At 40.7% G+C, this 258,969-nt stretch overlaps 7 protein-coding genes and 3 long non-coding RNA genes across 23 annotated transcripts; 5 read left to right on the top strand and 5 right to left on the bottom strand.

Moving 5' to 3' along the window:
• Nucleotides 1-5,236: 5,236 nt before the first annotated feature.
• On the bottom strand, nucleotides 5,237-8,051 carry LOC310893636. Of its 2 annotated transcripts, none has more exons than XR_014579173.1 (3): nucleotides 7,389-8,051; nucleotides 6,063-6,847; nucleotides 5,237-5,980 (listed from the first exon to the last, which is right to left on the bottom strand). It is a non-coding gene; the product is annotated as an uncharacterized lncRNA (long non-coding RNA). The 2 variants fall into 2 exon arrangements; XR_014579174.1 differs by having other exon boundaries at nucleotides 6,547-6,847; nucleotides 7,389-8,045.
• An 8,734-nt stretch (nucleotides 8,052-16,785) lies between these two features.
• On the top strand, nucleotides 16,786-105,961 carry FAM171A1 (family with sequence similarity 171 member A1). 7 transcript variants are annotated; one of them, XM_083826045.1, is made up of 10 exons: nucleotides 16,962-17,078; nucleotides 27,733-27,844; nucleotides 28,835-28,917; nucleotides 67,826-68,053; nucleotides 73,693-73,785; nucleotides 79,238-79,396; nucleotides 84,452-84,628; nucleotides 98,492-98,608; nucleotides 101,090-101,204; nucleotides 101,855-105,961. In XM_083826045.1, exons 3-10 carry the CDS (start codon nucleotides 28,836-28,838, stop codon nucleotides 103,554-103,556), a joined length of 2,673 nt encoding a protein of 890 aa, XP_083682171.1. In that variant the 5' UTR covers nucleotides 16,962-17,078; nucleotides 27,733-27,844; nucleotide 28,835; the 3' UTR covers nucleotides 103,557-105,961. The 7 variants fall into 7 exon arrangements, with proteins under 7 accessions (XP_083682168.1, XP_083682169.1, XP_083682172.1 ...); XM_083826042.1 differs by lacking the exon at nucleotides 27,733-27,844 and having other exon boundaries at nucleotides 16,786-17,078; XM_083826044.1 differs by lacking the exons at nucleotides 27,733-27,844; nucleotides 28,835-28,917 and adding an exon at nucleotides 19,200-19,350 and having other exon boundaries at nucleotides 16,957-17,078.
• LOC310895149 lies at nucleotides 44,415-55,996 on the bottom strand. Its single transcript, XR_014580479.1, has 2 exons — nucleotides 48,554-55,996; nucleotides 44,415-48,377 (listed from the first exon to the last, which is right to left on the bottom strand). It is a non-coding gene; the product is annotated as an uncharacterized lncRNA (long non-coding RNA).
• Nucleotides 105,962-116,054: 10,093 nt separating the features above from the next.
• On the top strand, nucleotides 116,055-149,693 carry NMT2 (N-myristoyltransferase 2). Of its 2 annotated transcripts, none has more exons than XM_083822059.1 (12): nucleotides 116,055-116,076; nucleotides 125,487-125,622; nucleotides 130,712-130,856; nucleotides 133,309-133,427; nucleotides 133,532-133,623; nucleotides 133,730-133,846; nucleotides 134,536-134,706; nucleotides 136,621-136,729; nucleotides 140,366-140,536; nucleotides 142,549-142,716; nucleotides 145,150-145,287; nucleotides 145,497-149,693. In XM_083822059.1, exons 3-12 carry the CDS (start codon nucleotides 130,727-130,729, stop codon nucleotides 145,515-145,517), a joined length of 1,236 nt encoding a protein of 411 aa, XP_083678185.1. In that variant the 5' UTR covers nucleotides 116,055-116,076; nucleotides 125,487-125,622; nucleotides 130,712-130,726; the 3' UTR covers nucleotides 145,518-149,693. The 2 variants fall into 2 exon arrangements, with proteins under 2 accessions (XP_083678185.1, XP_083678184.1); XM_083822058.1 differs by lacking the exon at nucleotides 116,055-116,076 and adding an exon at nucleotides 117,563-117,721.
• A 193-nt stretch (nucleotides 149,694-149,886) lies between these two features.
• RPP38 (ribonuclease P/MRP subunit p38) lies at nucleotides 149,887-152,625 on the bottom strand. Of its 3 annotated transcripts, none has more exons than XM_083822063.1 (3): nucleotides 152,474-152,625; nucleotides 152,239-152,311; nucleotides 149,887-150,877 (listed from the first exon to the last, which is right to left on the bottom strand). In XM_083822063.1, exon 3 carries the CDS (start codon nucleotides 150,844-150,846, stop codon nucleotides 149,992-149,994), a length of 855 nt encoding a protein of 284 aa, XP_083678189.1. In that variant the 5' UTR covers nucleotides 150,847-150,877; nucleotides 152,239-152,311; nucleotides 152,474-152,625; the 3' UTR covers nucleotides 149,887-149,991. The 3 variants fall into 3 exon arrangements, with proteins under 3 accessions (XP_083678189.1, XP_083678191.1, XP_083678190.1); XM_083822065.1 differs by having other exon boundaries at nucleotides 152,434-152,517; XM_083822064.1 differs by lacking the exon at nucleotides 152,474-152,625 and having other exon boundaries at nucleotides 152,239-152,427.
• A 715-nt stretch (nucleotides 152,626-153,340) lies between these two features.
• On the top strand, nucleotides 153,341-163,534 carry ACBD7 (acyl-CoA binding domain containing 7). 2 transcript variants are annotated; one of them, XM_083822067.1, is made up of 4 exons: nucleotides 153,341-153,893; nucleotides 162,872-162,989; nucleotides 163,100-163,162; nucleotides 163,250-163,534. In XM_083822067.1, the coding sequence occupies exons 1-4, from the start codon at nucleotides 153,882-153,884 to the stop codon at nucleotides 163,321-163,323; spliced, it is 267 nt and encodes an 88-aa protein (XP_083678193.1). In that variant the 5' UTR covers nucleotides 153,341-153,881; the 3' UTR covers nucleotides 163,324-163,534. The 2 variants fall into 2 exon arrangements, with proteins under 2 accessions (XP_083678193.1, XP_083678192.1); XM_083822066.1 differs by lacking the exon at nucleotides 153,341-153,893 and adding an exon at nucleotides 154,669-154,822.
• A 164-nt stretch (nucleotides 163,535-163,698) lies between these two features.
• Nucleotides 163,699-174,421, bottom strand: OLAH (oleoyl-ACP hydrolase). 3 transcript variants are annotated; one of them, XM_083822062.1, is made up of 9 exons: nucleotides 174,332-174,421; nucleotides 170,502-170,708; nucleotides 170,014-170,084; nucleotides 168,510-168,677; nucleotides 167,126-167,264; nucleotides 166,423-166,522; nucleotides 165,268-165,437; nucleotides 164,269-164,351; nucleotides 163,699-164,030 (listed from the first exon to the last, which is right to left on the bottom strand). In XM_083822062.1, the coding sequence occupies exons 1-9, from the start codon at nucleotides 174,367-174,369 to the stop codon at nucleotides 163,897-163,899; spliced, it is 1,110 nt and encodes a 369-aa protein (XP_083678188.1). In that variant the 5' UTR covers nucleotides 174,370-174,421; the 3' UTR covers nucleotides 163,699-163,896. The 3 variants fall into 3 exon arrangements, with proteins under 3 accessions (XP_083678188.1, XP_083678186.1, XP_083678187.1); XM_083822060.1 differs by having other exon boundaries at nucleotides 174,226-174,380; XM_083822061.1 differs by having other exon boundaries at nucleotides 168,510-168,641; nucleotides 174,226-174,380.
• On the top strand, nucleotides 170,628-174,011 carry LOC310893296. Its single transcript, XR_014578882.1, has 2 exons — nucleotides 170,628-171,943; nucleotides 172,382-174,011. It is a non-coding gene; the product is annotated as an uncharacterized lncRNA (long non-coding RNA).
• Nucleotides 174,422-183,184: 8,763 nt separating the features above from the next.
• Nucleotides 183,185-203,723, top strand: CROT (carnitine O-octanoyltransferase). The gene is made up of 17 exons (XM_083826037.1): nucleotides 183,185-183,342; nucleotides 183,636-183,759; nucleotides 188,629-188,753; nucleotides 189,658-189,839; nucleotides 190,021-190,145; nucleotides 192,790-192,898; nucleotides 195,139-195,232; nucleotides 195,327-195,452; nucleotides 195,881-195,982; nucleotides 196,615-196,698; nucleotides 196,803-196,910; nucleotides 197,176-197,306; nucleotides 198,701-198,824; nucleotides 200,650-200,728; nucleotides 201,326-201,419; nucleotides 201,597-201,716; nucleotides 202,775-203,723. Exons 2-17 carry the CDS (start codon nucleotides 183,645-183,647, stop codon nucleotides 202,893-202,895), a joined length of 1,839 nt encoding a protein of 612 aa, XP_083682163.1. The 5' UTR covers nucleotides 183,185-183,342; nucleotides 183,636-183,644; the 3' UTR covers nucleotides 202,896-203,723.
• A 126-nt stretch (nucleotides 203,724-203,849) lies between these two features.
• Nucleotides 203,850-251,382, bottom strand: LOC310895139 (ATP-dependent translocase ABCB1-like). Its single transcript, XM_083826019.1, has 28 exons — nucleotides 251,098-251,382; nucleotides 250,663-250,761; nucleotides 249,279-249,333; nucleotides 246,364-246,511; nucleotides 244,941-245,034; nucleotides 242,911-243,102; nucleotides 242,403-242,574; nucleotides 241,378-241,502; nucleotides 238,017-238,188; nucleotides 236,358-236,471; nucleotides 234,915-235,025; nucleotides 232,199-232,324; nucleotides 231,800-232,003; nucleotides 231,251-231,421; nucleotides 228,155-228,316; nucleotides 226,959-227,126; nucleotides 225,932-226,078; nucleotides 223,868-223,972; nucleotides 222,199-222,276; nucleotides 218,766-218,849; nucleotides 217,827-218,030; nucleotides 214,771-214,871; nucleotides 213,663-213,803; nucleotides 212,191-212,347; nucleotides 210,818-211,015; nucleotides 207,978-208,184; nucleotides 206,312-206,458; nucleotides 203,850-205,624 (listed from the first exon to the last, which is right to left on the bottom strand). Exons 2-28 carry the CDS (start codon nucleotides 250,752-250,754, stop codon nucleotides 205,427-205,429), a joined length of 3,873 nt encoding a protein of 1,290 aa, XP_083682145.1. The 5' UTR covers nucleotides 250,755-250,761; nucleotides 251,098-251,382; the 3' UTR covers nucleotides 203,850-205,426.
• Nucleotides 251,383-258,969: the final 7,587 nt, after the last annotated feature.

The raw sequence follows: 258,969 nt of genomic DNA, 5'->3' as shown, positions 1-258,969 counted from the left end.
TCCTGCATTTTCTAGGTGATAGGAAAATTATAGTGAAGTGGGGAGGGAATAAAGGGGAAAAAACAACAATCTGACTCATAGTGGGAAAATTCTAAAAGGTCATTTCTTGTTTCTGGTCTGGTAGACTGGGGGCACAATTTTTTTTCTGTTTCAGTGCCCAATTTTTACAAGTGCTTTTCAGATAAGGAAAAGACTTATCCACCTTCACAATGCAATTCTGAGTGAAGATAGCACCTAAACCAAAACCTTCTGAATAGGAGCAAAGACCATGAGTGGATGCTTTCAGCCAAGTCTTCCCCCTTCAGTTATCTTTTCTAACACCAGATTCATCTTCTGACACCAGATGCTTTACAAATGGGAACAGTTTGGATCAGTTCCCTCATCCTGTTCTCAGCTACTAGTTCAACTTTGACTCACACCTATTTTTACCTCCATAATAGGCTTTATACCTAGTCAAAATTAAATTACTATTTCAGCTTTGATTGTTCACATGCACAGCCTGTCATTTAGTCAGCCTCTGTCTCTGTTCCTCTCCTTGTCAGTGGGACCTAAGTAACTGAGAAAGTATTGTTTTGATGGCGTATGTGAACCCCACAGTTGAAGGAATTAGTATGGCCCTGTCACTGCCCAGTTCTGGAATCATTACATGAAAAATTTTGAATAGCCAAAAGCCTAGAAATATTCAAATATACTGTAAAATTATGCTTTCTTCATCCTAATTATCCTTTATATGTGAAGATCTGTAAATAAATTACAAGCTGCAGATTCCCGTTGCAACAACAGGCGAACCTGCAGTCCAGCCAGTGGGTGGCAAGCAAGTTTATTAACTGGAAATTTGATCTCCCTTGCTATTTGGCCCCCACTCTACAGTATTTTAAGTATTGCTTTCAGCATATCGCTCCCATCAGAGGTCCTGCTATAAAGCTTCAGTGTCTGTACTGCTCAGAAAGGCAGCTCTAATCTACTCACTCGTGGTCCTGGTCCAAGACCCCACTACTTCCATTCTCATTAGAGGCCCCCAGGTCAATACAGTCCATCATGACGAAAGTACAGGCTTCAGATGAATAATGCCATATATAACCCTAAGAGGTATTACTAAAATTTCTGCAGCAGTGAAAGCAGATCAAGCCTCTGAGATAGGGGCACGACAGCATTCCATACATGAACCAGCTGCTATAAAATAGGTGAAGGATATCCCCAGCATGCCTTCGTCTCCATCCTACCTGTCTAGGAAAAGGAGGCTGAAACCAGCTCCTTTCACTCCCTTCTTCACCTCAAAATAGATGCTACTGTGGCAACATCAATGTGGAAGGGGGAGTAGGGAGGCAAATAACCATGTTGGCAGGATTTCCACAGCTTGTCCTTTATGTTTTGTATCTCCCCACTCTTTCTCTTTGCTTCTTTCATTTCGATTGGCACCTGAAAACAGCAAAAAGCTAGAGGATTTTCTTCCCACAGAATAAAACCTCCAGGGTGCTGGTAAAGGAAGCTTAGAAGTTTCCTGAAACACTAGAAAAATCAAAAAGAAAATACAGCTTTTCCACAATACAAAAGAGGCAGGTACATAGCATTTCTCACTTCTTAATGATCAGATATTTTGAAAATCCAGTCATCTCCAAGACTGTTACTGTTCTTCCCTAATGTAAAAACGATTCAACAGCTAGGTGCAGTCCTTACCCAACCGCACCAGGTGACAGTGCTCCACCACCATCTACTGATCAACTGGCTGTACTACCAGCAGAGCATCCGCTCAGACTGATTTTGGGTTTGCAGAGGTTTTAATTCTCACATTAAACTTCCTGTACTGAGCTAGTTTGTCACATATTGTATATGACTGAAAAGGTTAGGAAGACAGATAAATGCAAGAATTTAAATTTTAGAAGAATAATGAAACTGAAAAATTTCAGTGAGGAACTATTTTTATTTTTATTTTTTGATAATGTTGAACTACTTCTGGAAAAACTACAAATACAGGTAATTCAAATGTCATTTTGCTTTGACTTGCAAGTCATGAAAACCTGGTGACACTAGTGCAGGCAACATTGACTAATGTTGTACTGAAAGAATTAAAAACTGCTTTCTCTTCCTGCGCTGTTACTCGTTCTAATGAAAATCAGCAGAAATATTGTGTAAATGATTTTAGATAACTACTGCAAAGTATTTAGCTACCTACACCCATTTAAAGAGCTGAGTAATGTAATGCCTTTCATTGCATAAGAGACATGCACTGATTCTTCATGCTAAGCTCCGAGCACATTTCTTATTAAGAGCTAAACTGTTATTTGAATTTGACTACATACATGAAAAAAATATTTCATGACAAGACATTTTTATAGTTATGAAAAGGCGGAATTGATGTCAAATTTCTTGATTTAAAAGGGATTATTTTCGTTCATATTCCTTGTATGATCAGTTCTTTTTCTAACCCTTTCTAGCCTCTGTCTACTCAGATCAGCGATTCCCTTTCAAAAGAGGCTGCAAAGAATTAATTTGCCTGCATCTGCAGTAAATGGAATTTTTATACCGAAAGGTTACTGACACTGAGAGTGTATACTGTGATATGCCGACTCTTCTTATGTTATTGAATTCTTTTAGTGTGATACTGCTTTAAACCAAGTAGATACAAATGAGGATTAGTCTGATGAAGCTGAAGGTATGTGGAAGTAGTAGACAGTGTTAACATTCCTGGGAAGACCCAGGGAACTCCAGGCCAGTCAGCCACACCTCTGTGCCTGGCAAGATCATGGAGCAGATCCCCCTGGAAACTCTGGTAAGGCACGTGGAAAATAAGGAGGTGACTGGTGACAGCCAACATGGCTTCACTAAGGGCAGATCATGCCTGACAGATCTGGTGATTTTCTACGATGGGGTTACAGCACTGGTGGATAGGGGAAGAGCAACTGACATCATCTACCTGCACTTGTGCAAAGCATTTGACACTCTCCCCTGTGATATCTTTGTCTATAAATTGGAGAGACATGGACTTGATGGATAGACCACACAGTGGGCAAGGAATTGGCTGGATGGTCACACTCAAAGAGTTGTGGTCAATGGCTCAATGTCTAAGTGGAGGTCAGTAATGAGAGGTGTTCCTCAGGGGTTGGTATTGGGACTGGCACTGCTTAGCATCTTTGTCAGTAACATGGACAGTGAAATTGAGTGCACTCTCAGCAAGTTTGCCAATGACACCAAGCTGTGTGGAGCAGTCAATATACAGGAGGGAAGGGATGCTATCCAGAGGACCTTGACAGGCCTGAGAGGTGGGCCTGTGAGAACCTCATGAGGTTCAACAAGGCCAAGTGCAAGGTCCTGCACCTGGGCCGGGGCAATCCCAAGCACAAATACAGGCTGGGTGTAGAATGGATTGAGAGCAGTCCTGAGGAGAAGGACTGGGGGGTGTTGGTGGATGAGAAGCTCAACATGAGCCGGCAATGTGCGCTTGCAGCCCAGAAAGCCAACCATAGCCTGGACTGCATCAAAAGCAGTGTGGCCGCTTTTGGGCGAGGGAGGGGATTCTCCCCCTCTGCTCTGCTCTTGTGAGACCCCACCTGGAGTGCTGCATTCAGCTCTGGGGCACCCAGCACAAGAAGGACATGGACTTGTTGGAATCAGTCTAGAGGAAGACATGAGGATGATCAAAGGGCTGGAGCACCTCTCCTGTGAAGACAGGCTGTCAGAGCTGGGGTTGTTCAGCCTGGAGAAGAGAAGGCTCTGGGGAGACCTTACAGTGGTCTGCCAGTACCTAAAGGGGGCCTACAGGAAAGCTGGGGAGGGACTCTGTGTCAGGGAGTATAGGGATAGGAAAAGGGGTAATTGCTTTAAAATAAAAAAGAGTAGGTTTAGATTAGATATTAGGAAGAAATTCTTCACTCGGGACAATGAGGCACTGGCACAGGCTGCCCAGAGAAGCTGTGGATGCCCCATCCCTGGAGGTGCTCAAGGCCAGGCTGGATGGGGCTTTGGGCAACCTGGTCTGGTGGGAGGTGTCCCTGCCCATGGCAGGGCGTTGGAACTGGGTGATCTTTAAGGTCCCTTCCAATCCAAACCATTCTATGATTCTGTGAAAGCCATCCTTTCTTCAGGTCTGCTGCCTTTTGTCCACTCCATGTAACTGCCTCTTCAATCCCCTGTTCTTTTGTCAGCATTGATGGAGTTGTGCCAATTTACGCATATAGGTGACATGGTGCTGTGTTCTGTGCAAGCATTTTTTTTACCCGTGTTTTGCTTTATTGTGTCTGTGCACTTAGGTGATAGGTGTTTTTTTGGCCAGTTATCTTGTATTTTACTCCTTAGAGTGCTAGGCACACCTCTGATACTATAGACATAATAAATAATATGATAACAACAACTTACTCCCATTGAACAAGAAAGCAGACACATTACCCAGCAGACTGTCTTGTCTTTGACTACAACCAAGAGAATTTACAGGTGTTCAGCTGGCCACAGGAGGGCTCTCATATTTTTCCCTAAATTCAGTAAGGAATACAATGAACAAAGACCATGTGATTCACGTCAGACAAATTCTCTCTCTTTCTAGATGACACTCATGTCTTATGAAAACCGAAGTTTTTCATAGTTCTTAAACAAAGCCCTTCCATCAGACTCAAGGCCAGCTGGGACCATAAGATCATCTTACAGAACACGAATCGGTTGTTCCCATCTTTCTGTAGCCAGAATTTCCTGTAGCCACCTTCTCAACTTTCCCAGTCCTGAGACTTCATCTTTGTCTGTCTCACCCTTTCGCCCAGCCTGTTCTGTTTTCCTCCTTGTGCTCTCCCTCAATTTAATATCTCTGAAGAGCAATAGCGAGGAGGTCATGCTAATAACCCCAGCAGGGTTTGTCAGCTGGACTCCAGTGACTCCCATGCTTTGCCTCTAAGGTCACAATGCTATTCTGAAGCGCACCTTAATGACTGAAAAGTAAGAACATGAGCTATAAGGTTTTACTAATGTACTTTTGCCTAGTATTTTTGCTGAAAACATAATATTTGTGTGCCTCTGTTTGATACGGTCATTTTTAAAGAACAATACCAGCTCCACAGATGTTAAAGTGAACAGGGAATGAAAGCCTTTTACTCATTTAACAATTTTAGTATATACATATGTATGTAGGCCTACCACCCTTGTATGTACATATATATGTATATTTGTCTTGATAAACATGCATATTAACATTACATATATAAAGATGAAAAAGTCTAGTATTCTGTTTTTCGTGGAGGGGAAATACAAGAAAAGCATACTTTGATTCTATGACTTCCATGTTGGCATTACAGGATTTCCATTTTCAATAATTTGTGTGTATCCACATGCATGTGCATACATACATGGCTAAGCCTCGCATTTAAAGAGTTCCAGTTTCCTAGGGCTAACATTTCAGCAGTATTTACTCAGGTTACAAGCAACCCGAGCCCTTCATTTTAATGGGAATGGTGTGTCTAAATATTCCTGAGAACACCGTGCCTGACAGTCAGAGTAATGAAGTCCTTTACTCTCCGAAAGGATGCAATCAAGTTTTGGGCCTATTTTCCTTGGACCAAAACCTCTCATTTTTATCTTAAATTTCTCAAGCTAGATAAAATGACAGCATTGTACCATACATGTAATGAGTTCACATCTTGTACAAGGTTTCCCCAGAAGAGTCATATTCATTGTGCTCTGGAAGATAACATTGAAATAGATATCTTTTACTTGGCATAATGCTTTCTGCTGAAAGCAGACAAAAGCTGCAGCTCAGTTTTCATGGCACACTGGCTCTATAACCTGTCTGATGGCTATACCACCTCTTTCAAGGAGTGAGTTTAATATGTCTTCACGGTTCCTGTCTCCCATATTATTCCTCTGCAGTGTACAGTCGTTGTAAAAGAAACAAAGTAGTCCTTATGTCCTCCAGCCACTACAGGTATGACCTAGCTCTTATTTATGGAGATTATTCCACACTCCCATGTTCTCATAAGTTGGTGTCTCATAAGTTTCTTCCCTGCAAGGGAAAAAAAAATAAAAAAAATAAAAAAAGAGGTTTTAAGATTTCTCATTAGTCTTCCCAATATACAGCTACATACTGTCTTGCATTCAGTAGATTTTCTCTGTGTTGGATGCAGGGGCTGATAAAGACTTTTTTTTTTTAATTCTTTGCAGAAAGTATCCTTCAAGCTGGAGGGCATTCATGGAGCACCCAGAGGTGTTGGAACATTCAGTGAGTGGCTGCAAATATTCCTTGGGAAGCAGTACAGGGTTTGGTGTAAGATTAAAATGAGTACGCCATCAGGTACATGGTGTGTCAGCATGGTGGAAAACACCTGCTCTTGTTCAGATCAGGCAGAGGCAGTGAGCAGAGCTGAGGTGAAGGGTCTGGGAAGTTTCCTGTCTTTTCTAGCAGCAGCTGATCCCTGTGTCAGTGGCAGCAGCAGTTTGTTGCTCGCAGGACTCTGCTTCAATAGGCAGCTATGTGTTTTTCCTTTCTCAGAGCCCGTCCTGCCCACAGCAGTCTTCAAAGGGTTCAGAATCCCAGACACAAAAGCAATTTAATAGTGGGTCATCCCTCACCTCCTGACACTTGCACCTCTTGAGAAACCTCAATGTCTTCCTGAGTAATTGCGATACAAGTCCCTCCCAGCCAGTGGTATTTAGGATAAATTATGATGCCTGGCCTTATTAACTCATAAGACAAATAATAGAGCTCTGCCCAGTGTTTCAGTATTTCTCATTTCACTATGTTTATTGTGCATGCTGCTTAAGCTGTCTTTTCCAGATGAGTAATTCAGGCAAAACCACCTGCAGATGCTCCTCCTCTCGTTCACACTCTTCCCTTGGAAATCCGCGGTGGCATCTGTTTCAGACAGACAGCCTTCAAAAAGAAGAATGGGAAAGGTGATTCTCAGATAGCAACTGAGACAATTACCATTCTCCTATCTTTTTAACGTCATTTAATAAAAATTTCAGCAAATGTTCAACTCTCGTACATTTGTAATCTATGGCACAGATGTCAGGTTTAATTAGCAGTCAGTGACGGGTTCTGTATTTATGCTTCAGTCAATATGACCTATGGTATATCAAGTATAACGCAAACTTACTGTGAAAAGTATTGCAGTTCAAATGAACAAACTATTCAGCCATATCTACATTCCCTGGGCAAATACAAGGAGAGAATGGAAAAGAGAGAATAGTGCAGAGTGCTGTGCATTTCTAATAGGCATACAGGGAAATACAAGGTAAGATATGCAAAACCTAACCTGGAAAAGTCATGGCACAAGCGTATAAATATTTGCCAGTATGGTAATTAACTTCTTGGCTGAAGCTAGCTTACTTAAAATGTTCAGTCTCAGTGCACTCAGAAAAGAAAAGCAGTGAACCACAAAAAAAAAAAATTAAATGTAATAACCAATTACCTTAAAACTTTTTTATTCTCCAGGTAAAACCCCTTCATTTTCTTTTGTCATTTGCATTTTAAATACGTAGGAAATAGCTGTTTTCTTCTTTTCACTAAGGTGGGGACTAAATTCTCTGCTAAAGTCTGGCATAGAGAACACTGCTCTCTCTTCTTCCCCTCACTGGCAAGAACACTTACATTGCTTATCAATCCTTCAGTCATTGCCTTCCTTACATGCTAGGTACACCACTGACACCTCGCTTCATGTGTTTTCCCTCATTTCCACCATTTCTTCCCTCTGTGTTATGCACCAGGGACAGGTGTTCAGGGACCACCTGAGCTCAGCAGGACTGTGACTACCTCCACTTCCACACTTAAAGTTTGCAGGGAGTGGCAAAAGGGTGATGGGTCTGGCTTCTTGTTACTTGTAAAATAATGGGAAAGAGCACCATGAGGAAAGGGCACAAGCACAACGAGGTGCTTCCTAGGTCAATAAGCTCTAGAGCATCTGCAATTGCACAAATTGGAAGCAAGTAAACAATCAGAATCATTTATAAACATAAATACATGTGAAAACCAAGTAGTTTCCACATACTAATATTGTAGAATTTAATATATATACAGCACACAAGACCACCTGCTAGCAAATTGTTTGTGAGCTTGAAGACATTTATAACAGGAGCATGGCAATAGTGACAGAAGAAAAAAAAAATAACCTTGCAATGTGCATCACATTAACTGTGGTAGGAGGGACACTACTTAGCACCAGCTAATTTAAAGCTGGGCCCTTGGGAGCTAAGAAACTAGTTGCATTTGCTAGCACAGCTGTAGCTGTCTAAGAGATTGCTAAGCCTTGATGGGATGTGTGTGGCAATCAGATGTAGCAGAGCAATCATTCGTGAAAAAAGAATACCAATAATTGCCTCGATATTTTAACTAGGTAGATAAAAATGAAATTGTCCAAAAAATAGTTCTAGTAAGGACTGATGGTAATGGTGGCATAATATGGTGAAATGAATAGCTAGAATATTTTTAAAAGCTCAGATTATATATATATATATTTTTTTTTTCTGGAGGTTTCAGGATTATAATATAATTCTCCACCTTTGTTAATTACTGATAACTGTGAATTATTTCTAAGCCACTGAATAATAGCATTTAAAAAAAAAAAAGCTGTAGCTTTAAAAATCTCTACTTCATATGTAGAAAAAAAATAAACTGATGCAGGGTTGTCTGTTTGAATCAGCAGTTGTATTGTCATAAAACGGACATCAGGGACGAATTTTCATCAGTCAAAAAGAACCATTCCTCAGTTTCGGCTAAAGAAGGAAAGAGGCTGGAGTAGGAAGGTGGGAGTCAATGGGGAGGGAGCTGTAAGAATCAAGATTAGGTGAGACTGTTTGAACAAGGGTATAGTAGTAGGTATGTTTAGTAAAGAGTGAAGTTTAGAAAGATAACCTGGGATAAATGCATGAGATAAAACAAATACAAAGAAAAGGAAGGAAAATGGAAGTGCTGTGTTTAGAAGTAGGGGTGAGGGAGAGGGAACAGTAAGGAGGTTTCAAATATGATTAAAATAAGGGAAAGGGCAAGGTTTTTGAGGGGTTTATAATTTCCAACTGCAAAACTGATGTGCTTGAGAGCACACGGTTAAAGTAAGAAAAAAAGTGGACAAGAAAAATAAATGAGGTTTTGGCAACGTAGGCAATAGCTGAATCCATGAGAAAAAGTGAAGTGTCCTGAGCGAGAGGAGGTCTGAAAGCAGAGATGACAGGCAGATGGGAGGAAGGGGAGCCAAAGAAAGAAGATGACTGACACAATTGTTTGGAGAACTTTAGTGAAAATCAGTTTTTAAAAATCTTGCTAAAATTATGGCTGTTGAGAACAAAACTTGCCAGGCTTTTTTATTGATTTATAAAGTGGTTTCATTACTCTTCCAAAGTCTGAGATCTGTACAAAGCCTCTTAATGACAGCTCAGGGCCATTAAGCAAGATCCTTGCGTTTTATTTTTGCTGAATTGGAGGGAGAGAACAGAAGGAACCGCCGCTAGGAGGGACAGGGAAGCACAGTCACTCCCAGGCTCCCAGAACAGAGCTGCACCTGGCTGGGTGCGCAGACGTACGTTCCTCCATCAGCTTCCAGAAGAGCTGTACCACTGGGGTTTTTAGTGATTTTTTTTTTTTTTTTTTTTACTGAAGTGGTTTTTAGTAAGGCATTGCACCAAAGCAGTACTTTAGAAAGCTTATATTTTATCAGTATGCTTTTGTCATCCTTTACTGCAGCACAAAGATAGTTTGGTTTGTTTACATCTGACATCGATTTTGTTGTGTTTTTAACTGCTTTTGGCAGCTCAATCCCATAAGTGGTGTCCAGCAGAGTTGAAATCAAGCTTTCTCCAGAGAAAGTTTTAAGTTCTTCTAGCTCATATCAGAAGGATAGAGTCATCCCTTCAGCTAAACAGAGCCATAAATAACTATAAAGAGGAAAAGAAGGATTTTTGAGCTGGAGAATATCTTTCTCTTAATTATTGTCCATGGTAACCTTACAACAGTCCCTAGTATCAATGTTGTTGCTTTTTCTTATCTTATCAGGAATTTTATTATGTTGGTGGTCTTAGTAAATTCTTAGCTCTCAAAGTCAGGGGCTCATATGGGGTTCTCAAATATTTGTTGTTTGTGAGTAATGAAAGCAAGCGTGTGTCTATCCATTTGATGCATTATGCATGGTGCTGAGTCTTCAGGTTTGCAAGAACTGAGTCTTGAGATCAGGACATACTTAGCTACTCAGCCATAAGCAAGACCAAAGTCTTGTATTTTGCATGAGAACTGGGGTGGGAGCTGGCAGATGCCGAAATGAATCATAACTACAGTTCTGTTGTAGAGTATCTGCAGGCAGATACTGAGACCTTGGTTTGCTTGTCAATGTTCTGATTTTGAATTATCTTGGTGTTTTGTCTTTTGGTTAAATGAAATCCCTTCAGCCTAGCACTAGGGTTCTGGCTTGTTTGCTGTCCACAAGGCTATACATCCTCTCCAGCCTATTCCCTGCATAAACTTCTTGGATAAATAAATAATAATTTGGACATATCCCCACATGCTGATTTTAGCATATCCCCACGTTTTAGAGACAGACTTCCAGCTGCTGCACACTTGAATACATTCTGCCCTAACTCAAGAGCAGCAAACTGGTGTATCGGTGCCTGTCTTGCCTAGACACACATTTCACTGGTAAATATCTAAGTACCAGGACTGGCATTTCTCCATTGGACTGGCAGACTAATGTCTGGATGCCTTTTTCATCATATGCTTCCACCAAATGTTTTTCTAGCAGAAGTATGAGTCACTTCAGAGAAGTGGTAGTTTATTGCGCAGTATTTCTGAACTTGCATTTTCCCCTCTGTGAAACCCTGAGCAGCATTTTTTGAAAGCCTGTGCCCTAGACTCCTTACAGTGTTTGGAGTCAGTCCAGACTCTTTTTTTCTTCCAAGATAATTAAATATCATTAAATTTTTTGTTTCAGTCCATTTATGTACAAAACAATCTACAGGAGCTGCCATTCATCTCCAGTAAGGGACAGATGTTTCCTCACAGCGCACCTGCCAAGGTGGTTTTGCAGATCTCACGGAGCCAGACTTGCTGCTGTTCCTGCTAAGAGAAGCACCATGGTGGAAGGAAAATTTGCCACTTCAGAGGGCAGTCTGCGCAGTGGCAGTCACTGCCCTCTCACCTCTCACCCCACTTGTGTTCTCCCTTCCCACTGCTCTCGACCTGGAGCCTGCTCTTCACCTTCATTTCTCATCCATTGCCAGCTACTCTTCTGCGAGAAGAGGAAAAGGATCTAGGAAGGAGGACAGCTGTGATCTGCTCATCTTCTGAGCAGACCATGCTGCAGGAGAGGTACAAGTTTACAGATGCTGGTGTCTCCTGTAGTTAACAAAAGCTCCACAGACCCCACATGGCCCTTCTCACTTTCCTTCCCCACTGACTTCCCCTTCATCTTTCCCACAGCCCACTGACTCCTTGATCATCCTTTTGTCCCTGCTTCAGGTCCACCACTGCCTCACAGTCGTCTCTCAGCTGCTGCAGCCCAGCCTCCTAAAACCCTCATTTCAAGTTCAAGATTCCCCTACAGCCTCTCCTCTGCAGCCTTCAGGCGGTGCTTACAGACCTGTTTTAATCCTAGCCTAGTCCTATTCTGGTAGTTCCCACAAGACAAGAATTAGTTTATTTAATATATAAACTGGGCAGTAAAACCTAATTTTGGCTTTCATGTTTATTGAAGGCTTGAGCTGGTCCACAACCTGTTGATCATCAAGGGGGTTACTGAATTCAGGTGTGGGGATGTATTTCACACGTAACTGTACCACACTGACATCCCTACGCAAACAAATACTTAGGTCTTGCTTAGGCAAACATTTCTTTACCTCACTAGCATGTACAGGTACTCATTGACTTTCATATTAATAGCACAGCATGGGTATGTCAGTACTGAAATGGTCTGAGATCTGCAAGGTAAAAGATATTTATGCCAAAGGTAGCATTATGTTTTTATATCCAGACTCAGCATTGGCTACAGCTAACACAACAGTTGTGCTCAAGCACTCCTAGATTTCTGGTAAGGATAGGAAGCTGTTATTGTCCTGGCTATAAAACTTTGTCGTTCTCTCTCAAAGATCCAGGACTAGATAACTTCTACAGTTTTAATGTGAAAATGCTGAATACCACAAAATCAGTAGCTGGCTCTGCTCACTGGGAGCATTACAAAATAATCTTCAGGGCTTTGTACTCACACATTCTTTTTTTTTTTTTTTTTAAGATTTAGTTTTGTGATCTGGCATATGTAATGTAACTTGCACACTGGTAAACAAGGATTCTGCTAGAAATGATAAAAGTACTTCAAAGCCATTCTTAAATATACAGACCGGTACTACCACCCAGAAAGGCTGGATAACAGCTTGCTACAGCTATGTATTTATGAAAAATATTTGCACCTCTTGGATCACTGAATTCATTTGCTATATAGAAAATATTTAACTGTTAATGCATTATAGATTTGTCGTTGGCTGTCTGAGCATTGCTTTCAGAAGTTACATTTGTACACATGGAAGTGATACCACCTGAAAAAATGTGCTAGAAGATGTGAGAGAGAACAGAAAAGAACTAATTAGCCTGAATTTTTGTTTAAGCATATTCAACACACCATTCAAAAGCATCTGTGAAACTACTCATCGTAGGAAACTGAACATTTTAACTACAAGCCTAACCTCAAAGTAAAGTATATAGTCTTCAAGGCACTCTTTGAATATCTGTTCACTAATGCCCGGTACTAACAGCCTTAGTAATAGCTAATCATGTAGTAAGTATATTAGTATATGTGACTTGAATGGTCAACTATTTGGAAATCTGTTTGTTCATACAATGTGAAAATGTATAATGCGTAGCCTCAGCTCGGACTGGAGGAATAGGAAATGCTGTAGAAAGGAGACATTTTATTTCCTAGCTTGGGACAAGAACACATCCTGCCCCCACTGCACCTCCAATGCCAGGGCTCAAATATCCCTCCTAAACAGAAATGAGCAGAGTTAGCTAAACTCTCACGGGAGCCTGTCTCAGGGCATTTTATTGTATTTCAGTGTTATTTACTGACATCTCTTGTGTTGTTTACTCAAGCTGCAGGAAATTGGCTCCCTTTTTCCTATAAAAGTGTATAGCCAATAGGTACCAATAATAATAACAAAAAAGCATGAAAACATGACCGGGGTATAACTGATATTTGCTTAAGTTTGAAGAGGATTTGAATTGAGCTCTAAGACATGAACTATCCCATGTGTCACAGTGAGTGTTCATTCAGAAATCAATGGCGTTACCAATATGTCAGTATTAGATACTTAAGTGCTCATTGAAGCAAGGGAGAAAGGATCATCTCAAGAGGAGCTATTTGGAAGAATAGCTCAGTTTGATGACATGAATGGGTGCATTTATGAGAGTGCTACCATATAATTATATATATAAATTTAGCTTACTTGGGAAAAAGACAAGCCCTGTGTGCCCAGTATAGTCTTTAAGTATATCTGGGCTCCAATAAAGAGAGCTAACACAGGAAGCCTGTGGTATTGTATATATAGCTTGTGTTTTTAAAATATGCATAGCCTATTTAGGATCAGGTATCTGCATCTCATTGCAGTAGGTCAAAATAGTTATGGAAATAGAGTGGAATATACTGCTTTTCTTTTCATCATTTGAGAAGTTATCTTTAGATGGAATATTGTAATATCAATATATAGATATTAACTGATATGTCATTTGAAAATAATAGATCTCTGAATAACCACTTCCCACAAAGCTTTTGTCCTATCTTCCCATCTAATCGTCTTCTGTGAAGTGGTAGCAGATAATGGCATCTCTTAGTCATGGAATCCAGATAGGCGAGCTGTATTTCCTAGGCTAAATAAAACCCGAAAGCTATGAGACCACTAGCCTTACAAAGTTGAATTTCATAACTTTAAGGTCTCTTAATCAAGTTAGGTGGGGAAACATAACACAGTGAGGCCAGAGCAGTGTATAATCCCGATGAGTTTTGATAGTTCTCAATGTACAGCCACAGGAGAGGGGCAAGTGCTATGCTGAGTGCCCACAAGTTGTCTTCCTTATTTGAAGGAAGAAGGCAATGAGAAAAAGCAAAGTTAACCTTCCATATGCCTGTAGCTTTTACTATGCATTACAAACCTTACTTTTCTGGAACTGCAAATTCATTGAATAATGGGTCAAGTGAACAAATGCCGCCAAAACTGAATCTTGAAACAGAATATTTGTTCACTAGTGATAAAGCAAAAGCTTCTATTTTTATAAAAGATGATTGAGCCCTGTGTAAAGGGCTTTTTGCTTTCATAAATGTAAATTCTGGACAAAACTCAGTGTAATATCCTATTTCAGTGCAATATCTCCTTTCTTTTCCACCCCAACCATTCCGAGGAGATATATTTAATGCCAACATTTGATGGCAAAGTTGTTATCAAAACATTAATGCTAATAATAAACATCCAGGTATCTTGTTGCTTTAGCGTAAACTTTTCCTCATTACACGGACCAATAATGAAGTACTTTTCAACCCGTTTCAGCTTGCTCTTGCAAAAACTTGACGCGTGCCAAGTTCTGGTCTACAGAAAATGAAGCATTTTTGATGTAATACAGAAACTTGAAATCTGTTTTCATTGCTACAGCTACCCAGACATACTAATCAGAAATGGAAAAGCACTTCTATGCTCTTTATTTTGCTTCAATGTATAGCTGTAATAATTTATTAAAATGGTTGACAAAGAGACAAAGTATGGTAGCTTTTTTGATGCTATACACAGACTAATGCCTTCTTTGAGGTGATGTAGGGTTTACTGATAATTTAAAACAGCATGTTTTCCAAACAGCAATAATTGTCAAAATTTTGTTTGGAGTAGTTATCCGCTGATGCTGCAAGGAGCGTGGTATCTGTTTTCTATGAAAATAATAGAACTATATTCAGGAAAATGCATATTCTTCTTTGTAAGAAATCAGTCTAGCTTTCTTTATGGACAGAGATCTCTTACATGTAACTTTCAAGCTATGACTTTCATCTTATTTATGCTAATTTAAATCCATGGCCATCCAAAGAAAGAGAAGTAGGATCTTAAAAAAGATGGTAGACCATGTGCATTTTTTTACCATATGGCCAACATTCTTTCTTTATGAAGGAATGTGTCATAGTAGTGATGGTTGGTGGTTGGACCAGATGATCTTGGAGGTCTTTTCCAACCTTAATGATTCTGTGATTCTATGATAGTAACTAACAGCCTCCAAACCTTCATTCAGTTTCTGTTATAAATTCTCTGGGCTCTTCAGGCCATTTTTGGTTCATTGTAAATGTTCAGACAGGACATGAGACAGTATTCAAATCTTTGTTTTAAGATACAGGGATAAGATCAGATCAAATCTTTGTTTTAAGAACAGGGATAAAATCAGATGATCTGTATGTGCTCATTTGGTCTTTTCTTGAAATGAATAGTCTTTCTGTAACTACTTTTCTCATAGGAATGAGCTTTACAGATAAATCCTGCAAACTCTCAATAAAAAAAGAAATAATAAAAAAATAGTGATGTCTACACTATATTTGTCAAGTCTAAGAAAACGTATTTGAACCTCTTAACAATAAAATCAGGGTAAAATACATTATAAGCAATTGGAGTGTCTCCAAAAAGAAAATGGAAAATATTCAAGGACTGCAAAACCAGTTTTATACTTCTGAGATATGAGTTCCATAAAATTCAGTGAAGAAACAACCTGTAGCTTGTGATAGCTAGTCTGGTTACATACCGAAGTGGTAAACAACTGTATTGCTTCCTATAAATACATATACAACATTTTTATGGTAGATTTTATTTAAAAATAGAATTATGTTACAAGTAAAACCTGAAGCCATAAGATGCCTCTGTGAGGGATTAAACTTTTAGGTATGCAAACTTCAGTCTTACAGGCAAACAGAAGCATAGACAGTGTTTGGGACCAGATCATGGGAAATCCGTGAGCTGGTAGGGCAGAGGCTTTGCTTTGCACAGCTGTGTAAAGACTTGCCATAATAGCTGTCCCTAGCAGCAGTCTCTGCGCCGGAGGAAACATGAGCAGCGCCTGTTCTCGCTCCCCTAGGAAGCATAACGCTCAGCAGAGCCAGGAAGGGGAGAAGTGAGCGCTGCGGCATTGTGTTCTGTCTCCTGGAGAAAAAGTACACCGAGAGATGCTCTTATGGATGGCACAAATTAAACCTGAGAGAAACCCTCCTGTGACACCCTGTTAAGCACGGCAGTGACAGCCACCACCGCATCCACACGGGTTTTGCAAGGCCAAAGCGGGTGCAGAACCGCGACCTCGGCCTTCAGCATCTGCCTTCAACCGCTCGCCCTTCCTTTCTTGCCCCGTTTCCGAAGGCCCTTTCACCAAACGATTCTGCACGCAAAAGCAGCAGATGGATTCTCGGTTGGCCCTTCGGTCGCTGCTGTGTTTATTTTCAAAACCGCTTTGGGTCTGCAACAGGCGAGCAGGCCCCTGCGAGCCATCGCGCCCCTCTCCCGCCTCGTCCCCCCCGCCGGGCGAGCGCGGTGCCGGGGAGAGGCCATTTTGCGGCTGCTGAGGGGAGGACGGGGGGCGGCGGGGCAGGAGGGACGAAGCCCAGGGGCAGGTAAGCCCGGCGGCGCCCGGCGGGGCTCCGGGCGTGCTGCGGGCATGGCCGGGCAGCGGGGCTCGGCGGAGGGGCTGCGAGGCTCGGCGAAGGAGCACCCCCGGCGCCCGGCGACCCCCGGCCGCCCCCCTCGGCGGGGCAGGGCCGGCAGGGAGCGCTGTGCCGCCCCGCAGGCAGCCGGGGCCGCGGAGCCCTCCCCCGTCTCCTCCCCGCCCGGCCCGGGGGGGACGGGGGCAGCGGAGGCCGGGGCGCCGCGGCGGGCGGGGAAAGCAGGAGGGGCAGCGCCCGGCAACATGGAGGGAGGCGCGGAGCGGGCCGGCCCCTGATGCGGCTCTTTCTCCTCCTCCTCCTCCTCCTCCGGGCAGCGGCTCCGGCGGCGGTTCCCTCTCCCTGGCGGCGGCAGGCGGGTGGAGATGAGCAGGTCGGCGGCGCTTCTCCTCTGCCTGCTGGGCTGCAACGTGTGGAAGGCGGTGACCAAAACCTTAGGGGCGCCCGAGGCGGCTCAAGGTCGGTGCGGGGAGAAGGGCGGCGGGACCGGCCCGCTTTGTGCCGCGGCCCCCCGGGGGGCTGCATCGTGCCAACTTGGGGGGGCCGGGGAGGAATCGGGGGGAGGGGGGGGCGACGGGAGACCCCTCCCGGGGGCAGCCCCGCGGCGGAGGCGGGTGCGACCCCCGGGGCTGGGGAGCTTTTGTTAGCGGCGGGGGCTGCCGCCGGCCTCATTGTGCGGCCCCCTCGCTCCTTCCCTCCCTCCCTCCCTCCCTCCGTGCCGCCGGAGCTGTTGCATTGCGTCCATCTCCCCCGGCAGCCCTCCCGCCGCAGGGCCCGAGGCGGCGGTGAGGGGCGGCGGGGCCCTTGGGGGGGGCCGCCCGAGCCCCTCGCCTCCCTTCCGTGGGGCCGCCGGGCTGCGGGCTCGCCCCCTTCCCCCGGGGCTGGCCGGGCGGCTCGGCCCCGCAGCCCCGGGACGTTTCCGGGCCTCGGCCCGGCCTTTTGTTCGGCGCGGTGGGCTGGGGCAGCCGGGGAAGGCGACTTGATGGCCTGTCACTCGCCAGCACCTCTGGGGTGGGAGCGGGAGCCCCGGTGGGGCAAGACCCCAGCACCCCGGGGTGCCGTGGCGGTGCCCCCAGCCCCTGTGGCAATCGCCGTCCTCCTGGGCCCAGCCAGGGGTTGCTCTGCCCCACTCCTCGCAGGTACCTCCGGGCACGGTGTCGAGGTGCACCTGCCCCATGACGCACACCCCGTGTGGAAACCGGGTGGGTGGGAGATGCTGCTCCGTGCCCCGGTGGCTCCCGGCGTGGTGTGACAGGAGAGCTGCTTCTCCCTGTGCCTGGAGAAGGGCCCTGCAGCAGCAGCGTGCCTACCGGGACCACGGCTGTGTCAGAAAGCAGAAAACCTGGCTACCTGATGGTACAGAACGTGCCAGGTCCTGAGGGTGCCGGGAGAAAATGCGTCTCCAGCATCGTCAGTTGCCTCGTAGCTTGCGCTGTCAGGTGGCTACGTGCGCCATCAGGGATGGAAGAGGTCTTACTCCAGCTCAGCCCTTGTGGCTGTGGTCAGTGGCGTTGTTCCCTCTGCGGTGGGATGGAAGTACGCCGTGTGAGAGTGTGCTTGTGTCCCGTTTCCTATAAGCTTTCCTGTCCTGCCCTTCCTTAAGATCCAGTAAGCGATGCTTGCCACAAGGAGAGAAGGAATATGTTCAAAGTAATATTTTTTGACTTTTTTATAGTTGTATTTATGGTATACTAGGTAAGCTCTAGGTAGACTCTTGTTCTCATATAGAGTGTTCAAAAGGTGCTGGTATCTCGTAGCAAAACCTACCGCACTAGGCAATCTGATGTCAAAGTTAATGTCACATTCAGGCCTTCTTTTAAGGAAGCTGTTACAAAATAAGAAGTCCTGAACTATGATTCAAGTGCCATTAAACTCAGGACTATATTGAGTTTACTGATGGATGAGACGGGAAAAAAAAAGAACTGCGTTCATCCCTTGACACTTGGTATCTGAAGTTCTACTGTAATTTCTGTATCATATGAGAACTCTGTCCATATATGCGATCAGAACAGTGAGGTATCAGCAAAATTAATGCTTTTCAACTGCCCTGTTGATCTTATCTTCTACTGTAAGCTCAGTTCAGAGTATCTGGAGAGTCTTGTCTCCATAGCTGCTGCATTCCCATCAAAACTGATAGCTGATGATTTAAGTAATAGCAGCTATGTCAGTGAGTTGAGAACATTTGTATCTAGATGGAATGGTCTAATTTTATCTTCAGTGTACAGCTGAACAGCTGAGCTTTCACAGGTAGCATTATTTCCCAATTTTTTCCCAATTCAAAAATTCTTATTGTGAGCTTTGGATGTCTGCATTGGTAAATGGATATGTAGAGCTGATCTAGTACTGAAGCGTGTTCTGCTGAGCTGTAGTTATTAGTTACCAGCTATTTACTGTGAATCTCTTTAAAAAAAGCTTGTGATGCAAACTTGTTGTTTGTATACCCATCAGGTGTGAACGTTGGGGGTGGCGATGGGGAGGTGTTTTAGCACCCCGCACATTCCTTGTTTGTGTGATGAGCACAGTAAGCGCTAAATGGTTATACAGCTTAAACCAACTGTTTTTTTCCCTCCTGCCCTTTAGCACTGTGGTGATAGTTCTAGCTACAGGTGAAGAGAGAGCTCCACTGCCAAAGTTTAGGGATGCATGCAGATGACATTCTTTCCTCTGAATGGATGTACCCCCTGTGGCTGGGAAGAGACTAGACCACCAAGGGATCCGAATGAAGGTGGAGGTGAGAAAACCAGAGGATGCTATTGTGAAGTAATAGCTTCAACTGCAGTGTTTATTACTGGACAGATTACAGGAGGCTGTGGTAGAATCCTCCCTGTGGTGGGATAGGTTAGATAAGGCATAGTTAAGATTTTCCATTCCTCTGTTAATGTGAATATGTCTCGGACTGGGAGCTATTTGAACATGGGATATGTAACTGGTGTCCTGGTTCAGGAAGGGAAGATGAGCGAGTCTTTGCATCTAGCATTTCTTTCTCGCTGCTCTCAGCCTTCTGTTCAGATGATTCCAGCCTGAAATTCTGCTCAGGCAGGCTGGTTACATAATCGGTGAATATGGAAAGTACTGGTAATTAAGCTCCGCATTTAGCACCCTATTTAGAAAATTGGATGACTTTGGCAGGCTGTTACCTTATTTGGCTCATTATGCAGATACAGTGTGGCCTCCGAAGGTCACAGAGGTAACCTGTAAGTTTCAGTAAGTGGAATCATTTTTTATTTTTTTTTTAGTACAGTAGAGTCCATTCAGATGAGTTGTTCATTTTTGGCATTATTGGGACTTAGCACCCCAGCAATGAAGTTGTTAAAATTCCAGGAAAATACATCAAGGATTGATATGATGTTCTCTCTCTAATTTCTCTCAGATGCTTACAACCTGGCCAGTGTTTCAAGTGGGACTAAATTATATTTGATTATTTTTTTTTAATTTGTTTTATTATTTATTCTGAAACTTAAATTGGTTTGGATGCATGCTGAAATTAATGTATAGGAATTTGAATTAAAAAAGCAAACAAGCAAACAAAAATACCCATGACCCCTTAGGCTTGATTTTGACTGTCAGTTGGTGATTTGGCTGAGTACAGACGAAATACGCGATGAGCTCTCTTCATATGAGCAGACCCTTTTAAACTTTGGGGGCCTTGGCAAGGTGGGAGTTTAAGAGTTATGTGAGGAGGCAACAGGAACCCAGGCAGAATGCAAGTGAAATCAGTGTAATTTGAGAGAGGTTCAATTTCTTTGTTGGCTTTTAACTTTGCTTTGCAGTAGAAAGTGGTGATGATTCATTCGTAGATGTAAGGGAGGATCTCATAAAAGAACTGCTCGAGTGTTACGTTGTAGTGCAGAAGCCCAGGATGGCTTTCAGCTGATGCAGTGGATGTATGTTTTAATTTATGTCTTTGCTGGTCTTTATATGTTATTAGTTGTTCAAAACTAAGAAGTTTTGAATAATAAAATAACACATTTGAATAATAAATAACAGCCGGTTCAAGGACTTTTCTACTGGTAGACGCATATGCTCAGGCTGTCCCAACTTTGTAACCGCAGGATAAGATCAGGCTGTTGTTTTTTTTTTTTTTTCCTAGTATGATGGTGAATAAAAGTTCAGCTGTCACAACTTAGTCAGAATCCACAATATCTTCTCCCTCTGGGTGCATGGGCGATAGGGAAATTGATGCTTGAGTGCTGCTGCTTGCCTGCGTGCAACCAGCCATTACATTACTTGGTGTTGTGAAAGCTAATTTCACAACCATTTCAGCTGGGCATTTTGCGAAGGTTTCTTCTCTGGATGGTTCAGTAACCGCAGTAAAGAGACCCTTAAGTTCTTGGCTTCTTTTTAAGCCACTTACGCCAAGCTTGCAGTTCTGGCTGTGATGTTAGATAACGTTAAGATGAAGTAGAACTAGTCATCTCTTTCATCTTGCATCGCGGCACCAACTCTTCTCAATCCGCTGTAAATTACTGATGTCCTTCAAATGCAAACATTATTTCATTGAGACCACAAATGGACTCACCAGAGTAGAAACTAAACTGCTCTATAACAGTACAAAAGATGTTTTACTTTAGGAGGAGCAAATTGTTTGCTTAGTACTAGTATTGTAAAATCTTAATGAGGAGGATGTATTTGTTATTTTTATTGGTTATCAGATTAAGAAAAATGCTGGACTTTTCCATGTTTACCTTTAAACTCCTAATGCTTGCAGATGGCATGCTGAGAGCTGGGCCAAATGAACGACTGCCTTGGTGAGTGCACGGTGTAAAATTGCAGCCTTTCTGGTGAGCGTTTGTGTTCACCTTTTTGGCTTGTAACACCTTACAGTGAGTGTTTCAGCTCACCTTACGTACGGTTATGAGCACGCGTGTATGTGCTTGTCAGGGGATGGCGAGTTCCCACGCTGGCTTCCCGGTGGCCGCTTGTCTGCTTGTGCCTTGAGATGGTGTTAATCACATGTGTTCCCTAACACACAGGGAAGAACCACCTTCTCTCTTCCTCTCTTGTTGTTTTTTTTGGTTGTTTTTGTTTTTAACCTCATACCGACACCTCTGGCTGTATGAGACCTGGTTCATGAAAGTTTTAGGGTCGGCTGCTTTCTGTGCCGACTGCTGGCCGAGTGAAGGGTTTCAAATAGCAGTCCCCTCTCTACAGGAGAGGTTTCTTGTAGCAATGAAATCCAATTTCACCATATGCCTGGTGCTTTAACAGAAGCCTCGGCGTATGTGTGTGGGGATGGAGGGAGGACTGTGCTTTTAGGTTCGATGGAAAACTTGAGAAATCTTCAGTGATTTTGGTGCATTGAGGGATAGGAGTGTCACTGCCTACTGTTAGTACATACTTCAGATTAGTTCTGTACTCCTGTAAATGAGCAATGACTACCAACAGTCGTGGTGCATGAAGAAAAATGAGAGCAAAATGCATGGCAGGGAGACTTAATGCATAGTTCGGGGGTTAAGGACCATTACCACAAGCTTCTCCTAGTGAATTTGTTTCACAGGATGGTTTGGGTTGGAAGGGACCTTAAAGACCATCCAGTTCTACCCCTCTGCCCCCCCTGTCATGCAGGATAGTGTTCTCTAAGAAGTTATATTTACTCAGGCAAGAGCAAAAGAGAAGATGGAATACGTTATAATGCAAGTAACCATCAGCGGTTTCTTAAAGGCAAAACTAAACTTCATGACAAAGGAATGGGCTGTACACAGCAGCCGTTAGCAGCTCACCTGGAGGAAATTCACTGCCTGTCCACCAGCAGTTCATCTGACACCATAAAAGCAGCCTCCCCAGGGTGGCGATGCACACGGCAGCTTCTGCTGCTGCGTGGCAGTACGGCTACGTGCCGTACCTGGCAGCTTGGCGCACGGTTTGAAAGGCATTTCTTAGTGCACTGTTTGAAGTTTGGCTTCTGGGTAGGAGTATGGTTGGAAATGATGCTGCTTTCATGTATTTGAATTTTTTCCAGTACATTTGATCAATCCAGTTGTCATGTACCTCGAACCCGTGAGGTAGGGAGATAGTTATTTCTTCCAGTCAGCCAAAGGCAAATCAAATAGCCTCCAAAACATCTGCAACTTGAAGTCGAAGTGTGCATTTTCAGTACTTCTTTTTCGTGACACTGATCACCTTGTATGGCATTTTTTGTAGGATTAATTTCCCTTTGCACTGGTATGTATCAGTTCCACCTTTGGATATGAAGAAAGGCAGCTTCTGTGAGAGCTGTGGTGTTGGTGTCCTGCCTCTCCCATGGGTCCCGGGGGTTTTACTGTATACCTGTCGAGCCGCACAAGTAAGAAAGACAAGAAGCCTGTGTGAAGAGACTTGTATTTACTAAAACAAATGAGTAATACAAAAATTTTTACATTGATTTATCTGGGGGGGAAGGACATCTTAATTTCTTAGTCCATCCTGACAAGTTTTTGTGAGGGGAAGGAATCCAACCAACCTACCTGCAGCAACACTTTTTGGAACCTGCCATATATACTAAAACATTTTGTTTTAGGAAATACCAAAGAGAGTGCTTTTTTTTTTTTTCCTTTTTTTTTTTCCAGAAATTCCAGAAACATTTTCCTGTAAGCTGGTTTACATTAAGTTTCCAGCTAATGTAATATCTGGCTTGTTGTGCGGGGGTAATAAGCATTATACACGTGCTTTTTCTGAGCACCATCTTTAGTTTTATTGGAAACTGGAAAGATATATTTGTTACTACGGAGCCATAAGAATGTGAACATACTGTAATTTGTTCTTGCTTTTAATAAATGCATTGAATCTTTCACTTTAAAATATTAACACAGAATTCTATCTGACATATGGCAAGTCTGAGACCTTGAAAGCAGTATTTAAGAATATCCAGCACAAGGCTACGTTTTTCATTCCTTGTAAAATGCCAGTGGGTCAAATAATGTGAAATGTTCTGTTTCGGATATACCCATTTTGCCTTTTTGCTTGTTTGAAGAGCAATGAATTTAGAGGTGATCTGAAGGGAAAATTACTTTATGTACAGTATAATCTGTAAATTTGGCTCCCATGCTGACTGCGTGGAGGATTGGGTATATCTAAACAGAGCTGCTGTTAGTGTAAAGTATATAATGTAGAATAGAAGTGGTAAGTGGTCTGTGTGCAGGCAGGGCACAGAAAAACTCCGGAAATCCAACACTGAAGTTATCTTTTAATTGTTTCTGCTCCTAGTTTTTGCAGTTCTACGAGCTGCCACCGTGAGTGAAATCCTGTCTTTATCCCTTATCTGTACACCTTGTACACCGGGTGGTGAAGCAGAAACCTGTCACTGTGAGCAGAAACCTGTACTTGCACCGGTGGAAAACCCTCCTGTGCTGCTTGCTGGTTGTGCGGCAGATAGCGAGGCAAGTAACAGATGAGGGGAACCCCGCGTAAACCTTGCTGGGCTTGGGGTGACTCCGCAGGGGCCACCCTCAGCCTCCCCGCTCTGTGGGAAGCAGGCTTTGAGGAGCCACAGCGGCAGCAGGGGTGAGCGGGGAGGAAGCAGGGGCGTGGGGGAAGCTGAGGGAAGGAAGTAGCAGCATCCTTTTGGCATGGGGGCAACAACAGAGCTGAATCCAATGAAGTGCAAAATGCTTCCATTTTTTTCAAGAAATCCCAGCTGGAAAAGTGATGGAGAGCTGTTGTACTGAGTGGTAGATGTGGGTAATAGAATAGCGGTGTTTCACAGTAAAAGGGAGCTTAATTTAACAGTCAGTAAATGCCAAGGTAAATAAGAGGTAGAGTTATAAGGTAATCCTGCTTTGCTTAAAACAAAAAGGAAACAACAAAAAAAAAAGGCGTTTCTTCTTGGAGATGTTTCTAGAGGTGATAGCAATGCTGGGAGCACCTTGTTTCATCCTGTATTTGTGATCACCATTACTGAAAATACTGTCTTCTTCCATCCTTTAGAAGCAAGGCTGTATACTAACGTGGCAACAAGCATTTCTCAAGCAATGTTGTGAGGCTTCCTTGATTTTAAAAAAGAAAAGCAAACAAACAAAAAACTGTAAATGATGTGTTTAGACTTTTGCTGGGAGGAAATAAAAGTATTGGCAGTTTTATCTATCCCTCTTGCTCTCCACCTTACGCCTTGGGCAGTTGTGCAAAGCGAAAGGTTGAGATCCAAACATCTCATCTCTCACTCTGTACTCGGTATGTGAACGTATGACTTCCCATGCAACGGACGTGCGCTTGTCATGCGTCTCGCCTCATTCAGGTGTCTGCATCTTAGTCAGTCATCTGCAGTCCTCCCGCAGACACAAACATCTGATCTATCCAGCTAATGGAGCTGAGTGTCGTCACTGTTACCAAGAGCGAGCACGCTGAGCCAGATGGATCATGCTATAGCATCCACTGGCTGCAGGGATCTCCGCTGACTAGCCCAGCAGCCCAGGCACTCCCATTTAGACAGATGAATCCTCCCCTAGATATCATAACTGGAAGTCTCATCAGGACACTGTTGCCCTGAGCTTAAGAGCTACTGAATACGTAGCACATAACCACTGCTGGAGGAATGAATGCACACCCATGGACTACCTGGCTGGGTTATGATGCGTTTCTCAAGGCTCAAACCAGTTGTTGTCTACGGCACTATTTTACATTTCTAAACCATTTGTCTTTGTAGTGTTATGAGTCCAAGTGTTTTCCTCCCAAGGGTAAATAAACAAAAAGAAAGGTTTAGAAACAAGTAAGGAGGCTTGCGGAGTTGTTTGGGCTTGTCTCCATGTTGGTTTTTTTCCCACAGTTTTAATTAGTTTTGTGTTCCCAAGAGTTGATTTATTCTGGATTAAGCTTTATTGTTACTCTCACCTTTGTCTGTTTTCTCTCTTACTGGCATTTGTGTAGCTGTGTGATAAATCAGATGGAGGAAGTTACCCCACTGAAAACGCTTGTACACACCGCTTCAGTTTTCACCTGGATCACTTCCCAAGTCGGGTTCATGGGGAGTTACGCAGACGCTGCTGCTGGTGTAGAGGAAGGGGCTGAGAGGAGCTGGTAAATGAAAACGGGGACTTCATGGCAACAGTGCCAGTTGATGCAGGATTAAATTGATTACAGAACTACTGCGTAAATAGTAGGGGACAACTTCTAGCAAGTGAGTTGTTTTAGAAGTGACTGCTCGAAGGAGACAACTGTTGAAAATTTTTTACCACCTCTTTGCTCCAAGAAAAAGTATAAAGACTTTCTGAATAACCAATTTGCCCCCAGGAGACTGAAAAAACTGCACTAGAGCTCGGAGCAGTGAACATGGCCAGCCCTGTGTACTCACGGATGGTTTGAGATGTTTGCAGCTGCGGCCGCCTCCGTCTGCAGCAGGACAGGTTGTTGTCTCTGCATCTGCTGCTCCACTTTGTGCCTGGCGTGGTCGTTTCAGCAGAGTTTTGTCCACGGCTTAAGCCGATGTGACCCGCAGTATGTAGCGCTGATCAGTTTTCTACCAGCTGTAGAGGAACGTGGGTTAGCACCTGAGTCATCTTGGCTCTGCTCTCAGCCCCTCCCTCGCAGCCTGGGAGGAAATGATGCACTTTGGCCAACTGAAATGCGGAAGAAAGGCAGAGGGCAGTCCTGGGTGCTTAACACAGCATCCTGCTAGAGAAATTTTTATCAGCTAACTCCAAGTATGTGATTTGGCGTAATTACTGCCTGGCGTCTGATAGCGTCTGGTCACTCCTCTCACAACTGTCTGTCGGCCAGAGCAATTCCCATTTCCCTCCAGATAATTGCCTTGCTTTCCTTAGTTATTGCATTTCTGCATTGATGTCTCCTCGTTTAGGGTGTCTGCTGAGAGATAAGATGTGAAAACTTCTTATCCTACCCTTCTTCCTTCTGTTCCCGTGTTGGCCCTCTCCTATCTTGAAAGGCTTGGAGGCCTTTTGCCTCGCACCAGCAGGAAGCTCTGCCAGGGAGGGTGCGTGGCGGCTTTTCATTTCTGCTGGAGTCGGACGGGCAGTGCTAGGGACGCAAACGGGTTCGGGAGCTCTGCAGGCAGCACTGCTGGGCTGCAAGGGTGAGGCAGGCGAGGATGGGAACGCGCTGCTGGGCAGCCCGGCGACAAACTTGCCCAGGCGCCGCGTTGTGTTTGCAGGACGGGTGGCATCGGCTCGAGATGGCAGCGAGAGCTGTTCTCACTGCTTTGCTCCAAATCGTGCTCCTGGTGAGTTCTGAAACCTGCTGAGCAGCACGCTGACCTGGACAAATATTACAGGAGTTTAAAAAGCTGCTTGTGGGAATAACGTTGACAGACACTGCGAAGCACAGCAATATACTCACTCTTTTAGCTTTACTGTTAGTACCCAGAGCATTCTTGCAACTCAGCTTATTTCAGCCTGTGGTGCTGCAGTCAAGGTCCTGGCAAATAACTTAACTTTGAAACAGTCTCTGGGTTCATGATGTATGATTTACAGGAGCCAGGAACACAGATGGTTGAAATGAGAGCTGTATTTTTGTTGTTATTCAGGGTGTCTGTGTGGGGGAAGTGTTACTTTTTTTTTTTTCTCCCCCCGCTATTAAAACTTTAATATGAAGAAGCTCATTTTCTTCAAAAGTTAAGATTTTCTTTGTTCTTACCGGGATAGTTATTTTCATTCTTTAGCATACTGCTTGTTAAAACTTTTTTCGAGGGAATTATGGCGCTGGACTTAGTCGATGTAAATGTTGTTGTTAGCAGCCTATGTGAAAATTACAAAATACACTTGCTTCAAGCAGTTTGAAGCAGTAGGAGCGAGAGCTTCTAATGGGATGAATTTCAAATTTTCTTATTGCTGCAAGCTATTGGGTTGTAACTTGCAGCAGGCTTCAGAATATTAAGCTGGTAAAAGTACTTTTAAATATCGGTTGTTGAAGGAAGAGAACCTTCATGTACTAAAATTCATGCTGAAAACCATTAGCTTTTCCAGACGTTTGATTAGATAAGGACTTCCTTCTTTAGATCAGATATGAATAGCTATCTGCTCTGTGAAGCTTTACCGCAGTGAAAACTGCCTGGCACTCCTTAGCTGTGTTAAAAATCTGACTGGAGATCTTGTTTTAATTAGTAATTTTACCTGTGAGCGTGTAGTTAATCTTTCATTAACATTCTTTTTTTTTCTTTTTTTTTTTAAATCATGATTTACTGTTGCAGAAAGATAGCTGCGTAAGTCAACTAAGTTAGCAGACGTCTTCAGAGAAAGGATCAAAGCTGTGTCATGTCACACGTTAACCTTCAGCACAGAAAAATCTTTGGGCTTTCAGAGGTGAGGGGCTAGGTAACAGAGCCAAGCCATTTTTATTTTGATGCTGTTGTAGAAAGGTAATGCTTTTCCCCTTGTGCAAGAAAATGCTGTATATGTTCCCTTAATGCATAATTTAAGTGAGCAGCCCAAACTTTCAGAAATTATTCTGTGGTGAAGAAAAATAAAAAGAGAGTAATTGTAAGCTCTCAAGATCAAACTCTTATAAATAAATGATAGCCCTATAGATTCAGTCAAAGCAGTGGAGAATCTGTTTACCATGGGTGATTGCACATAAACAAAGATGCTTTCTAATATCTGGTGCATTCGAATATTAGAAGCCTTGCATCAGTTAGCCGCTCAGAATGGTCAAGTATCGTCCTCCCTTGCCGCTAGCCTGGCTGCATGGTGGGAAATCCCGAAGCTCAAATCAGGCCAAACTCCTTCTCAGGTGACGTTTCTTCAGTTCGTACATGCCTGTGCTTTACAAAATTGTGGCGATTTTAGCTTTTACACGAAGTTACATAATTAACTGGAGGAAGGGTGAATGCACAGCAGTGTTTCCTGCCCAGGATGCTAACGTGGGGCAAAAATTTCATTGCTTTTACATTCACTGTTACTTTATGCCATTCTGTCTACTGTTACTCAGATTAGCAGTTAATAAGGATGTGTTCTAAATAATCCATTGTGAAAGAGCTTTGTGGATCTGGGGGCTGACCATAAATAGTATGTGACAACATCAGGTTGCTGGCTGGTCACTGCTTGCTGTCTGGTGTGTCTTTTTGACCTTTGTTAGTCAAAATGTTGTTAAGTCAGAAGCACTTTGGACAGCCCAAAGGCTTTGAGGGAGCTACACGTGCTCACCAAAAGGAGTAGCGCTTTCTTGTTCAGCTGCATCTCAAAAGTGTTCTTATAGCATGTTGAGTGTAAAATAAAAGTTTGTATTAATAAATGGGCCTAACTTTGAAATAGAAGTAACACCTGTTGCTTCAAGAGCTTACTCTCTATCCACAGGATGGAGAAGATGCTTCTCTTGTGCAGAAGATCAGTTGAGGAGTACAGAGAAAGCACAGTGATGGAGATGGCACGTTGTCCAGGTGAGGGCTGGGAAGTAAACCCAGGCCATAGAAGAGTTGAGGGTTTAATTCCTGCTGTTTTTACTTCAGCGTTTAGGGACTGTTTAAGGAATTTACATTCAGTCATGGCAGTTACTGCAGGACCCTCATGAAATTATTTTCAGGTTTCGTCACCTTTTTCTTGCCATTCCATGCTTTTCTTTGTCACGCTTGCATGAGAGAAGCAAGGAGAAATGCCAAAGGTGGGGCGCAGGCAGGGAGCTGCCTGGCCGTGGGCGATGAAGCTGTGCTTCCCCTGCCTGGGCTGGCGTTCAGCACGTGTGGGAGGCAGACAGCAGCCACCTCGGTGACCGTTGCTGCTATCCTGATGTTCAAATTTGAGGTTGTTTTTTGTAAGTAGACACACAGTCACTTGTCCCCAGAATGGATGACAGTCTTGGTTTCTGAATCTATCTAATTAGGGTGAGAAAAAAATAGCATAAAGATGATAAGGTGGGCATATAAAACTTCCAGTGTAGGAAGCGAAATTTGAATGCGTTCCAGCTACAAGTACAAAAAACCTTCTACCTTTTCCTCTTACTCTTTCCCTTAACCCCTCCCTACTGAGTTGAGCTAAATTGTAAACCTAATTTCAGTCTACCAGAAGACAACCTACATTTCCAAAAGTAGTCATGTAAACAAATCTGTATTTCAAACATAACTTGCAAGCTTGATGTTGTTAGTAACATCAATCTCATTTCATATTCTTAAGCACCAGGGGAACAAAACACCTTGAATCCGAGGTGCTGTTGAAAAGTCAGTGATTGTTTGTAGTTACAGTAAAGAAAATATTGTAAGAAGCAATTATTTTATCTCAGAGTGAGGCAGTGCAAATAAACGTTGATTTCAGAAAAGTCTGCTGGTAACTAATTGATCTTGTACATAATGCTGTCTGTGGTCCTAGTATAATATTTGGTTTAGGTTTCTTTAGTTTAAACCCAGACTGATGGCTTCAGATACGATTTTATGAGGTAGCCGTATATTGTGTTAACAGGGCCTTTTTGCCCAAGGGGCAAATAAACTGCTGTATGCTTTATACCACGTTAAACAGAACAGGGGAGAAGAAAAGAACTTAATGATAAGTCCATCGATCCTTTTCTTTATCATGAATTATTCAGGCACTGGTGTGATTGATCGTTGTTATGTTTTACTGTTTTTTAAGCGTTGTAGAGAAGAGATGTAGTATATAAACATAATTAGGTGTTATCTTCATGCCTTAAGTTATCTTGATTTGTATTAGTTACCAGATTTCTGAGACAAAAATAGTGAATCATGATGGACAGTTTTCCTGCATGGCCCTGAAAAAGTATGGATTTTGTGTTTGCCCAAATCCTTCCATCTTCTCCTCACTTCTTCTAGAAGAGTGGGATGGATACAGTTGCAGATTGGAGACCTCGGCGTTTGTGCACACACGTGCAGACGTGCGCACATGCTTGTCGTGTAAGGCCATATGGTATGAATCAAGCCTTACCTCACGGCAGTAAAAATGTAATGCGTTTTCCACCATTTTCAGCTATGTGTTCGTGGTAGGGTATTCTGTGCTTTGAACAACTTAAGTGATTGTCTTTTGTAAATGGTCATTGTTCTACGGAATTAATGTGTTATCCAGGATACTTGGCTTAAATTTTGTCCTTGGATCGCTGTGGCTATTTTAATAACGCCAGGAGTTGTCGTCTTTCCTTTTCTGCTCCCTTGCTTTATTCAAAGCAGCTTTGGCTTGCAAACGTATGCAGATGTGTTTGTGCTCTCTTGTTCATAGCAATAGATTTGAAATAAATCCTTGCTAGCATATACAAGGCATGTGAATAATTGTGTGTATGAGTATGTGTGCTTCCACGTTTAAGCATTTTAAACAATCAGTTGAGGCCTCTAATTAAGCATTACTGGCTTCTTGTCTTCTCCTCCTGCAATTTTCATGGTATTTGCATACTGTTATCAGGTCTTACAAATTTCCAACTTTCACAGGAACAGTAGATTTTAATGTTAGACTTCTACAGTCTAATAATAGTTTCGTTTTTTTTAAGGCTTTAATCTTTATATAAGTCTGTATCACTTAGAATTTTTTCTCTCCATCTAGTAACTCAAGAGAATTCATCCTTTACTCTGCAATAGTGCCTTCATAAATAATCCCTTCTAAAAACGCAAATATGCTTACCACTAAAAAGAGACCTGACCTACTTCGTATCTTTCTATCTGTATTAAGATAAGCAGGAGTCAAGAGGTAGTTATGATACATCTGATTCAAGATGTCAGTTTGTAGGGTATTTGCCCAGAACCAAAGAATTTTGTGTATTTCTGTTTCCTGTTCCAAACTCAGCAGTGCTTTGTGCTAGATACCATGTGGTTTAGTATTGATGTGTTGTCACCAAAGAAAAAGAAATCCTGTTTCCAAGATTATATGGCCCTGATGTAAGGCAAGATGCTGCTCAATTGAAGTCACCATACCATCTAATGAGAGAATGGGAATTTTGTGGATATCTTTAATATCCATGGTGAGAGAGACAGATTTCTTCTGTTGATCTCTTTGTGCAGTTTGTAAATGCTCTGCTCCATCTCTTCTGAACATGCCTGCGATGGCTGAATCTTCCGCCACTGTCTTTTTGACTTCTGGTGCTGGCAACTGTGTAGAAATCGGACTTTGGGGAAAAAAAGTCCAGTTGGAAATTGTCCACCCTCGTGGCGATTCTGGAGACATTTTGTGCTCTGTCAGATTCACTTGAACTCATCTCTGACTGAAATACTCTCGTCCATGGGTGTTGTTCTGCTCCCAGGTTCTCAGTCCCCACCTGAAGTGACCGAGAAGCCTGGATGTTGTTGCTCAGTGGGTCCTGCGGAGAGACGTGGACGTGTGGGTGGGATAAGGACATAGATGGCCTTTCCTGGCACACGGGGATGCGCGCAGATGGGACTGCAGCTACAGCAGTGTGTTCCTATTCCTGTTCAGGGGAAGCTTGGTTGTCTTGACAGCCTGTCAGTATCTGATGGCTACTAACTGTTGTGGCTTTGGCCAGCCCTTTGTCTTCTTCTTCGACACGCTGCAGCCAAGCCCAGCAGCTCAGTGATGTGGGCTTTCTGCCAGCTCAGGATCCTAAGCTGCAGCTTCTCGCCATGGGCTGGTGTGGCAGGGCACGCAGCCGCAAGCGGGCTGTGCTGCTGCTCCTTCGTGCTCACCACAACCCCGTTGCTTTTTTTTTTTTTTTTTCCTGAGTAACTCTGCATCCGGATTGTGTGGAGCTATGCGATAATTACAAGGACAGAGCGATTCTTCCGAGGATTCTTTGAACTCATTTGGGGAAATTAAAAATAAAATCAAATAAAATCATCCCATTGGCTTCTGTTCAGAAGAATGGTGGCTGCTGTGCAGTTGTTTTTGCCGTGCTGTGTGAGCTCAGAACAAATGTCTCATTGTCCTGATCTCTGCTTGCGGGAGGCAGATGCTGGCCTTGCGCTACCTACCGCCACTCCAACTTCGTGGGTCTTACGTTGTCTGTAAATAGCTGCAGTGCATCAGGGCCCCGGCTTGTGACCAGGGTTCTCGCGGGCTGTAACCTGTCAGGTTGCTGCATTTGTTCTCCTCTTTCCATTGCGCAGGGAGCTGAGCAGGACAAGTTGTGCTTTGTGATCCTTCATGCTGCAAGCTGTGCGGTAGATAAGAGCAAGTAAGGTAAAAACACAGAAAAAGTTCGTATGAAAATGTGGGTAGTTGAAAGAGGTAAACAAAATAGCAGAGGATACTTGAAAGGTACCCATGTGAGTCTTGCGGGTTTTGGGTGCTTGTTCTAAACCAGGAAGAGATGAATTTGCCCATCCTTACTTGCCGAAGACACGTGCTCAGGAGTGCTGCAGAGGTAGTACCCTGCGGTACCGGGTAGGAGCCCGAGGGTAGTTCGCTGTCCATTCGTTCTTGCTGATCGCTTGGGTTTGATGGAAGTGCGTGCTTTTAGAGGTAGCAAAGGTAGTGTGCAAAGTTATGAAATGATGGGATAGCAATTTACCTGTCTTTAAGTGTCAGCTTCTCTTTGGCACAGGGATTCTCCGCTCCAAGGTGTGTTGAGTTGTCTAGATCCAGGGGCTTGATGTAGCACTAGGCAACATTTGTGTGATGAAATGGCATTTCTACCGAGTTTTGGAAAAGAGGCTCTAATGGGAAAAGCAGATTTTTTTTAAGAATTATAAACAAGTGTTTCTCTTTCTTACGCTAGTTTGCAAAAGATTCTGTCATAGGTATTCTCTTCAAACAGTCTCTGCTGTCTGCTGCATGCCCTGCAGTTGTTGTAATGCTGACGTTGTCTGGTGAGTTTTCTTCATGCTCTTATTTTACTGTGGCTGGATTTTAGTACCACACATTGGTCTTTACTTTCTGAGCAACTTTAACAGAAAACTGGTGTGTCTTATACTTGAATGCCTGCTCTTAAATAGCTTCTTTTTTATAAGAGCACTGAAGGTTTTATACTCATCTGTCCCTTTCACTTTAGTGTGCCGCTAGGCTCTGTCCTTGTCCCTCCTCTCTGCATATTTGCTCCCTCTAGGAAATCATACTGCTCTGCTCACCCATTTACATCACTTCAATATAGGTCATGTCCGCTTCCACACACTCTCTTAGTTTTGATTTCTCTGTCTGTTCGGCCTCAGTCAGCTCCTGGCTATACCATAATTTATTACAATTGACAGATTCAGAGGCAGAGGTCCCCTGATATATCATATCTCTGTTCTACTCACGGCAGATGATCGTGCTGTGACATTCCTCTGCTTGGGTGCTTTAAAAAAAAAAAAAAAAAAAGTTGCAGGATGGAGGAGCTGACATGCTCTGCAAATTATAAAACCCAAAGGAGTTTAAAGTAACAGCTGCCAAACAGCTTTAACTCTTTACTTTCTGTCTTTTTTTTTATATCGAGTGAAAAAGTTAATATGATAAGAAAAACTTTGGACTACATCGTGAACTGATGAGAATCAGATGCTAAGTTTTTATTGTGTGATTGTTTAAAAAGTTAACATGATAGCAAGGGTGTTAATCTAGCAAATGTCTTCTGTTCTTGTTTTAAACCCAGCATGAACAGACATGGATGTTTTTAATAAAAAGACAGATATTTAATTCCAAGAAATATACAGGTCGTATGCCAGAACAAATGCAATTTGTGATTTCTGGTTAATTTTTTTATTATTATTATTTTAGAATCATTTCCTCAGGGACCATTTGTAGTCTTTGGAGCACTTCATAACTTTCAGTAATAGTCTCAAGATTTTGTGTATTGCATAAACTTCAGATTTCCTTGCTAGTAATCTGTGTTTATTTGACTTTCTGAAAGCTGTTATAGGCACCAGCAATAGGCTGTACTTGATTTTTGGATTACTGTTGTGCTTTTCCTTCTCTTTTTTTCTCCTCCCACTTTGTTTTAATAGCGTGGACTACCTTGTCTTCTTTGCTTTCCACCTGGAGCAGGGTGATTGTTATCTGCAGAATATGGAAAGCAAATATTTGCTAGCTGATTTCTCCTTTTTGGCGTTGGTGCTTGCATGAAGAACAGAATTTGGAAGTAGGTGAAACTCCTCAGCATTACATTGTGGATCATACCACACGTCCCTTCTGCCATCGGATCTAGGAACTTGTCACTGCAGAAGTTACAGGTGGCGTGCATGATGGGACCACGGCTCGCTTTGTAGACAGGGAGAAGTAATGACACGCAGCAATGTGTCAAGCTATATGCTGGATGTAAGTACGTTTGGAGTGCAGTTTTGAATATGGATCCTAAGCCCAGTGGAAGTGTAGGAGTGTGGGACTGGAACAAACTGGATTGTTACCCTACAGCAGGTGCCATGTGAGCTCTTTTGGAATCTGATTGACCTGGTCTTAAAACTGGATTCTGCTCGATTCCACACTATGTGTATCGGAAGATGTTTCAGAGCATGTCACTGTTAGTAATACTGTACTGTCCTGTACAAATGCAGCAATACTTTTTGTCTGTAACAGCAACTAAAATAGTTAGGTCAGAGCTTGAGTGGCTTGAATTGTTTGGGTCAGTGAAACTAGCACTTGTACAAATGCCCTCACGGGGAAAAAAAAAAATCATAGTAATAATAAAACGGAAGTGCTTTATTAACCAAAGACTGGACGCACAGGGTCACTGCCAAAAAAGATACAGAAAACACTTACCAGTACAGAGCCGCAAGTGTTTGGAAAAGAAAGTGTTTAATTCCAGTTGGTAATTCAGGAGAACTTAAGTAACTGAACTGTAATGTTAAGCTAGCAGAAACCTGGTAATACCTTCTGCTTTCCTTCTCTAGTCTTATCCAAACGAATGGGGCTTGCACAAATCTTTTTTTCCTCCATGTCTCAGACAAAGTTGGCTTTCCAACTTGTACATACCTCAGTGCAATTTCTCTGGCTTGAATTTAGTTAGTATCAAGACAAGCTGAAGGGGGGGGGAAGTTAGTCTACGTCCATCAGCTTGCAGAAAGGAAGACATTCAAGTTGTGAGGGGCAAGGAAGACAATTAGACAATGATTGAGGTTGGAGGGGACCTGTGAAGGTCATCTTGTCCAATGCTCCTACTAAAGCAGGGACACCAGGACCGGGTCCAGGCTGCTTTTGAATATCTCCCGCAATGGAGACTGCACAGCCGCTCTGTGCAACTTGTGCCAGTGCTCCATTATCATCGCTATGTAGTTTGTAGTTCATTGGGAACTTCCACTGCTTCAGTTTGTGCCCACTGCCTCTTGTCCTGTCACTAGGCACCACTGAGAATAGCCTGGCCCTGTCTTCTTTATGAGGAAGAAGAATGTGAGGAAAAACTGACGTATAATAGCATAATTATGCCACATTCAAAGCAGCTTTTTCCTAGTTGAACTTAGCTGGAAGGTGCTGCTACTGATAAGACCAGAAAGGGTAGAAAGAGTTTTGTATTTGAAAAATTATCAAGCTTTTACTAATTATTCATACACTAAAAGATATCTTTCTTGGAATCATGCCTTGCTTGTTTCCTCAAGGCTATTAATTCCATACTGGGACTAAGATGTTGCCAGAAGTCTGCCAGGTTATTTTGAGTGGAGTTTTACTGCTTTGATAGCACTTGTTAAAACATGAATGGTAAAGATACAAGGTGGGCTGCTAGAAATTTTGGGTGTTTAATAGTTACTTATGATCTAAAACGTTTGATGAGCAATGTTTTAACATTGTCTATCCATAACTGGCTATGTAGAATTTAAAATACAGTAAACTGTGGTAGTACTGTGCTTCTAAATTTGTAGTGTCATGTACGTTAACATCTATACCTTACTTGATAAGCAGCTTTATAACATACCCCTTATACTGTTTCTTCCTCACAGTTAAGTTGTGATCATATTATCCTTCCAGATCTACAAAAATCAGCTTAGGATCTTACAGCATTTGCTGGTTGCTGTTACACAGTCCAGATAATTTAATTTTTTTTCCCCTTACCAAAAACCTGTAAGCATCATTGGCAAAATTAGCCAGATGGAGGCTCAGTCTACACTGATGTAGATCACAGGTGCTCAAGTAACGCACTGCAGTTCTTCAGCTGGAAGAGCAATAATACTCAGGTGAGGGATGGAGCAAGGTAGCACGGGTATGAGTATGCTAAGCTGCTATTGATCCTTGTGATTATACAGTTTCATACACCTGCACTTCTGTATCCATGACAAGTAGCTGTATCAACAGTATTTTGTCCTGTTCAAAGGGCTGCCTTACTCTTTTGGATAATATGAAGTAGATGTTGTTTGCCTGTACAGAAAAGGTTGCTGTTGCTTGCCTGAGCTCAGAGCTTCCCGAAGCCATGTGTGGCTGTGTTTATTCTCTTGAGGTCAGGTTTGTGCCACCTGGCACAGCTCCATCGCATTCAATTTTTTTTCTCTTTTCCCAGAAAGGAGGAAACAGGCGCTTCAGGCCCTGAATAATCATCTAAACATCAACGTGTGATGACTGGAGATAATAAATGAATTATTAAACTTTATTTCTTGTTTCTGTTATGTTTGTTGATACCTGGTTTTTGAACTGCAGGTGACCTTACTCGATCACACATCAATCATTTTATATGGTAGATTGTATCAGCGTCTTAGAGATGTCATTGCATGATTTTTGACTCTCAGCTTTCTGTGACCTAATGCGCCATCCCAGTACTTAAAAAAAAAATAGTTCTCTATCCTTTAACCAAAAAAAAAGGGGGTGGGGGGGAGGGCAGGGGAGCATTGGGAAAAGAAGAAAAAAGTCTTAAATTTTCCTATATGGGCTGGTTTTCTGTATCCTGCCTAGCCACAGGTTACTCCCATTTGACCTGCAGCCCCTCTTCAAGAGTTGTGGAAATGTTCTGGATAAGGGCAGGTGCTCGAGCACCTGAGCACGGTAGGAGTTATTGTCACTGCCTCCAGGCAAGAGGAGGCGATAGAGGTGGAAATTCCCTGTCTTGGGTACACATCAGGGAATTGGGCACTTCTGCAGCCCTTTGCTGGGCTCTGTCCAGCATGTCCATGTCTCTCTTGCACCTGGGGGCCCAGCACCAGACACAGTTCTCCAGATGCAGCCTCACTATTGCTGAGTAGAGCAGTTGGATCACCTTTCTGGACCTGCTGGTGACAGTTTACCTAAAGCAGCCAAGAATACTGTTGGCCTTCTTAGTGGCCAGGGCACAATTCCATCTATTTGGAGCATTTATGGCTCTAATACTGTAATTTAGTTTTCACAGATAGGAAGCTCATTCTCACAGGAACTTTCTTAAGCTTTTTTATCCAGACATAACAAGGTATTCTTCTGCTTACCTTACAGCCCTTCTGTGGGTTTAACTGTTTGTAGAAACAGCACCGCTTTTTTTGTGAGGTTGGAATTACCTTATCACAGTTCATTGCCCGAAGAGTATGTGCTTATTCTATGTTGTTGCTTTGTTAATGACTGCCATAAAATGAACCTAACACTATTAATATTAAACAGCATAAATGTATCCAGTCGTATTCCTGTCATTCATTTAATATATACATTAATGGCCTTGAAATAAGTGGCTTCATGGTGCAGTAACCCACTAGTGTGAATAAGCATCATATCTGTCAGGATTGCTAGCAGAGTCTGAATCTTAAGTTTTTACTTGTGATCTTCTGACTCTTACAACTTGATAAAGGCTTTAGCATGTCTGCAGATTGCACTTGTCTTTAGGCTTCCAGAACCAGTGCCTCTTCTTTTTTTCTTTTTGGTAGGGAAAAAGTCTATCCTTTTATACTTCTTTTGCCATTTTATTTGTTAGAGTTAGAAAACGTCTGTGTCAATGAACATTTATGACTGTTTCCAGCTATTTTCTACAAAGCTGAAATCCTGACAGATAGACTCTTGTAAAAGCTATTTTGGACCTTTCCCTGTAACATGTTACCATTGCTCATAAACTTAATACGAACAGCACTATTATCCCATTCAATATTAAGCTTGTAAAGACTAAACCTTACAGTACCTGTAGTAACAAAACTGTTAGTAACGTTTCATAAAGATTTTGCTTTACATTTGGCATTGTAAAAGCATTCCTGTGTGACCTAACACACCAGCCTTTTGAGTAGATATTGAATATTTTTGCTAGTGGATTTTTATTCACATTTCTAATAATAACATTTATAAAGACTTAATTTTATAGCATTCTTTACAATGTGAGGCAACTATATTACAGTATGAATTTATGTATTTTGGGACCAATAATAAGAACATCTAAGTTGGAGGCTCATCAGTTGTTCGTTACAGAGGAAGTAAAAGATACAGGACTATTGGTCAATCACAGTGTTTTATGAGCCTCCACAGTGATTCTGCTATGGAAAAAGCAGATGTGATTGCAGAATGTGTCGGGTGAGTTGTTCTCAGCAGAAAGGGGGATATTAATGCTGTTGTGAAGACGTTGGCAGCACCTTCCCTGAAATTCTGGCTTCAGATCTTTTTCCTATTTGGAAAAGATGAGTTCAAACATTTGGAAATGCTTGCTAAGTTGATAAATTGAAGGAGAATGTGTCTTGATTAGTGGAGAACCACATAAATAAATAGATAAATAAAAAAGAGAGCTGATTAAGGAAAGAATAACACCTAGGAATTTGGCCATAAGAAAAGTATGCAGGTAAAAGAAATAGCCACTGAAGAATGGTGTTCTGGCACAGCATCTTACTGTGTGGGGGCAGGAGATGTGTAATTACCTTTTAAGATGGAACTTGAAAAGCTTGAACCTTTTTATTACGTGTGTTTCTTGTGGTGGTGAAGGCATAGATTTGACTTCCCACAGGATTCCTTTATGTCCCTTATTCTAATTTAAAACATTCCTTCTAAGAAAATGGGGAAAAAATAGAAACATAGAAAGGATGCAGTAGTGTTATGAAGGTCCTGCTAAAATGTTTTTTCCTTTGCATTTTTGTTGCTTTTTTTTGAAGTGGAATGCTGGAAAAATAAAATCCTGTTCTAAAAATGGCCTGAGGTTACCCAGTCTTTAAATAAAACGTAAAAATCAAAACCATCACAAGAAGTTGGAAAAAGTAACTCTGGTATCTTGAGGTTTATGTTTCCTCTTGTATTTATGTTCCAGTTTATTAAGGATTGTTTGTTAGTATACATTGATAATTTCTGTGCAGATTACTCTCTAAGTCTCTTTTGTCCCTTTTTCCTGAATGAGAAATCTAATTCTGTTGAAAATAATTACATGTGCGCTGAGAGTAAAATTGCAAAGTTATTAATGTGTGGACAAGGGACTGAAAGGAAAAATACTGTAACTGAATTTCAGTGCTGATTTGAATGAGATTTAAATATGAGAGAATTTGGGTTTTTTGTTTGTGGTGGTTTTGGTGGTAGTTAATCGCTAATGCAGAGCCACTTTTGGACAGCAAAAGGGCTGTGTAAACCATACCAAACTTGGAAATGCAGATCCTAATTTTGGGAAAAGTTAAATGGCTATTAGATACCTCTATTATAAATCATTAGCCCTTGGAGGTGTGACTATTGCAGATGTTGCCTTACTGAGTTGATGGAATAAATTTCATGTAATGATGGTTTTTCTCAGCGAACCTGCTTGCCAACTGCCAGACTGTCAGTTTGTGTGTGTTTGTGGTGTTAAAGTCTTAGGTGATAAAGCGGCAAAGGCTGAAGCTTTTAATAGGCCATCCAAGCATTTTCAACACTTGGATGAAAACAGAGTTATAATAGAGAGCTAATTGATGTTGTATTTAACTATGGTTTGATGTTATATCAAGCGTCTGTGGTAGAAAGTCTAAAAAAAATAGACATTTTGATGCAAAATGTACAATGATTTAATAAAGATCAGCTCATTTAGTATACAAATCAAGTTGCTTTTGAGAGGAAGTGGTCTGACTTCTTCCAAGAAGCTTTCTGTAATCATTTGCTTATTGCTATCTGTGATGGCAAAGATGGGGCCACTGGGCAGGTTCTGCACTTGGGAAGATTGTATTGCTGGGTCTCACAGCAGAGCAGCAGAAGCTTCTAGTTTCTATCTATAGAAAGCCATGATCTCAGAAATAGCTAATGTCAGTCTTTCTCCCTGAAATGCTGTACTTTGTTCTGGGAAGTGCAGTCTACTCTGCATGCTCTTTTGCCTTTACTTCACATCCACGTTTTAAAATTAATCATATTTTTTTTTAGCTCAGCTTTTTCTGCATGGTTCTTGATGGGAACAGAACTTGTGGTATTTTGCAAGAATGCTTTGGGTTATGGAATATCCTTCTTCAGGAAGTACCCCCACACAGCTAAGATTGTCCGAGTTTACTGCAAATAACTATTTAACTATTTTCAATATTTTAATTATTATTCAGCCAAAGAATGTTCTGTTTCAACATTTGGCTTGGCAAAATTGCTTGTTAGTTGAAAACTGATCCCAAGTGAAATTGCAGTAGAAAGGGATCCCAGAAGCAAGTTCTTTTTCTGCTGTGTGGCCTGGTCTTGTGTCTTGCTTACTACTCCAGTCCACTATGGTTTGCCTGTAAGTTGATCTTTTCCTACATAGCTGTCTTGAAGTTTCCTATTTTTACCCTTTTTCTACCATTTTTTCTCCTTCTTTGCTTTAGGTATTGGTTGGACCTCAACATAGCATATAATGCTATCCCACAGCTGCTGTGTCTACCAATCTAAGGGTGGGGTTTTAACCAACATCAGTCTGGACTGAGCACTCCTTTGCCTGGGAAAGACTTGTTTAGCCCTAATTAAAAGTATGGGGGATTATTTTCTGATTGTCAAAATAGCTCCCTCGTGAGCAATTTCTTGTTAAGCCTGAAACATCTTAAGCAATGTATATTGTGAGCATCTCTTCTCATCTCCAAAAATGGGAAATCAAGTGAGAAAATGGGTGTACTGGTATTCCTGCATATGTGAAGAAAATCAGGGTGCAACTCCAGTGTTGAAGACTCCAGTCACTCATCTGTCTTCCCTTTCAACTGCGCTGCCGCCACTGCCACCCACTACCCCAAGTCAGTGATTTGATCTGGGTGAAAACCAAATCCTCCCCTTCTTAGGCATCTTTTTAACCGAGCTCAGTTCAGCAGTCCATACAGGTTGGGATGTGGAGGGAATCGGTGTCCTATAGAGGATTCCCTGGCAGGTTCCTTCTGGAATCACTTCTGCAGAACGTCTCTTCTTGTGTCCACTGGAAACTTCTCCCCACCAGTTCTTTTAAACTTCCTTTATCTAATATAAGTGCTTGACAGCACTGTCAAGACACCATTATCTGTTTTATTTCCAAATGTGTTGTCACTTGTAGTGCTTGTGAGAATATTTTGGCATTGTTCTTAATTGTTCCTTAGACTGCCTGCAGAATTATAACCTCAAATAGTGCAGAAACTCTTGAGAAATGGCCTAACTTAGCATCTGAGTTTATGTAAGATGATACTCTTTCCCTTATCCTTTGCTCTTTCAACGTGCATAATGCAGAGTTGCATAACGCACTTTTTTTTTTTAATTAGGCATTCTTTGTCGCTTTCTTATAAATCTGCAGTATTGAGTCAGTGCCAAAGGCAAATCCCATGTTACATACACTAATGGTCTAATCTGGTGTGGAAAATCCTATTTCCATTTTTTTTTCTGAATGTTTTATAAAAATGTATCTGTTGGCGTAAAGTCTGATTCATCTAAATCCAAACTACAGTAAAAGATTGCTAATTACTTTGTAATAATTGTGTATTCGGGGGCTGAATATAGACTAAGCTGTGTCTAAATGCATAAAGAAGTACGGCCTTTGGGAGTGCCAATATAATGGGCTAATCAGGTGAACAGGTTTAATTATTTTAGTAGTCACACTAGTAAATTGCAATAACTGAGACCCCAACAAAAGATAACACAATTTATAGAACCACTGGTTCAAATTCAGCCCATAGGCAGTAAGTATTTGCTGCTACTATTTAAAAAAACAAACAAAAAACAACAAAAAAAAACCCCACCACCAACAATGCATCTGCTAGAAGCCCCCTTGTAGTGGTTCAGCATCATTTCCTGACTTTGATGCATGTTTTTAGTCAAAGCAGTGGTTGAATGCTGTCACTGAGGATCTACCAGGTGGGCTGTACCTACCCTCTGGCTCTGGATAACCCAGAATTTGTCTGGCTAAAACCCATTTCAAGCACACAAACAGAAATCAATGTGGAATAGTCAATTCTCTGCCTTGCTTGCTGTCAGTGAAAGTACCCTGCATTGTATTAGGGGAGTAATTGTCACGTTTGTTTTGACAATCCAGTCCTATTTTTTGAAAAACCTTCATTCAATAAGGGAATTAATTTGTTTCTAACATTTTCCATCATTCTTGTTATGTATTTACAAGTATAAGATGAGTAGCCAGTTAAGAGGATATCTGTTCTTAAGTGATTAGTTGAGAAGGATGATGATAATTCATGCTCCACTATAGATGTTGCTTTTGCTGTCAAGATAAAAGGTACCACACTTGACAGTGACTTATATTGAGCTTGCCTTTATACGCTTCTGGAACTGCATGGAATATAGATTTTGTTATCTGATAGGTATGTTTGGTTGTTGTTTTCTTTTTAATCTTGAGAAAAAGACCCTTTCATTTGCTTTATGACTCAAGAAGATAACAACCTCCCCCTGCTTCAGTGACTACATCTGGGATCTCCAGTTCTTTCGTACACCAGCAATTGTGTTCCCTTTGGTCTTGTTCTAACCTGATGAATTTAAGTTCCCTGACAAGAGGATTAGGATGTGGGATACGGAAGAGTTTATATTTAAAGTCACTAAGGCATCTATCATGATTCATAGCAGGGATATGAACCTGCAGGGTAGATGTGAGGACTATTGATATGTTTTTATAACTAAGCAAAGGTAAATAAACACACGCCTAAAGTATAAGAATTTTTAAAGTTCAAGCCAGATTGACAGCAATTTGAGTAAAACTAAGGAGTAGCTCAACGGTTTGCAGCTTTCTGTGTAAATGACATTGCTAATGGTGGAAAAGGTTCGTTGGCCTAAGTGGGCCTGGGTGGGCCTAAGACAAGAGGGAAGGAGTAGATCTTCCTATCTGGATAAAAATGAAGGATGTTTAGGCTGATCCAGAATCTCATCTGGAGCCTCATGAAGGTCATCGTGCATCACTGTTCATAGCAGGTTTCTCTCCTACTTCATTTACATCTTTTCTCCTTACACACATGCTTTTTAGTAACAAGCCAGGGCTTCGAAAATGTAATGATCAGCAGCAATCCTGAATCCAGGACCTAAAGCTCTCCTTGTAAAGGTACTTCCTGCACGGTTGGAGAATTGCTTAATAGGATCATGAGGGTGCTACAAGGAGAGATTTCTGTGAAGTAGCCATGACTGTTAATGTTCATTAACATTCCTCCGATCCAGACAACGTTGCCATATTCAGATAGCAAGGATAAAGTTGCAAAGCAAGGGAGATGCTGAACTGATAGACATGCAGACTCTTTAGATCTAACCAAACGTCTCTGGAGAAAAGGATTGCCTTAATGCTTTCTTTGATGCTGATCCTTTTTATGTTATGTGTTGCAATGGTCTGGGGTCCCAAATTGGATGGCATCTGTGTACTGTTGCAGAAGGAACATGAAGTAATTCTGATACATTTGGATATGGGGTTCTGTCCATTGCAAATTGTGGCTTAAAATACCAAAAAAGTGAGCCGTTTAAAAAATGGAAAAGTAATGGAATTCTACCTCAAAATCCTGTGTGCTTTACTTGTATGGGATGAATTGCATTGAGGCTGTTTTTCAGCGATGCATGCCAAGAGAAAGTTTCTGTCCTCAGGAGAAGGAAACTGCACATCCTTTCCTTGTGTCCCTTTTCCCTACCCAGGGATAAGGGATTGGGAGCCGCAGTACTCTGATGTAGTGTATACCTGGGGGAAAAACAAAAAACAAAAGCCCTGTCTCTTCAGGCAAATATTGATGCAGGTCATTGGGGAAAAAAAAAAATCTGAAGAAATAAATGGCACTTTCTTCACTCTCATAGGTGGTTTTCCTTCCACCCTTCCAAAAATAGGTTGCCTGAAGTCACACGAGCCCTATAGCTTGTAAGTGCAGACTAATGTCGTTAGGGAGCCTTTCCTAAGTTGAAATAGAAAGTCTAATTAAAGGCATACATCCAATAACTTTCCTAAATGTTTACCAAATTTGTGGAAGTTTCGGTTATTTACCATCATGACCTTAAATCAGTTAACAGCCTTAAAAATAAATAAATAAAGCGCTTAAAAAACAAGGGAGTGATCTAAGCCAATTTAAGTTGGCTACCCATGAAAGATTGTATGCAGTATTTGGAAAAAAGCATATATGATTAAGCACTGCGGGTTTGGTTGTTATGTTATTCTTGGCAGGTAACTGGTGATCTTTTTGCATCCCCATACAGCCAAGAGAAAAGGTGATACCATGTTGACTTGTGAGCAACCGTGTTTACTTGAAAGTGAACATTTCACTGCTCTTTAAGGCCTGTTTGTGCAAAACGTGCCTTTAATGAGCACGGGCATTTAACTGTAACAGATTGAAAACAGGAGGACTCTCACAGTAGAGGAATTTGTATTTTGAAAGCTTGCCCACTACTATCCTTTGTTTCCGACACCGTGGTAAACGAATGCACTGTTACAGCTCCGGCCTCTGCTTGTGGCTCGGCTTTTTTCGGGGGGAGCGGGGTGGCAGTGCAGGCAGATTAGCTGTAATTAAGGGGATACATTATATTCATGTATAGGAACTGTTAAGTAACGTGCTTCTACCCTCAGCTAACATTTATCGTGTAGGGTAACTCAAATGTCAACTGAAACTGAGGTGCAAATGCAGTCGTTATTGGAAAGATCTAGAGGAGGCATTGGGATGAAAGCACTCCAAGGAGAAATGGAAACCAATTGATTTTAAAAAGTGGTTTGATGATGATAATGTTCTCTGTTAAGCATAGAAGGAAAAACAGATTGCTTTTTAAACTAGTTTCCAGCCTGCCTTAGTGTTATGTCTTTGCCATACTACTCTCTCATTGTATTTTCTCAAAGGACATCTTTCGGCAAGATCACTCTTTCAGGATGGTTTAGAATAAGATAATTTATTGCTGCCCAATTTGTGCGAGTGTTTCTTGCTATATAAAATCATACAGCATCTGCTTTGCTTTCTCTTCTAAACACAGTGGACAGCAAGCAAAAAACATGTGGTTGCAAGGTATGGGACTGTATACATCCTGAGTAAAATCTTAATGCTATTATTTAGGTGTAATTAAAAGGAGAGAACATGTAAAATGCAGGAACCTTAATTTTGTAGGCAGACTTGTTTGTATCAGTATGCTTGTGGATTGACTTAGTGAAGATCCTAGGCAAGCTGGAATTCAACTATCTAAAGACAAGAGTATCACTTAATTTCATTGCCTCCGTGTGTTTTCTTAATTAGGAGATGATTTTCCTGGACAGCGATGTGGGTTTTATGCATTGCTTTCACCCTTATGGTGGTATCAGTATTGATAACAGGCTGAGTAACTACATTTTTAGCCACTTTGTAGTGGTCAGAAAGCAAAAGGAGATAATACCACTGGGGGTTAAAGACTGCTTTGTGAAATTGCCCTAAACTGACAAATAATGGTCTGCCATCTATGACATCTGTTAAATAAATGAACACAGCTGAATTCGAGTCAACTAAAGGGAATTCTGCTTTGTTAATCAGTTTCCCTTTTCCCTTTGCCTACCAAGTACTTCTTAGACTATCTAACTATAAACTTTTTTCTGAATTGCCACATGATTTTTCTGCAAATATCTTCATGTAGATGCATATGCATATTTCTGCATATATCTTCATGTACATGGAATGATTTTTCATATTAATTTGAAGGTAGCATGGGCATTTAACTGGTTTGCAAAGCAGAGTACCAGAATAAGGAGTGTATTTCATGTATTGCCAGTGCAGAAAATGGTGATCTTCCCTGAAGATACTGGATTTAAATGCTTCTGGCAGCCTAAGATAAGTGGTGTAAAAACTCCTTATTATGTCTAAATTACAGGATTTTTATGCTTTCAGAGCTTTATCTGGTAATTGCAGCACTTTGGATCTGCAAAGAAAAGGAGTCAGACTAAGTCAGAAGATGTGAAAGGTAAGTCAAATGCCAGGGAGCAGCAGTCCCACATCAAACAGTCCTATTGCTTTCTTCTGGAGATGAAACCTCCAGAGCCCCGAGGGGCTGTAGCCAAGGGGGAATACCTCAGAGGGGCTGGAGGGCAGCCCAAGTAAGACAGCTGCGGTACCATCGTCCTGCTCGTGGCACTCTGTCAGCCACTGCACGTGGTGTCTGGCTGACAAGGGGAAAGGTGGGTCTCTGCGGAGCTCTGCTGCTGGGAGGTTTTGCGTCAACGTCGTTCTCTATCCTTGGCCATGCTGTGCATGGATGGGGGGTTCAAGCAGCCACACCACGTTGCTGGATCCATCTTGAGGTCTGACGTTTTAATTCTCAAACATGTCGTATTTATATGATACTGAATAAATACTCTTTTTTTTTTTTTTTTGAGCTGGAACCTTCCAGTCCCCAAAAATGTTAGGTACAATGAGATTTTGCTTGCCATTTATAATTAAGCAACCACCAGACAGAGTGGTACTGAACTAAAGTTTGTCTAAAATCATGGTATGATTAAGGCCTTTCTGGTCGGGTTTTTTAGCTCTATATTAATACCATATGATCAAGTGTTCTAGCCCTGAAACAAAGCCCACATGAAGTGGAAACTGTGGTTTCTTGATTTAACTGCAAGGAAGTTAGTCCTCTCTGTCCTTCAGGCATCTGAGCCAACACTTCTATTAAGGGTGGAATGCACAAAGGATATAATGCATAAAACAAAGTTTTGTAGGAGCCACTGCAACTAAGGGATATTCTAATTTTTGGATGTTCCGATTCCACCTTGTCTAGAATCTTTCTTAAGTTGAAGACATAAACTTCACATGTAATTCTTTTTCCCTTTTAGTAAGTGACTCCTCTTAAACATTCTTTCCTTCTACTGCACAGGAAAATATAATTTTAAGATCTGCAATGTGGTAGTTTCGCTAATAGCTGTAAACGATACGAGGGTGTACATTAATAAAATGCAGTGAATTCCTGTGGTGTCTGTGTTTTACTCTGCCTCTGGCACGGAGCATGACAAAAGCACTTGGTGTGCAGAAGCGGGCTATTAGTGCGTGTCCTGCTGTGGTGAACTATTTTGTTCTCCTCCCTGTAACCAAGGGACGCAATAGTAACCTTCTCAGGAGGAAGACTGCTACTTCAGGAACACCACCCACAGACTGAATTTTATACGTTGCAAAATCTCAGCAAGCTATTATCTGTTTTGCTGGCTGTCAGGGTATCAGCTGTGAAACTTTATGATGCAAAATTTTAAAACGCTGTATCCTTGTAGGCTTGTCAAAAAGCTGCAAATCTCTTGCAAGTTTAAAAGCAAAGCATAATTAGATGTCTCCGTGATCTGCGTAGCCTCTCTTTGCCCTTCACCATTCCTGTTATTTGTGAAGAAAAAAAAAGGCAGTATCTTCTCTGTGTGAAGCTGGCCTAAGCCCAAACAGGAACCTTTGATTTCCACTGAGGTTCTCAGTAAGTTTATGGGTCTCCTAGTCGGTCTAAAACCCTGCTGAGAAAGCAAGGGTCTCATGGGAGCAGGAAATTCAAGTTTTGTGGTTGTTTTTGTCACTTTTTTTGAGTAAAGAGAAAGGCCTCAGTCTGTCTTCGGGACTTGTGTGGCAATCCCACAAGGTGTTAGAGGAGGAGTGGTTCTCAGTCCCCACTCTGCTGGGTCTCTGCGTTTCGGCCCCGTAAGGAAGCCCATTTCCAGCACTCCCACGTGGCGACTCCTGTGTGGCTGTGGCAGCACAGCAGGGCGAGAGCTGCCTCCTGAAGCAGGCAGAGGAGGGGTTGTGCAGCGAATATGAAGACAGCGATTAGTGTTTCTCCAGCTTCCTGCTTGTTCTCGCAAGGAGGCTGTCATCCTCAGCCCACTCACCCGGCTGCCAGCCCGCTGTGAATAAAAGAGCCACTGTGAGCGTGCTTGCTGGGGAGGCAGCCTCCCCTTCAGCACAATGGAAAAATACTTGCATGTGGTCACCACGCAGTTCACAAAACACAAAGTCCGTTACTAAAAGGAAGGGGGGAAGGGGGCAGAGGAGGTTAATAGGGCCATTTCTTCGCAGTCACCTGTGAATCGTTTGGTCCCACGTGTAACGCCATAGTGCCTCTGCGATGCCTTCGTGGAAGAGTGATGTGGGAAAGAGCACTCTGGCTGGGCGTGCAGTACATGAGGAGTGTCCAGAGCTAAGAAACTTTTCCACATCTGCTGGTGGTCTTTTTCCTCAAACCCCAGGAGTATTTATCAGCTTTTCTTCCTTGCCTTCCAGCCTGCCTCTGTCTCCAAGTCTGGGCAGAGCCCAGGCTGGAAACGGGAGGGGCGTAGCGAGCCGGTGCACCCCACAGCTGTTCTTCTCTGGGTTAATGCTGCTATTAAACTGATACTCCTGGAATTCAGTTTCATACACATTGCGTGGTTTGGTTTTGGTTTCTTTTTGCTTGTTTGCTTTTTTTTTGTTTTGTTTTTAAGACAAAGTTCTGTGATGGAAGGAGTCTCGTTTTTCACTGGACATGAATTGCAAATACCAGTCTAGGATTCTAGGATTCTATCCTCACTAATAGTGCTTTTGAATCTTAAAAATCCCATTAAAGCAGAAGCTGAAACACTGCGAATCAAGTCTCAGAGTCTGCAGAACTTTGGTGTAATAGTCAGTCCTGCTCACACTTTGAATTGGTAGCCTTGATGCTGTTGTCCACGTGCTTGTACCCTAAAAACATGCTTTTCTGGGGCCTTATTTATGGCCGCCTGGTGGCTGGACACAAATGCAGAACCAAACAACTGTCTGATAAACACTTGGCGTATTCCATATGGTCTCTGACACTTTGAAGTAAAATTGGATTAGTGTGTTAAAATTTTTTCTTCATGTACTAACCATGTGAACAATTAAGAACTAGATCGCTACATGTACACGAACAGAGCATTTAAAAATAGGAGCCTAACCTTATACTCCAGATGTTGCTTGGCTTTTCCCCAAAAGTATGCTGATGACATAGGAGCGTGAATCCCTGCAGCCCCTGGAATCGTGGAGGTGTGTACAGACTACTCGGAAACCTTCATTTTCTGGATTTGCTAAAGTTTGCAGTTTTAGAAGTAGCTTAACCTGGAAATGAGGGAGTCCAACACTTGTCTTCTGCAGCAACAGTGAGCATTTCAAATAAAGCTCTTTAGCAGAAAATTTCTGTGTAAAAGCTAGCAAATATTTTACTGGCTATAAAGAACAAACTAATTAAAAAAAATCATCATCTGTGGTCATTTAACACTAAAAATATGAAGATTTTTAGAGTTATGGAGGGATAGAGAAAGCAGCTATGACCAGCATGTTGTTTTTAAGGGTATTCATTTTGTTAGTTTTCACTTTAGGTTGTGCTTCATATCTGATCGCTGACATGTCTTCCACCACTGCTCCATTTGATTTTTTTTATTTTTCCACCCATAAAGCAATGTGCAGATTTTCTTCACCACTTACTTGGCAGCTTACTGTATGGTTTATGTCGGTGTTTGCAGAAGCCATGTTAGCGTTAGATGCCTTTCTCTTTGGGTCTTACTCTGGTTTTATCCTACAAACGGCGGCGATGTCCCAGATGCTGGGTGCTGTCACACGAGTTGTGCCGAGGCTTCAGACAAGGAGAAGCCCGTCTGAATTTAAGAAGCGTTTAGACTGTGCACTTAGTCACGAGGTCTGAAATTTTGGGTAGACCTGTGTGGTGGCAGGAGTTGGACTCGATGTTCCTTACGGGTCCCTTCCAACTCGGGATGTTCTGTGATTCTGTGATAAGTCCCTCATGTGCCTTGCAGTTCTGGCGGGGTGGAGCCCAAATGGGTTACAGCTACTCCAAATCTTGAGGGAAACCAGCTGCTGGAGTCAGAGGGGATGGCACACTCCTAGGCATCCTCCCAGCCCAGGAGGCAGCCATCGAAGCAGTGCGTCCAGGCCTGAGAGATGAGGAATTTCCCTGGGTCCCGTCGCAGAAGACTGGAAGCAGCGTTTTTGCACAGCTCCGGGCCTGTTGTTCGATACACCTGCACCCCCTGTACCCTGCTGCTGTTTTTGACGCCTGCACGATGTGGATGAATCACCCAGCCCCTCGGGGGGAGGGAGGAGAGGCCTGCAGCGTTCCCCCAGCCCCTGAGCAGCGTCAGATCACGCCGTGTGGGTAGGGAAGTGCTTGTGTCTCTTCGAGCCTGTCTTGACTGGTGAGAAGGGAGAAGGCAAAGCGTTGGATTTTTATTATTATTATTATTTTCTCCTCTGCCTTACTTCTGGCTAGCTGGCGGCCCTGAGCTGGCAGGGTGAGGGTGGCAGCCCGTGGGGGTGAGGGACCCAGAGGAACAGGGGGCACCGTAGGAGAGCACAGCCCCGGCCCCGCTGTGCGGCCGGGCCCTGCGGCAGCACGGCTGTGCGCAGCCCCGGGACTCGGGCCTCTTGGACACAGCAGCGATTAGCCCTGTGCAAATCAAAGACAGCAGTCTGAAACACTCAACTGTGTTTTTTCGTCCTTCCCTGTCCAGGGGGAGATGATATTTTGCATGTACAAAGCCCACGTGCGTAGGAGGATCTGAAAGAGCCAGCTGCTGTAATAAATGAAACGCAGCCAGCGATCCCAAAGAGAGCAGGGAAACGGGAGTCAAAAGGGCAAGGTGTTCTGGCCCAAAGCTGATGCTGGCAGTGGCTGTGCTGGCCGAGGTCACTGAGGTGGGTAGGCTGGCTGCAGGGGATGGGGATCTCATGTTGTGTGATCCTCTGCGAGCTAACCGATTGCTAGAATAAACTTATATGCTTCAACTTAACTTTTAACTCATCCAAATGCAAGGTGCTGCCCGGTCTGCATTGCTTTCACTTTGTTATTGCACTGTTTTTCCTTCTCCCAGCACCTTTTTCCCAAATAGTTGGTATTTGCTTCTTAAGAACCCAAACCAAGAAGCAACCCTGCTGTCACTGTAAGAGACTTCAGTTATCATCCAGCAATTGTCTTCACCCTTCTTGCTTTTACAGATCCTATTAATATGAAAAATGCCACTGATGGTAAAATTTCCATTATAACACTGGTAAGACTTAGTAAGACTTGCTCTTTTTCAGGTGTCATTCATGAGCCTCTTAGACTGATTTGTAGTGTCTAGGGCCTGGTACAAAGCCTGAAAAACACTGCCATGAAATCAAAACAGGCCGATGGATGGATGATTGCTTTCCTTGAAAGGGAGTAGGTCAAGTTACCCATCTGTTAACTGTTGCAAATGAGTGATATATGAGGGTAATTAGGGCTGCCCACACAAAATGAGGAGATGCTGCTGCTTTTGTTGTGAGTCTGCTAGAACCTCTGCTTCCTCCCCCTGGGTGCAGGAGCTCCAGGACTCTTGGGGTGGGGTTGGCACTGTACTCAGGTGTATCAAGTGGCCTTCCGAGGCTCTTCGTGGTTGTACCCTATTATATTTTAAAAATATAAATATATTGAATTTTCTGTGTTTTTTTTTGTACTATGAACTTCTGAAACTTCTGAACTTTTTTTCTCTACTAAATGGTACAACCTCATGTGAAAGTTGGCATGGGTTGTCTCAAAGTATTGCGAAGAGACAAATGTAAAATGTATGTCTTGCTTTTTAACTGTAGCAGGACTGCTGTTTAAATATATTTGCTGTAATTGGTTTTAATCCCTATTTGAGAAAAAAAAGGGGCTTAAGATGCATTACTGTAGTGCAAATGCAGTTATTTCAGGTGTTTACATTTAACCACTTGATTGGAAATATCTCTAGCAGAGCTTACTTTTATGTCTTTTCCTTTAAAAGTAAAAACAAGAAAAATGTGTATCAGTATGCGATGGAGTTTTGGAGTGGGAGGACAGCAGGGCAAAGATACCTAAATACAAAGCAAGGTATTTGACAAACAGCTCCGAAAGCTTAAAGCTGAGGTACTACACGTCTAAATTACTTCAGCAGTTGCTCATCAGGTGAGAGGCGGTAGTTTCAAGCCAAGTGAGACCTCTGCACAGGAGTGAAAAATAACCCAGACCAGGATCCCTGGGTGAGACCTCAGCCTTGTGCACCTTAGGTTGTGCCGGGAGCCTGGGCTGGGGAGGATGCTCTGCAGCTGGTCCTGGCTCAGCCTCTTGCAGCCCCTCTCCTCATGCTCTCCAGTGCAGCCTGGGCAGCAGAAATGCGGGAGCTCTCAAGGCCAAGGCCACACATCTTCAATCTATGCCCTGTTATGGGTGGTATAGCAGGCAGTCCCCAAGGAATTTTGCCAGGAAACCCATCTAAATTGTGGAAAACGATAGGCATGGTACAAAACTAACTTACGGCCTGCAAAGCTGTCTTTTCTGGATGCAAGTTAAGCACTGCATCCCTAGGAAGTGAATCATGAAATCTCACCCACTGTGCTTTACCGATTTGATTTTGTAAAAGTCCTTTCTTCCAAGGGAATAGGAGCAATGGCTCTAGAAAATATGTTCACTGAGTTGCCTGGTTCAAAAGAGATTTTAAGAAATTCCACCCACCACACTGCAGTCTTAATACGGCCGTAACAAATACGAAGTTCAATAGCAGCCTCCAAAGTAGACCGCAGTGTTTTATATAAAGCGTATCCACTAAAAAAGGACAAAATTTATTTTGCTTGGCTTTGGGTACCACAGGTAACATAAGAATCAGCACATGTTTTAAATGAGTGTAGCAAGAGTGTCTGTACTTAGCTGAGTGATTATCGTGCATATTACATGCCACTTAACATCCCAAGGAGTTTGCGGTCCATATGAACATAACCACAAAATATTATCAGCTAAATCTTATATTAATCACCAGAAATACTAACTTAAGGTTTTATTCAGTAATATTAGCTATTAATGATTGTTACTTGCCTCCCTTTTTCTTTATTTAACTACTCACTCAGCTGGGAGCATCTGATTGAGTGGTTCAAAGTTGAAGTTGAAATCCTCTTTGCTCACGTTGAGCATCTTGGCATTAGCATAGCTCAGCCCTTTCTAGAAGAAACTACAGATATGCTGTTTTACACTGCAATTGAAGGCAATTAGAAATCGATTTAGAAATCGATTTAGACGATTAGAAATCGTCTCCCCTGTACTCCACCCACATGTGTGGGTAAGGAATGTTAATGTACCCGTACGATCTGGTTGCAGCTTGGTAGCATTGGAGCTCTCACTGTTTTGCTGTGCCGCATTGGCTGTTACCTTGCAGGAGCGATGGATCCAAAATCCTTTTCTCTTTGTCAATATCCGAGGCACCTCAGCTGGTCGTCAGCATCCTGGGAGCAGACATCCCCTTCCACTGGATGAATGCTGCTGGATTTCCTAACGTCTCTTTAAAATGATGCATGTTGTGCTCTACTGACTGGTGGCTGGACGTCTCTGCAGTGCTAGCGCAGTAGGATGAGGCTGCCTGGGAATTCTGACTGCCTTTGAACAATAACAGCAATCCCCTGGCATTTTACTGTTCCCTTAAGTAATTTGGTAACCTCAAGAGAACAACTGGCCATTTGGGTTATTAGACCAATTGTTGAAGTAAATACATCAGCTTTCCTGTAAAACCGCTTGCTCAGGGTTGTGAGTGTGTGTGTACACATGCAGACGTTGGGCTGGGTGTATTTTTTTCCCAGGGCCTAATGTGAAGAGGGAGAAAAAAAAGTGCGGAGCAATTTTGATTCAGAACATATGTTAAGCAAAGCAGAAAGAATTTTGGTACTGCGGAATGTTAATTTCCCAAATCCCTGAACATGTAGAAATTATCTCGACTTTAAAATGAAATGTATTGCAGTTCAGGGAAGTGGGTGTCAAATAAAGTAATATGTAGCATTAAATGATGCTGAATGTATTGCTAAAAAAGGATAGTATTTATAGATTTCCTAAAGCTGATAAATTTCAGAAAGAAAGACGATGAGTCTGCATCTATATTTTACATATTTAAAAAGTGGTTAGCACTCCCCTAGTACTTAGTACAATTGTTTTTATGCTTGAATGTGCTGGGACAGGTTTTTAATTTATTGGGATGGTTCACTTACAATATTGGTTAACTGTTGTATACGGTTGTTTTTCTTAGCAGTTCTTTCATCACCGTGAGAACAGAATTAATTGCAAACAACAACAAACCAACAAACACAGATTATATCCCTGTGTGAAATACGTATTTTCTTAGCTTCAAGAAGGTCTCTGAAAACCCACATTAGAGTGGTTTTCAGGGCAGTGGTGTGGAGCAGTAGAGTCAAGGAAGCTTTTAAGTAAACGCTGTCATTTTTATTGTAATTAGCTGCACCTTGTACTTTCAGTTTAGTATTCATGTAAATGTGTATGTATGCATAAAGTTAATGAACCCTTCACCTATAACCTTACATTCATCTTAGGTACAACATAATAGAGCATATTTTTCACTTTCAGTATCAATTATTTATCTTCGATTTGTGCTTGTTCATTTGCTTATAATCCCCCCAGCACATCCTGTTCATACAACTTCTGTTTGCAAGTTTCGTGTCCATATGACCTGGCTATTGAGGAATTCCTTCCTCCTGCTTCCCCTGTAAGTATTGCTTGTATGCAGTAGGACTCTTTCCAAACATACAGCTGTTTGCTTAAAGCAGGCTAATACTTTAAAATGCTAGTTTAATGCATGGCCTAAATGGCCTACAAAATATTCCTGTTGATGCCTGCGCCAAGGGAGCAGAGAGCCACGGGAGTGTTTTCAGTTACACGTATCTCCTTGTTAATGGGAAAGTGGATGTATTTGTCAAACCGAAAATGCCAGCAGCCCTTAGCGATAGTGTTGCTGTTAAACAGATGTGTTTTGCAGCACAGCTATAGGAAACAGAAGACACGAAATGAAAGAATCCGAGGGAATCTGTTTGTGGGAGGGAGGTTAAGCACAGCGATGTTTACAGCTATAAATAACTGAAGTGGGTTTGTGCCAAAGTATAAGGAGTAGCCCCTTTCTACTGTCAAATGGACAAACTAGTAAATTATAAGAGCATTTGTCAGAGTCCAGTGCTCTGGGCAGGTTCTTTCAGAGATTCCACGCGTGGAGGGTAAAATGTTTAATACCAAGTTCATTTATTTGAAGATATTTGATGTTATATGAAATTCTTGATTTAGCAGAGTGATTCAAAATATACTGAAATCACAATACAAAAGTAAACTACACTTAGCAAATAGCAAAACAGAGCAGTGGCGTTAAGGTCAATCACACCACCGATGTGATCGATCCGTTACTGCTCTCCATAATGAGCTCATTGCCACAACGCTGGGTGTCCCCACTTGCTACAAAGGAAACGTGGGTTGAAAGCAGCTCAAGCCCATTGCTCACATCAAATTTCTTTTTGTTAGTTCTTCAGTTTTTATACTCTGCGTTGGGCTGAGCCGTGTATGCATTCCCCCATGCTGGTCCAGCAGACCCAGGTTGACGTTCATACTCCTCCAATGAACTCGGGAAGAAACATTTCATCTACTCATCTGCGATGTAGTCAGTTGATCCACTCAACTGACATAGCTGTTTATCTAAAACAAGGGCCACCCCCCAGTCCCATTTGGGTTGAGATCAAGTCAGTTTTGTTTGCAGCAGCTGTGGTCAGTCACACCCTACATTATTCCCTGCACTTCATGAGCACATTGCCCTTGCCAATCTCCTCTGAGCCTTCCTTTGTATGTGTTTCTTGGTTAGTCACAGCATTTTATGTTGAGATTATCTCTAAAGAGAACTGAGAGTTCACAGTTTTGTTTGATTAGTCATTAATGCTGTGTGGTTCATTGGTTTTCAACATTTTGATTTGTAACCCCAGGAACCCTTCAGTGGCGTGCCACCGCCTTCAGACCCCACCTAGGGGCCAGTTCCACAGCCGAGAGGACCTTGCTTCTCCCAGTCACTTCTGCAGATCCCCCAAGCCTGGACCACGGGCTGTCAGGCAGAAAACCTTCGTTTCCCATCTGCAGTTGTAGCTGTGGGACCGTGACAAGCACCACAGAGAGTCAGAGGTGCAAGGTGACCCAGAAATACTGAGGTGTGCTCTAGTGGTCTTCCCAGTCACGGACAGCAATATAAGGTAGCATAACAAAACTCTGGCTGGTTTTGTGTTTTTACAGAAAACTAGCTTATAAGGAAAATGAATGTTGCAAGTGTAACTATAACTGTACTTTCCAGTTATGCTTGTGAACTTATGGAAGAGCCAATAACCACTGATTTACGTAATTGACTTCAAGTGTAGGGGAATAGAAAGGGATTTTCAGAAGTTCACAATTTCAGTCTGATTAGTAATTTTTCTCTCATGAAATTTTAACAGCCATAAAATTAATCCCCTGCCAAGAATTAAGATCACCGTGGCTGTTAGGATAATTTAAACCGAAGCAAGCTTTGGTTGCTGAGTCAGTTGTGTTCTGCATATATATGCAGTCATCGGAGCTAAAATACAGACAGTACAGCAGCCCAGTGCAAAATATTAATTAAAAAAAAATAATTGACTTGGGTAAGAAAGCTGCTTCTGCATGATTGAGATTGGATGAAGGAGTAAACAAAGGGTAATGGCAAATGGCCATGTGTCAAGCTGGGGATGCTTTCTGGTACTAGAAGGAAGGGAGCTGTAGTGGGTCCTTATTAATTATCTAGAAGACTAGATCACAGGTTATTTTTTAATTATTCCAAGAGGATATATAAACCTTATTTGGAACAGAAAAATCTTAAAAACTTGTATTTAGAATACATGTTCTTGGAGGACACCAAAGTTTCATTTTAGACAAGTTAGTGGCAATTAATCCTAGTGCTATAGTGAGAAGAAAACCAAAAGAAGTCATGGCAACTGGCATGTAGGCATGTAGTGAAGGCATGCTTTTTGGGGTTAGGAAGAAACAACAGCAAACCTCCCCCCACACCCAAACAGCAATGCCAGCCGTGGCTGTAGAGGCTTTTGAGAGCTCAGGAGAGGTTTGAATGCTGCACATTCCCCTTGAGAAAGTCTTCACAGCTCCGTTCCTAACCTCTCCCTGTCGCTGTCACAAGCATCCTGCCCTTATGGGAGCCAGGTGTCATGGCTGTGGTGCAGCTCTGCAGTTTTTATTTGGGACTAACTCAGAATTAAGACCTGCTGCAACTGCTGGTGTCAAATACTGACCTACAGCGGCTCCAAACGAGGCCAGCGGCCGGCATCGCTCCGAAGCGGCCGCGTAGGTGCAGTCGCTTGAGGAGGACTCCCAGGGTGGTATAAGCTGCACCTACAATTGCTGGGGAACCAGAAGGGGTGGTCCTGCTTCCCCTCCCTTCCTCCCCAGTGTTAGGCTTGGCCAGAAGACTAGGTGCCTCTCCGCCCCCACACCTGCCTGCTCTGTTGATCTTGGCACTCGCGGCTGCTTTGCTTCAGTGGTTCAGCTTGATAACCTGGCAGCAAACAATTCGTTCGGTTAGGCTGGTGCTTTGCTGGATTAGTCCATGGGATCGGCGCAGTGACGGGTTCAGCAGAGAGCAGAACAACTCAAAAAAAAGAGCTGGAGCCCGGGCCGTGGAAGCAGCAGGGGAGGGGATGCTCCTGGGTTTGCCCAGGGTGTGTTGGAGCAGCTCGGCTGCAGCCCGCAGAGCTCCGAGGAGCTAGGCTGGAGCAACGGGATTGTTAACCATGTGCGGCTTCACCCCTGCTTAATTTGCCTCTCTGCCAGCTGGGGATAACCTCTTCAAGGAGTGAAGTGCATATAAATTGACTACTTAGTTACTTGAAAAAAGAGAGTGTGCAAGTGCCTAGATAAAATTTTAACGCAGGAATTTGCCTCTGTGTGTTTATGAGCTGACGTCGGTGGAGTGCTCAGATGGAACTGGAACTCGGCGCGCTCCGTCGGGTATGCAGAGAGGCACTTCAGCTGGGTTTGTTTGAATTGGTAGTGGCTTATAAAAACAAACAAACAAAACCCCTAAAAATACACTCTTCCAAAATCACATCTAGCTCCGCTTTCACAACACATTTAGGAAATAAGTAGAGATTAAATCTAAAATTAATGTTATGTGGAAGTAAGCAAAAAAGTGCTTGTCCCCTCCCTGCCCCATTACACATACACAGGTTCAATTAAACATGAAATATATCTGCTATAAGTTGTTTTCATCAGATGCATACTGTTATTTATAGAATTAGGAAAAAGCTGTTCCAAGAAAATGTATCACAGCCATTCATGGATAAGCAAATGCAAGCTTTCCCTTTCTGCCTTCCCCCAAGCTGGAGTGATGATGTAGTAGGTATAAAGTTGGCTTAAAATCCCTATGAGCTGTGCAGCAGTTGAGCTCAGTGTGTTATCCTCGAAATGTCTCAGAGCTGATGTTGCAAAATCAGCTGTGGTCTTGTTTGAATCAGTGGAGAATCCTAATGCTGAGCAACTGAAAAATATCACTGCGTTAACATCTCATTCCGTGTTGATCTCCAAACGGAGTTTCAAAGGACTCTGTTAGGAAAAAGAGGTTTTTATGCTGGGATTACTTTTTCATGTCTTGTAAAGAATGCATTATGCAGGTGGCAGGCTAAAGCTTTGAAACCCAACTTCCATCTGCACTGGCATGACAGTATCTTTATACAATCCCATGCCTAAAATTCAGGGTTTGGAAATGAAATTAATTTGTGTCGTGCACGGTTCCTGTAGAGATCAAAGGCAGACCTGTTAATGCAACTATTGCTATTCATGAGTTTCATAGCTGTGTGAGTTTTGAGTTAATTATAAATGCTTGTTTAATCACTTAACAATAGGGTATCAGAATCTCATCTGGGCATTATGCATATAGCTCTCACTTTTTTTTCCTTTTTCTTTTTTCTTTTTTTCTTTTTATTTTTTTTTAAATTAAAGCAGTTTCCTATCTCTCTTTTTTATTTTTTCCCCAAGAAATTAATTTTAGTGGTAATACTCAAGGCTCTAGAAGGTGAGGATATGCAAATCCTCTTTCAAATGTTGGACACTTGTGTGATGAATGTCTTTATTTTATTACCCTTTAACTGCCCCTCCCTCCCCCCCCCTTGAGTGCATGGTTGTGTAGTAGCCTGGTTGTCATTGGAGATGGTATGAAGTGCTCTAGTTCCTTTTGTGACACTTTTATTAAAATGTGTGTATTGCGACTAGTAGGTAATGTATTTTGAGATAAACTAATGTATTTATCAATTTTAATTTTTGAATGCTTTAGTAGACTTTTGAAACCTGAAAAGACATTAGGGAACCTATCTGACCTTTGTATCACAGACTACCGTGCTGTATTTGAATATTGAGTATTGAGTCCAGTTATTTTAATTAAACTCACCCATTTCAGTCCCCTGGAAATTAAATTCCTGTGCAGTACGAGGAACGAGCCACAGTGCCAGCAACGCCTGAGGCACATATAGTGGCAAGGAATGTTAGATGAGAAATGCAGATGAATCAAACTGTGCTGCAGAGGACAAAAAAAGCCTCAGGTAGGACCTGAGAGAGCAGATTCCTTCACAACCCCAGATCCTGATTATCCACTGCATCCACCAGACATCTCACAGAGGGGTTTGTCTGCACCAGCTACGATATCGGCCTCTGCAGCTCCCATTGCATCAGATTTCTGCTGTTTCTGAAGAAGAACAAGGGGGGTTGGGGGTGGGGGACACAACAACACACTCAGAAATCAGTGTCAGTTGTGCATTTGGAGGAAAAAAAATGTCTTTCTGTCTTTTGAGGTGTGATAACTATAATTAAATCTCACACTACAAGTGCTCAGACCATGCAGAGGACTGTACTGATAGCCTTCCCCGCAGCCTGTAAAGCAGAACAGTATTTAGCAAATTCAGATTGCAGTGCTAAAAAGAAGCTCTGCAGACAATCATTCGGGCTAGCTTCATGAATGTTCTAGAATTAAACATTAATTTGATTAATTCCAAAATTAAACAATAATTATAATCCTTAAACATCTAGAAATAATGTGTTTTTTTTAAAAAAATAATTATAATCTTCCCATAGTCTGTCAGCGCTAGTGAATCTGCTTTCCAGTAAGCTGTTCTCTTGTCAAATTATCTTCCCGCTAAGAAATTACACCTAAATTTTGCTTAAGCTCAGTGTACAGCCGGTGGGTCATACTGCATCTCTGCCAGGAAGAGTGAAAGTTTCTCAGCTGTCCTTCTCTATAGTTTCTTGTTGTGCAGTGATCGTCTTCTCTCGCAGTACCTGAAGAGATTGGGTTCTTCAGGTGGCCTTCAGACTGCTTTCTTCTCCCCTGGATTGTTAGGTGGCTCTTCTCTGACCTCCTCTGTTTCCTAAATCCTTCCTGCTGTGGACAGGAGGAAGTAAGGATCTTTCTGCTTGATGCTGCTCTTCCATAGCGGCAGGGACTATAGCAGTCCTCATAAGTTGTTCTAGGGCCCTTTTCCAGTGCACTGATGTTACAGAGGTGATTTTAAAGCATGTTTTGTCTAACCTTTGTGTGCTATAGGGTACTGCTTCTTTCTCATACTTACCGAAGAGTCCTTCTGCTTAAAAACTTGCATGGTCTTCATTTCCTCATTTAGAGAAGGAGCCTCTCTGTATAAACACCTCCCACCCATTTTAGAAGTGCGCATCGAGATCCATCGGCACCCCGTGCTAATTCCATGCAGTAGCTCTTCAGCTTGTGAAATTACCTGTCGAGAGCCTCTGTCCAGGCGACAAGCAGAAGCAGACCTTCTGCCTCCCATCCTCGGCGTGGTCTGGCTCCACAGAAGTCGGTGGCAGACACTCACCCTGGCGAAAGCTTGGGCACTCGTGGTAGAGGGGAAAGCTCTGCTGTGCCACCTTCTGTAAGTTCTCTGCAGGACCAGACCTTCTTCTGAACACGTGCTGCCATCTTCTCCGTGGTGACTCCTCTACAAGACCGGGGTTTGCTGTGCGAGGGGGTACATGTAAACTTGCTTTCAGGTGACAACAACAATTAAGACCAGAGCCTTTGTGTTTCTGGAGGGATTTTACCCACACATTTCCTTTTTCCCATATGGATGTGTTCTGGTACTATTTTGAAGCTTGTTTGTCAGTAGAGACTTCTTGATGCAATTCATCAGAAAGATAAGATGTAAGTGCTTGGGTTGGCATCTGTGGCTAGGGAATGTGGAACACTCCTTATTCTAGGAAAATGGTTTCCCTCAGATAAATTAAAATCCTATTGTTTGGCTGAGGGGTTGACCTTGCACACGGGCGAAAGGTTAAGAGGCAGAAAGGCTTATCCATTTGGCATGTAGGATTCAAAAACAGGCATGCTGCCAGTAAGTTTGAACTGCGTGGAGAATGCAATTTTAAATAAAGTTCATAGTGGCATTTTTTTAAATGAGCAGGAAGTTTTCTTTCTCTAATCAAAACCTAGATAATTTAAATATCTCTTTCTTTGGTAATATCCTGACATTGTCCACGGGTAGGGGACCCCCAGAGGAAAAGATAAGTGGTAACGGCTGCCTGTGTCAGCCTGCTCCCAAAAGAGATCATCTGTCCAGCAGACGTCAGAGGGAGTCTGCCTGACAGAGGGGTGTGTGCACAGAAACCAAATTGCAAGATTGGGACCTAAATAAGATTGTAATCTTTGATTCCCAAATGCTGTCATCGCTTTTCTCTGTTTATTTCAGTATGTGACATCTGACAGTGTGCCATCACTAAGATCACTCGGGATTTTTCTTCCTATATAGCGTTACTGGCTTATTTGAAAAACAACAACAGCAACAACAATGAAAAACAGTGTTTTTCACTTTTTAGGAGTTTGTTTATAATAGAGGGCACTGCAATATCAGTTCAGTTCTTAAGGAAGCCGTTTCCAAACTGGGAGTTCACGGTGATCTAAAGAGGGGCTGGGGGTCCAAGAAGTGGGATTGCAACTGCAGTAACAGTTGTCTTTAAGGTTGCTTGTATTTCAGAGGAGGCAGCCTGGTTCATAGAGCAGATGGCACAGGAAGGATTGCTCAGAGAAAGTTTAGACTTAGTAAAATCTAAAAAATCAGATTAAGTAGACAGATGGGATTCTGGATTGGAATGCTAGCATGTAAGGGTTTTTTTGGTCTTTTTTTATTTCACTTTCCCAAATGATAACCTTGGAGATGCTGGTTTTCTTTATATAGCTGACAATACATTTGGAACTAGAAAACTGGGAGTTACTCTTAAGCAGCTGTTTTCACTGTAACTAGTAGTTTTGGTTTGCTCTCATTTGAAAAACAAATAAGATGTGATTGCTGGAGGAAGACAAAGGAATATAAATATAAGAAAATAGATTTAGGTTAGAGTTTCTTGCTTGACCATACAGATACAGCAGCCTTGATCGTTTAATGGAATTTAACCCCGTTTTTGCTGTATTCCACCTTAACTGTTATTCCAAGTTTGCTTTGGGATTCTTGAAGGCAGTGCTGCAGGGTTTTCCAGGTGCCTTACATTTTTTAATGGCTTTAAGCGGCCCATTCCTGGCTGCACTGTTAGACAGGGACAGACATTCTTCTTGCCCACCCAGACAGGGTATCTTCACTAGCGGCCTACCTCCTGGAAATGAGCAGTTAACATGACTAGCTCTTGCCTTGGACATGAAACAGTGCTGTAAGAACGTAATGGCAGGACATGCGTGCATTGCTGGTGCAGACGATTACTCTGGCTCTACCTGTGTGAGCCTGAGTGGCGCTGAGAGCCAACAGGGAACCACGTGCATGCTCAGGTCCAAAAGAGTTGGATTCACTGGTCAGGAGCCATGTATGTTGGGCAGAGCTATCAGCTTGGGCACAGCCAGCTGTGAATGCGGCTGGCCTGTCTCAGGGCATGAGCGCGGTCAGAATCCTCCAGCCTGGCGTCTCTTACCTCAGCTGCCTCTGCTTGGCTGCATGGCGAAGAATGACCAGTACCATTGCACTTGCTTCCTTCCTTCAAGACCTTGCTACTAGCAAAAAGCAAAGCTCTTTCAAAATCTGGGAAAAGAATAATCCAGCTTTAGTAAGTAATAGAAAGCACAACACTATCACAATTCTTTTCCTCTGGGCCACTCTCGTGAGACTCGTCTTGGAGCCCTGCGCTCAGCTCTGGGGCTGGTAGCGTAAGAAAGACATGGACCTGTTAAAGCAGGTCCAGAGAAGGGCCAAGAAGGTGGTCAAAGGGCTGGAGCACCCCTCCTATGAAGACAGGCTGAGGGTGTTGGGGTTGTTCAGCCTGGAGAAGGGAAGGCTCTGGGGAGACCTCATTGCGGCCTTCCAGTACCTAAAGGGGGCCTAGAGGAAAGCTGGGGAGGGACTCTTTGTCAGGGATTGTAGCGATAGGAAAAGGAGGAATGGCTTTAAAGTAGAAGATGTTAGATTTAGACTAGATATTAGGAAGAAATTTTTCACTCAGAGGGTGGTGAGGCCCTGGCACAGGCTGCCCAGAGAAGCTGTGGATGCCCCATCCCTGGAGGTGTTCAAGGCCAGGCTGGATGGGGCTTTGGGCAACCTGGTCTGGTGGGAGGTGTCCCTGCCCATGGCAGGGCGTTGGAACTGGGTGATCTTTAAGGTCCCTTCCGACCCAAACCATTCTGTGGTTCTACAATGCTGTGGCAGAATGAAGCTCACTCTTCTTAGCAGTCCGTGTTCTCTGAGTTCATATTCCACGGTAATTTCAGATCCCTGCCTCCATTGTGTTTCTTGCTTCCTGTACATGTCCTTCTTTGAGTCCATGTGTCTTTAATTCTGTCAGAGCTCCTTGCTGTGGTATTCTGTAAAACTCAAGAATAATGTATGCTTTATCCCCACTGTTTTGTTGAGAGCACCAGCTGAAAAGTTTGCCAGATATTTTAAAGGACTTTATTCCTTAGCTAATAATGAGTCTTCTAAGCAGCTTTTTTAAATTAAATACTTCTTTTAGTATAGCTAATGTTTCAGTCTAAGACCTCCATACTAATTTGAGGTCAGGCTGATCATGGATCATTTGCTGTCCTTATTCTGCTTGTTTCTTTCCCTTTTGCATGCCTCCTCTTCTTTAAGAAAAAGTGCCTGAATATCTCATCACAGTTCTGAAGCTTACTGTATAGCTGTAAGTTTTCGTGGTAATCCTGCTTTATAGATTGTTCTTATCACTGCCTCTGTTTGAAAGAGGGTTTTCTTCAACAATTTCTTTCCAGTTTAAAGCTTGTGGTCATTCTATTGCTGTGGAAATTGGTGTGATAATGCAGTTCTGCGTTCATGACTTCACTGCTGCATTAGATAAAAAGAAAAAGTAGCTGCTGTGTGGGAAAAAGCCCTGATTTAAGCAAGTTGTGTACATTTCACACATATGTCAGTGAAGATAATACATGAAAAGAATGTAGAGTTATTCAAGCTGCTAGGATTTTCTCTCTCTTCTTAGGGGAAAAAAAAATCTAAATATTTTTAAAAAAAAAAAAGGAGGAGAAGTAGCCCCAGTGATCTAGTGGCAGTCCCAGTCTTTTGCCTTTCAAGAAGTCAGTCGTCCAGCTTGGGTTATGGCCTTCATCATTTCAGTTTGGAAAGAGCATTTTGGAGACCCTCATCCTTCCTTAGCAGAATGAGATGGATGCAGGCAGAAGTCTGTATATAAGGAGCTACAGGGTGAGGGATAAATGGATTTCTTCCTAGAGATACCCATGGCTAGCTCTCTTCTCTGAGAGAGTGTGGTGGATTTATGTACGCAGGTAAATTTGTGTACTTTGATCTATCAGTCTTCATCACTTGATCAATTTTAGTATTATTCTCTATCCTAGAATTTTGTGTGTCTGTAAGGAATTAAATAGGCTTAATACTTATATTATTTTCTAGTCCTCTTCCTTGATTACTATTTAACGTATCAGAGCTCATTGGTTCCTTGTTTTGTGATTGTTTTAGAAAAGGCTAACTTACATGTTAGGGAGATTGTTAACCACAGTGTTCAGCTCTTCTTCTTTCCTTGCTTTTCTTTTAATGCATGACCCATTATTCTTAGCCACATCTGTTTTTCAACATTGTTTGCTAGGCAGTTCAAAGTGGGAAACATTAACAGCGTGGCTATCTGGCTTTAGATCTAAGTATGTTGTCCCTGCACATTCGGAAAATAAAAACTTACATTACTCTTTGTCCTAACATTTGTAAATACATGTACAGTTTGTAAATACGTAAATACATATTCATTTCTCCTTTGATGAACATGGCTTCCTTTCATATGCACAAGATTTCACAAGTTACTTGTTAGTCAAAGCAAGGTTTCAACGGACACATTCTATACGTGTGCACCAGAGTGTATGTATGCTGTTTTTTCAATATATGTTGTTTTCTTTCACTACTAAATGCAAAACTGGGAACAAGTCCAGAATCTTTAATAGCTAGAATGTATTTCATGCTGATCCCCTCCAAATTGGCATTCTTCATTGCCAAGTTCTAAAGCAAGGGCTGTGATGATGATGAATTTCTCTAATGGGATTTTTGTTCAGGGCTGCCTGATATTTATATTTTTGTACTCTGGGATTCAGACAGAAGGTCTCTGCTTATAAAAGGGCCCAGTATCTTTCTAGCTGAAATGCCCTTAGGAAAGAGGTGCTGATATTTTGAAGGGCTGTGTTAGATCATGATGTCCTTTTTTAAATTTTATATTGTCATGATGTTTCTTAGTTTACTCAGTTGTGACATTTCACTACTGAAATTCACAACAGGTTTTGTTAAACTCTTTGTTGTTCTTCTTGGTGTTATGTCTTGGTGGTTCAGCACTTATATATATGAAAATAATTTCTTAATATCCTAATAGGCAGTATTAATATAATAGAACTGTATGCCCAATTCTGTTCCATAGAAACTAATGTGTTGTTTTTAAATACATATGAAAATGAGGTCACGCTCTCTTTTCTGGGCAGCACATGAAGAAATGAGTTGCACATGGAGTATGAGCATCTTGTTTGTTAGTGGCTGTGTTTCCCTGACACAAAAAAAGGGATTTTGCAAAACATTGTCTACCACCTTGCGGAAAGAACTAAGCTGAGGGAGGGGAGTTCATGCAAGAATAAGAGAATTTCCAAAGGCGAGGGCAAGAACAAGAGAAATTTGAGAGTGGGAGAAAAGAGAAAAAGGAGGTAGGTTCTCATATAGGAGAATGAGGGGACCATAAAGGAAAAAATCCAAGGAGTGGTTTGGTTGAGGCATTGGACTGCTGCTGGGTCTTTTCAACGCAGCATTGCATTTAAGTCATAGCTATTGTAGAAGGGCAACAGCTGCTACTTCAGAGCATGAGGCAGAGGAACTATTGTAGGGACAGAAAAATATCATCGATATAGAGGCATGCCTTTCCGAGGGACTGTCTTGCACAAGCCACTCCGCTTTATGTAACAAAAGCCTTGTGACACGATGCATGGTTTAGTCATAGGAGTGGACAAATATTGCGCATCTGGAAACATTTAAACAAGTAATTAGTTTCTGGAAAAAGGGCACATTACTCAAGTAAGATGTAGTCCATTGTGTTGGCTTCTGACTGTGTCTGCAATATGTATGATTCTCCTACTGGCTTAACAATCGCTTTTCCACTGTTTACACTCAGTGGTTGTATATGGGGAGGGGTAATTCACTTGTGTCGGGAGTGACAAGCAGATATCACTAGGTGCTGTGACATTTTGGCCCCTTTGGAAAAAGGGCAAGTGAACAGGGAGCCGGGGAGTGGGAGGTGTTTCTCTCTTGTTCACTGCTAGCACTCAGCATCCCACCTGGTCGTGCCCTGCTTTGGGCAAGGATCTGATCCTGGGAGGTTTCACTGACGTGGGTAGATGTCGTCAGAGATGTCTGGTGCCACCTGGGGCGGTCTTTCCCACGAGGGTTCAAGATCTCTGGCTATATCACAGCCCGCTTTATTCCTAGGCTCCCCTCGCTCCTCATCACAGCAAATGTCCTCTGTTCCTCTGCTGCACAGAGAGAGAAATGCCTCTGGGAAGGGGTGAGGGAGCACAACCCACTAACAGCCGTGCCGTCTCCCCACTGCAGGTGGGCTGGCTCTCTGGGGAGCAGGCTGGCCAGAGCAGAGGCACAGCAAGCTGAGGGCCTTACAGAGGGGTGCTGTACCATCTGTGCCTAATATGTGACATTATATAGCATGTTATGGTGCTACCATGGGACTGACGTGTTGCCCATCAATTGAATATTGCCTGCCGCTGGTGATATGCTGCCCAGCTGTGTATGGGCAGCATGGGCCTCCACAGGTAGGGTTAGCCAGCTGGACAGTAAATTGGGGCCAGAGCAAGTGGTCTGCCTTGTGACAGAAGCTGCAGCGTCTCGCTTGAAAGAGCAGCCACCTGAGATGGTGAATAGCAGGCCAGGAAAACAGGTTTTACCTGGCACCAACGTGTGCGAGGTCAGCGCTGAGCCCTGTGTCTTCGTGGCGTGCTGGTGCTTTCTAACTGCTGCCTCCTGCAGAAGCTTTTCCAGTGATAATCACTGTGGTTGTTTGTCATTACAGAAGTAACGCTGAAGGTCCATGTAAGCGATGCCAGCACACACCAGCCAGTAACTGAAGCCTTCATTGAGATTTTTACCAACCAGATCTCCATTGCATCTGGAACCTCAGGAGCAGATGGCACTGCCTTCCTCAAGTTTCAGTATAAGTTGGGCAATCAGCTGATAGTGACTGCTAGTAAACATGCATATGTGCCAAATTCTGCACCATGGAAACCTGTAAGATTGCCTGGTAAGAGACCTTTATTTTTGTTCTGAGGTAAGATTTTGCGTCTAAAGGAAGTTACACAATTTTATATGATATATTTTAATGCTTGCAATCCTGGGTGGGAGGAAGAACATCTGTGCATTTCAGAAGTGCAAGGTTCCTTCCTCGGCTAAGCTGTGGCATCAGGGCTGTGCAGAGATTCGCTCTCCTCCTGCCTGTTCTTGGTACAGTGCTGCGTCAGTTTTCAAACAACTGTTGGTACTCTTACAGCTCCACAGAACATACAGATCTACTCCAGATCTTTTTCTTTATGGGAACTCTGTTTTCAAATGCTCTCTTTCAGCATCTGTGATGTACTAGCTCTTTTCTCTCCTAAGGTATAGCAACAACTGTTGCATTATAGGCCAGCCCTGGCCTTCCAGTTCTTGGCCATGTCTCATAGGACAGTCTAAATCTGCAGTTGTTATCCAGTTGTAAAGACTTTCTAACGTAATTAGCATAGTTAGTTTCTTCAACAGGCAAACAATTACAGTAATACTTGCATGCAATTTCTTATCTGAATGCTTCAACATTTTGTGGAAAGTAGGAGCTCTTACATTAGTTGTACAGGAGGGGAAACTGAGTCCTGAAGACTACTTCTGTACTGCTAAACCGAACAGGTCGAGGGTGGCTTTTTGACCTTGAAACACGACAACTAGATGAAGGTCACATCCCTCAGCTTTCATCTGCCTTTCCTCTAGTCCCCAATCACAATTAGGGTCCAAGCAGTTTGGGGGTGGTCTCAGACCTGTGTTACATCCAAAGCATACCTGGGCATCAGCTTGGGTTTGGTAATTAGCCCAGGTCAATTCCATGCCAAGTGTTAAAAGCAATAATATTTAAAATAGTGTAAGTGATCACAGGGCAGTGTTCGGTCCCATGCTCTGACTCTGCTTTATTTATTAATATGAACACAGTGAGTGGGAACATGTGTCTTGCCTCAAGTTCAAGCAGCAAATCTGTGTTTGGACTGGGTAAACAGTTCGAATTTCTTCAAACCCAGAATTATGCTCTGCGTATTTCAACATGCTGCTTACTTGCCTGCATTTGCTTGCTTCAGAAAAGATAGACTGACTTCTTCCATGTTTCCACTACTGTACTCTGCTATGTTCTCTGTCTACTTAATGAACCTATAGGGAAGAGCAAGGCTGTTAGGAGCATAATGAACGAATAAGAAGCAACTGGAATGAGCTGCAGCACAGAAGGGTTCAAGTAAATAAAAGGAAACAATTCTGTACAGCAACAGTAGCTGAAGATTGGAACAGGTTGCCCAGAAAGGTTGTGATATCTCCACCTTTAAAGATATTCTGAACTGAACTGGACAACCCCATGCATGGCTGAAGCAGGTGACCTCCAGAGCTCCCTCCTAACCTTAATTATGCTATGATTGTAGTTGGAAACTTCCTTGATGTTTTTTTTTCTATTTAAATATGATGAAGTGCAGCTTCCTCAGCATACTTAACATACTTCCTTAAGATACAATCATAAGTGATTAGAGCATGCATTAACCTTTCCTTGCCCTGTGTCTCATATATTTCCTACTCACACCCTAGATCTTTTGAATGCTGTATATTCTTCCATGGGCCTGGAGTTTGTTCAGTTAGGGTTTTTTGTTTGTTGCTTTTCCTTAAATATTGATTTTGAGGGAAGGGAATTAAATATAGTATTATTGTTTTGGTAAGTCATTGAAGTTTAAAGAGCAGTAATTCTATACAGTTTCCACAAAATCTTTCTATCTACAGCTGAAATCTGAGCTTTACTCAGAAAATAGATTCCTTTCACCTTTAATCTTCCCCACTGAAATTGGTAGATCATTTCCTATTGATTTAATTGGGAGTAGAATCCTTTCTTTTGCTTTCCGTGCTGTGAACTTAATCCTTTCTTTGATTAAAGAAACAACAAGTTACAACTTGATCCATCTCATGTAGATTTAACAGGTTTGTTCTTTGAATTACTCCTTAAAAGGGCCCTGACATAATAATTCAGACCCAAAATACTTAGGCTGTTATTTTTTTATTAAGCTCCGATGCCTATTGTATTTTAAAAACTTACAAAGATCCATTTGTATTTAAATGTCCCCCTTGTGATGCTTGTAACCAGCACAATGTAGAAGTTTTGAAAACTATGAGTTTTCTTCTTGCTTTTGGTTTTAATCTGAGTTGAGTGGTGGGGAATAGGCAGCATATTTAGATCTTGTTTCTGCAATGTACACCCTTACAGCAGGATCTTCATTTCCTGAAAATGCCATTTAAAAGTACTAGTATTTGTCATTCCACAGACCAGATATGCCATTCTGAGCAGAGTTCCACCCATGCCAGTGGTTTAAACTCATGTGCCATCCTGTATGCTGTGGTAAATGAAGTACGGACAGATTATTTCCACCACCTCAATGTGGAAATGATAACCACAAGCGGGAATAGCTTTGAAAGCTGTAGGGTGATAATGTTGAAAGCACTGCAACAAGACTTTGCCGAGGGGTCAGGATTCTTCCATCAGAGGCAATATGCATTAGTTGTAACGTTATGCTGAAAGGCTGTGCAGCCACTGATCTCGTGATATTATTATAGTAGCTTTAAGAACCAAGCATTGAAGATTTTCTGTTCTCATAATTCAGCAGAAATCAACTTTTCTCATATCAACCAAAATGATTACTAGCTCTTTACCACTTAAGCAGGAGGATTATTTATTTACGTAGTGATAAATGGTAGGAGGAAAAGATTAAGATCTCTTTTTCCATTAAACTATTTATCAGCAGAGCCATGACTCCACTTATTAACAGTTCATTAATTTAACATCACTTGACTTGTTGAAGCGTTCATGATGCTTCCATGTGTACTCATCTATTTGTTCTTGGCTACACATCAATTTTGCTTTGTAAATAGTTTGAAAGAAAATAAAATTTCAACTGCTAGTCCATATTTAGGAGGACATTTAGGGGAGAGTGAAGTTACTGAGTAGCCCAGTTCAGACTGGATGGTAACATCAGCCAAAGGAAACCATGGGGAAAGGTGGTTCTAGGAGCAGTTCTAGGAACTTGCTGTGTTTCTGGTGGGGAAGATCTCACCTGGGAAGCAGTGGCTCTGCGGAAGACATGAGTCATGGTAGATGAATGGTTGAGAACAAGCTCACGATGCAGCACTGCAGCACGAGGGAATAATCTGTAAAACAAAAACTGAGAAGACTGGGTGTACCATCTCAGCGCTTCTTCTTGGTACGGCCACTCTGAGTGTGTCTAGTTCTGGATCTGCAATTCAAGAAGCCTGTTTAAAACTGCAGTGGTATATGGAATGATTAAAAGATTGGAAAATATGGCTTACAGAGAAAGACTTAAAAATGCTTAATTTATTTTGTTCACCATAGGAAAAATAATGGGTTAATTTGATCATAGTCCATCAATGCCTGCATAGAGAATAGGAAATCAGTAAGAGAATTCTTCTGTCTAGTGGACTTGGGTTGTAAAGATGATCAATAAATTTCGACAGGTAAAAAGACAGTTTAGCAGCCATCGTAATTTGTTCCTAGAATGCTGATGTTGTGGTGTATTCTTCACCACTGGACACCTTTGAAGGAAAAATGGATTGCTTTTCTACAACATGTTTTCTAGTTTAAGCGCAGCAATTGGATCTGAAGCAGTAATTAATTCAGAGAAGGCTGGAGTAAGACTAGATCTTGAAAACATGTTTTTTTTTGTAAAGTACAATATGCAGTCTTCCTCTTATTTCAGACATCTATATTAGAATTAGAATAGCTCAGTTGGAAGGGAACTTCAAAGAACGTCAAGTCCAACTTGCCGACCCCTTCAGGGCTGAACACAAGCTGAATCGTGTCACCGAGGGCATTGTCCGAATGTTCCTTGAGCACAGACAGGCACAGGGCACCATCTGCCTCTCCAGAAAGCCCATCCCAGTGCGTGACCACCCTCATGGCACTGACATTTCTCCTCACGCCCAGCCTGGCCCTCCCCTGGCACAGCTCTGGGCCCTTCTGCACCCTGCCATCGCTCCCCAGGGAGCAGAGGCCGGCACCTCCCTCTGCGCCTCCCCTCCTCGGGAGGCTGCCCAGAGCCACGAGGCTGCCTCTCGGCCTCCTCTTCTCCACACCAGACAGCCCAGGCGTCCCCAGCCTCTCCTCAAGACACAGGCCTTCCAGCCCTCTTATAGCTTTGGTGCCCTCCTCTGGGTGCTGTCAAGGCCCTGAACATCTTTTTATATTGTGAGCTGCACACAATATTCAAGGTGGGGCCGCACCACGCTCAGTGCAGCAGGAGGGAGGATCACCTCCTCTGGCCGGCTGGCTGTGCTGTGCTCAGGGCACCCCAAAATGGGGTTTGCCCTCCTGGCTGCCAGGGCACGCTGCTGGCTCACGCTGCGCCTGCTGCCACCGGCACCCCCAGGTCCCTGTCTGCTGAGCTGCTCCCCAGCCACTCGCCGCCCAGCCTGGGCCTGGCCCTGGCATTGCTCCGTCCCAGCTGCAGCACCCGGCATTTACCCTTGTTGAGTTCCATGCCATTGATGTCTTGTATAAAGTAATGCACGTTAATTAAGAGGAAATTTAAAAAACACCAGAAAATCAGAAGACCTTGTGCTGTACTTCTGTTAATCAGTTCTGGAAATGTTTTCATCAGCTTGTTGTCACTTCAGAGCGGGACAGGCACTTTCCAGGTGCAGATGCAGGATAGTTCCCAGGTATCAAAAATGCCTCGTCTGCATTAACTTCCTGCTCTCCTTCTGTCCTTGAAAGGCACGCATGAAGTGCCGCGGATATAACTCCTTCTGTTTTCATGGGTACATATTTTGATGGATGCAGGAATCAGGTGTTCTCAGTGGCTAATTCTGTGCATATTTCTTGTCTCCTGGGTCTGAAAAGCTTGGCATGATATTATGTCATATTTTTCACTTTCCAGATATGTGTGCATACATGACCTCCCAACACCCACCCCCACACCTACCCACCCACCCCCTGTAAGGAATGTCTCTGTCCAGTGGCAAAGGAGGCCTTTCAACACAGATTTCTTGCAATAAAGCCATTTATTTGTCCTCTTCCATACCACGTGGTAGATTGACACTACTTCTGCTATATGTAGAGGTTCTATAGTGCAGGTGGTGACTCAGTAAGAACATGCTCTATTTTAAAGCAAATTATTCAGGCTTATTCACCATACTTTGCATTTCTGTATGACTTATTATGTAAGCATCTCAAAAGTATAAGTTAAGTTTCATTAAAATCTTTCTGGGGTAAGAAGTGTAACCATATCACGTAAGAAATAATTCAGTCAGACTGAGTTAGTGTTTCACTCATCTTTATGTAATGACAAGTCTTTCTGTGGAGCTGGGGACTATAACCTGAAACCCTGCTTTCCGCTGTACCCTTCTGTACTTGGGCCTACTGTGCATGACTTTATCGAGAATCAAAGTGTGGAACATACTGTTTAGTTCAATAATAATTGCCCTGGCAATTTAATTATTTGGTTTAGAAAATGCATGCAGTTTCTCTCCTATATATAACATGTTTTTAATAGTTTTGGTTGCCTATATTTGCAAAAATAAAGAAGTAAGTTCTGTTGTTGTTGGGTTATGTTTCTGAGCATTCAAGTGTATCCCACTTAAACCAATTATCTTCTACAGTCTTCTCTTCACTGAGCCTTGGCCTTCTTCCTGAACGCTCAGCTACTCTAATGGTCTATGATGATGTAGTCCAAATAGTCTCAGGATTTCAAGGTAAGCTGATTTTTGGAAGTTGGAATTGAAACTTAAATGATATTTCAAACAAAAAAAACCTGCCAGCCTCATACGTTCTGAACTCTGTAGTGTGGGTGAGACTAGTATTTCATATGGAATTCTTGTGAGTTCCCTACAGAATGTTCCTCTCTGGGATGGCTTTACTGAATTGATTAATAGTGAAATTCATCCCTAACTGCTGTGACTAGGGAATTCAAGTTACTTGGTAATAAACAAGTTTGAACTTTAGTGTGCCATTTGAGAGCTAGAGATTAAATTTCTTTTGCTATCTGTTAGATGTTAGATCATCTAACCTCCTCTAATCATCCTACAGTACGTTTTCTGATGTTCTTACTGTCTAAGAATTTTCTCTAATTTTATTTTTTTCTTGCCTCCTACTGTGAATGCTAGAAGCATAGAAAAATTGAAAATACCTCATATGTGCATTGATAATATATAAAGTTGCTTTTCTTAATTAATTCCTCTGGACCCCTTAGCAGACTGCCTGCAAGCCCACATACTCCAGTGAAACCCACTGTATTAGAAGAATATAATCTAGATCCCCTTTTCATAAGGCCAAACACAGAAGTAAAAGAAACTGTAGTATCAGTCCAATGAATATGCTGTGTTTTCTGAATTGCACAGCAGAAAATCAACATGTTCGTCTAGCAGGGATCTGACCTAGCTTAGCCCAGCTGATCTGATATGCTGAGGTAAGTCTGCTAACAAAAGAACAGAACTTCCTAAAGATACCTCAATGAGACAAAACAAAGGGTCATCCTTCCTGTGAGCACTGTGTGCATAAACTCTGTCTTATTCACATCCCTTATCAATACCATCATTTTAAACTCTAGCAGATAATAATAAACAGGGGAATAGTACCTTCAATAATACTGCAAGATAACCTTGTTTTATCTGAGGGAATATAATTCAATTATGCCTTCCTAACGTCTTTCTTTATGGTTAGAAACCATCCAGACACAATAGGCTTTTCATTAATGAGAGCACTAGATAGGACTGAAGCTGGAAAAGCACTAAACAAATTACATAGCTGATGGAACGCTCAGAAGGAGCTAGAGAACAACACAGCTGTGGTACATAAATTCTGCAGCTTGAGAGCTGACATTAGATAATGGGGTAAATTAGATGGACAGTAGACTGTGTTAAATCACAAGGGATTCCACTGGACAAAACACGAAACATTGTTTACCAACAGTATTCTTCTAACATTATATAGTAAATACTCGTATTCTTATGCAAATGTGCTACTATTACACAATTCACTTAGAAGAAAAGTATTCTTTTTTTTTTTTTACAGCTTCCTTTCTTAAAAAAAAAATAAGCAGGGACATTTGAGGGCTAGGGAGACGTTTAACAGCCAAGTGAGACTCTTAAATATTTTCCATGTAATCTTGCTCCCTTCGGTGAGTTGATCAAGGGTGTTCCAATATATTAGAATAATGTAACTGATTCTGCTGGTATAGCAGGGAAAGAAAATAAAGAAAGAAAATGTTACCCAGAGTACTCTAAGAGCTGGAATTTGAACTCTCATTCTTGCACAGTAAAAACTATTTTATGGGACCAACCCACACTCCTTTTCTTGGGAATTGTCTTGTGATGAAACCTAAATGAAAGACAGCTTAGACATTGTACCAGTGTTGGAATGGAACCTCTCTAATCTTGATCCAAAGTCCTTGTGACCTAGTTTTTCTCTGTTACTTCTCCAGTTTATTTCTTAGTTACTTCAAGCTGCTGCAAAATAGTTGATCAGGAGTTACCTTAATGCAAAAACGAGAGCAAAACAGAACTTACTATACTAGGCACAGACTGGGAACACTGGTGTTTGAAGTGCCAGTCAAAGGAAAAGAAAGGCATGTCTAGTACAGTAAGTTACCAGTTGCTTTTGAATAATTAAGGAAGCAAGCAACTTGTTATGCAATTGAGAAGTTTGTCTGAGTTGATGCAGCCAACTTCATTTTCATGATGGCATTACGTCCATTGCTGCATCCTGTCAGTAACTGTGAGAGACAGAGCTTGCCAGCTCAGCCCCTGGGTCATTTAAGTTATTTAATACCAGCACAGTGACGAGCTGAACTTCTGCATTCAGTGCATGGGAACTGTATCGGTACCCTCTGTCTTCCTTTGCCATACAGGCAATGGGAGCATGAACTGATTATATTTCAGATGTTACTTCGCATAGATTAAAGCTAAACTGTTGGTGTGGTGCCACGTGTCACACATCCATCGTGGCAGGAGATGCCTTACAGGAACTCCTTGAGAAGCGCACTGGCAAATGGAAAATGACAGCATTTAAATCATAGTTGGTATGTTGTCAAGAGGATGCCTAAAGAAGACAAGATTGGTGCTAAAAGTCCTTTCTCTTATGGCACTCACCAAAATGGAGAGAGCTCACGTGCCAATTTTATAGTAAAGTGTATTGGTTTTAATTTTGTTTTTATAAGTCAAAACTAGGTATCTTCAATAATAAAAGCAGTAATACTAATCTACTCCCAGTGATAAGGGTTGACTTGTTGAAAAATACTCCAAGAATCTGGTGAGCACAAATCTATCCATTTGACCACTTTGGTTCCCTCAACAAGTCTATTCCCAAACGTAAGCCCTAAAGTGCTCTATGACTTCAGCTAAAGGAGTACATCGGTTTATCTTCTACCAAGGTGGGGAAAGAATGCAGAAGCATTGGTAGCATCCTCTCTCACAAGCCTTTCACTAGTTGCTCCTGATCATCTCCCCCTTAGGGGTCCCTTGCTGAGTTAGGGGAGAACCAACCAAGGAGCTGAACGGAGGCTCACAGTGAACAGCAGCTTTCAGGTGACTTTCCCACTGCTGAGCTTTCATGCCACCAGCTGTGCAGTTGGGAGGACAAAAGGTGGTTTTCTTTACAGAGCTGAGGTTAATTCCCATGAGCATCCCCAGTGGGGAGACGGGGACGTTCCTGGACAGAGAGGGAGGACAGCATGTGGCAGCGCAGCTTGAGGGGAAAACAGCATTACTGATGTAAAGAAAGCCCTACCTGAACAGTCTTCACTGGGTGTGCATTCGCTGTAATGCCCAAATTTCCAAACAGATACTAATGAATTAAGCATCTGAGAGGTAAATGTTTCTCTTCCTATTTTAAGAGAGAGGAAGAGCAAGATACAAAGGATGAGTAGCTTGCCTGAAGTCCTGGACTTGACCTCTTAAAAGGAAACCGGATTCCCTGGGGCATTTCAATATCAAGGAGTTTTGTTAATCTAGGATGTGAATTAAGTAGTTATTCTGTACCAATTATTAGTATTTATATTCACAGGCTAGCTACACAGGAAGCTGTTTCTGAGTAGCTTCCGCCTTAAAATTTGCATCCAAATTTATTCCTGTGCAGGTTTCCTGTCAGGTTTGGGACTTAGCCATGGGAACGTTTTGCGTTGTCTGTAGGGTTCAAGAAATTGAGGTTTGGTTTTTGACTTTTTCTCCCTGTGTAGTTATGATTTGGCAGCTCCTGGCTCTCTTGGTGCTACTAAATAATCCTTTTTTAATAGAAAACTCCAGAACCTACCCATAAACTGCTGTGTTAATGGATTCAACAACAGTTATTTTGTTTTTAATTCGTAATTACTTGGATCTTCAGAAATACAATGCCAATTCTTGGCAACTTGAATAATTCATCTTAATCAGATATTTAGTCAGCAGAAAATCCTACAATTTTACATTGAACTGATAGTGATAATCTTAATACTATTTTTATTGTTGCGTTTTTTGCTGTTTTGTTACTGTGGATGCTTATCCATATGGGACGTATGAACCCACACAGCAGTGCAGTCAGAGATTTGTGAGTGTTTGAACAGATGTGCCCCTGAGGTGCAGCAAACTATTACAATATTGTAAAGCACAAGGGAGATGAGTCTTTCCCAAGTTCATTTCAGTCAATTTATTTAGTCTTTTATATTGTTTTCCATTTACACCTAGAAATTGGCTGAGAGAGGTTTCTTCCCATTTCACAGGTGTGCTGTTTAATGACTGTCTTAAACATTTAAGAATACTGCTAGTCTTGAGATCCTGCTGTAAATACTTCAGTTTCAGAAATTTAAGAAAAAAAGAAAAAAAAACCAGCTTATTCTTGCAGAATTACTAAGGAAATGACAGCTAAACAGATAAACAACGATCAGCTTTTTGAATACACTTGCCTGCCTATTTGACAATTTTTGTTGGCCAATACAATGCTTGGTCTGTTTTCTCATAGCTAGAGCTCCTGCTAGAAGATAATTCAAGAAAAGATGCCAGTCCTCTGGTTAATGACATTGGCAGTTGTAACATTGAAGAGACGAGTCAAGCTCTTTAATCTTTATCTCAGTGAAATTACACACAACCTGAAGCTGCTGCTTTTTTTAGAAAAAGAAGCAAAACTGTTTTGAGTTGACATCTTTGAACCACATAGTCAAATACAAATTAAGGAAAGAACTGCTTGCCTCTTGATTTTAAGCTGTGGGGGGAGCGTGCAATGAGTATTCAACAAGAGCTTTGGAGAACACAATAGATTCTGATTTAAAAATTAATTTGCATGTAGCACACAAACTTGCAGATGGAGTCTTGCTGTGTGTTGCTAAACAGTATTAATGGTGAGCATCCATTGAAAAAGACTATTGACTTTATAATCCAGGATTTAAATGAGAGATGAAATGAAATAGTGCCTGATACAGTCTTAAATCATGTTACAGTAAGACCCTTCAATTAACACCTAGTGATCCTGAAAAAATGCTAAAACTATACAAGACGGAGGAAAAAAGAGGAATTACATGCCAAGTAATCTGGTTCTGCTTAGATGTGTACTTTGCATGGGAAAGTATGGAAACTGTTTTCACCCAAGCTTTGTCAAGTGAATCTTTTTATCCAGTGGTTTAAATAAAAACTGACTGTTAGTAGTAGAGACAGTTAAGATAGCCAGAGCTATGTAAAAATACAGTGTGGAAAGTACCCGAGTTAATTGGGACTAGAGTTGTAGTTTCTTAGAACAACACTTTAAAGAGTGCAAACTAAATTTAACTTTCTATATCAAAAGAAACAAAATGTAAACAAAAATGATGAACAGGATACTTTTCTGAGCTTTCAGATGCACTACCTCTGAATTTGATTTTAATTTCAGTGACATTCATTGAAAGAAGCATGTAATTAAATTTGAAGTGATCCTGGCAAATAATGTAGTCAGAAAAGATTCTGACATCAGATGCTTTAACAATTTTGCTCGGTAGTGCTTCTAGAAAAACAATAGCAATTGCAAAACAAATATAAAACTAGTGTTCTTCCTCCATGTGCGCAATAGCCTTCTGATATCTCTGTCCTTCTCAAGTTATTTTAATTTGTAATGAAAACAACTGTATATATGCTATATATGCTATAAATGTGAACTCCTAAATATTCTGGCCACGTTGGATATAAAGAAACTTTTAATTTTTTTTAGGTGCACGGACTCAGCCACAAGTTCACTTTCAGAGAAGATCTGTGAAATTACCAGAGAACACTAGCTACAGTGATTTGACAGCATATCTAACAGCAGCCAGTTCACCCTGGGAAGTGGACAGTTTCCCTTATTTGCAGGGATTAGATGGAAATGGAACAGGTAACCCACCACTTCGTTTTTGCTCTGATATCAAATCGGTCAAGGTACCAACTCTTGACCATATTGTTTTTTCCATCCCTGTTCCAACAGAATGTAAATAACATTACATGTTCAACTGCCCTATCAAAATGCTGTTCTAATGAGCAGTTTTCACTTGGCAGAATTCTTATGGTATTGACATCAGCTGGTTCTCCTGCTGATAATCATAGTTAAAGAAATCAGTCTTTAGATTAATGCAGAGAGCAAGGGCCCTCCTAAATGGGACCACTGAATAGCAAAGATGAAGACTCCTTGGCCTTGGAAGAATAGAAAAGTTTCTTATACCTGTAGTTTTGAACTAAGTCTCCAAATATGTCATTTTGCATGTGCACAAACAAAAACAGAGATCAATGTGAAGGGGCAAAAGAGAATTTAAATTGAGAATGCAATAAAGTTTCTTGTTGATTTTTTATCTAAAAATATGTGTATCAAGTATTTAATACTCTGTTTTATTAAATCTAGATTCAACAGAAGCAAAATTCAGCAAAATTCTTCTTGCACCAAAGGGAAAACACAACCAGTGTTAAATTCAAAGCTATAATACAATTTATGACTGCAACTGCCTGTTATTCTTCTTCCACTTCTCATTTAGTCTGAAATAATTGGTGTTATGTAGGCTAGAGAAAAATAGATGAATTGGACATAGAAGGCTTAAAATGCTTAAAGTGTTGCAAAAAGAACAACATGTTCTCTGTGTCTGTATTGGCTTAGAAAGAAAGCAGTGGACTTGCAGTGCAGCAAAAGAGATTGAGATTAGTGATTAGGAAAACCTGCTGTGGTGTAGGTCATTCAAGCTATAGAATCAGTTGCTTGAGGGTGTTGGACTGAATTAGAAAATCACCTGTCAGGATGGCACAGGCATAGCTGCTTTGAAGCAGGCTAAATAACCCCTTGAGGTCCCTCCTTGCTGTTTCTCAGGATACATTTACTTGTGATGTTTTGATCTAGGTGACTGTGAATGCTAGGTCATGCGAGCAAAGGGTATGTGACTGAGCCTTCTAGTTCTTCCTTGGGGTGGGGGGAGCAGGAACTAGCAAAATAAACTTCCCTTTCCTTTGTTCATATCTGAATATCTCTTTTTTTATTACAATTAGAAATGTGTCAACTACCTTACTCCAACCCTTCTGTCTGCTTCAGTGAATACATCTCATCCTATCCCTTCATCTGTCGTTTCCCCATTCATCCCCATCATCTTCAACCTTCAGTTTTCTCTGGCTGTTTGTAGTCAAACACGGTCTAATATCTCTTATCTCCTTGTAAAATGAAGGGACATACCTATCACATTCGTCTCTCTGTATACTTCCTAATCTCCTTTATTTTTATCTCTAAACCCACTAAACAAATTGTTGACAACGTGCGGGGAATTCCTCTCTCCCAGTGCTTTTCTCAGTGCTCTGCAAACCAGCTTCCCACACTTGCATTTATTTAGTGGCATTTTGGCAAGGCCTGTTTTCACATGATCACCACTCACAGGAACTACACAAGTAGGACATCATCTTCCTCCTGTTTTACCTCCTAGCCTCCTACGAAACAGATGAATGCACCCTTCGTTTTTTTAGTCTTCTGTATGCTAGCATGCACAGGCTACGAAGGCGTCTTTTCTGTTTGAACATGGGTGTCCTGGATCTGCCCTTTGTTAACCTTCAATTAAAAGAGTGTGCCAAAAGATCAAAATGATTTGCAAAGAAATGATTTCTAAGAGACTGAGAAGAGTCTTGTCTTCTGAATATTGTAGTATCTAGTACGGTAGAATATAAACTGTGAATACATTATATTCATATATGCATAATGGAATAGGGGAAATGCATTCTATTTTTAGAAGAAGTTTCTCCTGCTGTGGAAACATTAAACTTCAAAATCTTAACCTTGGATCGACTTCGTTTTCTTCAGCTGTGAGTGACTTGATGAAGATTTCACCTGAAAAACTTCTGAAGGAATAAAAAATGAGATCAGCACCTGGGGATTAAAAAGAAAAGAAGAAATATATGTATAAATTTTAGAATTCTTAAGCAACTTTGCTGCCTCTCCACCCACCTATTACTCTACTGGTCTTTCACAGATTATTTATAGGTCTGTGGACTTCAAGAGAGGTCCTCCTATTTAAATCGTTTCAGTTCTGGCTCATTTTTATCCAGTGACTTTGCAGTTACTTTAACTAAAACATATTCTCTATGAATTCAACAGTTGTTGTTTTGTTTTGTGAGATCCTAAATGGATATTGAAGTAGTAACATGGGCCAGTGGAGATTCATTGCATGAATCAGCATGTTCCAGACATAAAAGTTCAAACAATTTTGCTGCAAGTAGTGATAAGCCTGTATAGTGTTAGCTTATTGTTCGTATTAGTCACCACTTGGAAAACAGTAGGATGGTTTCACAAAATATCCTTTTAACCAATCTAAACAAAACTTTCCATTGTCTGCAGGGATGGACCAAGCTGTCTAATAATCATTACTCCTGCTGTTTTTGTAGGCTGTTTCCTTTTCATAAAGAGTCAAGTCTAAGTCACAGTGGATTTTCCTCTGATTTTTTTTTTAGAGCTCTTTACAGGTCACCAGATGTCAAAAATGGAAATAAATAAATGAAAGCTGACATTTATTGAAGTCCATTCCCATTTAATTTGTGCATGTGCTTTTCAGTTGTATAGCATGTGAGAGTTTCATAAGCATTGATTTTAATTTACCTTCACAACTGAAAGGAGACAAACATATCTTTTTAATGAGCATTTACATACTGTACAAGATGGCAAACTGAAGGTTTTTTTTTTTTCTTCTTGCCAGAGATCGGTAGATTTCAGAAAGTTCGTTGTCTTCTAATCTAACTTCAGCCCAGTACTGAGCAAAGTGTCAGCACACCTAAAGTAAGAAAGGCGTGAGCAGTGTTCATCATTAGGATGCTTCTTTTGGGGCTAGATATGCATTTTTTTTGCAGATATTGAAAGCAGATATGCTTTATTGAGACAGGAATGAAAGCAAAATTTGAAAACTTCAATATCTAAAAATGAGTAAAATATAATTTAATCGTAGATATTGATCTAAATGTTTCTAAAATCAGAAATTTCACTTTTTCTCGTGAGGAATTTGGATATGCCAGAAAGGGATCAGCTCGTGGTGCTTAGCAAGAGGAATTTATTTCTCTGATACCAGCCGGAGAAGCTTAGTGGCCCAACTCCAGTGACCTGGGGACAGGCATCAATCAGACAGAAGTTACAGGTACATGGGAGAGGCAGGGGACTGAGTGATCATGAATAAAGAAACAGTGTTCCCCACCAGTTCCCTCCTCTCTTTCTGCTTCATATCCTAAAGCTGTAGGGGTGTGATACCATGCACCATTGGAGCCTGTAATATAAAGGCTTGGGTAGGCTGGCAGCTTTCCCCTGTTCCCAATTTGAATTCTTAAACCTTATTTTCTGTTTGTTTTTTTGTTTGTTTGTTTGTTAGTTTTTCCTCTCTGTTACCTGTGTGGCTCTCTTACAAGGCAATCTTTAGTGCTCCTGTTTTCTCAGCACTTTAATCCCCCTGCAGGACATGCCCCTGCCTCTCAGTTTGTGGGAGATCAAAGCCAAGTGTGTGCCCTTGTGTGTGTGCTTTCATCCGTCCTTGGCCTGTCAGCTGGGGAGCAGCAACACTCTCCTTGAAACGTGGGAAAAACGTGCGTCAAAGTAGATACTGTTGTAAACAAGCCACATGGAGAGTTACTTGTGGTTATTTCGCGTGTCTTCAGTTTGGCACCTCTTGCAAAATTCAAAGAATTTAAAGTTCTTAGGAGTTTTGAGGAGTTCTGTCTTTTTTTTCCTCTGCTACCGCCGCTCCTCCTGCCCTTTCCTGGTGGTGTCTGTACTTTGGTGAGCAAACTGTCCCTGTGAGGCACTGAGTTTCACAGAGGCCATTCCTTGACACCTAGGAGACATCGTAAAGGTCTTAATACTATTGTCCAGCACTCCCTCTGTTGTCTTGAATGGATTTGCCCTAATGAAGACTGGCACCAAGATACTACATATTCCTGGGGACTGCTTGTTGCGCCTTGGTGTAGCTGATGGGCACACCACCTGGGTGAAAATGTGCTTTCACAGGCAGTTAGTGCAGATAGCAGGCAACAGGATTATACGAAGGGTGTAATCTCTCTCTGCCAACCAGGCATCCCAGGCAGGCTCCTTTTCTTGCATGCAGAGATTAGCCCCGCAGCAGAATTAGCAGCTGCACAACCACCAAGGTCAGCACAAAGATGAAGGCAGGGCAGCTGCTTTTAGCAGCAGTGCGGACCCAGGTGGGCTCAAGCCCCTTGCAAAACTGGAAGGTCCATGTCTTCGGTTTAGACTTCTGCAGGTATTGCTTTGAGCTCCAGATCTTCTTGGTTTTAAGCAGTACCTGAAGCTTTTTTCCTGAATACCTGAATTCATCTTCCTTATTTTTCTGTCATCGATTCATTTGGTTTACCTAGCTGAAGGGTTATACCATTTTTTTTAAACCACGTTGTCGTGAAGTATTGCCCATTGGCATATAGTTTAAACATACATAATACTAATAATCTTGCATAGATAAGATAATACTATCTATCAATTTAGCTTGGTTGATTTCAGTGGAAGACCAAACAAAATATATTGTGGCACTTTTAAACATGAGCAATCCTGCGTGCAGTGTCATTGCATGTTTGGGTGTTGATTATAATGCAGGATTATACAATCAAAGTCTTGTGTGAGGTGGTGTTCTTTTGTCTTTTTTTTTTTTTTTTACCACGATTATGGCTGTGATTCCTGTATTAGTTTAAAATGAATGAAGGTGCAAAAATATATGCAGGAGAAATTGCATTGTATTTTTCTTGTCTTCACTATTTTTAACTTACTTAATTTTGGAAAATTCCAAAATACATACATCTTGGTAAATTTTGTAATGTAAGGAAGATTAATACTACCTTCCCTTGAGAACTGTCAATCCAGTGCTGTGGTGTTGAACCACATGAGCGTGTCTTAAACTTCAGGAAAGTCTGTAGTCATAATATTCGTTCATTCTCTTGGTAGGAAACAGCACTAGGTATGACCTCACCCCTGTCACTGCGGTCAGCGTTCACCTTCTCAACAGCGATGGGACTCCAATCCCAGTGAATGGCCCCATCTATGTAACCGTGCCTCTGCCAACAAACAGCAACTTGAAGCACAATGCACACGTTCCAGCATGGAGGTTTGACCAAAAATTCGGTAGGTAACATTTAACTGTGCTTCCTTAGATGGCTTCATTTATCCGAAAATAATGTCTCACTGCATTTATTATGTTATATATTGAAGTCTTCACTGGAGTGTGCAGAAAGAGGTTTTTTGTCTAAAAGGAGAGAAGACAGAGTTTTATTATTGAAGTAATATGTACTATATATGTAAATATACTCGAGTAGCAAGTCGTGCCACTTCCAGACAAAAATCTTTTGTAAATGTAATATTTTACAGTTATTAAATATTTTACATAAAGCTATTTTGAGAGGACTTGATTTCAGCCAGAGACTGAGAAACAGACGTATCAGCTGCAGCATTGAAGTGGAAGTCTGGAGAAATGGAAACTAGCCTTATCTCTGCCACCAGTCAGCTATTTGACCTTTGGTCCATCTCTTTTCTCTGTGGCTCAGTTTCCTGTCTGACAGATAGGAAACATAATACTGACTCCTTTTGTAAATCACTTTGAGGTCGACTAATACCATCAAGAAAGTACGTGTAGATGATTAAAAAAAAAGTCATGAAGTATTTTGAAAGGACAAAAAGCCTAATTAACATAATCTGTAAAATGCTCTCCGTTTTTTACATTGCAGAATAACTTTTGCTGTTGTGAGCAGGATTTCTCCAGAAATCTGTGTTAACAGGCTCTCTGGTTTTTTGATGTAGGGGTTCTTTTTGTCTTTTTGGTTTGGTTTGGTTGTTTTTTTTATTGATTTGTTTTGTTTTCATTGCTAGCTGGTATATTATGCTGGCCTTCTTTATACCTTCAAAGTGTAAAGAATTAAGAGTATAAGTCTTGTCCTGGTGATTCTACTTCAGTTATTCCATTGTGCCCTCTGAAGTATATACCAGATGGTTGCTAAGAAAAAGAAGTCAAGGAAGAAGAATGGAAGGTGAGAAAAGCGGAGGCTGTGAGATAGAGAGAACGAAAAAGGAGCCAGAGATGTAGATCATTATAGAAAATCAGTGGAGCTTTGTCCCTGCAAGGCAAAAGTTTTGAGCCAGTTTATGATCACATCCAGAAGTAGAACTAGCCTGAAACCACTGTGTTGGGGGAAGGGGAGGGGGAAGAGAGGGGTGAAGGAGGAAATAGTGGTTTTGCTTCCTTCCTGCCTCTGTTTGCTGAAAAAGGCCATTTTTTTTTTTCTCTTTCAAATAGCATTCCTGCTAAATCTTTTGTCAGGAATTGGATGTAGTAGAGAGTACAGCAGTAGGATTTAATAAAGAGTAGTTTTGAACGCAGTACAAAATTGAACAGTAGAAGAAGCGTGTGATGATGGATTCAGGGTTTCCCTTAACTGGGGAAATGTTGGTTTTCTTGTGGTGCCCCTAACAGTAAGTTTTACTTACTTTCTGCCTGACACTGATTTTGATTTGTGATTCTAGAGAGTATTTTGTTTTCCCTCGTTCAAGAAAAGGCTGGTAAGACTGGCTCACGTTTGCTTTCTCCACAAGAAGCAGTCCATCCCTAATCCTTCCTGTCATCTGTGTTACAACCGTAGCATGCCTCACTGCTAGTTACTCACTGCTAGTAAAATGGCTCTGATTTTGATTATGGAGCTTTCTCATTTATGGCCAAATTTCCATGCCCCTTTTGTGGGGCCTCAAAAGCTCTCTCTTACTATGGAAGATGTATTTTTACTGTTGCATATAAAAAGCTAGTTACACTATTACGTGCAGTATATATTAGTATAGATAAATATGGGCTCATTAATTAGTGCTGCAGCTTGAGGCTCCAAATCTTGAGACAAGTTCAACCTTGTTTGCTTCATGACAAACTGCTGGAGCACTTGTGGTGTTGTGAGGAGAAGGCATGAGGACTACTAAACAAAAAGTGTTTTTTGTCAGGGCTCTTGACTCCACAAAGCCATGGAGAGGAAGGTATTGAAGACATTATGCTTAGGCTCCAGCTCACACTTAGCTGAAGTAAGCATCTTTCCATGCAGCCGAAGACATTGAACAAAGACTCATTTAAGCCCCGACTGCAGCATGCCAGTTCTAGCAGAATTTTGGCCACATCCCAACCAATTTAAATTAGAGCAGCCTAATTTAATAAGTAGAGCAACTACTCTATCTTTTACGGGCTACATTAGCACCCTAAGGGCTGTCAACCTAGCCATATGTAGCGCGAACACGGTGGTACCCTGTCATTCCCCGTGCCTGTTGTGCTTGGAATCTGAAGGGAGGAGGATGGATGATAACTGGGATGGCTCCATGCTGGAGAGATGTTTACCAGGCAAGTAAGTTGGTGTAACATTTGCATTGCCGGATCTGTGCCTTCTCAGGATAAGCCCTCTAACCTCATTATTCTGATTTTGTCTTTCATTTCAGAAGCTGTTTTTTCAGTGTTAATTATGTTGTGGTCTCTCCTTAATAGATTTTCAGTGGCTTAAATTTTCACACTTGTATCTGAAAATTGAGTAAATGCCAGAGATGGAAAACTGTGAATGTATTACCAGGCAATAATGCAGTGCTTCTCTCTAGTGTATTTGCAGTACAGTGGGCGCTTGTTCATTCAAGCTATTGTTTTTGTTCAGAATCCATGTGGTTGTCATCATTACTGTAGGAAGTGTAATTTCTGCTCTAAAAAGCAGAAAAACTTTTTCACTTTTAGGGGAGGGAGTGGGGAAGGGACAGAAATACTAGAAATGTATTTCAATTCTTAGAATCGCATACGTTCTGCTGAGCTCATGATGTACTGATACAAACCCAGTGGCATCTGACTGGAAGTGCAGAGATTTTCATAGTTTCTACAGAAATTATGCATATTTGCATATTACAGCAGCCAAAAATAATTAATGGCTTCTTAGGATGTTTACCATAAACAGTCTGTATTTTCATTGCCACAGTTTCTGTCTTTGAGGAAGAACTGGAGAGAGAAGGGGGAGAAGCAGCATAGTTTGCTTAAGGCTGAGGGTAGCTCCACTGACACTGATGAAACAGCCAGCCAGAAAAAGCAGGCTGACATCAGAATAAGACAATCTGCTGCATCTAGTTTATATTGTTACAAACGCGATGTTTCATTACCAAACAAACTTATTGCCTTGTGTGCATGGTGAACAAATTAAAGCAGTAATACCTTTGTGAATAATCAATGAAATGAAGAGCATCTAACTATGCTCTGGAGAAGTTTTAGGACAAATAAATGCATCCAACCTTGTTCTTGTGCTGGAGATACTCTGCCACCTTTCTCTGCAGCAATTCTTAGTGGTGGTAATAGGCACAGGTGCATTGATGTTGTGGAGACATACAGTAAAATGCAATTTCATCAGTCTGCACTGTTGATATACCTGTATCTCTCTCGGATTTCATGCACCATTGAAAGAGTGCTTATATCTCATAAGTTTTGAACATAAGAGATATGGATTTTCATTTTTATAATCAGGATCGCTTAGTGATTTTTGTTTTGTTTTGGTTTGGTTTTCCATTTTCTAAGTCCTGTCTTATTTCCCTCCAAACTCTGAAGTGGTTGAAAACTTTTCATTTTTTTCTTTATCCATAAGCAGATGTTTGGGATCATGACGTCCTCCTCGTGTGTTTGCCTTGATGTCAGTAGGATTTACAGCAATATACACCAAATTTCTGTCCTGGACTTCTTTCTAGCCTTGTCCATTTGTGTCAGAAATGAATACTACAGATCCCAGTTGAAATTAAACTTTTTACCTCCTGCATGTTTTCCAGCTCCCACCAGGTGGCCTGAATAACACAGCGGTTGTTCAGCTGTGTTCTCCTCAGCCACCATTGGAGTGGTTTTTGCTTTATGCTAAGGTGCCCGTTTTTCATTTGAATCAGTGAGCAAAACTGTAAGACCAGAACTCTTCGTTTCAAGTTCTCAGTTTCATCCCATGTGGTATGGAAGCGTTGTGTTGCCTGTAGAGTACTAAATCTATATGTAGAGCTGTATGAATGACTTAATAATATTACTAAATACTACAGAGCACATCATGTGGAAGTGAAGTTTATTCTTAATGACAGTACCGATGCATTCGCTTGTTTCTGAATCCCACCAAGTAACAAGAAAATATTTTCAACACTTTTCAACAGTGTGTGGCAAAGGGCTTGTGGAGTGAAGGGGATAAACCTCCTCCCTTTGTCTCCTCCCTCCTTAAAATGTGTTCCCTTTTGTGCACTAATGTATACATGAAGTTCAGAGTACTATTTCTCTCCTTACTCCTCCCCAAACACTTGGTGACATGACCTTGTTGTGTTTAAATTGCTAGCTTCTTCACAGAGGAGGAGATTTTCCCCAGTGCCTGAAAGCTCAACCATGTATTAATGTAAAGTGATAGCAGACAAGTATCTTGGGGAACTCTTTTTATAGCTTTATAAAGAGCAATACTTTATGTACTCTCACTGTGCTGTGTCAGTGCTTTCTGACTGCATTTAATGCCATAATAGATACCTAAATACATTGGGATGTCTGATACTTTTTACTGGGTGACGTGCTGCCTTCAGTGAAAAAATATCCATTGATTTTTGTGGAGTCAAAATGTCCTACGTGTTCCTTCTTCAGCAAAATGAAGATAATGCTTTCTGTGCTCCTAAGAAGTTGTGAGAATATACTTACGTATAAAGACTGTCGGTACCTATTTAAACCTGACTGGAGTATGGATTTGCTGTATTTCATGTCGGTCAAGTGGAGCTCATTTTGTGTTCCTAGTGCTTATAGGGAGAGAGGAGCAGCTCCTGTCAGGATGTGTAGCAGGTTACGTCTGCCTGTCTATTAGTTGTAGATAAGGTGACTTGTAAAAGTCTGCAATTTAAACTTCCCATGTGGTAGCAATAGTAATTCTCCTAAAGGAAACAACAACTTTTTCATAGTTTGAAATGCATTCCTTTTTGTTGTGGATTCAGTTAATTTCTCATTGCCACCGCATTCATGCACCGCACGACAGACATAACATAATTTAACCAAAAAAATATGCAGTCCATGCTCTGAACTTAGGTCGGATGGACTGTGTTTGGACTACGTACAGCTGCGTACGTGATCTGGGACTTCATGTGCTTCTCAGTGGGTTTTACTGGGTTTGCTGCGTGTAAGAGATGTGCATAACGCTGTTACTGTAATTGGCTTTTGTATTGCCCCGAGTCCCAGCAAAAAATGCATTACTGTAATCAGTGTGGTGAACATGTTCTCTGCCCCCAGAAGCCAGGTTTTAATACAAGCAGTATAACCAGAACCAGAGCGTCTGGTTCTAGATCGCATTCTCTGGTAATGCAGAGATTTATTTGCAAATTGCAAGAAGATGAAGCCTCCGCAATGCTGATACAAGTTCCTTGACAATTTGAATTTCGTTTCCATTCTGTGATTCTGTAATATGAGAGGGCACTGCTTTACTGCAAGGATGACAGAGCACTGGAACAGGTTGCCCAGAGGGGTTGTGGAGTCTCCTTCTCTGGGGGTATTCAAAACCCTCCTGGATGCCACCATGCACAGTGTGCTTCAGGTGATCCTGCTCGGCAGGGGGGTTGGACCAGATGATCTCCAGAGGTCCCTTCCAACCTCGCCATTCTGTGACTCTGTGACTTCCTTTCTGTGTTAACTGTCAAGGTTAGATTATTCTTAAAAACTAAATACACTGAGGAATACAGATTTTTAACTAACTGCTTTTAAAGAATTTCGTATTTTGTGTGTTGCCATAGAAATGGCAGCTCCCAAACCCAGCTTTTTACCATATACGATGTCTACATAATAGGTGCAGATATAATTGCAGAGTAGTAGACAGACCTCAGCAGTGAAAGGAAAAGAAAGAAGCTCTTCCCCCGATGCTTCACAGTGTTGCTCGCTGAGGTATGTTCTCACTATCTTGAGTCCTTTGGAGAGGTGTAGTGGATCACAGGAGGCAGTTGGGTTTGTTTGTCGATATGTATGTTGTTTTTAAAATGAATGTTGTGGTCTTCACACGTGTAAGTGATGTGAATGGACTCTTTGATCCTATCCCCGCCTCTTGTGCTGTCTGAGCTGCGTGAGTGGTGGCAAGAGGAATTTGTGGCAAAGCGGAGCTGGTAGGGCATTTTGGGGAGATTAAGAGGACGTCAAAGGAATCAGGTCGGTGCCAAAATTTGATATGTGCAAGTAATCTACCATTATGTTGTCAAGGAAATCAAACTTGAAACAAATAACATTGCTTCTGGGAACAGGTTTTATTAATAGACTATACATTGTATTGTGTAGATGGCCCTGTAGCTCCACCTACAGAAGCCACGCAGTAGAAGGTGGGACAAGATAGACATCAAAACTCGGGAAGTGGAGAAAAGCAGCTGCACAAGCAAGCGCTCTTGAGTTGGAGAGGAATTGAAGGTTGGTGGAAATAGAGGTAGGAGTGCATAGAGCAGGAGGGCACATCGAGTGTGAAGCATCTGGCTGGGGTTGGAAGAAGCCGGGGAAGCCCTGGGACAGCCTTGCTCTGAGCCTTGGGATGGTAGATAAATCACAACAGGCTTCTGCTTCCACTGCCAGCCTGAGACCGTGAGTGTGACGTGAGGCTGAATGAAGGAAAAGGCATGCAGTGTTTTGAGTTGCCTCATCCTTTTACTTATTACTTGTTCTAATAATTTTGTCAATAGCTGACTGTGATTAATAATATGATAATATGATTAAAGGCAGTATCTTTCATGTACACGAGTGACCAGGGATGGTGGCTCAGCAAGCATAACTAAGCTTTCCTTTTTGAAATATAATTATTAAGCAAGAATTATGCATGGAAGTCATTTTATTTAATAAGTCACTTCTGTTCTGGCATTCTGGAAGGAAATACTGACGGGACCGAAACAATGCTTTCAGTTCCTGTACGATGTGCTCTGCCTTCTGCCCAGACACAATTAAAATTATTAAATAAAAACTGGCATGTTCTTTTGTTATATATTTGACAGGTGATTTAAGGGGAAGATGAATAGAGATTGCAAAGACATTAGTCATGAATCGAACTGGTAGACTTTGCAGAAATCTTCCAGGTAGGTTAGAAGTGTGTGTTTCCCTTAGAGCACACCAAATAATGATGGTGCTGCTAAACAGTAGCAGGACTTAGCCACGGAAGGCTTGTGTAACCAATTCTGTAACACTGGAAGAATAATGAAGGTATGAGCTCAGAGCAGGAACGTTTATTTTTTGATGTTGCCTAGCAACTCAAAAAACAAAATTGTAATATTAACTTAAATGCTGACAATTTTTAAACCTGTGTGCATTGGGGGAAGGAAAAGGAGGAGAGTAATCTCTACCGATAGTCACAAGAAAGGATTTTTCAACCTCCTATTTCCTTGTTTTTTAGCTGCTTATAAAATGAACAGAAGTAAAACTAAAAAAGCCATCCTTCTGTAGGAAAACTTCCTATGCAGATGCAGATTAGAGGTGATTTTCTGATGGAAAAAGAAATCTGATAAGCAGCTTTCAGCTGGTAGAATGAAAAGCTACAATTTATGTATGTCAGAACGTACTTCAAGAAGTTATTTTCACAAACTTGCCCTTGATTAACTCTCCATAATAACATTGCCATTGGAAGTGTCTAAATCAATTACTTCTAGAAACACTGGCAGTGTGTTCTGAATATCCTTTGCAGTCCTGCAGTCTGTCTGATAATAACCTGGCTCTTTCCTTTTGACACAGACACCTCTATTTAAATGTGAATCTCTGCTTAAACAGGACATTCCTACAAGACATTGTAGACATCACAGAAGAGTTCTGTGCTGAAAGAAAACCACTTCTCATTAAAAAATATTTATTTAAAACATCTACGCTATTAAATAGTACTGTTAAAAGCGTCTGTCTTTTCTTTCAAAAAATCTTTTGTCCAGGGAAGTTAATGTTGTGAATAAAAATAAATTCATATAATGGGATTAGGGTTAATTTGCTCTCTGGCTAATTAAATCCTCTCATTTGCCAAACCAATTGGAAGGAAATCATTTGTGCTGTATAAGTAGCACAACTTTGGTTCCCTGCTTGATACCTTTCAGTGTGATTGGATGATCCTATCACCAAGTTGTTTAAAAGAACCAAAATAAAAAGCAAACAATACTTAGTCAGTGGAAGACCCTCTTAACAAAAGCTCATGTGTAAAAGTAAATTATGGAAAAGAAACCACAGCTGCCATAAATTTAAACACCGGTGTTATTTAGACATTATGACTGTCCTTAGGAGAAGCTGCTGGCTACAGGACACTCCTCCGACTGTCACTTACCAGAATTGTTTTGATCAGCAATAGGAAGAACACGCAATCAAAGTAAGCAGAAGTCATTGCAGCAGTAACGATCTGGAAGGCTCTGAATTGGTCAGCTTGGAAAGTTTTGATATGAACTAAGCACTGCTATACATTCCCCAGAGGGCTGAGTTCGGTGCTCGAATGCCAATGTGCAAACTCCTATTGAAGTCAGCACGCCCAGCTAAAAGGGGCATTCGTCTCCTTTATTCCTGACTTTAATAGGAGTCACATGCATCCATCCAGAGCAGATGGCCTCGCGTGGCAGTTCTGCCTGAATTCAGCCCAGTCCTGCATCCCGTAAGCCAACAGGAGATTTGCCATTTACTCGAGTTGGAGCAGTGTGTGATTGTCAACATGCACAGTCACACACATGGAAGCCAGAGGGGCGTACGTTTCCACTGATTTTACTAGAGATTAATCTAAAATAATAGGGTCTAGCTTTAAATATATGAAAGTAGTGTCTTGTTGAGAGGCGCCGTGCCTCTAGACTACAAAAGCAGACCCATTTGTGCTGTCTGGATCCAGCAAGCTGTCACATTGAATAGCATCTTTGAAGACAATAGGACATGTCTTTTCTGGGCAGGCTGGCCATACGTGCAGTGACCTGATTTTGTAGAGAAATAGTCTAGAACAGGTTTTATATAATGGATTTTCTGCAATAGCTGCCCATCTGGACACTCTCCTTGCTGAAAGTGCCTTTTTTTAGAGCTGATTTAGAAGTAAGTTTAATAACAGAAAGGCGTTTTTAGTGCAGTATGTGTGTTAAAATGGAGATCTAATATGAAAACCTTTTGCTGTTAAAATTACTCAGGATAGTAACCTCTTGTCCCCATTGGAAAGTCCTAAAAGCTGTCTGAGATAAATAAGCATGCTCATCACAATCAAAGTTGCAGCAGAGTAATAACTCTAGCAGAACTTATTTCTCCTGCTCTGCTGAAATCTTCAAACTGTCTCTGGTATTTGGGTATTTCTGCAGTCAGATGGAGCTCAGCTTTATCTGATGTTTTTTATTAGAAGTTTTCTTAAAGTACTCTCATTTTTTATATTCTTCGCAGTGTTAATGATGGTAGTTTTCTTACCTTACTTAAGCTAAGTGTAGAAAGGAGTGCTGGGCAGCTGTTTTAAAGGGTTTTTAAGAAGAAATTTGTTAAATGGCAACATTTATTCCAAGATATCAGTAACACTAAATGTAATTTTTGTGAGGAAGGAGTTAAGAAACTCCTAGGTTCTCCCCCTGCCATTAGCTTGAGCCAGGAGACAGCTCCCCTGACTTGAGTCCTGGATCAGCGTGTTGGCTTCACCGAGCAGTAATAGAGGAAAAAGTGGAAGAGAAATGTAAAAATGATCTATAAGCAAGATTGTCTCTATATATAGAAGTTTTCCGTGAAGCACCAGACACTCTTTAAGAATTGATGACAAATTGGCTCAAATGGTGCCGCGCTGACAAACTATACTGAACTTGCTGTTTCTGCTCCAACGAGATATTGGCATGTTTTCTTTGGAACTACACAGTCAGTCTTGAACAAAAATGATCAGTTCCATTACATCCAGTCATTTGTATTTCTGCTTGTTTATAATCGTGTATTCCTTGCTGCTTAACAGTTGTTACACATTGTGTATAACTTAGCAAGCAGGGGAGCTGCTCGGTTGTGCTGACTTGGGAGGAAAAAGGAAGTAGATGATATAGGATGTTTGGAGAATAATGAATTAAATTATCATAACACTTAGCCGTGCCTGGAGATAAAACCTCTGTTCCCTCCTAAATCCTTCTGCTTAGTTCTCCTGCAATTGTAATCCTGCCTGCACAGAAGAAATGAATACTGCTTGCCTTTATTCCGTTTGCAAGCTAGTGGATAGAACAGAAAATGTAAGAAGTTCTTTATTCACCACCCCTCGGTCTTCACTCTTGCTTACAAGAGCAAGTATGTGAGGACACGGGGTGGTTAGCTGCGCTTTTGGAGAGCATCTTGCTTTCCGCTGCAAGAAGGAGTCTGGAACGGGATAAGGAATTCATTCTTGACACTGCACAGCAGCAAACTGTTACTTCTCGAGGCAGCTTGAAATGCTAAGAGCGTAGCTCGTAAGTACAGCGTGATTGACTTTTGCTTGGTAGAAGGTCCAACATTAGTCATTACAGTGAGGTGTTGCACATGGAGAGTTATAAAAACACTGCTTGGTGTTTACTGGGAGTTGAAAAGTGACCAGGATGTTAGACCCTAGGAAGGATGAAGTATGAGAGAGACCTGGGAACGCCCTAAGGGACTTACAGAAAGACTGAAGGCACATCGGTTCCCTCCAGTAACACTCTGTTGGCTTTCAGCTACTTGATCACAAAAGAAACAATACAGCACTTTGTGTTTCAGATGTTTCCCCTCAAACCTGTCTTTTGGCTGCTGTTGTGAAGGATGGAGTTCTTCATTCTTCTCATCCCACTGTATGGGAGGATACTTTTTTATTAGGGAACTATCGGTAAGAGACGGCAAAAGTATAAGGCAAGTTTATCAGCAAACTATTGAACCAGAAAAATATTAAAAAGGGCAGCCAACGAGATTGTTTACCTATGGGAACCCACACTTGGCATTGCCCTGATAAAGGAACTTATGTCAGTGTCATTTTGAAAGTAATTATTTTACATCTGTCCTCACATACTAACATGTAGGGTATGGTCAACATAAGCGTCTAACTCCTGTCTGAGGGTAACCAGTATTGGATCTATGTCTCTTAGGTTTTTAAAACTCCCAGCTGTGCATAACAGAGAGAAGAAATTCCATTTTTCCCAAGTGTTACAGCAACCATTACATTTCCTCGTGTGTATCCAGTGGTTAGCAAAAACGGGCGATCTAAACGAGCAGAAGACAAACGTGAAACCCAGCCGACCTTGTGCAGTCGACTCCATTGTTTGCATCCCTTGCAAATGCAGGGATTCCTTTCGTTGCTAAAATATGAGCAATCCGAGCTGCTGCTTGGTTGGCAGGATGGCAGCTGAGCTCTGCTCGCTGCGATAAGAGTGCAGCCTCTGTTAGCTCCTTGATCGCTGCATTATGCAAGCTGGGTATTACCGAGCAAAAGGCTTTTAAAGAGGCATTACAGGGATTGTGTTTGTTGGAACGCGGCGTAGTGCGAGGAAGGCAAGCTGGACACAAGTTCCCCCTAGTGAAGAAATCAATAATTGCTTCTGCTCGAAGAGGTAACTAACTATAAAAATAGATGACAAAGATAGCAGTGAACTTTGCTATGTTACCTATGTATGTGTTTTGTTTTTCCTTAAATTTAGGGGGGTTATAGATCCTAAAAGTAGTAGGTTCATCACCGAGGCCCTGCCATTCTTCTCTTTTTTGATCAGCAATTTTGTATCTGTTATTGTTTTATTTCACGTAGTTGTGTGTTTGAATAGTTGGTGCATATTCTCTTTTTCTGGGATAGCAGTTTTCTTGGTATGTCCACAGGGATTCTTTTTACTCCACAGATCTTGCAGGGAAAAAAAGAAAAAAAAAAAAAGAAAGTGAAAAAAAAATTAATCTTACAGTCTTCTTATCAAGTGGCATTTTTAGGCACAGGATAGAATGGCCCAATGGGCTATTTTTCAGCTTGTGGTTCATGTCTGTTACCATAATGCATTCTGAAAAAAGTGCATTGGTAGAAAATCTTCAGCCATCCTGGAGAAGAAAATGAATCTGCTTTTCCTAGTTTTTCCAGAAACTTTTACACACAACTGGACAATTCAGTTTTGTTCTTCTTGATAATTCCCCACATTGGGTAAAGTAATGGCTACATCAAGGGGTTCGGATACAACATTTCTTGACGCCATGTAATCAAGTCTACACACACAGATTTTGGTCTGTCTGGTACTGTGAATCAAAATGACTCGTCTTGCCTGACTGTCTATGTGAAATAAGATATTATTGCTACTGTGTACAGACGGAAAATGGTACTTGGAGAACTGAAAAATTGTCAGTAATTTCTTTCTCCTGTTGGCCACAAAGTCAGTTTGGTTTCAAATACAGAGCCACTAGTCAGATGGTGGGCTTCAAGGGTGCACTTACACAGGAAAAATCAATAGTAGAGAGGAAATAAATACTCAGAAAAGCCATTCTCACACAGAGAGGGTCTGCACAGGTGGATAATCCAAGAAACATGGAGGAAATCATCAGGATCTCAGTGATATTTAAAATAAAAAATAAAAAAGCATCTCCTCCATGGGTTCTGCATTGACTGCTAAATGTACAGATGACTTGCATCCACAAATGCTCGTGCTTAGTCCTGAGTGACACCTGATGAAGAGCACGTTTCCAGGAATGCTCTGCAGGAGGCTATTGAAAGGAAAGGGATTCACAAGTACAAGGTGCAACTTGCTTTCAAGTGAGCGTTTGAAGCCAAGTAAGGGAAACACAGCGTTCTGCCTTCTTTTTAGATAGAAACACAGAGGTGCTCTATGGAAATGCAAAGGGATTTATGCCTTCTCTGTATGCAGATGAGCTGTATTGGTAGTGGCTGCAAAGGACCTCCTTGTTCAGGCTGCGTTACTGCAGTTGGTACAGTACGCGCTGGTGATGCCAAGCCAGGGCTGCAGCTTCAGGAAATGCTTCTTGGGCCTGCCTTCCCTCCACTCGCTCCTGTTTTCTTGCAGCTGGGGAATCTTTTTGCACAGACCCATGCAGGTAACCCGTCTGTTACCTGCAATCTGAATAGTTAACTCCCAGCAGCGCGCGGTGTAGCAATCCTGTGCTGCTTTCAGAAAAGATGGTAGCAGTCTACAAGCCAAAATGGATTTATTTAATATATTAGAAATAAAGGTGATTTTTTTCTCTGACAGCCCCAGAATTAGATATCTTAATGAATTACAAAAAAAAAGACTAACAACTGATTTGGTCATAAAGGTGTGTTGTAGCCCAATTCTTGCAACATAGCTTATCTTAGAAAGGCTGTCATCTAATACAGATCATCACCCTGGACTATTAATGATGTTTGTTAACTTAAACACACGGTTTTAATATTGTCTGCGCTACTTATTTTGAAACGGTCAATTCCTAAGTCTAAAAAATTTATTGTACTTCCTTTGAGAAATATGTTTTAGAAAACTCATCGTCCGTTACCAAGCAAACAGCATTCCCCAGCGCATACACACTGTGAATGACTAACATTGCTGAATGAAAGTGATGGGACAACTTACTTTTACACTTACTGGAAATAACATTTTTAAGCCTGTTTTCTGTATGGGAAAAACGACATTTCTGGGAACACCACTTGCACTGCCGAGAGATAGAAGGGTGGTGTGGAGAACGCGTGTGGTCTGAGAGATGTGCTGTCTCTTGAAATAGAGTTTTTAAGGGGGCTATCTACATATAATCAGCTCCAGGAATATCATTCTTTAAAAAAAGTGGAATCTAATATGACAATAATTATATTCTATAACCCCTTTTTGAAACTTTGAGTTGTACTAAATTTTAAGGACTTTTCTGTACAGAGCTTCTGAAAAGGCCTCAGGGATGATTGCCTGTGGGAGCCCTCAGATATTATTGACAGAAACGCATGATCTCCTACTTCACAGCAATGCATACAACACCTAAAGCACATCGATAGGTTACTGTTTGCTTTTCCACTTGTTTGCAGAGGAAAGTGTGGATATATCTGTAATGCCTTTCTGCAACCTTTATATTTACAGGGACATGGCTGAAGAGTAGTTTGGGCCTTGTACAGCAAGAAGGAAATCAGCTGACTTGGACTTACATTGCACCTCAGCTGGGCTACTGGGTTGCAGCTATGTCACCTACTATCCCAGGTAAGATGGAATTGAATTTTATTGATACATCCATCATTGGGTAATTATTTATTCATATATAATGTTTATATTTTTCAGAATGACCTCATCTGAGATGCCACAGCTTGATCAATAATGGATTATTAGAAAACAGAAATCTGAAAGTAAAGGGCTAAAATCTTTTGGGGACTGTGGGGGGCAAAAATTGTGCTCAGAAGTTGTTTCGAGTATGCTAATGCTAATCTCTGAACCGTTTCAATGGGACACTTTTTAAAGTGTTCCTGCTTTGATGCATTTGTCACCACTGCCTGGCAGAGCCATTGCTAGAAAATGAAGGGAGTTGTAACGTCAATGTATTGGTATCCAGTAGGTAGAAAAATATGTTTTATGAAGTTTCTTTACAGAAACTCCCAAATTAATTGATTCACCTAAGATCAGCATTATCCCAGGTCAGACGTTTACTAATGAATTGATTGATCATAACATTTTTTGGACTTTTTTTTTTCCCTGAAGATGCCCATTTTGCTGTGGCTTACGCTTTGCATCATCTTGGTGACTGAATAATTTTCACCATGATTAACTTAGGGTAAAAGTTGCAGGAGGTGTATCAGTAGAGTGGCCTTGGCAGATGGACATACTGGTTGCCATCTGCAAGCCTCTTTGCACATCTTCAGGCCGTCGCTCTGAACTAGGTGTTAAGTTTACATCTGTGCCCATGGAGATTATTAACGTTGCAGCCTGTTCTTCCTTCTTCCTATCTGTGGCTGCCTCAGGTTTCTTAGTATTAGTTCTTCAGCCAACAAAAATCAGAGATACCTCTGTATAAATGAGCCAATCAAACAAGCAAAAATCTCCTATTCTTAGAGAGGATGAAAACCAAATACAGTAGAAATTAAAACATTCTTGCCTTGGCTGTACAAACTAAATAAACTATATCTAACAAAAAAAAAGCAAACTCTGACATGAGGACTTTATTTTTAAAGTCTACTTGTATATTCCATGAAGTCATTTCATGCTATGTAGAGATTTTTTTGTGTGTATTATACATTATGTAAGCTTTTTATTTAAGGTATATTACCTTAAACTGCTAGAATATTCATCTGATTCATTGCTGACTGGAGTTTAGGTAAAGGTGCAGATCAAAATAAACTATCATATTGAATTGAATGGAATTTTACAAAATAATTACTTTAAGAAAAAACAACCACTCTGAGCCAAATGTCACAGACTGTAGGGAAGTTCCACTAGCCATGAAATTGGGACTGTAACTCTTAAGTTAGGAGGCAGCCTGTAGCTCTTAACAGGAGAAGGCCTACGTTTGTCTTTGCAATTTAACTTGTATGGCAGAATTTCTGCTTTTATTCTACATTTCCTTCTTTCTGAGGGCTAGACCAGAATTCCTAAAACTTTATTGTAATGGGAGCAACATTTTCATGAAAAAATCAAATAATTTTTCTTTTTGCTTAATGTATCAACAACAGTATCAATCAGTTATGTAAAGGTAATAGTGAGATAGAATGTATAAATACTTAGATTTCCCAAATGTAATCTACTTGATGTTATTTTTAATCAGGGTGATGTCTTTTTGCTTATTTTGTCTCCTCAATGAATCTATTCAATTTCTTATCTTAATAAATGGACAGAAGTGAGCTTTGCTTTCCTAGCAGTGGCGCTACAGACCACTCAAGATCCACAAATGAGGATTTACAAACCTCATGACCTAGAACCTTAATGTTGCTCAAGTTTGCTGTCCTTCACGGTACATGCATGTTACTCTGTCAGCTGGTGCTGTACCTCCTTGCCTGCAGAGGGAAATTTGGGCCTTTTTTTCAAAATCATGATAAGGATTTTGGAAACCAACAGGGTTACACATGCAAAATCGTGCACAGATGCTGTCCACATGTGTGCATTCTCTGTATGTTAGACCATTTCCTAAGCATTATTGGAACCTGGAGTTACAACACTGTTTCACTAGCGGTTTGCTTTTAAAGCTACTGAAGATCCACTTGGCTTGGCTTGATCTAGACTTAAGAGCACCAACACATCTCCCAATGAATCCTGCATTGCAATGTATGTACTGTTTAGTGCAAAGCAACACAAATGTCCTTAGAGAGAAGTTGTTCGCCACAGAGCTGCTACATGCATTACAGTGCTGGAAGATGCTGTGACGACTTTTCTGCAGTGATGACAGCTTTAGTGCACTGTGTCAGCATCAGGACCTGGAAGGCAGCAATCACTGATGCATGCTCCCATTGAAACTAACTGCTTTTCCACAGAATGATCTATTTGGACTTGCAGACATGAAAACCAGCACATGCTTTCTCCACAACTTGCTCCCTTCTTTAGAGGCGGTCAGCCCAATAGGCACCAGGGCTTTGAGTGGCAGTGTTGCTCACTTAGCATCCTGATAACCGGGGAAGATGTCCCTCTCTGTTTAAACTACTGTTCCTCTTATTGTTTGCAGTTTGTTACAGGTCTAAATTCTCTTTTCTGGCCTTCCAGGTCCCGTTGTAACACACGACATTACCAGCTATCACACAATGTTTCTTTTGGCAATTTTAGGAGGGATGGCTCTCATACTTCTAGTCTTGCTGTGTCTCCTTTTGTATTATTGCAGGTAAGATTCACCATCCTGGTTACTTAGGTCATGTAAAAAAAAAAAAAAAAAAAGTGTAAACTTTTTTGTGCTCATGAAATTGAAAGCTGTTGCATTGAAACTTTTGTACTTGGAATGAAAGAAGAAGAAAGCAAGTACTTGAAAATGAAAGAAATAGATCAATTTCATGTGTTCCTGGTAGCATATGCAGCATATATAGTCCCTGCCTTTGGTAGGATGGTAGCTGAATGAAGCACACAAACCTGTGTTTTCTAAAACCTCCTATCAAACATAGGCATTGGTCCAAGATCTATGTAATTCTATCTGTTCTGCACTTGCCAGTGACCTTTTTTAATCACTCCTATATTAAAATGAATGTTAAGCTTATATCAGCAAGTGTATATTAATGTGTGATTTTGTATATGCCTCCTCCAGACATTTGCTCCAATTTATAATTGGTGCTTGAGACATTTCCCAATTGACATAAGTTATTCTTTAATTTTATTTTTGCTGCTAAGATAAGCTTTTAATTGTTGGGTTATGTAATAAAAGCTCGATTCCCCTAACATTAATCACTGCTTAAAAATCTCCCATTGAGACACACTTGCTGGTCTTGTTTCTGTGTACAACAGTCATAAATATGTAACTTCTTTTGTTACCGGCTTTTATAGAAGAAAATGTTTAAGACCACGTCAGCATCATAAGAAACTGCAGCTTTCCACAGCACTGGACACTTCTAAGAAGGATCAAGCAACTTCTATGTCCCATATAAATTTAATATTTTCACGCCGTGAGTCAGAATTTCCTGGTGGGCTGTCTGTTGCTAGCAATGGACACACTGAAAACTCAGGTGCAAAGGAATTAATGAGTGCTGTCCACATGGAGATGGTATCACCTAGTGGAGAAGCAGATATGCATACACCTATGCTCAAACACTCATTCAGTACTTCCCAGGAGTTTAGCTCCCGAGAGGAACTGCTCTCTGACAAGGAGAAGGACAAGAGCAGGATTTCCTTGGATGACCTGACTCCCAGCGGGTCTCTAAGAAAAGACTACCACAAATCAGCAGACAGTTTTCCTTTAAAGACAAGAAAATCTACAGAAACAGCAGAAGGCTACGAGTCCCCCATCAAAGAGGAATACAGGAGAAGTTATAATGCTATGCTATCTCAGCCTTTATTTGATAAGCAAGAGAGAGAAATTCAAGTATCTATGAACCATATTGCTACTGGAAGTAAATACAATATTCAGGAACAAATATACCCCACACCTTCAGCCCCTGAAAAAGAGCTGCTGGACTGCAGACCTACTGAATGTATGATGTCTCGTTCAGTCGATCACCTGGAAAGACCTACATCTTTCCCTCGACCAGGTCAGTTAATCTGCTGCAATTCTGTTGACCAAGTTAATGACAGTGTTTACAGAAAAGTTTTGCCTGCATTGGTGATCCCAGGTCACTACATGAAATTACCGGGAGAACACTCTTACGTTAGCCAGCCGCTGGTTGTCCCAGCCGACCAGCCAATTGATATAGAGAGACTTCAAGCTGAGCTTCCTAACCCCCACGCACGGCTTTTTCCACACCCCCCACAACAGCTACAACCCCAACAGTTAACAGCCCAAGCAATATCTCAGCAACATTTGCAAGATGCAGGTGCAACCGAGTGGAGTCAACAAAACGCTTCCATGTCTGAATCTATTTCCATTCCAGCCTCCCTTAATGATGCGTCCCTGGCTCAAATGAATAGCGAAGTGCAGCTTCTTACGGAAAAGGCTTTGATGGAATTAGGAGGTGGAAAGCCACTGCCTCATCCTCGAGCTTGGTTTGTTTCCCTAGATGGACGTTCAAATGCTCACGTTAGACATTCGTACATTGATCTCCAAAGAGCTGGTAGGAATGGGAGTAACGATGCCAGTTTGGACTCTGGCGTTGACATGAATGAACCAAAATCTGCACGGAAGGGAAGAGGAGATCATCTGTCTGCACCACAGAGTCACCCGCCAGTGCAAGAGCACCAGCAGAGAGAGCGGAAGGCTTCAGATAGCACAGCTTACACACAGCTTGTGTATTTGGATGATATGGACCAAAGTGGCAGCGAGTGTGGAACAGCGGTCTGTAGCCCTGAGGACAATGCTCTACGATGCCTACTAGAAGGCACTGGTAAGAGGAGCGGTGTGCAGCTGCCCAGCCTGCAGGAGGAGACAAGAACTGTGGATACCAAACCAGAGCCATTAACTAGTCCTGAACATGGAACATCAGTTCAAGATGAGGAGGAGGATGAGGAGGATGAGGAAGACGACCAAGGGGAAGATAAGAAGAGTCCTTGGCAGAAACGAGAGGAAAGACCACTAATGACTTTCAATCTAAAGTGAGCTATTGTGAAAATCCACAATTCAGTGGAGTATAAAATTGCCAAATATTCTTTCTGTGGAAGTGCTTGATTTTTTTTTCTTTTTCTTTTTCTTTTTTTTTTTTGGTGGAGAGAAAAGAGAAAAACAAACTGTGGTGAGCAACATTTGAAAGAACTTAAATGCATTACTGTGTAAATGTTAGAAAAATAATTAAAATCATTCCTCTGATTAAACGGCTGCCTCCAGTGAGATAGCTGAACAAAGAGTGTGATTGTTATTCCATATACTTGATATTGGTCATCCAGGATGTTGAAAATACTGACAAATTGTTTTGGTTGGTTTATGACCTCAATCTCCTTATGAATGGGAGCTGGTAAAGCTTTTGTTTTGTAGGCCATTTTTATGTTGATAATGCTACTGAAAGTATCTTAAAAACAAGAGTGTGACACATGGTGTCCAAAATTGTGCATTATCTCAATGAAAGGCTATGCATTGCTGCTTTTAGTAATATTTTGCTTATACTATGCTTTTCTTAATTTTACAAGTTGGTTGTAAACATTTTATGTCCTTTATTATAAACTACTCAGCAATTTATTTTAATGTAAAACTGCAGGAAACTTGAGTAGCATCCCTTAGCATTGAAGCCTTTTTATGAAACCAAACTGAACTTTGTGTCGACTAAGATTCCTCCAATTCTGGTCCCATTTACTCAAAGTGCCTTTTTTACAGTAACAATGAACAGTCCCTTCTTTTGCTAACTCCTTTTAATTGACCCCATTTGGGATTTTATAAACTTCCGAACTTCTACCTTTTATTTTAAGCTGCATGCCAAGAGTCCCATTTTGTGCTGAGCATTTCTCATTTCAATACAGCGTATTCTGTAGCTATCATGTATATTGTGGATTCTGTTTAGCCAGGGTAGACTTAGAAGACATTTTAAAGGGCCCAGAGTAGCCAAGAAGATAGTTTCATTGACTGTATATATTGTTAGTTTCCTCTGGAATCATATGAGCTAATCATGCTCATAAAATGAATTATAGACCGAGCAAATGGACTGAATGTGTCTAGAAAAATTTTGAAAAAAATGTACTATCCAAAAGTGCCAGAATTATTCTTCTGTGCTTTCTCCATACAGAGCTGCTTGGTTATCCAAAAATTATAATTGAAAATAAACTGCAAAAAAAATCTTTGTGGATTTTTTTTCCTCTATTGGTGGTCATCACATTATTTTATATTATTTAATGAGCAAAATACTTTGGTTTCTCTTCTGCTGTGCGTACTCACATTTATATCACTTACTAACAATCAAACTTTCTTAAGCAGTTCTCATCAACTTCACCCAATACGGAAATGTAGACCCCTTTTTAGAAAAGCATCCTCCCTGTCTTGGTAAATACCTAACTGTTTGCTTAAGTATCACTGAAGACTTTCAAAATGAAATCCCAGTATCACCGTACCCCTCTATGTCTGCTTTGTGCGGGACCAGTGCTCATTCTGAGACTTCTGTGAGTACCCATATTTACTGGATACTTCTGACTTCGTCATGAATTGGGTTCAAAGAAGAGAAAGTATGTGACTTCTGCTCATGTGAAGTCCGTCATAAATATTCCGTTTATCATGTTCAATTATTTCTGTGCAGCATTAGCAGCAGCCACGCTTAATCAAGTTAATTATTATATAGTCTCTAAGGTGATTAGGGAAAGTGTTATATAGTTCCTATTTAATTTTTAATAATAAGCCCCAACTCACATTCATTGTTTTTGTTTTTGTTTTTGTTTTTTCAGTAGATGTCAAGGTTTTTGTAGAAGGCCAGTGTTGTAATTCCCGTTTTACTGAATGTCTTACCTGGGAGTCTGGGCTCAACCCAGGAACGGAATCCAAATTTCCTAGATCCCAGTCCTCTCCATCCACAAAGCTACACCGCCTCTGTTTTGCTTTGATTCATGTTTGGCAGTGGTATATGTCTTGAAATAAATAGTATTTGTGGAGTGCATTAAATATTGAAATCACCATTTTAGCTGTATGTTACCTTCTAGTGGTTACGTGCATTCCAGGTCTTCCTGTTCTGTTTAGGAATTTTGCTACTGACCACATGTGAGCTGGATCTGGGGGGTGGGTTACTTATTGTCCATCTGTGCAAGGTCACTGAGCTGCAAAATACTGCTTTAAAGGAATAGTGTTTATGAGATATCAGTAAGTGCTGGTAATGCGGTGTCACTTACTAATCAGAATGCGGTGTCAAATAAACATTATGGTTAAAATTTCAGCCTACTAGAATTACTGTGCTATTTAATTTTAGCTTTGTTATCTTAAATCTGTCATTTTTAATTACATTCTCTTTTTCAGATTCCTTTGCAAAGTTTCCACCTTTATTATGTTGTAAAGTGAGATTATTGCTATTAAATTGCAGTGATTTGTTTCTTTAATTGTGTTGGTTTTATGTTCACAAAACATAGTTTGAGGGTTTGATAATTTGTGGTCCTAATACAGCAAATACATTTGAGCAAACACAATGTAGGCATTTGGCAAATCTTCTTAAAAATAGCATTTTTGTTACTGTGTTATCACAAGCCATATACTAGTTTGAATTTGATTTTGCAGAATACATAGCTTATGAAATATGTCTCACTATATCCAACACATCCGAGCCACATGCTAAATGAAATTGGAAGAGTAACACAGATCAGATTATGGGTTCAGATTAGCATGTCTATTGTACACACACTTGTCTGATCTTAAAGTCTTCTAATCTTAAAGCCTTCTTTTACTTTTCAAAAACATATCAAGGCAGATACTTTGGGAAAATATGATTTTTTTTTTTTATTGCTTGTATTTTACAGTTGCACAATGAGGCAAGTATTAAGGTTCTAAGACATACAGAACAAAGTGTAATTTGGATGTCAGCAGTTCCAGAAAACCCAGCAGTTTTCTAACCAAGAAAGCAGTTGTTTTAGTTTTTTTTTTCATGGCAAGTGTTAGCAGGGAAAAACGCAAAAGATTGTAATGACAAAGCTCACAAATGTAATGGAAATATACTGGACTCCAAAAATATTACGAACAGGTTTTCAATTAATGCATCAGCCTTCAGGATTTTCTAATGGACAGTGAGTGAAGTTAATACTTTCTAAATCTTACACTGTATCATCCAAAGTACATTTATATCATAGGACCTGTGAAAGGTTATGGCTGTTGGGAGTTAATACACGCATTAAGAGTCCACTGGCCTAATGGTTTTCCCTCAGCTCCCACTTTGTTCCAGCTGAAATATGTTCTTCTCAAGGCTTCTGAAACTGGAAAGTACCTGGACTTACTGTGATAATGACCTTTTATTATTTGAATGAGTGCTTCGTCAGAGTGCAAACATACTAAACCCAGTACAAATAGAGAAAAAAAAAATAAACTGGTTCCTGTCGCAGAGCATTTGCAATGCATCACATGTACAAGTGTACAAAATTGCACTGAGCTTGGATGAGTAGCTTACAAAAAAAAGCCCTACCACGTGGGAATTGCTCATGGAGCTTTGCTCTCTTGCAGGAAGTGTGGAGTAACTTTAGTTAAGGACTCTCGACGTGCCTTGGTGCTGTTTTTGTCTTCTGCCCTTCATTCTACCCATGAACGCTCTGAAAGGCCAACTTTATGGCAATGCCCTAGACCAACATGGTTGGACGTGGTAAGAAACTACATGTCCCACGTAGGTTTTAGCCTATAGAATAGTACAGGTGCAAATTAGCAAGCGTTCAATTAGACATTTATTCTTTTATTCTTTCTCTAGGAATGTCCCTAGTGAACCAAAAAAAAGCCTTTTTAAATTTTTTTTCCTTAACCAGTGAGAATCCACATGAGGATTAAAACTTGTTACAACTGCCCCGTTACGACACTGTACCTCATAAGCTATCAATAGGCTGCAGCCTGGGGCAGGTGGCATGGTAGCATCCATCCAGCACATCCTTGGACATTGTCAAACAAGAAGAATCTCAGTTTGCTTTTCTAAAACATATGGGCAACAGATAATTCTTGTTTCAGTTGGTGCTGCTGCTTGGGTCTCTTGAACATTTGAAATTCTTAAGGTTGGAGGATCTGCCACCTGGTGGCGAACTGCTTCAGCAACTCCAGACGGAGTTGAAAAAGCATTTTTGGAAGTAATTTAGGAGATAAACCCACACAGTACTTTTATGACTGTGTATAAAAGACAGTTTATGACTTCAGTGCAAACACAGTTTATAACTTCGCTAGCACCAGCAGGCAGCTGGCACAAGAGCATCCCTTCTTTCATGGGACTGTTGTGGGTGCAGGTGCAGAGATCCCTATGGGCTGGAGAGACCTCGCCCAGCATCGTAGTGGTGCTCAGCTCATAACAGAGCTTATAAGCTGGGTGCTCAGCTCATAACATTGCTGCTCGCACCACTCAGATGAAAAGGTGTCGTCTCTGCTGGCTGTGTAGTGCGGTCAGGTGTAAACGTGCCTGTTTTCCTCAGCCTGTCAGTGCCACCTCAGGTTTAGATTAAAATAAAGTTACAACGTAACTGTTATAATTAACTATTAACTGTTCCAAAGTTGGGGAAGTAAGAGCGTCTCAATTATTCTTTTCCCGCTCCCCTGTTGGAGCTGAGTGTAAGGCGACGGGTTCAGTGCCAACCTTCCTCGTGTCATGTCTGATATCTTCATTTCCAGACTACTTGGAGCTGGAGCTTTGGGTTGAAGAGTAGGCAGCAGCCAAGTGCCATTTTCAGACTAGAGGAGCGTTTTTTCTTTATGTTTCTCATGTAACTCCAGGTGATAAGCTGACACCAGGCCTGCTGACAGTTTGACACTAAAAATATATGAGGAATCTTGTTCTTTTTAGCAGCAATCCTCTGGTATCTACAGGCGATTAGATTGCACAATGTGGCACCTGGTATCTCTTACCACATAACAAGTATTTCCTGATGTATTGATGTGTTTTTCTTCTAGGAGTAAACATTGTCAGTTGGTCTGTTTGATCATTAAGTCTTCCGCCTTGGAAGCTTACAAATGCAGAGGAGGAAAGTGTGATGACAATAGGCAGCTACAAGGGAAATACCTGTGTACAGTTTATTTTTGTAACTGTGGGGTTCAAGTGACTGGAGGTACAGACTCCTAGATTACCCCAGCTGAGGAAAGGTTGTGCCAGTTTTAAATCCTGAAGGTAGGAAACGGTGCTTGAGAACTGCTGAGGGATGAGGAGTCCCATTCTCAAAGGGCTGCCTGCTCCTGCTGCAGGACATGTTGGGCATCAAAGCTGGAAGAAATTATTTCAAAGAGCTCCTTTTATAAGCATTTGTTTTAAAGGTTTTTGGCGATTTTGCACTTGTAGGGAATTTATAAAAGCCCTGATGGCGTTGCCTCAGGACTGTCTTGTCCCCAGCCCTCACAAGTTTTTCTCAAGTGCCCTCCCAGAAGTGTTAGCTCCCAAACTTCTCCCCCTGGGTAGAAGCCAGTACTCTGGTGCCAGGGCTCGTAGCTCCAGCTGGGGCATACATGCCACAAGCTAGTCCAGGTGGGGTGAGTTCTCTACAAGTTTATGTTGGAAGTTTTTTTGTCAGTAAACAGAGAGGCCAGAGCCACATCTCAAACTCTTCCACAGGAAAATCTGCATGCAAAGAAAGTAACACCGCAGGAGACTTGCCCACATGTTGCCCTTACCTACAGGGCCAGGGCAGGGCCCTTCACGCAGCGTCCCCTGCCTCTGGAGATGAGATGCTGCGTGTCTTGGTTTCCCTCTTCCCGTCTTCAGCCCATTTTATCAACCCAGCCCCTGCTTCCTCTGTTAGTGCTGTGCCGTGCCGTGAGGCCAACGTAAAATGTGACACCCTAACGACATTTCAGTCAAGTTATTTTTAGGTGTTGGTGAGGGTGAGCCTGAGGAAGCTATCTGCCTCTCTGGGCCCGTGCCACTAGCTCTACCTCGAATTTAACGCCTCGTAATCCTACATCCAAAAACAAGGGAAGCAGAATGTGACAGCCAGGTTCCCACGTTATGAGGGGTGATTCCCTTATGAGAACTGCATTGGTCTTTTATTCCTTGAAACGAGCAAAGTGTGCTTATATAAATGTGTGCGTGCATGTGCGTGCATGCACGTGTACATATATAAATGCATTTAATATAAAGGTTGACTTAAATGCTAGCTTAAGCATTTTGACATCAAGCAATGCCAAAGTCAGGGTTGCTCGCCTAGGCTGACTGGAAGAACTGGCACAAGAGCTCATAAAGTTTTGTGTTAATTTACTTAATTGCCCTTGTGGTCTGACATTGCAGAGTTAAAGCCATGTTTGATGCCGAGTTTCTGCTGTGCTTCAGCCCCTGACTTCCATGAAATGTATTCATATTTGCCTGCTAGCCTAGACCTGATGCATAAATTTTCTTTGCGATTAAAGCTTTCCTAATGTCTTCAAGCGATTTACTCTGGAATTGTTAGAACATTTGATAGATGCTTTTTTGTTGTTGTAAAAGTTGTAAAATTCTGAAGGGTAAAACATTACTGTAAAACCTCCAAAAAAATTTGCATAGAAATGGAAGCGTTATAATAGAGCCTGATTTCCAGTTTTCTTCATGGGGAAGATATTGTGTCCATGAGACACTTCTCAAGTCAGTGCAGTTCTCCAAGCAGTAGGTGTGCATCCTGAGCAACGCTGTTAATCTGCTGCTAACCATCCAGACGGTATGAAGAACCTTTATCAGCGCTATCCGTTTATCCGATTTGTAAGTTAATGGGATACTTCTGGTCTGAGCAGCCTAATATTGGAAATGATTTTCTGTCAGCTGTCATAGAAATGTGGGAAATACAGCACCTACCCAGAAGAGTCAACATACCATCCCTGAGCACATTGTCACTCCCAGGAGCCTTCTGTTTGTCATAAAATACTGCTCTCATCCAAGGTCTGCTTGTCTCGAGGCTGCAGTGTCCCAAGACAGGAAGAGGACCTTTCCAAATAAAAGTGTCCTTTGGCCTATGCTAATGGAAGTAGGTAGCTGAATACTAAAGCATGTGATAGACACACCTTTTGTTTGAGGACTGGGGATAGCAAGACTTTTAGTTTTACTTCTCTGGACCTGAACTTTAAAAACTATTCCAGATGATTTTCTCAAGGTTTCCATCTCATTTCAGGGTGTCTTAAAGCGATAAATATTCTAGGGCAAAACATATGTAGGAGAATCCTAATAGTTTTCATCTTTTACGAGTGCTCTGATCTGAGAGTTGCAGTAAGGCTGTAGCCTCTTCACTCTATCGGAAAATACTTACATCTATCATATGGGAGAGTCCCTTCTGCTTTGGGAAAAAAGAACTATCGGAAACAAACAGAAAATTCTGAAAATTTTCATTTCAGAAATCTCACGCTGAAATGGTCAAGGGATGAAGAGCAATTTGTGTACCCATCACCCCCAGTTCAGAATCGGGGACAGCAACTTGGCTGTACCTGCAGCCTCCCTGGAAGCGCAGGGACCAGCGGGCGCCCTGATACGGGGGAGCTGTAAGAAGCTAACAGAGGAGCAGACAATTTAGCAGCTGATGGGAGTAAATTGGATTGATTTGGAGATTGGATGTGCAGAGGTAACTGCTAAGAAGTGGTCAGACCTCCTGAAGCACCAGTGTTGACACCGTCTTTATCAATAAATCTGTCACTGCTAATTCACACTCACACAGATAGTTTGAGAAGGGTCTGAAAGAGCTAGAAAAAAAATAGACACAAAAATGCAAAATATGTAATATGTATAAATTTGTGATAATCATTAAGAGCCAACTGTGACTTTTTTTTTTGTATGCAAAGCATTGTTAGTTGTTTGTTGTTGTTGTTGTTTTGTTTTGTTTTTGTTTTTGTTTTTTAATCGTTAGAGGATAGAGGCTACAGGAACAGCCGTAGCGAATGGAGACGTGATCTCACAGTGTGCCTTGGGTGCATTTGTTAAGTGTATTTTGAATCTATTCGCTTACCCTTGCATCTCATTCAGGGCTGAAGAAGGCAGGATTGAAGTTCCTAGCATAAAGGGCAGCTAATAAAAAATAATAGTCATGAGGTAGTACTAGAAGACATGTATGAAGCAAAGTCTAAACATTTGTTCACTGCATAACGTTTTTTTAATATTTATTAGGAAAATAGAGGAAATACTAAACTACTATAAATTTTCAAATTGGAACAGTTTTGTTTCCAATTTACAAGATTACAAAAAGCTTGTGGCAAGTTGTTTATTATTACCTATAATACCAGATCCATTTCTAATTTTAAATGCAATGAATATTTCAATGGGGTGTGTAAAGGTGCAAGCAGTCCTACATCTGCATGAAAATTTCAGACTTTCACTTCTGCAGTGTTTAATACTCAGAACACATCAAGGTAATCGGACGATGCCAGTACTCTGAGTGCTGTATTATATATCACTAGCTCACTGGGGTGTAATTAATACATAGCACTGGGTGGGTAAATGAGCCTGGAGAGCCTAGTGGCTTGGGGTAGACTGGAATGCCCCTGACCTAGGGTAAGACATATTTGCTCCATCCCAAATTTCTTCTGGAGCAGCCACAGGACACAGACTGAACAAATGTCTCTTGTGTCTCATAGGGATGGTGATAAAAAAATGTAAATGTTGTATATTGCTAGGTCAGTGGCCATCAGTAGTCACAGATTATGAGCAACGCGTTGTCCATGAGATATTCTGAGTTGGTTTGTAGCTACAGGATGCTGCTACCAATTTATTAATGAAGTAACTGAGTAGCAGCTTTTGTAAGACCTAGGATTTTTGAACTATACAGCTGTGGTGAACTGGGGGGTTTCTGAATTAGCAAGCCACCTCTCTCTTCAGGGAGGCAGTGAGATACGTTTAGCCAGTGCCTTCCAGGGGAAATTCTCCCTCCTAGGTCTTGACTAGTCCTTCAGCTGACTCTTGTGGCCCAGCAAAAGACATCAGATGCTGCTGCTGCTATTACTGTAGCAGTCTTCCAGGGTTTTGCCTATCCCAGCTACAAATTTTCTCTGGAGTAAGCTTCTATATGCTGTATCCTACATTTCTCAAACTCACCTGAATTCTCTCTTAATGCTAGATATGTTTCCACGTGGTGCCACTCAGCTTTGTTCTAACAGAGCACAGGTGAGCTGCTTCCCTACCAAGCTGATGAATTAAAACAACTGGGAAATAAAATACCCAAATGTAACCTTGAATATATTTCTGATACCAAGATACTTTTCCTGACAACACTGAGGTGTATCTTGCCTTGAGCTGTGTTGAAATTCAACACATCTCGTCTGCCACTTCTGGATAAAACCGTGCAGCTGGGTTGGGATGCTGCTTGGAACAACCACCCCTCGTTCATGTTTTTATCTGTTCTTATCTGTAGCTTGGTGAAACTCCTGAATGTGAGTTTCCAGTGTCAGACCTACAATAAAAACATCTAGTGCCTGCCTTAAGACAAATATATGTTGAGGACAGAGACAATTTTCCTTCCCATAGACATTAGCGACACCAATACTAAGATGCTACGTATAGTTTTGGTTTTCATATTCTAACGGCATATTGAAAAAATAAATAGAGCAGACGACAAAAATCCATAGAAGTGATTTGGGGTCTGGAGTGTGTACCTTATGCTAGTCTACCATCTAAGCTCTGCCACCAGCACATCCTAGACAGTCTCACTTGATGGTTAATCCAAGGGGCAAGATCTGACGAAGGCCCATACAGCTGTGGGAGTTAAGGCTTCCTAATCCTCAATATTTCGACATGTATGGGCAAATTTAGATGGCTCCTCACTTAGTAGCCTAGGGTGCTCTTGAATTCATGTCAGCCACTGAAATGCCCGAAGTATTTGGGTGTTTGAAAGGCCTGATTTTGAGTCCTGGATTTTGCTGTGGGGGTCAGCTAGGAAACAGTTGAACATTGCAACACCGAAGTCCATTTGTGGAGCCAAGTCAATATTCATGCGTTTGCATTCAAGGTGGCTCAAAGCCTCTCAGAATTGTAGGCAAATATTAATTTTGTGTACCCGAGACAAGCTCATGACTGCATCTGTTCTGGAAATCAGAGGAAGGAGACAGAAGCTGGAAAGACAGCAAGGATGGGGAAAGCTCCAAAAAGCTGGGATTTGTGGTGGTGCAGAGGGTCCCCTAAGCACTGGTCTGTTACGTGGTGGGAGCAGCCAAGGAGAGCCATGTCTGTAGAGTTTTATCGACCTTTCTCTCCCCCTTTCTTCCAATTTGTTGCCATAAGCAACTGGATATTTTGGCTATATTAGAAGCAAACCAAGACTCACTACTGAAGCTCTAAGGAGACCTATGAAAATAACCAACCAACTAATGAATAACTCATCAAATGCCGGAGTTATTTTAAATGATTTCATCATATGCTCTTTAGTATTAGGTGAAGTGCATCTCCTGATTAGGATGTCTGTTTTCCTTTGTTACTCATTTTTTGCTTTTGTGTAAAATGACTGTGCTTCATGGACTTCTTTTTTTCTTTTCTTTTCTTTTTTTTTTTTTAACCTTCACAAAATAGAAGGATTTTACCTAACCTACAATCTTTTATCAATAAAAAAGAGTAACTTCCCATCCTCCCACACAGAGTCTCTGCACCTGGAAAGTTTAAAATGAAACAGTCCTGATAACATTTGGTGGTCTGCTTCGCATGGTGCAAGTGTACGGGTTATGCCCACGTCACACGTGTTCAGCAGTTTGGGGAGTTCCCAGACATACCACCTGCGACAACCGTGCTCTTGCAACTGCAGTTGCCCACAGACAGCCTGTTCGGACACACCAGGTGCCACCCATGCTGCTTACTGGCCTAATGGTGTCAACTTGCCATGGTTGGGCATGTGTGGTCCTGAAATTCAGGGATATGTTTCAAGAGCAAGCAGTGTGCCCTTCAGGCAAAGACAGCAAGGTGACCTAGGCTGCAAAAACGGTGTCCTGGGCTGCAGTAGGCACGGTGTCACCAGCAGGTTGAGGAAAGTGATTATTCCACTCTACTCAGCACTGATGAGGCTGCACCTGGAGTGGTGGGTCCAATCCTGAACTTCCCAGTACAAGAGAGAGCGGGACATACTGGAGACAGTCCAGTGAAGGGCCATGAAGATGATGAAGGGACTCGAGTGTCTCTCTTATGAGCAACTGCGGAGGAGTGTCTGAGGTCTACAGAGTGAATTTAAGCACTCTGGGAGTCCATCTGGTAACTTCAGAAACATGAAACTAGATCAGAAGTCAACAGGACAGATGCATACCTCTCACTTCTGGACAACTTCTCTACTTGTGGCATAAGCAAAAGCCACGTATTCATGAAACCTAAAAGACAATTCCTAAAAAAACTAAAATGACAAAGTGTTGTCATTTTGGCCTTGAAATAGTCAAATCTGGAGTATATCCTCAGCCGTGCCTCTCAGGGGATAAGCCATAATATCCCTAGGGACATTCTTCACAGATGCTATGAAGTCTAGAATAGCACAGCTCTTCAACTGTGCTCCTCCTGATCCCCTTCCTGATCCCCTTCTAATGGGTAACAGCAAGTGAGAGCAACAGAGAGATTCATATTACCTCTTTTACCTGCATACTGCCAAGAGTCAGAATCCAGGCTTCCTAAGTGTCTCCAATAGCCTCCTACATTTTTTTTCCTTTAACTACTCCATCCTTCTCAATGAAGTGAGGAAAACTGTGGTAAAGAACAGAAGATGTTAAAACCACAGTTTCTCCAACATGGTGATTCACTAAAGCTGTTTAGTCACTGACATACTGTTCTTCACTTTCTCCTACACATTATTAGGAGGGGAAAAATCATTAGTAATCACTGGGTTAAATTCTCTCCATGCTATGGGGCAGCTGTTCACCACAATTGGTTTTTGTTATAGAGACATATTTGGAATTGTGCTTCTGAGATTTCCTTTCTCTCCTATACAGTACAACTGACTGAAGATAAAACGTTTACTTCTAAAGGTCATTTCAAACTGTGGTAATGTGGTAGACAGATTTCCTCTCTGAACTACAGTGCTCGCTTGACTCTGAGATATCATACTTTGCCGAGCGTACTTACAGACTCCATCAGATTTGCAGTAGTTGAGGGTAGGCCACCTACGTATAATATTTTTCTCTCTAACTTTGCTCATGTGGAAGATCACCACCACCTTACCAATTTAACCATATTCAGGAACTACTGCTGTTTTTAAGATGCATGTGCTACGTCACAGTTTATTTTCTTTGGGATTTGCTGGTTGAATATTTTCTAGCCTTATTGATTTAGTACCCTTGAATTTTTCAGTCACTGCTGCTAGTATTTGAATACCGTCAAGATAGAAAATGCCTGTCAGGTGATGGAAATCTAACACAGATTGCAGTCACTGGTGATTTGAATGTGGTAATGAGACATCTGAATTTAGCGTGATAGATCACACATCTGCTGCTGAATTACCCATTCAGAATTGTCGCTCCCTCTGTCCTCGCACAACAAAGCAAAAGGAACACCCACAAGTCCACCTGTTGTTGGAAACAAATAGTGATTATCAGATAGCACCGAGGCAGCACTTTCTCTGCAACTGACTACTGTGTGACCCAGGTAAGAACATGGGAGGTTAGGAGGCACTTTTATAGATGGAGTACAGCTGACAGAATGACCTGGGCCTTTGGTTTCTTTTACCATTGCATGATCTGCTTTTGACTGTGAGAATTTTGTGTGTTTGAATTACAAGTTCCCGTGGCAACTTGCATATTGTAAAGGACCAAGTGCAGTGGGACAGAGAGGCCCAGAAATGGTGCTCGATATGCACAGATTCAGAGATTGACTGAGAAGGCGCAGCTGCCGGGACCTCTAGCTGTCGTCTGCTAGGCCAGTGAGATCTTTTATTTAACATGTCATCTGCAATATCTGATAGAGCACAACATTGCACCATCTTAAATCGAAATGGCAAAAATGAAGTAGTATCTTCCTCACATTAAATGACTTTCAAGAGGGTGGCAGAGATAAGGAGAAATTCCAACTGGCCCATATTATTCTTAGGTTTTAATGTACTCTTTGGCAGACTGCCAAACCAAGCACTCAGAAATTCTGAACTTCATCCAGAATTCTTGATCCAACCCTATAAATCACGAGAGCTCAAATAATTAATGTGAGATCCTATTTATTTGTTTTCCTAGTTTCAAGTTGTTAAGATTCCAACTGCAATTTTCCTAGCATGGAGTTGGTAGAAGAGAAGAGCCTTGGAAAATTATTTAAGAAACGTGACTTTTGCAAATAGACACCCGGGACTGGGACCAGCCTCCCGTGCCTGTGACAAACTGACACCGCGCCGTGATAAAATCATCACAGTTTTGGCCTCTGCAGTTTCTGCTGTGAAGCTATTCCCAGAACCTTGCTGTTCGAGGCGTGAAACCTCTTAATATCCAGCCTGAACTACTCGTGCTGGGTTTACGCCAGTGTGTTCCCCTGCCAGCACTGTCCTTGACCGTCAGCAGTGACAAGATCGCAGACTGGATGGGCTTCAGAAAAACACCAAGTGCTGCAAGACATGGTGGCAACAGCTGCAGGGGGTGGGGCAAGCCACGCTGGTACCTACCAGCAGTAAAATATTAGTTGGAAATGAGGAGACATTTCTTCTCAGAAAGAGCAGTCAGGCATTGGAACGGGTTGCCCAGGGAGGTGGTGGAGTCACCGTCCCTGGGGGTGTTCAAGGAAAGGTTGGACGTGGTGCTTAGGGACATGGTTTAGCGGGTGATAGTGGTGGTAGGGGGATGGTTGGACCAGAAGATCTTGGAGGGCTTTCCAAGCCTAACGATTCAAGGACTGTAAGAAATGGGGTGTTGGCAGAAGGTATCCCCCTGCCTCTGAGGCCTGCCGGCCGCCTCCAGCCCCATTCTCCTGTCAGACCCCGTCCCGACAGAGCCAGGCAAAGCCCCACAGCACCCGGGGGGCTCCGATGCCTCCTACGAGGCAGGCACAGGGCGGCTGGCCCCCCCCCAGCCCCGGCGGCCCCCGCCTCGCCGCGGAGCACGGGGAGGACGGCAGCTAGGGGGAGCTCGGCCGGGCCGCCTCCGCCGTGCGCCCCGGTTCCTTTCATAGGCTCCCCGCCTCCTCCCCTCCCTCCTTCCCCCGTGATGGCGGAGGACAGCGAGTCTGCGGCCAGCCAGCAGAGCCTGGAGCTGGATGACCAGGACACCTGCGGCATAGACGGCGACAATGAGGAGGAGGCCGAGCACGCCAAGGGGTAGGGGCGCGCCGGGGGGCGGCCGGGCACAGCTCGCTCCGCCGAGGGCTGCGCGGCGGCGGCCACGGGGGCTGCCTCCCTCCCTCCCGGCTGTTGTTTATGGCGATTTTTCAGGATTTCGGGGCTGTGCGTTGGGGCCTGGGGGTCTTTAGGAGGCACCCCCGGCTCGGCCGCGGAGCTCCAGGGCGAAACGTGCGCTGCAGCCCCGCGTCTGCCCCGGCCCGGGGCCCTGCCAGGCACCCAGCCACACTGCCTCCGGGTGGGTGGGTGGACAGACGGATGGGTGGGTGGGTGGGTGGGTGGACGGACACCCCTCCTCCTCCTCCTCAGCTCCCCATTGTCCCAAGCGGAACGCCGGCGGCGGGGGGCACAGCGTGTGCCGCACCGGAGCGGAGCCGGCGCCGCCGGGCCCGTTGCGGCCCCGTCTCCCCGCAGCGGGCCGGGCCTGTGGCCGCTGCCCGGGCACCGGGCGCAGCTCCCGGCCGGGTGGCTCCGTCTGGACACACCGTGTATCTGGCACTGCTGCAGCTCGGGGCTATGGGGAAGGGAACGTATATTAAAAATTGGTTTCGTTTCAGTGCGCTTTCCCCCCTTTTTGGGGGGTTAGAAAACACGGTGGTGAAGGAAACGCTTTGTTGTCTCAACTAGGAGTGGCTGGAGTAACCCAAAATAGGTTAATTTGTACGCCGCTACACAAATACTTTCCTCGTGAATTTCTGATTCATTTGGTTGAGAGCGTTTCTGTAGGTGATTGATGTTTGAAGATGTAAGCTGTTTGTTGTCTCCTGCCCCTAGGATTTGCTTGGCAACAAGCAGCGCTGCATCTTAAATGTGGCAGGAAAATCCCAGAGACTTGGGGGACTGACTTCTGTAAAGGGCAGGAAAAGGAAAACTTCCGTGCCCGCCGCTCTGTCGGCACGTTCACGGCACACACGTGAAAATATTTGTTAAAAATAATTACACTAATTGAATCCTTGAATATTAAAATGGAGCAAAATAGCGTTTAATTGTCTCGGTGCTTTTGTTATATTTGTTCGCATGAATGCGCTACAGTCGATGATTCCCAAATACATAAAAGTAACACCACTAAGAGCAGAGGATGATTATTCATCGCTCTTCGCAGACGAAGACGTGCCAGGCCAGACTGTTAGCTGGGTAATGGCTGTCTAGGATTCATTCCCATTTCATTCCTACTGCAGTTTCTTCTTCTGTCAGCTCTGGTGACCGAGCTGTAGTTGCCCTGTGCAGCGTAGCCGGTCTGTGGCCCTGTGCTCTGGGCGGCGGGTGCAGAAGCAGCGCCCAGGCAGCGGCTGTGGAACAAAGAGTTGCGTTCCTGCGTGCTCTCGGGCTGCTGCTGCGCTCCGACTGGGGTCTCGCTGAGCTTTGTGGGACACCTGGAGCTGCAGACTGTATGCTGCTCTCTGCAAAGCTTGTTTTTATTGAAAGTGCTAAATGTGTTTTAATGAGTATTTCAAAGAAGCTGCTTTATCCTCCTTTGAATTAGGAAGTGAATGCTTCCAAGTAATACAAAATTTGATGATATTAGTGGCAGACCTTTGCAGTAGAGAAAAGCCTCTAAGTATTAGTTTTCTGTGATGTTTTTGATGCATGAAGTCTAATATCTTGATCTTGATTTCTGAATTACTGTATTTTGTTTTCTTGTGTAGTCTATGAGAATCTTGTTTGCTACAATTCGTCTGCAGGCTGAAGTATTCAAACAAATTCCATCAAAGGAAAAGATAAGTCTTACACTCCAGCAAAACACTATCTGAAGTCCTACTCTCAATCAGGGGAAACTAACCCATAGTAATAGGAGCCTATATTAGTACCCTTTTTCTCCCTGTTATAGTATCTTCATTTTGGAGGTGGCTTTAAAGTTTGCTTTGAGTTTTAGATTAGGCTTTATACACTGAAGCAATTTATAAGCAGTCTTACAACTTAAAACTGTGACTGTGCCAACTGGCTTGCTAAATTCTGAATGGTCTCCATTTGTGCCGATCAATATTTAATCTTGTGCTATCTTTACCTGTGCTCTTTTATAAGGAGGTAGAGTATGTGTTGAGTGTCAGTCTCTAACAGGATTGCTTTGTCGATGAAGTTACTTCCAAACTGTTTCTTAATGTGTCCTTCTAATACTGAACGCAGTAAATGTGGTAAGTATCTATATATATATGTATGACTTTTTTTGTTTTGGTGCTTGAGCACTGATTGTCTGCAGCAGCAAATACCAGCTTATAACTCTCGACTGACAAATGTCTTTGTCCTCTGTTTCTGGTCCTGTTTTTCAGATGCAGGATTATGTATGTTGTGTGACTCATATTGCTGTTCTCCTGTCTGCAGTTTGTTCTTGCCCGATGCATTATGCTGTACTTGTTCTGTTTCATAATAAAGTGTTTACAAAATAGCTTAGTTAGTGTGTATGTAGAAAAATAAGTACTTATTGCACCTGAACCTACCCTGCTGAGCCTGGTTTTGTAAGGCTTTTCCATTCATTCTAAGTAGCTCCTTCTGCTCTATGGCAGAAAGGCTTTGGGTAGAGAATATTTAGTAAACAGATGAGGAAAAAGTGTGACCTTTAAACAATTCTTCCCCCTGCTCCCAATGATTTACTTTGAATGTGTTCGTAGCGTACTCCATTGCAACTTTCTAAACAGCACTACATATATATATATATATATGTCTAGTATATTTTTAAGGTACTGGAGGCAGTGCTCAGTTTTAACATGCTAGATTGAAACCTTGGAGTGCAGCCTTACAAACTTGAAGGAGGAGGCAGGGGAAACGCAAAGCTTTGGGGAATATCTACTGGGTTTGCTTTTAAGACACCGCTACTAGATTTTCATGCTGAAGAAGCTTGTGCTTCCAAGTACAGGAGTATACGCGAAGGAAGTCTTAGTCCAGAAAGGCTGTTAGTAATGCTAGTTTTAACAGTGAAATTTGAAGGACATATAATAAGCTTTTGGGGTCGGGACCTTCTTATTCTTTCAAAATGCTGGTGACCTAATACAGGGGTGGGAAAGCCCTTTGCATCTAAGCCTCCATTTTCTGTATGAACCAAGGGCAGCCCTACTATAAATAATACTACATTGAAATTTGTTGGAGTCTTGCCCAAATGTGTGAGATACGCTTTTTATGATCAAGAAGATCTATATAGCACCTTCAGAAATGTAGTTTTGCAACCTCACTTACTCATAGAGAGACGAAATATACCGTGAAGGAAAGAGAAACCCTAACCATGCAGTCCTAGGCCTTTGCAACTTAAAAATAAACATCAGAAATACGTGTTGGGTTTTAAATTTGAGAAATTGCGAACTTAAAATTGCCACTCCGTGTAATTTAAAACAGATGTTGACATTACAAAAAAGCTGTTTCTGCTAAAGCAGTATTTGGTGTCCAAAAAGACAATTAAAATAACACTGAAAGATCTGCGGGGGAAAGATGACCCCAAATAGGAAAGGAGGGAGCTGAGGCGGTGTGGCCACCTGGGCAGCGTACCTCTGAGGCTCTCCCAATTCTTCCATCTGAGCTTTCCATACTCGTGTTCAGGGCTCCACACAGGTTGTGTCTCGGCCTGTGCACGCTCCTCAGATGCAGTAGTATCCCCATTTTTAAGTTTTTTTTAAAAAAAGGCACATATTGGGAGAGGCGAAAGTCTTTTTTCACATTTATGCAAAACACCAGATGTGTGTACATAAGTGGAAAGGTATGTGGGTGGGATCATGGGCTTATATTTGTAACTTGCAGACAAGATCATCAAAATGTGGGCCTGAGTAACTTTCTGAAAGATGTACCCACGGCCTGTTTCTGTGGCGGGGTTAAACCTTTTAATCTTTTTGGGACAGAGGGAGGTCTCCTGACTCTTCTTCTGCTTCAGCTGCAGATCGATTTTCACGTTACTTCCGTGCGGGCCTCACTGCTTTCTTATTCATCAGAATGACAAAATCGTCATCGTGGATGCAGTTAAAAATACCCAAGTCCGCGTCCGTACTTAGGTACGCCTCAGCATGTGGGCTCGGCCTCCTGTCAGTAAAATGCTCCTGGTACGAGCGCGTCTCTGCGCGGCTGACAGATCTCCCCCGGGCCTACTGCCGAACGTTTCTCTCAGTATAACCAGCTGCGGTCTGTGTGGCAGGCTGGGCTGGGGCAGGTGTGTTCTTCTGTATGAAAATGTGTGTTTCCTGGCCTGGCAGCTCGAGATAGCATCGCGGGGAGTTGCATGTCCTCTTCCTCCTTCCCCCGCGAGGTGCCCCTTGTCCCAGCGGACCTGCACCGCTTCGGTGCTGGCGGGCTGGTTAGAAACACGATTTCATGCTTGAAGGTCAGCTTTCATCAAGCTGCGAAAGTAATTTTTTCTAGCCTCTAAGAGTGAGATGTATTTCGTGTCAGATAGGTGTATACGAACTGACAAGAACTCAGATCTTAGTCAGCATGGAAGAATGTTTAATTAAAAGAAAAGCTTTAATAGGAGTCTTTGCTACTAATCTTGTTACCTTTGCATCTCCTTTGTGCCATCACGCCCGGTGCAATTACTAAATATTGAGCAACAAACTTCCTCCCTTCCCAGCCATACTCCCGGGTTTAAAACCTTTCGGTTCTTTTCAAGGCAGAGTGTGAGATGGAGCAAAAATACTGAGAACTTTCATTTTTGCTTTTGCCCTAATTCACTTGGTGTCTCTGGTTGTAACTTGTGTTGGACAAGCCTGTTTGCTCAGTCGGAGTTTCTGCGCTGCCAGATCTCAGCTGCAGGTGTGCCCAAAGAGCTGAAGGACGAATGGATCTCCCTTTCAATGCACTTTTCACTTTCTGTGGACTATAACAGCAATAAAGGACTGACATGAGCAACAGATTGCGTATGAATAATTGCTCTGAACAGTCCCTGGGTACCCTGTCAGGCAGAAGATGTAGGTGTTTATTTCGTAAGAGGCGGTGTGGAAGCTCTAAAACTGAAGGTCGTAAGCTGAGGTCTGGGGTTTGGGAAGGTACGCGGTGTAGAAATGGTCAGGGAAAGACAAGGGGGGAGGTTATTCAAGGAAGTTTCAAACACACTTAGCTAATTTGCTTTTATTTATTTCACAGCTGGAGTTTCGAATAAAAAAATAAATAAATGCCTGTTTGCTCTCCCCAACTTCAACTAGATTTAAAAACATGAGTGATAAATACCATTCATCTTTTATAACAATTTAGTCCTGTCTTCTCTCTCTCTCACCTAAAAAATGTGCATTTCTATATGAAATAGAAATAGCCTTGAGCTGGTCAAAGAACAAACTAAGATGATCCTGGTAAAAGTACAGTTTAACTGGGGATAACATTAGTTCAGCTTGGCAAAGCTGCTTTTTCTCCGTAGCTGCCAGATTTTGTATTTATTTATTTTTTTAGTACAGTCATTCGTTATTGAACCAAACTAAACAAGCCATTGACCCCCAGGTAATCCCAGGGAGCAGAATTCCCCCGGCGGTGTGAGCAGGGCTGGCTCCTGCAGAGCGAGGAGCAGCGTTTGCAGCAGCTCGTCCCAGCACTGCTGCCCTGGCACTGAGTCCGATGTGGATCCATCCCCCTGGGCACACGCAGCTGGTGGCAACATCTCTGCAGCGCACGGGAGATGGTGGAGGGAAAGGCAAAAGTTTATGGACAGTTCAAGAAAACTAAGTGGTATCCCAGTAAATGAATTTTAACAAAGGTGAAATCACTTTCTCCAGTATTTTTGTTTCAGTTTTGCCAGAGGTGATGAAGTCCTGGAAGAGTTAGGTTTTGTGCAATTATTTTTATATATATATATATATATACACGCGTTCTTTTATTTTTTTTACTGTCTCATATTTATAACCTCTTGTCAGACATCTGGGTCTGTTCGTTGTTTAGATTCTGTACAAGTGTCAGCTTGGTATACGGGCCTTCAAACAGATTAAAATTTGATTATTTCAAACTGAGACTTTAGAAGCTGTTAACAGTCATCCACGTGTTAAAGCAGTACTGCCGCCGTACAACAGGCAGCTTTCTGTCTGCCTCACTTAGACAACTCAACCTTTTGTTTCTGCAGAGTAAATACTCCAGATTTTCTTTTCTCCCCTGTGTGTTTGGTCTACTACCACACTGTTGTCTTTTGAGTAACTCCTTGGGTCCGATCCCAGAAGGTCCCGAATTTATAACTCTTACCTCTGCGGGAACATGACTTAATCTGATGTGAGTGTTACCTTCTTGTCAGGGTTGATCTTTCTTAGAGAACAGTAATGATGCCACAAAATGAGTCTTTGTTTAGTTAAATGCTTGATTAATTGCAGGCTTTTGGCTTCCAGGTTGGAATTTTGGTTATTTTCTTACTGACTTCGGCGCTGACTAGGTATAGATGCCAAGACACGGGGCGCTGTAGTCGTGAAAGCGAGCGTGTCGTGGCTAAAAAACCACAGCCCTTGCAAGCGTGTCGATCTTAATAACCTTGCTACGTTATTCTTTCTTTTGTTTTGCCAGTGCCATTTCAAAATTAAAATAAGCGATGTTTTGTTTCTTTGACTTTTTTTTTAATTTTCCACTGCAAAAATGTCCAGGCCCCCCAGGCCCTAACATCTGCCCTGAGCTCCGTGCTGTGTGCACGGTGGCTGGGCGCTAAGCCTCTTGAGGAGGACTCGGTGTTAACTGAGTCATTCCCTCCGTGTTTGCCTTCCGTCTGAGAGCTGCCAACACCTCCCACACTTTGCAAATTCTAATCTAATCTTGATTCCATATCTTGATTATTTGCTAAATTAGAATCTCTTAAAGAAAAAAAGGAGTTTCATTATCAATAGCCCAAATATGTCAGAACCTACAAGCGCAGTGTACACTTGGTTTGTTTTGTTTTTTTTTCTTTGAGGTTGACACCATTGTACTGATCATTTTAAAGTACAAATGTTTGGATCACTTTGTGGTGTTTCTTACAGAGGTTTCACACAAGACTTTAATCACTAGATATTAGAAATAAAATTCCCTGAAAGCAGAACAAGAAGAATCCAATCAAAACTGGATTCAGATGTCCCTGATGGATGGTTGAGCATCAAGGAGAATAAATATCAGGCTGTTAATAGTTACTGAATTCCTGAGGAAGTTGCTTCCCTTGGTTCCTACACTTTCTTGAGTTTACCTTCAAGCTCAGTTGAATTTTTGTTTCTAAATGCCTTCTCTCTGGGAAATTGCACCCCAACTCAGAGCAGACTGTATGGGGAATGGGGCAGCCGGTGTTTACGGTCACAGAGGCCTGGAGTTTTTACCTGTCCCTACACTGTGAAACTTAAGCAAGTGATCACTTTTGGAAGTGTAAGGGAATTCTTACTCTGCTGCATACAGCACCATAATGCGCCTTTCTTGATCGAAGTCTTTGGCCCCATTTTTTGTGCAAAATGGTTCTTGCTAAATACCACACCTCATTAGGCTGATGAGCCTCCTGCCTTATATATGGGAATGGCCATTTCTTGTTTGAGCTGAGTAATGACATCAAGGAGAGCGTTGGCTATTGCAGTATATCACAATTTCGTACCATTGTGTCAAAACGTCTGCTTGTGCAGGGCTCTGACTGTAAAACAACTTAGAAGGCACTTGCAGGAAGCATTTTGTCAGTGCACTCTCAGTTCCCCCCCTCCCACGCCCCCCTTCTTCCTTTGCCCTGCCTTTTCTTCAGATTCAAACTGCTGTTAGATTTTTCACATAACACTGCTGGTTTTTCCATATTTAGTCTTTATGAATTTTAAGCTTGGTGGTATTGATTTTTCTCACTGCACGTTCTCTGAATTTCTGGCAGAAGTCCTGGAGGGGATTTGGGAGCGAAGAAGAAGAAAAAGAAACAGAAGAGAAAAAAGGAGAAACCAAATTCTGGAGGCACCAAATCAGATTCTGCATCTGACTCCCAGGAGATTAAAATTCAGCAGCCTTCGAAAGTGAGAGCCTTGTTCTGTTTCAGTTTGTGCGTGCTTTCCGTTTTGATTTTAATTTGTGTGTTGTTTTTTGTCAAAGTGAGTTGGAAGTGCTACCTTAACATGTGTCTGAATTAGGCAACTCTGTCCTGAATAGAGGCAGAAGCAAGGTGTAAGTCCTGGTGTTGGCCAACTCTCTGAAGTTAGCTGGAGAGTCCTTGTAACCACAGCATGCTGTAACAGCGGTTTGAATTCAGGCTTTGTAGAAGAGAGCCTTAATCTGCAGTGGTAATGCTTTTAAGTGTAGTTTGTGTTTGATGAATCGCCACCACCTAGCATGGCTTAGTGCAGTTTCACTTGTACAGCATGATGCTATTTCGTGGCAAGCATCAGCAGGAGGAGGGAAGGGCAAGTAAGTAAGGGCAACTGTATTCTGCATACGCCAGTTTCTCGCATTTTACACACACACGCATACATACACACATACATAAAATCCAATGCCCAGTCAAACCCACATTTAAGTCTTTAGGGAAATTCTTATCTGAGGTGTACCTACTTTGTTAACCAGGCTCACTTGGGCAAACAAGCAACATGTCTTCTTACATAAAATGCAGTAATATTTATCGTGGAGATACAGGCTGAAGAATCTTTGCCATCTGAAATGCCTCTGCTGTAAGTAAGAATGTAAATTGCATAAGGGGATGTGCAACCTTTGTGGGCTTTGCGTGCTTTTGACTACCAGCTTCAAACAAAATGGTGAGTAATATGCCCCGATGGCTTTTTTTAACATACAGCTTTTATTTCCAGAGAAATCTGAGCCTGAGAACAGAGCTTATAACATGGTGATAGGAAAGTTCATGGACCACTGAGCATGTTGAAGTAGTTACGTTTGCTTTATCAGATTAATGTGGAGAAAGTTATGCTGTTGTACCAGTAGTGCTATTAATCCTGCAAGACTAGTCAAGTACATTGGTGTTACCAACTAATTTTCAGAAAGCAGTTGTGTTCTGTTTTGTTAACATACTGATAGGTTTTGTGTTGTCCCTCTGGATCTTCTCTGTGTCACACCCATTGCTTTGAATGGGCACGCTTGCCCCGGGGGACATTCTGAAATACATGGAGATCTCACATGCTTTCTGATCTCACTATGCATTTTGATATTGTTTTTCTATGAAGTACACGGCATGAATTGCTAATGCAAGGTTATTTGCAAGCAACAGCCAAGTAATATCGCACTCTTTTATAGCTGGAGTGAGGTCAGTTTTAATACTAAGATACATACGTTTTTGCAGTATCTTGGGAGTTCCTTGATTCCCTGCTGACCAAATTTGTTGTTACTTCTAACTGCGTTAAAAGGAAGCTACTTCACGGTTTTGATTACACGTGCAAGACTTTAGTTGTCAGCGCCTTGCAGTCTTGCACACCATTTCTCTGGCGTGTACTGCATTTTGCAAGCGTGGAAACTTATCCTTGTTCTAAGTTGCATACTTAGAGTGGTGCATTGAGTGAGTATTCTAGTATCACAAGAAGTTTAGCCGGTTTGTTAGCAATGTTGGTTTTCTCTTCTACAGGCATACAAGGGATGCTTTACGTCTTTCAGGCTGTAGGCAACTAAACTGTTCTACTGTCCTTACACGGCGGCTTCTTTTCTGTAGTTGCAAACACACCAGCACTCTCATTTATGATACTGGACTTTTTTCACACTGGCATGAGTGTAACTACAGCAATAAATGCTTGTTAGTGTTGTGAGCTTCAGGTGACCTTCACCGCCCATCCCACAAGACCTTTTGAGCTCTCCCCTCATTACAAGCCTCAGGGATGTAGATTTCCCACATTGGCACAAATAAACTTGCCAGATCTCTGGTACTAAGAGTAATTATTGTAGTCACCAGTGGCCTGCACAATATATAGCGATAAAATAACTTTGCTTGGAAGGGACCTCAGGAGTTCTGTAGACCAGCCTTCTGCTTAGATTAGATCCAATTAGATCAGGTTGCTCAGGCCTAGATGGGTTTGTTAGGTCTCCAAGGCTGGAGACTCCACAACCTCTGTGGGCCAGCTATTCCAGTGTTTGATCACTCGTGTGGTTAAAATAACAACAAATCCTTATATCTAAATGGAACTTTCTCTTTTTCAACTTAACAACAAATCCTTATATCTAAATGGAACTTTCTCTTTTTCAACTTGTGTCCATTTTTTCTTGTTCTATCATTATGCCACTTCAAAAAGACTTGGCTCAATCTTCTTTACATCCTCCCATTAGGCAGCAATAAGATCTTTCCTGCTCCTTTAGTATTTGTTCAGCCACCTTTTTCATGCTGAACAAAGCAGGGGCTCAAAGCTTCTCCTTGTGTGTTGTGTGCTTCAGCCCCCTAACCATCTTGGCGGCCTTCTATTGAATTCACTCCACTATGTCAATACTTTTGCTGTAATGGGGAACCCAAAGCTGTGTGGTGTGATCTGAGGGTGACAGATACCGGGGAAGACTTGCTGTCCGGTCTCGCTGGTACAACCGAGCGTGCAGCTGGCTTTCTTTGCTGTGAGAGCAGACCGTTGGCTCATGTTCAGTTCTGCCCAGCAGGGCCTCCCAAGTTCTCTTCAGCAAAGCTGTGTGCTGGCAAGTCAGCGCTGCCCTCTGCCATTGCACGGGCTTTTTGCACTCCAGATGCAGGACTTTGCATTTGACGTTTTAAACTTCCTGAAGTTCCTGCCTTCAGCATGTCGAGGTTGCTTGGAATGGCAGCTCTGGAGGCCAGCACTTCAACCATTCTTCCCAGCTAGGAATCACCTGTGAGCTTGCAGAGAAAGCTCTCCATGCACATCGTAAACAGGATTGACCCTTGAGTTCTCAAAGTCCTCTTGAAGATGTGTGATGTTTCCCTTCTTCCAGTCATAAGAAACATCCACCAATTGCTTTAACCTTTCAAACTTGATAGAGTGACAGTAACATCAGTTGGCACACTCAGCACCCTCAGATGCATCCCGCCTAATCTTAACAGCTTGTGCACGTCCGTTTTGCTGAGTGGTCCCTAACTCTCCCTACTGCTATGGGTAATGGGAGCCTCAAAGGCTCTGCCACAAGGCAAACCTCAGCCCTGTTGCACAACAGTGCCTTACGGGGCCTTCTTGTGCTGCGTGGATTTTCTTCCTTTACACTGGAATAAACAAAATTTTGACTATTTTTCATTCATGTTGAAGTTCATGTAGGTATTTCTTGCTTTCCATTGAAAGAGGCCAAAAGGGTTTCCTCTCAACTTCTCAAGAAACTTCTCTTAAAAAAAAAAACCACTCTGTTCTAAGATCCAAGTTACAGTGATATAGGTTACTTTTCTCAAGAGGCTGAGAGGAAAGGGGATTTCTGCAGATGTCCCTAGCCATGTCATGTTCAGTACCAAAACATGAACTTTTACTTTACATGTGTAAGATCCTTTTAGAACTTAATATCTTTTTTAGATCTTCTGTTTTCTTCTTAAAGTAGAAAAAAATTAGACTTTAAAAAAAAAAATCCAAATCACAAAATAATTTGTAGTATGTCAAGAAAAATAAATCTTGCTGCCTTACTGATAAGAGTCCAGAATTTATCTAGCAGCATTAGAAGTGTTTGTATCAGGCCAGTGGGTAACAGGCAAATTGATTTTTAGTTGAGAAAAGCATCCAAACTCACTATAACTTGGATCTTAGAGTGTTTTCTTTATGCTGCAATAGCAGTGATCTAGTGTGTTGAACTACTTGAAAGTGTGTGGGTATGTTAGTTCACAACTACTCAATGATGGATGTTTAATGCATGCTCGCATGTCAAATTTAGCTGTATTTAAATTAGTGAAAGAAATTGCATTATGTTTAGAGAGTACAAGTATTTATTAAAAATAGAAAATGATGGCCTGATTGAGCTACAGGCAGGGAGTCACTCCGTCTGACTGAGGACACTGAAGGCAGCTGCACATCCAAATGAAGCTTTAATGTCATTATTACATGTGGTTTATGGTGGATTTTCAACACACAAATCCTAGATAGAAAGCGAAATACTGAAGCAGTGATCCGTTGATACTCAGCAAAAAATAAATAAAAATATCTGGCTTGAAATCTCTGTCCAGAAATGCTTAACATTTTCCAATCCATTTGAGACTATTCCATCAAATATATTTATTCCACTGCAAAGTCTGGGAAAACCTGAGCATAAGCATGCTGTTAGCATGCCTCAGAACAGGACTTACCACTTGGGAGATGATTTTTAAATGAGTGACGGGGAAGGATGAAGGGAGTGAGAGAGAAATAACCCTTACGTTTAGAAGTCTATTACCATGATTCCTCTGCAATTTCATACGCAGGTAAAATTCTCATTCCAGTTGTCCTGAGTCAGAATGCTCAAAAGTAAGGATTTAGGAGCTTAGTTCAGAAACGTTTAGCCTGAGGTTTTATGCTTTTCAGATAACTTCTCCAGAAAGATTATTCTACCTTTAAATAGAAGGTTGGTTTATTTTAAGTCTGCTTCCATAAGTTAAAGTCTTTTGCTGTGAGTGTTGGCATGGTTGGCGTTAATGGGAGGATGGTTAATTCTTATATATCGTACAATACAGTTTGCTACCCATGATAAAATCTGTGAGTTAATAGAAGGCATATACAATATAACTAAGGTTAAAAAGTGGATATTTGCAGCAACGTCATAATGAAAATATTGAGCCATACTGAATTTAAGTAAAGTTTTACGGTGTATATATAAAGTACATCTTCAAATATCTGTGTAGTATATTAGGATTGTTAGATATCTAAGCTGATCTGCTTTATGCTGTTTATTCTATTTTACCATTGGGAGGGGAATATAAAAAGCATTTTATTATTATATGGGTACCCTGCCTTAACGCTGCAGTATTTGTATTGTAAACACTGAAGTTTGATGGTTAAATGCAAATACCACTAAAAGCTGTTAAGGATTTTGTGAAGCTACCTGTCTGTTTCCCACCTATCCTTCTGTCCTGCTGCTGAAGATTATACTGAAGCTAACTGTGATGAGAAGAGAATGTGAAAGAATACGTAAGAATAAACTAAATGAACACATTTGTTCAGCTTGTTCAAAGTAAACATACCCAATAAGCTTCCTCTTCTGTTTGTGCAGAATCCAGCCATTCCAATGCAGAAACTTCAAGACATCCAGAGAGCGATGGAGCTGCTCTCTGCGTGCCAAGGTCCTGCAAAGAACATTGATGAGGCTACCAAACGTAAATACCAGTTTTGGGATACGCAACCTGTACCTAAACTTAGTAAGTTGAACGGGGCCTGGGCATGCGATCTTACTGATCACTAACAGAACTTGTACCTGCTGTGTGGCACCTTCCCTAAAATGGGTATTAAGTTGAACTGCATGCAGTAGGGTTCCTTAATCTTTTGTGTTGTTTATATGGAATTCCTGATTTCTCTAGGAGAGTGCTTGCCCCTAAAGAAATATGCAACAGAACACAGTGTTAATGAATCTTATTCTGATGTTCTCTATTAAAATGGGAAATGCTGTTGCAGTAGCATTCTTTTATATATTTTAGGTCTAAACTCTCAAACAACAGAACATGAAAGTCTTTTCCACTTCAGGGAAGATAAGAAATCAGTCAAGTGGTGACGAGAGTAAACTTTGCTTTTCTCTGATTTTTTTTTTCTATAGATATATTTGCTTTTAAAGAGATAGTATTGCAGGTTACAGCGTTTTCCTGCAGCTTTAAGTGGATAATGGTACCTCTCTCATGCATGACAATTTTTACTGCTCTTTGTTCACCTGTTTCTTCCACAATGTACGCTATACTACCTTGAAGGCATACGTTCTGCATCCCTTCTTTGTTCTTGGTGCCAAGTGAGATTGTGATGTGACCTCTCCTTGCCTTTAACTTTGGGAGGAATTTATCAGATCACTTCTATACTGATCTGATCTGTTTACACACAGTGGGTAAATCTTAGTCTGTACTGGAGAAGACAGCTGCTGACTCTTGTTTCTTCCAGTTTTCTACGCCACCTTCTTCCCTCTTCACTATCTTTAAGTTAAGCTGTTCTAGCTCTGCAGTGCCCAACCCCCTGAGTTTGGGGACCCACAGATAAAACAGTCTCAGCACAGAAGCTGTCAGCCACAGAACAGCTGTCTGTTCTGTTCTGAAGGTTTGTCTCCATGGCATTGGAGACTGGTGTAGAATAAGCAGAAATAAGGTAAAGTATAAAGCACAGGACCACTCTGCTCTCTATCTTTACAGGCAGCATTTCAAATTAATCCATTTCTGTAGCTTAATCCACAGTGGTCATATTTCCCCTGACTTCCTTGCATGGAGAAGTCCAGAGCAGCATCCCTGCTGCAATGCTTTCCACTGGATTGAACTGACCTGCCCTGGTTCTTCTCTGGACAGACATCTCTCTAAACTAATGATAGTAATTGTGACAGTAGTCTTGCCTTGCTAGAAGAGCCTAGTCAAAAAAAGTTAATGCATAAATCAAGAAATACTCTTGCTATAACTAAGTTTTTTTCAGAGCCAGTTCAAGTGTGTGCACAGCGTTTCCAGAGCTTCAGTTCAGGGTGGTCATTATATCCTGAAGCAGCTCTCTAGAGATGAGTCTGTCCCTTGCCAGCCTAAAAGGACCGAGAGATTGGCTCTAAAAATGGTTGGTTAGGGCTCTTCAGTAGAAATACACTTTGCAGTTGGCTGGCAGAGGTCCCGTTCAGCGATGTTTGTGAATTGCTTCTTGATTTTTGTTGTTGAATCTTTTTTATTTTTTTTAATTATTTTAGCTGCTGAATGAGCATAATGAGAAGTCTTCACTCTTTGACATACTGGATATGTTCAGGTGGAAAAAATCTGTTGATACAAGAAGTAGCTGTAGTGATCTTTGCATTCAGAATCTGTCTGCCTTATAGTTAAGGTTGTTAGCAGTAGATCCTTTGGTATATAATATTAGGTCAAGTCTGCCATGTAGTGGCAGTAGCACTTAGGTGGTTGATACTTCCAGAATTTGTGTAATGATGACCTCCCAAACTGGACAATGGGCCATAACTGTTTGTCAGGACTGGGCATCACTTGGGAGAAGTACGTACTGTGTTTGGCAGGTGCTGCTCTAAAGAAGAGCAGTTTCTATTTACAACTAGTTGTTATATACTGAATTGCTGGAGTTGTAAATTAAGGGAAGAGGAGAAAGCACGTTTTCATGTATGATTTCAGGAATAAATTTGATATTTCTCCAGCCTCCCTTAAAAGCCCTGCCTTTGCCGTGTTGTTGCTCCTGAGTAGTAGTACTGTTGAGCTCAGGTCTGTTCAAGTCAGCTGAAAACAGGATCCGAGCCATAGTTTGGTAGCTGTCGGTACAACACATTTCTCTTGATGAGACCGGGGATTTCATAGCTGGTTAAGTGCTGTGCGTGTGCTGATAAATTGGCGCTGTGTGTTATGAAATACTGGGCATCAGTTGAGGTAGAGTAGTTCTGTACCTGGCTACAGATATTCTGATGAAGTAGTACTTAGTCTGAATGCAATCTTTAAGAACTGAGAAGTAGCATAAGCTAATAATACAATTTTTTAAGGATTTTTAAAAGCTTCACGTTCCTGTCACATAATTCTGAGAAAAGATATGATGTGAGTTAAATACAGTTTTTGAGAACTGATTGGGAAGCTAGCAGTGTAACTGTTTTTTGTTTCTTTCTTTCTTTGTTTCTTTTTCTCCCCTCTTGCTTTCCTCCTTCCCAAAAAGATGAAGTTATAACTTCACATGGTGCAATTGAACCAGATAAGGACAATGTCCGTCTAGAGCCATATTCTTTGCCACAGGGTTTTATGTGGGACACGTTGGATCTTAGCAATGCTGAAGTTGTAAGTAAAACAATTTTATATGTATCTTAAAGTCACTGAAGTATATTCTCACTGATGTGTGTGGATAAATCTTTTGATTTTTTTCTTCCTACGTGTGTTTTCAGCTAAAGGAATTATACACACTGTTAAATGAGAATTACGTAGAAGATGATGATAATATGTTTAGGTTTGATTATTCACCTGAATTTCTTCTGTGGTGAGTAGAAAGTTCCATATTCTGTTCTGGCTGGAGTGCAAAGAAGATTGTTTTTATTACATCTTCTTAGGCAGTAATTTGTAATTATTTCTGTCATCAATTCTAGGGCGCTACGTCCTCCGGGCTGGTTACCCCAATGGCACTGTGGTGTTAGAGTGTCTTCAAACAAAAAACTGGTAGGATTCATAAGTGCCATCCCTGCAAATATTCGTATTTATGACAGGTAAAATGCACCATTACTTTTATTATTTGAAAAAGAATAACACCATGAAACAAAGCTTAAAATGGCATCCATTGCCATGGAGAACTTGCAGAGAGAAAGAGGTTCACTGACCATAGAGAGAGAGAAAAATCCTTTGCATATAGCAGAGATTTTTAATTGGGGTTGTGGGGTCTTTTTTTGGTTTGTTTGTTTGCTTATTTTCCAAAAGCTTGTGGCATCCTTACAGTGAAAACCAGCAATAAATATTTAAGGAATCTTCTTACTGATGGATGATACAGATGAATTTTCTATGCCATTTTATTTATTTAAAGGGTACCTAGTCAGCTGACCTTCCTTGGCCAGATAGTCGTATGCTGACGATCATGAAGTATTATGATACCACTTAGCATGTTCTTGGATGTCTTTCAGGATCTTAGGTAATTGGTTAAGTCTTGATAAAGGTCTGAAAGTGGAGTATCACCAACACCTTAGACACTGCTTGTATATTGTATGGTTTGCCACCAATGTCACAGTATCATAGATTAGTATTTGCTGCAGATGTAGTTTGTCACAGGCTGATATATTTTTACCTCAAGTCCTTCTGTTACAACATGGAAAACTTAAATTATGCATTTAAAAATATGCAATATGCAGGGGCAGTTGTTTGTTACTGTTTTTTTATTTTTTTCACTATTTAATCTCTTTTTTAGTGTGAAGAAAATGGTAGAAATCAATTTTCTGTGTGTCCATAAGAAACTGAGATCTAAACGGGTAGCACCTGTACTGATTCGGGAAATAACCAGAAGAGTAAACCTGGAAGGAATTTTTCAGGCTGTTTACACTGCTGGCGTGGTACTCCCCAAACCTGTGGCTACTTGCAGGTAACCTAGGTGATGTTCATAATAACGTTGGTTCCTGTAGCAGTCATTTTTAAGAGCATTCTGTGTAATTGGCTATTGTGGTGGTTTCACGCCGGTAGGTAGCTCAGCTCCACCACACTACCCTCTTGTTCCTCCTCCTCAAAAGGACAAGGGGAGAAAATATGATTTAAAAAGCTTGTGGGTTGAAATAAGGACAGGGAGATCACTCGCCAGTTATTGTTGTGGGCAAAAGACTCAGCACAAGGGAGATTAATGTAACTTACTGCGTACTGATAGCAGACTAGAGCAGTGAGAACTAAAGGCAAACTGAAAATACCTTTTCTTCCACCTACCCTCTTCTCCTCTCCACGGGCTGCAGTTCCGGCCCGGGGCCTGCTCCTGCGGGGGCTCTCCATGGGCCGCAGCCTCCTCCAGGCCACATCCACCTGCTCCACCGGGGGCTCCTCCACGGGCTGCAGCGTGGAGATCTGCTCCGTGTGGGACCCATGGGCTGCAGGGGGACAGCCTGCTCCACCAGGGGCCTCTCCACAGGCCACAGGGGAACTGCTGCTGCCTGCCTGGAGCACCTCCTGCCCTCCTGCTGCACTGCCCTTGGGGGCTGCAGGGCTGGTGCTCACTCCTGTCTTCCAGCTGCTATTGCACAGCAGTTTTTTTTTTCCTTTCTTAAATCTGCTCTCACAGAGGTGCAACCAACATTGCTCACTGGCTCAGCTTTAGCCAGTGGCAGGTCCTTTTTGGACCTCTGGCTCTTATCTAGCATGGGGCAGCTTCTGGGCTCCTCTAATAAAGGCCACCACTGCAGCTCCTCAGTATCAAAACCTTGCCACATGAACCACTTATAAGAGCATAAAATTAAAAGAAATAGAATGCTGTGGAGTTGAATCTAACCTAAAAGCCCAAGTGCATGTGAGGTTTCCTTGGTTTCTTTTTTTCCCTCAGTGCCTTGGATAAAAACATCTTCTCAGACTAAAATCTAATTTTGGGTTTGTTTATTGTACCTCAAATAGATTAATAGACACCTCTGTTGACCTTCTGGTGGAAGCCATGCTAGCAATGGCAGCATTGTATACCTGTGTTTTTCAAGTGGCCTGCTTCCCAGCTGGGACACTTCCCTGTTGACCTGGTTGCTTGCCAAAGATGGCAGAGGGTTTCTGGGAATTGTATGATTTTCTTTTTTGAAATGCTTTCATCTTTCCTGGAGAAAGGAGGACTTGATCAGCATTTGATAAAGATGGGAAAACTATCGTGTGAAAAGAGTTGTATGTAACGAAGTATAATTTCATTTGCTTGGAGTGGATTTTATTTGTGCAGGGAGAAGTTCTGTTTCAGCATTATCCTTCTGAAAACAGAGTGCTCGTTTATGAACCTTTTGATTTGAAATGATTTATGAGCCTTTTGATTTGAAATTGTGTTTGTATGTAGCAACAGCAAAGATCCTACAAATTCCTGTAGGTAAGGACGGATAAAAAGTCATGCTGTGCTAGAGTAACCAGGGATGTGCTGCTGCACAGTGATCTCCTAGAAGAGGCCCTTCAACAAGCTGCTTAGAGACACAAGCAGAGAGGGATCTGTCTGTTAAGAAAATAAATGTTATGATGTAAGTATGGTGAGATTGTCAGGGCTGTGGCAGGTACTGAAATGTTTAGCCCTGTGTTTACTTGTTCCATAATTTGCTTGGATCCAAAATACAGTGATTGTAGGCTTGTTTAAAAGCTATTGCTTAAATGTAGCTTTCCCTTTTTTAGTTTGTTTTGTTTTTGGTGGGGTTTGTTTGCACAAGCCTCTTACAGACATTGGTACAGGCTTGCTAGGAAACAAATCTGGAGAGGAGGAGCAGTGCAAGAAATTAAAGAAATAGATACAAGTAAATCTGACACTTAAAACACTACCTAATCTCATGAATTTTATTTCCAGGTATTGGCATCGGTCACTGAATCCCAGAAAATTGGTGGAGGTGAAATTTTCACATTTGAGTAGAAACATGACTCTACAAAGAACAATGAAGCTCTACAGACTTCCTGATGTAAGCAGTATGTCTTCTAGAGAATCCCCACAGTTATTGTGAGGCTCGAAATAACCTTCCATCTGTTTCTGACAGCGCAGGCTTTGGTGTGGAAAGGCAGGCAGTGCATGCAGGGCATAGGAAAATCCGGTCTTTTTCACCAACCAGAAATAAGGGCCACACTAGACAGAAGAGACTATTGCTGGAAGCGTGGGTTTGTGTATAGAGAATATAAATGGCTCAAAAGCCTTTAGAAAAGTAAATAAATTCAGAAACCTTGACTTTATTAATGTGTGAGATCGAGTTGAAGATGCGTAAGATTATTCTAAGTGTGATTAATCTGACAAAATTACTGGAGTAGAAAATTAACAGCTCATGTCTTAAAATTCTTGGAAAAGTCCGTTCAAAAGTTGGTTGAGTACAGTGGAATTGGTTGATTTTTCTTTTTTTCTTCAAGCTTTTTCTTGTATGTCAGAGAACATTGTTCTTCTGCAATGAGCTCAGCAAAAGCTGCCTCAGAATGTTGTGTGCTGTTATTTGCATGGTCAGGCCAAAAAAAATGTTCTGGCATAGCAAGGTTAGTTAAAAATATTTTTTCCATATTTGCAGCTAATAGCTAGGCTGGCTAAAAGCCTTAGGATGCATTTCCTCTACAGGGCAAGTCACTGTAAGTAGCCTGAGATGCACTATCAAAAAATCTCATTGCTGTAACAGGCTATAGAAGGTAGTCTAAGCTATATGATTGAAAGCAATTTCTTTGCTTGTAAATGCAGCCTTTCTCTTTGGAGGGATTGCAGGCTATCCTTTGGACCAGTGCCACATCAGTAAACCTTTTTATGTATATAAACCCTCCCTTTGGGCTAAAAAAAATCCTTTTTTTTTTTTTAATGATGTACTTTGTAATGATTTATCTGACTTTGGGGAATTATTTCTGTTGGTTATACTTAACGTGATGCTGCAGGCTTTGTTTCTGGTACATCTGAGTAACACTTTAAGCACTCCTTAGTGTAAAGCCCCTGCCATGTCTTGCTCTCAACATCTGCTGTCAGTGAGACTTGTTTCCTCTGCTGCCTGCGTGCTCCCTGTGTCTGCACATACAGCTTCTCCCTTGTGTGCAAGGCAGCAGTTTTCAGAGCTTAAGCATTAATAACCAAATTAATTAGGTTTTAATCTTGGAGAACTAAATATAGGTTTCATCAAATCTGAAGACATTTTTAAAAGTCCAGTGGACAATTTCAAATGTAGGCTTCACTGGCAAGTCCAGTACTGTTTCTCAGGGAAACAATGCAGGACAAGAATAATTTAAAGAATGGGATAAGGATCTTACTTACGGAACAAAAAAGTGTAACTACAGAGAGTCATTAGAAACCAGAGCAGTTGTACCTTGATCATCTTCCTTTAGTGTAAAACCCAAATTGCAACACAAAAACAAATTATGGAAAACTAAGAATACACTATTATTCAGAAAATACAACTCTTATATATTATAGAGAGATGTCCAAATAGAAAATAGGTGCTTCGAAAATCAACTTTAAAACAAGTGCCTTAGGACTCTGTGCACCTCAGTTGTTTACACCTTTGTTTATTTTTAGATGGGCCTTGGGAGATTCTTCCATGGAAAATAAAGATATAATCTTTTTGCTAATGTCTTCTGTTTAGTTGTTGTGCTTTAATTTTTTTGGAGTTTCTTTTTCAGTGGAAAGGTTTAAGTGCTTTTGTGAATATTTATCCTCAGTCTTAGGCAGTTATCAGTTATGCCAGACAAACTGGTTCGTTCAGGCCAAACTGTCCTAAAACAAAAGCTTTTTGAATTCTTTACCACCACCTTAATATCCCTCAGCACCAAACACTGTTTCTGGCATTCTGACCTCTTTTCGTAGAGTCCTTGGAATATCATTGCCACTGGGAGCTCATCTCCCTTTAAGAGGAATTAATCAATCCTAATCACGCAAACAGTATGAACTGAATAGGTTTTCAGAAATAATAAAGGAAGTGCAGTAATTATGTTAGTAAAATATCACCCCCACTGAAGGCTGTGTTTCTGTATGTATCTATAGATATAATAGTTTAAAAAAAAAATGGGGGGGGGGGTTAAGTCTCTAATCTCTTGAACAGTGAGGGGGATAAAATTTGGATGGATTTAGAATAAGGGCAGGAACGTGGTGTCTTTGTATGTCTTTTCCTGACTGAGCTCCTGAGCTAGGATACTCACATGGGTACGTGCCCTGTGCAGCCTGGTGTGTGGAGTGGAAATTTAGCCCAGTTCTGTGCCCTTTTCTTCACTTCTGGGACTACAAATAATCATTTAGGTGTGGCCATTCTGAGTGTTGCTGGGGAATAAAGATGTTGCAGCCCAGCTGCTTTTTCTCCTTTTGTGCTTCTGTATATAACTGTAGAAGAGAGAGGAAGGTTCGAAGGGAACAAATTAATGTTTCATATTGTCATTCATAGGGAGGTTATGAACAAAATTCAACATAGGAAGAGTCATGCTGGCAAATCAAGTGAATACCCTTAAGGATTCAGGGCATTTAAAACACCAGAAGATGTGCTGTTGTGGATCCAAACCACAGTCCCAGGCTGTGCAGGAAAGGAGGAAAATTAGACCCAGCACACGGAGGTGGCAAAATGTGCCTTGATTTTTCATTTGGCAGCTGAATTCCAGAGTGTGTGAATAAAGACCTCCCCCAGAATAGCTCCCATGGAGCAGGGCATAATCAGTTACACTAATTTCAGGCTTCCAGTAATCAAGCCACTACCTGGCTGCTCTTGCAATTGACTTTGCTGTGATTAATGTGGTACATGCCCAAGTATGTGGCTCAGATGAAGCAGGATAAATGAGCTCTGAAAGAAAATGAGCCTTCTCTCCCTCCAAGGGAATACTCAGGAAAGCTAATAAAAATTGGGGAGAAAACTTTAGCCACCTCTGTTTGTTTAAACCTTAATTTCATAGTATTGGAAAGCTTTTTTTTCCCCTCTTCTGATGTTCACAGTCAAGTGAACTGCAGTATTTGTTGAAATACAGTAACTTTTATAATTTCAGAAAGCTTGAAGTTACGAGGAGCTTTCTTGTTAACATGACTGCAGTTGAGTCTGTACAGAAACTTGAGTTGGAAAGTAAGTTTGCAAGCATTAAGAATAGGTGGAATTTTGTGTTAAAAGATTTCTAATTAAACATTATCAGTTGACTTTGGTTTATAGCTTGACTAATTTTTGTAAACTTGAATTAGAAGTGTTCTTGTCTTCAGATTAGCTTCTGATATGCAAGTTGCTTTATGTTTTGTTTCTGTATCTGGGCTCTAGGTAGCTTAGAAGAAGACAAGAAATAAAGACTGACCTGCAAAAAAAAAAAAGGAATACAAAATGTATGAAGTCTAGGCTGTTGGCAGTAGCATCTCCTTCTCTGGAGAAATGAAGGTGTTTCAATAATGGAATATAAAGACTGAAGTGCCCCAGACTGCCTCAGTAATTAGAAGAAGAGGAATTCTGATTGAAAGCAGTTTGTAAAATAGTGTAATGAAGTAGGTGGCTGGGGTAAAGTAGGCTAATAATGAATGCATTATAGCAAGTGGAATGACTCTGCAACCTATTTCCAGCCCTTGCTGTGTGTGCAATTTTCCTTTCAACATCTTAACGTTTATTTTTCTTTGTTACAATAAGGCCACAAAGACTTCAGGTTTGAGACCAATGGAACAAAAAGATACTAAAGCAGTACAAGAATTAATCAACACTTACTTGAAGCAGTTTAATCTTGCTCCTGTGATGGATGAAGAAGAGGTGGCCCACTGGTTCCTGCCTCGGGATCATATTATCGACACTTTTGTAGTAGAGGTAAAGCACTCTCTAACTACCTCAGGAATGTAAACATGAATGCCATTTGTAAAAGTTCACATCAGCATCAAGTTTATAAAATGCTGACAGAATGAAAAACATGCTGTAGTTGGGATTTGCTGTCACGATTCCAAATTTTGTTCTTTGTATTGCATTCTCGTAGTGAGAAAATGCTTGTTTGGATGTGATAAACTGGAGCTCTCTTATAACAGGATATTTTATAGAAGAATTTTCAAATCTCAAAATAGCACTGTCTTGTAAGGTTCTTTGCTGTAATATTTCCATGTTTTAAAAACAATCTTCCCACACCTTGCATGTACCCCCTCACCTTTGCTTCTCTGGAGATGTGACATGGTAGTAAGTAACAGTCTTCAAATCTGCTTTTCTTAAAACAAACAAACAAACACAAAGATTGAACGACTGATGAAAGGATTTGATTTGAATTCAGTATCATTCCCTAAGCTGTTGGATATGTTTCTGCCAAATTCTTTAAAAACAGTTTTTAGGGGCACCTGCTAATTTGTGGGAATTGTGTGTTGTTTTTTTTATTATAGTCTGATTCAGTAAAATATTTTTTCTACTTCCTCTGCAGTGGATCTAATGTACAATGGACTCTTCCATAGTCTAACTTAATTTATTGCCTCTCTCCTTCCCACCTTCCCCTTCTTTTACCCACTTGGAAAAAGAAAGTTGGGGTTGGTTTTTGTCTTCTGTGAATTCAAGCCCAGAAACCTACAGAAGAGTCTACGAGCACCAGAATTGGCCTGAGGGATGGGACAATTTCATTTTGACAGCACCATTTTAACTGAACAGGACAGCGCCTACTTGTTAGTTTTACATAGTCTCAGGCTAATTTTTGCTCTACCACATGTAGGTTTGTTAGCGCTTAAAACCTTTTTAACATTTATGTGACTTGGAGAAATTACTGACAATTTTTTAAATCTTTTTTGTAGCGTGCAGAGCTAAAACATTTGTTTTGCAAGAAGTTCAAAATTTTGATTCCACAGTCACCTTATATTATTAGACCCAATTCCTGCATTTAATATTTTCATTGTCCTTAGTGAATTTAGTGAGTAACTTAGTAATTTTTTTTACTTGTTGTTAGTTCATCTCTACTATAGAACCTACACCTACTCCAAGACAGTTGCTTTTTTGCATGTGATGTGTTCAGTTCTTTTACTTTTTACTGTATAAGTACTATCAACTTATCCGAGGCCCTTCATTGGGCTCAAAAGAGTGAGCACAAGAACAAGGAAAAAAAGTATTTGTGTTGCCTTGTCTTCTTGGAGGGATCATGAGACCAAATCAGAATGGGAAGAGTGAAAATCTGGGTAGCTGTTTTGTGCTCAGCATGTCAGCCATAACCAATGTGATAACTGCTTCCCTTAGGAAAGTTTCTGTAGATTTTTGTGTAAGTACCATTTTTGATGACTACTGGTCTTATTAGAATTTCAGTGTTATTTAGTACCGTTGTCTGGCAAATGGATTGGGTTTGTTGATTAATAATCACCAGGGCTGATCTAAATATGCTTTGTATACAAGCAGAGTAATTTTTTTCTATTTTTAGAAAGTTGAGAGAATGAATGCTCAATGTGAACTTTGTCAGGTGAAAAAAATGTTTTTAAAACATGTTCAGTTGGAAGAATTTTTCTTTTTTTTTTTTTTTGAAGTATGCTTTGTTACCTTTGTTTATAGCAGAATAAGCTTGGGAAACAAACTTAAACTCTTTGACAATTGGTTGTCAAAATGCTATTAGTGTAATAGACCAGAAAAATCTAAATATTTGTTTCCTTTTCTGAATTGACCACTTCAGGCTTCAGTCTCACTTTGACATATACATACATCCTTGTCACGAATTCAGTTTCTTCAATTCTTAGCCAAGATTACCTGTTATTCTGTAATAGTTACGGTGTGCAAAACTGTGTTGCATTTATTACTTTCTCTAGAACCTCTCTCTGGTAGCCTAACCAATAACTGAGTGGTTATTTATTAATTGACTTTTTTTTTCGTAGGGCTCAAATGGTATTTTAACAGACTTCCTGAGTTTCTACACGTTACCTTCAACGGTGATGCACCATCCTGTTCATAAAAGCCTGAAAGCTGCCTATTCCTTTTACAATATTCATACAGAGACCCCCCTCTTGGACTTAATGAATGATGCACTCATAATAGCTAAGTTGGTAAGTATTTTTTCTTCTACTTCTAAGAATACTTTCATGAAAGAAGTAATGGCAAGGTAAGAACTAACAGTAATTTATACATTGCATTGCATTCTGTTTTGTTTTACTGTCTACAGCAGAGTGTATTTGATGAGACTTACATACAATATATATTGAAATATAAGACGCTGTGTTTGGTTTTCTTCTTTACTTTGAGCGATGTTAGTGAATGACAAGTGCGTGAAGATTAAAACATTTGTAATCGCTTGAACTGTTTATATATCCAACAGCACACTGGCAACCATATTCACTCAGTATCAGAAGAATGGAAAGTATCACTAAAATATTTTCCCTTTGAGTTAATAAGTTCTATTAAAACCATTAAATAAACTGTCTTGTTACTAACTGCTGGCTGTAAAGTTACATAGACAACATCGTGTTTTAATTTTTAAGCACTGCTTTGTGTGTGGAATAACACGGAGATGTGACTTAGTTAAATGGAAGGGAAGAGACTATAAGAGTCCTTACGTAGGAATTGTAAGGGTTTAGTGCTGTCTGACTAGAAGCTAATGCTCAGGCCGTAATCATCAGGCTTTCATGGGGGTGTGGTACAGACACCATGGCAATGTAGTCTGTGGTTCAGGGCTGTGCAGGTGTTGCACGTCCCAGCACTTCCTCCCCATCCCACAGGAGAGGGGTGAGCAAGATGCTGGGTGGGCGTTTGGCTTTTGGCTGGGGTTAACCTACCACAAACCATTCTACGCTGTTATATCCAAAGAGTGTATTCTGAGGATAGAAATTCAACTCAGTAAATTGTTTTCAAGTTGCATGTCAGTTGAATGTTGAGTTTTTTTATTTTCTTATTACAGTATATAAAGCTAGCTTAAGAACTAAGTCTGGTAAAATCTTAGTAATTATTGGGCAAAATGCCTGAGCTCTAAAGTGAAATTCCAAATTTGGAGCTGTGCACTTATGCCCCATGTATATTGCATGGAGAGAATGTTATGATGATCCCCTCCAAACCCTATTTTGTGGTCAAAGCTGACACTGTTTCGAGGTGTAGGACGGTTCACTTTTGAGTGCTCTACTGGCCTGGCAGAGGGGTGCAGCAAGTACCTTTTGAACAGCAACTTCTTACACCTCCCAGAAAAGAGTAACCTGAGCCTAACATGTTGATGTTCAGATAGTGAGTTAAAGCTACGTCAGCAAAATTTAACATTTTTTTGAATTTTCAGTGCTTAATTGCAAAGCTTCATCAGTGTGTCTGTACATACAGTGTGTCTGTGTTCTCCCCTGCTTCTCTTCTTCTCTACTGAGATTTCTGCTACTGTCAATGGCTAACGTGGACTATTAAAAAAAATTTGCTTCTTTAGATGCCAACTATCAGATCCTTGCTACCTTGTCTTGTTTCTGCATGTTTTTCACAGCCCATTTAACTTAGCATAGCTTCATCAGTGCACAGAATGATCTTTGTCTAAGGAACCTTACTAAATTCACTGTTTATGTTTTGTGACTTCTAAATAATCCTAAACTGATGAAAACCCCCTTTTTTGTAACACAGGGTGCTTATTGAAAAAAAAAAAAGTCTAATTTTTATACAGAGGAAAGAATGTTCTCGTGCTTAAGTAACTAAGCATTACTGTTTTGTAACTCTATTATTTTTTGTGTTAGAATGTAGAAAGTCCGGCTGGTGCTCTGCTTTCATGCTGTTAAGACTCCAAGTTCCTAGGTCAGACTGCCTTGCAGTTAACAATTGCAAGTGAATGGGCCGTTATATCCAGGCCCCCAGGCAAATTCAGCTGTTCATACATGATGGCTGTCACTGTGATGGCTTAACTGGCCTTATTTTTAAGTTGCTTGTTAAGAGTTCAGAGCGAGTCGGGGTTTGATATGTTTGTGTTGCAGCACAATACGCTGTGCTACAACTAAGTCAGCAATGTGGCTGCATGCAAAGAAGAGCAAATTGGCTCTTTCAGAATAGTGAATTTGGGAGGTAGAAGAAGAGAAGTTGTCAGAGTGCATGAATAAGGGAGGGAGCGTGACGTGTCAGGTTTGAGTTCTAAAGGAACTACCATTTCAGAAAAGGATTAAGGTACAAAAATGTTTATCAATAACAAGTACAAATGACTGAAAGCCACCATAAACTGTACTTATGCAGCCTCATCTGGAATAGGCCATGTGTGTCAAAGCCCTGTGTGTGACAGGGTGTAAAAATGCATGTCCATAAAGATAAAATAAAGGGGGGTGTTTGAGGGACTCTTCAGACCTTTTACCTTGGGAAAATTTCTTTGTATGCGTATCTAATTAAATGGAAAGATTTGTTCCCATATCTTTTTTCTTTTCCACTTAATTAGATTAGTCCCTTGGATATCATTATGCCACTGTGGAAAGTATTATTTGTGTGCCATTTGAAACTTCAAAAGTAAAATTTTAAAAATGTTTTGCTATTGCCAGAAAGGATTTGATGTGTTCAATGCACTAGACTTAATGGAAAACAAAACATTCCTGGAAAAACTCAAGTTTGGGATTGGAGATGGAAATTTGCAGTATTATTTGTACAACTGGAGGTGTCCTGGCATGGAATCTGAAAAGGTAAGGGACTCTTTAAATAAATAAATAAATAAATAAAAAATTCTGAACTTTGTTAGGTATAATAATGCTTTAATCTATCCTGCCCAAAATGGGAGGAATTTTTTAAGATCCGTTTAAGATCCATGATTCAGGTGCAGAAAACCAGAAAATAATGTTTAGATGTACTGCTCTACTTGAACTAAAAAACTACATTTTTCTTCTTCCTTTAGGTTGGTCTTGTATTACAATGAGGACACGTGTTTCTAGAACTCTGAGGTCATCATTTGCGTTAATTTGATCTCCATAACTCTTGGAATGATATTGTTCAAGAGGAGTAAAAGCACAACGTCAGTGATACTGAATAGTCCATTAAACCTGAGCAATGAAGAAATCCACATGTGACCAAATTTATGCATTTTCAGATAAATCAGGAGGTCCTTGAAACTCTTTTTATTGTCCATGAAAAGAATAAAAGCACATTCATTTAAGTTTCAAAGCTTAGCTTGCACCTTGATGAGAAGAAGGTATTTTTTTTCCACTCTGTAGAAAAGACTGTTTTGTACAAACTGAACTTCAGTGGTGGATTAGGGTACAAAAATATTTGCTATTATGTGGATGAACTGCTGCATTTCTATTTATTAAGTGGTGGTGTATGTTTGTCAGTGTAACAGAATGAAGGATACAAACTTGAGTATCTTTGCTATATTTACTTCACATGGATATCATCATTTGGGGAAAAATCATGAAGTTATGATACGTTTGTAGCTCTATGAAAGTCCTGGATGTTTTTTGTAACTGGAGCAGTATGACAATGTACTGGTTTAACTAGTGCATTTGTTTCTCCATAAGCAACGCTGCCAAATCAATAAAAATACAGATTTGTACTTTGATCTTCAATAGATCAGTGGATTGATTTAACAGTATCGCACTGTTCAGTGCAGGTGTTATCTATGTTGCTGGAATGTTAACACATTACTGTACTTGATTTACAGTTGTGGCACAAAACCTTAGTTTTTCCTCAGTAGAGTAACATCAGCCTGTGTGTAAAACTAAGAATTTTAGTAGTGCTATCAGGATATTTATAGTTTGAATGTTTTTGATGCTTCTGCAAAATTGCACATATTCCTTTGTCTACTTTGATTTCCTATGAAGTCTGTAATTCTGATGAAAAGTATCTTGTGTAAATACGTATTCCTAAATTGTTCCTGGTAGTGTTTTTATCCTGACTTTGGAACAAGAACTTTCGCTATGTATGTGGCTGGTAGGCGGAAGAGAAATGCTCTACCCTCAGTCCTTGGAAGCCTGCGCACTGCGCTTCCTGAAATGTAAGAGGGCTGATCTTTGTTGTTGGGTAAGCTGTTTTAACTCCCTCCCGAATGCTCGGCAACCAGAATGGCTTCTGAAGCACTTTATATGCCTTCCAGCGTAGCATCATAGATATCATAGATATGATAGCAGTTCTTTCAGTTTGCGGGTGCTGCAGTAACGTGAGCACCGACAAAATCTGCAGTAAGAAGCTGTTCTAGCTGAAAGTGCCAAATCGTGGTAGTGAAGCCTCTGTGCTGTAAGCATATTTTGAATGTGACTTGAATATCTCATGAAATGCAAATGTCTAAGCTTTCCTTTTAAACATGCCTGTAACGCTGACAGCAGGTTTTGCTGGAAGTTGAATTCTGTACCTGAAAACATCAATTTAGATGAAGATGAATTTGTCTGTTCTTCGTAACTCCTAGCCCTACCCACCTCCTTGTAGCACTGGGGGTTTTCTTTCTCCCCTTCCATTTCCTGTGTGTCAATTGTTTGTGGTTTGGTTTCTTGTTGAGCAGTGAGAGGATTCTGCCCTAGAGACAGCGATAAATAGTTTGGCTTATTGCATTATAGCTCTGTGCTTAAAGCATGCGACTTCCTTCACGCAAAGGAAGGGACTAAAGGTGTTTGTCCGCCCTCCAGGCGTGCTAGGGGCCTGGGGAAAACAAGGGCTTTAAAGGGGATCTACAGGCTTCTGGCAATGAAGTCGGGCTCTACAACTCTGCCCACTCTAACACCTGTCTGCTAGCAGCAGTCACAAGAGACTGTGTAGATGGAGCTTTGACACCCTGTGTGAGGCCTGAGCAGAACTAAGTGCCTGAAAATGTAACCGATGGGATAGATACCTGAGGCAACAACAGGGATTTAATCCCAGCTCCATCCAAGACTTGAGTTCTTATCTCCTGGAAGGCGGGAGGGAAGTGGCCGTGCCTGACAGGAATTCACGTCGGAGCACGCTGGGGCACGGAGGAGGCTGACACCAGGCCTTGGTGTTTGCTGCCTCCTCGCTTCCAAGGGCAGAGCCTCGGCAATCCTCCCTCGGCCGCTAGCGCGAGGAGCGACTGCGTGGCTCTGCCCTGTGGCTGAGGTACTTGGTGCCCAGCAGCGGTCACAGCCCAGCTCCCCCTGCTCTGGCCTTGGGTGCTAGGTGAATGACGTGCTCATTTTCTCTGCCTTCCCTCAGAAGTACAGGTAGAAGAAATGGTAGGCAGTGTTGTTTTCTTTTCTCTTTTCTGAAATCACAAGCGGTTAGGCCACGGCAGGACCAAATGCACCTGGGCAGAAGGCAGAACTGAGCCTGATTTTCTTGCAGCTTGGCTCGCTGCCCAGATCCTGGGGTGACTGCGCGTGAAGCAAGGAGTGTGGCTATTCTTTGCTTGGGCCATATTCTGGGGAAAAAACAATGAATTTGAGGTGTGCAAATTTGTCTTTTTCTGACTAGCTGGATGTTAACTGTGGGGAAGGGAGGAGTCGTGCTCCTGTTGAAGCTTTGCAGCGCTGCAGCTGACTGAAAAGTTACAGGGCCAGAGAGGACAAGGGATGAAGGCACATCTGAGCCTAAGTTGGGGCAGTTCCTGGGGAGTCCTCTTACTTAATGGCCGTTTAATCCAAAACGGTCTCTTCTGTCCCTGCCGAGTGCTTCAATCTTTTGGCTGAACATGCTCTTTTAACTCAAGTGCTTTGTGAGTCTCGGAGGTGTCCCAGCCTGCACCCACGCAGTCAGACGGTTAACCTGGAGGTGGAGGTTGTGGCTGCCCGCCCTCGCTTCCTAAGCAGGGCCTTAAGTAAAGGGCATTGGTGTGGGTGCTACTGTCAGCAGCTCTGACAGAGGCTCTTGTGCTGTTTCAGATGTTGAACCTGCATGCGCGTTAGGCTTTGAACAGCTACCACGTAAGACTTCAAAAACTAACAGATGGTTTCACAAAAATTGGCAGATTTGAAGGCATTTTAAAGGCTCACTACCATCTTTCCCACAACTCTTTTCAAACATCCTATGTAATCTCTTTTCTTTGGAAACTTTGCATCTGCAGAGGGGACACAAATCCCTTGGGAGAGCTATAGAGCTGGGCAGGCAGCAAGGTGCTTGAAAGATGACTGCTGTGCTTATGTTCTTTACCAAAGCTAATCCTTGTGCTCTTTTTAAAGATGAAGAGCTAAATATTACAATTAGCTAGCATGGCAATTAATTACACTAGGTTCTAGCATGCTTTCAAAATGTTATGCATCTAAAAAGCCAAAGCAAATGACCTCTGTGAAGGACTATGAAGCAAGGCAAAATGAAATCACCTCTTTCCTTGCCGCCCTCAGCAAGGGAGGGCAAGTTTCTGGCACTGAATGTCTGGAATCGTTGCTACTGCCTCCCTTCATAGCATCATGAACTTAAGACACTTCTATCTAAATCCAAACTACAGATGAGCTAGCTGATAGCACTGGAAGGCTAGACTTTCAGAGCTGTGAAAACTGCAACATGGAAAACCCATCTTTGCGAAACAAGGTAAAACAATTAAGCTATTTTGCTCTTTTACAATACCATAGAATTCACTTTTGCTTATAACACAGAGTGCCAAATAAACTCCTGCACTGTTGATTTTGATTGCAGCTTGCAGCACTATTTCCTTTCCTTCCTACAGAACAACTGTCTCATTAGGAAACTGTTCATAGACCGCAGTAAACTCCAAAGCCTTTAGTCTTGTGTAGCGACTCTAGCTGTCATCTGCTACTTTACATACAACAGCCCATGGCTGAACTTCCTGGGGAATAACTTTAGACTCCATTTAGAAACTGAGTTTAGTTTACATTTTCTCACAGGATATGTGTGTTAATAGTTTACATACAGAAGTGTGTTTTTTTTTCCAAATGCAGTAGTAATTTTGTTTTGTTCTCCGTATGAAAATAACACTTTTCCTTCAGCATATTGGCCACCAGGTAGAGCTGGAATCCAAGCCTGCATACATGCTTGACCAAACCAAGATTCTTGTTCAGCAGAGGAAAGGATGAAAGTTCAAAAGGGAAGTCTGCCTGTGCTGTTACAGCTATTTACTTGAAACAAGCATTGAACCAGCTTTAAGAGTTATACTGGCATGGACCTTTGTTTAAATAAACTTTCAATTTTGGTATCAATTTTTTTTGAGTAATTACGCTTAATTTGAATCAGTTTTATCTGAGGCATGTTCATCTGTACAAAAATACAAAGCTTGCTTAATGCTTTACATTAATTCCAAAGCTGTGCTTATTACTTCAGGATATCCATTACCAATTTAACTCTGTGATCTCCAACTGCAAATTAAATATTTATGCCCAGATAGAGACTCGTAAGTTTGAACAGTATTATTTATTAAAGCAGAAAGAACCTCGTGTGAATGCAACAGAGATGAGTTTGCCGAATCGCTTTAATTGGAAGAACCGAACTGAAGTCATTTATGCTGAAAAGGCTTTTTTCTTTTTGCGAGGTGGTTTCTTCATCTTATTTGGATTTGGAACAACTTTCTTGATTTTCAAAGGCTGTAAAATCACATTTGAAAGATCGAGCTGATTGCTTTCTGTACGCTTCCGCTTCTGGCTTGTGTGCTCATCCTCCACTGTCTCCGCAAGCTGCTCAGGTTCATGAATTTCTGAAGAATCTGCATTTGCTGCAGATCCTTCAGTTCTATACTGAAACCATGGCACTTCCAAAGCTGGTATCTTTGGAATTATTGCTTCTATTACATCAGTAAATTTATCTGACTGCCTTTTAAAGCCTAGTGCTAAAACGGATGTTAAGCCAAGAAGTGGTGCTATTGTTTCACTGAGTCGGGGAAGCTGGCCTGCTGGTGTGTCTTGACTTGCGCTCAGCTGGATAAGATGCGATGTGATCATGGCAGGCTTTGCAGATTTGCAAACCAGCAGAAGTAGTAGTTCATTTTTTTCCAATGCTTTTGTAACTTCATTAACTCCAATCGCAAGTTGTCTTCTGATACTTATGTCAGTCCATCCTGGTGCTTGTCGATTGCCTTCTGTTTCCTCTTCTGTAGGGAGCTCGTTGCTAGCATCACACTTCGCATCACACTTTCTTTCCGTTTGTTTTTTTGTACTGGAACGCTTTTTCTTCCTTGGAGCCTCTACCTTTTTAAGTCCAATCTGTTTAATCCTTTCTTCTAAAGTCTGTAATATAAAATGCATGCTATCTCCATCTATGGTTTTCCACTGAATATCAAAGGGGTTATCTAGACACGTTTTTACAGTGGTTTTCTTTGCTTTACGAAGCGATGCCGTCCCTTGCTGAATTACAGGCATCCTGGGGTTCTTCCGTGTTTTGCCACCCTAGCTGTGAAGGGAAGAAAAAGGTAAACAGTAGTTTAAATATCGTGCTGTTTGCTGGGGACTTCATTACCAGAGGCTTCTCTTGGGAATGCAGATGAGAAACATCACATCTCAAAATGGTATTGGCCACTGTCACCTTCTTCACGCTAGCTCAGTGCTAATCCTTAACAAATCTTCCACAAGGCACAGGTTACTCCTTTTTTCTCTTTAAAGAGCAGGCTCTACAGCAATGCAACACCAGTGACAAGAAACCCTTCTGAAGCTGAACCTGAATTAAAGCAGCTAGAGGTTCCACAGAATAAAAACATCCATAAGTTGAAGGATTACGTTTCCTGTTGCACAGCTGCATTTTAGAGCTATTATGATGTGAAAAAAATCTGCAGAATCACAACATGAAACAAGCTCCAAATTCTTGAATTAATTTAGCATTTTTTAAACTTTAATTTGCCTTTTTATTCTTTAATCTTACATCTGTCTGCATTTAAGAGGTATGATAGAAGGCTGCAGTCTTTTAATTATGCTTTAAGTAAAGGGAGGCAATCCTCTGCAGGCCTCCAGGGAGTTCAGAAGGGGTCTTTCACTCTTATGTCATCTAGACCATGCCTTTAGGGGTGTGAAAAATCAAATTGGGGCAAAGAAGGATAGTTGTTCTAGCTCTGATCTACCTAGTCCAGATGAAGAGTGAAGACATGACAGCAGGTCTGATTACAGGCCCTGTTAACTCCTGAAGTCCCCAAACTCATGCTTGGGTTACTGTTCATCATCTCCTTGCCAAACTAGTAGGCCTTTGCTGTTGTACAACCCAACTTACACAGTAAGAGAACTCAGGAGAAGCAAGACATGACTGTGTCCTTAGGCATCCTCTTTACCCAAGCAGAAATACGTTGCTTGAGTGTCGACCTTTAGATATTTACAAAATACCATCTCGTCAGTCACATCAATTCTCTATGTACTGCTAGTAAGCTTAAACAACTAAAGGATCTTACACGTTTTGTGTATGTGGCAGAGGGAAAAGGAAACTCTTGTAATGGTGAAGTAAAAAATAAAAATCGCTATTATTGCTTTTAAGGACTTTCAGTGATGACTCCGATGGCCTACAGTGGATATCAAGTAAAGGCAGCACTAGACTTGTATATGGGAAGGAAAAAACATGGCAGATTTCACAGCTGAAAGACTGCATTTTTCTGTTGCAAGACTGCATTTTTCTTTTCAAAATGGACGCTACTGAGGATAACGAGTACGTAGGGACAGGAATTAAAGCGACAAGAGAAGAAGGGGAAGCCAGCTCCTTCCACGCGGTGCCAGGTTCAGGGCCCCTCGCTTCCTGCAGCGGGGACGGGCAAAGCGAGGCCTTCCTCCACCTACCTCCGGCCGAAAAAAACCCCACGTTTCCACACAGCCGCTCCCCGATCGCTCGGCGAAAGCCTTCCTCCGGCTCCTGTGGTGAAAAGAAAAGGGGAACAAACGCGGGTTACCGCGCGGGCCTGCCGGGGCGCAACGCGAGGGGGCCGAGAGCGGGGCCGCCCTCCCCTCAGCCCCGGAGCCGTGCCCGAGCCCCACCGCCACAAGGCCCCGGTCCGGCCCCGGTCCTAGCCCGCACCTCCCGGCCCCGCTCGGCCCCAGCACGGCGCCGGCTCCCGGCCCGGCTCGTCCCGCCCCGGGGTGAGCGGCGGGGCCGGCAGCGAGAGGCGGCGCCACGGGGCGGTGCCGCAGTGCTGCCCTCCGCGGGCTTTCAGGGCTTGGAGCTGGCTTTTGGTGGTTTTAGGGCCGCTGTACGTTTCTTGCAGCGTGTTTTTAGTGGGTAGCAATAGATAGGCTGTGTCGTGTGCGAGGTGACGAAATCGCGGCGAATTAGGGAGAATTTCGTAGTGACTTCACCGCATCTCTCACCGCTTCTAGTACATGAAGCGTTGGGTGCATGTACCGTATTCTAACACTGGTGAGGAGATGAGGGGTAAAAACAAAGCTGGAGGCTCTCCGCAGTGCCACGAAGCATTAACTGGTGTCCCAGAAGCTCCTTCTGTCCCCAGGTGTGTCCCGGCACGCAGCGCTGCAGGGACGGCGCTCCCCTCACTAAATGGCAGCCTCTGTGCCTCGCCGTGGTGGAGGCTGGAGGTCAGGGAGTTGTCTTCCTTGTGATTCTATCTCCTCTTACTGAGATTTAGTAGTTTTGTTTTCTCTGCAAGCCTCGGCTTAATTTATCCCAGGCTTGATTTGAGAGGAAGCACCCCTTTTATGTGAGCTTATGGAAGCTGATGGATTAAAAAAGCTGAAGTGTATGGTGTTGTGATTGAAACCACACCTGAGGGATGATGAATACAAATGTACTGAGGCATGAACGTAAAGAATTAGCAAATTGATATAATAGGTAAGTGGGGCCAGATTTTTTCCTTTAATAGGTACAGTTGTAGGCTAGTTCATTTAATGTTTGTTGTTCCTTCTGTATTTAGCAGAACAAAGAAAACCCAGCGCTCTGGAGTTGCTCCCAGGGGTGCCCCTCATGCCTTTGGGGCTTTCTGCAGGATGCAGCCCCATCGTGGTGGGCACAAAGTCCCCACAGGGCCCATCACCAGGTAGGGCTGTGGAGGAGAGGATGCTAACGGTGACACGGTGACAGTGCTGGTGGCGATTCAGATCAGGCTCGCATTCATTCACCCCGAGGAAATCCCTTTTTCAAACAAACGCCTTGGAAACCCTGCTGCATCTCTGCTCTCGGCCTGGCGGCCTAACCCTCCGGGGTACAGGAGCGAGCTCAGCCTTCCCAAGGAGACGAGCGTGGGCACCCCGGTGGGCTCAGCACGCAGCAAATCGAGCCAATATCCCTTCACCAGCCCTGATGGCAGGCCAGCTCACCCGGCACGGCCCCCAGAGGAGGCCACTCGGTGCCCGGCCCCATCACGTGTGGCCCCCGCCACCCTGCGGGGCGCTTCTGCGGAGCTGGGAGGCAGAAGCTCCGCGTCCCCGCAGGAGAAGGAGCGAGGCTGGTCCCTGGGCATCCCCACAGCATCATGACTCTCCAGGTAAGCGATTCTGCGTCGCAGCCAGACAGAAGAGGAGCAAGAGGAATGCGCCGTCTGTCTGTGCAACGCCTTGTCAGAGACAGACGTGTTTCTTTACCATAAGGACTGCTACTGCAAAATCAAGGTTACCTTGCAGCACATAAGCTTCTGAAGGTTAAATAGCGCATTGCTTTTTGCAACTGGAGGTTGAGACACAGGCAGCTTATTTTGAAATGTTCCTGGCTCGTGTAAATTTGCGGAGGTAGGAGACACAAATACTCTTAGTGTGTGTGAATTGTTTTCTTTGTGTGCACATCTGAGTTTGCTGGGACTGGGTTGCGCACTGAGAGGTAGGTATGTATTTAATTTTTAGGAGCTAGCTACTTACTTAGCGCTATAGAAGAAAAAGGGAAACTTCTAACACTGAATCAGTGATTTATGTGCATTTGGGAAACATGAATAACGTTTAAGAGAGTACGCATTTTTTCTGGGTGTGTACATCTTTGGAGTGGTACATTTTGAGATGCATTTTGGTAGGAAAGCTTCTTCCTTCTGCTTTTTCTCTGGCTACATTTAAATAGTTCCTGAGGAAATTATTTTCATTGCTGGCTTTTATCATTGTACCATTGTAGCGAAGTGTGAATACTTTCCTTGCCTTGCCCATGCCCTGATGGATTAGGCTGTAATTTCTTATTAGGCTTTCTGTTATCCCTTTCACTTTAAGACTTGCAAGCCCTTTTTATCCTGCTCTCATTATAAGGTCCGTCTCAGCTTGGTTTGTGTGTGTGTGTGTGTGTTGCAAAGAGTGAGCAACACAACGCTCTGACCTAGATGCAGGGAGTGTATTGTCAGTAGCTCAGCAATTTTCTCCTGAGCTGCAATTATGTGGAATGGCACAGAGGTTTCATTGTGTTGCTTTACAGCTAAGAAGTAGAATCCTGCTTAAATGGGTAAGAGCTGCCAAATCCCAAACATAACACCATCTTTGTTTAGTGATCATTGAAATTGTAGTTTGTTTTCTTCTGCCTTGAATTCACCCTATAAAATAACTATATTTAAAGAGATCTCCAAGTTTTGCAATCTGCTAAAATATTCTGCTGAAAATGAATTAATTTTTTCTTTGCACAAAGGAAGTCTGTGATAGTAGTCAGATAAGTCATGCATTTATCTTTGATGCATGTGTGTATGTTTATGTCTGCATATATATATATATAAATATATATGCACTTCTGCTTTTAATTTAAGGAGTTAAAGGGGAATTTTATCATCACACGATTAAAGGAAATTATAGGCTGTTCCTAAGCATGTTGTATAAGCAAGCAAATCCTAAGCAAAAGTCTGTGAGTCTGTGCACAATGATTGGATTGAGGGAGATGAAGAAAAAAACATTAAACATTTAAATTTCATTTCTGTGCATTTCTTGCTGCTTAAGGTATGCATTTGCATATTTTTGAAACAGTGGCTTGTGATGTTTACTATATATCCAGATAGAATAAAAGTATATAAAGATAAGCTTATTGACTTAGTGGCTGCCTTTCTCAAATTATTTTTTCGGTTATCTTTTGTCTGTACAAGTCTAGTATGCTTCTAGTTCATTCTTGTGAAGTTCAGATCAAAAAATGATTCAAGGCATTTGGAAGGTTTCCGCTGATTGAGTAGTCCCTGTATCTCCGTCCTGACAGGGGCTCGAGCACAGTAGTGGCCACAGTATGAAGATGCAGATAAAACTTATTTCGTCTTCAGTTAATTACGGCAGCTCAGTTGTGTTTTAATATTGATACCACTTCTTCATCTCAGTGCTAACAGAGTGTGAATGCTGCTTTTGTTTGTACGTGTATGGATAGTATGAGGAGATGTCTGTGATGGTGTGAGAGTCACTGATACATGTAGTAAAGTACATCGCATCTACTGGTGTTGTTGTGAAGAATGAAACACTTGTTTTAGTACAGAATGGAACAGAATAGTTCAGTTGGAAGAGACTACAAAGATCATCGAGTCCAATTGCCCAATCACTTCAGGGCAAGAAGTCGAAGTGTATTTTTTGAGGGCACTGTCCAAATGTCTCTTGAATGCTGACAGGCATAGGGCATCAACGATTTTGCTAGGAAGCCTCTTCCAATGTTTGACCATCCTCATGGTGAAGAAATTTTTCCTTTTATCTAGTCTGAACCTCCCCTGCCACAGCTTTGTGCCATTCCCTCGTGTTTAAGAAACTTTTATCTAGAAAAGCAATCTTAAAGGTGGTGGGCCATCAAATATGTTTTCCTAAGTAAACGTAGGTCCCTTTTATGCATCCATACCAACAATGTGAGAGAAATACTTTGTTTCTAGGTGTGCCAAAGATGCACACTTCCAGTTTCTTCCTTAATTCAGTGATACATAGGTTGCAGTAATGATTTTGTTTTCCCTTGCCGAGAACATCTCCATAATACATGCCTATTGAAAGTATTTCTGTCAGTCATAGGCAGACGTGTGTTTCTCCACAGTTAGACTACAGACCCATTTTTCTTTGGTGAAAAATTAAGAATGTGCTTAATGTCAGAACTTGCTGAAGCGTTTCTGGTGGCTGTAGGAAATCCCAGTGCAGTGACACTACAAAAGGAGAACAAGAAAAAAAATATTGCAAACGAAGAAAAATAAAGTTTGCAAGAAAGAAAGTGTTAATATTACAAATATTAGGAATTCCTCATAGGGAGGTCTTTATTGTGTTGCTTACAAAAAGCACATGTGAACTATGGACTATAATTAACAACTAAAGCAATGTTTCCTTCTTTTCTTTTATGGCCAAAGATCTGTTTCTTTTGAACCTCTAGGATAAGCAATTGTTTGAATGATGCATGAATCAAAATGGTTTTGTTTGCACTGAAGCTGGAAACTATCAAAGCTGTCATTTCTGGAAAAAGAATCAATTTCTGTAATGAAATTTGAGAGTAGTATGTTCTTGTTTGTATGTATGGATTTTTCTTCTATGGCATCAAGAACAAGTAGATGTAGTAGATAGAGAATTTTCCTGTTGACGTAACAACTTATCCTAGGGCAAGTACCATTGCAGCTGGTGCTATAGGCTTTCTCAACTGCAATGAAATTCCAGTGTCAAAGCTTACAGAGTGGGAGTTTCTTTGTGCTGCTCTTTATTTAACTGCTGTTCACCAGATCCAGCATTTAAAAGGGAAAGTAAATAATCTAAAATACTGGTCTGTAGCCACATCTATTGCAACCGTGGCAGTACAGACATGGTTACAAAGATTTTACACCAAGAATTCCTTAAGGATCAGATTGTTCCATTGTTTACGTAGTTAAAACTTGGCTGGCTGATAAAAGATGTTAAAAATTTATCATTTAATGATTTGACCTAGGATAGAAAGATTTTTCATTCTTATTCAATTACATTCATAAAATGTTTTTATATTTAACTATTTCCTTTTAATGTCAGTGATCTAAAGGGGTTTTAGAAGAACAGAAATTAACTTGCACTTTGTGTCAAGTACTAAAACTGTTTCTCGTGATCTATACATTGCGATATTTCACCACCATGAAGACAGTAAAACCATCCGTTCATTCGTGAGCATACATATCTGAAGTTCTTACTGACAAGGACTGAATCTACACCCATATTAATGCCACTGTTGCTAATTTAAAACATTAAGTCAAACTGAAATTATTTTGTTTAGCTAAATTGACAGAAATATTTGTTGTTCAGACCTGTCAGAAGATAACAACTCTTGCTCCATAGCATAATAAGCAATAGCTTATTACTTTAAGGCAATTTCAAAATGTTGTCTGGCAGTGAGGACACAGTTTTAAACTACGGACTGCCACCATATACAGGTTAGAAGAAAACTCTCAGTGTTAGATACGTTTATTAAAAGGTCAGTACGTACTGTGAAGGCGTAGGGCTTCCTGCATGCTCCTGTATACCTCTTAACCCTTATACACTCCCGAGAAATGTTTGCTATAAATTGTCCTCTCCTCCTAAGTTTCTTTCCTGTGGTCGGGGTCTCTCCCATTAATAAATAAAAGATGAGCAGGGAAAGAACAGACGAAATCCTTAGTTTTAATTAGTTGGTAACAACTAGATGCTTTAATGATGCTTGACGTGCTTTTGGGGAAACGTTTTCCTTATTATTCTATTTAAATCACTACACTGCTACTTTTAGACAAGACCCTCCATAGACTTGCCAAGATATGTTTACATATACCAGGTAGCCTAGTGGTAAAGTACCACCAATGGGATTTCTACTTTGTCAGGCTTCAAAAGGTTACGGTCTGTATCACTAAAGCATGACTAGTCAAGCCCAAGAGCCCTAGTCAAGAGTTACAAGAGTTTCTACACACAAATCTGTGTGTGTACAAACGGAGCGTCTTTTGTGTCTTGACTAGTTTCTCCCACATGCAGCTGCTGTCATCTGCCTGTACTCACCTTTTATGCCTTGTTCACGTCTGTAGCTGTTGTTCTGACATATGGAAGTCCCAATACAACTGGGACTGAGATAATTGTTACTGTCTTTTATCGATGAGAATCAAGTCTCCTTGCTACCATATGCTGGTCAGGATGATGCTATAAAGCACCAGGCCTGATAGTGTTTCCTACTGGATTCTTGCATTTGCCTCGCTGATTTTGAGCAGACTTTTTTGCCTTTTCACTTTCTTCCTAAACTGACAAGTTGTAGAAAAGTTGTTCTTCACCTGACCTAGTTGCATGCAGTCATTCAAAGGAGGAAACAAACTGTGGAAGCTTTGGCTTTGTGAGTTTAGTCCGTTAGTCCAACTTAATGGACAGAACTTAATGTTCTTACATTAAAGGACGTGTAAGAACAATATATCTTCCTGTCTGTTCTTAGGGAATTGATCACTGAAGCAATATTTGACAAAGAAGTCAACGTTACCACTTCTGAGAGTGAGCTTGCAAAACTCTGTCCCCAGCTATTACTTATTTCTAATGACAAGCAAGCTGTTGGCTTGTTTTTTGTTTTGTTTTGTTTTTCATACAGTCATAGAATCATTTATGTTGGAAAAGACCTCTAAGATTAAAATGTTCCAACCATTAACCTAGCACTGCCAAGTCTACCTCTGAACCGTGTCCCCAAGCACCACGTTGCATACCATTTTGAATACCCCCAGGGACAGTGACTCACGTACTTCCCTGGGCAGCCTGGTGATCACTAGTGACTGGCCTCCAACTGGATTTCACTCCATTCACCACGATTTTTTGGGCCTGGCCACCCAACCAGATTTTTACCCAGCGAAGTGTATGCCCATCCAAACCATGAGCAATCAGTCTCTCCAGAAGAATGCTGTGGGAAACTGTGTCAAAAGCCTCGCTGAAGTCAAGGAAGACAACATTCACAGCCTTTCCTTCATCCACTGAGTGGGTCACCTTGTAGAAGGAGATCAGATTTGTCAGGCAGAACCTGGCTTTTGTGAACCCGTGCTGGCTGGGACTGATCACCGGGTTATCCTGTAGGTGCTACGTGATGGCACTCAATCTGCTCCGTGAGCTTCCCTGGCACCAAGGTCAGACTGGCAGGCCTGTAGTTCCCCGGTTCCTCCTTCCAGCCCTTCTTGTAGGTGGGTGTCACATTTGCTAGCCACCAGTTGACTGGGACCTCCCTGATAGCCTGGACTGCTGATAAATGATGCAAAGTGGCTTGGAGCACACTTCCACCAGCTCCTTCATTACCCTTGGCTGGATCCCCTCTGGCACCATAGACTTGTGTACCTCTAAGTGGTGTAGCAAGTCGCCAATCATTTCCTCTTGGTTTATAAGGGCTTCATTCTGCTCCCTATCCCTATCTACCAGCTCAGGGCAGGGTATCCAGAGAGAACTAGTCATGCTACTAAAGACTGAGGCAAAGAAGGCATTGAGTACCTCAACCTGTTCTTCATCTCTTGTCACCGTGCTTACCCCCACATCCAATAAAGGATGGATATTCTCCTTAGTCCTCCTTTTCTTGTTTATATATTTCATATAGTTTACAGATTGCTCAAGACAGGCTTGTTCTAAGTACCACATAGATAATCCCTCATCTCTAATCTTCTGCCCAGAAGCAATGTAAGTTCTGTTCTTAAAAATGATGACACAGCCACCAGTGGTGACACTATAGTCTCTAGCTGGGTAGGTGAGAAAAAAGCAGTTGTGTTCTAACAGAGGATTGCCTTCCAAACATAAAAACCTTCTTTGCCGAGGAATTCCTGCTTTTCTTTTAAATTTAAGACCTTGACTTGCTAAGAACTCTCTCTATGCCAAAGGAGGGAAGAAAACACACTGGCAAACTGTAGATGTAAGCAGGCCTCAAGATCTAAATTCACAGAGTGTTGTTCTTAAAAGACTTCTGCTTTCTCCTTGTTGATTTCAAATAGCAATTGATAGTTTTACAAAAATTAGCAATTTCTCCAAACATTGTGGCCGGGAACTTTACTCACTAGACAAACTAAATTTCCATAATAACAATAGTGATAGGATAGTGGCCAGGTTTCTGTGTAAGATCGCTGTGATCAGTGCCCCCAGCTACCTGTTCTTAACCTCTTTCACCTGCTGCTGGTGCCGTAAAGCAGCCAGCCACCAGCTATGTGCCATTAAATCGATGAATGTATAGTTTGTGACTCCATGAAGGGGCCTTTCTTTGAGGAAGTATGCTTGAGCATCAGTCACTAATTAAATTCTTTTCTTTCTTTAGTTATTTTAAAACAGAAATACTTGTCTTGTACTTTCACTCTGTTAAAATAAAGAATACTATAATGAGTGCAGGTCTCATGCTTACTTTATTTCCTTCACCTGCTCCACCCAGCACAGTCATTTGCCAAGCAGAACAACATCAATTAAGAAGACAAATACAGGATCGGTTTTCTTATTTAGAACAAAACCAAAAAAACCTCTCCTCTAACTAGAAGAAAGAAAAAGTAGTCTAAAGAAGCATAGTACAGTCAGCTGAGATATCACCAGGGTCTTGGGTATTTAAACAAAACTTCAGAATCACCTTGAAACAATTGTTGGATACAGAGCTGATTTTTTACATGTACTGTAGGCTGCTTTTATACACATTAAATGTATATGTAATAGCACATTCTGAGTGATATACTGTGCTTCGGCAAATGCATATCCAACTCAGAAGCTACAATAGTTACTGAAAGCAGCATATAGCACATTTTTACACTATAGTACACGTGACAGTACTATGTAGTAGTTTACTGCACTATAGTAGTGGCAGTAAACTGGCAGTTCAGTAGTTGCTGTGCAAAAATCTTGCTGTCTGACATATCCTGGGCATGAAACAGACTACAAACTCTATGCTAAAGTCTAATTTGAGACTCAGGTTATAGATAGAATAGCAGCTATAGCCTTGGGTTGATGTGAGCATGAGACACAAGAAGATGAAAGGAGTATTTCAGCCTTAAATTTATGCTTCACTCTGTGCTCTACGGTGTTTGAGAGCTGGGTGTGGAAGGCTGTCCTGGCAGTAGCACTGCTCCAGCCTCCATGAGGTATGGGTGTGCTGACAGCTGGTTAGCTCCTGCACTTTCATCAGAGAGGTGGAAATGAAGGAGGAAGTGTGCAGTGCCTCTCAAAGGTACCGGCTCCACAGGGGAGCTCCTTCATTAGGGTCGACACAATGCCATGAGGCCAAAAGGATTTGGAGATTACTGCTGCGCTGTAAAGTTCAGTGACTGTTTTCATGCCCCGACCACGAATGTGAAAGACATACACACTACTTTCATTGCACACATTACTTACATGAATCTATGTGGTGGTTTTACTCAGGTGGGCAGCCAAGCTCTCTTGAGCAACTGCTCTCTTACTCCCCCTCCTCAAAGGGAAAGAGGGCAAAAATATGATGAAAAGGGCTCGAGGGTTGAGATAAGGACAGGGAGAGCGCTCAACAATTATCGTGACAGGCAAAACAGACTCAGAGTAGGGAGATTAGAGAAATTTATTGCCTATTACTAACAAGCTAGAGCAGTGAGAAACTAAAAACACGAACTAAAACACCTTACCCTCCCATTCACCCTCTTCTACCTCCCCCCCCCCAGCAGCGCAGGGGAACGGGGAATGGGGGCTGCGGTCAGTCCCTGACGCTTCATCTCTGCTGCTCCTTCACGGTCACTCTCTGCCCCTGCTCTGCGTGGGGTCCAGTTCCTTCAGCCGCTCCTCACAGCACTTGTGCTCCAGGCCCTTCACCAGCTTCGTAGCCCTTCTCTGGACATGCTCCAGGGCCTCGGTGTCCTTCTTGTAGTGAGTGGCCCAAAGCTGAACGCAGTACTCGAGGTGCAGCCTCACCAGAGCCGAGTACAGGGGGACGATCACCTCCCTGGTCCCGCTGGCTGCACTGTTCTGGTACAAGCCAGGATGCCGTTGGCCTTCTTGGCCACCCGGGCACACTGCTGGCTCATGTCCAGGCGAGCATCAACCAGCACCCCCAGATCCTTTTCCTCTGCACGGCTTTCCAGCCACTCTGCCCCAAGCCTGTAGCGCTGCGTGGGGTTGTTGTGGCCCAAGTGCAGGACCCGGCACTGAGCCATGTTGAACCTCATCCCATTGGCCTCTGCCCATCGACCCATCCTGTCCAGGTCCCTCTGCAGGGCCTTCCTGCCCTCCGGCAGATCGACACTTCCCCCCAGCTTGGTGTTGTCTGCAAATGTACTGAGGGAAGCCACCCCTGCAGCCCTCCGGTACTAAAACCTTGCCATGTAAACCCACTACGATCTGTGACTATTCTGACACTAGACAGTCTGTAATGGTTCCAAGTGTTTAGATAGAAAACTGTTGGAAAAAAGAGGTTTACTTATTTTAGCTATGCTAATCTTATTGAATAAGTAGGCCAAGTTCCCTTTCTAATAGTTTACGGTTTTATTAAGCTTCTTTCGTGGGGAAAATACGTAGACTTACCACTAAAACCATGTGAGTAATAGAGCCTATCTAATGAACTACTGTGCACGTTAAAATTAACGTTTCAAGCACACCTCTTGAGAGGCAAACTAACACTTTATTTTTCTTGCATCAGGCTGACTTTGATGGGGCTGCAGAAGATGTAAAAAAATTAAAAACAAGACCAACTGATGAAGAACTGAAGGAACTGTATGGATTCTACAAACAGGCTACTGTTGGAGATATTAATATTGGTATTCCTGTTACTATATATAACAGCAAATTTACACCCATACATTGAAAGCAAGCAAATGCTATATAAACCTGCATGATAATCAATAAAGGTATGCATTTATTTTGGCAGAATGCCCAGGAATGCTAGATTTGAAAGGCAAAGCCAAATGGGAGGCATGGAACCTGAAAAAAGGTGTCAAAGCAATTAAATTTACTTCACATAATCACTTAAATAGAACTGTAAATACAAGCCAATAATGACTCCTACTTTCCTTTGCAGGTATATCAAAGGAGGATGCCATGAATGCTTATATTTCTAAAGCAAAAGCAATGGTAGAAAAATATGGGATTTAGAATACTCAGAGTAATTCCCACTACTAACTAACTCTTCAGTAGCTAATGAACTAACTCTGCTGAGAAAAATAACTGTTTGTTTTGTAGTCTGACAGTAAAATCTTTTAAATGTGAACCATTGCACGGTAAAGGGTGTTTACACACATACTGTATTTTTGGACTACATCTTATTCTAAATAAATTTGAACCTATTAAATAAATATTTCTTTAAGAATTGTGGATTTTTGTGAATGTTAAATTATGCTTAGCATTTTTACAGTAGCATACAGAGAGGCACTAAAAGTGAAACAACAGCTGTCTTTTTGCAAATGATGTTATTGAATACAGTGAAGTGTTTGTGCACGTGTGAGATGAAAAGAAGGAAAAGATGAAAAGTTTTTACTTTTAAGACATGAAGACAATGTTTATTTTCGTAACAGAACAACTTCTTTTAAATGATTACAATAAAAATGTTCTGGAGGATCAGATTTACTTTTAGGCATAACTGAATGCAATTTAACAGAAAGAATGACTTAATTGTTAAGTTCTGTGGAGTTATCTTACACCTTCTATTATTAAAATAGAGGGAAATTCTCATATGTCAGAATTTTCTATACATTTGGTTATGTGTTCTATCAGGAAAGTTTCATTAGAAGGCTCCAGTAGATAAAAGTGACTTCCAGGAAGATTGTAGCTGGCAGTATCTCCACTGGTTACAGCAAGCCAGGCTGAAAAAGATTTAAAATATAAAAGAAATGTAAACTATTGTGGTCATTTTACATAAATATTTCAAATTTATTATTTAATTATTTTAAATCACATATCAACTGTTTTTCTCCGCATTTCTGTATATTTCTGTTTCATTTAAGAAGGTGATAAAAGACTCAGAAGAACCCCATTCATTAAATGATTTGTTACATCAGGAAAATGCCTAAGTGTAAGAGGAAAATCATATAAGCAAAGTACCTTCTGAACCTTGCTTTGTTTCATCAGACGCGTTAAAGCAGGTAACATCACAAGTGAAGTATTTCCTTCTTATATCGTGAAAACTGTGAACACAAAAAAGTTATAAAATTTTCCATAGGATACCTATGTTTGGGTTTTGCCTCCACATATAAAAAAGCTTTTTCTTCCTACTCAAAAACATAACAGAAATATTATAGATTAAATTGTGCAGAACATCAGGAAAAGTACTTTCTGTATCTGTAAGATTCTTATCTCCTTACCTTACTGCACTTATGTCTCAAGTTTTAAAGAAAACATGACCCAGCAGTTAGGAAAAAGAAGAAGTTCAACCTGCATTAAAAATTCTCACTGATAATAAACAATTATGTTGTCTGCTTATATCCGAGTGCTGGTGTTTCAGGCCCTTATCAGTGTCAGGTTCCAAGGGCCAAAATGGGTCCTTCTCTTTGCCAGGATGAGAAACCTTAACCACTCAGCTACATAAGCGGTTGTATAAGATCCAGTGGAGACAGTAAGTGGGACAGAAGAAGCTGGTCACCCTCTCGATTCCTAGAACAAAGGGATTCTTTGCTTCCAGGTAGGTTAGGGGCCCTTGGATCAGGAGGCTGATCAGGATCCAAAGCATGATCTAGAAACATGATTAGCTGACCTTACTACTCTCAGAAAACAATAAAAGGTGTGAGACTCTTCCTTGTAGTGGCTACTAATTTTGGATCCTAAGTAGAATTGTAATTCTACAGTGACATATGCACTACTGTAACAACAGTAGTGTCCACTTCTGTAAGCAGTGTTTTCATCTGTGGTATAAACACTAAAATACAAATAGAAAAGCACATAAAGGAGGAAACTATGTTTACTGTTTTTTTTTTATATATATATATATATATATATATAACAAAATCTAGAACAAATTGCAGAGAAAGAAAAAAGAAAACCTGAAATGACCAGACATAAGTAAAGCTTTAAAATATAAATGTAATACAAAATTATAAAACTTACGGATATGTCTGAAGAATTTTCTGGTCTTGTTTTAAAGTTAATATCAAATGTCTGGTGATCTGTTCATTTTGCAGAAACTCAGGAGGAACTCCTCCTAACATGTCTAAATATTCAAGAATGCGACTATCTTCTATTTCATGGGATTTGCTCAACAGAGAAAAATATTCACTCTGTCAGACAAAACAGATTGGGTGACATATATAATATACACCGTATTAAATAATACACCCTAACACACACCACATTAAATAGTATTTTCACTAATAATTGCTTTAGTAAAAAAAGTATGAAGATTCCATATTGCCAATACACAGTGGCTGATTAGCTTAACTTTTGCAGGGATAAGATACGGTTAGTAGACTGGTTTCTAACTGATTATAACTGAGACAAATACTATGTTTTGAGACCTCCAGACACATAACATTTAATGTGTTTTTTGTCCAAAGTTTGAATCTCACTATTGAAAGAAAAGTAATAAAACATATAATAGAAAGAAAAACCTTGCAGTAGACACGATGCCAACTAATGTAGGACTGGAGAGAGACACATATTATGGAAGTTTTCAGGAATCATAATGTCTTCCATGAAGTACTAGCTCAATGAACAGCATTGATAAGAAACACCATGAACAGAAGAATGGAAAGAGCAAATGGTGACTGAGGACAAGAGGGCTAGGAAAAAGCCAGCTCATTTGTTTTACTGAGAAAGACTAACAGAATCACGGGAAACTCAGAAGCAAAGGGAACTGAGAACAGATTACAAAGGCAACAAAGAATGAGGAGGGAAAGAAATACCTGGTCAAATGTACTGAGGGCTGGTGCAGGAGATGTATAAAGCACTAGACTAAGACAGTTATTTCACGTGTTATAGAGCAGGGAGTGCCACTTTATGTTTTGTTTTCATGGCTTTTTTAAGCCAAAGACCAGAGTAAATAATAGAACATTCAGAAAAAATAACATTAGCTCAAGGAGACTTTCTCCAGCCACCTCAGAATGAACGTCCTGCAAGAGAACAGAACGTTTTTCTGCATGCAGTCTGAAGTTTGCTTTGTGTTAAAGCCACTTGGCATACACTACTATAAAAAGGACACCACAAGTGTTTTACTCATGCCATCTAATATACTTTTTTTTTTTTTTTAATGAATTTGTAACTTACTTGTGGGCCATATGCCCCTGAGAGAAAAAGATGGACCGGCTCTAGTCCATACTCCTCTTTCAAGTGTACTGCAAGCGCATAACTAACATAAGATCCAAAACTGCAGCAAAAAGAGAAATTAAAATAATAAAAATTAAGTAAAAACTGGAAAGCGTGAACATAATTTGAATTTTAGTGCTAAATGGCTACCTTGAACATTTATTGAAACTGTAACTATAGTGAATTTTATAGTTCTGTAAATATGACATACAGTGATTTAGCTAACTCACAAAAAGTACCTTCCAATACAGACTAGTTTTACAAATTAGACCTTTTTGCCCCCATTTATTCTAGTAGTTTCCTGAATTCCAGTAAGGACAGTCATTTTGAATACGTGGGACTAAGTGATCTTCAAAATCTATGCATTTGTTCACCCTATGTGCTCACTTTAGAGTAAGCACTGACAGATGTTACCAGTAAACAATTATAATTTATCAGTGTAAAAATAAATAAATCACAGCACTGCCATTTTTAAAAGACATTGCGCCTGAAGTAATTAAAATATAAATAACCAGAGTCTTTGAGATTAGCAGCATGTTTTAGCATGGCTTGGCAAAAGACCTTTGCAGAAGTGTATCTGCCTAGGGTTTTTGCAAACAAAGACAAGTAACTATCTACTCCTAATGTTCCTTCACCAGGGTATCTAAAACGTATACATCTTTACCTGTGACCAAAAAATGCAAAGGGTTTTTCTTGCAGCTCTTTTAACAAAACACTTGTGATTTTATTAATTACTTCTGTCATGTCTTTTGCAAAAGGCTCCTTAGCATGACATTCTCTTCCAGGAAGCCTTATAATGGACACTACAGAAGAGATGGAGGAAGGGAGGGAAAAGAATTACAGTCATTTCAAGAAAAAAACAGTAAAATCATTTTTACTAAGTTTTCTGATCTATTCTGCAGAGCATACAGATTATTTAAATTCATTCTTTTTACAGTTGATACAGTGTATTTGCTATTGTTACTGCTATATTTTAATCCTGTGATTAAAGACAGATCAGGTCTCTATTCCTTCCTTAACTCACAAATGTTGCCTCTCCCACTGATCAAATTTATAAATGCCTTGAGTCAGAAATCCACTTAAAATGATAAATATCTTTTCAAGGGCAACATCAGAATGTTAACAAACTGTATTGGGATCACACAGTTCCCATTTTCCCCTTTGAAGGCTCTTCAGTGCTGCACACAGTAAAACGCAGAATCGTATAAACTGATGGGATATAATAGCTACACAAAAGGGCGTATCTTATCTTTTTACACCCGTTTCAAAATCAGGAGTTTTTCCTCTCACTGTTTAAGAAAATAAGTAACCAATAGATCAGTAAAAATGTTGATTTTCTGAAATTTCCTTGACATTGAACACACTGCCAAACTAGCATGGAAGTAATAGGTGAAACATGAAGTATTTTACTAGAGACAGAATAAGCCACCACATAATACCACAAACATTAGTACGGAAATGTTCATGTCTTTTATACTTAATTTTAGTACAATTAAAGCATCTGAAAGAGCGTGCTGCTCCCTGACTTTATTCATCTGGATCTGCAGTCATTCCTAGGCTATCTTCTTAGTAACTTTGTTACAAGTATTTCCATCCACACAAAACCTCCTGACAAACTGAATTTCATTCTGTGCAGCCTCTCAACATTAAAAAAACAATTCTTATGTCTTCACTGTTCTTATATAAGGATCTAAGGCACTGCTGATGCCTTTGGAATATGCAGTATGATATTTTTATTGCATTGCCCTTCCTTGAATCAAACCAGCAGTTTCCAAGCCTGGAAACTGCTGAAGCATACTATAGACCTGTGAAATTTCTCTCTGAGGATGTCACTTTTTAATTTAATCAAATATAAGTTGATCCAAAGTGGTACAGAAGCTTAGTACACCCAGCATCCTCATGGAAATGTGGAATCCTGGTAGACTTCCTTTCTGAATATAATCTCCACTGGAGAATGACTGCACAGCTGTCAAGAGCATTATATTCTGCAGCTGTGCATTTCAAAGAGCCCAGCTTTCTTAAATTCTTTAGCTACACAAAGGACCAACCTTCAATTGTGCTGCTGAAGAGTTCGCCCCATCGAGCAAAGAAAGAACAGTTACTTCCAGCCCAAGGAAAGCAAATCAGCCGATAGAGAGCATTTGGCCTTTTGTATGGACGGAAAACCAACTTATCCATTCCTAGGGGAAAAACGAGCAAACAAACAAACAAAAACCCTACCACAACCAACGAAACAAGAAAACATCACATTACTCTAGAACAAGACTCTTCAGGTACAGGAAAATTAAAATGAATGAAGTAAGATTTAAAACAATGGGCTAATATTTTCTGACATTAAAACTGCTTGTACTATGACAATAGTCAGACAGATACGAGATAATCTTCATGCAACTGTGGAAACCAGGTTCTGCTTTTATAAATGGTGATGGAATAGCATTGGGCAACATCTTTTGCAATATTTTCTTCTATTTGAGTCACTGACGACAAAGAACAAGCAGCCAAAGATATCGATATGGATTTTCAAGGTGACCCTTTAAAAACATGGGCTTTTAGAGCATACCCCAAAGAGAAGATGTAGAAAACATAAAGACCACCTGGTTCAGTATTCTATCTACAACAGCAATAAAAATAGATGTCCAGGGAATAGCTGGATGCAGCATCCTCTTGCAATGATCTAAATGATCACAAAACCCTAGTAAAAATAAATTACTTGGAAGCAATAGAGAAACTGAATAATAAAAAAACCTGCAAGAATTAAAATAAAATCACATGTTCCTGTGAAAAAGCCTGAAAATATAGTATTTACTAGATAAAAATAAGCTGAAAAAAAAATAACAAAACACATTTCCAAGACGCTGAAAATCCTTGCAGATATTATTTTTCCCTGTGGACATAGTTCAGTATATGCAAGGGCAGGTTAATCACAAATACACCTATGTATCTACATGCAGTCCTTTTTACCTGCACAAAAAGTGTGAGAAATGCAACTGGATCAGAATAGGTAGCAATTCATACCCATTTTAATGCAACCAACAGAGAAGAAAATCTACTGTGATGTTGCTGTGGCTGAAGTTTTCTTAAATTTCATGTATGTTTAAACTGGGAAGTGTGTCAGCATCTGTTAAGAATCACATCAAACGAACTGCAAGAAAAGCAAGATGAACAAACTTGGATCAAAAGTCAATAGGCAAAAGCCTGTGAGATTTGAAATTAGTGAGGGATGGTGGAACCAGCACTGCAGAAGACATAATTCCTTGGGTAGGTTCATTTAGAGTCAGCACCATTACTCCAAGTCACACTTTCACCTTTTCCACAGAAAGACACACACTCAAACATTTTGGAAACCTGTTAACTTGATGGAAAATTAAGAAAAATCTCTTCTCAAACTGATTCCAAAGATGACACAAAAATTTCAGGCATGAGAAAGAAGCACATTTTGTCAAAGTCCTTAAGCTATTTAAAGATACATTACCAGTCATTGAGAACCTTTCACACTTGCCGCTCATACAGGTTTATTCCATCACCGTCCAGCTTACTTTAGGTGCAAAATACCTGAATAATCACAAAGGTCACAAGCGCCAGGAAACGACAGCCCAAGGGTTGATCCACTTGTCGGTGCGGTGCTGCGTAACAAGAAGCAAGACCCAGAACTTTCACGTATTAGGGGATAGATGGCAAAGCCCGTCTTGCAAGTGAGGAAGGGATATGCACCCAGGTGGCACAGGTGCTTGCTTTAAGTATTTTTTCAGGTTTAAGGGGAGGAGTCTGGGCACCAGAAAAAAGGCAGGGACTGAAATACATGAGTCCCCAAAGGAGACTGGAGCACCACGTGTTAGGTGTGACATAAAGCAATTTCAGAAGGGTGCTCTGAATCAACCCCAGTGCTGTAAGCAGCACGTGTTAGCATGTCAGTGACAGCATAGAAGCTGGAGCAGTTTTAAGACCGGAGGCCCACAGCCTAACTGAAGAAAAAGCCTTTATAAAGGAAAGAAGAAAACCCAGCCATTTCGAAGAGCCATGTTCAGAATAACAGCACTCACTGTTGGACAGTTTTGTAGGGGGCTGGAAATGTAAGCGTAGAAGACCATTGCCTGCTTTCAGTAAAGCACTGCGTTTGTTCAATAGGCCAGTTACAATTTCTGCAAGCTTGAAGGCAGTGGCACATGAACAACACGCCTTGGTCACAATATGATGACTTCGTACTGTCTAGTACATTGTGCTCCTGGGGATCAGATGCTATCAGCAACCTGAAAAAAAAACCACAAACAACTGCAAATGTAGTACTAGCAAGATTTTTATTTTACTGTTACTCTACAAAAAATAATTAAAAAATAAAAAAATCTCCATTGTTTCTATGTTTCCCTAGGAAAGTGAAAAATCTGGTGTTAAGAGAAAGGTGTCTGTTGACCTAGCTGGTCTGTAAGCACTGCTGCCTTTCCCAGAGCAGGTCTGCAGTTTTCTATTCACTGCATTTCCTGCTTTCTGGGGGAACCCTAAATCAGCATGACAAAAAAGCCAAATTTAAATGTTTATTGGAAACCTTCCTCATCCTGCCTCTTCTGGCTGCAGCAGTTTCCATAGGAACAGGCGTGGGGAAGGAGAGGGCTCAGCAGTGAGTGCTGGCCACAGGCTCTGCAAACTTCCAAATGGCAAAAGTTAAAAATGTGAACATTTTTCATGGCACTTTTATGTTGCAACTATCATGAGGTAAGATGAGGCACACCTACACTTGGAAGGTGCACAACTTAAGGACGCTTACACTGACTAACTAGTCCTGACCTATGCTGTTGTGCCCATTACAGCTTCTGCAAATGATCGATCTGCTAATAGATACATCTGTCTGTAATGTACAATTTATAATAAAGGAACTAACATGCTTTATTTATTCCTGCCTCAAATTGTGGCAGTTATAAAATCTGACACATTATGTTAATGTGATGAAACCCAGCTGTTAAAAACATCAGGCCAATGAATAATGTTCCTAAAAGTAATAAAAAACCAACTGGAAATGAGTATTTCCTAAGGCTGAAAATAAAATATGTTAAGAATAGGATTTTGAAAGTACACTATTAATCAAACAGCATGATATTTCCTTAAAAATAATGAAATTATGTATTAAAAATAATGAAATTATGTATTATGTATGTAATGGTACATACGTACCAGTATGTACTGGTTGTTTTTGCTTGCCTTCTAAATTTCTTTTTCGGTACTAAAGGACTAGAAATTTTTGTTTTTCAAATGAAAATTAGTGTTTTTACAAATTAAGTAGTTTCAGGAGATGTCAGTCACAACCAAAATTATTTTTCCCATTTCCAGGGATGAAGATAAAAGAGGGCTTTACAGAACCAAATTTGCTGACTCAGTACCAGTCCAGAAGTTCCTTCGCCTTAAAGGTTTCTTAGCTGCTGCTTTATGGCAATTTTCTTTGGAACACAACAGTAACACAAGTGGACCTAATAGCAAGTCAGGAAGATTATAGGTGGGTAAAGCACTTACAAGATGACTAGCAAATGTGATTCTACCAGAAATGGCAATGCAAGCAAGCGTAATTTTTTTATGCAGTAGTTATAATACTGGAAACCAATCGATGTAATCTTTGTCTAAGAATAAAAACATTGCTGGGGTATTTGCAATTCACTAATAGTAATTTAATGTGACCCATTTTGAAAAGTAAAGTGAACACATACAGGTCTCTGAAGAAACAAAGAAGCATTGTTTCTCAGTTGGCACTCATTAAGATTCAATGAACTGTCATGTATGTTGCTTATTAAATGTTGGCTTTTAATATTGCCCATTGTGAAATACATTGGATAATATACACTGTGAACTATTTAATTCGCTTTCTCAACTGTCAACCATCACTTGTCAATTTATTATTTTTTAATATATAATTTATTATTTTAACAAATCTTTACAGCTTTTAGCACCTTTACTGCAACTATACATCATTTCCTCGTCACTCTGTTTCAAGGATAAACTTAAATATTTCTCTTTTAAAAGTATACCTGGAGAGACCTGCAGTTCAGCAGTTCTCATTCTATCTGAAGGAGAGCCATAGAAAGCCTCCTCTCCAGAACAGTCTTGAGACAGAAACAGTCTTAACGAAATAAAAAGTATCATGCACCTCAACTTGTTTTTACTCTTAAGAATGCCCTCAGAGAATTATATAGAATATTATAAGAGTCATGCAGATGAAATATGGAGTGAAAAGTAAAATTTGCAGAATGGAAGACTTTAGAGTTGCATTGGCAGGATCTCCTGGAGAGACTGGGACAGATGAATGCCATCAGAGTACTGAATACTCTCATTTGGACTTCTGCTTATTCCACCGGATTAGATGCAGGGCATGGCTAGGAGAGAGAGCTTATGAGAGTGTATATATTATGTTCTACAAATGCACAAGAAAATGACAATGGGAGAAGTGAAGAATTCCAGGCCTGAAGTTGAAGTTTACAGCAGCAGCAGGAGATTGCATGACAAAGACAATCAACTGCCACGAATCCAGCAATCCAGAAACTCCTAAAAAGCATTGAAGACAATATTTTAGGATGCACAGAAAGTAACCGAAGCAGAAGAAGTCTATAAACAACTATGAGAGGCATCTGCTGAGCTCTGAGGGAGTTCAACTGGACCCTGAAAAACTGAGGGCAATTAAAGAAAGGTCGAGGCCAAAGTGTATGAATGAACTAAGTGACTGATAGAGATAACCAAAGTGTGAAAAGGGCAGACCTGATCTGAACACATAAAAAAGTAAGGCATTAGGGCTAATGTGCAGTAAACGTATAAAGCAACTAAAGTTACAGGGAGAGGCTTGCAACAGATGCCCAGGAGTAGCACCACACAAAGTCTCTGCTAAGATAGCCCTTCCAGACATAAAAAGCTGAGCTCTTATAGGAAATGAAGAGACTGCACACCCCAGAAGGTAGTGCATGCAGTATATATGCAATCTCATCACAAATCATTAGGAAATGTCATGAAGAGACCATTCTGGCCAAAAGAAATAGTGAAGAGATTGGGATTTAGTTCACCAAAAAAGGTTTAAATTGATTTATAATAGTTTGTATTTATCATAGCCTAAGGACAGATATGCAGCGCATGGTTTATCAAGGAAAAATGACAGATGAAAAACTGATATCCCATGATAATTTGTTGATGGGGGAGAAAAAATACATCATTAGCAATACCTATCATCAGGACAACAAATATGCGTTTGGCAAGGAAAGCACCATGCCAGGACTGGATGCCAACTACAAAACGAATGCAAAACCAGGGCAGAAGCAAGTCCTTGCATAGACAGAAGTAAAACAAACAAAATGTATTTGAAGACCACACAGGATGACAGTAAGAGCCATAACATTACTGCAGCCTCAATTCATTCCTAACCTTTTGCTTCAGTAGCTCAGCAAACTCTCGCATAACAAGTAAAGTGGAAGTACAGCAATTTCAATGGAAATTGGAAGAAGTATGACTTGGAAGAAGAAAGTTAAAAATAAATAAATAAATAAAAACACAATAAACTAATAAAAAATCTGTGTGCATGACTTGAATACTAGCTGTAATCACTTAAGAAAATTAATTTTCTCCTAATGGCAGTTAGCAGATAGTGCATGAACAATCACACAACAAATAAAAAATAAATATTGACTGGGCAGCATAGCAATTGCCATCTGCAGCTGGCTGCCAGTAGAGTTAACTAAGTACAACCTTCCCATTTGCTGGGCTCAGCTCAGTTTAGACAGTGAGAGTTTACAAGTATCTCACCTTCCTTCAGGCCCTACTGTTGCACTAATCACCCACAAGTAGGATGCATGAGAGCAAATATGCCGAGGGGTTTCTGTTAAGAACTTTGGATATTTTTCTTTGGTACCTGATACTTTTCTCTTCGTGAAAGTGTTGTTCATTCATTCAGGTGTTACCTTTACCACCAGCTGCTGTTAGTAGTTAGTGCTCGATAGCACCACCTACAGCTTTCCCAGCATCACAAATAGACCTCATCTTCCCTCACCTTCCAACTCCGATATCCCTAGATCAACCGCATGGGACAAAAGGAGCATTTGGTTAAAAAAATATTTACCCAAACGAACAGTTCATGCTGTAGGCATGAATTCACAGATGGATAGATGTGACAAGAAGTCCATAAAGCAGAGTCTGATCCCTCATCTTTGGCCTGTATTTTATATTTTCCAAGGAAAATAGGTAGACACCCCCTTCTTAAAAAGGCAAGAATTCAGGGACTGTAAAGTTCCCTGATGTCTGTGAATTGCTCATACAGACTACTCCCTGCTCATGCATGTACCAAAGCAGGCCTCAAACTGTGACCAACTCAACTCATTCACGGAAGCAGAAATAGGCTAATAAAAAGATGAGATTCCTGTCAAAAAGTCAGTAATGGGGTGAGATTTATTACAGAATCACAGAATCATTTAGATTTGGAAGAAACCTCCAAGATCATCGAGTCCAACCTCTCTCCTAACACTAACAAGTCCTTCACTAAACCGTATCACTACGCTCTACATCTAAACATCTTTTAAAGACCTCCAGGGATGGTGACTCAACCACCTCCCTGGGCAGCCCGTTCCAATGCCTAACAACCCTTTCAGTAAAGAAGTTCTTCCTAACATCCAACCTAAACCTCCCCTGGTACAACTTTAGACCATTCCCCCTTGTCCTGTCACCAGGCACGTGGGAGAACAGACCAACCCCCACCTCTTTACAGCCTCCTTTAAGGTAACTGTAGAGAGCGATAAGGTCGCCCCTGAGCCTCCTCTTCTCCAGGCTAAACAACCCCAGCTCCCTCAGCTGCTCCTTGTAAGACTTGTTCTTCAGACCCCTCACCAGCTTCGTAGCCCCTCTCTGGACATGCTCCTGCATCTCGATGTCCTTCTTGTAGCAAGGGGCCCAAAACTGAACACAGTACTCAAGGTGCAGCCTCACCAGAGCCGAGTACAGGGGGACAATCACCTCCTTGGACCTGCTGGCCACACTGCTTCTTATACAGGCCAGGATGCTGTTGGCCTTCTTGGCCACCTGAGCACACTGCTGGCTCATATTCAGCCGACTATCAACCAGTACTCCCAGGTCCTTCTCGGCCAGGCAGCTTTCCAACCACTCATCTCCCAGCCTGTAGCTCTGCTTGGGGTTGTTGCGCCCCAGGTGCAGGACCCGGCACTTGGCCTTGTTGAACTTCATACAGTTGGCCTCAGCCCATCGGTCCAGCCTATCCAGATCCTCCTGCAGAGCCTTCCTGCCCTCGAGCAGATCGACACACGCACTTAGCTTGGTGTCATCTGCAAACTTACTGAGGGTGCACTCAATCCCCTCATCCAGGTCATCGATAAAGATATTAAAGAGAACTGGCCCTAGTACTGAGCCCTGGGGGACTCCACTAGTGACCGGCCTCCAACTGGATTTAACTCCATTCACCACAACTCTTTGGGCCCAGCTACCCAGCCAGTTTCTAACCCAATGAAGCGTACGCCAGCCCAAGCCAAGAGCAGCCAGTTTCTTGAGGAGAATGCCGTGGGAAACGGTGTCAAAAGCCCTACTGAAGTCAAGGTAGACCACATCCACAGCCTTTCCCTCATCCACCAAGTGCATCACTTTGTCATAGAAGGAGATCAGGATTAGCTACAGTTTGGTGACAACACTATTATAACACTATTCAAAATGGAAATTGCCTTTGCTGCAAAGCTGTTATTTATTAAAACATTTTACGTCTCTCTATGAAAGAAGGCAAAGAAGTCCGTATTTCTTCCTTCTGTAGAGCTGGGACTCGGCTACAACTTTGTTTTGGTGAATAGCAGATAATCTACAGAAAAAACAACCGGAGAGAGTACCAAGGCCTGGCACACAGGCCAGAGGGACCTCCAGCTGCCTATTACCATAGGATGCTTATGAAGTCTGAGGCTAATAGAAGTAGTAAGGCAGGTCCTGCTGCAACAGTGGTCACAAGTCTACTCTGATGCAAAACCTGTAGGTAAAGCAAGGATGAGGAACAGTGAAGCTGAGGTTCAGGGAGTAACCTAGGGAAAAGACTGCAACTGAGAAGCAGGTTTTACCTCAGTTTTACTTGCTCTTGCTGACAATGCTGACAATGCTGACAACGACAGAGGTAATCCTGCCCTTCACAGCTTCCCAGAGCATAGTTTTCTACCCCAATCTTTCTGTCAACACTAACTACATAGCCTAGTAGTAAGAGCAGTTTATCAGGCTGAAAACTAACACCTGCCTTGTAGTTTAGTTTTCAGCTAAATTAGTCAGCTGATTCCACAGTTTCACCATTGTCCTGTTGATACAAGGAAACGGACAAGGATTCGTTGCATTTTTTGCAAGCTTTGATCTACTTAAACTAGCTGGAAAGATGCATGCTGAAATTACATATACACTCCCAAGGTTTGGGTATAAAAGATATATATGTCCTAACCTAATGGAGCAATTTGCCCTTAAGAATTATTTAACAACTCCTGCTTAACCAGAACAAAACAAACAAAACAACAACAACAACAAAACTGCAGAGTCTGTCTTACTGTTCTGCAAGACGCTTTCAGCTGATTTCATTGTAATTCAGAAAAAAATAAAAACTACACACATGAAAGAATTGTTGCATGAGCAGGTGATCTCCCTGTGCATACATTCAGCTGAAACTGAATTTATGTGAAATCTAGGCATATCTGGGAAATGTCTTTTTTGCAAGGTAGAAATTCTAAAAAATAAAATAAAATACGTTAGTTCTAAATTGTCTTTATCTTTCATCTGCTCCCATCCTTTGGTCTTTTACCTAAGATCTAATTTAGACTCTATTACACTGAAGATACATAAGGATACATAAGAATTCCTCTGCATAATCAAGATTTTACTGGATTGTAAAGTTTCATGAGAAACAAACTTTTATTAGCTATAAATTTTAAATTAGCTATGTGATCTGATCAATTAATGACAGACAAAATCTTCTTGAGCGTGTTCACAGTCAAAAGAATATTTCTTTCTTAACTATTGGCAAAGAAATTGCTCAATGTGAGAAAAAACATCTGAATTTTGTTTTAAGAAAATATTTAAGAAAATAAAATTTTATCAGGAGTTGCATAAAAGACTTAAAGAGCAGTCTGATAAATCAAAGAATAATTTAGATTGAACGAGACCTCTAGAGATCATATAGTCCAAACTCCCAGACAAAACAGGGCCATCTTTGAAGTCTGATTTAACTTTAAAGTTAGGTCAGGTTGCTTGGGCCATGTCTAGTTGAGTTCTGGATATCTCTAAGACTCTGCAACCTCCCTGGGTAACCTTGTTCCAGTGTTTCATGCTCACAGTGAAGATATTTCTTTCCCTCTAATCCCCTGCTGCAGCTTGTGTCTTTTGTTTGTCCTTTTGCAGAGTACACCCAAGAAAAGCCTGCCTCTGCCCTGTTCATACCTTTCCATTAGGTAGGTGAAGGTATTAATTAAATCTTCATTTAGCTCTCCTCTCTTAAGACAAAACCAGCTCTCTAAGCCTCTGCTTGCACATCATCCATTGTACACCCTACACAGTCCAGCCACAATCTCAGGGACCCCTGTCAGACTCGCTCCAGTATGACAATATCCTTCTTCTAAGAGGGAGTCCAAAATGGACACAGATGTGGTCTTGCAGTATACTAAAGACATTTTACATTATTTTTAACCACACTTTTGAGACATAGGCTTTCAGGGCATTATGAGATTTTACATTTGCTTTACTTGTTATTATGGCATCACCTTGTGACAGGTGGACAAACACAAACTGAAAAATGCCCTGGAATACACATGCAATAACAAAACATGTGCATTGACCAAACACTAGGACAAACATAGAAATAGATCCAACAACCCCACCCTGTGGAGAACATAAAGCCATTAGTAGAGGAACATTGAGTGACTGACTGAGTGCTTGCAGCACAGGGCTGTTTTGATATTCCCCAAATGAAAATATTTTTTATGGGACTCAGTCTATGAAATGAGTACTTGTGAACTGCAGGAGCATGGAACTCGTCTGTTGGGTAGTCCAGGAGCACAGAGGCTTCTCATGTATCTAGGCATTGTAAAACTTAGATACTAGACACGTCCTATACATGCATCCATGGTTTAACTGGTTGCCTGCAGATTCTGGAAGCCAGGCAAAAAGCGATCCCACACCCAAGTGGGCTATCTATTCATCGAATTTAGATTTAATGTAGTCTATTCACCAGCCCACTGATACGAACAGAATTGGACTACGGTGCCTGTGAGTCAAATGATCCACTTAGCTGGCAGGTACGGAACCCACTGTCAAAGCCACTGGACTGGTTACAGCCAGGCAGGCATCTGAGACACCTGGCTGGAAACACGATGGCCCTAACAAGTCAAGGCACCAGCATGAGATCCACAAATCCGTAGTAAATGAGCAGGAGGGCCGTAGGACAGGTGGGCAACGTGGTTCTCTACTGACTTCCTCTTCACAACAGAAATGTAGTTTGTGCAGGCTATGGATACCAGCATGCTTCGATATCCTAAATACTGTCACCTAGTTGAAGTTCTTATTTCTGCAGCTGTATCACTACCTTACACATTACTACATCACATGCATGCTTGTGCACATTCAATTGCATCATCTTTAATAAAAGTAAAAAATACGTATTTTCCAGGGTACTTCAGCTTTTTAGAAAATAATAGTTATAAAAAAAAGAGGTCCAACTGGAGAGAAAGCACATCTGTAACAGGCATAATGATATCCATTACAGGGTTTGTAGGACTATGGACTCATATCCATATAGTTTTTCCTATTCAGGTAAAACCAATGGTGTGATCTTGTACACAGTGGTGTGATCTAGCAAAATGAATAAATTCCAAGACAAAATTCTGTAGGAAACCACTTCTCAGTAGCTCCTGAGCTCAGGAAACTGCTGGTCTTTCTTCCTGAAAAATTAACACTACGGTAATCTTTCATCATTATATCTAGACACTGTGAACTAATGGAGAAAACTGTGCAGTATACTCAACTTTTTTGCTACATCTGTCATATTTTTCCCGGCAAATTATCACTCTGAGCCACACTTTTAGCAGATTATATTCCAAATAGAAGGTTAATGTAGTTGCTAACACCCAAAGGCAGATGACAAAAAAAATACATATATACCTCTGTTCTCCAGAAAGCTATCTACCCATCCCTTTACTAAGACTTGAAAAAATGTAGGAAAATATAAATTTTCTTGTGGAAGACTTGGAGCTGATGTGCCCACAGCATAACTAATGCAAAATTATTGAAGTAAATTGTAAAGTCACACAGTATGCATTCCCAGTTTTACTATCTGAACCTACCAGGGTATCTAAACTGCAAATATAATCATAGAATCATAGAATATCCCGAGTTGGAAGGGACCCACAAGGATCATCGGGTCCAACTCCTGGCAACAACAGGACCATGCAAAGAATTAGACCATGTGTCTGAAAGTGTTGTCCAAACGCTTCTTGAACTCCAGTAGGCTCAGTGCCATGACCCTGGGGAGCCTGTCCCAGTGCCTGACCATCCCCCAGTGAAAAACCTTTCCCTAACCCCCAGCCTGACCCTCCCCTGTCCCAGCTCCATGCCGTTCCCTCAGGTCCTGTTGCTGTCCCCAGAGAGCAGAGCTCAGCGCCTGCCCCTCCGCTCCCCTCGTGAGGGAGCTGCAGGCCGCCATGAGGCCTCCCCTCAGCCTGCTCTGCTCTGGGCTGAACAAACCAAGTGAACTCAGCCACTCCTCATATGTCTTCCTCTCTAGATCCTTCACCATCTTCGTGCCCTCCTTTGGACGCACTCTAACAGTTTTATATTTTTCTTCTACTGTGGTGCCCAGAACTGCACACGGTGCTCAAGGCACAGCTGCACCAGCGCAGAGCAGAGCAGGACAATCCCTTCCCTCAACTGGCTGCAGTGCTGTGCCTGATGCACCCCAGGGTACAGTTGGCCCTTGTGGCTGCCAAGGCACACTGCTGGTCATGTTCAGCTTGCTGTTGACCAAAACTCCCAGCTCCCTTTCTGCGGGGCTGCTCTCCAGCTTCTCGTCCCCCAGTCTGTACATAAAGCCAGGGTTGCCCCCTCGCAGGTGCAGAATCCAGCATTTACTCTTGTTAAACTTCATATTGTTCATGATTGCCCAGCTCTCCAACTTGTCCAGATCTCTTTGCAAGGCCTCACCATCCTTGATGGAGTCAACAGCTCCACCCCATTTATTATCATCTGCAAACTTGCTCAAAAAACCTTGAAGTCCTACATGCAAATCATTTATGAAAAGAGGACTGTCTCTAAAATGGAGCCTTCAGGAATCCCACTAGTGATAGGTCGCCATCCCAATGTAACCCCATTTACAAGAGCCCTCCGGGCCTGGCCTGCTAGACAATTGTTCACCCATCTTATTATGCTTTTATCTAACTGTATTCTGGTCATTTTGTCCAGAAGGATACTGTGAGAAACAGTATCAAAAGCCTTACTGAAATCCAGAAAGATTACATCGACTAGCTTCCTTTGGTCAACTAGATGAGTGACCTTGTCGTAAAACGAAAACCCATGTGCATGCTTCAAAGACGAACACAAAAAGGAGTAATACAACCTTCCCTACATTTCCAGCTGTCAGTTCTGATATGGCACAGCTGCACAACCTTTGTTCAAATTTTTGAGGAAATTGTTAACCTGAGAGAGAGTGGTGACGAATTCCACAGAGTAGAGCCATGACATATAAGAAAGCTGAAATTGTAGATAAAGGCAAGGCTGCTAAGATGGGACAGGCAGTGGCTCAAAGATTCAAGAGGAAAGACATTAAGACAGAAAGATAAAATCTAAAATGAAAAAAAGGAAGTGGAAGATTGCAACAGCAAGCACTTGTCACAAGGGGCAATAAAAGCTGACTCTTCCATCTGACTTAGAAAGACACGACAGATGACTTTCCGGGGATGTTTAGCGTACCAACGCTACTTTAGTAGGTCATTAATCTTACCTATTTTTGTGTGCGTTAAACAACAAGTAGCTGCTTTACAGGTAACTGCACAAAGCAAAAGGTGACTGAACAAAGTGACTCAGAGGAAGGATAGCGAGATTAGCAACATGGAAGCCATTCTGGCAGCAAAGGCGTATAGCAACAGGGAAGTGGCCAGAATGTGCCACTGCTGTAACTGGAAGTATGATGCATAGAAGGAAAGAAGTCAAGGAACAAAGGTCTGTTCAGATTAGCTGTGAGTGATAACATAGATAACATATAGCAGTGCTGAAATTTCACTCTGAGTGTGGCAGGTTTTAAAATTGATGCTAAGGCCATGGGAGAAAAAAAAAAAAAAAGGCAAAAAAAGAAGATGTGATCCCCATTATGTCATTTTCTGTCCTTAATCTTCTAGCTCTAGAAATGTACAGATTTAGACAATAATCCTTCTTTTGAGCAACAACAGAAGAGCAGGATTAAGCAGCAATTCAGCAGATGAACAATTGATTTTCCTTACTTTGCTTTCACTGCATCTATGCTAGGTGTGCTCCTATGCAAGTAAAATACTGAAGAACAATGCAAAAAAAATAAAATTCTCCTGCTTCCACCTTTACAGTCTGAATAGGGCATTAGCATGTCTTGGTGTTATTTAAAACGTGCGGATGGAAAATTTTTGGCTAGGTCCCAATTCACGTAACATCATAGTAATTCCCATTTCTAAAACTAAAGACTTCAAGGCAGTATTTCAAAAGTTTGCCATTTGTGATTCCGTTTATGAAACAACGTGATCTTCTTCAATTCACAAGTACTAAAGCTTCAGTGGGAAGAATGATGAAGATATGGTATAATTACCAAGGACTGCAAAAATAATTTGCAGTGTTTTCTGTCCTCTTTTGCTTGTACAAAACTAGATTTATAGCTGTGAACTGAAACCTGAATTAAGCCTGTAAGCCTACTTAAAAATAACTATTACACACTACAAATCCCTTGTTAAACAGTGTTTATTTATTTATTTATTTTAAAATCAGATTATACCTCCTACCTCTTGCACAATGTGGACAGCCTGACATGCACCACCCTATCCTGCCCATGTTGGCTAAGTCATGTCCGACAGCTTTTTATCACTGGCTGAAAGGTCGCCCTTAAGGCCTGAGGGTCTTGGAAGCTCTTCCAAGCAACCAGGTCCCCGAAAGGACAGGGGGAGAGGAGGATGTCTCTGGGTTGAGCCATAGCTCCCGGTTGCACACCACCCACCTACGCGTGTGGGTGGCAGCAACCCTTCCAGCGTGCCGGGTGTCTCTGAATGCAGAAACCTGGTTAATCGTGGCAAGTCAGACTGGGTAAGCCTTGTGTTGCTTGCCCAGCCCAAGTGTGGCAAAGCACTTGCTCCAGAAGCAAGGACTGCTCTAAACCCTGCTCTTACCCTCGTGTTCGCCTCCACTCCCGTGGTGGGGCTGCTCACCAACACTCTACCCTACGGGCCTCCCAACCACACGCCCTGCTAACAGCCTGCACACAAACCCGGGACCCTGCTCCGCTCTGTGTTACAGAAACACCCTTCTTTGATCCCCAGCCCTTCCCCAGTGGAAACCCCAAGGCAAGGGGCTTGTGGGGGGGGGGGGGGCACCCGCTGGGAAGGGCCCCTCAGCCGGTGCCCTGCGGCACGCAGACGAGGCGCCCAGACCCACCCCCAGCCCAGCAGCGACACTTTCCCCCTTTGTCCTTTGACTCCAGCCCACCCCCTCCGCGGGCCCCCAGCCCTCGGGCTCCCTTCCCTTCTCCCTCCCCTCCGCCTCCGCCCCGACCCCGCCCGGCCGCCCCGCTCCGCCTCCCGGGCCCGCTGGGAAGTGGGGCAGAGGTGACGCTGCCCGGGCGCTGAGCGGCCGGCCGGAGGCAGCGGCGGCGACGGGGACAGCGACGGGGACGAGCCGGGCGAGGTGAGCGCTGCCCGGCCCGGCTGGCTCCGGGCGGCTCGGGTAGGGCCGCCGGTGGCTCCGGGCCCTGCCGGGCGCGGCCTGGTTTGTGCGCTTAACGCGGGGGGAAGCGGTCGGTAGCCCCTTGGTGGGCGTCGGCCCGCCGTGAGCGTGGCTTTGGGGTGACGGGCCCCCGAGTCCTCCTCTCTGGCGTCCGCGATGTTTCCCTGCGGAAGGGGTTTTGGGGGGAGGGAGCGGGGTAGGTAGATAAATCATCTGCCTTCAACTTCATCGAGAGCCCTGGCGTTGCGCTGCAGGCCTGCAACATGGAGAAACAAGTGCAGGAATCCACCGAGGAGCGGACATTTCAGTACCAAAATTCGCTGCCTTCGCTGCCGGTGCCTCCTCTGGACGAATCTTTGAGTAAATACCTCGAGTCAGGTAAGGGCTTTGGCTAATTTAACGGCAGTGCGGCGTGTGCCCTCGTAACCAGGCCGATCTGAGTGAGACTCCTTGGAAGTAGTGCTCCTACAGACAGCCTGTATCAGTCTCGAGAGCTGAGGAATCCAGCCAAGGTTAGGGCACAAAAGCGCTTTTTTCAGTTTCAAAACAGGAAGCTAAATGCCCAGAGCAACCCGAGTAAAACTTCATGCCTTACACCACTTACCTTTTTTGAGCATGAAAGGAAATCAGATATATGGGAAGGTTAATTTCTTAGTTTTTCCGCCCCCCCCCGAGGGCTTTCTTTCTTTATTTTTTTTTAATTTTTATTTTTTAGCTGTATCAGTTGTCTAACAAAAGGTGTTCCTCCCTCTACAAGTGTGTTTTGCATAATGACTACTTTGCTTGTCCATGACTGTGTTTACTCAGGACTTTTGTGGAAAAAAAGTGATTTCAAACTTTTTATTTTTTTTCTTTTCTCATTAACATTATTAATTATACAGCAGTAGGAAAAGCCAGAGGTGGGCATTTTTTTGGTGGTTTACCTTGGGGAGGTTTCTGCCTTGAAACGTGAGCTGTCTAAAGACAATTGTGTAAGAGAAGTTGTGAAAACAAAAGTGCAAATGTGTCTAGCTCTGTTTAGGGCTAGGCTAAAGGCCCCTGAGCAGAGCTGACTGGTGAGGTCTTTGTTATCATACCAGACTTTGATACATCATGGAGGACAAAGATACATTACCCAATATCTTAAGGTTTTTTTCCTGTGCTTCTTTAACTAGTTTCAGAGCTCAGAGACATAGAGCTTTTCTCTTGAATGTCTGCTTTGTGTCTTACCATCCTACCTGTAATACAGGAATGGTAACAGAATAAAACCTGAAGTTCTGTCCTCAGCAGAAATATGTTACACTGTAATTTCCCTTTCCCAAAAGATAAATCCTGAAATTCACTGAGTTCCCTTTTTTCCTGTGTGTATTGGAAATGGTCCCATATCACGTTGCAATAGTGGTAGGTTTTCTTTGTTGTTTGTCATGTCATCGCTTTTTGATAGAGAGTGTTGAAATGGTGGTTTTTAGAGCAGGGAGGGGAAGGAGGTGTTTTCAGAGGGGTGCGTGTGTGTCTCAACAAAATTCTTTTGCTTTATTGTAATGCACAGAATCATAGAGTATCTTGAGTTGGAAGGGTCCCACAAGGATCATTGAGTCCAATTCCTGGGTTCACAAAGGGCCGCTGAAAAATCAGACTGTATGTCTGAGAGCGTTGCCCAAATGACGGGGGCTAAACTCCTTGAACTGCAGCAGGCTCAGTGCCATGACCACTGCCCTGGGGAGCCTGTCCCAGTGCCCGGCCACCCTCTCAGTGAAGAACCTTTTCCTAACATCTAGCCTGACCCTCCCCTGTCTCAGCTCCATGCTGTTGATCAACTTAATTTGTGCTGTTGTAGTAGTGAACATACAAAAACAGAATTGCCCTTCAGAGCTTAGTTTTGTAAATCCAGCTGGCTCTCTAAGTTAATAAATAACTCTCTCTTGGAGTGATGATACCTGACAGTGAACTCTTGCTTTTCTGCTTCTGATCTGTGTTTTCATAAACGGCATGAAAAAAAAATCCAGTTGAGGAGAGATGTGTTAACCTAAAGTTATCTCCTACTTACTGTTCCTTGTACATAAGCCATTTCATAATTTTGATCGTTGTTGTTGATCTTTAGTCTCAGTGGAAGTTGGAGGAAACATTAATCCAGTATTTGCTGTGATGCCAATGATCCTCCCTTGTACAAGTCACTTAAAGCAGAATCTGCAGGGCACAGTTATCAGACGTGGCCTCTCAGTGACAAAGGCCAACTCCCTCAGCACTCACGGGCACCTCATCAAGTCCCTCAGAGTTACTCACGTCCAATTTCTTTAAGTGTTCCCTCTGCTAACGCTCTTCCACCGAGGTTAGGTCTTCCTCGCTCCTTTTCAAAATAACTTTATTTTTATCCTAATAACGAAAGAAATTCCAGTATTTTGCATTACCTATCTAAAGGAGAAAAGCTAAGATCCATTTTCAGATACATCCTGGCCTCCTTACGCTACTCCACAAGAGTATAATAGAAGTCTTAGTGTTTTTCACATTTCCCTGGATAAACACAGAAAGCATGGGTGCTATTTGAGGGGTGACCAAGACTACGTAGACAGCCTCTGCGCCCACTGGCAGGTTCTACATCAGAAGATGGGAGAAAGCAGCTCGCCTAGATGTGATAAAAGGAACCCATCCAAAGCAGACCGGAGCGTAAGGGTGTGGAGTGTAAGGGTGTAATTGCCTAGGGGCCCCCTTTGTTTGGGGTCCCTCCTCAGAAACACCCAGCTCAAGCTCTCTCAGAAGTTTTTTTTTTTCTTTGTTTGTTTGTTTGTTTGTTTTCTTGGCTTATTAACATTGTGGAAACCTGGAGTCAAGCCCTCTTATGGTGTTTGACTCACATAATTTCCATAACACTATCTCAGTGGATGAGGGCAGAGCAATGTATACTGTTAATACTGATTTTAACAAGGCTTTTGGCACGTCAGAAGCTTCCTTTTACATTCTTAGAGACGAACTGGTAAAGTGTGGCCTAGATAGTGGACAGTCAGGTGGCCTGAAAACCCTCTCAGCTGTTGGGCTCAAAGGTTTGTGATCAGTAGCACATATTCCAGATATAGGCAAGTTTATGATGGTATACCCCGGGGTTCACTGTCGTTTAACATCTTCATTAATGGCCAACATGGTTCGAGGTGTGGAGCACCTCTCCTATGAAGAGTGGCTGAGAGAGCTGCCTTTGTTCAGCCTAGAGAAGAAATGTCTATGGGAAGACCTCACTGTGGCTTTTCAGTTCCTAAAGGGGTCTTAAAGGAAAGGCAATGTAAGAATTATCACCAAGGCCTGTAGTGATAGGACAAAGGGTAATGGTTTCAAATTGAAAGAGGCTAGATTTAGAATAGATATTGCAAAGATTTTTTTAGTATTATTTTTACACCCCACTGGTAATTAGGCACTGGAACGGTTGACCCAATGAGATTGTGAATGCCCACCCTTAGAAGTGTTCAAAGCCGTGTTGGATGAGGCTTTGGGAACCTGACCTAGAATAAGGTTTGCAGCTGGCACAGAGCTGGAAGGAGTGGCTGATGCGCCGCGTGGTTGCAGAGCCATCAGAGGGACCTCGACAACCTGTAGAAGTGAGCCAGCGGGCGCCTCGTGGAGTTCAGCCAACAAAGGGAAATGTCAAGTCCTGTTCCTGGGGAGGTATAACCCCCACACACACCAGTACAGGTGGCGTTGGGGCTGGGGCTGGAAAGCAGCTTTGCAGAAAAGCCCTTGGGCTCCTGGTGTACATGAAGTCAACCATGAGCCAGTAATGGAGCCTTGCAGCAAGAAAGTTCAGCAGTATTCAAAGCTCCATTACAAGGAGGCTTGGGAGGATTCTGTCAGGTGTATGAGTACCTGGTGGAGGTGGGTGAAGAAGGCAGGTGCAAACTCTTCACAGTAGTATGCAGTGACAGAACAAGAAGCGACAGTCACAAACAGAAATTCAAGACATTCCATTTAAAAATAAGAAAACTTACTTTACTGTGAGGGTAGACAAGCACTGGAATAGGTTGCTGTCGGGGAGGTTGTAGGGTCTGTATCTTTGGAGATGCTCAAAGCCTGGTGTGGTCCTAAGCAACCTGCTCTAGCTGACCCTGCTGAGTTGAGGTGTTGGACTGGATGTTCTCCCAAGGTCCCTTCCAACTTCAGCTCCACGATTCTGCGGAGAAGAAGAAAGTGGTTGAAGGCAAGCAGTTGTAATTCCAGCAAGATGTAGTTGTGAGGAAGTACGATTTTAATTCCATGAGGGTAGACAAGTACTTGAAGCCATTGTTTCTCCCCGAAGCTAGATTAGAGATGATACAGATACTTGTTTAATTTTTAGTAATTGTGTATCCTTCCTCATTTCTTAACATTTGTAAGTCGGTCACAGGATTAGCTGTAGCAAGACAGACAAGAAAATACCTGACAGTGTCCAGCAACCTCAAATACGAGTTAGACTTCATTGTGTCAGCCTTGAATGAGCGGACGCCCCCACAGGTCTGTTTGCCAGTGACTTCCCAGTCTAAGTATAAACATAACAGAAAAATAAATTGTACACAGTGTTAGTACATGGTACGGCGTATGAGATATACCCCTATACAAACCCACGTCAGCAGTGCTTGCTGATAACAATAAATGACACTGTAAAGAGGTTTTAAGGAGGCTTTTTGATGAAAATAATGAGTTCTGCAAATATTTACGGAGAACTTTGGACTGTATGGTGTATGATCCGAGAAAAATCCAGAAGTATTTTAAAATACAAAAATTGGACAGTAGTAACTGTCATCAGCATCATTCAAGTAGGGATAACGTAGGGACAGTTGAGATTTGATGGATACGGTGCTTGTAGGCCATGGATGGGCTTGAAAATAAAGGCAAGTAGCTTATAGTTGGTGCAGTAAGGTGACAGACATGTATGGCTCAATGTATTAAGGTAGAGAGTTCCTGTAAACTTAGTTATTCGTTGAGTTCTTTGGCAGCTGATGAAGACACAGGACTCCATGGTATTTCCAGTTATAGTTTAAAATAGATTGGATTCATTTACCTGTTACATATTTCAGGCTTTCAGCAATTGTTGAAATCTGACATCGTATTTGTTTAAAAGTATGTACTTATGTCTTTCTTAGAACACACTGGTTTAATTACAGCTTTTAAAAGGTGTTTTTCCCCCAAAAAAATGTATGTTTACGAAAAATAAATTTGGGATACTTTCATCCACTCCCCTGTGGACATCTTTATCTTGGAATAAATCTCAGCATACAGTTCTCTTTAAAAACATTTCCTTTTTTACAGTGAAGCCATTTCTAAATGAAGAAGAATATCAAAGAACTGAGGATATAGTGAAAAAATTTGAAAATGGGATTGGCAAAGAGTTGCATCAGAAATTACTGGAAAGAGCTAAAACAAGAAGGAATTGGGTAGGTATTTAGGATGTTCTTACAATGTAAGAAATTGTAATTGAACTTACTCCTCGGTTGTGTATGCATGTTACTGCCGCTGCTTTGCTCGGAGAGAAGATATCAGCACCTCTCTGGAGAACAAGTGATAAGCTGGTTGTTCAGCGTATGGTTTTGAGAGGCACTTAGCTGTGATTTTTTTTTTTTCTTCTTAGGATCTGCCACTTGGCCTATGGATATGAGCACACTTGCTTGTATATCTGTGATTTTTTTCAGTTGGGCAGCTAAGAGAGTTCTCTAACTAAAATGCGAAGTTACCAGCTTTTGAATGCTCTGTCTGTCTGTCAGTCCTTTCTTCTGTTACCTGCTTTACCCTACCATGTAGGGGAGGGAGGTAACTTAAGAGTTTGGTCCCTCTCTTTCTTGAGGAAGGGATTCAGTGGGGGCCATTCATGAGAACTTTGCAAGTCTTAACGTGACACATGCCGGAGTGGGCATTTTCAGGTGATAGAAAACTGTGTTGTGAACTGTCCATCGCAGATCCTCACTCGCACAAATTCTCTTTCCTTCCCTTCTTCGTGCTGTAACGGCTGATACTCGCAGCAGCCAGATCTGGCACATGCAAGAGTTCTAGATGATGATGAATATCAGGGAAGAACTTTTCATAGTTCTACATAATTTTACAGTTTAATAGCCTGAAGTAGTATTGAATATTATTTCAACAGCTTGCAAATAAGAGAAGAGCTAGATGTAGCATTACCCTCAACAATTAGGTTTTGAACCACTCTCCTGCCTTCTATTATATAGGAACTACTATTCAAAACATTGAAAAACAAACCAAACAAAACCCATGCAGATCAGGCAGTGATTATTAGAGAATTAATGTCTGAAAGTTATTCTGATGCTAAACATTTTTCATTTTCAGCTGGAGGACTGGTGGCTGAATGTGGCTTATCTTGATCTTCGCATAGCAACGCAAATCCACTGCAATATGGGCGGCCCTGCTCCCTATATTGAACACTGCTGGCCATCCAAAGAAGGCACTCAGATAGAGAGAGCGTGTATCAATATATGGCACACCCTGAAATTCTGGGAGCTGTTACGAGAGTAAGACAATATTTAGAATCAATTATTTCTTCTTACTGATCTGTGCGTACTTTAGTAGTGAAAATATGTTTATGTTCATTGGCACAAGGTCTGTACAGTAGAAGATGGGCTTGTCTTACCTTGACTTACTTCCATAATTATCACCTCTCATGCTTAATTTTGGTATATTTGTTTACTGCAGAGAGAAGGTGCCTATAGAGAGATCTAGGGATGATGTTCTGGACATGAACCAATTTCGAATGCTCTTCAACACTTGCAAGGTTCCTGGAATTACCAGAGACTCAGTCTGCAACTATTTTAAGACTGGTAAACAAATACAGATTGTGGTTTAATACAAGCAAATGATTTTGTGTTGGAGGCTAATGGAGCAGTCATTTTAACCATCAACTACTAGCTTCTTCAAAAACTAAATCAGATACTGGTTGTTGAGTGCTTACATAAAGAAGCAAATAAGAAATCAGATCCACTAATGACTTTTTGGTACGATGTTTAGTCCTTCCTTATTTAACCTTATTCAAGGTTAAAAGAAAGCTCTGCTACAAATTGTGTGTTACCAGCCTGATGCCTCTAAGAATTACAGTGCTAGCATTAAGAATTAAAAAACACAAATTCCATACATTATAAATGTGGGTGTATTACATGTATTGTTTGGACAGAATTGCAGCATTGTTTGTAATTGTGTCCTTTTCTCTGGAATGCTTTTCTGGAGTGTGCTCCCGTTACATTCTGTTGGGATAATTCTTACATACTTTCTGTCGCTGTGCTGGCTCTTGGCTTAGCCAACTTCTTTTATTTTCAGTCTTGAAAATACTCCGTAGAGATTCTTGAAGCCATTCTCTTAAGTTCGTAACAGTTTTCTGGAGTGCTTGGTCAAGAGCTGAAGTAAAAGTGTAATGTCCTTCACTAACGTATATTGTAGCATTAGCAACCAGCTAACTGAAAACATAACACCCCTCTCCCACACACACATTTGGATGCGTCTGGAGGTGTTCAGGAGCATTGCTCTAGTTAATCGTGTGAGATGTGAGTTCCTGAAAGACTCAGGAGTTCAAGAGGAAAGATGTATTGCCTTGCCCCACAGAAATTATATAAGGAAATCTCCATGCCACAGGAAGTGAAGAGAAAAACACAAAGCTGAAGGTGCATTTCTGGGGGGTTATTTTAGGGTTACTATTGAAGAATCAATTTAAATACCAAGTCCGAATGGTGGAAATTCAGTGTTATGATCACACTTACTAAGCAAAGCTGTGATCTTGTGGATACGCAAGTCATTCACATCCCTTTTTTACCTTAAAATATTGTAAGATCTTTAAACAGTCTTGCTTATGTTATCTTTAATGTCATACACAACATGTGAAATCCATTTCCATGTAGATTGTCTGTCTCCAGGTGAAATACTTAGTTCAATTAGTTGTCTGTGTGATTCATGGAGAAATACGAATACCTCTAGGGAAGGATTTGGGTCATCCAGATATGCAGGTACATAAGACAGAAGGAATTGCTATCTGGAGAGGGATCTGTTTCTCTCCTTTGGCTACAGAGGGAACTGACGTTGTCTAAACACTTGACGTAAGATTGAGATTGCAGAGTAGGACACCTAAAATTTGACCGGTAATGTCAGCTTGGAGTCAAAGACCAGACTAAGATGAAGGCAAAAGACCTTGATCAGTGGAGCCTGGAGAGCTGTTTGGTTCACCCTGCAGCAGACACCTTACTGAGGACAGATGAAGAGCTCACTAGATTTCAGTAAATGTATTGAATAGATCTCCCCCAGCTGCAGTCAGAGATCAGACACGGAGTTGTAGGTATCTTAACTTCCGAACTTAATTCTCCCCCTTGCTTTAGACAGCTAAGTTTAGGAGGATGCTCCATAAAATGCCCTAATTTGTTGTCATCCCTTCTAGTTTTGGTTATGTTAGATCTTAATTTCATGATCTGTGAGAATGTGGTTTGCGTGAAATGAGAAATTCCACATCCTTGATCAGATTGTATTGAATTGCATTAACTAATTTAGAAAGTAGAGCCATAAAGATAGCTGCATAAGAATCTGATTGTTAAGATAAAGGCTTTTGTGGGCTTGTGTTGAGTTAAATAGTTGTGGATAAAGAAGCATACGTTTCTTCTTTGTCCTTGGGCAAAGTTTTGTATTACGAGAGCTGTAGCACAGTGGCTCAGTTTCAGAAAAATGTAGCCAAAACCAGATTTATCATCTGTTTTTATCACAAACTTTTCCAACTTTTTTTTAGTATTAATGCCAGGTAGATGGATATGATAAGACAGTGCTGTGCAAACGTACTTGAGCTACTGTGGGCCAGTACCACCTGTGTTTCTGTATAATGTCCAAATTTGTGTGTTAGTTCCATTTTTACAGACTTGCACGTGCTGATCAGGTCTAATTGACTTCCGTGCACATCTCTGTTCTTGAGATGCGTATCTGAAACTTGTCAAATAAACACCCTGAGAAGTGAGGGACTCAGTTCAGGAATCGAATCAAGTGGAAAGTGTCTTAGCAACTTGCTTACTGCATTATGTTTCCTGCCCCTCCCCTTTGCACCCCCCCTTCCCTTTTTTTTTTTTTAACAAAACAAATGTCACTAATTACTCTTGTTTTGGCAGAGGGTGTTCCTGCCTACAAGGTACACGAATAAATGATGTTTACTACTAGGTAACGACAATGACTTGAAGTCGTTAATAATGGTGTATGTATATAAGTTATGTACTTGTATAGATTTTCTCTGAGACCTCTTAAAACTTCAACACTGCAGTAAGATCATGAAGTTGGTCTTTGAAAATTATTCTTTTTAATGTGATCCTCTTTTTAACTCTATGAAGTCTGCCTCATTTTGAAGAAAAATGGGTCTGTAGGACTTGCTGAATAGTTTTCCTTTATCTGTCACTGACTTTATCCCTGGTGCTGGATTTTCACATTTGGTGTTTTGCTTTGTTTCAGCGGCTGAAGGTGAATGCCCGTCCCACTTAATGGTCCAGTGTCGAGGCCGAGTGTTTACATTTGATGCTATACATGAAGGAAACATGCTGACTCCTCCAGAGATTTCCAGGTTTTCAAACTACCTTGTTTCAAATGAACTGCATACCAAAGATAGTTCTTTTTCTGTCCCTCTCACTCCAAAGAGCTAGGGCTGAGAGAGACTACAACTTTTCCTGCAGCTGCAAACATTCAGATTCTAGTGAATTTTGGATTAGTAGATGGCATCTTCTTACCATGAGTCATAGTCTTGTTCTTTTGTAGTACACTCATCAACATCATGCAAAAGGGGTGAATGAAGGTGTTTCAGTAGGAAACATTATCTATGTGTGATGTTTTTTGACGTGGAATTATCAGGACTATAAGTAACACCATTCCTTTCAGGACCAATTTGCACTGATAATTGTCTTAGTGCTACTTCATCATTACAGAATCACAGAATCATCTAGGTTGGAAGAGACCTCCAAGATCACTGAGTCCAACCTCTGACCTAACACTAACAAGTCCTTCACTAAACCATATCGCTAAGCTCTACATCTAAACATCTTTTAAAGACCTCCAGGGATGGTGACTCAATCACTTCCCTGGGCAGCCCGTTCCAATGCCTAACAACCCTTTCAGTAAAGAAGTTCTTCCTAACATCCAACCTAAACCTCCCCTGGCGCAACTTCAGCCCATTCCCCCCTTGTCCTGTCACCAGGCACGTGGGAGAATAGACCAACCCCCACCTCTCTACAGCCTCCTTTAAGGTACCTATAGAGAGTGATAAGGTCGCCCCTGAGCCTCCTCTTCTCCAGGCTGAACAACCCCAGCTCCCTCAGCTGCTCCTTGTAAGACTTGTTCTCCAGACCGCTCACCAGCTTCGTAGCCCTTCTCTGGACTCTCTCTAGCACCTCCATGTCTTTCTTGTAGTGAGGGGCCCAAATCTATCAAGGATGAAGCACGACTATCCTTTTGATAACGTTTCAAACCTAATCCATCTGTGGTTAATTTTGAAAAGAATAGAGGGGTTGGAATTCCTGTTGGTGAGTGCAGCCGTCAAAAATCCAAGTATAAGTTGATTTTCTGCTAGTTACAGAGCAGTGCAGCAGCATTTCATTTTCTTTCAATGTGTTTGTGCAAGACCAGGGATAACTGACCACGTTCGTGGTTCTTTTCATACTCCTGAACTGCTGCAAAGAAACAGAGAGAAATAATTTGGTTCTTTAAATAATAAATTTTGCTATGTTTCAAGCTTTTCCATGCTGCATCTCCACTCTCCCAGTAGCATGCAGAAGTGACAGCTTTTCAAACTGGCAGTAGTTACGTCCACAGGATTTGCTCTCTCAGCTCTAATGTCACATACAGAGGTAGTTTCAGCATAAGCCCCTTCTGATCAATTTCAGATCTATATGCATCTACTTGCTAGAGAGGGATTGTACATTTCATCGAGGTCTTCTCCAACTTAAGTGATTCTATGATCTAGGAAGAATTTATGGCATTTGTGCAAGTGCTGGTTATAGAGCACAGCAGAAGGCTTTTTTTAAAAAAATCCAATTTTTTTGCCAATTAAAATTGGCAAAAGATGGGTGACCCATTTCCTTAGGCAAGGCAAAAAATAGAGAAGCTCAAATATCACTTTTTTTTTTTTTGAAAGTTTGGTACTTCAGGATTCAACATCTGTATTTCTGACTTACATAGTTGTACAAGTTAGATCAAGCAAGCAACAAGGAAGTGAACAACTAGAATACGGACAAAAACCCTAAAACTTTCTGTTGGCAAAGTAGCGCTCTGTTAATAGCTCTTCAAAGGGGCAGCGTAAGGAACCAGTAGGAAGAAGTATTCTTGTGTAGCTGAGTCTCTCCATTTAGGATGTACTGCAGTTACTGTTCTGTAAATTCTATTTTTTTTCTTGAGTGAAAGTTTTTCCATTGTGTCTCATTAGCTGCTATAAAAGCTGGAGACCTGCAGTATTGCTGACTTGTTGCTCAGGAAAGACTGATCTTCCCTGTTGAAGACTTAAATCCAGTTTTAAACTGATCTAAGTGCATGCTTAGCACTTTAGGGTCATGGTAGTTTACATGTAAGTCTGTACTGTGCTGGCAACTGCAATTGGAATTGTCTGTTAGTGACTGAACACAAAGCAGATTTTCAGCTGCCCTTCACACAAATCAGCTCCCTCAGACCCTCCTTAAAATTCATATTAGCTTGTGAATGTGGAACAAAAGTTACAGCTCGACAGGAGAAAAAAAGAAAGAGAGAGATAAAAACGATGTTTTTGATACATCTTCGTATGTTCCTTGTTAACTTTAGCTTTTTGAAATCTTCTTATAGGCAACTTACATATATCCAGAAAAGATGCCATAGTGAACCAGCTGGACCAGGACTGGCAGTCTTGACAAGCAATGAAAGGACAAAATGGGCAGAGGTTGGAATCCTTCGACAGTTTTTTCCTCGTAAAAAAATTTGTGACCACTGCAAATACTTCATTTCACTTAGCTCTGCCATTTCCTGCTTTCTAGATACGTGAATATTTAATTGGTCTTGATCCAAACAACCTAGCCCATCTTGAAAAGATTCAGAAAAGTTTGTTCACCGTCTGCCTGGATGATTCTAGTCCCCATGTAACTCCTGAGAACTACACCGAGGTAGCTAAAGATTTTCGATAGTTCTTATCTGCCCTTTATATAGCTTTTTTCTCTGCATATGTGCATGTTCTTTCTGTGGTAAAGTAGCACCTTGCTTCTTTATAACTGAGAAAATGAAGCAGATCAATGTGCAGATAATGTTTCTTGTTGATCCACAGGAATAATTAAATTGTTTGAATTGTTAGGATATTGTAAGTGAGAATAGAGGAAATAGACCTTTGTAGTCTTTTTGCTCTCCATGCTTCAGGGTCCTTAGAAATATAGTCATCAACTTGTTACCACTCTTAATTGTTTCATCTTTAGTTGCATGAAAATGTCTTCTCTATTGGGCAGGCCTCACCATCTTAATGTAGGTTAGTTTTGGCTGACAGAGGTTGGCAGCGTACTTCGTATTTCTGAAAACCCACAGTGTAAAATTTTTGCTTTAGGTTACGAGGCTGGGGGTAGTGGGTGATCCAACTGTGCGCTGGGGAGATAAATCCTACAATTGCATTTTCTTTTCCAATGGAACCAGCAGTGCATTCTGTGACGTAAGTTGAAAAAAAAACACAACACAAACACAATTCCCCTTATAAACCTTTCAAGTATTTACTTAGTAAGTTTTCCCTTTCAGAGTATTAAATGTTTAACATGTTCCTTTTTAGTTTAGCCTGGTTTTCTGGGCAGCTTGTCTGGCAAGTTTCCAAAAGCAGTCTGCTTTTACAGCGATCGATGTTATACCATACCTGCTTTAAGAACATGAGCTCTGAAATCCTAATCTTATTTCTGTCTTTAACACTCCCTCGTTAGTTTCGGAAGTAAATTGCATGAGAAGGCTAAAAATGAATTCCTTATGTTGAACAAGTGTGTTCTTAAACTCAGATTGTTTTTATTCTTAAATGACAGTTCTTAAGTGGCCATAAAGGTCTACAACCTGCCTGCAATCTGCTTCTCTACAGCTGTGCTGTGCTGTGCCTATCTAGATGCAGAGCAGTCAAAACAGCAGGTGGACTTACAGTAGTTCTATAAGTATTGTAGAAGAACTAGAAAAACAAGTCCAACGCTCTGTTGTAAAGCTGCTAGTCTGTGGGGATAAGAAGTGGGGTAGGGGAAAAAAACCAAAACAATATGATCCTCTTGCAGTCATGCAAATAATGCAATATCTCGTCCTGTATGATTCCAGCATTCTCCTTTTGATGCCATGGCTTTAATTACCATGTTAGTGTATACCGATGGCAAGATTATTGAGAACGAGGGAAAATGGAAGGTACGTATACTTTAATCTTTCAAATGTATTAGTTAGTGTCAATTTTTTTTTATGGGTAACATTTTCTGTTTTCTCCCTTTTTTTTTCTGTCTGCCTGCTCCCAGGGATCAGATAAAGTGAGGGATCTTCCATGGCCAGAGGAACTTGTATTCACGGTGGACCAAAAGGTTATTGATGAAATTGGACGTACTAAAGAAATATATTACAAAAAGGTGAAATTTCTTGCTGTTTCTCCTAATTGTCATTGATTTTTTTCATTGCGTTTGTGTGGTTTTAGCTGTTCTTTCTGCCAGACAACAGAGGTAAATATGTTATGAATTGATGACTTAGGGGATTTAAAACCATGGTTAAATTTGTACCATTTTTGCTTTGTGTTGAATATGTTTCATTTGAAGTGAACCAAGTTGTGATATTTGAAATGACTTGACTTCTGTGTGTTTTGTTTGTTTTTTCTTTTTTCCTCCTGTGGCTTAACAGGTATCTGAACTGGAACTAGTGAGTTACGCCTTCACATCCTTTGGCAAAGCATTGATTAGGAAGAAGAAACTTCATCCTGATACGTTTGTGCAGCTTGCCCTTCAGCTGGCTTATTACAAATGTCACGGGCGGTAAGAAAAGCTCATTACCCAGATTATGAATGAAAAAACAGAGCATTGAATAGAGGCGTGGGTCTGGAGATGTAATGCAGGGGCCTTGCAGTGCCACTGTATAACTTGCTATAGGGATAAAAGAATGAAGAAGCAAGGTTTTGCTTTGTTTTGTTTGCTTTGAAGATCAAATAAGGCCTTGTTTTGCACCACTGAAATTCAAGGGGCTTCTGCTCTTGGCTTCAGAAGAATTGTCCTTGTTACCCTCACAGGGATCATGTGCATACATACTATGGAATGGAGGGCAGACAAAAGTCCATAACAACATGAGTTTGGACTGTACAAAGTAAATAACGGGGCAAATGGCAAACTTGCAATGGGTCAGGATTTCTTAATGCCAAACAGTTGCTCAGATGGAGTAGAAATCTTTATTTGTAGCAGCTGACAGCCATCAGTAAAATCGTTAGGCTTCCAAAGCTGTAAAAGAACTCTTAGACTTCAGTGCCTCACTTTCCTTCAGCACCATTAATTATGGAAGTTTGGGTGTAGTAATAGAGACAGGGACCCTCCAGAAGCGTGGCTCAGCAGTTTTGTGTGTGTCATTTTATTTTGGATTCTTGGTAAAAGACACTGTTCTTCCTGGTACTGGTGTTCCCAAATTTCTCTTTGCTAGCTAGCCATGATTATGGCTTGGATGAGTCATTACTGACCTAGCAAGTATTGCTTGCTTCGGAAAAAAAGAGGGTTTCATCATGTGAGTATGGCGTTTAGTCACTGGAGGTGCTCGTCCTATCGGACAGGCTAGATCTTGGTTTGCTAAACATTGGAATAAATTGTCTGACTAAAATAGCCTGTTAAGTCTGTTTTAAACACACTATTACATTGCATTTCAATTGTATAAATGGTAGAATATGATAGAGCTGGGGACTCTCCAGAGAGTGTGTGACTCTCTCTAGGTGAGTGCCAGTATGCAAGAGATTTGAGCCTTTCCCGTATAAACAGTGAGCGTTGGAAAACACTGCTTACGTCAGGTGTGTCTCTTAAGTTTTGAGCTTTTGTGTGGTGTTAGATGGTTTCTTTGATGGAAATACATAGTGAAACTGAATGCTGCATAAATTCAGCTTAGTTAAACTAGTACAGTACATCTTTAATCAGCAGAAAATAGCCATGACAAGCCAGCCTTTCAAGAAGTGATTACAGCGTTGGCGCTTTTTCAGGCGTCTATCTCGTAAAAGCTTGCAGAGCTCCTTTGCGGCTCCTTTTCAGATACACATGCACACACACAAATTAGGGGCTTACGGATGGCTGTAACTGGGCTGGATGCATAGGATACTTCACAGAACATTTTTTTTCTTGGAGAGAGCAAATAGTTTTGTGAAGTTGATGAGATATTCTTCCCTCATTTTTCTTCTCAGTCCGGGCTGCTGCTATGAGACTGCAATGACCAGGCGCTTCTATCACGGCCGCACAGAGACCATGAGACCGTGCACTGTGGAAGCAGTGGAGTGGTGCAAATCCATGCTGGATCCTTCTGCCAGTGTAAATACAGAAATCCTACTTTAATCATAATGTGTTTAGAAGGCGTGTCATTTGAACTGCTTAAAATTCACTTTCCTACTGTCTCATTAATGGGAGTCGGCTTGTTTCCAGTAAGACAAATTGCAAATGTTGGGTTGCTTGAGGTCTGGCTGCGGTTGCTGGGACTGAGGTGAGCCGTCGTGCGTGGGCTTGGTTTGATTTTTTTTTCTATTTACACTTGGTTTTCAAGTCTGTCTTGAGTTATATTCACACTGATTTTCATGCCTCAGAAAGTAACCGGCTGGGTACCAGTGTATTCTGCCATGGAGTGGTTCTGTTGTTTTAATTTTAAAGTGAAATAGGGAAATGTTAATCTAATCATTGAGTCCAAGAGCGAGGTTGAAATCTGCTTGTGTCCTAGTGGCAACAGGAATGTATTCCAGAGCTTGCCTCTGAATAGCTCAGCCAGTGACCTTTCCTTTTCCCAGCAACTACCCTGTAGTGCATGGCTGGCGAGGGATTTCATGCCTTTCTTGCCAAGTGAAAGCTGTACAAAAGCTCCTTCTGTTGTCCTCAGTGCACATTGCTCAGAGCGTGAGAAATGATGGAAGGAGAAGATTTGGAACATAGGGCTACACATCTCTAAGGAAATTCAGAGGTTACAGATTGTTAATGTCTCTGAGAAACAGAGGAGTATAGCTGTCAGGAAGTATGTGTGATGGATGATTAGTCCTAAAGAGTGGATTTTCCTGGTCTTCACTGTCTTCTTGTGGCATATGCTGCAGCTTTAAAACTCAGCTTTCGTGCCGTTAGTTACATCTGCTTTCCTATTGCACGTATGGGCTCCTGTTGTTTCCCTGCTATTCAGTTATCTTCTAACCAATTATCAGGCTTTTATGGACAATACACAGAGAGGTTTGTTACTTCCAGCCCTAACAGTAGCCTTCTCTTTCTTTTTGTCATTATCTCCAAATGTCCTCCTAGTGCTGTTTCTTTATGATAATCTCTTAGGGGGCTTTAATAGCATTTAATCTGCTCAATGGCATTGAAATAAACATGCTTAGAAGGCTACTCTTAAGGTACTTGAAACTACCTGAAGTTAGGTGCTTTGGAAGAAAATCCGTTTGTGTGACATTTTCTTTTTCCCCTTGTGAGCTTAGCAGCTTGGTTTTTATCCAAATAGAGTGGCTACTGGCAGTGGTTCGCATTCCGTGCTGCAGCCTCGCACATACCGAGTACAAAGATAGAAGGTGCTCCTTGAGTAGTTAAAGAGCTAGCAGGACCTAAGTACAAGCCAAGATGTGTATGTTTTAATTAGGGTAAAGAGGCAAGATGCACTTTTTTCTGCTTTCTCTTCACAATTTTTTTCTTACTTTTTTTTCTTTTTTTTTTGTCACGGAAAATGACGCTCATATAAACGCAGCCAGACCTGCTAAAAGCTCATGGGCTTTCTAAGTAAGTGGTAGAAGACTTTTGGTTTTAATTTCTCTAGTTTACAGTGGCTACCTTGCAGCATTCTTTCAGCTTGTTTGGAAAAGAGCATGAGGCTTAGAATATTAGTCAGTGCAAAAATGACCTGAATAACAGAATGCAGATACAGGGAACAAATGAGCAAGTTCTCATGAAAAAGGAATTTGGATTTGGGAGAAAGAGTTTGAGAAATTTAAAAGAATATGGGTGAGTCACAAGGTTCTAATGTACCTTTCAATTCCTCCATTTTCTTCTATCTAAAATTGCTAGAAGTCGTGAAAGGGAAAAACTTGCTGATCAGTGCTTTGTAATGTGTTACTTGTGTTTTTTGTTTTGTTTTGTTTTGTTTTTAACCTGTTCCCCTTACTTTAAACAGACATATGAACGCCTACAGCTGATGCATGCAGCATTTGCAAAGCACAATAAGCTGAGGAAAGAATGTGAGAATGGAAGAGGTACTCTTGGATCCAAAGTTATTTCTTTCCTTGTGGGTGGAAAGGGAACATTTCTGTATGCTAATATATCTTCTGTCTTCTTGTGCTCCATAAAACTACCCCCTTAACATTTTATATGTAAGTAATTTTGGGAAGAGGAACTAAAACCAACTCCTTGTACCCTTCCTTGCACCCTAAATACATTTTCACTTTAAATGTTAATTCAGTTTTTCTGCTGGTGGGCCAATTTCAGTGTGTCGAACTCCTCCTCCATGCTGAAATAGAAGTTTTTCTTGGGTTTTGTTTTCTGCAGGGTATGCGCAGGGTCTGTATTACTTAGCTTATTTGCATTTGGGCTCAGTGTTGCAAACTGAAAGTGTTGAAGGCCTCTTACCAAATATAATTACCAAAATATACCCAAACATTACCAGATATTTGGGAAGTGGTTTTGTGTGCCACAGTGTGAATCTTGTGTTTTTTGTTTTGTTTTGTTTTTTGCTAGACTGTGTCATTTTCTGTCCTTCAGCTGCTATTTGAGCTTCAGCTATCCGGAAAAGAAAAAGCAGAAAAGCGGGAAAAGGTGCTGTTAATGATGCAGTTTGTGCGTTTCTTTGACAGGATTTGACCGTCATCTCCTGGGTCTCCTGCTCATAGCCCAGGAGCAAGGACTCCCAGTGCCAGAACTTTATGTGGATCCTGCCTTCACAGCCAGGTAACCGGGGGTCTTGTCCTGCGGGGAAGCGGTGTCCCTTGGTAACTGAGGACTGACTTTGTTACATTGACCTCAAGCCTGATGATTTTCTGATCTCTAGGACAAAATAACTTTTTTGTAAAATGCACTTTGAAATTAACTTTAAAAATGCTGCTTTCGTTTTGTGGTGTTTTGCAGTGGAGGAGGTGGGAATTTCGTTCTTTCAACTAGCCTGACTGGCTACACTAGATTCAGTGGATGTGCCCTACCTATGGTAGACCATGGCTATGGCTTTTTCTATGCAATCCGAGATGACAGGTGAGTTTGTCATTTCATTTGGGCCTTCATTCTCTCTCTGTATCACAAAAGGAAAGATAGCTAACGACTATGAGGGAAGGAAGGAAAAGATGAAACGTGGTTGAACATGTCAGAAAAGGTTGAGAAGTGAGGTAGAGGAGAATAGAGGCATTGACGTTCTGGGAAAGCACGTGTGGGAGGAAGGACAAATGGTGGAGGTGACACGAGCACCTAGATGCTGACAGTGAGCAGAAAGGAAAGAGTTGGGCAGGTGAAGGGGGGAACAACAGAAGTTAACCTTTAAAATAAGATTTAAAATAAGCTTTCTCCTTAGAGATCATTAAGCGTAACACATGCAAAGGTGTTTTTAAAAAGTAGCTATTGACCGACAGACAGATGGAGCACAGGTGAGCACACTGTCCATCATTTTTTGACGGTGATGCACACACCTCTTGATTCAACGAAGAAGAAGCTAAAGTATTTGGCTTCACTTCTCATAAAATGGTAGCATTTGGAAATATCTAGCTTTGGCTTGTTAGTCTACAGACAACAATTACCACTTGTTCACCAAATCAAGTAAATTACTTTGATTACAGTGTGCTGAGATAACCTGCTATTTTGTGATTCAGGTGTAGTTTGATGACTAGTTTCTAAAACTAAATAAAGACTTTACTGTAGATTAGATTCAGTTTGAAAATACAAACCAATTATACTTTTTCCTGTAGCTCTGTTAGCATAAATAAAGATTAGGTAAATAGACAGAAAGTACTTTAAACTAGTTTCTGTGAATTGTATTTCTTCTCTGCATTTTCAAATGTAAGCAGAAAAATTATGTCAGAGTGTATGTAGAAATGGGTATTTAAATCAAAATACCTAGTTTCAAGATCTGTAAACACTGTCATTTTTACTGAAGGCCGTGGGGGTTTGAATCCTTAAATCTGTATGTTGGGATGGTGTGTTTATTTGCTAATTTTTGCTTCTGAACTTGTTGATAATTTGATTTTTGAGGCTAATTTTTATGACTTATTTTAGACCATGATAATTAAGAGTAATAACTTCATTGTTTTCTGTATTGACAGGATTATCGTTAACTGTTCTTCCTGGAAATCATGCCCAGAGACCAGCGCAGAAGTGCTGTGCAGAACCGTATTCCGGTGTTTTCAGGACATACTGCAGTTAACAATTACAACTCAGTTATAAGGTTGATAATGATATGAAAGAGCCTGTGCAAGCTGGCAGGTTATATGCAGAACTTGTAAATGAAACACTACTCAAGAGAACTGTTGTATTCAAGCTCAGACTTGTAATGATCTGTGTGAAATCTACCTGTGTTCATGGGATTTACTGTGGTAACAGTGCCCATTTAAAAGTAATGTAGCCATTTGCAACAGCAATGCAAGTAGTAGTATTTGATCTATGTCAAACTATGCAATATTAAAACATGCCTCAACAATGCAAACATACTTGGGAGATATGGTGTTGGAAACGGAGAATTTATGGGAGATTTGTATTTATGATCTTAGTAGTAACACATAGAATACTTTGTAGTCTAATGATACTGTTCATGCCAGTGGAGCACTTACCTGTGTACTTCAGAGTAACCACACTCTCCTCTTAGGTGACTGTGCTGCCTGTTCGTAGTGGTTTATGAAATAGAAGGGCTGCCTCCATCAGGCTGTGCTCTTTTGTGAGGTATCTTTCACTTCTGCTACCTGGATTATATCAAATAAAGGTTGTATCCGCGTATGGGGATATTCCCACTGCATTTATAATATAAAGGCACTGCAATCTGAAGTATTTTAAAAAAGCCTTCAGTAATAAAGACAGTAGTATATTAATTCCAAATTCCTCAGAGTTTACATCTTCTAGTGAGCTGTGAATTTCTCTGCTGCTTTATACTAGTAATACACAGTAACAGTAAGCACTGAATGCATCTTGATGAGACTCTCAGGATTTTAAGACTTTTGATTCCTGTCTTTGAGCAGTTTTGTATTTTCTTCTCTTTAAATAAAATTCTTCTAAAAATCATTTTTTTAAATTTGATTTATTTTTAAGTTGATGCTTGATCTGCGTTGACTAGACTTTGTGAAATAGACGATCTTGGGGAACAGATGCTGAACTTGAAATGGAGATTCTAAAGTACGCGTTGTTTGCTCTCTTCTCCGTTTTTTGGAGTTTTGGGAGAGATCAAGGATAATTTGTTTTACTGCAACAACTAATCCTCAGCTGACACTGAAACAGTCCCCTTGCCCTCCAGGAGCTCTGTAGCATATATTTTTTTTTCCACAGTAGCAAGAACAATCTCAATTTTTATTTATTTGTTGTAAGGAGTAAAGCATCTTTGATTTGAAGGTTGCCCTACTAAGTTCATGCTCCATGCTTTAGTCCCACATGGTCCCTGAAGTGTTAAACAGTTGTTTATTTGTTTGTTTGTTTGTTTGTTTTTAAGTATGTGTGAATTTGGGAAAACATATCCATGGGGAAGGAGCACAGTGGAGAGCTGGGAACAGGAGCCAAGTTCCAGCACCGATGGGACAGAGTCAGCTGCCACTCCCAACAGGCTTCCTTTTTCCACTGCTGTGGTTTGCATGTGCATTTATTCAGAAATATTCAGAAACAATCATACCTGGTACAGCACTTTGGGCCACATCTCTATTAAGGAATACATTGCTACCTTATGCCTGTGAGTGCTGGCGTGGTTTTGCACGATGAAGAGCTATTCTTTTCTTTACAGAGTCTGCTTTTCTGAAAAGTTTTTGGGCACCTGTTGTCATATCTCTTACTGTCATAGTTGTCGCTTGAGTTTAGAAAGAATGCAAAGTTAGAGCACATAGTTACAATGATCCTGTAAAGACAGTGCCTGAAATCTGAACAGAATCGTTTTCTCATCCCTTTTTCACTAGTACATATTTAAGAGCCTCCTGCCAGTGGGCCAGACACTGTGCTCTTCCCTCCCCACAAAAACAATGCACAGTTCAGTGCCTCTGCCCTGAAACCTGAAGGGTTTGGCCTTTTCTCACAGGTAACTAGTGACAGGACTGGAGGGAATGGCCTCAAGGTGCGCCAGGGGAGGTTCAGGTTGGAAATGAGGAGACATTTCTTCTCAGCAAGAGCAGTCAGGCGTTGGGACGGGTTGCCCAGGGAGGTGGTGGAGTCACCGTCCCTGGGGGTGTTCAAGGAAAGGTTGGACGTGGTGCTTAGGGACATGGTTTAGCGGGTGATAGTGGTGGTAGGGGGATGGTTGGGCCAGATGATCTTGGAGGTCTTTTCCAACCCTAATGACTCTGTGATTCTAGGTGAACAGACTGATTTCTATGATTCTATGAAACCCTCTCCCTGCTTTTGTACACGCTTCCATTCCCCGTGTGCCCCCCAGCTTTGCCCAGGGCTGGGTGCTGCAGTGGTGCTCCTCTCTGCGCCCTGAGACAGAATCTGCACCCTGAGTCCTTTGCTGTGCAGTTTGGGAAGGCAGGCAGGCTTTTTCATAATGGCCACATAGTTTTTAATTTGAGTAGCTATATTTTTTTGTGCTGGTGGCAGAACATTCAAAGAGCATTAGGTTCTTAAATAACGGAGGTACATTTGCTTTAGTAGTTGTGGGATTTAAGGAAGCTATGTACAGAATTTTACCAAAACCAGAAGTACTAAAATACCCTTAAAAGGCTCAGACAAAGTATTGAACCAGCCGTACAGCTGCACTCAGCAAGAGCTGCTGCCCTTTATCATACAACTCATGGCCTACTTTGAACATTGACCAGAGAGTAGTAGACGCCTTTTTCAGCCAGGAGCTGCTGATGGGTCCCTTGCTCTACGACCTTGCCGTTCTGGATCACGGCAATCTTGTCAGCGTTCTGGATGGTGGACAGGCGGTGAGCTATCACGATGCAGGTGCGACCTTCCCTGGCTTTATCCAGCGCTTCCTGGACAATCTGCGCAATGAACAAGCAAACACAAGACAATACACCAAAAGTTGGGGCAACTTCTGAGCTTCCAAGTTTGAATTTATCCTGCAGTGAAAAACTTACACCTGATGAATGTTCAGTCCCCCTGTTTGTACATGTAGGGTGTGGGTCAGGACAGAAACCATATATTTTTATATAAGAAACTTAAATATTTTTGCTCAAGGGTGACAATGCGCATAACCTTTAAAAGTGATACATTTTCAAATTTATTTTCAGTTTTTCCCTGCAGCCTGCCTTGTATCATAGTTCCATGTTTCTGTTCTTTGTGCAATTGGTCTGTGCTTGAAATGCAGCTGGCATCCTGACATCCTGCTAAAAGCTGCAAGCGGAAAGGCAGGGCAGGCTGTGTGGGGAGAGCTTCTGCTGCCCTGCCCTGAGGCCCTCTATTTCCTGGCATCCTGGAAGTCCTCCAACTGCAGGGACGCAGCCTCTGCGTCACTTCCCAAAGGAGGCTCGTTACAGCCAGGCAAAAAGCCTCTGTTACTCCATAAGGAACATTTTATCTTGTTATGAAAATAACGAAGAAATGCAAATACTTATTTTCATAAAAGTCTTCTATTTCCCATTTTGGGTTTTAACGTGTGGGTGAAGATGTCGCAGTCAATGCACGACCAGCCATTGCAATCCCAGCTCCCATTTGCACAGCCAAGGTACCTTTTCACTTTCCGTATCCAGAGCAGAGGTAGCCTCATCTAACAGCAGGATTTGGGGCTGCCGTACAAGAGCTCGGGCAATAGCAATGCGTTGCTTCTGACCGCCGGAGAGCTGGGTTCCCTTGTCTCCCACACGTGTACTGTATTTCTACATACAGAAAGGCAGCGTAAGCGTAAACCTAGATTTGGATCTGATTCTGTGAAGCGTGACATTTCAGCTGCATTTCCACCTAGGTTTAATTCTGGGGCAGCACAAATGACTCACAAGTGACTTTCCAAGTGGGTGAGGACCCTACAGAGAATCACAGAAGGGTTGAGGTTGGAAGGGACCTCTGGAGATCACCTGGTCCAACCCTGCTAGGGCACGATCCCCTAGGACACAATGCCCAGGGCTGCCTGCAGTAGCTGAGCTGCGAAGCACATTTCCCAGCGTATTTAGCTGCAGAGCAAACCCCGTGATGCTGAGCAAGAGCAATGTCTTTTGGTTTTGGGTGAGGAACTGCGGTGCAGAGAAGCGGGGTGGCAGGCATGGCTGTGACATCGCAAACCCAACGGCCTCAGCTCAGCACCCGACAGCCTGGGCAGTCAGCTCCTCTTTCACCACCCCGTTCTCAGTAAGAAGGAAACAGCCTGAGAGACACTTTAAGATGAACCAAATCCAAGTTCTAAGTTTTCAAGGGACTAATTTGAACCAGTCAAATTCAAAATCCCACCTGCCTCACACCCTTCAAGCTAACAGAAATTCACTCGAGAAATTTGATTCCAACTCTGCATTCCCCTATTTGTTAGGCTTCTTGACTGCCTGCTATGTAAACTAACATATATCTTGTGTCTGAGGGATGAGACTTTGCGTGAAAAACTCACACATCTCCTAAATCTGTGGAAGTTTATTATCTCAGAAATATTAGCCTCAGCCTGTATTTTCCACAAAAATAAGCTGACAAACTGGTGTTAGCTTCAGCTGATCTATTTGAAGAGCAGCTAAGGAGCTCCTTTGCCTGCACCTGCCCTGAAACTGTTTTTTCCTCACAGATGCTGCCTATTTTATGGCAAAAATACCCACTGCACTGGAGACCCAGATCAGGTGCAAGAATGGGGTAAAGGTAGGTATAAATAGGGGAGGCAAGAGAAGAAAGTAGTAACGAGATTGTGTCTTTCTGACTGTTTCTGCAAACCAACTGCATGTGTAACTTCATACACCTGGCAAACGAGATGATTGTTGAAAAAAGGAGGGCGGGAACAGAGCTCTGCAGCCTGCCTTAGTGTTTTCCTGTTGCTTTCACTTAGCTGCAGGAAAGCACCCATCCTCCTTTGAGTACTTTCTGCATGTATTTTGCTCCAGAACTATGTGCTTCAGTACCAATACCAACTAGGTTATTATTTTAACAGAGACTACTCCCAAAGAGATGGAGACCCCTCCCTCCCTTTCAGGCATCAGTGGCACTGGAATTGAGGAAATGCCCGCAGCCACTGGCACTGCCTAGTTCTCCATTTGTTCCTCAGGTCTTCTAAGGATAAAAATATTGATAATAATTTGAATGTCAAATTCAGTAAGTCAGGGAAAAACTAAATACTTTTACTGTGTGTTTCCTTAGAAAAACATGAATAGGCGCTATGTTATTTTTTTTCCCCTCCCAGTTGAAAGTTGGAAATGAAGGCCTAATTACCTTTGGTAGTGATTCAATGAAAGAATGAATATTGGCTTCTTTTGCTGCTCTAATAATTTCCTCATGTGACACTTCCCGGCTGTTATCTCCATATGCGATGTTTTCAGCAATAGTGCAGTCAAACAGGATTGGCTCTTGGGAGACGATACCGATCTGAGCTCTCAGCCACTGGATATTTAGCTTCTTTGCATTTTGGCCATCCAGGAGCTAAAAAGTCAGAAATAAGATAAAGTACTGTGACTACAATTTATTTATTTATTTATTTATTTATTTATTTATTTATTTATTTTTAATCTAGCAACATCGAGGCCTTTAGCAGTCTGGGCAGTGAGGACATTTCATGCTCTGTCTGTTAACTTATGCATTTACAGGTGGCAGCAGAGATGAGCAGATAGGTGTTAAACCTATTTACAGGTGCAATCAATAAAATATCATCCGAAGTCTTTATAAACCTAGAAAAACTCCAGGTGTGAAACCATTTTACTGCACTCTACTTGTTTATCACCCTAAATAGAAAAGCTGATACAGATCTTCTGCCATGTTGCTATCACTACTAGAGACATTTGGTATTATGCTGGTGGTAGAAAACTCTGCTTCAGAAACCAGTGGAAAATCTATACCACGGAGTGTTTCTACTCCCTTTATTAACAGCTTTATCTCATCTCTGCTTTGCTAATCCAGAAGTCAGATTTTCTTGCTTCTCAGATGACTGTAATGGGGAAAATTAATGGACAGTAATCCCTAATCCCATAACTGGATATTATCTTTGTACTTCCAGGAGAAAAAGTCCTCTACCATTGCTTGCTCATGTAAGATCAGGTATATGTGTAAAACTTGATATGTCCATACTGGAATTTCTCTTCTTCCACTGTACCTTATCTGTACATTACTATCTACAATCCTAAATTTAACTGTCTCTGTTATATGGGTGACTTATTTTGTCTAAAACATCAATCCATATTTCTACTTTATCCTTTTGATTTCTATCTAAAGCAGAACAAATAGGCCGTGTAGTAAATCACCACCTGTGCATAGGGATGTTGGTCTCTTTGAGGCTGGACTGTCTTGTCATTCTGTTTTGTACAGCAACTGGCATTCCAGAGAGCCCTAATGTGGGGCTTGGATTCCTCAGTGGAACAGTCATCAAAAACCAGAAGGTTAAGTGTTTCCCTCTTTACAGTAAGATTTGTATTTGGGTGTACATGACACCAGGGACCCCTTTGTAACAAAAAATTTGACTTGCCAGTTTTTCTCCGAGCGGGTTGATGAGATGAATCTGTCTTATTGCTCTCAGAATGTAACAAAAGCTGTTACACCATCACACACCCAATGAATATTTTTTCCAGTCTCAGAAAAAATATCTCAAAAGTCTGCGGCTGTTCTCTCATTGACGAGTATCAGGAACCAAACACAAGCTCATAGAATTACAAAACCACAGAATCACAGAATGGTTTGGGTTGGAAGGGACTATAAAGATCACCCACCTCCACCCCCCTGGCATGGGCAGGGACACCTCCCACCAGACCAGGTTGCCCAAAGCCCCATCCAGCCTGGCCTTGAACACCTCCAGGGATGGGGCAACTCCACGGAGAAGAAGCCGAAAGGTCACTCCAGCATTTTTGTCTGTCAAAGAGACAGGCTGAAATTCAAGTTGAGTGACAAATGACAGTTTCACCTTCCATGCAGAGTCAGGACTATGGTCAGGACTGATATCTGGGTCTGAGAAGTCTGTTTGACAGTCACATTTTTCTCTGACTTTTAGAGGCCAGGAAGCATTTATGCCAGTGAGGAAAGTATGGTCTTTTGGTGAGTAACTTTGCAGCCACAACTTCTTGAACTACAAGAAGTCATGGTGCATTGAGGTGATTTATGTGCTATTAATAGCAGTAGATAGATGGGAGCGTAATTACTGTGTAGATATAAGAACAATTAGAAAATTGTTAAGGATTTCTGGTTTCAATACCTGTGTGTGCAGCTAAAGTTCTGATAAAATGTCTTAATTATTTTTTGGTCTTAATTGCTGGGCTATAAGAGTTAGGAAAGCTTAAGGATCTGTTCTTTCCAGCTGCAGCAGATGCCACGTGCATCAGCACAGCCTCACTCTAAGGTTGGGAATGAAGGGATTGAGGGGGACGGATAAATAAATGACTCAATGTGAGTTTTTGGGATGGTTTCGTGAACCTTGAAAGCAAACTGCCAGTAGCAGATTGAACTGCATTTTACCAGCAGTGCTACTTTCAGGATAGCTCCAGCTGCCAAGAGGTTTGCTACACGTATGCATTTCTACTCTGATCTTCAGTGAACGGCCCTAGCTTTCCTCGTGTCCTCTGTGCAGAGAGGCTTTGGGATGAACTTTCAAGTATGAATGTCATAAGCAACAATGTGATATAGGTTTCACAATAGAGAGTGTAAATCTTTAGATTTAAAGTTCCAAATCCTGTTGATAGCATTGATACATCATAGAAATGACCAGAAATGAGGTGAGAGAGCCTGCTTATGCACTTTACACATATAATAGGCCTACACTGATACAAATGTGCATTTGTAACCATTGGACTTTGTTCTAATAACCTGAAACAGCATGGGAAATTTAGAAAATTTAATTTCCTTCTACTTTTACCATGGTTGTATAGACAATATTGAAAACCCATGTGTTTCTGCCTTTAACTAAAAAAAAAATAATAATAAAAATCACATTAAAAACGTTGGCAAAAGGGAGTAGTTATACTAGCAAATACTTAATGAGCTCATTTAGAAGAAAAAGTCTCAAAATATATCAGTAAAATTAATTATGCATGTATCATGGAAATGCAGCTTACACTTCTATATGGAACGCTTACCATTTCTCCACTGAGTGGATCATAAAATCTCTCAAGCAGCTGAACAACAGTGCTCTTACCACAACCACTGCTACCAACAAGAGCCAGAGTTTGTCCTTTTTCTACTTCAATGTTCAAACCTTGGAGCACTTTGACCTCTGGTCGGGTTGGGTAGTTAAATGCCACATCTTTGAACGTTATGTTTCCACCAAATATTTTCTGATTGAAATGGTAGAATTAGATCAAATTGTTAGGATAATGTAACAGAACATAAAAGACTAAGAAAAAGACTAAGTAAACGAGAACAGTGGGAGTTTTTCCAATGAAACATACTTCTTTTTTTTCTTTTTTCATGGTAATTAATATACAGTGAGACGCTATTGTGCAAACACAAATTTCCTCCTGAATATTCTATGCTGCAAGCATATTCCAATTAAAATTCTATTCCATAAACACAAATTCTGACAGCTTCTCTTACACAATCTGTTAAAAAAGATTACATTTTCAAAAGCAGTAATAACTCTAGGTGACTAACTTCTATCTGCTTTGTAGGGACCTCATTCACATTCTTTTCATATTCCTTGCTGATTTTTTTGTTTTGTTTTCATCTTTAAAAACACTGAAAATTATCTATTATTTTTGATCTGCACACAGAATCAATCCTTCCACTTAAAGATTTTTTCTAATTTACTATAAAATGAATATTTGTAATATGGACATAACCTACACAAGAAGAAATATAGTTCTTATGTATGAGTATATATAAAATGAAAATATAGACAGATGCAAATGACCAATCAATGTTGCAGATCAAATTTATGATATTTCTTAAGACTACATAGCTAGATTTCTTTTATACATATACATATATAAGCATATATGTGTATATACATTACCTTGTGTTTATATATATATACATGATAGCTGTCTGGAACTTTCTGTCCTCTTATATGAAAGGCCACACACCCCCATATGTTCGTATACATTGTTGGTTACCAAAGTATGTGACAATCTATTATGGACAACTTGCAAATAAGTTAGGCCTCAACAATTTCTGGTTAAATATTAGAGACCTAGTTACATGTTCAAGATCCATTCTCAGGTAGCTTCACACAGGAAAGGCTTGAAAAAACGTCTCTGTTGCATTAATCCTATTTTCACTGGGTCTTATTTCACCAAGACGCAGGTGAGGCTGAGAGGATGGCAGAAGACATAGTGAAACTTAAATACCAATTTGGTTGGATGAGTTAGATGCGAACGGGCTCAGACTGTACTTGTTCTCAGTAGCTACGATATGAGTGAGTGAAAAAAAAAAAGGAAAGAAAAAAGAAAACACAGGCTTGAAATAAATTAGTGGTGCACGATATACTGTGGATGACACCATGGTTACTTACAGGCTTCTCCCCTTCCTCACTGTAACTGTCTATGGAGGGTACTCTTTCAAACAGCATAAACAAGTGAGCAGCTGACATCTTGGCTTTGGCATAGTTTGGCGTCAAATAAGTGCTGTGTCCTAATGCCATTGCACCAAATACAATAGCTGAAAAAACTCTACAAAAATAAAAAGGAGAAAACTATGTTAATACTGTTATAGCACAGACACAGAAAGCTTGTACGGCCAGAGAAGGGGCCTCAGATAAATAATTACTCATTAGTAAAGTTGAGGGAGGGTAAAAACTGTCTACTGCAAACTCTGACTTTTTTCCCTCACTGAGAAAATCCTTTTTTTTGTTGTTTTGTTTTGTTTTTTGTTTGTTTGTTTTGCAGAGAAGAGAGTAACACTAAGCTTTCCCTCCTTGCCCACTCAACTGGATTTATTAGAAATGAATGTTTTGATTGATATTTCTGTTCTCAGTGTGTGAAATGTGGTAGGATGTGTAGTTCCTTGCGCCTCAGTTTCCTTATCTGTAAAACTGAAGTTATTAGTTGTGGAGCAGTCTGAGGTCTATGGAGAAATTTGTCGTTCAACAGTTCCTTCAAGGGTCTCAATCAAATCCTTGAGTTCAGGAGCAAATGGAAGGTAAGAGAGAGGGAGCAAAGGATGCAGGCATGAAATTTGGGGTAAGCAAAGTGCAACACGAGAGCAGGTACACAACATGGCATTCACATGAGTGCATAGGGAAAGGGAAGCTAATGCTAGTACTTGAGAAAGTGTTGGTGTAATCAGGGTAAGATGAAGGTTTAGCTTCAGCTGTAGTTTTTGCCAGGCAAGAGTGTGGTAATTGCTAAACCAAAGCATGGGAGGTGACTATTGATGAATATGGACAGGGATTTCAGCTGCAGGGAGACAAGCAGAATACGTGGTTAGATGCTGGAGACGAGGAGGGAGCAAAAGGAAGGCTGGAAAGGTGCCAGTTGATAGGAACAATAACATCAATTCACTGTTAACACTTGAAGGAGCTTTTCCAGCTCTACCTGGGCATTTACCAGAATGGGTGGTTGCTGATCTTTCTCCTGCTCTCCACCTTTCTTGCTCCAGGGCTCATAATTTCCTCACTTTCATTTCACTTGTTACTTGCTCCGTTTACCTTCTAATCTTGTCTCCCTGCACTCCCTACAGCTAAGCCATGTGATTCTGCTGTTAAAGAAACATTATTGGTCATGAAAACAAGGGACAGTTTTGCTTTGCCTAACTTCATTTTGCCTTCTTTTTATACTGATTGCAAGAAAAATTGTATGTAGGTAGCTAAATGTAGTCTGAAATTATCACATTTTGGATTTGTAGCAACATGAGGAAGGGGGGGTTGTATAACAATGAAAGTACTTGGTTGTTTTCTTCAGTTCCATATGTGATGATTTCAAGATAGCAAAATAAAACACGTTTTTCCATATGGAACGTAAAAGAAACTAAAAAGGATATACTTACAAAAGCACATCTTTAAACAGCATATGTCCATTTTTTACTAGATATGCAGCAAACCTAAAACATCCAGCATAAATAAAGTACATAATAGCTTGTGAAAACGCAAAAGTGAATCCAAAGATATGTGCCTTCTTTACAGAATTTCTGTAACAGAAAAAAATATTATCACAAGCTTATTGTACATGCAGTTGTAACCAAGAATGTAAGTATCCAATAGTAAAAGTATCCTATAAATCAGAGGAATCCTCAAGTCTCTTTACTAGTTTATAGTAAAATAATCTCCAGCTCTTTGTAAGATCCTAACCTAAAACATTATATTTCCTGTATGCTTCAGTTTTCTGTCTGTCTGCAAAAACATATGTAAGAATATTGGGACAGAAGAAGAAATTGCTCTAACTAAATATTTTGAGCACGTATAATCTGTACTGTTTTCACTTCATGCATTCATTAAAAATATTTTAAAAATTATAATACAGGTGCAATTTAAAGATTCAAATAAATAACAAATGAGGAAAATCACCAAGAACTTCAGAATTTCTACAGAGCAGGAACTAGTTCAACAAAACAAATCTTTGTGTTTTATCCTTCACTGAACCAAAACCAATCTTTAAGTCAGTCATTGCATTCATGAGGCTTCACTTGATCTGCAATGGTAGTTTGATAAAATAACAGAGTGAACAGAAAGGTAAACTGATGTGAAAGTTCCCTCTTCCATTCTGATTCCCTCCTTGGGAAAATCTCATTGATTTTAACAGGAATCTTACCTAAATATAAAGACAAAACCTGACTTTTGGTTTGTTAAAAAAATAGATATATTTCCTCAGAAGGAAGGCCTCGTGATTGTAAGAATTAACAAAGATTTCCATCTCAAGAATTATAGCAGCTAATAATGATAGTTTTGAAAGAAAGTAGGTTTTGAAAGAAAATTGTCATTTAATCAAAGACCATTAGCTTGAACAGAAAGATAATTCGTATTTTCTATGTCAAAGCTGAGGTTGGAATTAAGGATTTGATGATGTACTGAAAGAAGATAAATTGTTTTTCAGTTCATTGGTGTTAATTTTAAAAAAGGTATATTTTAATAACCTCTTTTTAAAAAGCATTTTATTACCTGTATGGCACTTGCAAATTTTGCCCATACATAAACTCAAATTTTCTTTCCTGAGTCAAAGCAACAACAGTTCGAATATTTTCTATGGCTTCAGAAGCAATCTGTATTGGAGAGTACATGTTCATTGGCAGAAAAACAAGATTATATGGACATTTTTAAACATAATCTGATAAACAGAACTGGGAATGACTGCAATAGAAGCGACAGAATATGTCTACAATACTGTTGAAAGTGTGGTTGCAACATATGTAGATACATTGCTGTTAAATATAATCCAATTAGCATGGATTATAATAGTAAAGTTGAGTCAGTGTACATTTTAGCACAGACCAGCAATGGTAGTTTTTTTTTTTTTTTCCAGTGAGCTTGTTCAACCTGTCACAAGGACGATGCCATGCAGCTATCACTGCTGTTGGTGCCCAGTCAGGCTAAACCGAACAAGCCTACCTCACCTAAAAACGTGCTTGGGGCTGCAGCCTGAACATATCGCCACCTTTTCAAAAGCAACAAATTTGGGCTTACCCTGAAAGGAATAATCTTTCCCAGGGTGCATTCTCTGCATTTTTTGACTATCAGATGACTTTCAAAACTCCTAAAGGAGAAAATCAAAACTACTGCACTTTCATAAAAATGTAGAAAGATTTTTTTTTTCTGGTCCATATGGCAGCCTAGGATCTAATTCTTATTAATTTTGTATCTTTGAAAATCTTTCCATTTTGCCACAGTAAAAAAAAAAAAAAATAGTGGGTAGAAGTTTTCCAAAATGATTAATGATGCTGGGTACCCAATCTTGACTGAAAACTAGAGAAAGGTTAGGCCTTGATTTTCCTAATGTTCCCCTAGTATTAAGGGGGATTCACTCGTAGACAATTAATATCATCAGAATTTTCTCATACCAACAATTGATTTAGGCTTGGTCAACAATCCAGCAAATCAAAACTCAGAAGGTAAAGCATCTTGGAAAGAGGTTTTATAAAGTACATTCATAGAGCACTATACTTATTCCAGCTCATAATTTAGTTCTGATGTACTGATTTCACAGGGCACAAAAAAGCAAACCAAACCAAAAAACAAAGAAACAAACAAAAACAAAACCATTCCTCCTGTCTAGAAATTTATTTAGGACCTGGAACTTAATCTCTTTTTTTTTTTTTTTTTTTATGTATTATCACCAATGTAAGATTTGTACACTGTCAAATCCAATTGCCTTTACAGAATAACTTTCAATAACATCTGGCCACTCCAAGCTGTGTGCTCTTGGTTTGTATAAATGGAGCTAACTGGCTACATTATATGTGCCCGAATAACTCTGCTGCTGCTGAGGAAGGAATGGATGAATATTGTTTCTCTACCAATAAGAGTAGTTTATTTCTGCCTCTTGTGTGAAGATGGCATTTCCTCATTGGCTCTTTGCCAGGAAGAGACCCTTTTCTAAAGAGCAAGGTAGATCTTCAACCTAAAGCTAAAAAAGATGCCTGGGACCTGTTTTCCTTTATGTTGATATATTGTGAGTGAAACATTTTGCTGAATTGCTATGGAAATACATGTGTTTTAATTTTTTCCAGAAACTGTAGAGCTGGAAAAGAAAAACTGTTTAAACTAATATAGTCTGCCAAAACCAGATTTTCAGGTCATCACATAACAATCATCTGACTCTTCTTACAAATAATCTCCAAGGCAGTTGGCGTGAGATAAGTAGCTGAAAGCAACTTGACTATGAGATAACTCAACAATATTTATAACAATAAAATATTCCAGTGCATAAGAATGTGTAATGTTACTTGTTTGGCAAAACTTTATTCATAATCAGTGACACCATTTTGAATTTCTTCTTGATTATCCTATCACATAAAGAAGGCTTTTTTTTTCTTCTTTTTTCCCAGTGCATATATTCTTTTAAAAATAAACCTCTTTTAGCTTCTTATTTTAAAGTATAGCAGAATAGCTCCAAGCTTGTGAATCATCAGCCTTTACTGTAAAGGTAAATAATAGCTTGGAAGCAAACGTGGCTTTCAATCTTCAACTCAGGAAGAAAAAGGAAAAGCAGTTCTTTACACAAGAGCTAAACTCCAACTTAATCGTAATTATGCACTTAGCAGACCCTTCCTTCTACATCATTACTTCTACATGATGATGATGATGATAATAATAATAATAATAATAATAATAATAATAAAGTGATTAGACAATCTGTAAGTCAGAAACACAACAGGTTAAGTTACATGAGTGATAAGATTGAAATAATTAAATTACATGGAAATACCTAACACATCTACATGTAAATAGCAAATGTCTCCCTTACAAAGGCTAACACCATCTTTTCTTTATGTCTGTATAATAATAGTTTCATAAATAGGTAAAATGAAATTTTGCTCAGCCAATTTAAATATGCTTTAAGGCTGAGAAGCTTTATTGTTTTCTCACTAGAACCTATACTGAACTTGCTTTTCTTCAAAGCAAAAACATATGGTGCTGGATTGTTTCCTTATTTCTTTATCCGCTCACAGGGGTTTCCAAGTTTTACTTTCAGCTTCTGCATTACCCTGTCTTCATGTTCCCAGCTGCTATATACTGTAATTTGTAGTACAAGTTCAACTGGAATACGTATTTATATGCTCTCAAAATCAGTATTATTTTAAAAGAACTTTTCAAAAAAATTCTTTTGATTATAATCACAATACAAAATAATTACCAGCCTGCTTTTTAGCTGTGCATATAATCACATCGTGAACTAGAGAAAAGTTAGGAAACTGGAACATACAGCTAACTGATGCTTAAAATTGCTGTTGACATTCTGTATCTCTTTTCAGATCATAAAATGATTGCACTGGATTCAAAGGAGTGTAGTGAGACACCTCATTTATTAAGTTCAGGTTGCATTTAACAGTAAACTCACGTTTTCAGTTTTCAGTTTCATATTTTCTGTATCACCTTTTCATCAGAATAACAAAGCAGACTGAGTTTGAGGAGTATATTCTTGACCCAACGCCAATATCCCTATTAAGCAGCACTGTGTAGTACAACATAAAAATAGATTAAACTGTCACTGAACTCACCTTTCCTGCAGTTTCCAGTTCCTTTTTATCTTTTTTTGCATGTCCAGTAAGCATCTTCATTTGAATCATTCCTGTTACAGCAATAACTGGCACAATGGCTAAAAGCAGAAGAGTCAGCTGCCAGCCGTAGGTCAACGACAAAATGATCCCAGTCCCAAGATTCGCTACATTTTGAGCAATTAATGCCAGTCTAGAACCTGTCGCCTGAAAAAGAATGAAACCATCGTAACACATGGATTTATTTGAAAACTAGACAAAATATTTGTCACATAGATATTTATGATTTATTCACCATCTGAAAGTACTTAATTTGGTCTAAATATTCTGCAAAATTGAATGTTTTATCCTGTCTCTTGAAAAACTGCTCCACTCTACAGATCATTCCCACAAGCCTTTTGTATCTACCCTACTCTATCTCCTCGTTTTCAGGTTTTGCTCAAGAAAAAACAATTATATTTCATAAGTCTCTTATACAAATATATATACACACATATAGAACTATGACCATATTTTATCTTTTTTAACTTTAAACGTGAACAAACACAGTGATGCAATGAGAGCAACCTTCATTTTGAGGCATATTCTTATGCATTTCGTTGAGCTAGAACATTTATCATAAAAACACAATGCTGTCTAGACATCTAAGAAGGCTGAATAAATGACTTTAAATAAATGGATTCCTTGGATGACTCATTTATACTGGTGATACCAGGACTGAACACTAATGTGAACTAAAAGCTTTACTACATGATTATGCTTCATATATATATATCTTATCTAAGATTATGATAATTTTTGTGTGACACCAAACACACAAAAAACACTTTTAAATGAATAACAGTTCCACATGACCGTGTGCAGGATTTCTACCTACTGAATACCCTCTGTAACTGACTCCATATTAGTCAGACATGAGAAATGCCAGTGCATATTACTTACTTCTTTCACTTGTGAAGCATCATTAACAAGTCTTGTAATTAATTCTCCAGTGCTATTTTTAGGTTCATCAAACCAGCTGATCTCCTACAATATGAAATACACTTATTATGATCTTAAAAACTTAACTCACCTCATTAGGCTACTTAAGAGAACTTAATCACTTTGGATTATGACTGGGTGACACACGATAGGGTGCTCTAGTTCTTTAGGTGTAACCATAAATAAAATAGACCTATAGGCTTGGTAAGGTCATGGGATCACAAAACTCAAAGCTAGCCTCTGTTAACAATCTGTATATGCTTTTTGCAATAACATAAACATCACCACATTATTTCATGTTAAACGCAGTTTACAAGATATCTTTGCTTGTGAGTTTAACATATTTTTGATGATCGGATGTTCACTAAACAGCAATATGAAGGAATGTGCCATTTTGAGGACAGTTACCTAGATGTGTAACCGACATCTATGAAGACTACTAATTAAAAATATAATTTCTCCTGTTAGATTCCTGTTAGATAGGTAAAAATACATCTAAATTCTCTGTCAGTTATGAGCACTGTGAAATCTGTAAGTCTGCTGTGAAGTGTTTTGAATGCCTGACTGCTGCTGAAAAACCTCTGTGGTGTCTGAAAAGACTTACGTAAAATGATATGCAGTGCTTGGGGGATCTAGACTATCCCAAGACTATCTCTTCCTAATCTGGAAGAAACTATTTCCAGGGAAAAAATCTTGTCAGTCATACACTTTTGTATCTTAATAGCAATCAAGATTAATTGGTCAGAGGGATCAGTGACTCTAAAGCACTTGAAAATTAAAATTTCATACTTGAACACAAAGCATTTATCTTATTTAAATCCAGAAAGCAAATATAAAATACTCACTCTAACATTCCTCTAGATTTGCCAAACATCAAGCCCCAAAATCATTACAATGAAACGATGTCAGTATGTGTATTACATTATATGTACATGATTCTTAGCAACTGTAGTTTGTTTTTGTGCACTAACTGTTCATAAGGTTACTGTAAGAGCTTTCATATTTCCTGCTAGTAGTGTTTAAATGCATAACCATTAGACATTAACAAACATGCTACTTTTTTTTTTTTTCCCTGGGAATTTTATTGTGGCAGAAGTATTATCTTTAAGCATGGTAAAGTAAACACTGTTCTTAAATACAGTAAGAAAAAAAAAGACATAAAATAAATAGTATAAGTCTGCCTGTAGGCTCACATAGACAGATGGTTGCTTTGCCATTATATGACATGGAGCATGTGCCACATGTGTCAGTGCTAATACACAAAATCCTCCCAGGTCCCACTGCTCTACTGCCTGATATTTGAAAATGATGCCAGGTGGACACTATTTTCACACCAGAGCAAGGACAACAAACATAATAAGATTACTTGACTCCTCGTCATGAAAACCTCTCTGTTACTATTCTAGTCCTTCAGACCCTTCCTCCAGGGATCTGTTCAGATTCAGCATGGTCTTACAGACTGCCCTTTCCTATTGGGCTAGTCCAAAAAAAAATCTCCTGGGGCTTAATTTCCAATGACATATCTCACTCTTTGGAGGTGGCCTATTATCCCTTCCCGTATAAATGAGAAAGTAGGGGCATCTGGTTTCACCCCCAGTGAAAGGTGCTAATGAAAGCTGATGCTGCTCAGTTTGGCTCCAGGAACTTCTCAAGGAGGTAATGACTTTCTGTGGAGACCAGGAAAGACCTCAGTCAGCTGAACAGGCTGAAGAAAGCAGTGGGACTGCATGTTTGGAAACTTCTTTGATTCCAGACTTGCAGATGTAGCAGACTGGCATGGCAGGGATATGCTTCTTTCTGTAGCGAGTGAAAGGTAAAGGAGTAATGTGCCTAGGCTCATATTGTTCTACTTTCTACTACCTCAGGGATCACATGCCCACCTACATCTGGGAGTAAAACATAATAGAAATCCAGGGAAGGCTTACATTTATACTGTGGATTGATAATATCAGGAGTACCAACATTTCCTTAAAATACTTGGTGAATTTATCAAGATTACTCAGGACATAAAGCAACTGGTTAAGCATAGTAGTGACAACAAAAGAGGGGTAAAGATAACTGAGTTAGTTCTGGATGTGCTGAACTGCAACCTGGAAGTGATGCAGTTTCTATTGGTACATTAAAGGCACTGCAGCGGACTACGTTCACTGGGCAGCTTGCCACTGCACTAGATCCAGGAAGCAGCTCATGCCAACCATGAAAAGCTGGTGACAAGGTTAGTTATGTACACAGCTAGGGTCCTTGTGTATTGGACTTGCATGGCAAGGTTTTTGGAGTGAGTGGGCTTCTGTGAGAAGAGCCCAGAAGCTGTCCCAAGTTAGATAACAGCCAGATCTCCAAAAGGGACCTGCCACTGTCCCAAACTGAGCTGGTAAGCGGAGTTGGTTGTGCCTCTGGGAAAACAGATTTAAGAAAGAGGAAAAACAAAACAAACAAACAAAACCTGCTGCACAACAGCAGCTGGGAGAGTGAGGAGTGAGAACCAGCCCTGCAGCCCCAAAAGTCAGTGCAGCAGGAGGGCAGGAGGTGCTCCAGGCACGCAGCACAAGTTCCCCTGCGGCCTGTGGAGAGGCCCCTGCTGGAGCAGGCTGTCCCCCTGCAGCCCACGGGTCCCACACGGAGCAGATCTCCACGCTGCAGCCCGTGGAGAGGAGCCCGTGCAGGAGCAGGGGGTCTGGGGGGAGCTGCCGCCCGTGGGGGCCCCGTGCTGGAGCAGTTTGCTCCTGGGGGATGGACCCCGTGGTACGGAGCCACGGTGGAGCAGTTCTTGAAGAGCTGCTGCCTGTGGGCAGCCCCCGCAAGATCAGTTCGGGAAGGGCGATTTCAGGCTGTTTATTTTAAAGGCTTTAATTCTGCTGCTGAATGTACTTTCAGTGGTACAAAGTCCTGTTTTTACCCTAGACTATTACCATGCACATCTTTGGTTCTGTGACTGCTTGGTAGGATAAGCCACCAATTGAGTGCAGTTAGTCAGATATGCAGGTCTTACTGCCTTCACTGGTAATTATTTGCAGATCCCAGCTTGCAGCATATCTGAAGGCAGATCTGAGTTTCAGATTTGACCTCTTAGAGTACAGCCTACTTTCTCTGTGCCTCAGTCCAAAGTTGTTTTGATTATATTAAATACGCTAAATAAACACTACCATCACCTTTGAGCTTTCTTAGGCTGGTTTTAAGATGGCCTTTATTAGTTACATCAATTAAAAGGTTTTAAAATATCTACTTGGACCTGTTAAAAAGATTTAATCCCGTCAGTTTCTAAAGTGAGTTAAAGAAATCATTGTGAAATCTTTACGGATAAAATCATAGCATGACTACTTAAATAAACATTTATGACATGTAAATAAACAAGCATTTCTAAAGCTTTAGAAAGCTAAATATAGAACAGTTATACCTGTCTCAGAATTGCTTTAAATGTCGTGGATCGGAGCCTCATTGTAAGGATTTCTCCAGCTTTGCCAAATGTGAAACCCTGTGTGGGGGGGGAAAAAAAAAGCATATTTTTTATACCTAATTACAATTTTTGTCTTTATAAGATAATAAGTGACTATCTGCATATAATATTAAAAAGAATATCATTAAGTAAAAAATATGCTAGCTACAAGTGAGCTACAATTTTAAAATCAAAATATTTTAAAGCTAAACTTGGAACCTATAACGGTAGAGCACAGAATGAGGCATTGTAGTGTCTTTTTTTTTTTTTTTTTAAGAAACAAATATATATCACGTAATAGTCTTCAAGCCCCACCAAACAATGATTTAATTGCAGGAATTTTTTATCACACCTGTTCTCAAGCTGGAGCTGGCCACTTCACAGTAAACAGGCTCAGCAGTATAACCAGTAAGACCCTACACTTGTTTTAGGTACTGCACAGACACCAGGGATTTCCCTCTTAGAGTCACACAGCTGTAGTTCTACTGGTTATTTTCTGTGGGAGGTCTCTGAAGCTGTAGATACTCACTGACGTTGGCACACAACTCGGTGTGCACAGAGCTGTGCTGGTGAATCTGTCACTCCTGGGCCAGGGCCATGCAGGATCAGACCACGCAGGAATGGGACGGGACACAGGCAGACACATTTTAGTGCATTAGTACCCAGAACAGCTACGCCACCAAGTTTTTGTTTTTTTCAGGGCATCATAAAGGTGGGAATTTTGAGTTTGATTTTGCCTGAAGGGAGTGCTACTGTGTCAAGGGCATCAGGACAGAAGGTGGAAGGATGGTGTTCAGACTTGTGCAGGTTATTAGGCAAGATTAGCCCAAGCAGCTGAGCAACAACTGAAGGGATTTGTGCATGTAAATGCGATGTTCATCAATTCACATAACAAATGACCTGAACATGGCAGTTTTCCCACAATATATGCAATTCCAGGCATTGGCAAACACCCATACCCATGAGAATAATTATGCGTAAATGTGAATTTAGAAACTGTTTCAGAAAATGTAGTCAAAAGTATTTGATCCTGTACCAATAGTATTTGATCCTGTACCAATAGATGGGTGCACTTCTAAAGAGGCAATTTGAATTATTATTTAACTTTCTTGGTATAGAGATGTGAGTACTCTTAAGTTAAGCATGTGATACGGTCTTTCCCAGTTACGTTTGGTATGTTTTCTCAGAAAACTCAGGGTTGAATGCAGTTCTTGTAGATAGAGGTGAGGTTGTTTCAGTTCAACCAGCTCAGATGCTGACAGACCTGCTGCATGGAGCGCAGAGCGGGTGCTGAGGCAACCATTTGCTCAAGACAGAAGTGCTGCCCAAAGCCTGATCCGGGTCTGTGCTGTTGAAGTTACTGTCTGTGCTGTCAGTACTATCTATCTTCCTACAGAGGCTGTGATACAGCGTAGGCCTTAAAGCCAAACTTTCCTTTGCTGTGGACATGGGGATCAGCCTACGCTACAGAACGCATTTGAAACCTCTTACAACATTTTGAACACACCTGGTAGTGAAAGTTCATCATCATTTTTCTCATGTACTGCTTGACGCTCAGCCACTGAGAGTTTAACACAGTTGAGATATATTGTCTCAAATACCATGAACAATTATGGTAACAAAAACTTACCTGAAGAAAAAACGTGACAAAAGAAATTAGTCCAAAACCTAAAAAGAGTAGTGCATACATGCTATTTGTCTCCCTGATAGCAGCCTTTCCTTTTTCTACAAACATCTATGAAAGAAAATTTTGAAAATTAATTTTATTTACTGAAGTTCTGGTTCAATAATTTCCCGTTATCTTTACATGCTTGTTTTATGCATTACATGTGTTTAAGGGGAAAACAAGTCAATTTCTTGATGAACTACGATTTTTTTTCTTTGAAGATTATAGATCTGAAGTGATTGTACATGTTCTTGCAAATGAAAGCTAAATTTTTATTTTGTTATGATAAAACAGTAACATATGTCAGTGAACAAACCCACATCAGTAAATTATTATCAGAATATGCACTTGCAAAAGGCTGAAGCACATCTTAAAACTTTAAAAGAGCATTTCTGTAGTCACTGGCTGAAGGTTATTGCATGTTAACAACTAGTTAGTGAGAAAGAAATATGGAAGTTGTTCTTAATGACGTGTTATATGTTACCAAATCAATATTTTTTTTTAGGCCAAGACTCACAGATAACAGATTTCTATTGTTTGTTTTATATATTTTAACAAAAAATAAAAATAGGAGTACATTATGCATTGTATGGAGACCTTGCTCAGTTAGGGAAATAGTTTTCCATCTAAAGCTTATATACTCTTATTTACCTCAACAGTGAGTAAATGAATATTAAAGGTGTAGTATTCTGAAGCAATCCTTATACCTTTATATATGATAATACATAGTTCATGGAGAACGGGGATCGTACAGTTCTGGTTTCACCAGGTTTGCAGAGCAATAAAGATAATTCTCCCAAGCTTGGATAAAACATATTTGTTTTATAAAGAAATCTGAGGTCTCCAACATTTCTAAGTCCTTTAAATAGCCTCAAAATAAATAAATAAATAAATAAATAAATCTATAGGTCTTTGAGGATGTTATACACTGTTTGCTGTTCTATAGCATTTGTATATTTTGGATGTTGAGTAACTGTCATGGTTTGTTATTTATGAGTTTGTTATCTATTGTTTGCTCAGAATGACACTAGCTTATCATGTTTTTATACCTTGGTCCATAGCAAAAAAAAATCTACAATTCAGTTACTTAGATTTTCTAATCCAGATTTGTCATAAATACTATCATGCCTGTAATTATTTTTTAAAAGCTTTAAGAATAAATTAATGTTTTGGAAAGAAAGGACCTTAATTCTATTTTTTCCCCTATATATATATCTTCTGCTATTTGTTGTGTCCATTACTGACAATTACTGAAAGACCACAACTGCACAGAATGCTCCCCTTCCCTCAGGGCTGTTTCCTGCTACTACTTGCATTAAAAACTGAAGCATAACACCAGCATAATACCCTTTTCCCAAACAGTTCTTTGCAATGTAACGCCTCACAAACAAGTACAAAAAAAATTAAGATAGGCCATTTCAATATCTTTGTGTAATATAGTGCAGCTAAAACAGTTCCAACAGAAAATGTTAAAAATTCCCACCAGTGCAAGTGCCTTGTGCTTGACAACATAACTTTATTTTTTAACAGCATAAATTTAAGTTTACAGAAAGTCTCTCTGTAATGAAACGTCTACCTTACATCCATTTCATCTTGTTGCTTTACATTGCTTTGATTCACACTATACCTTCTGAAATGTTATGGTGAGCACAGCACAAAGATCACCTTCTATGCCTGCACTGCTCATGTGAATGGGGTCAATTATAGTGCCTTCTTAAAAGGGGATAAGGGTGAAGCAACTTCAGAGAGGGCCCAGGGGAACCTCTCCTCACTTCATCATTGACGAGCTGATCAGCTCAAAAACAGAGATGTGAAATTTGCATAACTGTTTTGTGAGACTTAGAGCAGAAATTCAGCATTCTCCATAGCAAGGACTTTCACCCATTTCTTACCTTTGCAGGGCAAATTGAAAAAAATGTAGCATTTCATGGGTTCATCATAAAACAATTCAGCATTTATAAAAACCATAAACAGTGACAAAAGAGAGAGCATACAAGCAAGGTTTTTAATTATTTGTTTTATACTTACCCCTATAACATCTGCAATTATGACTGAAAATATGGGTTGTAAGGCCCCATTGATAATTGCACATAGAGTTCCAACAACAAAATAAGGCCATTCAGTTTTATTCAACGCCATAATTTTAAGAAATGGCACTGGAGGTATGTTTTTATCCTAGAATAAAAGGATTCCATCAGGATAAATATAATACATTAATGGAGGAAAAGGTAGGACAGGTATAATCTTTGTAATCTGTTCCCTATCTCATATTCTATGATGGGAAACCTCAAACTATCTGATCTTCAAAAAAAGTATTAATTAACTGCTGAAATTCTTATTGTTACTCAGTACCCAATATTAATCATAAAAAAAAAAAGAAGAAAAAAAAAATCAATGAATGCTATATAAGCTCTCTCACTTCCAAAAATTTGAGCCTTTCCGAGAAAGGATTAGTCACAAATTCCACTTACCCTTTGTGAGACTATGCAGAAAAAGAAATTTGGAATTTAGACCACTTTTTCCATTTGATGGTATTAAATGTTTGTTGAATGAATTGCTCCTTACTCATCATTAAACATGATGTCTTTCATTTTTAGTTCATTAGCCAACTCTCTCTTAATTTTCAATAACTTATTTGCTAATACAGACATATTTTAGGCAATCCATATCAAGATACTTAGACAAAAATAATAATTATTCTCTATTTGGGGTGTTAAAGTTTTATGACTAATTACCTGTTTCTGGTTTTGTTACATTATTAAATGAATTAACTTGCCACATAGGCTGTTCCTATACTCAAGTAATTTTGTTTCATAGTATCACTCAGTTAAACTGTTTTGAGTACCACAACAAAATTCGTTTTGGTTTCAAGAGAAAAGAATTTTCCATAGAACCCTTTTGTGTTATTTTGTCATTTTATGAGTCTTTAACCGGACATGTAGGCTCTCTTCATACATTATGATAAAAAGTTACTCCCCGTTGAGCAGAATCGTGATTCTTTCTTGTCCCATTAGTTATGGAAAACATATGCAGATAAGAATACAGAGAGACTCACAAGCTGAACAGCTTTTGCATCAAGTGCATCATTCTGTATTCGGAACCTTTTTATGCTTTTCCGAGTGGACTGTCTTTTCTGTCCAGTCAGTACTGATCCATTCAGTGTCTTTTCTGAGACATTGTGTGCGTTACCTTCTTCCTGTAACTGATCTTCAGTTCCTGATGTCTGAAATGAAACACAGCATGACACTAAAAATCATTTTTGGCCACATTAATGATGAACAGTTCTAAATAAAAACAACAACAATTTCTTGTAAATAAATGGAATATTGAAAAGAACTGAGTAATTAAAAAGAAAGCCACAAGCAAGTACTGAAGTTTCATTAATTCTTCTCTATACTCAGTGAAAAAAAGAACGTTAACACTTGCAAGGAGAAAAATTTTAGCCATAGAGATTTTTTTGCATTTGTTGTCATGTTAAACTGTTCTGACAACATATAGGAGAGTTACTTTAGGCGTAACTGATTTTTTTTTTTAAATATAAATGCCTTTTTAAAACAAAAATATGAAAAAGCAGAAGACAGATCGAGAGATAATGAAAATATCCAAGGTAGACCCTGTCTGTATAACAAAACTTCAGGAGCCTGAGTCACTAAGATGCTAGTGATTTGGAAAAGTACTTGTGTAAGAGATTGAATTTTCACAATAAGGGTGGCGAGCCACTGGAGCAGGTGGCTTGGGGTGGGTGTGGAGTCTCCATCCTTGGAGGTATTCCAAACCCAAAGAAAATGGCCCTGACAACCTGCTTAGACTTCAGAGCCCTCCCTGCGTTTAGAGGGAGTTGCACTAGACGAACCACCAATGTCCCTTAACCTGAATTATTTTATAATTCCCTGATTTGGAAAAGGAATCTGAGAATTTATCAGACCCAGAAGCTCATTTTTTCCACAATCTTCCTTTTTACCTTCTCACATACTTTATTTTCAATGTCACACGTGAAAAAGAAAGAGAAAGAGATTTTGTTCAGAACTTCTGTAATTCACAGGTTTGAATTAAAATCACACATTTCACTTTTGCTTCTTTTTCTTGTTTTGAAGTTTAATACTCTTCAGAGAAATTTTTTTTTTTTTTTTTCCCTAGACTTTCTCCACTGAGAAAACACTGCAAAGCTTTTGGGAGCAACTCAGTCTGGTTAAGTCAGTAGCACACAATATGATGCAAGCTATGAAACAAAAATAATAATGAAGAACCTACCTGCATATTAACAAGTTTGTAGTAAACTCCCTTCTGTTCCATTAATTCGTCATGTGTCCCTTGTTCTGTGATGACACCATTTTCGAAAGCAGCTATAAGATCTGCATTTTGAACTGTTGACAAACGGTGAGCAATAAAAAGTATAGTGCATCCTTTCCTGATCTGCAGAAAGCATAATGATGGCTTCACATTAGCGTGGTCAGGTACATTTAATTTTTCCCCTCTTCATACTAGGGTTCAAGAAAATATTTTAACTGAAAAAAAATTGCCATGGAAATGGCATTCTAGTAAAGATCAGAATTTTCAATTGAGAAATGCTGAATTTCAGAATACTTTTCAGTTCCTCTGAGATAAACTAAAGCAAAAATGTAATTTCAACAAAATACTGGAAAACATTTTATTTGAGAATATAAATTAAAGTACTCTGGCTTTGCATGTCAGACTGTCAATTTATAAACATAAATATATGAAGTTTCTTCTTTCTAAACTGCCCATTCAATATGCTTTCAGGTTACATATCCAGCTTTTACTAAAAAAAAGACTACCATTAAGCATGTCAGTGACAATTCTGTTTCAGGGCATTTCACAAGTATTAAAAAATTATCACTTACACAGTAATTTTGCTTGCTCTAAATTACTTGTTTGACTTAATTGAAAATATTTCTCTAAAATTGTACTTAAGAATATGATTTCTTCCATTGCCATGTCATTTTTACACCTTTTGAACTATTCACTAATAGTAAAATAAATCCCACAGGTATCTAATTTGACATGACAAAGATGTTTTTCCAAGCACATTTTAACAGTCTGCTCTGGGATAAATTGGTATTAATAACTAATGACCCAACAAGTGAATCCAAGCTTTATATTATTTAGTTTAAAAATCTTCTGCTGGGATGCTGATTTAATAAGTGTTTTACAATTAAGAAATAAAGGTGAAAACTGTCGTGTGTGGAGTATTCGTGAAAGCATTTCCACCTAAATCTGACATCTTAATATTGTTACATGATTTTAAGACCTGGAAGTTACATCCATTTAAACTATCCTATAAGAAATGTTACACCTTTTCTTGGTAGTCCAAAAGCTTTGTTATTTCTGTGATTATTTTAAATGGTTAAAAACACATCAAAATGCAGAAGAAAATCAAGCTAATAGCCTTAATCATAAAAACGAGAATGCTCCATCCACAGAACAGTAAACAGATTCAGCAGAAGCTTAGTGAAGCCTGTAGGGAACAGCAGTCTACCCTAGATCTGATGTAAACCTTCTGTAGTGGTATGTGCCCAGCACAGAGAGAGAAAAAGAACACAGAAGGAGGACAAATGAATACTGGGCACACAACAGCTTAGCTTTGTCTTGCTTAACATCAGCAATCTCAGAGCTAGTCTAGTCTGAGCGAGTCTTTCTGTTATGCTCTGCCAGATGCATCAACAGGGAGATTCATCTCATCATACGACATTTAAAGATAGGTTAGAGAGGTTGGATGCTAAGTAACTTGTTTAAACTAGCTGTATAAGTTTTATATTGCAGCAGTCATCTTGATCAGCAGTTCTCTGCCCTGTCTCTGGGATTCACTTTATAGGCCATGGGCTGGCAAAAAGATCCCTGAGCACGTGTGGTGGTTTTACCCAGCTGGGCAGCCAAACTCCACCACAACTGCTCTCTCACTCCCCCTCCTCAAAAGAAGAGCGGTGGAGAAGAAAGTATGCTGGAAAGTAAAAAATGGCTCACAGGTTGAGGTAAGGATAATTTAAATAAAGAGAAAAGGAAGAGTGAAATATAAAAAATAAAAAACAAAAACAAGCATGGAAACACAGAGAGAAGGAAAAAATGTTCTCTACTTCCCATCAACTAACGATGTTCAGCCACATCCTGGGAAGCAGGCCCTCAATATGCATAGTGGTTGTTTGGGAGGACAGATGTCTTCATAACGAGAGCGCCCCCCCTCTCCTTCCTCTTTCCCACCTTTTATTGCAGAGTGTGACACCATATGATATGGGATAACCCTTTGGTCGGTTTAGATCAGCTGCCCTGGCGGTGCTCCCTCCTCATCTCTTGCCCACCCCCAGCCTGCTGGCTCTTGGGGGGTTGGAGGGAGCCTTGGTGCTGTGCCAGTGCTGCTCAGCAATAAACACAACACTGGAGGCATACCAGTGCTGTTCTAGCTACAAGTGCAGAGCACAGCACTGTATGGGCCGCTACAGGGAAAGGTGACTCCATCCCAGCCAGACCCTGTACAGCACGCCAGGTATCATCGTTTCACAGAGTATAGTGAATTACCAGAAATGAGGATAAGCGGACAGAGAGCCTAACTCACTGAAACTAGTGTCAGTTAGGTGGCCAAGTAAAAATTAACAGACTAAAATACGTCTGCAGATGAGAATGTGGATTCTGGTGTCTGACTCTCCCAGACACAGCCCTGCAGAGTGGGTAAAGAGCATATGGCGATAAAATGCTTTCTGAAGATATTGTCCATGGATAAACTGTGATCCATGCTGAAAATGTTTATGCAATGATGGCAATTTGTCTTTACACAGAGGATGATAAGCATAGATGCATAATGAGAGAAAGAAAAACAGGAATTAAAAAAAAAAAAGCAAAACCAAAAACATTGTGGTTGATTCAGCCTGAGGAATAGGTGGAACTATTTTGTAAACAGTTCACACAGTTGCTTAGAGCAGACAACAAGAAATACAGGGTTGGCTATTTTTTTTATTTTTTTTTTCATTTCTCTAGGTATTATAGAAGCCAGGTCTAGACAGCAGCCAACGTATAGAAGCCTCTCTTGAAGACACAGCCAAGCTGGTTTTGAATTACTTTGCTAGATATTAATAACAACATAGCCCATTCCTGCTCAGGAATATTCTGCTTAGTCTGCACTGAGCTCTTTACTGCTCCAAAGACTAAAGCTCATTTGGGAAAGCCTGCTGCAGTACAGTCCCACCCATTATGTCACTAACTGAACTCCCTGGGCATTTACAAACCACTTCCCAATCTTTGAATGAGCAGAAATTATTTGCAAATTCAAGCAATTACCTTACACTTTTTCGGAGTCTCTATTTTTTGCAGCTCTTTAAACAAATGAGCAATACTGACCTTGTCAAGTGCTGCCTGCACAACTGATTCACTCTCAGTATCCAAAGCTGACGTTGCCTCATCAAGCAGAAGAATTTTGGGATTGCGAACCAGAGCTCGGGCAATTGCTATTCTTTGCTTCTGGCCTCCGCTCAGCTGTGCCCCTCTTTCTCCAACCACAGTTTCAAACTTCTACAAGACAACCAAACACATTTGCACAACAGTCAGTGGCACAGTCCTTTCACCACAGAAAGGCAGTGTAAAGAAATGGCACATCTGTGTTAGTAGCCCCGGCAGCATCCTCTCCTTCCTCTAAAACACTGAGCATTAAGCATCCACTTAAATAAACCACCCAATGGTTTGTGCCTACAGAACTCTCATAGTTCTCCAAATGCTCATTTTATGCCAAAACTAACATTTTTCTCAAAAGTTATGAGGAAGCTCTGCATAGCTCTGCATATTCACAGCTCTGGGAACAGCTTCCTCTACTAAGGGGAATCTCTCCTAAGGAATACTTTGGTGTGAGTAGGTTGAAGGGAAATTATTTCAGCAGGACAGCAGCTTGGTTACCTTGGGTAGCTTCATGATAAAATCATAAGCGTTAGCTTCCTTGGTAGCTTTCTCAATTTCTTCCATGGTGACATCCTCTCGGCCATAGTGAATATTTTCTGCAATGGTAGTAGCAAACAGCACGGGCTCCTGATTCACCACACCAATAATCTCCCGCAGATATCTTACATTTAGGGTCTTAATATCCTGCCCATCAATGGTAATCTAAAGAAAGGAAACGGACACAGCCCATTTACTAAGCGTTCTGGTTAAGGACAGAACGAGGTCTCTCTCCCCAGGCTGGCACATGGCTTTTGACGGGAGACTTGACCATGTCATTTGAGCATGGGCAACAAGACCAGAAGCTGACTTTGAACAACTGCGACGCACAGAGCAGTCATCTGGCTTGAGGTGTCTTACCGTGCCTTCCTTGGGATCGTAAAATCTCTGGATGAGCTGAACAGTTGTACTTTTCCCACAGCCACTGCCACCAACCAGGGCTACTGTCTGGCCACAGTTGACCTTGAGATTCAAGCCTTTCAGTATCTGTGTGCATAAGAAAGTTTGACCAAAGCATAACAGCTTGTAAAATGTCAATGTAAATTTGCAGAAACTCTAAAGACTACAGTAAAATATCCTTCATGTTTACAGAATAGCCTGGTACATTCCTCTGTTTTTCAATTTAAGTCAGGTTTTATTGTACTGATACGTCAATATATTTGTTACATCTTTGTGTATTTAGTAGCACCCTTATTTATCAAGTCATTACTCTTCCAAGAACATTTATCATGAAAGCTAAAAGAAGAAGTACAATATAGGGCATTTGTGTGAACCCAGTATTGTATATATATTTTTTTTTTGTCAGGTTCGGTATCTGCCCTGAAATTCCTGTATTATAACTCATTTCAAGAAAATAAAAAATATAAAAATCGCTCTATCTGCATACATGAAACAACAGCCCATTGGTGCATTATATCTGGTTAGGTATCACCCCAATGTATATTGTTACTATGGGTATGGCCAAACACCATAATTATAAGTTAAGAATGCTGTAATTCTTTCTTATTTTGGCATGACACTGCTGTTCTATTAGTGCCAGCAATGCTGATAAAACCCTTATATGTCTGCAGTCATAACGTTTGCTGCAAAGTGGTGATTTCTCAGTTTTGAATACGTTCACATGGTGTTTAAAATGACAGAAGCTCCCACCAACAGAATTCTTAACTTTCCTATTATCAAGAGATTGGAACTAGTATTGGAGAAGTTAAATAATTTTGTAAAAGATCTCTGAAGTAGATAATGCCATAGGGTTAAAATATTGATTATCAGAAATTCTGGAAAATTTTGTAAGAGACCTCTAGATAAGAAAGGGGAAAAACTGCATTTGAAATTGTGGAAGGAATGGCTTGGAGTTTGCGGAGTTTCACTGCACTATGAAGAGATTGTTCCTTCTGCTCCTCTCTTCAAAATGCAACATTTCACACCAATTGCAAAAGTGATGGTCTGCTTTCCATGCAGATGTGCTCACTCAGGGAGGTGGCAAAAGTGCCAGAAATCACTGAAGCTGTAGAGGAAAAGAGCTTTTCTTTCCCTCTTACATTGCTGTTGGCCTATGGGAGCTTTTTTTTGTAGCTTTCTCCAAAACTTCAAGAGGCGGAGAGACATCTATAAACCTCTGTGTAATGAGACAAAAGGGAACTTTTGTCTTGGATAGTTCTTTTTCAGTTACCAATGAAAAACAACTTATAGTTTTGTTTTCACATACTTAGCATAGCGTTTCATATTATTTCACTCAGAAGTAATCCAGTAGGAAGCCCTCAGGAGGAAGTTCTTAATTTAAAAGAAGAGGGAGAGCTGAAATTCTGTTAATTTTGAACTAAAATGTAGCTGTGACAAAAAGAAGTCTGGCAATGTCATTGCACACAAAGATCTGCTCAGTGCCTTGGGCAAGTTTTGAAGCCCTTTTTGGCGAAGGGTTCCTGCAGCTATCTAGTGTGATAAATTCTTACCCATTGATATCACATGCATCTGCACAAGTTTAGGAATACAGAGTGAGGTCTGTTAGGCACTACACTCTTAGACCATAGTCAGTATAATCACTCATAGACTATAGTCAGTAGGCTGTATGCAACAGTGTTTTCACTAATGCAGTAAGTTTCCTTGCATCTTCTGGTTTGTTCATCATTCTCATTTTCCTTTGTTGTGCAACGTCCTTCACCCTTCATCCCCAGGATTAAAGTTCTAAAAAGGTGACCTCTGGAATAGATAGAGGAAGAAGTAAAAAACCCAGCCCTTCTCTAATACTAGATTACTATTCTCACTGAATTCTGTATCAAAATGTTTATCTTCACTGTCTTTGTATTGATTCTAATGGCAACTAATATAAGTACCAAATGATTTCAATTGATCTCTTCAGAAACTGGCAAGTTGCAATATTTTTTGTTTCTTTCAAAGCTGACTAAAATAGCTCTGTTCTTCTCTGTCTTCACTGTCTACCTGAACAAGACGGGAACGAATCCCTTTTTAGAGATTAGTGAAAACAGACTTCCTTCACATTGGAATAGACTTATTTTCCAAGACATTCTTAATAAATGTATTTTCAGAAATCGTTCAGACCTCTTCTATCCCCAGTTAATTACATCAAGACATACCTTAATGAAAGCTCTCAAACAAAACTCTCTGTTCCTTTGGTGGGGCAGTTTTTGCATTGTAAATGCAAGAAACAAAGTGTTAGATCTTCTGCCAATTTCTCAGATAGATACTTTTAACAGACTTACAGTGTGAACAATCTGGAAGATCAGTATACCGCGATTACATTTTTACTGTGTTAAACTAAGCGTTAGTATGATGAGTGTTTTGCATTATATTTATGAATTATATTTATTATTATAGTTATGAATTATTAGGGCATCCAAGCTTTAGTGCAAATTTCATATAGCCATACCCTTTTTTTTTTTTTTTTTTTAGTGTGCTTTAGTTAACTAAACTATTCTGGCTAAAACAGATATTGGTTCTAGATAAAAACAAAAGTTTCCATTATTTCTAGGAGTCTTATTTTCTTAATTATAACAACTGGTTTTCCCTGAGACAATCAGGTTATCTTAAGTGGAATCTGAATCACTTCCATGTGTAATACCTGAATATCTGGCCTAGCAGGATAATTGAAGTAAACATTTTTGAATTCCAAAGTCCCCTTAACATGGTCCGGTTTATAGCCAGCATTGGATGAACTGTCAATCTGAGGTTCCTGTGCAGAGTAACATGGCAAGAAAAGGGAAAACAACAAAAACATTGTTTAGATTTCTAATGACATTTTAGCATGATACAGGGCTGTGAAATCTTTGACGTCAAATGTTACCATACAACAAGGCATACATAGCAAGCCTCATTACAAAGCAGCAGAGCAAAAATAACTACTTAAATGCAAGAAGCTGCCAGTGCAGGCAAGTCTGTCTGCTCTACTCTGTGCTCATGTGGCCTCACCTTGAGAACAGCATACAGTTTTGGGAACCACAGTATAAGGAGGACATAAAACTATTAGAGAGTTTCCAAAGGATGGCTATAAAGATGGTGAGGGGTCTGGAGGGCAAGATGTATGAGAAGCGGCTGAGGTCCCTTGGTTTGTTCGGCCCCGAGCAGAGCAGGCTGAGGGGAGGCCTCATGGCGGCCTGCAGCTCCCTCACGAGGGGAGCGGAGGGGCAGGCGCTGAGCTCTGCTCTCTGGGGACAGCGACAGGACCCGAGGGAACGGCATGGAGCTGGGACAGGGGAGGGTCAGGCTGGGGGTTAGGGAAAGGTTCTGCACCCAGAGGGTGGTCGGGCACGGGGACAGGCTCCCCAATGGTCGCAGCACCGAGCCTGTTGGAGTACAAGAAACATCTGGACAACACTCTCAGATGTATGGTTTGGGTTTTGGGTGGTCCTGTGTGGAGCCAGGAGTTGGACTCAGTGATCCTTGTGGGGCCCTTCCAACTCAGGATATTCTGTGATTCTAGGGGTTAGCAGCTGTGGCAGTATTAACATGGATAGGGAACTAGGTTTTAATGCATTTAATTTTAATGCAGCACAGAACAGTTCAGAATCAGGCATATGTCTGCACTAATATGCAAAGGCATAAATTCAATTTATATGACAACCCAGGACTAATTTTAAAATAGCATTGCTGTCACTATGATACTTTAACATCAAAATGACTGTAGCCCCTGCCAGCCACTAAAGTATGTACCAGACATCTGGTAATTAACTCTTACAGTTCAAATTAATCCTTTTCAGTCAGGGTGCTCTTGTCACTGTTATCTCAGTTAGTTACTTGAGTTAGAATGGATATAATTTCTTTTTCTTCTTTACCTTGTTTTTCTGAAATACCAGGTTAAAAAATAACAGGCAGAAATTTACATCTTGCTCATTTAAAGGCTCACATCACAGTATTTAGATGCTTGTCCTGCATCCAAAGCTGTTAGGTAGAATTTTTAAATGTTATGATATTGCATCCACAATTGTTTGGGCTTGATAATTTTCTATTCAGAAAAGAAGTCAGATGTTCAATATTTTCAAATGACAGCCATGGCAAAGATACTCACATTGTCTATAATACTGAAGATTGCATAGGCAGCTCCTCTTGCATTGGCAAATGCCTCCATGCTTGGTGCACTAGATCCAACCCCAAAAGCTCCAAGTAATATAGAAAAAAAGACCTAACAACAAAACAAAATATACAAACAAAAAAACAAAATAATACACAGCTGGAATTCACTTAGCTTCATTTATCTAAGAATATTTGCTATCCTTCCTTCAAGTAGATTCATGCATGCTGTGCAATACGAAGAAGTCTAAAAGCAAAGCTGCAATTAAACAAGTGGCAATCATTTAAACCAAAAGGAAACATTTATAGGAAATAAGGAATTTTCAAGATCAGTCTAAAATTTCCCCATTTCACAATTGGCCCATAAAGAGACTATTGTAAGTTTCTGATGGCTGGGGTTCTTCCTGAGAGTGACAATAAGATATTTACAATTCCACCTGAGGAAAAACTAGCCAGCAATTACTTCTATGGTTAAACACAGAAAAAAATAATCTTTCTATCTTCATATGGCATAAAAACAAGAGTAATCTAACCCAAAAGTTAAAGACAAAATGTTCCACTCCAATGTACTACTGGCAAGAACAGAACCAAATATTTGAGGAAACTGGAGACTTCTTCATGTGAAACTAAAATTGTTTGCCACATCAATAACAGACTAATTTCCACTCTAATTTTTCAGCCTTGGGTTTGACGTTTTTTGTGCTTATTGTTTCTCTGAACACATGCAACTGTACCACTCATTTCAGATGTTGGGAATAAATACCCATTTGCATTTTATCTTAATCAGATCTAAGTATTAAACAAAGCTTGCATTACAGTGCAAGTTGCTAGTGACCCAGAGGCAGTGACAGTCAGTATGGATTTCTGCAAGGACCAGCAACAACCCCTGCTCTTCAGTCAGGTGCTGCTTGCATGAAAGCAAAGCTCTTTTCCAGCTGTTTTCTACAGGGTGTTGGTAGTACAAACTCACCTGCCTGGCTTTGCCCTGAAGTGGGCAAAATGGACTTACACACTTGGTCACAAATGAAAACAACGAAATGAGCTCTTAGGTTTTAGCACATGGCACCTGACTGTAACGGACTGGATGGCTTCAAGAGATGCTGACATAGCACAGATGTTAACTTGTTAGCAGGAAGGCTGCGACGGGAATTACAACTCCAACCACGTTATCATATTCCAAGCTTTCCAACAGAAAGTCCACCTTGATATCAGTGAAGACAATGACTTCAGGTCAGCGAACTGGGACTAAGACAGCATTTAATTTGTTATAAAACAAATTGTACCTGAAGCCTGGTCTTTCTCTCCTGATTGCAACCTCCTGGCATGGACTCAGGCTTCTAGAAGTCAAACCTCAATCTCCTAGCAAAGACCCAGTGGGACTGAATACAAAAATAACAACTAATTATTATTGATCCAAGCTGGCTTTTAACAAGGGACTTTCATGTGAGTGGTATTTATGTTGCTACCCAATTTACAGAAATAATCCATGATATGTAAAGCTATATTTTTTATTTTATTTTATTTTTTAACAGCTCTGAGAAAGTGAAAAATGCAGTTTGGAAACCTAACTTCAACCTGACTCAAAATTTAAATAAGGTTACACAGAATCAGTTCAATACTCTTCATAAACCTTGTTCAGCTACTGGTGAATACTTACCGTAAAGACATTTCCAATTGTATAGTCATCAGAGAGTATCAGAGTGGTTCCATACCAGAAGGCCAATGCATAAGATGCATATATCAAAAAGAAAGCAATACCTATGGAAATATTGGCTGAAATAACTTTTTTGATACCAATGCGTTTGGCTTCTTCTAAATCTTTTTGGTATCTGAAAGAAAAGGCATAAAAAACAGAGCATACAAGAAATTACTCTTCTTTCTTTTTCTATTCATATTCATAAATTCCCCAAAGCACATGTCAAAGTTATGTAAAATATTTTAGTAATCAAATCCTAAGAAAGACCTTGCTATGAGTGGGAGAAAATGTATTGACTGTCCTTCATGTCGTAACAGGTTGAGCTGATCAACTCAATCTGGACCACATCATAGATGACTGTAAAAGGCTGTGGCAAAATGCTAAACAGCTGTAAACCTGTGATTTCTGGAATATTGCAATAGCAAGAAAATATTTCTGATATTACAAGGAATATTGTTGCATAAGTAAGTGCTGCTGTAAAGAAAGGAGAACTGGTGATTTGGAGAAAAGAGGATCAATTTACATCAAAATCTCTCAGGGGAATGAATATAAAGGAGATATTGGGATAGTGCTTGTATCTGATATTCCACATTGGACTTGGACAGAGAGAACAAGTCAGTCACATGTGCATGACTGTGAGAGACTCCAATTTTGTAAATATAAACTGAAGAATCGAATGCTAGTAGTAGCTGCATGACCTGTGTGCTCTGGGAAGTGATAGCTGACAAGTTTCTTTTATAAATAATCACTGAACAAATAAAAAGACTTTTTTTCTTTTTTTGAACTTAGTTCAAGGCTATTAAGATAAAGCTGGATATAGATAAAAATCAAGGATTGTAGGTTGAATCAGTTAAAGTAATTACAGCCGAGCGCACACAAAAAATGTCTGCAACAAAGGTTTTTCATTTCATGGGTCTTGGAAATTTAGAAGTATTGACATGACAATTGCACCAGAAATGGCTCCCAAAATGTAGTTCAGTCTCAACTTTCAGTAAGAAAAAAAAGGGGGGTGAGGGGAGCAACAAAAATATGTATGGTACCAAAAGCAGGGAAGGAAAATGGTAAGAAAAGAATGGTGATGCACTTTTTATTCCAAAGTACTGAATAAACTGGCAAACCTAACAGTGGTCCAGCAAAGACTTTTAGTGATTGATTTAATGTTGAAATTGTGGATAAAGCCACAGGACTGAGGTATGCAAACAGTGACCTGAGAAATTACAAGCTGGTGCCTGGACAAAAACAGTATAAAAAGCTTGTAAAAATAAATAAATAAATAAATAAATAAATGAAAAAGAAAGTACAGTGAAACAAAATAAAAAATAAAATCTGTCATAAGCTATGAAAGCAAAGGATTAACCCAATTAATTTTCTTTAAGACTGTCTTTCCTAGAGAGGAAGAACACAGTAAACTAATCCATCAGGACTTCATTTATACCATATAATGCCAATTTATCCTAAAGCCATAGGATAAATTATTACTTGAACAGTAGTTGTAATAATAGAATGGTACGGTAAGGAATTGTTTGAAGGAATATAGTGTTCAGTGGCAAGTTGTAGTACCCAAGGGATTTAAAAACATAAGTTCTTCAGTCGGTCTTGGGATTTATTTTTTCTAGTCTTTTTAGTGGCTTTGACAGATAAGGAGTATTTACAATAAATAAAATTTCCTGATGGTAGAAGAATGAGAGGATCAGTGCAGAGGACAAGTGAGAGGACTAGGACAAAGGAATATCAGAATATCTTGCAGAATTAGATACATGATGTTGGGAGATAAAGGTAACAGAAGCAGATGAACTGTACTTCCGTAAAGTAAAAGACAACAAATTTAAAGAATAGAGATGATCAGTGAAATGGAAAACCTATATTGTATAGGAAAATCAAATTAACTTTACTGTGATGGCCTAGTAAAATGACACCTGAGAGACTTTATGATTTATTTCTATAAATAATACAGGAAAGTTAACCCACGGGAAGGAGCTATGAAAGCAAAAGTGCAGTGCTGGTACAGAAACAAACTCATAGATAGGAATTCCGTGTATGCTTTGATGGAGGGATGCCCAACCTTCAAACAGTCAAGTGGTAGAATAGCTTCCCTGACTGCAGCAACAGAGTTAAGAAGACTGCTTCTTTCAGGATGGACCTTTTAGGCTTATTAGCAGAGGAAACAGGTGATACATTTGTTTACTACAGTAGCAGACCCTGGTCTCTGTAACTTAGGAGGTCCTTCTTACTCTGGAAAGACATACATCACATTCAGGGTACCTCAAGATATTTTAGGTTTTTGCTAAATGCCATAGTTATTAGAAATGAGCTTTTTTTCACCATTGGTACGCTATGTATAAGATTTCCAGAACATGGAAAGGCCTACCCTTCTCTCTCTCTCAAAGTTGTAGAAGCACTAGGAGAGGACATAGAGCACCATCAATGTGTTATTTTTTTCTGATTCTCTTTATTCCTTTCTCATTGATTTCTTGTTTGCTTTAGCAGCCACCAGCCTGGAATGAGATGGGCTTAGGAGATGCAGAATCTCAAGTACAAGATGGGTGAGTCTGATAGAATTAATTTCTAATTTATAAAGATCTTTCTCACTGTCATAGGGTAGAATATTTTGTCATCATTAAGCATGTCACCATTGTAATCTCTAGTCTACTGTTACGCTGATGGAAAAAAAAAAGTGATATATATATCAGGATGCATAGCAGAAAGTGTCTGACAAACAGTGTTTCAAGGATGAGCAGGAAAAAGAGCAGATGAGAGCTACAAGGGTGATGAACAGCACCGGGTAACCAAAGAAGGATGCTGGGGTGAACTGGGAAGCAAGGCATAGATGCCCAAAGAGCTTCCTTTAGCTTCCTGACTGTGAAACAGTGGTGGCTGGAACATAAGGGAGAGGCAAGGGATGGTGTATGTTTTCTCTGAATGATACAAATGTTACTGAACTTTGAGTCTGAAAACTCTGGCCAGCTTTTGTGGTCATGATGATTAACTTTAGATAAAAGATCAAAAAGATGGCAAGAATGATGTTCTGTGGTACAATATAAGTAAATACACGTGCATGCCCTTGGCTTGTGACCTTTGTGTTATACTTGTCTTTTCTTGCCACATGGCTGTTTTTTTTTGCTTTCAGTTTTCACTAGGTATATGAAGCCTGAAATACCACATGCTTTTTGGGAAAGAGAGTGCATGCATCTCTGCATATCTGGTGATGCTTTCTGAAACTAATAAAAAAAGAAAAAATAAAATTCAGCAGCAAAGACAAAAAATCAAAACCTCTTCAGACACTATTATAAAAACAGCCAACAAATTGAAACTTTTTTCTCACCTTTCAGTTTCTTTCCTCTGTCCTCCAAATGCTACCACAGTTCGAATTGCTGCCAGAACTTCCTCTGCAACAGCTCCTGCTTTTGCATATGCAGTTAGTTCTTTGTTAGTGAATGCAGAAATTATCTGTGTGCAAGAAAAATCATTTAACTTTCCTGTTCAAACAAAAACAGAACCAGCACAAGCATTGTTCTGATTTATTTGAATACTTTTTTTTTTCTTTTAAACTGGATTTCCTATCTACTTTATTATATTTTTAAAGACATATAGAAGATTGCACATTTTAAATAGAGTTGTGATTTTCATCTTAGGTCTAAAGGCAAGGCTGCCCAGTGTCACTGTAAATCAATAGCCAGGTGGTACTTAACACCCTAAATACCCCTTTGAAGGTCCTAGCCAAAGGCAATTACAGTTCTACAGATGAAGTCTATTTCTCTCTCAGAATGGTCTGCATTTACATCTCGTGCCGTTTTCAGGCAGTTATTGGAAGTGGAGCAAGTGGCAAAGAGATCTGGAGCAGAGGTCGTGGTGTGCTGGCTGCCTGGCGGTGTCTGCCCGTGCCCATATTCTAACCCCAGAGGCAATGACCTCCTCACCTTGGGGTCAGAGCCTGCAGACAGCCGTTACCCCAGGAAACCTGACTTACTGGAGGCTCATTCCAGGACATACCTGAGGTGACCTCAGCTGTGCAATCTTACCTCATTCGTATATTTTTTGATCTTTACTGACTGTACTTGGATATCTTGGTGTAGTAGTCATGAAGATCCAGTGAAGATGGCAAAGGTACTGCTTATTTACCCTTTCATATGAGGGCACGCTTAAATAAAGTTTACAGCAGTATAGCAGTACCCATGGAGGAGGCAATGTACTTCTTCAACTCCACCAGTGCCATGAGACAACTTTCTGCATGTAGGCAAGGTCAAAGTTCACGAAGAGCCAGATTACATGTTTAAGTTTTCAAATAACAAGTGGAGTTATGGAAATTACAGCCTACCAGTTTATTGAAAAATAACCCTTTTTGCCTACCTTTGCCCAGATAGCTGAAGAGAAGCCCAGAACGGGACTGAATGCCAGGATCACAAGTGTTAATTTCCAGCCTTTTGTAAAACCAACTATAAATCCAGCAAAAAACGTAGCCACTGCCTGAAAGAACATCCCTATTTTTTCCCCTATTCCTTCATTAATCTTGGAGATGTCACTGAAAAAACAAATGACATCCAAATGAGTAAGAAAGCATGGAAACCACAGACATGAATTCTTTAGATACGCTCACTTTGTCAGTATTTCTTTATGTTTCTAACACCTGAAGTTTAACATAGCTTCAAGTTTGCAGCCACAGAGTGCTTGGAGCAGTATTCTCCAACATCTCTGTTTCTCAGGATCCATTAAAATGATCCCAGGATCCATATAAATGACAGTATAGTTTACAGAGAAGTTTAATAAGATGAAATAACATGGTTTTGATGAAAGTATTACAACTGATTTGTGATAGTTAGAACACTCAGTTAGCAACTAACTGTTATTTAATACTTACTCAACAATTCTAGAGTTCAGTTCGCCCACATCATTTACATCAAACCACCCAATCTCCTGTCTCATTACAGCATGAAAAAATTCGTGTCTGATTCTTTTTATTTGCCTGCCAGCAGCTAGTGTCCAAAATGAAACTTGAATGTAGGCAGCGAAAAGAACACAAGCTCCTATTCCAGAATAATAATATGCATATCTGAAAGGAAACAAAAAGGAGATTTACAGCTGAATTAATTCTACTCCAAACAGGACTCCTAGAGATAGTTTATAATCCAGTTCTTTATACGTGCATTCAAAACAACACGGAAGGTTCTTACAACTACCTGCTATTTCTCTTTCTTCAGTATAATGAATATTTTTTAAGTTCTTTCAGAATCAAATTTCAGTTTTTATATTCTACTTATTTATTATACAGCTTTCAGGAATTAACACACAGATTTTAATTTAAAAATTAATGCCTCAAAGTCCACAAAAACAAAGATAATAAAAACAGGCTTAGAATGACATATTTTCTCTTAAAAACACTTCCCACAATGAATGAAAATTAACAGTGGGATTTTAAAGATGCTTAAGCTAAGTAAAAACAAAAGTTACTGTTGGGGATATCCACTTCATTTAATGAAGTCAGGATTTGACTTCATTACTGAATTTTAATTGTTTGTGTGCTATTATCGTTTAATTGCTTTGTTTAATATTATTTGAGAAATTTTAGTTTGGTTTTAAAATCTGTGTGCATTTCTAAAGAAAAATAATGAAATTTGTGTCTAGATACCATTTATGTAATCAAAACTAAATAAGGCTCCACACATATAAAATAAAATAAAATAAAATAAAATAGGAAAGCTATCCTATGTACTTTGTTACAAATGATTGCCAAAGATATTTTATTTGTGATTGCAATTAAAATATTACCATATATAAACTGAAAAATATTAGTACATTAATAAATAGCTGAATGAGTGCTGAATGTTGTTCTTAATCATTGCCAGCATAATAAAAAAAGCTACAAAATGCAGCAAAACTGGGAGGAAAAAAAAAACAGAATTCTGGCATTTGTTTGAATGCGTAATTTATGACAACACACAAGAGAATTTAATTCTGGTCCAGAATCCCTATGAATTATGGTTATTTCATAATATCATTGGTAAAAATTACATGGAAAATAAAAATATATTACATTGTGAATTATTTGTTCAATGACAATTGTTGAGAAAGTTACTTCTTTGATTTTGCCAGCTTTTTTGCATAACAAATATGGCCATATTTATGTTTAGATTCCAGTACCAGAATTTAGCCTTTTTTTTTTTTTTTTTAAATCAACAATTCCTAATTCTTATCCCACATAGTGGGGTTCTTGTTTATGCAACAAGGGTAGAATTTACTGTCTGTGATTACGTACTGCCTTCAAGGAGCAGGCTGTCACAGCTGATTTTTTAAAACAAACACCCTTCCTTGAGGTTGAACAAAAAGACAAGATTTACTTTCCCCCTTTGGAAAGAGACATGAATAAAGAGGAGCTGTTTTTTTTTCGTTTTTTTTTTTTTTTTTTTTTTTTTTTTTTTTTTATAATGAGAAAACTGAAGCAGAAGGAAAACCTGAAAAGGGCAAAGAATTAAGAAAGAAGAGGTAGGGCATAGGGGCTGAGAGAGAAGGTAATGACCACAACCGCCCCAACTGTAAGCCTGGAAATTGCACAGAGAATGATACAATGAGGTCCTACGGCCCCTCTTTGCAAATCATTGGTGCTTAACACCTTAGAAGACTGTGAAAAACACCTAACATGAGACTAACATGAAACAGCTTGCCAATAAGACAGTTTACTCAGACCACCTGTTTCATCTCAGTCCTTATTTAAATTCTATCCAATAAAAAACGTTAAAAATACACGAGCAAAGTACTTGGCCTAATTTATATTTTTGTGTTATGAGCTCTGCATATTTATTGGGCATTATATAAAAAGTATTTCTTTTACCAATTTCAAGTTTGTTGTCTTCTATCTGATAGCCGCAAAGTGAATGAAAACTTTACTATTACCTGGTCAATTCATCCTCCAACTCTCCAAGCAGAGCATAAGAAAAAAATTCTGTAGAAAAATTGACTGACATATGGTTCAATAAAGAAAAATTTTCTGCAGAAAAAAAAAAGAGAAAAGCATATTAGTTATTTTTATTAAAAGACATGATAATAATTTCCTTCTGTAAAATCCTATCGTCACAATGCTGAATGAAGATTAAGAGCTGTCAGCTACCTAGCACCTGATTATGTTTACAGAAGTTTAAGATATTCAGCACATTACAAAGTATTTTCTGAAGCCAGAAGTGAAAATTCTCCCACAAACATTACAAACAGAGAAAAAAATCAAATCAAAACAAAACAAAAACAAACAAACAAAACAACAACAACAACACACCAAAACCCTAGCTAAATTCAGCTACTGTACACTAGCCTAAATTTCACATTTGAAAAACAGCATTTTCTCTTGAATATGTACTGATTTTAAGAACACTTTTAAAAACATTACACTGGATCCATAAAGCTCACCTTACTTAGTAGTGCTCTGAAGTACTTTACAAATGTAGGTTCATAAATAACTAACATTCAGAAAAATAATGAATATGGAATGAGGCACTTCCAATTGTCTAGGGTAAGCTTTTTTCTTTTTCTTTTTCTTTTTTTTTTTTTTTAATTAATTCTTGTTGCCAGAGGTTAAAGATGTAATTAACTTGTATAATGGATTGTCTACATGTGAAGCTAATCAGGACATGCAGTTCTGCAATATGCATTTGGCACTTCAATCTCAGAATAAATGTACCTTCTTTTGGTTTGGCTCTACACTAAGAAAGTGATTGTTTTGATCAAGTAAATGGACGTATAATCAGTCTCTTGGATGCTCCTAACATTCTTATAAACAAACACAGCAGTTAATAAATATTGAACTATCTAATAACTTCTGTGCTGGGTTATATATTTACTGCATCTGATTTTTTTTTTTGTTGTTGTTGTTAACAAGGCCTTTATTACATATTTTATCTTACATATTTAGATTTCTTCAAGAACTGCTTCTGATTTCAAAGCATAGCATTACACATTTTCTGCCTTCTCTTTTTCTTTTACCATTAGTCTTTCATCCATTTATTAAATTCCTTAACTCCAACTGTAATACTTCAAAGTCTTTCCTTTAAAACTGATATAGCAGTTAATTAGCAGACTGTGTGTAACAGCACAGAAAACTGGTTGGAGGAAGTGTGGAACTGGTCAAAATTACAGCCCTGTTGATTCTCACAGTAGGAAGTGATCCAGTGATGCATCTGACCCACAGGATACAGGCAAACGTCTTTCCTGGGAAACCTCAACAGCCTGAGGTGAGCTGCTAGTCTGTCCTTTCTTTTTCCCAAATATACCTTGCTTATTGTTGTATAAAAGCCATATTTCACCAACACCAGCTAGCAGTTTTTACCTGGATAAGTCATGTTTTCTGAAGTAATAAAACTATCTGTCATGTCACCAAAGATGATCATCATAACGGGGAGTCCTGCTCCATGGAGTATTGCCATGGTAGTGCCCAGCACCATGAGCAATTTGTCCCACCAGTCAGAGTATCGAAACTGAAAGTGGAAAAAGAACTGTGCTATAAACTTCTCTAATTGCAGCAAATGCATGAGAGTGACAACATAGTGTTAACAATGCAGAAAGAAGCTGTAAAATGTAAAAGAATAAGTTTAATACATAAGATAATAAAAACATAGCATAAACCAGTAACTTCTTAATTTTTCTAAGAATAAAATGATGGTTTTCATAAAATATGAATAATAATAAAATATTGAAAATATGTTTAAACAAGTTTTTCATTCAGTTTAACTACTTCCAGCTGGAATTTAAATTGATAACTATAGCTGAAATTAACAAAATAAAATTTAAGAATACAATGTTTATAATAATACATATAACTTTATAGTATCCATCCCCACATTTGGGGCTAGTGTCTCACTGTAAGGAATTGCAAGGCAAATATATCTGAAGCTGTATAAAAATGATATGTACTTCAGTGTTTCCATTTTATTTTTATTAATACTTCTCGTGAAAGAGTAGCCATTAAAACTGTAAATATGTTTGTGTCCTAAGAAGAGTAAAAATTTTATCACTCATATTGCATAGATGCATGCAAATGGAAAATGGGTTTTAGTCATATGCTGAAGCAAAAAAGTTTCTTAAATTCAGTTACTGGACCTGCATAGAGGTAGGAGCCGTGGGCTATCATGTCACCAGAATAAACTCTAGACAGGCTCTCAGTCTATGACAGCTGCGAGACAGCTCAGCCTTCTTGTGGGAGACCTCTCACACCCTGGGAGGGTGGCTTTTAGGAAGGGCTAGCTCAGAGCAGCGAACATATAGCACCTTGTTCCTGTCCCCATACTCCAAATGAGGAAGAAGAGAAAGAAAAATATGCAAGAATATCTTGTATATTTATGAATCCTCGAGTAAAACTGTAACTGCGTAGAAGAGAGAATGTGTTCAGCATCTTACAGCTCTTAAGTGGTACTCCAGTATGCCAGCCTGGAATACTGCTGGGAGATGCTTGCTTGTGTTATGCCTGGCCCTGCTGCCAGAAAATAGGCACGAGTGCTCTGACCAGGCAGCAGATGTGATTCCCAGTGGTACCCAAACCAAGAAGAAGAAGAGGATCGAAGCTTTTTCCTCCCCCAACCTGTAGTGATGGTCTGAAAAGATATGGCTGTGAAATAATCCCTTAACTTAAGCAGTGCTCTTTGGTGTATAGGCAAGGTCCACAGGGTGCACCTTTGGCTGGGTGCTCTTTGAAGGAGGTTTTTGCTGCAGTGGTTGACTGAATTGAGCTGCCCTTGTCCTTCAGGTGAGACAGAGCAGATTAGTGCTTCTCTGAGGAGATGCAGGAATTACCAGCGTGTTTTGTTTTGTTTTTCTCCTATGCGTGAATTTTTACCAATAGTTTCCTGCAGGTTTTCAGAAAATGTGGGGAAAGATGGCATCCCTGCTGAATGCATTGCTAGCCCTGGGAATGCAGAGAGTGCGGTGCTCATTGTCATCACTCCAGTATCTTACAAATGTAGTTTTCTCTTGCTTCCTCTGTGGACAGAAATGTTGCTTTAAATGCTGGTATTATCCTTCAGGAAGTAGTTTTCCACAGGCATTTGAGGGACTTGGGAAATCATTCTGCTTACAAAAGAAAGATTTCTTCCTTAAATCTACCTCAGATTCTGCTAGATGCAAATCTCACTTAATACTGAATAAATCCTAAGTCTACTAGTAGTTAAGCTAACAATGAAATTGAGTTAGCCTGTTAAATCTTATTGCTGTTATTAGTGAGAGTGAAGTACTGCAGGTGTTGCCCTGTCACTTCATTTCCAAGCTAATTCAAACAACTCATGTGCATTTTCATTTGAAGTTTTCAAGAAGGCAGGTAATAATTTTCTAAGGAAAGCTGTAATAATAGAAATTCTTATGGTATGTAATGAAAACTTTTTCAAATGATTGTGGTCAAGCTGAGAACCTGATTGGAACAGGTGTCTAGAGAGGCTGTGGTATTGCAATTGCTGGAGATTTTCCAAAGTTGCCTGGACAAGACCTTGATCAACCTGCTCTTTGATGTTAAGACTGTCTTGGAGAATGACATTGGGCCAGATGACTTCCTGAGGTCCCTTCAAGACTGAATTTGCCTATGATTGTTCTAACTACATAAAATGCAAAAACACTGTGGCCTGCATATAAAAGAAAAGATTACAGAAATTAAAACTGTATGCTTCTGAATCACCTGTTTAAAAATGAATGCAATTGTATCATAAAATCTGCTGTTGCTTGCTGAATATAAATGTAGATTTGGGGGGGGGGGCGGGAAGTGGCTGAGAAAAGACTTGTTAGTAATTAGTATAATACTGATAAGTTAGAATCAACTGCAAAAAGAGTGACTTGAAAATGGAAGCTAAGATTTCCTTGTTTCTGAAAATTTCTTTAAAAAAGTATTCCATTAAACAGCTATGCCAGTTTATTACAGAAGTTTTGGAGATATTTTTTCTGGCATGTGCACCCTTATGCTGGGAGCTTTCCTTTTTTTTCTCTGTCTCCAACTCATCACATTTCAGGTCTATGTTACAACCCCTCCCCATTTATCTGCAAATACCACTGTGTCAGCATATGTTGCTTGTAGGTTTGATAGTAAAAATTTTCAGCATTGAGAGGATTTAAGCCAGCTTACTCCATCTCCTGTGTATGCTTTTTCTTCAAGATGTATGTTGTTTAGTATAGCTCTGCAACATGAGTAGAAACACACATACAAAAATAACAAATTTTAAATGTTATGGTAGACTGGAATAAGTAAACATACAACATGAAACTTACCAGTGTTAACGGACTGACCATATTCAGTTTCTCAGGTTTCTTCTCGTCCTCGCTGCTAAAAAATCATGATTGTATTTTAAGTAGGAAGAGCACTGAAAACATCAAAGCAAACCTCATGAATACTACTACAACCATTGTCTCTTAATTGTGCTCAGAAGTATGGAGGGAGATAGAGGAATGTAAAGAAATTTCAATATTTTCTCAGTACTTTTCTCTGAACGTTGTCAAAAACTTTTCAAGAAGACTTCAGGTTTGGTATTGTACTAATACAGTGTCTATTGATGGGCTTGATGATGAGCTTTAAAATGTCTTTGACCTAGAAACCATTAGAAAGGAGGCATGAGAATGCTCTTATCTAAATAAACTGAGTTTCCCCTCCAAACAGCCTGTGTTCTCCAAATAAAACATAGCTCATACAACTTATTTTAAGGATGTAAATAAAATGTCAAACTCTTTCCCTTGTTTTGCAATGGGGATTTTCCTGACTCTACAAAGTTCAATGTCAGATCAAATACTAGTTTATCTTCTGCTGTCATTGGTGCAAGTTATTTTAAAGGATATGAAGCACTGTGACAGTCAACTGTTTTATGGACTCTTAACAATCCAGTTGGGATGAGTCACTCTTTCCAGTTCTACCACACTCGCAAGTCCGTTTCTGGTGGCTGGAAGTCCCACACAAAACACCCTAAACCTTCCCCTATAAGGTACATGGGAATTAAGTGTCTTTCACTGCATAACATGGGAAACAGTAAATTACTATGCAGGTCTTTAAATCATGGAATCTATTTTCCACCATGACCCATGTCTTTTTTGAAATGAATGAATGGGATAGAGGGGAGAGCATGCAGGACATCTGACCCAATTTGGACCCAGATTCTAGTAAAAAGTTACACTAATTTCAGAGACCTTGGAGAAGCATGCAACTGAACTGTCCTTTAATTAAATTAACTTCAGTTCTATTTGTATTTTTGCTCAGCCTTTCAATGAAACAGAATAGGTACTGCTGCCACTATTTTTTTTTGCAAAAGAAGCAGACAAATTTTCAATAACCCCAATTTAAAATTTTATTTATAACATCAATGTAGAAGCAAAGCTTTCTACTCCTCAGACTTCTCATGACCTCATGGATTCAGCTGGATTTACCTATTAACAATTTACCTATATTTAGATATAGTTAGATTTATTTATCTACATTTAGATATAGATACTGATGTATTTTTATGTCTATGTTTATCTACATTCTCTAAAAAGAACAATGGATATCAAAGACTTCCAAAGAAGGAAAACTGTGATCATACTTGTGTTTTTTATCAATAAAATTTAAGCCTATGCATGTAAAGGTAAAACATTAGTAGAATATTTTGAAAACAACTGCTATACTTACCATTTACATTCAGATCCATAATCCTGATATGATACAGCAATATTATCATCCCTTCTGTTTATGTAAGGCTTTGTTTCATCTTCAGAACCCATTTTAAATCTGTATAAAAAACAAAGCATCTCAGGAAAAACTACCAGTAATATTTATTAGGGAGAATGTAAATCAAATAAACTGAAAACCTATATCCTAATGTGCTATTTGAAACTAGCCTGTCTTCAGATTTTAGGCAGGACCCCAGTGATGTCCTCTGCATAATCCTTGGGAGTATCTCATTTCAAAGCATGTAAGTTTCTGCAGTTTTCCATAATATACAATAAACAGTAAAATGCACTTTAAAGTAGAATGAAATGTCACTGGATTTTTTTGCTCATTTTTTAAATATTCACTATTGGACATTGATAATCTGTCTCAGACAAAATAAATGCACTGACTTACCAGGAGAGCAGATCTTAATCTGTTCTGGAAGGTTATTCAGCAGTCAGTAGGACTAGCTTGGTTAGGACTGTGCACTGAGGTTGGACTTTGCTCATTCCGTGTTAAATTGTAGTGAGGAAAAGCTTTCCATAACTGGTGCATGCCAGCCTTTCGCAGCACCCTTGGAGTCTGCAAGGGAATACATGCACACCTGGCTCCAGAAATAGAATGCTCTACAATGAATGACTTTGAAAAGCCTGTTGTATCATTGTCACTCCTGAAAGCATCTCAGGAAGTCTCCTCTTAAATCCCTCCAAAGAAGTCTCTGTGTTAATGTGTTAATCATTTCTTCTAAGGCGCCCAAGTAATCAGGCTGACTGTGGAGAAGCACATTTCCTGGAGCAGACTGGGCATCACATTGGGCACCAAATCCTACCTTACACACTTTGAGGGGAGGTGCTTTTGGTATTACTGTTCAGCCCTCTGTGATCAAACTGAATGGGACTCTGAGGATACCAGTTATATCTTGCTATCCTGAGCCAAGAAGATGGAATTTGCAGAAAATCATATGCTTTCCTTAATAAAAAATGCTCATATGACTCTTTAGTCCTACTCTTATGACAGGCAATAAATAATGCACAAAAGTTTTATAATATGATATAAACCAGGTTATATTTTACCTCTCGATTTTGCTCACCTCAAAGTTTTATGGAAGATCATGTTTATATCTAGAAAATCAGTGTTGTCTTCCGAAAGTTTGATAGTGGTAGTTGAGAAGGGATAGAAGAGCTTAAAAAATCACTCCATCCTGCCTGTGTAGCTTTTTCTTCTTTCTTAACTATGTTTTCCCAGAGGCACCACCAGTGTGGCTGAGGGACTCAGCTGTGTCCTTCATGGGGCAGCCTCGGCCAGTTCTCACAGAAGCTACCTCCACTACCACAACCTTGCCTTGCAAACCCAATACACCGTGACTACCCATTACTGTAGCTGTTAATTACCTTGTATTGCTTTTATTTCTGTTATGGGGCAGGGTTAACATCCACAGTATTACTGTCTATGCAGGTATTGCCGATGGGGTGTAATTGCCCATTACATTCAGGGGAAGGAAATGGCCCCATAGCTGTGCGTGATCCCTAGTGCAGAAGCCCAGTGTTTGCATGGCATGTTGTACACGTGCATCACATGGCCTGAGGCACTTGTGCTGCTTGAGAGCTGGGTGGGCGAGTTCATGAAACTGCTACACAAAAGATTTCTCTTACACCTCACACTCAGCCTGGTGATGCCCATCACCTCTCCACAACGCTGAGCCCAATGCTGTAATTCTACCAGAAGCACCGTGTGCTCTCTGACACGTGCTATACAGGCGTGTGGAGACACACCTCAGCAGCTTGCTTACCTGGGCTGAAATGACGTGCATGTGGGGATTGCCAAGGCACCTGTGCTTTGCAGCTAGCTAGAAGCTGAAAGGAGCATCTCTGTCTTCATGTGCTGTTGCATGTGCCTTCTGCAATATCTGGGGGCAAGGCTCTGGAGCAGTTTTGGAAGGCCTGTGCTTCTTTCTAGGTTCTCCAAGGCAGGACCCAATGATATCTAAGAAACCTGCTGGGGAAATGGTGCAGTACTTCACAAAAAGGTCATTGAGGTCTTTGTAGTAGCATACAGCTGCTGCCCCTCCCTCCAAGTGCCATTGCTATCTCTGGTCTCCAATGACACCCTCTTCACTTTCTTAATTTTTTCATGACATTGCTCATTAGTGATCTGATAGAAGCAGCATGTGTGCAACCTCAAGATACAGACAGTGGTTTATCTCACCACTTGAGAAACTCGTGGTCCTTTCATGGTGCCAATTCACTAGGAATGTGATTTCCAAATGGTTCTGGGCTGCTTCTCTCTAAACTTCTAGAGAAATGGAAACTGTCAACACGGTGGAAGTAGGTACATGAAGCAGAAAAAAAGTGGAAAAAGCCCACCAAATAATAAATAAATAAAACTCCTACTACTAATAATAAGCAGTCAGTGGGTGGAGAAAAGGCAACACAAGATGGGCAGGTAAAGAAAATTTGAAACCAGGAGACATTTGAAGGAATGAAGAAAGAGCAGCAAGGTGTCAGGTGAGGACTAGCTGTGAATGGCAAGTAGGAAGGCACATTTAACACCTGGCTCTATGTACAGCACAGTAACATCTGCAATGTTTCTTGGGAATTCTGTTTAAGAGACTTTTACTGGCATATCTGTGGGACCTTGCAGTAGCACAGACCACACACTGGTCTGGAATCTATTATCTCCATTTAACCGTGGAGCAATTATCAAGCAGAGTCCCTGATGATGTTTCCTTTGAAAGGAATCAAGTTTACACGTGGCACAAGGTTTCAGAATGGGACCAACACACAATAAATTGAGATAACCAAAGAATTCACTTCGCAACCACATTACTGGTTCAAACCAAATTGCTAATGTAGGAAATTATAAGTTAGCCTCTACATTCTGGTACTGAATTGCCTAATGGTAAAAGAAATTAAACAGAAAGGACCTTTTTTTACCTAAATCACTAATTTATACCACTTCATGGGTAATTTCACTCTTTTTTTTTTTTTTTTTTGTGGAGAACCAGTACATTTTTTTTTGGTGTAAATAGTTTTTAGTCCTACAAATATGAAGAAAATCAAATATCCTTCTGAATCAGTGAACACATTGTATTCCTTTATTAAAATATGAAATAAGTATATTTTTAAAGCATGGTTAGGATATAAAATATTTGTATCTTTTGTATTACAGTACTATGGTAAATTGAATAATAACTTTCAGTGGATCAATTAACATAATCTTAAATGAAGAACAGTGGTTAAACTAGATCTGCTCCAAGTACATTAATCTAAGAGGTAGTAAAGTATTTTTAACATAATCCTTTTGTAATATTCCAATTGTATTTGAAGTTTGGGATATTTTTGGACAAAAGTTTAGAAAAGGATTTTCAAGCATTATTTTAATGACTATTTTCTTCTTGTGATGCGTTGAATTGTTTTGATATACTGGAAGCTACCGTATAGAATGGATTAGTTTAATTAGTTTAATTAGTTGGATGGTTGACTGTGACTTTTCCTGTATAGACTCACAAAATGGCAGAGGTTGGAAGGTACCTCTGGAGATCATCTAGTCCAAACCTTTGCGCAAGGAGAGTCAGGTACAGCCGGCTGCTTAGGACCATGTCTAGTCTTGCTTTGCCTATCTAAAGGAATGGATGATCTACAGCCTTTCTGAGTAATCTCTTCCAATGCTCAACCTCCCTCACAATAAAAAAGTGTTTTGTCATATTAAAATGCCTATAAATGACTATTATCTTACAGGTGTAAAGTTTCCCTTTAATGTAACTTTAGCATTTTATTAATATACACTATTTTGTACCTTTCTATACCTCTTCTTTAAAAAGTATAGTCTGCCTGAAAGTCAATGTAGAATTATAAAGAAATAATTCACTCAAAAATGGCGCTCAAACTCTATATCTCAAATCAAATTAGCAAGGCTAAAGGTACTGCCTTGGCCTCATCAGAGGCCAAGATTCACATTTTGTTCATCTGAAATTTCTTAGTCAACTTTTGTAGTAGACAGACAATGACAGAAATAGGCTAAGGTCTGATGCTTGAAGTTATTCATATACTGTAAGCATGTTTAGGTGCATACTATGTCAGCAAAAGAAGCACGTTGTCTAACAGGCCTTTGTTATTCTGGCCTAAAAGACTCGCCCAATATTGCAAAGGATATTGCAGCTTAACTCCAACCATTTTACAATAAATAAATAAATAAATAGATAGATAGATAGATAGATAGAAGAAAACCTCTTTGTTCCTGTAATACTCAGAAATATTTTTAATATATGGGAAGACTTTTCTGTAACCTTTTTATTTTAGCATATTTTGTGACAAATAAGATTAAATTAGAAAGAACTAAATGAAAGGTCTTCACCTCTAATAATAGTTCAGATAAACATTATCTACCATTGATTACCTTCAGTAGGACTGCTTACAAGCTAGGAAGAACAGTTAAATGTCTAGTTTAATGCCTTAGTTTAACACTGTCCTAGGTCTTAAGAACACCGACTTTAGCAGATGTGGTAGTAATGCTGCCAGGACTATAAATTGATACTATTCCTTTGGGCAGAAAAGAGAGTGGGAATCCTAGACAATAAGCAAAAGCTCATAAAAATATTGTTCTTTGGGTTCAGTACGAACACTGACGGTATTGAGTTGAACAAAACATTTGTGAAGAAGAAAAGAAAAAGACAATCTAAAAGAAAATGTGATTTAGCTTAGCTATTGGCTGAGCAAATAAGGCCATCATGTGGCAAATTAAAGACATGGCTACAGAGAGAAAAACTGATTAATAGTTTTGGTGATAATAAAATTTACACCTTCCATCATGAACTCAAAGGAAGCTGGTGTGAAAGTTCAGACACAGAAATTCCTCCTATCTTTCCTTTTTCTCATGAGGAATTCAAGAGAAATTTTGAATGATCTTCTAGAAATTCTTTATAAATTAAAGATTCTTAGATAGAAAGCACATGCTTTTTCTCTAACAACTTAAGTCTCATAGATAAGAACGGAAGAATGAGAGTTAGAAGATATAATCATACCTTCAAGGGAAAAAATCTTAAATGTTTTCAAATCACAACCAGGTGAGCAACTAAGTTGCTAATGATTTATCAAGATCATGAGGAAACTGCAGAAAATGAAATTATAAACGTCTGCAAAACTAGATTATTGTATGTTTTACTGAATCTAACCTTAACAAGATAAACCTTGAAATATTAGCATCCTGAACTATCAGATCAAACATACATGACAAGTTGTTTCTGATGTGGCAGATATGTTAGTAACTTTCATCTGTAATTACTCTTCTATTACATTGAAGAATAGACACACACATAGAGATAAATTATCTGTAGAGCTACCCAACAGAAATTTTGAGTTTAGTTTGTGGTTGGAGAAGCATGCTGTAGTTCCATAATGCATTCTTTTACCAGGCCCTTTGTAAGTGCACATAAATTTATTTTTTTTTTTGGACAACAGGAAAATGACGTGTTATTACATGTTGTGCATCACTATGAAGTATGGTATGTCAAGGAATGATGTAAGAATTTGTACAACAAACACACTGGTTAATCCAAAACAAAAGCTTTAAAAGATGTGATATAAGTACAAGTGAAGGTCAGAAAAAAATCATATTGGAGAAAGGCAAGAGTGCCTAGAAAGAAAAAAGCACAACATTGTCGTTGACCAAACTAGCCTCTCAGAGTCCCAGCAGAAAATAGACAGTAGGTAAAACTGACCTCTTAGTTACCTCACACCTATCCTTAGCTTAATCCTTTCTCAGTTCTGCCTTGATATTATATATGTTTGCATATATATTGCTATAAACAAAGCTGACCTTATTACGGACATTTGAAAAGTAGGAGGGATCTAGGAGTTACTATGTCAGACATATCTCCATTGTCTCTCCCTCAACATTGCTTTATTTTAACATTTTATATATTCTGAACTTATTTTTTTCTTAGATTACACATTAATCTTGTTATTCTCTTACCCTGTTTTCACAAGTGATTTATGTAAGAACCAAATCAGAGTCACATGGAAGGAAAACTTTCCTCTTGAATGATGTAAGAACAATGATATCAGAACAAATGTTTGATGTATTAAAAACATATTTAACACATTTTTCTCCTTTACTAACCAAATGAATGATGATATAATTTCTACCCATAAACACTTAAAGTGAATCTATGAAAACACAGATTATAAGCACATTATATATGGATACATGGTCTTTAATTTTAAGTTATCAAAAAACATCAATGACTTTAAAAACTTGGGCATTTTAAAACAGCCCCATGCAATTTCTAGTATTTCTGTAAAAAATGACTCTGTCTTTGGGGAATACAAAGCTGGAGTCAGGGTTTACAGATCTACTTTTATGAAACATAATGTAGTGCAGAATCTAAGAAGTCTATTTTAATACAGTAGTCATTCAAGATGTGACTCATTTTCTCTAAGCTATGGCAGTGTAATTATGATAATCATGTTCATATCCTTTTATATGAAGAGAAGCAGATTTGTTGATCTGGCCTGCCAGTGACAGCAGCTCCAGAATGGGATGAACTGTGCCCTGGGCTACGTTGACCAGACCTTTGTTAAACATGCAGAAAGGTGGCTTGCTTAGAGAAATTAGCTTAGGCATGAATGTTCCATTTTAGTTGGATGCAGTTCCGTCTTACTCCTCTACAGCAACAGTATTACAATACCAACCTCCTTAGTGAATGGAGTACAGCTAACAACTAGAATGAAGCGTACATAGGAATAAGCATACAAAGATAAGATAAAAGGAAATGTACTCACTTTGTGACAGCAGAGATTTCTAAAGATAGCTGTCCTTGTCTGTTCTGCTCTTTTCCTTTCTGTTCTCTACTTTTGATATCTACAGAAATTGATATCTACATGGAATTCACAGCAAATTACTTGAAGTGACTGCTTGTCCTGTTTCTCACTTTCTGCTTTCGGTTTGCTACGTTAGAATAAGTAGAATAAAAGATACCATCCTGTCTTAGAAATACAGAATGAATGCATGACTAAACTGAATGGTTCTGGACAATTTATCTGGAAAAGACTGGGTACTTGTCAATAGCAGTTATTTAGACTCTCTGTAGGTACATTTCTAATGTGGGTTTTTCTGCCCAAGAATTGCTAGTCAGAGCATTTTTACCTTCCCCTCCTGAAAGCTGTTTTCTTCTTTCTTTTCAGTGATGAAGTCTGCAAGGTAGGTTGGATTTTGAGGGAGGGGAATCAGAGGATGAGTTATAAATATACATATAGACAATACATCTTGAGGAACAGATTAGCTGTATGTATATTTGTACTATGAGTGATTACAAGGAAAACTCACTAAAAATATTTCAAGATCTTTGGTGTTTTGCAGATATAAATGCTATCAGAAAAGTTGTTTTCATAGACAAGTATAGCAGCAAAAAACAGACAACCAGGTTCAAGGGATTTACTCATAACAATGGAGAATTGTTTCCATTAAAGCCAGATTGCCTGGGAGTCAGCATCAGGATGGAAGATTATTGAACATCCCATTGATGTGGGATAGTTAGGGAAGAACTTTGAGGAAATGTCTCTGGTGGTTATACCCTGTTACGCAGCTGAACTCCACCCCAATCACTCTTTCACTCCCCGTCCTCAGAAGGAAAATATGATGGAATGGACTCAAGTGTTGAGATAAGGACAGGCAGATCACTCAACAGGTATCATCATAGGCAAAACAAACTTGGCATAAGGAGATTAATGTAATTTACTGCCTATTACAGTTTCTTACAACCTCAACCATTCTGTGATTACTAATCCAAATATGCAAAATCCTATCATCAAAAAATCAAAACCCACAAATAACTAGTTTTAAAAATAAAAAAAAAAATAAGTATTTAATCTAATTATATTTTTGCTTGAATCCTCAAATTATAATGCTGAGGATTATCAATTCCCTTCTTGCAACTGCAAGTGTAACTTATTACTATTATAGTACAGACCAAGAGCCTTACTCATGGATGAGAACCTTATTGTTTCAGGTAATAGGAAACAAATTTGTTCTTCAAATTGGTGTTCAGTCAGACAGGCACAGAAGGAAACAGGTAAGTGATTTGAGATTAATACAATGTAACTGCATTAATCAGCATTCTGGAGAGTGTTATTAGTACATTGATCAGCTTAACTGTATCAGCAGTTTGTGTGCATAAGTATCTACATGTAGGTAGACAAATCATACTCAAAAATCTCAGGGAATCGGAAATCGCTGTGACGGAAGCATGGAAGACTGATTAATCAGGCCAGTTTTAAACTTTAAAAAAAC

The sequence above is a fragment of the Anser anser genome, assembly GCF_964211835.1.
Source record: "Anser anser genome assembly, chromosome: 2".
Lineage (NCBI taxonomy): Eukaryota > Metazoa > Chordata > Aves > Anseriformes > Anatidae > Anser > Anser anser.
The sequence above is the reverse complement of the archived record's forward strand: the minus strand, read 5'-3'. Positions and strand labels throughout refer to the sequence as shown.

Bases quoted from the DNA above. Each gene is read 5' to 3' on its own strand.
- NMT2 (XM_083822058.1), top strand. From the start codon at position 117,612: ATGGCGGAGGACAGCGAGTCTGCGGCCAGCCAGCAGAGCCTGGAGCTG. The intron at 125,623-130,711 runs GTGAGAGCCTTG...CTGTTTGTGCAG, and splicing joins AAATTCAGCAGCCTTCGAAA to AATCCAGCCATTCCAATGCA. The intron at 140,537-142,548 runs GTAAAGCACTCT...TTTTTTTCGTAG, and splicing joins TCGACACTTTTGTAGTAGAG to GGCTCAAATGGTATTTTAAC.
- ACBD7 (XM_083822066.1), top strand. From the start codon at position 154,763: ATGGCACAGAGGTTTCATTGTGTTGCTTTACAGCTAAGAAGTAGAATC. The intron at 162,990-163,099 runs GTATTCCTGTTA...TTATTTTGGCAG, and splicing joins TGTTGGAGATATTAATATTG to AATGCCCAGGAATGCTAGAT. The intron at 163,163-163,249 runs GTGTCAAAGCAA...TTTCCTTTGCAG, and splicing joins GGCATGGAACCTGAAAAAAG to GTATATCAAAGGAGGATGCC.
- CROT (XM_083826037.1), top strand. From the start codon at position 183,645: ATGGAGAAACAAGTGCAGGAATCCACCGAGGAGCGGACATTTCAGTAC. The intron at 190,146-192,789 runs GTAAACAAATAC...GCTTTGTTTCAG, and splicing joins CTGCAACTATTTTAAGACTG to CGGCTGAAGGTGAATGCCCG. The intron at 200,729-201,325 runs GTACTCTTGGAT...TTTCTTTGACAG, and splicing joins AGAATGTGAGAATGGAAGAG to GATTTGACCGTCATCTCCTG.
- FAM171A1 (XM_083826042.1), top strand. From the start codon at position 16,897: ATGCGGCTCTTTCTCCTCCTCCTCCTCCTCCTCCGGGCAGCGGCTCCG. The intron at 68,054-73,692 runs GTAAGAGACCTT...TATCTTCTACAG, and splicing joins GAAACCTGTAAGATTGCCTG to TCTTCTCTTCACTGAGCCTT. The intron at 101,205-101,854 runs GTAAGATTCACC...CGGCTTTTATAG, and splicing joins CTCCTTTTGTATTATTGCAG to AAGAAAATGTTTAAGACCAC.
- OLAH (XM_083822060.1), bottom strand. From the start codon at position 174,365: ATGAACAACACTTTCACGAAGAGAAAAGTATCAGGTACCAAAGAAAAA. The intron at 167,265-168,509 runs GTTGGTCCTTTG...TCTCTTCTGTAG, and splicing joins CTTCAGCAGCACAATTGAAG to TGTCCATTATAAGGCTTCCT. The intron at 165,438-166,422 runs GTAAGTTACAAA...TTTGTCTGACAG, and splicing joins CAGGGGCATATGGCCCACAA to AGTGAATATTTTTCTCTGTT.
- LOC310895139 (XM_083826019.1), bottom strand. From the start codon at position 250,754: ATGGGTTCTGAAGATGAAACAAAGCCTTACATAAACAGAAGGGATGAT. The intron at 238,189-241,377 runs GTGAGAAAAAAG...CTTTTCTTTCAG, and splicing joins CAGAGGAAAGAAACTGAAAG to ATACCAAAAAGATTTAGAAG. The intron at 218,850-222,198 runs GTATAACTGTTC...TTCATATTGTAG, and splicing joins TTAAAGCAATTCTGAGACAG to GAGATCAGCTGGTTTGATGA.
- RPP38 (XM_083822063.1), bottom strand. From the start codon at position 150,846: ATGCCTGTAATTCAGCAAGGGACGGCATCGCTTCGTAAAGCAAAGAAA.